This window comes from Lagopus muta, chromosome 2 (assembly GCF_023343835.1).
Source record: "Lagopus muta isolate bLagMut1 chromosome 2, bLagMut1 primary, whole genome shotgun sequence".
Taxonomy (NCBI): domain Eukaryota; kingdom Metazoa; phylum Chordata; class Aves; order Galliformes; family Phasianidae; genus Lagopus; species Lagopus muta.
In genome coordinates, this window is record NC_064434.1 from 20,321,801 (window position 1) to 20,610,158 (window position 288,358).

The 288,358-nt window shown below is 36.7% G+C and overlaps 2 protein-coding genes across 2 annotated transcripts; one reads left to right on the top strand and one right to left on the bottom strand.

Annotated features, from left to right (window-relative positions):
- Nucleotides 1–7,577: 7,577 nt before the first annotated feature.
- Nucleotides 7,578–220,070, bottom strand: LOC125689585 (uncharacterized). The gene is made up of 2 exons (XM_048936966.1): nt 218,093–220,070; nt 7,578–9,637 (listed from the first exon to the last, which is right to left on the bottom strand). Exon 1 carries the CDS (start codon nt 220,006–220,008, stop codon nt 218,437–218,439), a length of 1,572 nt encoding a protein of 523 aa, XP_048792923.1. The 5' UTR covers nt 220,009–220,070; the 3' UTR covers nt 7,578–9,637; nt 218,093–218,436.
- Nucleotides 220,071–228,436: 8,366 nt separating this feature from the next.
- On the top strand, nt 228,437–229,951 carry LOC125689587 (uncharacterized; the record flags this gene model as incomplete). Its single annotated transcript, XM_048936974.1, has 1 exon — nt 228,437–229,951. A coding segment is annotated over exon 1 (1,515 nt), but the record flags the coding sequence as incomplete, so codon positions are not given.
- Nucleotides 229,952–288,358: the final 58,407 nt, after the last annotated feature.

Here is a 288,358-nt window from a genome sequence, read left to right on the forward strand (position 1 = left end):
CAGGAGCTGATTTCTTTTAAGAGTATGAGTAGATGCCCTAAGACACATGCTAGAAGTTCCCAATAATGTTGAAAAGCAGACCACATGCATGGCTGCCCAAGCACAGGTTAATGAATATGTGGCCGTGTGTAGCCTCTGTGCACTGCTGCAGTGTTCATGAATCAGATAATGGCAGCATCTTTGCAGGCTGCTGAATCCTGCAAATGTTAATGAGGCAGTATGCAGAAGTCATAACAGCTGCCACTGTCAAGTGGCCATGAAAATGATTATCTGGTAAGATCCTGGAGGTAGAGCTCCTATCACCTAAATTCTCAAAGAACACATCTGATTTACTATCTTCTCATTGCATCAAGATTTTTAGTTTGTCATGGCAACCTAGCTGCAGATTGAGTAATAGGATGCGATCAGGCAGCAATCATAATGAAAGCATAAGTTAAATGCCTCTAAAGTTAATGATCCAGATTCTTCACTGCAGCCGTGGGGCACACAGTGTAACTTGGAGGAGGTGCACAGATGCTGTAAATTACTTTGGACACCATTATCATGACCCGAGCCAGCTGCATATGAGAACAGATCGGTGGCATAAGTTACAATATTCCAACTGCTGCTGCGGGTGCTCCTGAATGGCTGTTATGGCAGCTCTGCAGTGCCAGGTCAACGCTGAATCCCTGCCAGACTTCCTTTCCCTTCTGCACTCTGACTGTGGGACTGACAGTATAGAAATGCCGTGTTTTCTTTTCTGTCCCACTAAAAGATTGCCCAACTCTGAATAATCTTTCCATTCCTGCTGGCCCTTTTAATTCAGTAAAATACTGTAAATCGTCTTGGATGCAGAGTGTGAGCTTAAGGCAATATACTTTCCCTTGATTTGCGCTTTTTTCTCTATCATAATAGCATGGGCATTAATTTTGCATTAATTTTAAAGCCCAGATTCAAGGAAATGCTTTTAATAGTATAAAAAACTATTAATCTGAGTAAGAAATGGAAGAAATGGTAACTAAAAAATGATGTTATAGACAACATTCTCTGTCAGTGCAACAGCATCCTCTCTACAGTTGCCACAGTGTGATCATATTAGTGTATGTTAGAGCTGCCAGCCTGCTATGCTGCCTGCTTTTTGATGATAAGTATTATCTATTATATTGCAGGGGCTTTTGGTCAGAGACTGGTTTATTTTGCAGTTTTCTGAATTTATTTCAAGATCTTAACTTCAGGTTTTATCACCTGCTGATGACTTCTGCAGACAAACTAACAGAAATTAATCTGGTGGAAGAACAGGGAGCAATGTCTGCATCCAGGAACAGCAGCAAACTGAAGTTTGGAGACAGCAGCTGAACCAAGTGAAAGTAGGACAGCCCTAGCAGGGAACAGTCAGTGTTCTGTGCAATAAAATCCATGCAGTAAAATTAATGGAGTTTTGGTGAGCTGCCACTCCCTGGAGATAATGCTCAGCCTACAAAAAAAAGCAGGTCTGGATTTCTTGCCTCCTTCTTTCCTTACCCCAGTCACCAAGGCTGCTGAACCCCTTTTTACATGTCTTGCCTCTCTTTTCTTTTCCCCCATGGAATATGCCAGAATGGGGCCATATGTCATAAAGCAGTCATGGTATTAGGAGACAGAAAACTCCCAAAGCCTGGGTAAATGTCAATGCCACGGAGCAACTTTACCCCTGAAAGGTCACAGTCTGCAGTTCCAACACATTCTGGGCCAGGTGGCAAGCGACAAGTCAAGTGTATCTGTTCAGCATAATACCACATTATTACATTTATCTGTCCAGCATTAAGTGAGCTTCACTCACATGCTTTGTTTTCCTTGACTCTGAATGTGTAAGAAAGCTACTGCAGCCCATCCTAAATCTGTTCACTCAACAATTAGTAAAAGGCCATGATGTCTGATCTGTGATTTAGACTAAATGGAAACACCTAACACCAAAACTGTGATCCTCAACCTGAGCTTCTGTCTAATCCTCACCATTTACATTTGCTAAATATCTAGTATAGAACATTAATGGCGCTTGAAGTAGCACAGCAGTTGTGAAGCGTTCAGGATGCCCCTGGGATGAGGTCTCTTATTTGCTTGAATCACCCTTGTCCTGAGCCAGGGATGCAGAGAGGTGAGCCTTGATCTTGAAGACCAATAGAATGTGTGCAGTCCTCTCCTACAAAAAACAGTAGCCTGGTGATTTCTTCTCTCTTTTTTGGGGGGGCATGGAAGAAAGGGTCTCAGAAGTTTCCAGGCTGGAAACTTTGCTAGGCCCAAATGTCCATGCAGCCTGGTAATGATAGGGCACTAATATATAGTACAAATCCACCCTGCTCACTGTGTGGAGCAGTTGTTCCTTGTGTGTCCACTGCACTACTTAGCATTTTGACTCCTGAATTCACATTTCCTTTATTTTTTTTTAAATTCTGACTGGTTGTTGTGTATGGGAGTGCATATTTTGGGAGCTAGATTTTTGAATTTATTTAATTAATTTGTCAAATTGTCAACCTGTTGAATTTGAAAAGTATACCAGGAGCAGGTGCTTAATTTTCTTGAATTTACTTAAACAACAGCACAAAGAAGACAGCAGTGGTGGATGCTGATAGATCCTTCATACTCTTTCTGGTTGTATTGCAATGGAGTAGAGATTATATATTGATTCCGTATTATTTTTTAAAAATATTAGCTCAAATTTTCACAATCACTGTGACTGATTGTTCAGACAACTAGTGATAAATCATTTATCTGCTGATTACTCACTGGTAATGACTTCTTTTCCTTGGATGATTATTCTGTTGGAGATCATTGCACACAAACTATAAAAGTTTCCAAAGCTGTGCTTTGTTGTTGGTGAGCCAATAGCTTTTAAGAAGGCTCTGCATATTACAACGTTGCCATTTGCTAGGGCAGACTGCTGATTGCTACCTTCACTTTTCTGAATATTATCAGAACATCTAATTTTTATTCCGCTTCAGGGTCACGCTAAGTTACCAATTTAAAACAGTTGCTGTGATGTTGACAGTTTTAATTTGTTCCACTTTATATGCTGGTAGGCCTATTGTCTGTTCAAAGTAGATTTTGTGGTTCTGAAAGAGAGAGTTTCAATACTTTCTTAACACGATGCAATTTGTACTCATATTGCAGCTTCAGACATCTCCTTGGGGGCAAGTCTAATTGAAGTTGCTTGATTTCTGTTACCAATCACGGTCTTTTCAAACTGCATTCCTTTTCATCTCTAATGCTTTAAGTTTCTGCTGAATTAGCTGGCTCACTCAGGTGTAATATTTTCTCATATTCTGTCTGCTTGACCACAGACCTCTGGTCGGCTCCAGTCTTCCAGCTAACATTTAAAAAGCACCCAATGCACTCTGAGACAGACTTAGAAGAATTTGCTTACCCCTTCTTAAAATGGTTGTACATAAATTAAGCCATAAATCTGGGTCTCATTCACCTTTACATGTGCTGCACCTTAAATGTCTGTAGTTGGCTTCAGTTTTACTCCCAAAAGTCGAGTCAGGAATCAGTATGAATCCAAGAATGTAAATCATCTGGATCTTTGTCATTTAGTAGACGTTTGAAGGGCTAATGTATCACACAGAATTGTAGGGGTTGGAAGGGACCTCCAGGGATCATCGTGTCCAACCCCCCTGCCAAAGCAGGTTCCCTATAGCAGGTCGCACAGGTAGGCATCCAGGCAGGTCTTGAACATCTCCAGAGAAGGAGACTCCACCACCTCCCTGGGCAGCCTGTTCCAGTGCTCCGTCACCTCACTGTAAAGAAGTTCTTGCGCACATTTGTGTGGAACTTCCTATGCTGCAGTTTCCGGCCATTTCCCCTTGTCCTGTCTCCACTCACCACTGAAAACAGTCCGGCCTCGCCATTCTGCCCCCCACACCTTAGGTATTCATAGACCTGGATCAGGTCCCCTCTCAGTCTTCTTTTCTCAAGGCTGAACAGACCCAGTTCACTCAGCCTTTCTTCATAGGAGAGATGCTCCAGGCCCAACAGTATCAACAGTACTGTAGCAAGTTACTTAATTGGATTATTGCACAGAACTGTATATAAATTCCCTTCTTGGCAAAAACAAAAAAAAAAAAAAAAAAAAACACCCAAACAAAACACATTTTGTTGTCAATTTCAAAAGTACATGGTGAGTTACAAGTAGATAAGTGTAAGCTTACATGCATTTGCATTATAATTAATAGAACTAGTGAAAGTGATAGTGAAGTTGGAAATTTTCATGGGAATACATTCTTCATGGTTAAAAATACCCACAGATATAACCAAGCACTTCTTTAGGTTTTAGGAAAAGCATGGGATGCATTCCTTGACAGTTTTATTTTCTCCTTTGGTTTTACCAAGATGGCAAGTGCTTGACATTTGTATTCTATACCATTAATTATCCATTGATTATCCTAATGGACTTTTTTTGTATATTTGTTTTTTTCTTCTTTTTCTTAGATCCTTGTGTAACCTGTATTTTAAATACCTTGGTTTGTGTTGAAGTTTATGTCTTGTGTTAGACCTAGGTTGTGGGGATATGTCAAAGTGCTTTTATTTTCTTTTTTCTTTCCAGAGAAATAGATAATCATGAAACGATTTTTTCTCAGCAGTTCATGAACTGTCTTTTTCCATTTGGTTTTCCTTCCTCGGACAAGGTTTGTTCTCCCACCACTTCTGCATTGGAAAGATACAGAGGTAAGAGGGAATGACGGGAGAACCAGGATATGTTGTGCACGATTGTCATCAACTCTGCTGACAGATTCTCTGCCCTGGCTTTCTCTTTTCCTCCCTTTAATGCCTGCTTTTTTTTTTCTTTCTTTTTTTTTTTTTTCTTTTCTTTTTTTTTTTTTCCTCACTAGTAAAGGCATTTAATGAAGAATGGAGGCAGGTGATTTTGACCATGGGACCAAGGGGGTGGATGGAGCCTATTGTAGGAGATGGTGAGAATGATTAGAAGGAGAGTTATTTCTCTCAGCATTAGTAGATGGGATTCACAGATCCTTTTAGTTTTGTGATCTCCAAATGATGCAAGATTGGCCTGGCTGTAGAGTATTGCCAACTGTAAGTTTCTTGCAAAGTGTATATGATTTATTTTATCATCTTTAGCTTGGAGATGGGGAAATCAAACACAGAAAATTAAGTTATTTACTAGTGGGAATAAAGACAACCGAAGCTGGGAACTGCAGCAGAATTAATGCAATCCCACTTTCCAGATTTATGTCTGTTTACCTTTTGTCATAAGGCTGCACACAGAGACTTAGCAATTATTCACTTTCAAAATAACTTAAGATAATAGCTCAGACCCTTATTAGTTTTGGGTATTGTTGGACTTTCCTAAATATTTTAAGGTGGTTCAGCTAGATAATTGATTATGAATAACTGATATTCAAACACTCCTTTGAAAACATTCATGGAGTCAGATCCAGAGCTAACACAGAACAATATACTCCCACTGAAATCACACTTACTGAGCAAGTTCAGCATTGTAATATTTCCCTTAGTAATAATATATACAAAGTGAAGTATTTCTGAAATTACAGAATGGATATTATGAAAAAAACTACCATAAATTACTTATTGTAAATCATTAATAACTTATTATATGCTCAAGAGTCCCATTGTAGAGCATAAAAAACATTTATTTCAAGTCTTTTTTAAGGTCCAGCACTTTCATCCCATACGTAACATCATAAAAGTTTCCAGTGAAATAAAATTGAATGGAAAATCTGTGTATACAAAATTGAGACATGCTAAAAATACATAGATTGCACAAAGGCTCTGATTTTTCTTGCATGTAAATATGAACACATAGAAGAAAACCTTTCCCCTGCAGGGCTGATGACCTCTGAATGAATTATTACAGGAAAATGAATTCCTCAATAGAACATCAACATTCAGTACATGGTCCTGAGGATGAAGATGGATCCTTGTAAATCTTTGCTGATAAAGTATTACCTGTCACATTGTTGTCTAAAATAATGATGCTTCATTTCTAAGCTAAATCACAGTGCAATAAAAATGCATGGAACTAGTAGTCTAGTGAACCATGCCATGAAAAATTATAATTGTTCTGCATAAGTCTCTGGAGATTTCAGGTCCATGAAGCTTTTATTAAACTTATTCTCTTAAACCAACTATGCTATTAACAGATAAAATAAGTGTAACAACAGAATTTTAGCTACATTAAAACTGTTTCTAGTAATATTATTTGTCATTAATATACATATATTTTTCATACACTATAGCTGTTTCAATCCAATGAATCTATTCATGATATATATATTCATTACTGTGTAATAATCAGCATGGTTTCCTTGTGTCAGCATGCTAAATCATGAGGCGTATTAATTTGTTTGCTTTTAAGAGAGATTGGAATGGAGGTGTTATAGTCAGAAATACTAATTATAATATAATTTATTAGAGTTTACATCAGCTGATGACATTTTAAATCCATAGTCCAAATTTCTTAATTGATCTCAAGAGCAGAACATCATATTCAGCTTGCTGTTGACTCCTACATTTGATTGAAAAATGATATTGCTTCACCTTATGTATATGAATCTCTTTGCAGAGAGCTTTTCTGCTGCAGTGATATCTAAATTAAATTAGTACCACAGATTAGAAGAGGAGGAAATGTTTAAAATGACATTAAAACTGAGCAGTAAATCTTTCACTTTTAAAAAGAAATGAAAAAAATATTTCATTACTTATTTCTCATCAAAAGTAGGCAACTAATTAGTCTTGCTCCAATTAAGACTTGTGTTATATAGAAGATGATTGATTCTGTCTAGATTTTTGTCCTTTGATTACATAGCAACAAGGAACGTGTAAAGTTTTCATCATTTATGTGAATGTATGCTTTGTGCATGAGCAGTGGTGTATTATTTTGGCTGAATGGGTTGCCCAGCAAGGATGTTCTCTCCCTGGAGACATTCAAGGCCAGGCTGAATGGGGCTGTGAGCAACCTGGTCTAGAGGGAGGTGTCTCTACCTATAGCAGGGGGGTTGGAACTAGGTGATCTTAAAGGTCTCTTCCAACCCAAACCATTCTGTGATTCTGTGATTTGATAACTTTATTTCCATGATTTTCAGCTGATAAAGAACAGGTGTTGGCCATACAGGAAGATTACTAACCACATATAGAGTCTACAGATGGCTTTTGAAAGCGTATCCAGGCTGATGATTCCAGTGTGAAGAGGACATAACAATAATGGGCACTCATAAAATATACGTTCAAGGTATGACGCAGGATCTGGATCTTTTACAAGATAGCCTTGCAAAAAAACCAACTAGCCAGTCTTAATTCCCTACAGCCTGTAGCATATAGCTGCCCACTCTCCCAGATCTTGCTCTCTTCTTATCTTTTAAAGATGAGAAGTTTAATTAACATTAAATTAAAAATGTAGAGGGGACTGTTTTCTTTGTAACTGCAGAAATCAATTGCAAATTCTTATACAAAGATAAGTTAAAAAGTGAGGAGAGACAGGCAAATGCAGATTTCCCATTGTCATGAGCACTGGGCTATTGCAGACTGCTACAGACACTGGATCTCCTGCTGCAATACTTTCTTCATTTCTGTGTTTCAGATATGGTCCTTGGCATACATCACATCAGTGCTTACTGCTGCTCCCCACTGATGGTTGTCATGCTACAAAGAGAGAGAACTGATGAGAAGTGGACTTACCACAGCCGGAGTTCTTTTGCATTCTGCATACTTTCCTGTTCCATGTGTACACAAAAGGGTAGACATAGTGCAGAGGCAGGCTGCTACTGAACTGTAGCTGTTCTTACAGGCAACAAATCTGCTGTTAAGCAGTAGGAGTAGTTACCCTAGGAGTAGTTACCCCTGTTAATAGTGTCTTTACAAAATTAACCTGCCTCCAAGTCTCTTCTGTAGCATGAATTAGGCTTAAAGGTCCTCAGAAAATAAGGCTAAAGAAATCCACTCATCATGAAAAATAATAGACAACATAATTTGAACAGTATGTAATTGAACAATGTTACTTCCACAAGCATTTTCTGGCCTTACCTTGTAAATTAAATAAATTCCTGATAAATACATGAAAATCCAATATAATTACTTTTCTTGTTCATATCTCTTGGTTGAGAAATATTTATCTGTGACAAAGCAAATTTTCTGTACTGTTGAACTACTTTCATCTGAACAGGTTGTACCTCTTTTGAATTTATATGCTTAGCTGAGAAGGAGGCTTGCTTGCTTGCTTGCTTGAAAAAGGGAATTTTGTGAATCATGAAAACAGGGAAATCTCATATGCACAAACCACTGTCTAGGATTTTTGTCTCACAATTTGCACATTAACAGAAGAATTGTTAATTTTCAAACATAGTCATCAGTAACTACTCAGGGTTTTGCTTCATGAGATGTGAAACTCTGAATAGTTTGTTGCTCTGTGATAATGCACTGGAATGAAAAGGAGCTTCAGTAGCCAGTTCCTCAGATGGTACAAATTTATGAATGTTGCTGGAGTAAATACACAGTCATGTAGGCTGCCTCATGATGTTCTCTTTCATTCTCTGGGCGATGTATGTCATCACATTCACGCAAATCTAGCATAGCTAATGTTATCCAAGATGCTATTTGCAAAGCATGGTAGCCTTGCTCTCTATATAGTGAAAGGAGCAGTCACTATCCAGTTCATTCTCTCCTCAGTCAAAAAACTGCTCCCAAATTACTGGCTCAAGAAAATAACCAGAATATATTTTTACTTCCAAAGCAGAAAACAATAAGCAGTTACTCAATGGTGTATTAGAAATTGAATAGAATGGAACTATAACCATTTACTATCATTGAAAGTTTGCCCCTAGCTTTCAAGTACATATTTTTTATAACTCTTCATTTTCCACTCACTAGCTTCTATTACAAATCACTTATTTTTCTGGTGCCCATCAAGTAAATTCGGACATCGGGTACTACACATAAAAAACACTGTGCAATTATTCTGTTTTGTCGACTCTATAGACTGGAACAAAGACAGCACTGAATCAGGAGTTGGAAGGAGGGTAAAGGAGAAGGAGCCATTGAATAACATGCAGCAGAAAGATACTGAAAGAAACTCCAGAGGTGATCTTCAAGAAAAAACAAAAGTAGACTAAGAAGATAATGAACCATGAAATGGTGAAAGATGAGGAAGGCAGCAGAATAAAGATATTTGCACTTCTATTTGGCAGTAACTGCAGCAAAGCAAACTGTAGTTTTTCTTGTTTGTTTGCTTTTTTTTGTGCTCAGTGGTACCAATATTTCTCTCACAGATATTTTAAGAGCAGTAGAGATAACATTCAGCAAAGTTAGCAAAAATAAATTACTGCCAAGATTCAATTTAATTCAAGAAAACTTCTCTATAGTTTAAAACAACTCTTGTAAATCTGCTGTATGCACTCCTGTCACGGAGTTGACCAGATCAATCTATGTCCGTGACAGGGGCGACAGGCCTCTGCCCTCCCCCCCCCACCCCAGTCCCACAAAAATGGGAAGGAAGGAAGGGAGGAAAAGAGCAGCGGCAACAATCTATGGAGGAAAACTTATTTTACTATAATATTGGAATACAAGATAACACAATATATACAATTTAATTGAAATTGAGATTAATAAATCAGACAAGATGAGAGAGAGAGTTCCCGGGACCGATTCAAACCTGAAAAGCTTGGAACGGCTAGGAAAGCACCTCCAGCACCCACTGGAAGGCAGCAAGAGAGCGCCCCCCCCCCCCCCCCCACCCGGAAGGGCCAGATCCCGTGACTGCTGTGATGTACAGGGCTAGGTACTTGGAATTGGGGCAGTGACACTTTAATGCCCCGTACACTACATGATGTTTTGATGTGGAATACTGAAATCCAAAAACAAACAAACAAACAAACAAAAAAAAAAAACATAGAACCATGACAACTCCTTTTAATTAGGAGTGATACTTTTGATTTAATAAGTAGTCATGCTATAAGTATTATTTTACTGTGATTTGCTAATAATAAATTCTTCGCATCACTTTTAAAGGAATCAAATAACATTCACATAAAACAAAACAAAACCCTAGAAAAAACATATTGATTTATTTACTTTGACCACAATAGATACTTCAAGGATCCGTCTCTTCTGTATATGTCTAACCTACAGTCTTCAGACGGTATGAGCTGATGACCACTTCTTCTCTGGAGAAGGAAGGTGACATGTTCTGAACAGTATAGTTGTCAGTGTCTGGGGTTGGCATAAGAAAAACCACATGAGGTGTCCCATAATATCTCCCGTCTCCTAGTGGTCTTCTGAGCATGGATTTGTTACATTATAAGACATAAGCATGTATCAAAAGTTATTGAAAAAGCCTGTATGTACGCTTGGACTAGGCACAGGATGTCCAGGAAGGTTATGGAGTTCATGCTTCTCCAAGTTGTTGAAAAACCATCATGACATGATCTGGAGACACTAGTTTGCTGATGACCTTGAAAGTACACGAGACCTCCAGAGATCCCTTCCAGTCTCAGCTATGCTGTGTAATTATGTGTGTATGGATAATATATTCAGTGACTAGAAATGTGCAAGTGCGTGACATTATTCTGAACAAAATATCAGCACCTCTGTATATTTTTGTTGCTAGGGATTTAAAAATGTTCAAAAGACTGAAGTCATGGCATGTGTTTCTATCACAGCTATAAATTCCACAGCTATAGAAATAAGCATATACAATTGATTACATTTTGCTGGCTGAAGGACCAATTAAAAGAGTACTCTATATTATGAAAAACTTTGGGTTACAGCTGGTGATCACACATAAAAGTGGTAAAAATAAAACTGGCTTTTACACTTTGTTTTTCTTTCCAATCTTTGATTCATGTAGTTAATAACACATTCGAAAGATTAAAAGTTTAATGGAATTTACTATAACTTACATTCAGACTTCTTTATTCCTAAAGGATGAATATAATTATTTGAATTCTTCACTTCATTACAGATGTTTAAAGTGAAGCCAATGGCCCTATTCAGATATGAATACAAAGTTGCTCTTTTTTTAGAAAAATTATTTAGTGAAGCAGAACACTTGCCCTTAAAAGAAAGCTAATTCCTCTCTTTAATGGATTGCACATTTTTGTTGTCTGAATTGATATGCCCTAGGCAAATAATTGCTGGAGTTCATTTCTTCAAGCTGATTAGGTAGGTTTTCTGCATCTTTATTGCTCAGAGGAAACTACCCTCTAATTAGAAGTACAATAAATCTACAAGCATCCAGGTTTCATCTCAATTGTTAAGATACATGTTGGATTCTGCTACAAAGAATGATAAACCCAGTTCCATGGTAAAAGTAAGCAGTAGTAAACCAGAATTTAATTACAATGATATCAAGTGTCAGTTTTGATTTCTAGGTATATAGGAAATATAGACATATGTTGACAATAAAACATAGAATGTATAGCATTTTTTAATCTTTCTTACATAAGAAGATCTTTGCAATGTTCTATATAATAAAAAAACAATAGCAGTTATGTACTGTGTTATATTTATTTTGTAACATAAAGGAATGAAATGCATGAAACAGGAGCTACTGTGCAAATATGGCACAGTATAATTATTCTTACTCTATAGAATTGGCAGTTCAGAGTCAGCAGAGAAATAACAAAAGCTGTGTAGAAGACAATGAGAAAATGTGTTTACTCTGTGTACCAGCAGCTGCTGTACGGTCAAATCTGTTGTTCTTGAGCCTTTCTGTGGAGGACTTTTGAGTTTCCTGTGGTCCAAATGGGTTCCATAACTTTCCCTTTCTTCAATCTCATTGTTGTGCTCTACAGGTTCTGATTTAATCTTCGCAGCACTTCAGTTTTATGATCCAGTTACCCTACAGCCTGAGGCCAATACTCACTGTGGTTGCTGTGTGGAAGTCTGTCATCAAAGAAATGATCAGTCTGTAGTACAATCACAAAACAGGAGGGCTGCCATAAGGATTATAGGACAACTACTCTTTAATTTTGATAGCAGAAATGATGTACTGGTCCAGACACAAGAAATAAACCACCTGTACAGATTACTTATTATATCTAACACCTAGAAATAACCTCTGACATATGGTTTGAGCCTTCTAGAATTCCCTTTCCTATATTTGTCTTTTCTTGCAGTCATAAACTGATAAGAGTGCCACTTCCTCTCCTTTTTTTCTGATTCTTCAGTTATGCTTGTTCATTCATTGCTGAAATAGTGGAAACAGATTGTTTCTGCTATAAGAGCATGTTCATGTAATTCCTTTCCCAAATATATGGTTTTAAAGACTTCATTCATATTTAGCTTCTATGGAACAGCTAAATTGCAGGATTAACTAGAGATAAAACAAACTGCTTGGAATCAACTTGGCAGCATAACACATAGCTAAATGAAGGCTAATTTACTCAAATGAGAGATGGAGTATGTTAGTACACAGATGCTGTATGTGCTATGAATGACATCTAATTTTCATTCTACTACATTTCATCTACTCTTAATCCTTTGATCAAGCTTAGACAGGACCAGCAGAAATTATTTTTACTTATCTTGTATGTCCTTTTATACTAATTGGCAAGTTCAAAAGTTTATAAATTCTCAATATTTGTTCAATCTAAACAGCTATGATGATATACACAGAAAATACATGCTATTTGCTACTTTTACAGAGTGTCTGTTGAACAAATATATTTTTTTACATTAGGACTTAACATACATCTCCTATGTAAAAAGAAAAGGAAAGCAGGAAAACCAAGTCATCATACCTCACAGAAGCAACAGAACTGCATAGTACTGTAACATGCTTTATAACATAGAATCATAGAATCACCAAGGTTGGAAAAGACCTCTAAGACCATCCAGTCCAGTCATTCTTCTATCACCAATATTTCCCACTAAGCCACATCCCTCTGTACAACATATAAACATTGGTGTAGGGAGCCTGCTTTGGCAGGGGGGTTGGACTCGATGATCTCTGGAGGTCCCATCCAACCCCTACAATTCTGTGATTCTGTGATTCTGTAAACATTTTTTGAATACCTCTACTGATAGTGACTCCACCATCTCCCTGGACAGCCCATTCCAGTGTCTGACCATTCTTTAGAGAATTCCTAACGTCCAAACTGAATCTCCCCTGGAGTAATTTGGGGCCATCCCTTCTAGTCCTATCACTAGTTACATGTAAGAAGGGGATCCCCACCTCACCACAACCTTCTTTCAGGTAGTTGTAGAGATAAGGTATTCCCTGAGATTCTTCTTCTCCAGACTAAATAACCTCAGTTTCCTCAGCTGTTTCTCATAAGACTTTTATGACTTGTATAACTCATAAGAAGCATATGAAGATGTCTCACATTTCAGTTTGTCTGCTTTTAACTACATCATAAATGTAGTGTTATTGTTTTCATGGTAGTATCGTTTTTTATGAGTCTTTTAGATAAAGAACATATTTCTGTCCCTTTAGGATTCCTTAGAGTGTTGGATATCTTTGACTATAAAATTTATTTGAATTTGTAGCACTTTTAGTTTATACTTCAGTTATATATTACACTCTTAATGCACTATCCTGCTATTATATTTTTGCCTTGTGATAAATGCTTGTGAAATACTGTCTTTGATATTAATTACACAAAGAGCTGAGTCAGTTTGTATGTTTATGATAAAATATTTAGAAGACAATGTGAATAGGCCTTATGTACTGTAGATTTTACTCCACGTCTTGAGAAGACCAGATGTTCTCATTTCTAATGGGGTGTTCATTATTTATTACTGCCACTTTATTGAGATGCCCAGCTGTTTTATTGAATGTGTTTCTGAATCAGTGGTTGTCCATAAGGATGGAAAAAGATGCTTCATTAGAAGGAATCTTTACATTCATGAAGACAATATATCTTAGGATCTGTAAGACCTCTCTGGTTTTGCAGTAATATTAATGTCCCTTAGGAAGATTGTGTAAAATTGAGGACTATGATTATTACACTTCAGGAAACCAATGAAACACAGGTAAAGAATGGTAGTAACAGCTTCCCTGTAAATGCACTGCAAAACAAAGCAAGGTAATTTTTTCCATTCATATAGACTGTACTTCAAATAATCTCTTCAGAAGGTTCTTGAGCATTAGTGAATCTTCAATGTGCACTCATTTTTGAACTCAGCTAAAGGTTACTTTTAAGCATCACTGACAATCCCTAGTAAGAATTTCTGAATTTTACCAGTGTCTGCAGCTAATGGAGTTTGAAGGAAGGTCACAGTTGGAAATAAAGTTTTGTCTCCAAGTTCTTTAGTCCCACTCCTTAAACTCTAACTTCTTGAGTATTAAATGATAAGTAGCTGATTTCGTGTTTAGGGTTTTCTTCATTTTACAGCCCACTATTATCTACTAGCTGAAATTAGAACAAAACTGTCTCTTGAAATAATATTTTTTGAAGGAGCCAGTGCTAAAATAAATAAATAAATAAAATTAAAAAATATAGTCCCAAATTAAGGTATAACTTGGAGAGGCTGGTTCAGATACAGTGGGCACACTGAGTTGAAACCACTGCTTCAACTTTTTCAGATAAAAAATGTTAAAGCATACACATCTTTTTAACTGCATCTTTTCTAGTCACATCCCTTCCTCTAACCTCTTTTCCAGCATAGTTATTACCAGTGGGAACCTTAAAATTAATTATAATCAGTATCCTCTAGTTTTTAAAGAAAATATTCTTTTCATCACTTCAGTCTTGGATGTTGCATCGTTCTGCTGTTAGGCCCCTCCTCCTATCAGTATTCAGTATGTATGCATGAATGTATCAGCTTCTAAAAATATTAGAGCAGTTAGCAACACAAATGAATTATGTGTTCTTATTGTCAGTGGCTGAAAAGAAAAGATGAAAATTTCGGTGGAGTACTAACACTGAACAGGTGGTCTGACGTGTTCATGGAGTCACAAAATCACAGAACAGTTGAGATTGCAAAGCAGCTCTGGTTCATCTGGTCCAATCCCTGTGCTCAAGAACAATCAACCAGAGCAGGTTATCATCATAGAATAACAGAATGGCTTGTGTTGGAAGGAATATTAAGGATCATCAAGTTCTAACCCCCCTTGCACAGGCAGGGCTGTCAGCTTCTAAATTTAGTACTAGGTCAGATTGCCCAGGGTTCCATGCACCCTGACCTTAGACACCTCCACAGAAAGGGCACCCACAGACTCTCTGGCCTCTCTTCCAATCTTCAGGAGCCTCTCCTGGTTGCCATAAATTTTCAAAGGTAATTCAGTATGGCCTTACAGTGACCTTAACCTTGTTCATCAACAAGCGGATGCAAACAGTCAGGTCCCATGCATATATATTTTTTGCATTTTATTTGTCCAGGTGAGCCTTCCCTGTCCTAATCGAGAATATGCAATCACATAGCATGTCTATAATCTTCCTTGGTTGATTGTCCCTGCTTTTCCATCCTGAATGCTTCCTTTTCACATTAGCAAGGTGATCCTTGAGTATTAACTATGTGGATTTAGATACATTTTAGGAATAAACATTTTAAAAACATATTTTCTGTTGGTGGCAATCAAAAAAATGTAAGTAGCAATGCAGAAATATTTGTCCATTTAATAATTTAGAATGTTTTGTAGTAAAATGAATTAAAAAGAAGCGTCTCATAAATGTTTTCAGTAGAAGAGATGTTAAAATTTTATAAAAACTAAAAGATAGCATCCGTACAATTTCAAGATGTAAACAGGGATAGATATTATATGTTGAGAAGATTAGGGGCTCTATTTAAGGAGGTTTCTCTAGGTAGTTAATTAAAATATTGATTTGAGCAATATTGGAACTTTAGAAGAAATGGATAGCTGTGACTGTCATTTTTGAAGTTAAAAGAATTTAAGCTGTGGACCAGTTTCTGGACATTAATCCTCAGTATAATGATTGGGATTTAGAGCTTACTGAAGAATTTTAGTGTCTAAAAATATAATTATAGCCACACAGTAAGAACTGCTTTTGGATGGATTATGTATATTTATACTGAAAATTATGTGGTATGATATGATATCCAATGACATATTAATTAAAACTTGACCTATAGAATTAACAGGGAATGTATCAGACTAATTAAAGTCTGGTCTACCACAAATGTCAAAATTTACTTAGTATTTATTCCAAATTATAGAACTGTCTCTTCGGACTACTTGTCTAGTATTTATTTATATAGTAATTTTCTCGATGATGGTGAGGACAAAGCAATTTAAAAATTAGCCATAACGTGACAAGTGATGGGAGAACAAGTAATGAGGACTGCATATTCTCATAGAAGAATATAAATTGCTTAGTTGAGTGGTCAGATGCCAACAAAAGATACTTCAAAAATTGCCGTGTGTAAGAGGAGAACGTAGATCTTGGAAAACGGCTTCAGGATGCCAGGAGCAGCCAGCTCCCTGTGTCCTCCACAGTGTAATGATGGGGGCAAGAAGAGCTAATGTGCTTCTTGTATAGGTAAAGAGTAGAAATAAGGTCATGAGCTTGCCTCTGGCTGCATCACTGAGAAAAAGAAAAGATAAAAAACTGCATCTGACTCTGTAATATGAAGGGATGTACAAAAACAGTTTGAAGGAGGACACTCAAAATGATCTACAAATTGGAAAACAGCGTGGAACTTAAGGTGCTCAAACTATTGAACTTGTTGAAAAGCAGGCTGAAAGAACATTTCACACATAAATGACTCTGCTGGGTGGAACCTTTCTAACTTTCCTAGAAAAAAAATCAAAGCAGGAGTAAATAACTGTATATTAAATTTAGAGAAAATCAGCCTTCAGGTAAGATGAGTTTGACTTGTACTGTGGGTAATTTAAGATCAAGCAAATGACTCACCATTTTACAAGAAAAAATAAGTAAGATTGGATAGCTATAAGAAAAAAATTAATTCATTTTCTGAGAGCATTCATATTGCCCAAATAAGTGCAATTCAGCACTAGGGCAAAATGGATAGGAAAAAAAACAATTCCAATATTTTCTTCAGGGCTTGGAAGGAATATTTTCCTCTAGGCACAACTATGCAAGTGTTTTGTTTATATTTTTTTTATTTGATTTTGTTTTCCTGCCTCTCACCTCGGAGGTATCAAAGACACTGTTGTGCAGAGCCCTTAGGTTGACTGGATTTTCTGTCTGGAAAATGAACCGATCATTCATCTTTAGAAAAATGCAGCCTGACCAACTGTCAATATTGGAGCCAGTAAGAAATATATTCTCAAATTTACAGAGCCTCCTTTTTTTTCTCCTTGGAAACAAAGCAGAAAGCACCTTTAGCATTATCAAGGCATATACTGTTTATTTAGTTCTCTGTTATTTTGGGGCCCTGAAGTGCTTCTGCTGTACCCTGAACTTCACTACTTCTTTGCTAGAGCTACACAACAGTCCAACTGTCCCAGCTTCTGAGGATTTAAGTACTTCTGCACGAAGCAGATGGTTGTGGTTTTTTGTTTGTTTGTTTTTCTTTACCAATAAAATTTGCTGGAAGAAAATAAATGGCCTGAGATATCTGGAAAATAAACCTAGATGATTTGATGATCCTTGAAGCCTCAAATTCTATGGAGCGATGGAAGTAGTACATAAAAACACAATAAGGCACATTCCTTTAAAAAGAGTATGAACCCACAGGCAGTACTAAATTTAAGTCTGTGAAGATCTTCCTCCACCTCCACCCTCCTCTCCCATCCCCAACAATTAGAGGGCAATGTTTATGCAGAAAAATCTTCCATTAAACTCATAATTAACCATTTGTATGTGCATTCAAAGGACTAAAATGCTAGTGGCTAGCTTACTAGGTTAAATCATCAACCCATGTTTGAGCAGTGGCTCTTCAAATAAAATAAAGGCATTGAAATAAAAGAGTTTGCATAAGAAAAAGCTATAAGTGATCTCATTAGCATTTTTTCCTACATCAGTAGGATACAAGTGTTTAGGAAATTTTCCTGTTTGAGTGTTTGTCAATGAGCAGGGAGATCACTATGTGGCAACAACATCAATAAGTTTAGAAACTGAGGTTTCCAATTAAATGTTAACTCTGCCTTGGGCTTGAAAAAGAGATAAGAAGCTGCTTCATACTGATAAACAAATATGCTTTCAACACAAAGGGACAATGAGATCACTAACTTTGCTTTGCCATATGTGGAATTATCACTTTTTCACTTTATTTAAATGAGAATTATAATACCTAGCACAATGTCTGTTTACACAGATCGAAGACATGCTTGAGATTAAATGATGAAAGTGAAAATCAAACTTTATAAGGTTCATTGCTTGAGGAGTGGTGACAGATAATCACTACTATACTTTCAGTAGGTGACCTGTAAATTATCCGTAAATCCCTATCTTTCGTGAGCACTAGTGATGATGTATGTGTATAGGTAATGTAGAGACCTTAGCTGGGAAGTGTCTCCTCTAAAAATCATTCTCTCTCCTCATCAGTACTGCCCTTGCATTTGAATCTCCTCATGTTGCTACTCTCTTATTTCTGCAGTCTTGAGCAGGTTTTCCAAGGATGTGGCTGTCTTGAAGACTCATTTACATGGCTGCTGACTTGATGTCTATGTGTTGAAATCTGTATTTCTTTTATGGCAAAATTCAAATTGGAAATTTCTTAGTGCTTATAAGTAGCTGATCTTTTAGTTTCTGTTCTCTACTGGGTTTCAAGTAAATTTTTGAGAACTAATGCTTACAGTCCACAGGTGAAATTATGCAAGTGACCTTCAAACTCAGGATCCTCTTCATTGAGAAGGTTGGTTCAGCAATGGAAAAGAAAACAAGAACAAAAGTCAAACAGTGAATAAAAAAACACATCACTTTGTTCTTTTATTTATGTTGCTTTAGGCAATCACTAATGTTTTTTCAGCTCAGTTTGATCTAAGAAACAATTTCACTTGAATAGTCTGCAAATTATAAAAGCTGCACAAGAAAAAAAAAAGTAGGTGGAGAAAATTATTTGTATCCTGTCCTCTGTTCTTATATGTGACCTGTTTTGGGAAAGAAGAGGAAGTTTAAAGCATAGGAACCTAAAAAGTGAATCTGTATGTAATACTAGTAACTGAACTTAAGAAAAAGAATTACTTCTTTTCATTTATTTCCTTTCTTTTTCCAGTCAAAGGTCATGGTGTCAAACTGTGATGAAAGAATGTATAAAAGAAAGGGCTAAAGAAATGGAACTTGATGCTACATGATATCCCAGAGAGATCTAGGCTGACCGAGTAGCCTATTCCATCTGTAAATGAAGATACAGAAATAAGCGATGTTTCCAAACTAAATCCTATAGAAACATGATTCAAGATGAATTTTCACAGCATGTCTTTTGTCTTTACTTAAAGCTCACAAAATGCAGATGGAATTACCACTTTCTTCTGACAGTATTTCATAGTGATTTAATTCCCTTTTCAGCTTATGTGTTCATAGAATCATAGAATCATAGAATCACTCAGGTTGGAAAAGACCTTAAAGATCATCAAGTCCAAACACAACCTAACCATACTACCCTAATTAACAACCCTCTGCTAAATCATGTCCCTGAGCACCACATCCAAATGGTTTCTAAACACATCCAGGGATGGTGACTCAACCACCTCTCTGGGGAGCCTATTCCAGTACTTAACAACCCTTTCTGTAAAGAAGTGTTTCTTGATATCCGACCTAAACTTATCCTGGTGCAACTTGAAGCCATTTCCCCTCATCCTGTCACATGTCACCAGTGAGAAGAGACCAACCCCACTCTCACTGTAAGCATCTTTCAGTGCTGAGTACAGGGCAGGATGGCTTCTCTACTCCTGCTCACCGCACCATGATACAAGCCAGGATGCCATTGGCCTTCTTGGCTGCCTGAGCACACTGCTGGCTCATATTCAGCTGACTGTCCATCAGCACACCAAGATCCCTTTCCATCAGGCAACTTTCCAGCCACACCTCCCTAAGCCTGTAGGGTTGCCTGGGGTTGTTGTGACCAAAATGCAGGACCTGACACTTGGCCCTATTGAAACTCATACAGTTAACCTTGGTCCATCGATCCAGTCTATCCAAGTCCCTCTGTAGTGCCCTTCTTCCCTCAGGCAGGTCAACACTCCCTCCCAACTTGGTGTTGTCTGCAAACTTACTGTGGATGCACTCAATCCCCTCATCAAGATCATTTATCTCATCAAGATCACCTTTATTAGGTGTTCCTGTCATGTTTCCCAGATAGTGTTTGAACCATTAAGAAATGGCCTTTTTGGTGTATAACTACGTTACACTCTTTCTATGAGGAAGACTGTTAAGCAAAACAGACCTGGCTGGCCTGAAAGGGTCAAACAGGGAACACGCAGCCCCTCCTGAAAGGGAAGGACTGCCACGTGTAACATGCGGCCCTTCCTGAAAGGGAAGGACTGCCACGTGTAACATGCGGCCCCTCCTGAAAGGGAAGGACTGCCATGTGAAACCAGCAAGCATAATTAACAGCTTCTTCGTTCCATGACCAAGAGCAGAACATGTTCTGTGGAGAGAACACCTTTTGATCACTGTACTGATCATAATACAAAGAGATTATTAACCAATGATGTATTGCTGTCAGCCACATGAATGTTATCCTATTTAAGTATTGTATACTCCTGTAGCTAAAAGATATAAAAACCCTGTAACAACAATAAACTTTGCTTCTTGCGCCACCAGAGCCTAAGCCCGTCTGTCCCAGGCGTCTTGAGCTGGTCTCCGTCATATGGTGCCGAAACCCGGGAATCTCGGACTCCATATGACAAAGGCGTCGCTTCCTCCCACGAGCCGCGGTTGGTAAGTTGGAATAGGGAGGTAAGGACTAGGGAATTGGACAGATTGTTAAATAAAATGGGACAAGCTGCAAGTACAGAACGAGGCATTTTTTCTGCAATGCTGAAATCATTATTAGTTGCCCGAGGAGTAAAAGTGACTCGGAGTCAGATTAGTAGTTTTTTAGATTTTATAGAGGAAGTATGCCCCTGGTTTCCCAGGGATGGAACTATTAATATTGAAACTTGGAATAAAGTAGGTGAAAGACTCCAGGGCTATTATGCTGTGCATGGTCCTGAGAAGGTACCTATTGATACTTTTACACTTTGGACTCTAATAAAAGAATGTCTCAGAGGAGACACGGGAGATGAGAAGTGGCAGCGGACCACTCGCTCAACAGAAAAGTTATATCCTGCCTTGTCGCGATCAAAATCTCTTGATCATATCCCTTTGTCTATGCCATCAGCACCCCCACCCTCCCCTCCCCAATATAAGCAACCTTTGATTTGTAAATTAGCAAACGACTTGCCGCCTTGTAAACCTCCTGGCACTAACATAACAAAGGATATTTTACCCCCTGATGATTGGGGAGAATTAGAAAAAGAGGCTGCTGAATATCACCGTAAGGATTTAGCGGCTGTATTTCCAGCGTTACAGGTTGCTAATGCCGCTGTGCAGACACAACAGACAGTCAATCAGGCTCGATCAGATCCCCTTGCTGTTTCACCTGCCTTTCGAGCAGGGCGAATGCCTCCCCCGCCTGGAGTAGATGCTTTGCTTATGCAACAATCCCCTATGCAATTAGCGCTCAAAGAAGCAAGGAAAGCTGGGGAAACAATTGATGAATTTTCTGGGCAACTTTTTCCGTCTCAAGTTTTCCCTGTCATACAGCGTCAACTTGCAAACGGTGGCATTCTGAATGATTATGAGCCTATTCCTTTTAAACAACTGAAAGAGCTTAAAGCTGCTAATATTCTTCCCCCTTCTGACTGGAAAAGCTTGGCAAAGGCTGTGTTAAGTGGAGGTGAATATTTGCTTTGGACTTCCAAATATGCGGAACGGTTCTTCTTGTGCCCCTTTATTACCAGTTCCTCATTTTGGAGTGAACCCCAGAGGATTAATGCCTAATGATTTATGGCAGATGGATATCACACATGTACCTTCTTTTGGAAAATCTTCTTATGTCTATGTAACAATTGACACTTTCTCTCACTTTGCAGTAGCCCTCAGACTTGTCTGGTGAAAAACTCTCTCATGTATGCAACCATCTTTTGCATTGTTTTAGCGTTATGGGAACACCGAAATCATTAAAAACCGATAACAAGACAGCTTATGTAAGTAGCGGTTTTGCAACCTTTTGTCAACATTTTAAAATTCACCATAAAACTGGAATTCCATATAATCCAGAAGGCCAAGGTATAGTAGAAAAATTTAATCATTTATTGAAAACTCAACTAAAGAAAATAAAAAGGGGGACATGAGGAATTAAAGATACTCCGTCCTCTATGTTATCACATGCATTATTTGTTTTAAATTTTTTGACATTGGGTGATAACGGAAAATCGGCTGCGGATAGACATTGGAGTAATAAAACAAGAGATAAACCAATGGTATATTGGAGAAATCCAATGGACGGTAAAATTTATGGTCCTGATCCTGTACTAATTTGGGGCAGAGGATATGTTTGTGTTTTCCCTACAGACGAAACCTCACCACGGTGGATACCGGAGAGATACGTCCGTCATGCCGAAAAACAAAGATGGGAGAACTGCGAAGGAAGATTCAGAGACTGACTCTAACCCAGACGAATCCATTGTGTGAACAAATTATAATGCAGCAAGATTGGGATACCAATGTTTCAACAGGAATTCATTGGGCTCTGAATTTTCTCTATATAGATTTAGCTAAGGGGACAAGAGGTTCTGGAACACCTCCCTTAAATTTTCCTTTATGTCAAAGCACAATCACTCCAAAAACAGAATTTGCACCTTTATGGAGAGCATGTCGAGCTAACGAAACAGTGTGCATTGATTCCACTATCTGTGATTGGAATATGATAGGAAATCAAGGGCGACCAATTAATTTGGTCTCAGGAATTTGGACAAAAAACAATCATACGTTCTATTCTAATTTATGGAAAGCAGTCGCAGCCATGGAAAAAATCAAAGCAAAACGATTAAACTTGACTTGGATTCAAATAAATAATAAATGGGCAATGACTGCAGAGAGTTATACAACTGAGTTTTATATGCGAGCTTGTGTTCCAGAACCTTATGCCTTTTTAAGCGGACCACTAAATATTGTAAATAGCATAGTGAGTTGTACTGATTGTGTAATCTCTAATTGTCTTAATAGTAGCAGTAGTTCCTTCTTGTTAGTAAAGCAACCTGATTATGTCTATCTTCCTGTAAATTTGACACATTATTGGTATGCTGATAAGGGAATGGAAATTCTCCAAGAAACTTCTTTGCAATTAATAGAGAGATCTAAGCGAATGGTCGGATTAATAATAGCCGGAATAGCTGCGCTCATTGCTGCCATAGCAGTAACAACAGTAGCTTCTATTTCTTTAACAACTAGTATTCAGACAGCAGCTTATGTTAATGAATTATCAATTAATGTATCTAAAGCGTTACAAAATCAAGCTACTTGGGATGAAAAGATTGAACTGCGTCTCAATTCCTTAAAGGATACAGTAGACATCCTGGGAAGACAGTTACAAATTATAGCTACTCGTGAATCTCTCTTGTGTCATGCAGAATACCGAGCTATCTGTGTGACTCCTGTTGAATACAATAACACCAAATTCTCTTGGAACAAAATACAAGATCATCTTCAAGGCATATGGAATAATGCAAACACATCATTAGATCTTAGGGAATTGAGACAGCACATTCACGATATGATACAATCGCACCATATAGATCTTTCAGTAGCAGCTCAAACTACTACATTTATAAGCGCTCTAAAATCTGCATTTCCGTCCTTCAAATCATTTAGAAATGGAATTTATGGGCTGATAGTCATTGCCATAATGATAATAATAGGAATTCTTGTTTGTCCATGCTTGATGAAAATGATAACAAATAAACTCCAAAATTTGCGTATAAATCTTAAAAAATTGGAAATGGAAAACACAAAAAACAAACCACCACCACCCCTGGTCTAATAAAATAGAAAAGGGTGGAATGAGGAAGACTGTTAAGCAAAACAGACCTGGCTGGCCTGAAAGGGTCAAACAGGGAACACGCAGCCCCTCCTGAAAGGGAAGGACTGCCACGTGTAACATGCGGCCCTTCCTGAAAGGGAAGGACTGCCACGTGTAACATGCGGCCCCTCCTGAAAGGGAAGGACTGCCATGTGAAACCAGCAAGCATAATTAACAGCTTCTTCGTTCCATGACCAAGAGCAGAACATGTTCTGTGGAGAGAACACCTTTTGATCACTGTACTGATCATAATACAAAGAGATTATTAACCAATGATGTATTGCTGTCAGCCACATGAATGTTATCCTATTTAAGTATTGTATACTCCTGTAGCTAAAAGATATAAAAACCCTGTAACAACAATAAACTTTGCTTCTTGCGCCACCAGAGCCTAAGCCCGTCTGTCCCAGGCGTCTTGAGCTGGTCTCCGTCATTTCTATGGAATTGCATATTCTGCATTGTTGTGCAAAGATGATGACAAAATTCGTTGGAAAATAAGAATATGCAAGAATGACTTTGTAAGACAGGAAAGTTCTTTGGAATGAGGTATTGTGGCTTCCCTTCTCTGCTCGTATGATTCCTGGATTTTAATCAAAGAATAGTTAACAGCAATCATGGCTTGAGAACTGAGATAGAGTGGGACAAGGGGACCTACATGAGTTTCAGACCTATGCTAGTGAAATTTAAAATACATTTTTCTTTTTTTCCTGGAACATACTGCTATGTTCTGCGTGTATCTTACTGCACTGGTTATTAACCATGAGACCTTACAGTTAAACCTTTTCTGAGGCAATTAGGTTTTGTTTTGTTTTGTTTTGTTTATATTACATAGAAAATAATAGATGTTTAACAAGAGCTGAATTGTGCAGAAGTGTCTACAGGTCAGACACCGTCTCTTCCTCCTTTATTTACATTGACTAACAAATGAGATAAAGGGAAATGCATGCCAAGAGTTCACCAGGTGGTTACCAGAGTAGTTTGTGGCTTGGATTTGACTTGCACCAGCTATTTCTTTCTCAAATGAGTCCTTGATGTGGTGGTTCAGGAGTTAACGTGCACCATGGCCTGCTCTCAGTAGGGAACATGCAGTCAACTATCTAGTACAGGAGGACAGAATGATTTAGTAGAATGGATGAAAGCTGTTTTGCTGAGACTGGTCTCTATTAAAAGTTGTTCCATGAAACAATTTGTTTGTTACTAAAGAGTGTAAGTGTGGTCTATGTGTTGACCCCTGTTTTCTACAAAGACTAGTCATAATCAGGAAAATTTCTGAGATCCCATATGTACCTTAGAATGATAGAATTATGGAATGATTTGAGTGTGAGATATCTTATAGATCAAGTCTTTATATATTATGTTACATTATTACATTATATTACAGCATACATCTAGTCTTCTGACTCAGTGAAAAAGGAGACAAATAGATAATTAACATCTGTTTGGAAGCTCCAAGAGTGCAAACACAACAGCGGACTCCCAAGAGTGCATGAATCTTACTATTGGCCTTTACAATGCTTTCCTCTACAACATACTTAAGGCACTTCAGAGCTTCTCTGTCGTCCTTTGATTGCTCAGATCAGTTGAATGAGGTGAAGTTCCTTTTATATCCTATAAATATAGTCAAAGATTTTTTAATGGATTCTCCACTTTTCAGTATTATTATTTTTTTTTTTTTTGTAGACACACATCTAGTACAAGAAAATTTTAGAATATCTTTACTATCTTGATCTAAAACAAAAAATCTGCATGGTTTACACATATCTCTGTAAGGCTTCCTATAGAGAACTGGTGATGTTTTATTGTCTTAGGAATTTTTACTTTTTTTTTTCTTTTTTTCTTTATTTTTTTATGAAATATCAAGGGCTTATTGCAAGCTACAGGTAATAAATTTTTTTCTAATGCATATAAATAATGGGAACAAAGTATTCATTTTCCTTACTGTATTAAAAAATAGCTGAACTGTAACACAAAAAAGTAACACAAAAATGCCTCAGGCAAAAAGCAGAGGCAGAAAATGTCATTTTGAATGTTAGAAATTTGGTAAATTTGAGTGCAAGTGTAAACAAGTCACTGTGAAACATAAAGTCATGCAATCTTTGCTATTGGGGTTTCTACGTAATGCTTTTTCAGATAAGCTTATCAAAGTGATCTTTCTCTTGCTGCAATTTCTGCTCAGATGAGACCTAAACTGTAGGAGCTTATATCTGTTTTGGACTACTGAAAACAGAGAGAGTGAAAGGTGCATTCATCAGTAGTAGGATAACTGGAAGCAATCACTGTGCTGTAGATGTGAAAAATATAAATGTGATCACGGGCGCTTTTTAGAAAAGGTAAAGAAGTATTATTAGCATAAGGCACTGGTAAAATCTGACAGTTCTGTTTATGTGTATTCTGTAAGGATGGTTCAAGGATTCTGGGAAGGTAAAAGAGATGAAAAAGATTTTATAATAGGAAGGTAAAAGAGCAAAAGTGCTTCTGTTTAGAGAATAATGGAAAGAGGTTCCAAAGGGTTATGAATAGATTTAGGCAAGGAATTTAAAGGAAATTTGTCACCACGGGACAGATTTTAGAAACATACTCTAAAGATAGTGAAGGAAATCTGAATTACCTCAAAAGTTGATCTTGTCCAATATATTAACAGAATTGTCTGTGATAACAGGAGATTAGATTTTATCCAGAAACTCCTTTCTTGCTCTCTGAACCTTTAACCTGGTGCATCTTCAGTTTTCAGGACAAATATCTCTTGCAGGCTCTCAGTACATACTAATTACAAAACAATATTAAACTGTATTGTTTTCTCATTTCCTTCATGTGTTTTCCTACAACCAATATATTGACTTCTGAATGAAAGAGCAAAAGCATCAATTAATAGAAAGTGTTCTTAAATAACTGTTACTGTTTTTTCCTCCAGCCTCTGGGTGGTTGCAGCAAATGTTAAAATAGAAATCACAAGTCATAAGTAGTAAATATACATATAAAATAGACTGATAGCTACAGGAGCTGTACTATTTTCAGTTGTGCCCAGTGCCAAGACAAGAGGCAGCAGGCACGAACTGAAACACAGGACGTTCCATTTGAACACCAGGACAAACTTCTGTACTGTACAAGTGTCAGAGCACTGGCACAGGTTGCCCAGAGGCTGTGGAAACTCTTCCCTGGGGACCTTCAAAAGCCTCCTGGATGCGATTCTGAGCACCCTGCTCTAGGTGTACCTGTTGGAGCAGGGGTTGGACCAGATGGACTCAGAGATGCCTACCTATCTCAATCAGTCTGTGATTATGTGAAATTGAAAAATGAAAAATTTTCAGAACTGAGGTATGTTCTTGTTAAATTTTTTCTTTTTTCTCAATGTCTGCTTGAAGGAATATGAGTGTGCAGGCTTATCTCCCCAAGGATGAAATTAGGAATGTGTGAAACAGAAGGGAATGAGACTGGATATGGAAGGGCTGAAAAAGAGCACAGCTGCAAGGAGAGCAGGGTTATCAGCTGCATAAGGATTTATAAAGCTTGGTGTTTTTCTCCCCATGTCTTCACTTCCTCCTTTGGGTGAATTTTCTGGTGTGTTAACTGGGAGTGCAGATAAGGAAGAACAACAAGTTTTGCTGCATGATTCAAGGGGATGTTGGGTACCATTTCATTGAGAAGTGATCCTCTCCAGTGCACCTAAACACTGATAATTCAGGAACACTTCCCCAGGAACCTGCAGTACAATCTCATCACCTAGAACTGTCTATGTCTATTGTACTAAAAAGTGCCGGGCACATTAATTGAATTGCTTTTACTGAATCATTGCAGTGCTCACTGGAAGTTTTGACCTGGCCCAACTAAAACTGTCTCAATCAACTGGGCATACTTCGGGTTAGCATAGGCCAGAGGCTACCCCCAGTAGGTAACCTGGATATGGCCGTTTTGTTTCAAGCAGATTTGAGAGCATAAAAATTGCCTGACATTGTCACCCTGACAACACTTACTTTACATGCACAGCCCTAAGCTCAGAGGTCATGGCCAGGCTGGCAAGGTTGCTATTAGAGTGGCTACTTCAGCTCCTTGTGCAGAAACGACAGAACAGAAAGCTTCCAATGCTTTCAGGAGCATCAGCCTTCTGAGTTGTCTTCATGAGTCGTTGCTGGCTCACTGGCAGATGCATGCTGCTCATTGCAAAAGACATGTGTGGCACATGGTAAACACAAATTCCTCCTGATTGTATCGGTGTTTGGGATTTGGGAAGAGAGAACCCACCTAGCTGATTTCCACTCCTGTTTGATGGAAAGCCAGCAAGTGACTTGAAAACAGCAGGAAGATTATTAAAATTGCCATCTTCTCTTTCCCAAAGCCATGAGCATCCTCTCTTAAGATAAGGCACAATGGAACCTTGAGAAAGAATGGTCACTCTCATTTTAGCATTATATGGGTTTGTGTTCAGTCTTTCCTGTCTGTGTAGCACCAGCATTGGTGGTAGGGCCTGGGAATGAGATGAAAAAGAGTTAGATTGTGACTTGTGGGTTCTGTGAATGCACAGTGCAGAGAACAGAAAAAAGCATCTGGCAACTCCTCTTGTTCACAGGAAAAAGAAATGTGCCTACTAGCCATTAGGTGTGTTCAGTAGAGGTAGATGCTGTAAGTTAAAATAGACTCTAGTATGCATATGGTACTTGCTAGCAGCACAACTTTTCTTCCATACGTGGATTTTCATTGCTACAGAGATTTATTTTGCCCAGCAAACTTAGAGCAGACACTAAATCTGCCACATCACCGGAAGGTTCTGGATGCTAGCATGGAGCATCAGGCAGCCTGGAGTCCTTTCTCTTTGTAACTGTGAGGATGAGGTGGGTGTAGGAAGGGGAGACTTCCTGCAGTGAAAAGAAATTGTTGGGCATCCTGTGAAGTTTAATACTTTGTTTGTTTGTTTTTTAACTCTGTGTCTTCCTTTCTGGCAGGAAATCAGGTGCTGTTTGTAGGGACAAGACGAGAGGATTGGGCATCTTAAATGGGAAAGCAAGTAAGCACTGATGTGTGATCTACAGACATAGGAGTGTGTTTATTTCCATAAAGTCTCATTAAAATTGGCCAGGTCATGCTTGAGAAGGTACCAGTATAAGAATGAGCATTGCCAAGTTTCACTCTCCTGCAGTATAAATTTCATTTTGTGGGTTGTTCTAGAGAGCAGGCAAGTACTGTGGCAGACAGGGAATTAGAGTGCTGGAGCATACAAGGTTGTCCTTATGGGGGAGTCCAGCTGCAGCCTGCAAGATTGATGAACAGTTTTGCAAAGCTGCAACAAATGCCGGCATGAATCTACATCTCCTCTGCAATGCTCTGCAGCTCTCCTTCAGCCAAGGTCCTGTGCTAGAGCATAAAGTATGCAAACGAAACAAAACAAAAAAAAACCCAACATACAAATCAAACATCTGCTCTTTTCATTCCTCCAACAAAATACTGAAAAAATACATCTAAAACTGACTGTTGGTAAACAGTCTTACTTCTCTTCAGTTCATTAAATACAACAGTGCATTCAGTACCAGTCTCAAACTGTAAGAACAGCTGATGTTTATTGTCTCTGTTTGCTACACCAAAAACTAGCTGTTCAATTTCTTCGTGATGTTTACAGTTAGGTTCACACATATTGAACTAGAAATAGCAGTAATACCTCAAGGTACAACAGTTCCAGAGGAACTGCAGTTGCACATTTATTTTAATTATAATTACTAAAAGATTGCAGTAATGACAGAAAATTAACATGTGTTTACACCATATAGAAATTAAAATTGATCAGAAGATGCTGAATGTTGACACTTGTCACTTTCAGAAAATAATTTTTAGAAAATGTTTTATTTTTGAGAAAAATCATAAATTAAAAACTGAGCTGGTATATTCAGTATGCTGTAGTAGCATATGACTGTTTCATCAACAATTTCTATATTACTTAATAAGAAGAAAAGAAGAAGAAATGAATCATTGATTGATTAGGACTTCACTAATTCAGCAGCATTTCAATTCAAATCTTTCTATCAAAATTTTCTGAGAGAGAAGTGGAAATTTCCTCTTATAACTTATAGCCCATAGATATTACAGAATCCCACTACAGGATTCTGTTCTGATACACACTGTAGAAGAATAGCAACTAATAGATCTCATTATGTCAGATTTGTGAATGAGTAGGATTTTTGTTTTTGTTTTTAATTTTGACAAGAATCTCTCCTCTATCCTAATTTCTACATACTCACTGTAATTAGGAAAACAAACAAACAAATAAACACAACCCTCTAAACAACCTAACCCAATCTACTACAAAATGTTAAAACTAAAAATTGCTTGCCAGGTAATTCAGTTAAAGTAGTGGCAATTATTGTGCACTTGGGAGAAATTTTTATTAGCTTATATAGGCAGAGACAATGGTGATTACTGATTATCATCTAATTAGAACATACAATTTGAATGTTGATTAGGTTACATTTTTTTAATATCTTTATTGAACTGTAAGACTATTTTCAAGTTTTAATACTCTTTTGAAACCAGATTCCCTTATACCTTGACTGCTTTATCAGGTGATAGAATAAAACATATTGATACATGCAAGAAAATATATATTTTATATATATGTAAATATACTTACATTCATTTTTCTGTTAAGAGGTTTCTATTAAAAAAATCAAGAATCACAGAACCGTAGTGATTGGAAGAAATCTCTGGGGATCATCAAGTCCAACCCCCCTGCTAAAGTAAGTTTCCTTACAGTATATTACATAAGAAAATGCACAGGTGGGTCTTGACTAGCTCTAGAGAAGGAAGGAGACTCCATAGCCTCCCTGGGTGGCCTGTTCCAGGGCTCTGGTTACCCTCAGAGTAAAGAAGTAAGTGTTGATTACTTTTTTAAATTACCGAGCACTATGTTTATCAAAATAATAATATTTTAACTGTGAAATTATTGTATGATGTGCATACTATGTAATTTTCCCTGAATCTAAGGAAGCTTAGAAGCTTTTTTATACTGTACCTAGTATATTACGTATTGCTATATTTTTTTTCCCATGAGTTTTGCTTCTCCTTGTTTTCTTCTTGTTTTTTGTTTTGTTTTGTTTCTTTCCCCCTGAGATATGACTCTTTGAAAGAGATTGCATGCAGTAGAGCAATAAGTGCTGATTTGCTATTACTGAATTTGTTTCTATCAGCTGTATCTATGATTAGACTTTCTTCTTCCCTTAACAAGAAGGTCTTTTGTTGTGGCATATTATGAGCTGATAAAAAGAAAATTTTAAAGATATTTTTTATCATGCATTTCTTGTGATATTTCATGGGTTAGATTCTCTTTGTTAGTGTCAAGAGCCTCAGCAAAGTGTCTAACAGTTTAGTAAACACTTCTACCAAAGGAAAAAAACACAGTTTTATTAGAGGGTCTTTTTGTTTAACTGTAGTAATTGCTCATGATAAGCCAGCATATCAAAATCAACATTCTAAGGTGTCTGGTACTGGCACTCTTTGTCCTGGCAGTAAAGTACCTTGGCCCATTTTAAGGGTATCCAACAGCCTGGCACAGAACATGCTGCATACATCCTTCATGTCCCTGAGAGCTGGAGACCTTTGGATCACCAAAACAGAGAACAGTTTGTATTGGAACATCCCACTGATGGTAACAAATTGAGACATATGTCTTTGATTAAGTTTAAAAGATTAGACAATATGTGAAGCATAGTGAAATGGGAGTGCAGTTTTTTTGTTTGTTTGTTTGTTTGTTTTTAACAAAAGCCTAAATGCCATAAATATTTGTTTTATTCAAAGTGGACTGGGAAGAAAAGTAAAATATTTCCTATAGGAGATAGTTAGCAACAAATTCTTCTTTAACAGATAGCTGGCATGCTACTATTTATGGTTTGATACATAAGATGCTAGAAACTACATTATTCGATTTTAAAATTGAAACCCTCTGTTTTTTCTTTCAGCTTCAGCTATTCAACAAATGTTGCATGTTTTCAGTAAATTCTTAATGACATTGTTTCGTGTATTTGAGAGCTTTCATTCTAGATCAGATACTTTTTCATCTGAGTCAAATTTTCATTGAAGTTCTATCTTTGAGTTCTGCCTGCAACATTTTATCAGGGAATCAGTCTCCTTTGCATTGCTCTAATGTCTTTTCCTATATTGTGGCATCAAAGACTTCTTTTACATTAGCAATAAAACACTTCCTTCCCCCCCCCCCCAAGCATTTTACAATGTTTTCATTTACATAAGTACTTCTTTACTAAATGTAGGAAGCTTATGTTTATATAATGTCATTTTAAAGGTTATTAAAATGTGCCTTTCAATATTTTTCTCATCCAGGTTATCACATAGGATATAAAACAGTGGGAAATTTCTGTCTGGCCTGATAATGGGGAAAGTAAGAATATATTAGCAATTAAAATGTATAGAAACCTGTATGAATTAAAAAAACCCACATTCTTAAAATATCTAACAGTAGAATTCATCTTAATAACATGTGGCTTAGTTTAAAAGACAAAACTTCTGAGTCCTTTCTATTTCACTCTTTGGGATTTTTTGCTCATTTAATTTGAAGCTGAATCTTTGATTTATGACGTAGGTATTAAAATATCCACGGAATTAGCCAAGTTCCCACTGGAATGCACAGACTGACAGCATAATTTTTCTGAAAAGTATAAATCTTCAGTATCAGATAATATGCTGAAAGTATTTTGTCAAGATGATGTCAGCCATTTTGTAACTTTCTATCAAACTTTTATCTTCCACCAGAAGCATACTGTGGTAGTAGAGTATGTATTATTTCTTGCTAAAACAAACAAACAAACAAAAACAATTAAAAAAAAAAACAACTTGATTGAAGATATCTTTCCATTATAGAAAAAACAGCGCAACCATAGCACTATTTTCTTTCTTATCTGATACTATGTCCCAATAGATTATATGTTTTCCTTCTTTATTTAAAATCATCACAGAGAATAGTTTCTTTTCCCTTATATTTCCCAAAAGAAGACAAAAATTTCTCCTTAAAATATTAGCTATTTCATATACAAGTGGTAAGACAATCATGGTTTTGGAACACTACAGTTTGTGTTTTCTTGTAAGTCATGCTCATAAGCACGGACATCTGTTTGATTCTATTCCCTTGGCTTAACTTAAATAATGTTTAAGAACATTTACTCATGTAAATTCATGTACTCCAAGTATTTCAGACAGAAGATACGGTTTTATAGAGGCATGTTAAACTGCAGGTAAAAATTCAGTTGGAATAGCATTCTCCCATGACCTACACATACACTAGAAAATATAAAAGAAGATAACGGAAGTTATCATAGAATCATAGAATCACAAGGTTGGAAATGACCTGTAAGATCATTTAGTCCAACTGTCTTCTCATTACCACTTTTTACCACAAGCTACTAAACCATATCTCGCAGCTCCTCATCCAGATGCCTCTTGAAAACTGCTAAGGAAGGCGACTCCACCACCTCCCTGGGCAGCCATTCCACTCTGAGAGAAAAAGTTTTTCCTCATGTCCAACCTAAACCTCCTCTGGTACAACTTGCAACCATTTCCCTGGGTTGTTCATCGCCTGGGAGAAGCCAAATCCCTCTTCACCACAACCTCCCTTCAGGAATGCAATGAGGTCTCCCCTGAGCCTCCTCTTCTCCAGACTAAACAATCCCAGCTCCCTCAGCCACTCCTCATAAGACTTGTGCTCCAGAGCCCTCACCAGTTTCGTTGCCCTTCTCTGGACATGTTCCAGGGCCTCAATGTCTTTCTTGTAGTGAGGGACCCAAAACTGAACACAATACTTGAGGTACGGCCTCACCAGTGCTGAGTAGAGGGGGATGATCACCTTCCTGCTCCTGCTGGCCACATTATTTCTGTATAAGCCAGGATGCCGTTGGCCCTCTTGGCCACCTGGGCACACTGTTGGCTCATGTTCAGCAGAGCATCAACCAACACCCCCAGGTCCGTTTCCTCTTCACAGTCATCCAACCACTCATCCCCAGTCCTATAACACTGCATGTTATAACACTGTGGCCGAAGTGCAGGACCCAACACTTAGCCTTGTTGTACCTCATCCCATTCACCTCATCCCAGCGATCCAGCTTATCTAAATCCCTCTGAAGGGCTTCACTACCCTTAGGCAGATCAACACCACCTTCCAACTTGGTGTCATCTGCAAATTTACTGAGGGCACACTCAATCCCCTCATTTAGGTCATCAATAAAGTTATTAAACATGATGGACCCCAGTACCAACCACTGGGGGACACCACTTGAAATGGGTCACCAGCTGGACTTAACTCCATTAACCACTACCCATTGGGCACGGCCCTGTAGCCAGTTTTTTACCAAAGAAGGGTAAACCTGCCCAGGCCATGGGCAGCCAATTTCAGCAGGAGAATATTATGAGAGACCATGTCAAAGGCTTTGCTGAAATCTAGGTAGATTACATCAAAAGCCTTTCCCTCATCTACCAGTCTGGTCACCCAGTCATAGAAGGAGGTTGCTGTCTCCCAGTTGGGATAAAAACATTAGAAAATTTCACTATATCTTAGGAACCCCATAAATTTAGAACACGGATAGCCTTAACTAAAGTTCATGTCTTTGCTCTCTGAATATAGCCTGCTACATGGAGATACACATATCAGCAAATTCATTTACCTGCCTATATATCAGTTATAATGTTCAGCCCCTGTCTTAAATATCTCAGTATCATTAAACTGTTCATTCTAAAAACAATTTGTACCCCATAATACTATTATGAGTTTATCATTATATTTTAGTAAATTTCATTTAGGCTCATAATACCACAAATGTATCTGTGTGCAGATAGCTGAAGGTTTCCTCATTTCTTTTCTGCTTCTTGCATTTTAGTACATGGACTTTAATAATCCTCCATTAATGAGCGTATGTCCATATTCATGGTTCTACATAAATCTAAATTTACTCTGTAATTTAGCTCATTTTTACCCTGAATATGTTTTAGTACTCATTATGTCTTCCTTCCTCTACTTTACATTCTCATATTTGCTTTTTTGTAGTCTGTTCTACTAAAAGAAAGATTTTCTTTTTTTCTTTTTCCAAATAGCCCACTGACAAAGAATCATCCTTTTTCAAATTATTTCAATATATGACTTGTTCAATTTTAAGTCTCACCTTGTGCTTCATGTAAGAGCTGTCACTCTCTAATCTTTGTATCATGATGTATAAATTGAATGTGTCCCAAAATATTTTTTTTTCACATCTCTTTCTATCTTCCGCTTATTTGACACTGGCATTTCCTGCCTTCTACTTTCATGTGGAGAGGAGAAAAGAATTAGAAGAGACCTACAAAGAACATGCTGTCCAACTGCCTGACCACTTCAAGGCTTACCAAAAGCATCATAAAAGCATCATTTAAGCATCATAAAGCATGATACTGAGAGTATTATCCAAACACCTCTTTAATGCTAACATGCACCCACATTAACTACCTCTCTAGGAAACCTATTCCAGTGTTTGACAACTCTCATAGTAAATATATGCATATTTTCTAGTATCTAGTCTGAACCTCCTCTAGTGCAGCTTTCTGCTATTCCTATACATCCTATCAGTGGCTACCAGGGAGAAGAGATTGGCACTTCCCCCTTCATTTCTACTCCTCAGAAATCTGTGGAGAACAAAGACATCTCTTAGCTCTCTAGTACTTGGAGTGTGCAATCAGAATAAGCTGGAACATTGAAGTTTTCCTCTGAACATCATTACTTTTTTTTTTCTTTTTTTTTTTTTTTTACTTTTTTTTTAGCATGACCAAGCACTGGAAGAGATTGCCCATAGAGATTTTGGAGCCTTAATTCTCTGAGATACTCAAAATGTGGTAGGACATAGCACCAAGCAATCTGTTCTGGCTGACTCTGTTTTGAAAAGTTGGACTAGGTGATCTGCATAACGCTTTTCCAAAGTCAGCCAGTCTGTGATTTCTTTGGTGATCCTGAACCAGTGATCAAGACCATGCCTATGTGCAATTAGTTTATTAACACAGAAGTGAGAATAGGAACATACTGAGCTGTCTGAAAGCATTTATTTAGATTGCCTTGCTTCAGGTGATGCTTCCTTTCCCATTGCTACTATATTAAAAGCTATATTATAAGGTAATGAAAGTCGGGGAAGAAAATAAGGCTAGATTGTACTTAGCATATTTTTAAAATTGCAATTAGATTTTGAATATTTAGCTCTGTTCCTCTTGACTTTCCTTTTAGGCCTTTGATTACTTTTGGGTATGTATTTCTCTAATTGACTCCTTCCCCAGTGACCAGAGATTATAACTAATTAACTCTCCAGGCCCAAAATCTAATTTCAGTTACTCAAGCTGCATTACAATTCACGAAGACATGTTCCTCAGCCATATTGTCACTGTCAAACAAGTTCCATATGTTAGAAACAACAGCTGGCTGTTCTTCTGATTAACCATTTTAACTGTTTTAATACAAATGATGTTTTATGGATCAGCAGCTTAGTAACAAACACAGCAGAGACTTAGTAATATGAGCAATATCTTGTTCCATGCACCACGGAGATAAAGCTCTCCAAATTGTATTTTGCCTGTCCACTTAATAGCAGTAATGGGAATATTTTTTTAATCAAAGCCTACAGTATGAAATAGAATCTTCTTTTCAAGTGCAACGGCAGACTTCATTGCTCCTCAAGCTCATTGTATTTCCTATACAGGAAGCAGTAGTTAAATGAGGACAAGAAAAAAGCAAACAAAATAAAACTAGTCCTCCCAAATGAAACAATTTCCATAGATTAACTCTGCTAGAAAAACAGACTTTTAGCTGCATATCAGCTAAAATCTGAAAAATTGAGTTCAAATCAATTCTTGTCATTGTGAAAAGAATCCTGATGCCCACTTCTCACACTCTTCACAAAAATAAAAAAAAAATCACACTAGTTGTCTCTATTCTAAATGGCAATAAAGTTAAAAGTGACCCGAATGTTACATAAATATCACTTTATTCAAGGAAATTGTTTAATTACTAGATGGAGCTCTGGCCTGTCCTCCTGGGCAGTTACTTCCACCATGATATAATCTATATTTTTTATCTTTCCAACAAAAAGCTGAGGAGTATGCTAAAGTAGCACCAAATAAGTCCTCACCTTGTACTTTAGTGGCATAGAAGGCAGTTTTAAAGTTATTCCTTTGGTTATGAGCTGGGCTTTATGTTGTCACTGCCCCCTGCACCAAGAACAAACAAACAAACTTTCAGACCACTCAGTCCTCTTGAGGCTGATGCTGAGGTAAACTAGTTTGTATTCTTAGGGAGAAAAGTTTCAGATATACTTCCTGTGCTAAACCACCTCAACTTTCATACTTTCTTGTTGCCTTAGTAGTTCTTTGTATTACATTCACTGTATTACTTCATGTTTTGAAATATTGAAGGTGCAAAACAGATTGGGACTGCTGTCTTCTGTTCCAAGCCAACTCTCTGAGGTGACATTTTGTTGGCTGATTTTGAGTAGACAAAATGGCCTTGGTACTGTCTAAGGCAAAGGCAGCTGGTGTCTGTGCTGCTCACAAACCCAGTCAAGATGAGTGAAGTTGGGCTCTATCAACCTTCAGACAGCACTGTGACTTCCCAGCAAAGTTATAGTGTAGTCAGACACACAGCATCTGGAGAATAAGATGTTTTTCCCACATGTTTCTCTCAGCTCAATGTGATATTGCCTTGGCACCACTGGAAACAGAGATTTAAACAAGAATCAGAGTGGTGAAATCCCAGCTCTTATGCCTGGGAATTCAGATGTTGTGCATTAATACACCTCTGATTTCTATAAATAAGCAAACAAGCCTTTTAAAATTTGTGAATATTTTAAATACTAATGCTTACACTTGTGTTTTATGATTTCTAGCTAGCTTTGAAGCTAATTTTAAGTGTAATGTACTTAAAATGGAGCATGTAAAAATAAGGAAGATGCCAAACTCCTTCAGTCTACTAATGGCTGATACAACAATCCTGTTAATATCTTGAAATGGATCCCTTATTCATATCAACAATTTTCAGGATTGGAATTTAAGTATTTTTTATAAGAATCTTCTTATAACACTTTTAGCTCCTCCTTCAATGGCAAAAAAAATTAACATAATTTTAGTTAGTGATTATTTTAGGAAGACTTTTATAACCGCATCCTAAACTGTTTGCAATTGAAATGTATATGTGCTGTGATTAATAGTTTTGCATGGTAATTTGGTCACATTTTGCTGCTTGATGAAAATGATGATTTAATTATGATAACTTGATGAGGCATACATTTAAAAACCTCTCCAGAGTTAGTTTTTATTTTTCCCTAAATTCTTGATTAGGACCAAGGTCATTGTTGAAATGCAAGGTTATGTTGGAATTATTCTGGCTTGAATATTCAGATCTCTCACAATTTTGATCTGTTTCAGGTGTTCAGATCTTAGATTTATAGTGATTTTGTGCTGCTCAATTTTACTGATTGCAGAATCTGTCACTTAGAAGTCACTGCCTTTTTTTTTTTAATAAGTTATATCAGAACAATGGAATACTTTGTCATTCCCTTAAAGAGGTTAAGATCCTTGTAAGTCAGTGTGAGGTTGGGGTGAGACATAAGGTAAAAAGGCACTATTTCTTAGTGTTCCAGCTTCGTATTTTCTCAGTGGAAAAACGGTTGCACAGCTGGTGACAGTGGGAATGTCTGGCTTGAAGTCAAAGAATAAGGAAGTCTTGTCATTTTCTATTTCAAAAAGTGAGAAGGACAAACCTATCAAGGCTTTTCAGAAATAAGTTAAATAAAGCAAAGTATAGCACTATGACATGACCCTTCTTAGGAATAGGAATTGTCTTAGGAATCTAAATAGATGAAAGGAAAGCTAAACACGGCAAGTCAACTTGGAGGAATTTAATTACACATGTATGCACAGAGAGAACAATGAGAACAATGACATAGAAGAGTGGAAGAGTTTACAGCAGTGAGGAGCTGAGAGAAAGTGTGTAGACAGTCATCTTCCTCATATGTTGAGCTTTTATAAGTTTGAAGCATTAATTAAAAAAAAAAAACAAAAAACAAAAAAACAACAGAGCAAAACCTACTTTTGAAGAAAATCAAATTTTAATTTTTTTTTTAAAAAAGGAACTTTGTGTTTCATATAGAAGATGAAAAATTTTCTGCATAAGGATCAGTGTACCAGGAGGATAAAATTCCAGATGCAGTGCTTTAGTAACAGTCTTGTTCTCAAATGTCACCAGTACCCAGATTGTTATCACACTCTCCTCCCACTGGCTTCTGAGTGTCACCGGGAACTGTGTATGCTTTTGTTGTGTTTTTTTTTTTTTTTTTCTGTTATACAATTCCATTTTCTTAAAAACTCTACTGACTTTTCAGCTAATGTTTTCAAGTTAACATTTTTCTCTTTATTTTCTCTTCTGCTCTCACAGTGGTTCGTGATTAGGATTTCCACCACTTCATTCAACCACTACCATTTACTCACTTCTTTGAATCTGCATCTTTCACTCTTTTCCTCCACAAAGCAGAATATTTTCTAAAGTACTTTTGAAGTTAGTCTTTCTTCACTAGAAACTACTCCTTCCATTCAGTTTGTCATCTGTCTAGCTAAATAATTATCTTCTCACCTAGTTTAAATCTCTGTAGTCCCATTCAATTTTCTGACCATTGCCTCAGACTTCAAACTCTTCTCTTGCCTTCTGCCTCCCCTCCTCCCTCCAATCTTCCCTCTCTTTATCTATTCCTCCCTCTTTCTCTCTCTCTTTTGCTTTCCTCCTTCCCTGTATGGACTGTTTAAAATTACATTGTTGATAAGTAGCATGAATTTCAATTTCTTCTCATTTTAATTTCCTTGCCTGCTTTCCTTCTGAAATACAATTATCCCTCTTTCTTACTGCTGATCTTATTATTTTCTACAAGTTTTCTCCAATATTTCCTCTTGTATTTTTGACCTTAATCTCTGATCTTTTCTATATCATTATTCCCCTCACCTTTTTCTCACTTTCTCATTGCTGTAAACTCTTCCATTCTCCATGTAACTTCTCACTACTTTCTGGATCTATTAATTCACAATAATAGCATGGCAGTTCTTGTACTTTTAAAAATACCTTACTTCATTTATTGCACAATCCTGTCCCTCCCTTTTACTTCAAGCTCATTAAACACAGAATTTATCACTGCAGTCTGAATTTCCCACCTATTTTTACTTTACTTCTTCTTTGCATTACAAGGGAACAGCTTTTTCTGCAATCTTTAGTTACATTTTAGCAAAATCTGTAACTTCTCAAATACATCTTCATCTTCTGTGACCTCTACACTGCCTTTTATTTTGTTTGAAACGTTTTCTGTCTTTGCTTCGGTGACTGATCTCACCCGTGTCTTTCTTCCTCCCTGTCTAATCATTCATTTGACTTGTATTTTACAAGCCCTTCTGTATCTCTGCTTTCTATGTGTGTCCGTAAGGTCATGTCCTCCATTCTCTTCTTTTATTTAAACTTTATATCTAAATAACCTTATTTGTGTATCTAACGTCTTTGTTCATCTCTCATCTTTGTGCCTACCTTTAGATTTAAATTTCTATGCCAGTAGAGAGCTTACCATCTGTGCAAACTAAAACTTAACAAAATGATGGCCTCAGTCAAAAGGCTAAGAGTGCTCCAGTGAGTTTATGTAGGTCTTCAAGTACTGATATTCCGGTAAGTACCGGTATTCCGGTAAGGATCTTAATTTACAACTAGCACTGCACTGTATGTTGAAAAAAAAAAAAAAAAAAAAAAAAAAAAAAAAAGGCAAATTTACCACAGGAGTTGTTAGTTGTCATGATGTGATACTCTTGATGAACTATTTCCAAAAACTGATTAAATTCTCACATGAATATGTGAGAAGGAAAGTTCTCCCCTCAGCTCTTATTCAGAGATACTCACAGAATTCAGTGAGTAGGATTAGTCACTTGTGAGACCATATACAGAGGGATGGCTGTTCAACCTTTACCAGATATTCTGGTTGCTTCTTCAAGAATATAACTATATGAAATAAATGGGGAATTAACCTGATAACCAATTTTACTTTTTGAAGAAACCTGCTTTTTATTTCCAACAGTGGATATCGATGGCCTCCATTTAAATCAGAGACTCCATACAAACACTCCATACAAATGGAATCTTTCTTTGGTTTATCAAATTAAGAACTATGAATCATGGAGTTTCAATCAGCAACTCACAAGTCAGGAAGTGTAAACATCACAGCCCTGTCATATATTTTATTTAGCAATGAAAGAAGATACCACTTTTAGGTTATATATTCATGATTTTATCACTGTTCATTTCTTAGTATTCCCAAATACGCTAATTATCAGAGCTCTTTTGCTCAATTTAGATGTGATACCTGATATTTCAGCATTCAGAGATAAGCTGGATGCTTCAGAGAAGGCTCTGAAACATATGTCTCATCTACAAAAAATTGACAGCACAGAGCAGATGGAAGGCAAATAGATACAGTAACAGAGTGACACAGTAAGTTAGCTTTGGCATGTGAATATGTTTGCTGGTTCGTGAATTTTCTTTCTATTTTTCTCTGCTGATAAAAAAAAAAAAAAAAGAAAAAGATGAAACTGTGATAGTAATGGAAAAAGAAACTTGTTTTCTTAGCAAGTCCTTGCCACAGTGTTTAGACAGGTAACAATTTATCTCTGAAGATTTTGAAGCAATGTTCGTTTTCTGAAAATGACACACTAAATACAACCATTAATGTCCAATTTTTCCCCCTTAAGTCACAGTAATTACTGATGACTCTTTAGGTGAGAGTCCATGACTGCTGAGAGAAATTACCAAGTTTTTGCAGGCATAGTGTTGTGTGAATTCATTTACTAACTATTTACTAACTAGCTATTACTAACTAAGGAAGGTTGTGATTAAAATGTTTAAATCAAACTCCACAAAGTTTAATCAGGAAGCAGAGGAAACCAAAACCACTTAAATTAAGAACCTCTTGCTAAAGAATTAAAACAATACCTGCAATTTTTTTTTATTTTTATTTTTATTTTTATTTTTTTGTGTGTGTGTGTGTGCCCATGAAGTGCAATTAGTAGTATTAGCTTCAGATTTAATACTAGAAAGGTCAGAGGAAAAGAAAACCCAGAAAACTGAGGGTTAAAAACAGACTAGAATATAGTCTAAACCTTGCAGAATTACAAACATAATACAGGCAAACCTTAATAGAGGTTCCATAAAAAGGGTGGGCTCAACAAACACCAGCTGTTCAAAATAAAATGCTAATATTAGCTTAACTACTTTAACATCAGGTCCCTGCTAATGATGTCCTCAGCTTGTACTGAAATCACAAAGAATCAAAGACTATTCAAAATGAATTCTAAAGTGGAGACATTTATTTCTTAGTGCTTTTTGTCAGGAAAGAAACAACATGGATATAAAGTGTGCATCATCTGTATCAGTAAATTGTATTGCAGCTTAACTGTGGCATTATTTTTGGTCCCAAACATTTATTCTGTGGCCCCACAATTGCAGGTGTTAAACTATCTTCTGAAAGAATATACTGTAAGTCAGAATGGTCATCAGGTAGTACTGTAACTTCTTCCTACAGGAGATATTTAAATATTTATGATTGCCTTTACTGGAAACTCATGCTTAAAAGCTAGATATGTCTTACTGTAACCTGGTTTATATTTCTACTGAAACTCTGCTTTTGAGAATTGTTCCCATGTGGCAGCTTAAGAACATGGATGACAAGCTTGTAATGGAGTTTTACTTTGTGCTTGCCTGTAATTAAAGCTGATCAAGGGAACTGCAAAGAAGGATATTTGTTTTGCTTTTGCTGTCAGTGTGTATACATTATGTGCTTATGAATGTATTTCTGAACACTCAGGTGATGATCTCAAACAAGCAGATACTGAAACCTAGAGTCAGATGGTGCGTAGTCCCTTCCTTTATAAACCTTTTTTTTTTCTCAGTGATCTCTGACAGCTGCCTGGAAAAGGTACTTGAAGAAGCAGTTCAGTGATCAAATTTGTGCTAAGAAAAGTCCATAGTCGCAGACATAAGTTGTTTTAGCTTCTTTTTGTGCATTCAGGATATTTTTTGTTGTTGAGTACATCCTGAAAATCAGTATGAGTACTATATTTCTTTATATTCTACATAAAATTCACTATAATTAATCAAGGCATGCACTTCACAGATTAAAAAAATCTTAAAATAATCATTATATTAACTATCACATAATATTGCTTGTATTACAGTATAGTAGAGAAAGTGGAATTCTCTTAATTCTTCGTCTCTTTTATATTCCAGTAATTATGTCGGGCACTTTACAAGAAATGAACCTTAAATCATTGAATTCATGTTGCAGTTCCTGTTGTTATTCCCATTATTTTCCTTCTGTTGAGCTTGGTGTCCCATCTCAGTGCACAGAGAAAAGAAATAATTGTCCAGGGAGGAGAAAAGTGAGGAAGGCCATGTGTCCACTTTATTGTAGGGCTGCAGTCTGCATAGAGGACAAACCTTCTGGTGGGAGAACATGAAACCCCTGGGGCATTTCCAAACTCAGAACACAAGAAAAATTTTTAAGAAAAATCCTAATGCAGAAAACAATCCACACTTCAGTGAAGTGGAGATGAGGTAAGATTCCCTTTCCAGGTTCTGTGTTTTGTTCTAAATTATCTGATTCTGATCAAAGAGCTGGTCATCCAGTAGTTGTTCAGAGTTACAATTCTAAATAAAATGTTGTTTTTCTGAAAATCTTTACCTTCTCATTCTTTACTAACCAAAATTCACGTGAAAAAGTTGGCTTTGGCCAATTTTTATTCCTGTTGTATCACTTTGAACTAAATCTGTTCAGAGGGATATTTAAGCACACCTGAAGCCTTTGGCAGGCATAGATGTAGTACTCTGTATCACTGGCTATCTGTATCCTTCCTATTCCTGCAGGAGGAGAAACATGGACAGCTGCAGCCTGGGGAAGCCCAAGTGCAATCACTTGGGGAAGGACAGCATCCGATGCGAGGGATCCCATGCAGAGCCGGGGCAGAGAGGGGCCATGGAGGAGCAGCAGAGTTTAAGATTTGTGGGATGACTGCAGCCTCACATTCTCCATTTACCTGCACCAAAGATGTTTTTAGCTTGCTTTTCTTTCTTACTGTTCTACTCTGTTAGGTAGGTACCTGCAATAGGTAACAGGTAACAGATAATCTCTCTATGTTGAGTCTGTTTCAGCCATGGTAGTAGTTGCTGAGGAATCTCCCTGTACTTATGCCAACTCATGACCCATTTTTTCATCAAATTTTCTTCAACAGTTTTTTTGAGGACTGGTAATGACAAAACAGTATGGTGGAGCTTACCTGCCCATCAGGGTAAAACCATCACTGCAAATACACTTTGGTGCATCTGAGTCCTGAGCAAGATCCTTAGGTGTCCAACGTAAAGGACAAAAATGTAACAAACAGGGATACCTTCCCAGTTACCAATGGGCAGCATTGTTGATTGTCACAAACACAGCTCATTATGTCTGATCGGACAAGGGATAATAGCTTTAAACTAAAAAGAGGGTAAATTTCATAGTAAATTCTTTACTATAAGGGTGAGGAGGCACTAGAAGGTATTGCCCAGAGAAGCTGTCAGTGCTCCATCCCCAGAAGAGTTCTAGGCCATGCTGGATGTGGCTTTGTGCATCCTGGTCTGGTTGGAGGCTGGATCTGTAAGGTTCCTTCAAACCCAAGCCAATATATGTTTCTACAATCCTATGATTCCAGGTGAATTGGGAACAAGAATAAATTTCCCCTGGACTTCTAAGGAAGAACTAGATGCTTTTTCCTGTCCAACTGTTTATCGTATTGTTATGTTTTTTACTTTTTCAGCAGTTATGTATTTTATTTGTAAGGAGTTTGCTTAAGGATTAACATACTTTTTTTTCCCTTAGGTAAAAATATTTCTATATTATGTCAGTCTTACCAATATTTATGCATTTTCTTTGCTGTCACAACAAAAGCTCTTCATGCTTTGACTAGGAGTCATTGTGCAGATGGAATTGAAGACAGACTGCTTATAATTCCAGTAGCAAAGCCTTGGATTCAGACAATTTGCTGTGTGTGCTACATGGCTTTAGAGCCTAAATATATGGCACTACAGTGATCTATTCATTAAAAGTCAGCCATCTATCTTACCATGTATTTTATATTAAATACCATGATAACCATAGTAGCTTTTTTTTTTTTTCTTTTTTCATTCTGGTGATAGATTTTATTAAAAAGTGATTCATCAATTCTCCTGATAAATGAATTGTGGAGGCTTAAGGTGTTCACTTTGCTTTTATCATTTATTATACCCTGTGATCCACACAGTTGTCTGGATGAAATTGAATTTGACAAATGTGAGCTATGATTTAACACTTCTGCTACTTAGCAGTCTAACTTTTCACAACGCAAAATACTCTGGGATTCTAGAAAGACCTCATAGAGTAAGAAAGAAGTCAGAACTCACTCAATTTCTGAACATGCTCTACTCTGCCTAGACAGTTGTCCTGGCTGGCATTGCGACTATATACATCCCTGCTAGATCAAGAGATCTTATCCCATCTATTTAGCCCACTTTCCTACTTAGTTAACTGTGGAAAAAAGCTGACAAATAGAATTCAGCTAAACAAAGAAGGACCTTTTTAATAGAGTATTAAACATTCTGGTTAGCTTTCCACTTTGCTCTTGCCTTGGAAGCAGCAAGGGCTGCTGTCTGGTGGTACACAGAGAGAAATTTAGAAAAGCTGAGACAGAGAAAACTTAAACTGTTGAAACATACAACCATACAGAATTCATGTTGATCGGAGCTTACACAAGAAGTAAGGAAATTAGTACATTTTGGAAATGGGGAAAGAGTGCAAAAGGAATGGCAGAAGCCGATTTTCACTTTGGTAGGAAGGGCTGTGAGCTCTCAAATTTACCTCTCAGTAATATGAGTATTAGTCACTGTCACACACTGAACAGATTAGCAAAGGATGCTCTAATGCTACAGATACATTACTTTTAAAGATCTTTAAAAAATCTTTTAAAGAAGATTTTTTATTAAGAGTTTGATGACTTTGATCATATGATAGAGATTTTTTATCTTATTAAATAGGCAATACTAGTCACTAACCATGGAGTATTTGAATGAGCTGGAAATATTTTTCTTTTTTGTATGAAAAAGTTATCATTTTTATTGCCTAATCATATTCTATAAATGAAAGGAATAGAAACTTTACACTATATTAACCTGACCTTAAAAAGCACAGTTAAAATAAAATGTCATTAGCAGTATTAAATCAAGCAGATCAACCTTATGAAAGTATCACCAGGCTCCGAGTCTGACTACAAAAGTAATCTAGCTTTTCTTTCTTTCTTTTTTTTTTTTTTTATCCATTCTCTGTGGGAGAATGAGTGAAACTCAGTGAACTGTGACCGTGGAATTCATATGGTGAAAAGCAAGAAAAGAACAGTTCAGTACATCTTTCCAGGAGAAAGAAGACCTGGTCAGAATATTTGTTATTGACTTGTTCTGTGATCACAGTTCCATAGTCTTTTTCAGGCAAACATGTAAAAAAAAAGTATCTTAGTCGGTTAGGGTTAAAACTAAATCTGTAGCATATCTGCAAATGTACTTCCACAGTAAACCTGCAGAATTTATTTAACGCAGCTCACAGGAGAGGAACAAGCTGAATTCACAGTGTCTCAAAAGCTTAGCTTAGGGAGATGAATAGACAGTGCTAAGACTCAAAGAAGGTATTTTATCATACACTTCAAAGCCTGAGGTCTGAGACAGCTTCACTCTCAAATCACTCTCAGCTCTTGCTGTCATGTCAGAATAGGATGACTTGGAATATACTGTGAAAAATGTTCCCCTTCACTACCATTTTCATTCCACTGCACTGAGAAATACTGTGATTTTAGGTCTGTTAATAGAAAATCCTTTTATATGGAATCTCACTTCAAAAATTCCTTCAATAGAAAAATAAATGATTGCCACTTATTTAGTGACCTAATATTTAGAGAAAGCTATACTATAACACATCACAGCCATCTAAAAAAGATACGTACAGATACTGAATTTCACCATTCCTTCAGTTATTTATCAATATTAATTTTGAACAGAAGTGAGCTTTGTAAAAGCCTCTTACCAAGGAAGCAGCAGCTGGTTATAGAGGAAGTATAAGTTTGTTGATATGCATAAACCGGGCAGACTAATAGACCACATTATTGATGAAAGGAAAGCTGGTTCAAGCTCTTGGCTGGCTGCACAGGAGTTTCATTTCATTCCTTCCCCCACGTTCACGTCAGCTTTTGGCTGGAGATTGGGACAGTGTGTAACACTTCTTCAAAACCTTACCTTTTGTTTTGTTCTTTTATCCTGAACCTCTGAGACATAAAAACTGTATGAAAAAATTTTCTGAGATCTCCTATATAACAGACTGAAGTCCAGCTGACTCAGAAACACCAAAATTACCTTTAGCACCATCCTAACTGTCCTTGAACAAATCCATTTCAAAATGTAGGAATATTGGAATATTTACCTTCCTGATCATACAGCAGGAAAAGAGCAAAATGAGACTCTTTGGGTCCTATCCCTTCCCTCCAGCAATGCACAGTTAGCAATCTTTAGAAATCATGACCACACTGGCAGGATGAAGGTTTTTTTGTACTCCCAGTACTTATTAAGTTCTTTTCCTTCACTTAAGTGAAAAAAAACAAAAAACAAAAAACAACCCAACTACAGTGGTGGTTATCAGGAATTAAGAAGAACAAATGCAGTAAAATAAGGGAAAAATCTATCATTACAAGTGTACTGCAGAGAAGTCTATTAAAATCCAGACAAGTATGGCTATGATAAATGCAAGAGTAACTTCAATCATAAAAATTTAAGACATATTTTATGTACAGTACCATGTGGAAAACTGCTATGATAATTAGCAATCAAATTTCCAGAAATGTGTATACAGTAGACGTTATCCTTAAACAACCAGGAATCAGTTCAAAACCTTTCTTTCAAGTATTTCCTGTACCAAAAACTTGTCTTTTCCTTTCCATCTCAAATAATTAAAGAAAATTTTGCAATTTTGAATTTGTGATGTAGTCAATTTGCAATGGAAGAAATAATCACATGACCATAATGTGTGTTTCTGCAGTGAATTGTGGTAGTACGTTAAATCAATTTGAAGCATGCTACTCTGAATAAAATATGTGAAAAATCTGTTAAAGCATGTACAGATTTTCAGTACAGTGGCTCAATGATGTATCAGGTTATTTCCTTCAGTGAAGGTTTTTTCTTGCAATCTCATCTTCATCAGCTGAGGCAGAAGATGAATATTTGAACTGATGTGATTACATGCTTATGTCTTGCTATAGGCAGGTGATTTTAAAATAAGTTTTGCATAGTTTTAGCATAGCTATTTGCACTGCAGTTTAACAGCCAGTAAACACACTTTTTTCTTCCTGCAGTAGTGACAAGAAGTGTCACTTGTACAGTTCTTGGCATTCCAATAGATGGTTGTAATGTAATTTCTATTAAAAAATGATATATTATTAATTTCAGAATTCTACACTAATGCACATACTCAGGTTTTGCATACATTTGGACTCCGGATTCTATGCAATAAAATAGGACTCCTGCCTTTGCACCTGGGTTAACAGTATCTTGTTATTGCATTTTTTTGTATTTTTGCTCTCATAATTTTTGTGGTGGATAAAATATTTCCTGCTATGATGGCAATGAGACAATGGAAAAATTTTCCTAGAGAAATTTTTGATGGTCCATCTCTGGAGGTGTTCAAGGTCAGATTGGATGGAACTTTGGGCAATCTGGTCTAGTAGAAGGTGTTCCTGCCCTGTTTCTAGACTTTAGCAATATATTAATCACAGTACCCTGCCTTTTTCACTAGTTATTGCTTCACTCTGAAGACATTACACAGACTCACATCACTTCCTAGGACTGCCTAATTCTGCCTTGCAACGTTCCAAAAGGGAGATGGCTAGACGAAGCTGAGACATCACTCAGAGAGCAGTAAATCAATCAGCTCAGAAGTTATATAGATTCCAAGATTTCTGCTGATGAGTATAGAGTATCATTTCTGCATTTGTACTTCTTAATCACTTCCAAAATATCAGCATGTCTAGTTATTCATTAGCATATTTTGTCAACAGCATGAATTCTGCCTAATTTGTCCATAGAAAAATTACTAAATGATTTGACATTACAGACAATTGCATTTTTAATGGGATTCAGAGATTCATTAAGAGCATTCACTTTTCAGGAATTGGCTAGGAATGTGATCTACAGTTCAAGGATCCATTGTACCAAATGTGGTAACATGTAATAGCAAGATAATTTTCTCTCAAAAGAATTCATAATTTGAATTTAAATTGGTGAATAAAACAGCACAGGAAACAACTAGTATTATGTTCAACACTGCTGAAAACCAAAGAATTCCTGCATGGAGGACAGGCAGAATAATACTATCTAGGTATGTCTATCATGTAGAAATATATATACACAATTTGAATAAGAATACCTTGACTTCCCAGACTCTATGCATTCTCATCTTGATTTTTCTTACCAAATTTTCTTCTAATTTTCTTATCTTTTGGTCTCAAACAACCAGCTAGAAGAGAGTAAGCACTAAACTACCTTCTTTATAATTTGGTACTGGCTACTGAAGGTGGTGAAAATTTGTTACATTCCATTAGTGTAAACTACAACAGTAAGTATTTTGTAGAAAGCCAACAATCAGATAATTAGTAAAAAGGCAGTAGAGTTATTTCATATTTTCTGAGCTTAATGTAATACATCCCCATTCACATGACATGACTTCATAAAAGTTAATCAATCACAATAACAAGCGTTAGTAAAAGTTAGTTGATTGTATACGTATACCCACAATTCTAGCACTGCCTCCTGAACCATGACATTATGGATCTTCAAGGTTTGTCAGGTACATGCTGGGATAAAGCAATGAAGTTAACAGTTTTTCAAATTCACATAAAAATAGAATATTTTCTTGAGATCGGGGCCATTATTTAGAGATTTGTTTGAGAGAACATGTAGAAAACATGCCCAGCTCTATCACTGATGTTCACCTCAGAAATCAATAGATACATAAACATCATCACTGGTGTCTGTAGGAGCAACAAGCATTCTGAAAAAGAGGTTAATCCCATTTTAAGATAGATTTCTAATTAAACAATGGAACGAGTCACCCATTTAAATCTCTTCATATCAGTGAATAAGAGGATGAGGAAGATGTCTAGTTTAAGACCATGAGCTTTACCTGGAAAAAAACACAGCAGTATTTTACAGTTAATGTGCAAAAAGCAGAAGTAATAGATTGTTTGCAGTTAGTAAGTAAGGCTTTAAATAAACATATATCTTGAATTTTTGTCAGCTAGATATTCTAGCTATTCTAGCTTTTCTCCTTTTGAAGTTCTTTTTCACTTATAGTTTTTAGTTTTAATATGAAAAAAAAAACATTCAACAGTAAAATAGAAATGAATTGTACTTATTTTATACTCAGAGGGACTCTGTGCATCAGTGCTGCATGCACTAAAAAGCTTGAACAGCTCATGTATCTGGTGTCAGACATGGACTGGTGGACCACATCTTTCACTAAATGTTGATTGTTGGTTTTGGCTTTAATTTCTTCGTAATACTTTTTTTTTTTCTTTTTTTTTTTTTTTTTTCCCCACCACACAGTCTGGCCTCTAAAAATTATCTAAGGAATAATAAAATGAAAGAATACTTACAGTCAATTCCCCTGTGGTAAATCTCTTGTTGCATTAGTAGCTCGTTCAGTGTTGAAGCATATGATGCAGCAAAAGGGAGTAGCTCATTCATCTCACTTGTTGTGAATTGTATTAGGAAGACCTTTTCAACCCTAGTGTACCACCAAGATTCATACCAGAAAGAGATTATTTGTACATTAGAGTATGTCTATTAACTTATTTATACTTAGAATGAATTCTGCATTTGACTAGTCAGCTTCACTGTGTGCTAACAAAAAAAAAAAAAAATCAATTTTCTATCCAACATTTTAGTTTTAATTAAATCTTTCTCGTTCTTCATAAATATGTTTATATTTTTTGTCCTCAAAATAGAGATCATCCTTCTTATTTTAATAACTCATCTTTCCAGTTTTTCTTTTTATATGCTATTTGAATAAGCACTTCCAACATGAATAGGATGATAAATGTTACTAAAATGGAAAAAGAGGAAGTAAATTGCATCTCCACCCATGATAAAATAGAGCTAATAATTTCTACAGCTATTCATATGATTTAAAGGTCCAAAAAGCCAATAGAAGCACTTATTTACAACTAGAAGGTGTTAAATCAGGATTTACTCTTACCATTTATCATTTAAGAAACCACACGAGAGGATCTAATTAATTGCAAGACTTGGCATAGAAATTCAGCTTCTTGTTTGGCATACAGCTAGTAAATGTCCTTGACAATTACAAAGGCAGTCTGTAACATAACTAGCCTGTGCAATAGTTGCACTGATGAGGCAAGATAGGCACGATAACCAGGGATAATCACTGAATAATGTCAGAATCTGAATAGGCAGAGCTAAACTTCACCTGTGTTGTCTCAGTTCTATGTTCCTCGTGGGCGATGGATAAGCTTTGGTTGTTTCACTAAGATGAAATGATGTTCTGTGGCTCCTTGAGCTCTTATTCAGAAAAGTATACATGCTGGATCTCCTGTGAAGGAGAGGTACACAAGGCAAAGAAAAGACAATATACGGTCAGGCATTTCCACTGCTACTTTTTTCTAAAGATTGAAGTCATCTATCCCCAGAATAATCTAAGCTTTCAGAGTATTTTTGAAAACTTTTCTCCATGTATATCATCAGGGTTTTACAGGTAATCAAATAAACTGCCTTAGGAAGCTGGATGGTAAAAGTGGAGACTCGGAAGCCTCTAGAACAATTTGATTTTTTCAAAGGCCATCCAGACAAAATTTAAATTCCTCTGGAGTTATGACCAAACAAACTAAAAAATTAGGCCAACTTTCACAATGACAAAAACTGGAAATTAGTCCTGATGATAAATATCTATTTCAGAAACACTTTATAACTAAGATGGGTCGAGTTTACTTTCTTATTAGAATAAATCTTTCAACTTTAATATATCTTCTATTCACTGCTAGCGAGTGCAAAGTCTCTCCGCTTGTGCAGAATCCCACTCAAATATGTTTCATAAAATTGTGAATCTTGATATCTTGTTGGCCTTCTTGGCCTGAAACTTAACCCAATGTATCTGTTTTGTTATTAATGCATGAGGTATCACATTCTACAAAGAATCATCAATGTTTTTCTATATTTTATTTCAGTAATCTTCTCTTCTGTCTAAAAAAAATCATATTTGAATCTTGCCTGTTAAATGATGCTACAGCTCTTAATGAAAATTCTCAGGTTAAAATCGTCTTTAGATAGGGATACTGGCTAAAATTATATTTTATAAATCAGTCAGAAATAAAGATTACACATTAAATCATGAAAAAGTTTTATTCCTGTTGTTTTTTAGTACTAACTTTTAAATTAAAGTGTCTACGCTCCTTGAAGAATTTCTCTCTGTATCAAGGATTCTTAAGTATTGTGATTTCATGTTACAAACACAGAAAGGAATGTGGACTACTTTGTTGGAAAGAATATGAGCAAAATTATCATTCTGAAGGTATTTTGTTGGAAACTTTCTGTTTCCCAAAGGAGAATACCAACACAATTTTATATTTAAGCAACAAGATTAAGAAATAGGCAAAATATATATTTTTTAATTTTGATTGAAAAAAAAATAACATTATGTTGCCACATTGTAATGTGCTGTGGAATACTATAATTAACATCCCATAACACTGGCCCATTATTTACAACCACTGAAGTAGGAAGTCAGTCCTGATGGAAATGAACTGTGAAGTGGGAATGTTTCATATTTCTATAGCATTCAGATCTTGGTGTGCATTTGAAAAGAATAAAAATATTTAAATATTCATTTTGATTTTAAGTAATTCTGAAAATGAAATACCATGAAATGAAAAAAATACTCCCTTTGAGATAAAATTAGATCAATTTCACTATTCATAGGTACAATTATCCATCATGATATTACAGGTGTGAAATGCAGAAAGAAGAAAAACAAAACTTAAGCAACCTTTAAATGAGTGAGTCTTACAATTTCCATTTGAGCTGAAGATTAAATTTTTAAAGTCACCAAGTCTTCAAACCCACTAAAGTGAACAGAGGGAAATTTTAAATAGGTGCTAAAGAATACTCGTTCTTGCATGTGAGAAGTAAGCAAGCCTTCACACTTTTTGTTAGGAGTGGATAATAAAAACGCAATTGCCAAAATAGCCTATTTTGTAAATGTACATGAATTAAAATTGTGGGATAGATGACCTCCTAGAATCTCCTAAAGAAGGTGATATTTTAGTTTGATGAAACTTAAAGCATTTTTTTATCAAGTGAGCTGTTCAAGTTCATATCAACCAATATGCTGACCTTTAAGTGTCTATTACTTTTGCTCAACTTGCAAATCTGGCTAGAAGCAACTGACGAGATATTTTATTTTGGGAACATCCGTGAAGCAAATAGTTCATAGTAGTATAGTACCTCTCCATTAAGAAGTCTTTGCTATTGACTTAAATTCAACATGCTATATACGCTTTATATTCACTTTTTACTGTTGAATTTTATGAACCAAAATGTATATACGCTGAATAGAATGTACTTTCTATGCAGTGAGATAAACTAAAGGCTGTTCTCATTTCATTTTTTCCTCTTTATGCCCTGTTTGTTACTCACATCAATAGCTCATTCTACTGATCTACATAAAATAGTCCAAGAATTGCAACAAATTTCTAACTGTGCCTAGATTAAGCCTTTGAATTTTTCATGGCTTTTCTCCTTGAATACAATACGTAAGGACAGAGTTTTCAATAATCCTATTACTTAGTACAGAAATAGGCTACTGCTAGCAGAGTCTGATGTTTTCAGATTCCAATTAGCGACTGTGAGTCCTGCATATAAATTTGCAGAGTAATTTAACTGCTGTAACATTTATCAAACGAGAAGCAGAAACATTTCATACTTTCCAAGGAACCAGATTTTAAAGTTACCACTTATAAATGATCTTATTTACTGAAATCTGCTTCTCCCATTACATATAGCAAATTTAGAATACCCTGAGCTTCCTAAAGATAAATTCTTCTCTAGAACGACTATGAAACCAACTCAAATATCTTAGATGATAGCTTAAACTGTTATTCATTTCGCTATTTGAATTAACGTGGCTGCATATCAACAAAGTTTGATAGTGCTAATATTTTTTCTTCCCATAGAATGAGTTCTTTCTGAAATTACAGAGTTTAATTTATGCCTAGGACTTGGAAAGTATCAATTATTTCAAAACTCTCTTATCCTTTCCCTCACACACTCATAGAGCTGAGTTCTTAGCAAGAAAACATAAAGGGAGAGATCTTGAGTATAGTTAAGGGTGAGTCAGGGATGAGAAAACTGAATCTGTAGAAATCAAAATCTCCTATTTTTAGAATTAAATATCCAAGCATGGAAAACCTTGATCTCTAGAAACTAGTGCTGCTAATTGAGGAGGCAGCACTGTAACTTGGATAAAATCTCTTAGTATGATTTTTTTTTTTTAAATCAGTTCACACACAACCTACAGGAAAAAAAAACAACAACCACAGTTAACAAAAATGAATACTCTTTCTAACAAAATCAAAATGTTAGAAAAAAACTTACAATAAATATCTTTCTAAATGCACAGTTTAGCATTTGTATTATATAAATGTTTTACTAAAGCAATAGCCTTAAAAGACTTCCTAGATCTTGTGATCAAAAGCTGATCTTGATCATAAAAGAGCAGGTAGACTGGGCAGAATATTGGTACAGAGTAAGGATTGTAATATAAATAGGGCAAGGACATTGATATCAGAATGTAGTTTGGAATTAATATGCATAATGGTTTGAAAAGCAGGAATAATAGTTGCTGTGATTGGTGTGACTTTTTCCAACTTCTGCACAAAAAGAGTCAGAACTGAATAAACTTTGTAATGACTTATTGTTTTGTGTCAGTGCTCCACTGTATGCATTCACATGATTTCTCATCAGTCTGAGTTAGGAACATGCCTTGGACTATATCATGGCTGAGACTTCACCATCTGTAGTGGGCTAGTCTTGACTAACAGCTGAACTCCCACCCACCTGCTCTCTTCAACACCCTCCACAAGATTGTGGCAGAAAGTAGGAAGAACAGGCATGAGAAAAGGCATGGATTGATGTATAATCACTTACCAGTTAGTGTTATGGGCAAAATAGATTAAATTTGGGAAAAATAGCATAATTTAATATCAATAAATATTTAATTACAGATCCAAGTAGTGAGAAAAATAAGAAAAATATTAAAACAACTTTCCATCCCCATTTTGATCTCTTTCTGATTTTTTTTTTTTAATTTCTTTCTTTCTCTCCTTTATTTCCTTCTAAAATAAAGTTTGTGACTCTTTCTTATACATCCTGCATGCTCAGAGTCAAGAGGCACTGCTTCTCATCTTGCATAAAGGTGGACATGCAAAGTAAAGAGTTGTTTTTTCTCTGGTTCAGATTCTTTTCATTTTTACTTCTACCTGAGACAGCAGTGTCTGGTGACAGCTAAAGGTTGGAGAGAAGACAGCAATGACTGTTGTCAGATGCTTTGAAATGGAGTTATGTCTTGGGTACCAGTTTGCACGGATGAATGGCTCTTGAAGCACTCCTCTGTGACAAGAGAAGGCACAAAAAACAGGGGTCATCTAGAAGCGCTTCACCTTATTCAGTTTCTTGTCACTGGAAAGGATTTGAGCACCTGTTGGTGGCTTAGTTCTTCGATCCTCTGAGATAAGAGCACACCTAGAAAGTACTAGTAGAGCCATCCAGTAAGAATTAGTAAAAGAACAGCAAAAGATAAATTCCAGCAATTGACCATTTCTTTTCTTGAGCTGAATAGAATGTTTCTGTTCAGCATTACTACAGAATATGGTGTGGAGCAAGGAGAAAGAGGGAGAGATGGTGCAGGGATCCATCTGGAACCTGTTGAGAAGGTTTGGAAACAAATGGCTTAATAACTGTTTTAATAAGACAGAATAAGAAAGCAAATATAGTGAGTAAATCTTCAGATTCTGAACACCTCATATTTGTGCAGCTATGGAAGCTTAGATCACTCAGGTTGCTTCTCTGCAGGTACTGAGGTGGGAGCTACCCACAGGCTTCTCTGTTAGGTTGAGATTATCCTGTGAAGAAAGGATTATAATATAATGGAATATTTCAATTGGAAGGGACCTTCATTGATCTTCTAGTGCAACTTCTGGACCACTTGAAGCCTAACCAAATGATAAAGCATATTAAGCTTGTTCCAGTGTTTGACAGCCCAGGACTGCATGCAGTAGTCAAAGTGAAGCCACACTAATACTAAGTACAGCAGGATGATCACTTCTTTTGACCGGCTGGCTGTACAGAGCTTATTGCAGCCCAAAATACATTTTGCCCTCTACTGCCTGGGTACACTGCTGGTTCATGCAGAGCCTACTGTCACCACCACCCCCAGGTCCTTTTTTTACTGAGGGGGGTCTCCAAACACTTATCTCCCATCTGTACTTGTGCCCAGCATTGCTTTGTCCTAGGTGCAGCACCATGTTTTTTGTTTTTTTTTTTTAAAAGAACTTTTAGATTTTTTTAGATGCTGTTGATTGTTGTCAAGTATCTACCCACTGTATTTTGAATCTACTCCTTAGTCTAGCCAAACTGTTTAGGCTCTTAATTAGTAATTAGCTCTTAATCACCTAATTAAATCTTGATATTTCTGAGTAGATGATCCTGTGGCCTTTAATTCCATGCAAAAAGTTAACTTCTGACAAGCTGCTTTCCATATCTGTACTCCAATAAATTCATACTTCAGCTTTGCTCACTGAAATTCTATCTTCCTGCTGATATTTTATTCTCTGAGAAGCTCCACAGTTTTGACTTGCACTTCCGACAAGTTGTGACACCTGAAATCTCAGCTTATTCCTGCTCATAGGGATTTGGAGTAAGTTACTACATATTTACTGTACAGACAGAGCATACTCATGGACAACATCAAATAGATGGTAACTGTAATTGCTTTCTCAATGTTATGCAGTGACAAATATTCATCTGTTTATAAACTTACATTACATCCAAACTGCAGAGTTGAAAAAACATTGAGATGGAACCTCTGTCTAAAAAGATAAGGGAAAGAAGAAGGTGGTAGCCCTGTGTTACTCCTTTCTTTCCAAAACAAGAAAATCTGAGGTGTTTTATCAAAACTGTTTTAGACACGTATAAGTGTTTCACCCATCTGTTCAGAATCTCTTGCATCATTTTTAGTTCGTACTTGTTCTCTGCCATTCACAGACTATTTTTAGTCTCATTCTGAAATGCAACAAGAACTGATTTCATGAAATTGTTTAATAACTATCTTTTCATCAGTCTTTAGGTGTGATTCTATTACACATTGAATTAACTGCTGAATATAAGTTTGGATTCAGACTTTAAACAACCTTCTTTATAGATACACTCTCACATGCAGAAAAAAAATCATCTAGTAAGTAGATAGTGGCTACTCTACCATCTTCCCTGATCTCCAAAACAAAACTCTGAAAACTTAAATCCTTGTACCAGCCAAGTGGACAGATCTGATAGTTTCAAAGCAGGTTAATCAACATGCCGGACTTGATAAGTTTCTGCAATAAAAACAAAGTGCCCGCTTGCCTTTTTAAAATTTGGAAGCCAGACACCTAGAAAACTCTTCATTAGTCAAAAACTGTCTCAGACTGATTGTCAGCCTCAAAGAGTACCACTCTAACTAGCAGAATGAAACAAAATCTTTCTAATGGGATTATTGGCAAATGATACTAGCTTCATGATTGAAAAATCCTTGGTGAGTAAGCCTCCAGGGAAAAGTTATTTTGAAGCTTACTAGCAGTGAGAATTTTTCCTCACTAAATCACTGGTAAATTCTCTGTTTTGAAAAGATTATGTTCAATGGAAAGCTATTTGAGAATATTTTTTCAATTCCTAGATGAGTCACTAGGACTTTCACAGATTTATCAGTTCTCATTTTGAGCATTCAAATGTTTTGGAGAACACAGAGAATATCTTTGAGTTTTTTACATGAAAGAAAAAACATTAATTCTGAGGAATTACATTCATTACACTTAACTGGAACTACATCATTATATATGAAGGATGTTAAAGGATAGGATCATCTATTAAAAATGTCATGCAATAATCAAATAGATTGCTGTTTTAACATTGCCATCTTTAACCATGTGCTTGCATGGCCCTGTGAAAGAATTTCCACTGGTTTCACTGACAAATCATCACTTTGTATTTTTTAGTAACTTTCTTCTCAGTAATAATAAAGAGAACTTTAAAAATCCCAAAACTAAAGAGACTAACACATGGCAAAAGGTACAGTGACTAGGAAAAGGACAAACCAATATAATTTATGATATAAGAAAGTTATAGAGCAAAGAAAAGAGCATTTCCCACTGGGATACAAGTACTACAGAGCAAAAGGAACATGATGAAGAAGAAAAAGTATCTCACCCTTTCCAATAATCAGAGGCAGCCTTGAGAAGAGCACAACCTCCATCCACAGAAGCTACTCCTTTAGCTGCTAACCCTTAAAGGAGAGGGAGAAGGGTCCACCTCCCCTCATTAAAGTGCACTGCTTGCACCTGAGCTCCTGGGTTAACCCTGCCTTCTCAGCTGGTGCTCAACCACTGGCTCAGGCCATGACCTGTCAATAACCATTCAAAAGTATATAGTATTAATCACTTGCTGTTTCTTTGTGAATCCGCTTTGATGAGATCTAGTCACTGAAACTCTTGTCAGGGTTGATGACATATTTATGGAGACACTGATCCTTTAACTTGCTGTAACTGCTAAGACAGAACTGTGAAGGATGGAGGCTGTTTAGGTACAGTGTAGCAATATCCTTAGCTCTAGAGTAAATAGAGACTACTTCAGCAGCGTGATCAATCACTGTGGCATGTTGCAGAGAAATGCAAGTGTAACAAGGGATCTGTTAGCTGAATAACAGTATCTCTGATATGTCACCGTAAGATACAGACAATTTCACAAAAAGAGGCTGCATTAGGAGATGAACTTTATAAAATGCATTAGGAGATGAACTTTATAAAATCCTAGAATCATAGAGTTGTTGCAGTTGGTTAGGGGCCTCTAAATGTTATTCAATCCATCTCCCCTGCAATGAACAAAGGACAACAACATCTAGATCTAATTCCTCAGAGCCGTTCAGTCTGATCTTGACAGTCTCCAGGGATGGGGCATCCACTGTCTTTCCACGCTACCTGTGCTAGTACTTCTCTACTCTTATTGCAAAAAGCTTCCTCCTTATCTTCCTTCTTTTAGTTTGAAACTATTTCTCCTTATCCTATTTCAACAGACCCTGCTGAAGAGTGTCTGCTTCTTTCTTACAGCCTCCCTGTGAATACAGTGAAACAATGTAAATGTGAAGGACACTTCTGTGACAGAGGAAGTTTTTTCAGCTCAAATTCAAGCTAGCCAAGGTATTCATGACTTCTTTCATAAAAAAAAAAAAATTTTACCTGCAAGTAAGGGGAAATCTTTCAGCAGACTCACTCTTCAAGAACAATATTCATTGTTGGTATATTACAGATTACCTTCATATTCCTTTGTGATTCCTTCCTCCAGATTACAGTACTTCCACATTTTAAATGTGACCTTTCTTCCATTAGAGATATTTCAGCCAAAAGGGCCCATCTATGCAAGGATTGAAACAGAAATATATTTTTCATTAAAGGATCAAAGCAAGAAAGATATTTCTACCAAAGGAAAAGTTGCTGAGAACATATTTGTAAGCATCCCTAGAAAATTTTGGAAAGAAGTTAAATGCCAATGAAATTGGTAACCAGTTTAGTTGTTGCTGAGAATTCTGACCAGAACAGAGACAAAAACTTATTTTTTTTTTTTAAGTCAGACTCTGCTTAGTCCTATGTGAGCAAGGAACCAGAATTTCCTGTGTGATGACAGCCACAACCCCTGAGTGATCCTCTGGAGATAGCTGTTCCTCACACTTAACAGTGGCCACAAGAACAGGGAGAACATGCTCTTTAAGAACAGCAAACTGGAGGTGAAGGCCTTGACTTCTTTTGGGAGCTTTTAAGGCTCGTCACTGAATGTCATGCAACATCCACTAGGCTTAGTCTTGTTCTGTATCTTCTACAGTCACTGCTTGAGATTATCAGGTAATCTTATTGTTAGGAAAGTATTTATTCTGGCAATAGAAATGGTGTGAACTAGCTCATATAAAGGCAAGAAACAGAAACATCTCACCTTAACACTTCTATTTTTACCTTTAATAAGGAAGTTTATTATCATACCATGTTGTGGGGGAAGTACCATCTCTCAGTTTTTCACAAACATACTATCAGCCCGATGTATTTCCAGTAGTAGAAGGGTCTGACAAAAAAATGAGTTTGTGGCATGCAGTTCTTCTAGCCTTTTGTTTGAACAGCACAATGACTGCTCTATGTGTTTCATCACATCCAACTTATCTTTTCCTCAAGACAAGTGACTAGTGCTAAAACCTGCCTGCCTCACTCACTAAGAAGGGAGCAGAGGAACAAAGATTACTTCTTCTTTGATTTCTGAGCACCTGCTTCCTGATCACACAGAAGAGAGACCTACTCAGTTACTGTCTAACTACAAACACAATTTTCTTAAAAATATATCTACAACCTTAGGAAGCTGGTGGAGTTACTGTCCCTGGAGGTTCTCAAGAAAAGGATAGATGTGGCTCTGAGGGACATTGTTTAGTGGCCACAGGATGGTGAGTTGATGGTTGAACTAGATGATCTTACAGTCTTTTCCAACCTTAATCATCCTATGATTCTATGATTCTACTTGTGCACCAAGAATATACAGATTCTACTCAATGTCCTACCCTTTACTGGTTGAAAATCATTTCATTTTACCATTGTGAACATTCCGATAATTTATCTCGGCATGTTTATGATCTATGTAGAAAAGACAGCCATGCAGTGTGCTTTAAATCCCAAACATACAGCCATCTTTACTCTCTATAGAATCTAGATCATATGATGAAAGGGGAAGATAGGAGTTCTATCTAAATCTTAACCTATTCAGTGTGGTCAAGATACAGCCATAATAAGTTTCTGAATGTAAGAAATCAGAAATACTTAAATATTTAGTCATTCAGATGTTGTTATATGGTTTATGCTGTTAAATGAAGAAAGACATGAGGCTACATTTTTCAGTCATATTGTCCCTGGACTGCTTCAGTGCTCCGAGACCTGAGGCTCAGAGTGTGGTAAGGTGCAGGAATAAGTAATATACTGTAAGGTGCAGGTCCAGAGAAGTTGCTGCTGACCAACACCTGGGAGTGTTCAGGGCTTTGAGAAACCTGATGGAAGATGTCCCTGCTCATGACAGTGGGATTGAAACTAGATGGTCTTTAAGATGCCTCCTAGCCCAAAGCATTGTATTATTTTATGATTCTGTGATTATTCAAAAGAGAGAATTAATGCAGTGTACAAGAAAGAAAACTTCGATGACAGGAAGAAGAATAAAACAAGACATTGAACTTAGTAGTGATTAGAATTAAATTAATGTAGCAAATGGAACAAGATATTAGAAGCAGTAGAGCAAAATCATGATAACAGAGAAACTGAAGCAGAGAAAGATCACAGAATCACAGAATCACCCAGGTTGGAAGGGACCCCAAGGATCATGTAGTTCCAACCCCCCTGCCTAGCAGGTCTCTCTACAAGATGCCTTGTAGAGAGAAGGTTCAAAAGTATTCTTACTTCAAACCCTAGACAGCCTACAATCTTCCATTAAATTATGCATCAACATTGTGTTATTCTTTTAATGTGGCTGAAACAAGAAATGTATTTATCTGCTGTGAGTGGAAGAAGATGGGTGAGAACCAGAATGATGAAATTTTCAAATCAAAAGTGAACTTGTCTACAGGATTTTGAAATGTTTTACAGAACTTTTATGGTCATACTGGATAGATTTCATCCATCTACAAAATTTATTCATCTATATCTAAGCCTGTCTTCCACTTTAGGCACCCTTTGTAATTAATGAAGAGAAACAGCAAATCTTAGAATGTGATGTGCCATGAAGATGTTTTATTCTTAGTTCATAATTAGGTAGAATTATGCTATTTTTTTTGTTTGTTTGTTTGTTTTGTTTCCTTCTAATCAGCAGAGACTAGCCACAGTTGGAGATATGTGGATTGAAATGGACCATTGCCCTGAAATGTGGAAAGAATATTTCCTGAAAAAAGCATATAATAGAGCCATACAATTGTAGAATATCACAAGTTGGAAGGGGGCTATAAAGATCATTGAGTCCAACACCTGAAATAACACTGGTGCCGGACCACTGCTCATATGCAATTCTTTAATCTCTATCTGACAAGGTGGGTTCTCTGGGAGCAGTTTTGCACCACCACAGGTGATGTGACAGGCATGCTGGCCAGACCCTTCAGTGTGAGGTCTGGTGCTGCTTTGCCAGTCCTGGCAGCCCCACGCACCCCTTGCAGCAATGCCTTCCTTCCACACTTCTGACAGCACTTGCTAGGTCTTGTCATTTCTATCCCAATCCCTACATAGCCTAGCAACATCCCTATACTTCTTCCAGGGTATCTGTGTCTACTTCCACTGCCTGTGTATTTTTTTCTTGCTCTCCAGTTTGACTAGCAGGTCTTTATTCAGCCATGCTGGGCTCTTGCCTTCCTTTCCTGACTTCCTACACCTGGGAATGGAGAGGTCTCATACCCCAAAGAAAGCTTCCTGAAAGATCTGCCAGCTCTGCTTTACTCCTTTGTCCTTGAGGAAGGTTTCCACGGGGATTTTGTTGACTAGATCCTTGAAGAGCTGAATCTTGGCTTTTTGAAAAATTTAGTTTCCTGATTTCACTCTTTGTCCATTTATGGGCTTTGGAAGCAGAGACTGGGTCACTGGTTTCCTAGAGTGTCTACACTTGATACAAAAATTGGTTTTTATGACAATTTATACACATAAATATTTAAAATATTTGGTTGGTATATGGCACAAAAAATATTTGGTTGTTAAAATAGCAAGCCTTTTTTAAGAATTCCCATGATATAATGATATTTGAATCTTCATTTTGAGAGAATAATGAAAGGCAATTTATAAAGAGCTTTTGTAAGTGAAATCTTGTAAGTATTTTAGAAATCTGCAAAGAGATAAGGGAAAAAATCCTGGTATTCAATTTGCATTGATGTATGCATACTGAAATACTAGTTATAAAATATCAAACATGGTGTAGACACCATCCCTTTCCATCTCACAATTTAGCACAATCATCTGCATTTCACTCAGATGAACATCTCTTTTCAAGAACAGTTCATGGAAGAATATGTAAATGATGGGATTTCTCATGTTTTGGAATGGAGAGAATGGTTGGGTTTTATTTAACATTTAATATTTAACAGGTCTTTAGGACAGAACTTATTTCTTTACTTAAATCACATTATAAAATCAAATTCTTCAAGCTTCATGATTTGTTTTCCTACAGTCCCATATTTTTCAATGCAGTAATATTCACTGTATATATAAACCATTAAAATAAAATACTCAGCCTCTCTTTTTAACAAAATGGTGATTTTTTTTCCTGATAAATATAAAAAACCCTCAATCACAAAAAATATCTACTATTTTTGAGCTACTTACCATAGAAATGAGCAGGATTAATTTAGATCTGAGATTTTGATTAGAAGCACCTACTTGGATGTGCAACATTTGCAGTTCCATTGAGCTGTTTTCTTTTATATTAGTATCTTTAGAAAAGGGCTGTAACAACAAAAAATTAAAATAAAATCCACCCTATCTGTACACTGTTTCATAGGGGAACTGGTTAAGTATCCCAAATTTGGAGGTAAAAAGTACAGGAATATTTTGTTTTCAATAAGACTGTGTTTTTCACTTTAAACAGCGAAAGGTGCTTATGAAATGGTCAAGGAGTAGAAAAATCACTTTCATGATTCCCATTAGAGTTCGGAGGTGTCAATGTTTTATGGGCTGGTTCGGCTCGGTTCCATGACCAGTGGGGCAGAGGGATCCACGGATCCGTGCGTCTGGAAAATGGAAGCAGAGGACCCCAAAATAGTTGAAAACAGTGGCAACGATCTGAGGTGAAATAAACTAAGTTACTAAATCAGAATGCAAGATAAAGCGGTATAATGGAATTGAAGCTAATAAATCAAAATATAACGAGAAAGAGAGTGCGTCTGAAAGGTGGATAGGCCTCACCACAAGGCTGAGGTGAGAAGTGCAGCCCAGTTGAGCCGATGAAGAAAAGCAGATGGAGAAGAGCAGACTAAGAAACGCAGGTGAAGAAGCGCAGGTGAATAAGAGAGCATCAGGTGACCTTGCCAGGAGTTATATCTCCTCTCCCTGACCACAAACCCACTACGGAAATGTAGTTCTTCTTCTCCTCCTGACAGGCACCTGGAACTTGAGCATCAACAGTCAAACCCCCGATGCATTACATGATGTTATGATGTGTAATACTGATAACCAAAAATCATAAAACGATGACAGGAGGAGAAGACAGTGGTAAATTCCTTTGAAATAGTGGCTCAAAATACTTACTAATGCTCTCATAACTAGGTTAATTTTTGCCACCCTCACTTTTAACAGCTACTAGCTTAACTGAAGTCTCAGCACAGCCTGATTATTTAGTACCTTTGCTTTCACCTTACTTGGAGAATATTAAGAGGATGATTTACTCACAGGGAGCTTAGGAGAATGTCTAAAGCATATGTTGATAGAACGATCTGAAAAAACAGAACCAGTCAAATTTCCATTTAAAAACAACAGTCTCACTCCATACATGCTCATTATCTATTGTTTTAAGACAAACCAAGGGTGTGATGTATTGGCTTCCCTGGTGTTTTTTTTTTTTTTTTTTTTGTTTGTTTTTTTTTACAGAGTAGCTCTCCTGACTTCAGTGAAATGAACTGCTTTGTACATCACAGACACACACTTATAGTTTTCTGCATTCTTGTTTTTAACTTGTACTTAGCCTTATTGCAGGCACCATAAAACATTAGTTTCCAGATTCTCTCAAAGGTAACTACTAATTTCAAGTCACTGCATATCACTGCAAGGAAATAGAAAAGTAGAGTAGAAAAGAAGCATGATACATGTCTATTTTTATGTTGTAAACAACATAATTACTCTTCACTTTTCAGTAGCAGATTCAATAAATGTTGATTGAATTATCTAGTATTAGCTGAAGTGAACATGAAAAATTAGGAATAAATATCCACAATAATGGTCGAAAGAAATCATTTATTTCCTGCAATCTATCTAATGAAATAGCAGAATGGGTCAAATTAACTTGTGATCACAATAAGTGGAAATCTTTGTACAATTAGGCTTCTCTTCTAAGCTGTTTTCACTAGTTACATAAAAAGAACACATTGCCAAAAAATGTTTGTCCTTTGCTTATTCCCGTTGAATCTGAAGAATATGTTTCTAGCACTACATAACTCTGCATATACTAACATACACAGCTACCAAAATATAGAATCACCAACTATGATTGTCGCCTTTGTTTCGGCGACCCTGACTGAAGTCTCCTTGTGAAAGTGTTCCGACAGCCCCGGCCAGTTTCACACGCTTTTCATGACACCAATATGGTGAGCGGCAAAATGGCATTAATTGCAAGGAGCACACCCTTCTTAAAACTTTCCCCATGCCTTAGGGCTACTACCTGACCAATGGACATGTGGCATGTCTTGTTTCTTCCTTATTTGGTCTATCTTGTTCTTCTCCCTTATCTTCAGGCCATTTGTTGCCATGGTTTCCCAGGGGCCGAGGGGCCCCTGTCGACCCTGTTCGACTTCCTCAGCCCATTCAGTTAACTACATTTCCCCCTCCCTAAGCACAAGCCAATCTACTATAACCTGAGAGGACCCTAATCGCGTACATCCCGAAATCCCCACATTGCGCCTATACATGCCATTGTCCTCTCAGTTAAGTGTTGCCCCGTTGCACTGCAATGCTCCAAATAATCCTACCCTAATAACCCTATGACCTATTAACATAAAAATCCTAATGTCTTAAGCGTGAGTTCTACATAAAGCTATATACTGTATTCTTAGATGATGCTGACTCATTCATTTCAGCACAAACTATACTTATATATGTAATATACCTATATATCTATATAACTAATATAATGTGACTATAAGAGTAATGCATAATGTTAGACCTAATACAACTATAGAGTTAAATATAGTTAAACATCCGTTACAGCGTGTACGCGAACCTGGTTACAATCTTTCGAGAAGCCTATGGTATTCCAAGCGTTGATTGCTTAAACGTTATTGCAGACAGTTGATGAAGCAAGATACACAAATTAGACGCAGGCTTTTCACCACTGAGCAGAGGGAAGGTCCTATCCCGTCACATCCCGAGTATTCGCCTTCTTCGCCTGTCACAAAATCTCTCCCATGCTCAGTGAAACCCTGCTCTGTTATACTGCGAAGCACCTGATAGATCTACCTTAACAGCCTAGAAGCCTACTAGCCTTAAGATGAGTCTTACAAGAGGCGATGTAGTGTATCCTTAGATAATGCTGAATCGAGTCGGGACACTCGCCTAAGCAAGCGCCACATCTTAATATACATTATAATTATCAGTACTAAGCATAATAATGTTAAACCTAACACAACTACAACCGGATGCAGTACAGTGTTGAATATCCCTGTCGCTGTGGGGGACCATCCAAGAAGTACTTCCCACCAGTGGTGTTCTCCGTCCTTCTTTACTCTTTCTAGGACGCGATGTATCTCTTCTGTGTCATGGTGAACGGTGATCAAGGTTTTCTGTCCATTGTCTCTGACATGTTTCAGCAATTGGTGCAGGTCGTCATGTTGCAAAAACTTCCTTACCAAGTTCCTTCCTTGGTAAGCCAAAGCGAGATTCATCCCACTTGGAGCAGGTGATAGGTCTTTAATCACCGTGTAATTATCCTGAAAGAACTGATGTGATGTCGCCAACACTTAATAATTAAAGCCACATCCTACAATACTAGTAAAGTTATAGACAGAGAGATTAGAGATTAGAGTGATTGCTGATAGCTCTAGTGCCCAATATATACCAACATTGTCTCAGGTACCTGTTGGAATGTACCTCAAGAATAACAAACGTCTGTTCAATATCAAGGCAGATGTCTCAAGCCTTGAGAGCATTGCTCTCACAAACCAGCCGTATGGAATTGCTTGTTCTCCAGGCCTCAATCTGGCCACCTGTCCATGAAGGGAACCCATTCTGATGCCCACAGTGTATGCTGCACTGGCTTAAGCACCATGCACATCACATTTGTTACATGCGGAAAGAGAAGGCCTAATGCTGTCAGGATTTCTAATGCACTTAAAGCGAGGAGTGATTTCAATTCCCATTTCTCTGCACAATCTATCAGGTGTGTGATGCCTTTCAGATCAAGGAGTACCCCTTCCGGGTCTCTGTTATCATTCCCTACTATCGGGAAGGTCTCTAGTGCTCTTCCTTCCTTCATCAGACTAGATCTAAACTTCCCACAATCTGTTAGTGCATCTCTCTTAACTCCCAAATGCAAATTCACCTCTCTCCTTTTGCTATCCTTTTCAGACACAGCTGGAACCTGAGGGCTCCGCACCTCCCCCACTGTGTCCATCTCCCTTTGATCATGCACTGACTGCTGTAGAGGCTTCTGACTGGTTGCATGCGCACTCAATCCTGTAAAAGGATGTGTGGGTCGAGTCAATGGGTCTGAACACTGTGGCAAAGAGTGAGTCAGGAGACTATCGTTATTTCTTTCTCCATCGGGTGTAGCCTGAGCAGAGGGTGCCGGCCGGACGCCACCTACACCTTCAGTGCAATTAGGGTGGACAGTGCTGGCCGGACACTATCATCTGAGCATCTGTAAGTTACATCACTTCCCTTTCTCTCTGCTGTTTTTCTTTCTACCGCCTCCTTAACTTTTGACCAATCCGTACCCAAGCCGTGCCCGCAGTTCCCACCCCCCTGGGTGTTACTGCATTCCACCTCCTGAGAGGAGACAGCAAGTGTCCCATCCCAGCTCACTTCTCCCCCTGCCCCCGCAGGGGGCAGATTACACAGAGACAGCGATTGTTGTGGATACAGCGGAGGGGTTTCAACGACCTTGCATTCCTGCCCTTTAGCCGTTTTGCAAGATAAAAGCGCAGACAGTTGAACGCCTTCTTCTACTTGCTTATGCGAAGCTGAAGCCGAGGGGGGGGTGAAGTGGGATGCCGAAGGTGCTGACAAAGGTGCTGACAAGATGTTAGTAGTCATAGCTGAGGGCATATTTACGGTGTTCTCTTCCTCAGGGGACCTGCAAGAAAGTACGCTCCCCGCACAAGTAAGCATGATTCTGCCCAAGGGGCGCTCTCCCATTCCCATGGTTAACGCCACCGTGGGCGAGGGGCTCACTGAGGTACGGGACCCCGACCTTGGGTAGGCAGAGTTGCATTGTCTGACCCATTTGGTGTTCCCGGGGAGGGGCCCTGGGCCTAAGGCACCCTCCCATCCTCGTTTCCCTGCGGCACTATGACAAACTTCCGACATTGGCGTGCGGAGTGCCCTGATCTCCCGCAGGCTTGGCAAGTCTGGTCTGGCCCCGCTTCCCCTTTCTGTCTCCCAGGGGCTTGGCATTGGGCCCTGAAGTGACCAAACTGTCCACACTTAAAACACGGTCCCCTACTCTGATCCTCCCTCATGGCCATCGCCGCTACTAACGCTGCTGCTAATCCCTCATTGGTGAGGGGCGTTGTTCTCTGTTTCTCTAGTACATATCTAATGATATCTCCTGGAGTATTGAGGTCGTCGGGAGCAGCTCGAATAAGATCCTTAACATTTTTGTCTGATTTCTGTTTAAGACAATCCATGATTACTGCATTATGGGCAATCTTTGGCAGATCTGAGCCTTCTACTGCCCGAATCAAGCGATTGGCAAAATCCGAGAATGACTCAGATGGACCCTGGGCTACCTCTGCCCAGGGTGCAGAAGGTTCAGCTGTCCTGGAGAACCTTCTGAAGGCTGTCAGAGCTGCTTCTGTGGCCGCCATCAGCTCTCCTGGGCGAAGGCGTCTGAACTGGCCTTCAGGGGAACCTATCATCCCTTCCCCATACCCTAACAACCGTGTCAGATTAGTTATCTCTCCCTGTTCCCTGCCATTTGCTGGGTGTTGTGGGTTACATGTCGCTGCTGCAACTACAGCCCTGAGCTGTGCCAACCACTCTTCCTTCCATAACATATACTGCGCTGGCTCAAGTATCACCTGCATGAGGCACTCTATATCGTATGGAAGCAAAGGTCCCGGCACCATAATTGCCTCCAGTGCAAAAAGTGTAGCGGGCGATCGTAAACCCTTCTTCCCTATTGTCTCAGCGAGGCGAGTTACTGCCTTCGGATCTAAAGGAACCCAAACAGGTCCCTGTCCCCTGATCTCTACAGGGAATGCCTTATAATCATCCAAGAGCTCCGCTGCTCTCATCTCCTCCCTTACCCGGCCCCACTCGATAAATAAGGCCCCTTTCCCCAAGTTAGCTGGGACCCTGGCCGTTTGGGAGGGCATTTGGGAGGGCAGAACGGGTGATGGGGGCAGAGCTGCAACCATCAATCGCTCGGCCCCCGAGGGCGGAGCCGCAGCCAGCAATCCCTCGGCCCCTGCCCCTGCCCCTACCCCTACCCGTGTAGGATCCTCCCCCTGACGAAAGCCATGCAAAGAGGGGTACTGGAGAGGATACGGGGGCGGAGCCGTCGGCGATGATGGCGACTCTTCCTCCTTCTTTTCCGGTGTTGGTGTTTCTGGCAAGGTCGGTGCCTCCGGTGCCATCTTGTCTTGGGGCAGATCCTTGAAGGGGTTAGAGTCTCCCGGCCGCGGTGACCCTCCCCCGCCCGGATCCATACCCAACAGATCTCTGGCAAGGTTTTTGGCAGTCTTTTCTTCCCTCGCTGCCTTCAGAGCGCTCCGAATCAAACCCCAAAATTTAAGCACCGACGCCCCTTGGGACGACATAGCTCTCTGAGCAAGCGCTAATGTCAAAGAGTCCCACTTGCTGGAGTCATAAATCTCATAAGGAAAAGAAAGAAGTCCCTCCTTTTCAAGAAAAGAAAGAACGGTGGCCACCTCCTTCTTAGAAGGGGCGGTTTTCCCGCAGTACGTTTTACAGGCTTGATATAGTACCTTAATGACGGATTCCATCGTCGCCCAGGGAATTCAGACCCTCCACGACCTTCCACCAGCTACCGTGGTGGGACAACTTCGCAGCGCTGCTCTTAGCCCCAGGGGGTCAGCCCCTCCGGCTCTTCCGCCGCCTTACCACGGCAGGCTCCTGCGTCTGTCCCGCAGCCGGCTGTCACACTTCCCTAAATGAGACTTCCTCACACGGGGCACCATTTGTCGCCTTTGTTTCGGCGACCCTGACTGAAGTCTCCTTGTGAAAGTGTTCCGACAGCCCCGGCCAGTTTCACACGCTTTTCATGACACCAATATGGTGAGCGGCAAAATGGCATTAATTGCAAGGAGCACACCCTTCTTAAAACTTTCCCCATGCCTTAGGGCTACTATCTGACCAATGGACATGTGGCATGTCTTGTTTCTTCCTTATTTGGTCTATCTTGTTCTTCTCCCTTATCTTCAGGCCATTTGTTGCCATGGTTTCCCAGGGGCCGAGGGGCCCCTGTCGACCCTGTTCGACTTCCTCAGCCCATTCAGTTAACTACATATGATGTCCACTGAACTACACAAACGGACCTCTACAACTGTTATGAAAATTTTCAACCTGCTATTCTCTACTTCATGCTTATGAATACACTCTTTCCAAATCCCAAGAGGAAACAATGAGCATCACAGGCTGCTCTGAAATATAACATCTTTGACATCTCTTTAGAGGTGCCCAAGTCCAAATGCAAAAATGAAATGACTATGAAGACTGCAATTATACCACCATAACAAACTCATTTTATAGTCCCACGGATCTCAGTAATGGTATCCAGCCAAGCTTTGGATCTCCATGTATAGTTAGAATTCTGCTTATAATTCAAAATCAGCCTGGGGTTATGCCGAGTTTAGAAGAAATTCAGTTATAAGAAGAGAAAGGCCAGGCTGAAAAAGGTTGTGATTTTTGATACTTAAAATTTTAACTAATGAAACACAAACTAAAATCTTGATATTACAATCATTCTGATACTGCCTCCTTTAATTATTTTAATTATTTTATTATTATTACTCCTTTAATTATTTTTTTCTTTTCATGGTAAGTTTTGAGCAAGTTCTGAATTACTTGTTCATTTGTTCTAGAAATCTAACACCTGGTTAATTTAAGAATATAGACAGAAGTGAGATAAACCTTACAGTTCTTTGCCCAGATAAGTTCCTACAGAACAGAGTAGATATTGACAAGCATCCAGACACAGGTAGGTATCAACTTCACAGGCCAAACGAGACTCTCAGTCCTTGACTATGGAAGTTTTGCCTTCACAAGACATTCACTTCTAGAAGCCTATAGACATCTTTCCACTGCTTCAGAAACACCAGATTTGGGTGTGGCCTCATCCCTGATTCTATGAATTTTGGATTCAAAAAATACTAGGTCTGACTGCTGTTTATCATCCAACAGTGTAATTATGAAGAAAATTCATTTTTCTTAACAATTCAGGGTATCATGGGGAGTGCCAATGAATATTCATTTTCTTGTCACTCCTTAATAATAATAAAAATAATAGAAGTATTCCTCAAGTCATATACAATGATCATTGTTTATGAAGAAAGTGATGAAAGCTTTAGAACTAGCCTTAAAGCATCTTGATGTGGTAGGAAAACTCATTTCTTACTTTTCAGATAAGAGACTGGAGCAAATAATTTGATTGCATTTGGTAAGATCAAACAAGAAAGATGGGGAGAAAGTACTGAACGAATCTTTTAAGAAATTCATTCAGAAAAATTGTTTGAAAAGAACTGATCTCCTGAACTGTTGTCTAACCTTTTAGGTACAAATCCATGTTCCCTCTGCCAGTCTTTGTTACCATTGACAAGGAGAAGTAGAATATCGTTATGGCAAATGCATGGAACAACACTGTTCTCTCTAAACATTCAGAGTCAAACATACTGCTGTGTACATCATCAACAGCTGATTTACATGACTCAGTGTCTGTCTCCCAAGGAGAAAAACAGTAGGAAAAATGCTCTAATTATAATTCAAAAGTTGATCAAAAAATAGCAACTACATTACTAGAAAAGCTGATTTAAATAACTTGTAATTGAAGACACCCATTTCCAAAGCTTGAGGGTTGTAATAATAGCAAAGAAAACAACTCTTACCCAGGCAACGGGCAATTCAGGTTTAGAATATCAGTAATTCTTTTTTCCTTCTTCTAAATTGCCAGTTAACATTATCTTCCTTGAAAAGTCAACTTTTCAAAAGAGATTTTTTGCATAAGTCATCTGCATAGACTGAAAACAGTGAAATAAGAGCTTACATTTTTCTTCTACATGGCTTGATCTGCAATGTTTCCTTCCCTTGACTAATCTCTGCTATTCCTTCTATTTCAGCACTAACACCCTTTCCTGAGTATTTAGTAGTCTGTAATCACAGGTCTGTGACCATAGTTTTCCAGGTAAGACACACTGCAAGGAGAGCTAGAAAGCTTTTAGTTAGGTGAAAATGTCTGATTGATAGAGTCTCCTTTTGGTTTTACTGTTTAATTCCTTTAACAGATTCTGAGTGTGTGAATACTGTTCTTACATTCCTGAGTAAGCAGGTTGTATAAAACTCACTAGGGTAGGTTAGGGACATTTGGGCTGCATCAGAAGAGGGATGGCCATCACGGTGAGGTAGTAATGTGTCCAAGTCTGGGGCCCCAGTACAAGGAAGATGTGGAACTTCTGGAGCAGATCCAGAGTAAGGCCATGAAGGTGATGATGGTGTAGGGGGCCTGCAGGAAAGCTGGGGATGGACTTTTTATAAAGCCAGGAAGTGGCAGAATGAAAATAAATAACTTTAAACTGGAATAAGGTAGATTCAGACTAGATGTTAGGATGAAATTCTATGCTGTGAGGGAGGTGAGACACTGGAAGAAGTGTCCGAGAGAGGCTGTGGATGCCCCTACCCTGAAGGCATTCAAGGCCAGACTGGATGGGGACCCTGAGCATCCTGATCTGGTGATTGGCAACCCTGCCAGTAGCAGGGGGTTGGAGCTAGATGATCTTTAAAATCCCTAACAACCCAAGCCATTCTATGATTCTACCATTTCAAATTCTAGCTTCTTCGAATACTAAAGTGGATTTTCTAAGCACACATTGTAGCAGGAAATTGGATTTTTTCTTTATTCTATGTGTGGACAGAACAAGAACTGACCTGAACTTTCATTGCAGACTTGAAGATGGATTAGGTTAAATGCCACAAAAGCATTATGCATATTTGTTCAAATTTGTTTTATTATGTGCACATTTTTTTAATGACGTACTTCAAATGAACATTCACGGTCAGGGATACACAAAAGAGGCTGAGACTTATCACAAAGAACAGAGAAGTAATAATCTCACATCTACATCAGTGAGGAGAATGTAGGAAACATGGGAGATTTTATTACAGAAGAGGTCACAGTCCAGTTTCCCCTTGTACATTTGGTACAGAGGAAATTAAATGATCCAGACAAAGATCTAACATGTATGCTAGGACTTGCTGCTTGTATACATGAGCCTCAAATAAACCACTGCAGATCTACTGCAAGTAGATTGCTAAAGTAATTTGCATGGTCTTACACTGAAGTCTTCAATTTCTACTCTGCAGCTGGCTGCTAAATACTGTGGTAGCAAATTTGTTTTAGAGATGATAACTTAAACAATATTTACAAGACCTCAAAACAATATTTTAAACATATTTAAAATGCCATTTTTTGTGCTGACTCCCCCAGAGACAATCAAACTCCATCTCTTTTCCCTAACTAACCTTTTAAGTTAGACTGAGAAAATAAACATGGAGTATTTGTAATACAAATAATGACACAATGCAAAAAAAGAAACTTCATTAATCACATTATGTATTTGCTATGAATTATTAATTTAAACACCATTTAAATTAATATTTTATAGATCAGAAAAATTAGACCAGTCTTTCTTTATTTTCTTGCTTCTTTTAATTTCAACATGTACCTCTAATGCCTCGAAAAATATAAAAAATAAATGTAGGAAGTATTTGTAAGAGAAGACTAAAGAAAAAAGACTCAGAAGCTTCCCAAATATGTGCTAATTCAGTGCTAATGAGGTTATTCAATTTTTTGCTGCTGAAAATTCACTATGAAAATGTATCTCTTAAACACTGACCATATCACACACATTCTGCTGTTCTCGCTTTGGTATCTCACCATTGCCATTAGAGACTTAAATACACTGGCAATCTGACCCAATACATGACAGGCTCCCATGTTTGGGAGCTAGGCTTCTCCAATCCACTAACAAACAGAACTAAGGGAGGCTATGGAAAAGCCTACATATCTGATGTCTTGCTTTGGAATGCTTAAATTAATATATGCAACAATTTCAGGGCAACAAGGCTTGTGAAGGACTTGGAGAATATGCCCTACAAGGAGAGACTGAAGCATCTGGGGCTGTTTAGTCTGGGGAAAAGGAGGCTGAGGGGAGACTTCAATGCTCTCTTCCAATAACTGAAAGGTGTTTACAGTGAGAATGAGGTTGGTCTCTTCTCATTGGTGACAGGTGACAGGATGAGGGGGAAGTTGCACCTGGGTAAGTTTAGATTGGATGTTAGGAAACTCTTCTTCACAGAATAGGTTGTTAAGCACTGGAATAGGCTCCCCAGGGAGGTGGTTGAGTCACCATCCCTGGATGTGTTTAAAAACCATTTGGATGTGGTGCTCAGGAACACAATTTGGTGGAGGGTTGTTAAAGTTAGGGTGGTATGGTTAGGTTGTGGTTGGACTTGATGATCTTTAAGTTCTTTTCTAACCTGAGTGATTCTATGATTCTGTGCAAATGAACAGAGGTATGATACCTCAAATATGCATTATAGAAAGTATACAACGTGGAAGATGGCAGAGAAAACAAGTCAGGCTCCAGTGACCTGAGATGTTAAGCAACTACCATGTTTTTCTGATTATAACCAGTGTTGTGGTGCCCTGAGCAGAAACAATGTCCTGTTGCTGCTCAACTCCATACATTTGAAGAAATCAATACACATTCTACCTGGAAGAGCTTTCAAACTAATCAGATACATCTAAATAAAAGAGAATGGAAAGAAATTACTCCCTTCCATTTTAATAAAATTTTAGAACGGCCCAGGTTAGAAGGGCCTTGAAACTTCTTCAGGTCCAAACTTTGAAGAACTTAAGTCACAATCAACTTCTAATTTAGATTCAGTCCATATAGAAATCAGAAACTTAACCTCCAAATCATGCATTCTACTCCAGGAACTAAATAAAAAGATCACATTTTTCTTGAAAAAGAAGAAAATCATACTACATTCATTGAATAAATTCACTGATGTAAAATGAATTACAGCTATATCCTAGAAATAAAGCCACAAATCTTTTAACAAGACATGTACAAGTACCCTTTTCTGATGCAAATCATAGAAAGCCTGACATTTTATCCATTAAGTTAGAATTATGTGGAAAACACCTTCCTGATGGAGAATACCAGCAGGCTTGAAGAGCACTTTGTAAGTATCACTCAGATTAAGCTACAGTTTTGTAACATAAGAAACAGTGTTTCTCAGTAACCTGCACGCATCCTCAGTGAAATGACCCGCATATTAACACACCTAGTAAATTCTTTGTCATCCTTACTGTAGAGAAGTTCATAGAACTTCTCAAGCTTGGATCCCAAGGATTAGCTCATAAAGAGCAGCATTTGTTTTATCTGTCTTGATTTAACCCAGGCATTATTTTATCTCCTGCTACTGCAATGTAGTATGGCATGTAAATAAATATAGCCATTATTAGATGTGGGGTTTTATCACCACTTAGAAGTACAGTGTACAGTAAAGGACTGTATCAGATTAGTTTTTTCTGTTCAGCTTGGGGTCAGTAACTGTGATTATGTTTAAATTCCATTGTGCTGTTTTCTTTAGGGGTTTAGACTTTTGAAAGCACACTGCCTTTGTATTACCACTAGTATGGAAATGGATTCAGAAGCAGAAAAATGCACAGTAGAATATCATTACATCTCCATATAAATTAACAGTAGAAAGGTTTTGATTCATATCTATGAAGGCTTTTGTCAACCAATGATATTCATATATTTGTGAGAACAAGGGCATGGTGTTTCAGGCACCAGTGAAAGCATTACTGCCTACTTAAGGATCATAGTTTCTGGAGAGGTCTATTTTCTCCTCCCTGATTTTTCATGGATAGACATTATTATAAGATTTTGCATTATTATTTTAATGTAAAAATTAAGATAGAGAACATGACATTAATAATAATTTTAAAGGAAACTAAATGTTAGAAAACTTTTCTGTTGGGAACAGCTTAAAAAGTACAAATGGTAATTTATTCTAATTATGCCTGTTTTTTTAAAAAAATATTTATTTATTTCCCAATACTTTCATCTATGCACAGGTTCTTGTTCCATTTGTTATTTCTCCACAAATACAACTCTCAGCCTTTTTCAAAGCTCTAATAATAATGGACCTCTTCCTCATGGTACGCTTAGGGCACATAGGGCAGCTGATCAAAGCAAATCTGGAGGGTCAGAAGATTATAATTATGGCTATCTACTGTATGAAGTGAATTTTAAGCTTAAACACATGCAGGTGTGTTCTGCAGATGAATATCGGAAATGAGGAATTTGAACAAGGTTAAGAACATCTCTTCTTTACCTTGTGCTATTGTCTTAGACTGCAGGCTGAGTCAGGGACTACATGGGGATAAAAGAACAACACTGATTTTAACAGTCTGAAAAGCAGTATCAAGGGTGAGACTGAGAAAATGTGTATGAGAATGTGTAGAGATATGTGGCCGCATGATTGTAAATGAAACCTCCCTTATGGAAAGACTGCAAGACCACTTGGTGTCACTATTGTTCCAAGTTTCCCATAGGCCATGTTTCAAATAGCTTACCAACACGGAGTTTCTGCAAAATTTGAGTTTTTATACCCCTAACATTTTATGTCCAGTAGTTTTATTATGTGTGCTGTTGTCCACTAGGGATCATGCTGCTAAACTTATTTTCTCTCAGCCCACAGGTTTTTGCTCTGTGGAGTTCTGTGGTCAAAAGTTACCACCTTTCCTGGCATTGCTGCTTTCATGAGTTCCTTAAACAGAAAATGTGATCATAAAAAGTAGTTCTGCCTTTCCAAAGACATTAGCATTGTGATCTGTGCCTGAAGTGTTAAGTGCATGTGGATTTAAAACTTTATTTCAAAAAGAGAGTATCTCAGAATGCTTCAAGTGAACTTCCATATGCTACCTGCTAAGCAAATAGCTACGCATCTTTTAAAAATTTTCATATCATAATGTTTAAACCTTTAACAAGGTATTTTAAAAAAATACCCTTTGTTTTAGGACTTTATGCTTTCCATTGATATTTTAAAACAATCTTATAGTGTTTGAAGGTTTTGCCATTGCTTGCATTTTCATTACTTTTTCTGGAAGCTTTATTTAGCTTGTATCTCAAGTTAAGTAACATCCCCTCTTTACTACGGGACAGAGTAGCAAATAGGATTCCCAATATTTGAAGTGCAATTAGTAACAGTAAAATGACATTCCAAGTATGGCAGAGGTAGGACCAGATGGATCCAGAGATTCCTTCCAACCTCAGTTCTGTGATTCTCTAATAAGTGACTACAAATATTCACACCGTAATGTCTTTATGTATGTATTCTGTGTTCTTATTTACTCCAAAAAAGAAAAGCTGTTAATGCTGGAATATCAAATAATAGCTTTAGAAGGAAGCAGAGAAAGGTAAGGGAATAAACAAAGTTAAAAACCTGCATATTTTTATTACCATCATTTATAGCTGCTGTCTATTTTTCAAAACTGATATAAAGCTAGCTGGAAAACAAAACACTGTATAGTACAGGAAGGTGATAGTAGTGGGAAGCCTGAATTGTTATTCTAATGGTTCTACTGGAAATAAGTAGCATGAAAAAGAAATTAAATTGAGTTTGTTATTATTAGAAAAAAGAGCAATGTCACTATAGTAAAAAATAAATGAATGAAATATATGCCATCAATCATGTGTTTGTTTTTTTTTTAATCAGGGCTAAAGCACATCATTAAACAAAGAAGGAAAGCTCAAACCGTAGTGAGTGCTTTGTCTTTTCTCCTTCATGTTTATGTTATCAATTTATTTTTATTGCAGTTCACACAGTGTCACAGGAAAACAAAAACATTCTTTACAAATTTTGACCTCCTGCTTTTTTCTTACACAAACCAGCACCATTTAGAGAACCGTTAGTTTATGGGGATTCATTTTGTGAATGCACTTTTAAATACATGGCATATTTCAGACATTAAGATGTGATTGTCTTAGTTTCTCTGCTTTCTTAATGACAAGAATGGATTCAAGAGAAGTAACAGCAAAATGAGACCTTACCGAACTCTGCCAGGCATGTAAACAAACTTAACTTAGATCATACACATCTGATGGTATCTTATTTGCACCACTCCTTACTTGAATCGCTCTGTATTGTCATTGACCTTCCTGACAGCCATATCAAATAAATGCTTTTTTCAAGAGGAGTATACTTTATAAGTATGTGTGAACTCCAGCCTCATGCAAATGTGTGAAGGTTTCTATACTTTGAACTGCATACCTGTCAGATGTTCTAACAGAAGATACATCATCCTTTCTGTTCATTGTTTAAAGTTATATCAGATTTAATTCACTCATGGCAATGCAGTGTACTTTCAAGAAAGTAATGCATGAAAAAGACAGGGACACGTTTTTGTCTCTCTCATACTGCTTAGTTGCTCTATTTGCACCCTGTGAAGTAATCTTATTTTTTGTACATACGAAATACCTTTATGTTTTCCTAATGCAAGTGAAGAATCTTGCATCACCTGCAATGCAGACCTCTAAGCATGTGCTAAAATCTGTACAAGCCCGAGTATTATTTGCTTATTAATCTATAAAATTGGATCACTGTAAAGTCATATTTTACAGAATTAAAATAAAAGAAAGCAGTGATCCAGGTACTGTCTTATGTATGAACTGGTAGAAGAAGTTGTCTCAAGAACTGAAATGTCTGAATCATTCTGGGATTCTTATATAAGTGCAATACTAAGCTTGTTGGTTTGTGATGTTTATAGCTTTAAAGGTATGCTGTCAGCTCACATTTGCTCTTTTAAAGGCACAAATATTTAGAAGTCTTTTCCCATGGGCATCTATCTATATAAACCACCTTCATCTCTGTGATATCTGAAATTTTCTCAGCATTGAATAATTAAAATATGTTTTGTGCTACATTTGGTCTGACCAAGCAGAGCATACTGTGGTGCAGCTGTTTGGCTGAAATGTTTGTTTCATACTGTCCAAAACAGTTACCAAGATAGTGGAAGGTTATGAACTTTCTTTTTTCTGTAATGCGTTTAATTTTGTCTCCAAAAAGAATTAAGTTGAAATTGAATTTGAATAATCATGGCTGTCTTGAATTGACAATTGACTCAATTCTTGACAGATTGACTTGAGTATAAACCTGTGTATATAAACTGTGTAACACAAGTAAAAGTTATTTCTTCTTTTTGTGAACCCTTTTGAGTGAACCAGAATGTCATGAGTATTTTTGAAGAGATTTTTTAGACACAGGTGCAGAAAAGGAAGCAGAAAATTTCAGAATTGTTGATGTGCCATGGGAAGAAAGAAGGCAATTATCTGTTAGAAAGGAGTGAGATTTACCCAATTACATCTTTACATCATGTCATAAAAATTGGCATATTGCTGGAGACCAAGCCACTCTGCATATGTTTCCTAATATTGACTACATTTAATGTTATATAATGAGGGAACACTCTACATACTCCAAACTCTGTGTACTCTGAACACAACACATTGCCATCTGTAGGAGAATTATACTGGGTCTGGCTGGGATGGAGTCAACCTTCCCCACAGCAGTCCATACAGTATTTTGCTCTGCACTTGTAGCTTGAACAGCACTGACATTTCAGCAGTCTTTTTTTTTTCTCTGTTGCTGAGCATTGCTGGCACAGTACCAAGACTCACTTCAATCACCCCAAAGCAGCAGGCTATAGATGGGCAAGAGGTGGGGAGGGAATACAGCCAGGACAGGTGATATAAACTGACCAAAGTGACCCATATCAAAGGATATTCCACAATGTATGATGTCATGCTCAGCAATTAAAGTTTGGAAAGCAGAAGGAAATGGTAGAATGCTCATTAAGAAAACACCTGCCTTTACAAGAAACTGCTCCATGTATTGAGGCCCTGTTTCCTAAGATGTGGCCAAACATGTCTTGTGCTGAGTAGTAGAGGACAACTGTTTTATCCTTTTTCTTCCACATAATCTTTGCTTTTTTACTTTTCCCTTAATTGGACTGGTCTTTAACTCAACCCACAACCTTTTTTTTTTTTTTTCATCATATTTTCTCCTTGTGTATTTTTGTGTTTGTGGAGTTGAGCTGCCCATTGGCAGTCAAACATCCATAACAATATTTAAAATTAAAAGCAAAGAAAAGGAACTGATAAACTTCTTTTTGTCTTCCTTTAGTATCATTAAGTAATACTTTAAAAGCATTTAGCAATAACTCTATAAAAGTGATGGTCATACTTGAAGATGCAAAATTAGGAATGCTTTGTTTCTGACATTTAAGATGTGAAATGTAAATATATGCTCTTCTAAATTCTCTCTCTCATTTCTCCTGTAGCTTTTATTTGAATTCAGGTTCTATCTCTTCGAATACCTCTGTTGACTCCCTGCCTTTGCTGTGTCTAAAATTTCGTTGCAGTAGTCAGGTCTTCATTTCTCATTCAGAGTGATACAGCAGTCTGCAAAGCTTTTCTATCTGTACCCCTAGCTGCTCTTAGTGTGTGGCTTTGCATTGGGCTGTGAATAGTGGTTCAGCAACTGCCATATTAGTACAGTCCTGTTCAATTCCCTGGACATCCAACAAAGTAGAACTAGCTGTGGAAAATATAGACTGTTGTCTATATGATTTCTGTCTAAATAAAAAAAGTATCTTAATTTTCACACTACTTGCATGAGGCTGGAGGAGGAAAAGAGGAAAAATGATCCAGTTGACTTCCTAGATCCTTAGGATTGAATGAAAAAATCTAGCTAAAAACAAAGGCAAAGAATTGAGCATACAATGTTTACTGATACTAAGTAGTTCTACATTAGTCCTGCGGTCTTCAGTTAACAAAGAATGTAGACACATTGAACAATCAATTAAAACCATTTATCTGTTCAGCTACTTACCATGAATTTTCACCTGCTAGTAGAACAGTCTCAAAAAAAGTCATTACCTTTGATCTCTATTGAAATTAGGCTGACAAAACACCATTAGCTACTGTACTGAACCACATGTCAAGTAAGCCAATAAGGAATACATTACTGAACTAAGTATTTTCTGCTGCAAATCCCTGTCAACATCATTAGTGCTGTCATTGATGTAGTAAGCTTATACGACATCTTCCATAGTCACAACTGAATTTGAACAACTATGTCTTTAGTGTAGTGACAGATTTAGCCCAATCTCAGAACTAAAGCATTTATCATCTGTGAAATGCCTGAGAGACCTGGAACAGTGTAGCCTAAGGAAGAAAAGGTTCAGAGGATTCTCATTAATATATAGTATTTAATATAAAAACCCAAAGGGAGTAAGCAAGGAACAGAGAGTCAGTCTCTTTTCAGTGGTGTCCAGCAACAGGGGAAGAGGTAGTGGGCACAAAGTGAGACAAAGGAAGTTCATTTCAAACAAAAGGAAACACTTTTTTTTTTTTTTTTACTGTGAAAGTGACTGATTATTATAACAAGTTCCCCAGAGAGGCTCTGCGATCTTCTTTGTTGGAGATACTCAAAAGACACCAAGACATGTTCTGTGGCATCTAGGTGATCCTACTTGAACAGAACCTTGATTGGTACCAGATGATCTGCAGAGGTCCTTTCCAGCCTCCACTATTCTGTGATTTTGTAATTTACCTATCAAATTGGATTTCTTCAGAAATTTCCCTTAGTGGTAGAAAATAAATTTTGAAATAAATTCAGAAATTTTAAAAAGAAAGATGGAATGTTGCATTGCCTCCACAGTCGCCTACAACAATGGAAAAAAAAATCCTCATTGATTATTATTATTATACATGTAAGATTTTTTTCAATTTCCACTTTTTTTTTTCTTTTCCTGCATCTATCATTTCCTTAATGATGCAAATATGAAATTATGGACAGTCATACTGCAAGAATAATCAATTCTAGTTTGAATTTTGATGAGTGATCAGTCTGAGTAAGTGGCTATGCTTCTTTTTATTTGAAGGTTTTTTCTTGCATCAAATATGTGCTTTGGCTAATTAAAAAGTGATCAGCTCAGTTCTGTCTCTATTCTGCTTCCATACTTTCTAAAAAGCAGTTGCTCTGGATAGTGAAAATTATGTTCTTGTAACCTGAAGATGCACTAGAAGTGATGTGGTCATGGAAACAATTTTTTCCTTTTATAAAATGCTTTTTTTTCATCTTTCAGGCAGACATATGGTGAAGGCATGACCAGAATGCTGGCCATGCTCTGTCTAGCCTACTAATAGATGGATCAGGAAGGGCAACCAACTGCATTCTGTCTGCAAATTTGTACTTACCAAAAAAAAAAAACCTCAAAAAACAACACTATACTTCTTATGGCTCAGCTGTCACATTAAAAAAATACATGTGCAGAAAGCATAGTGGTGTGTAATTTAGTAAACATATTAAGTTTGTGGTTTATTATATCAGTAATTAATGGATGGAGATTAAATGAGACAAATGCTGCTTTCTTTCATGCAGCTGATGAAAATTACTGCACTACTACTGATTCATTCTAAGCTATGTAAGTTGTTTCAGATTAATTTTAGCTTAACTTGCACCAGTGGTAACATTGTAGTTTGAGATTTTGAGAATCAAATCTATTAGGAAAAGAGATCTTCCAGAATAACTGATGAATTTCTTCTGCAGCAGCTCAGTGCACTAGACCAGGTGTGTCCAATATGCAACACAGCCTGTGGGCTACATGCAGCCCAGCACACCCTGCAACGAGACCCAGCCCCTGCTGCAATATCATGACAATGGCTCTCTCCCACAGAGCAGCCTGACCTGACACAGAGAGGATGCAGTGTAGTGCTGTCTTCTTCGTGCACCTGTTGCAGAAGCTCAGTTGCATCAAACTCCACACGTATTTAGTGTGTAATGTGCTTGTGCCACTTTTTGAGTAAAATGCAGTGATTGTTTATAATAGTATTTCAATCTGCCCAATGCTGACACAAAAGAAAACAGAACTCCAAAAATAAAAGTTGTGGATGAAGGAAAAGTGCTAACAAAGAATGGATAGATGAGTACTTCTTTTGTCAAGGCAAATAATATTGCACTATACTTAATTTGCAAGGATATCATAGAGTGATAGAATCACCAAGATTGCACCATTTATTTATGGCAAGTTTATTAAGCATTATGTGGAAAGCATGGCTGATATAATGTATCCTGATTTAAAAAAAATGATTTTTTCTAAAATTAGTTTGTGCCGCTGGACTACAGCCAGATGAACAGAAGAAATAGGAAAATATTTTGAAAGAAATCTGGAGAGAAAATCTGCTAATTTCATTTCTTTTATTCTGGTTTGCTTTGGCTATAGATGAAAGTACTATTGCTACAGATAAAGCTCAAATTGCCATTTTTATTAGAGGTGAAGTGATTTTCTTTAACCTTTGTTGACATATCTGGGATAGCCACTGATGGCACTCTAGGTAGAAGAAAGAGGAATTTATATAATTAATAGAAGATGATGCAATGGCCATCGCTAACTCATGTTTCATGAAATATCAAAAAAATTTAATGTGTGAAAGATTTAAAAATTGATAATGTAATATAAATCATCATCAAAGCTGTGAATTTCATAAAGTCCAAGGGATTGAGTCACTGAATCAATTCCAGGAGTTTCTTAAAAGTACGGATGCTGATTATAGGGACATCATTTACTTTTTTGATGGACTACGACAAAGTCAGGGTAAAACATAGAAAAGATTTTATGATTTGCAAAATAAAATCAAGTTCTATATGGAATCAAAAGGAAAATTTGTCCCAGAATATGAAGATTTAAAATGGTTAACAGAGTTAACATTTTTGGTGGAGTTGACAGTTATCTCTTTAAATGAGATAAAAGTACATCTTCAAAATTAACTTATCTGTGCTATGTTTCAAACAATAAAAATGTTTGCAATAAAACTTAAATTATGGCAAGCTGAGGTTACAGCAAATAATGTTTGGATGCACTGGCTAAATACAGTCCTGTGAACAGCAAAAGATATTCCACCTCAATTTCCATTTTGATAAAGGAATTTAAGAATCCGTTTTAAGATTAAAAAAAAAAAAAACCACCATTTTTTTAATATATTCGCTACTCCATTTTCAGTAGATGTAAATAAATTTTCTGGAAATTTTCAAATAGAAGGTATAGGGTTGCAGTCAGACATACCACTCAAAGAAATATTTAGTCATCTCTCCTTACCAGACTTTTATAAGTCCTATCTTAACAAAGAAAAATATCCCTTGCTTCACAATCACGACTTACTCATATCATCACTTTTTGGCAGGATATAAATTTGTGAAAATTATGTCAAAGTAGAAGCACAGGATGAGTAAAATTTTATCAAAAATCTCTGACAAACATCTTGAGAACTCACCATGAATTGCAATCACTTCCTCTAAACCAGACCGGTCACAGGGTCATATATCCCACTAGTTTTATGTTGTTGTTGCTCTCTGTTTGTTACACTTCAATAAAAAAATACATTAAAATTGTGCTGTTATGTATAAACATTAATTATATTTTATATTTTACATGAGGCCCAAGGTGATGCCTGTTTGCTCATTGAGGCCCAGGCAAGCAAAGAAGTTGGATGCTCATGCCCTAGAACTTAGGTTTACTGCCTGTTTTAAATACATAAATCAATAATATTTGATTCTGGGAAATTTAGGAAAAAAATGAGGTTCTTCACATATGTTCATATTTTGTACAAACTTTTCATTTCCTTGGAAATATTATTTGCTATTGTATTAGAATTGAAGACTAATAGTGAAAAATGTGGAGTTTTGTCAGCAAGTTGCTGCTGCAGAAAGTAATTGAATCTCTGACTGCTCTTCTGTCTCTGCATTGCCAATTTTAGATCAGTAAAAAACATTTTGGAAATGAGACTTTAAAACCTCTTTGGGCAACTTTTCCCAGTGTTGAACCATTTACATTAAAAAGTGTTTTCTTACTGTTGAGCTGAATTTCCCATGCCTCAGCTTAAGCCTCTGACATCTTGTCCTACCTGGTACCATACTAGGTGCACCACTTCAGTCTTCTTTACCATAACACTCCTGCCCCTCCATCAGGTATTTATATACATTGATAACATCGCTCTGAGACTTTTCTTTCCTAGATTAAACATTTCCAGCTCTCTAAACATCTGCTTGAATGATATTCCAAAACCTTTATTATCCTACTGGCCCATCTCTGGACATTCTACAGTATGCTCATGTTGAAAGGTGAGACAGGCCCCATAAGTGAAAGTAAAAAGGCAAGAATGCTTCACAGTGACTGAGAATAAGGGGGGTGAAGAGGAATAGTTGGAGATAGTTTATAGAAGCAGGAATGTAGAGCTTTTAGAAAATAAAAGATGGCAGACACTGTGTCTGAGATAGTGAGGGGAATGAAGGCCATAAGGACAAGGTTTGAGAACAGCCCGAGGACTTCTGGCAGGGAGGTGATTAGATGTCCACAGGGCAAGAAGAAACCGGTTTGGGGGGATGACACCCCAAAAAGGCCAGGAGTTTATAGCGAAAACGGTCAGAAGCCTTCAAGAGGAAAACAACAAATCTTCATCCCACGACCCACTACGCACGTGCAAGAGGGAAGGTCTGCATGCTAATGAACTTTCAGGGGTGTAATGAATATGTATCTGAATTCTGGGAAAACTACTGGTTATGTATTAGTTTTGCCTATATCTGTAGCATGATTTTTCTAGACAGTGTGCAAGTTTGGTGGATCTATCCCCCTTGCACCCGGTGTCTGCACAGCACTGAATAAACCGTACCTGCTTTGTAATCTTACTTGGGTTACAGAGTTTGACTCCACACGTCAATGTCCCTCTTACAGCTGGGGACCCAGAAACAGGCAAAGTACTCCACATGTAAAATACAAGCCATATAAATCATTACTGTGTATAACTACCTTGTAACAGCACAAGATCTTTTTAATCAGTTTCTCCATAAATAGTCTTTTGTTGGTCTTTGCAAGAGCAGTAGAAAACGGAGTGCCAAAGAACACCTGAACTCATCAGACCAAAGTATCCTGAGGTTTTGTTTTAGTTGTTTTCCCCCAAATTTTAGAGGAAACACATATATGAGCCAATCAGAACTATTTAGTTTGAGACTTCCTAGCAGATCATAAAATAAAATCACATATGTGGAATGAATAGAGGAAGGAGGCCCTTACTAGCAACTAGTTTTTTAACAAAGTTTCAGCTAAGCAAGATTTAACATTCCCCAAGAAATACTGAGGCTATGTCAACATGACCAACAGTGCTAATCAGTCAGTGGAGATGTGCAGAGCAAAATAATTTGCAGGCCCAGAACTACCTTTTTTGAAGTACTCTGAACAAGTTCTAGGCTGGTCCTCATTAACTGAATGATGTTTTGCTTCAGAAGAGCATTAAGCATGGTACTGAAGTGCATGTCGTGTCTAGTTTCATCCTAAAAGAATCTAGTTCATGTGTCCCAAGACACTTAGCAATGTGAACCAAAGCAAAGTAAGTATATTCTTATCCAATTTAAATACTTAATATGAGCACAGTACAAAGATCAGAGTTAATTTGATTGTAAATAACCAAGGAAAATAATCTAGTTCGTTTAATGACCTTTCCTCCTTAAAAGTTATTTTCCAGGATAGTTGGAGATTAAATTAATTTCTGATGTATGATCCAATGGCTGTTTTGACCAGTTACAATGTTAACATTGTTTAATAGGAAATACATAACTCCCATCACAATGGCTTTCATTCTTTAAAAAATGTTTGTCCTTATTCAAGTAGTGGGGTATTGTCTTCTAACTTCAGTGCAGGGTTTGCATCAAACCTAACATTCCAGATTCTTTCTGCAGGTACTTTATATGGTAGCAGAAATACAAATATCAAGAATTTACAGGTGCGTGAAATAATGAGGTCACAGAACTGCATGTAAATCAGTTAAATATAGTAGACCTTTTCGTTTTGTTTGTTTTGTTTGTTTTTATATTTGTTAAAAGATTGGTACATAAGAGCAAATACTGAGATTAGTAATAAAGCCTGGACTGTACAAAGTAGACATCATATTTATTTACTGCATTGCTCATGATATAACATATATGTGTCTGAGTAAATACATTAGCTTTATTAGTTAACATTTTAGATTAAAGATTTTCATTAAATTGTATTTCTACTGTCCATGTGAAACAATGCTATCAAAATAAGAGTTGTTTCTTTTCAGTGATAAACTGTCATTTAAACTGCAATTCATATTTCCATTTAATCAGGGAACTCTGAATTGTAAAGTGAGTTGGAATACTACAGTTTTTAAAGTACAAGGTTGGTATTTTCAACCTAAGATACACTTAATCAATTTCTGTAATTGAATATTATTTGCAACTTGATTACTTTTAATAGCTGCTTCATAGTACCTAAGTTTAACATTATATTGGCATTCAAGGGTGCTTAGAAGTTTCCATAGAGTAAAGTCTGGAAAGGATAAGCTCACAGTTATAGATGAGAAAGGTCATTTTTCATATTTTTATGGTATTACTTGAAGGTATGTAACTATATAGTACAGCTATATCTCATAAAAATGTACAACAAAAGAACAAAATAGAGAGAAAGGAGAAAAGTAACAAACATCACACCTTTGATTAGCCATCTTGGTCTCTACATGAATGTGAGGTTTGAAAGGTCATCTGTCCTTCCCACAGAATTAGGGAAGGGCTGTTAGGGTCTGGCCAGGACGACACAGCTGTGAATGTAAACAGTGCTGCAAATAAAATCTCTTCTACTTACAGGTACTGCAGAAATACAGTTACTATCTTACAAGGAAATTAAGGTTGTTCAGGAAGATGATTTTATAGATGTATGTGCATTAACACACCTAGTATCTAGAGTCATATTACATTTTATTAAATTATCAACACATACATTGGAACTACCATAGCCAGAAATTCCTTTTCTTATAATTTCATAAAGCTAACTGAGCTACTGTGCTCATCTACCTTCTGAAAGAGATTTCTTCAAATTCCTTCTCCTGCAAAGTGTCATGACTCCTGACATCAATATCAGATATTAATTTTGACTTTATTGCATATTGTTTTCTTCTTTTCTTTCTCTTAAATCATTTCTTATTGTTTCTATCAGAAGCTGAAAAACACAGAGGCAGCCACCTAATGACGGAAGTTCAGAAGCTAAGTAGCATCCCTGTAGAATCCCTTATGGTCTCAAGCTGTTGGATGGGGGTTGCTGAATCAATAGACCCCTGGCCTTCTTGGAAGAAATAAATTGAAGGTTTTTTCTGCCTTTCTTCAAACATTTCACAATCCTATTCCAGCCTTTCAAGACATGCACTGTTTTTTTGTTTTTTTGTTTGTTTGTTTGTTTGTTTGTTTGTGTGTGTGTGTGTGTGTGTTACTGAGCTCACCCTTAAATTCATTTCAGTTTCTGCATCTAGGAAAAGTTGCATATATCGCAAACTTGTTGCATGGTGATACTGTGAGAATTAAAGTACTCTAAACAATAAAAATTAAATCTCATTACCCACTCCTGTCATTTCCACTAAAATATTGGTTTAATTCTGAATATACCAGAATAAAAACCAGAACTTAAAAAAAATAAACTATTTTTTTCACAGCACAAGCATTCACTACAGTACCTAGATTTCAAATGTACTTACCCTTGAAGCCAGTTATTTTATATGTTTGCTTTTTTATTACAAGAGCTTAATTGGAAGTTTGCTCATCAGGCTATGGAGAGTTTAATTAAACCCAATGAAGAAAACACTGAAAGAAAGAAAAAAAAAAGCAAGCTCATAAACGTGCTATTCTTGTTTTAATTTTACAGTGACATTTTTCTCTCTGATTGTCCCAAAACAATAAAAACCCACCTCTGGAATCTGCTAATTTAAATATTGGCAGCTTTCAGACTTGTTTTGCATTCTCAGCCTGGCTTGATTTTTTTAGCATCTCTGAGAGAGCCTGTAGGGGCTTTTTTCATTGGCATTCTTATCTCAGGCACATGAAAAAATTATTTATTTGCTGCTGTTACTCCATGATTGGGAAGGGGGCCTACTTGCTCACTGCAACAATTATTTCTCCTTCACAAAAATTAACAAGAATATGCTTGTGCATGAACATGAAGAGAGGGGAACCTTCTCACCTTGTTAAGATGAAACAAAAAAAGAGATTTTCTAAGATGATATTACACTTATTAATCAGAATGCTTTATTACAAATGGGATCCAAACTTGAAAGAAATAAGCTATGGTTGCAAGTTGTAAGCATCTACCTGGTAATAGCTTGCTCTGTGTACGGCCTCTCTTCTTCATGAGTGTTTCTACATACACTGTGTTAATCTTCCACTCAGAAAGGGTACACACAGAGTAGAATGCTGAAATTTTTCTTAGTCACAGTTTAACCCCAGCAGGCAGATCAGTACCACACATCTGCTGGCTCATTCCCCCAGGTGGATAGGGGAGAGAATCAGAAAGTTTAAAAAAAAATAATGCAAGAACTCGTGGGTTGTAATAAAGGCATTTTGCTAGGGGAATGAAAAGCTGCACATGCAAGCAAAGCAAACCAAGGAATTAATTCAGCCACTCCCAGGAAAGCAGAGCTCATCAAATGGAGCTGTTTCTCTGGAACAAAAGCACCATCACTCTGAACTTCCTCACCCCCTACTCCTTTCCTCCTTTACCTCAGTTTTTGTTGCTGAGCATGACACCAATGGACAGACAGGAATGTTAGGCTTAGAGGAATCTGTTGACGTTCAGCAAGGACAAATGCACTGTCTATACCTGGGGAGGAATAACCATACGTACCAGAACAGGTTAGGGAATTACCTGCAGGAAAGGAGCTCTGCAGAGGAGGACCTGAGTGTCCTGGTGGACACAGGCTTCCCACGAGCCAGCATTATGCCCTTGTGGCCAAAAAGGCCAAAGCAATCTTTTGGTTCATTAATAAGAGGTTATCTAGTCAGTCAAGGGAGATTCTTCTCTCCTTCTACTCTGCTCTTGTGAGTCATGTGTTATCAACATTATTTCCATCCGAAATCCAAAACACATCACCATACCAGTTACCAGACAAAATCAAGACAATCACCAAGCTGAGAGAACTATTTAACCTCTTCTAATCTTAATAAAGTTCTGGTACCCATGATTTTCTACTGTGTATAGCAACAGATTAGACACACAACTTCCCCATCATATAACCTGATGTGTACTATATCGTTTCCATGTTAGCCAGATATCGTCCTTGCAAAAAAAAAAACTGGACCACAGTTAGGCATATCAAATAACTTTTTTATTTGGATTAAATGGTTTTTTGTTTGTTTGACTTCCCCAGGGACATATTTTTCCCACTACTCTTTTGGATTGCAGAAACTTTATTAGTTGCATGTTTAAATCCAGATTAAAAAGCAAAGTGATTGCAGAATACTTACACTAAGAAGAAATACTGTGGAAAGATTCTGTTCTCAGTTTAACTAGTAATAGAGTTGGATTTACATTGTCATGAGAGTTTGAGTCATTATTTACAAAGAAAAGTCCTGAATCTTCTGTTAGCAGACTACAGACAGTTACATCCTGCAGACTGTATGATCCCTCCTCCCCTTGTCTTGCAGCAACATGTAAAAACCTGGAGAGAAGTTAAGAATTAATTTGAAAGCCTGGGCTGCAGGAAGAATGGTGTGTACCATGGGGTAGATAAACACAATATATAACTACGTCACACTAATTCTTTAAGCCTGGCTGTCTAGAAGGCAAAGAGTAAATCCTCCTGAGAAGTGAAGAAATCAAAAGGAGAACAAAGTGACAAACTGGAATAGAAATTGCTTCAGAACATGGAGATCCACTGGCAAAGACCAAAAAACCCGGGAGCAGAATGTCCAATAAGCAGTACATTTGTATTAGTTTCTACAATTACTCTGTCAACATTCAGTTATGTTGAAGCAGTAGAAGGTACAGTGAATGGTAGAGACTTTAGAAATGAAATCTAATTTTATTCATACTGGTGTAAATTGATTTCAGCTGAAAATATCTAAGTTTTATGAGTTTGTAATGAAAGAACTGACAGTCATAATTTTTGAAATTGTACATCTCTCATCGACTATTCTCAATTTTTTTTTTTGTACAATCAGGAAACATGAAAACAGTGCTGTCACATCTAGTACAAGATAGAGCAAAGAGTTCCAACCTGTGCAAATTAGTGCAGAAAAAAAAAAAAAAAAGACAATTCAGAAACATGAGGGAGAAAAACAATGAATGTTTAAAAATTATAAAAAGCTTCTCTATGTTCATGTTAGCATGGAACTGATTCTGAGAGTGAAAAAGAAAAAAATCCTGGAAAAGTCATAGAAATGTGTGAGAGAGGAATTGGAAGGTCAAGGATGCCTTATTTTTAAAGGCAACACATAGGTAGTGCAACGATACATTTATGTCCACAAAAATCCCTAGATGGTCAACAAACAGAAATAGAGTTCTCCAAAACCAGAAATAAAAACAGAAGGTGTCTCTTTAGCCAAGATAATTCTGTTTTAATTTTCTACCCTGCTTTTGAATTTGTTGCTGGGAGCACAGAGTGGCATGCAGAAATGTGCAGAAGATTCAGAATTCATACATTCAGTGTGTTGCAGTCAGGAAATAAAACAAACAAACAAAAACAAACAGCAGAAGTAATTGCTCATGAGAAAGTTGAGTTCTGATTTAACTGACACCACCACTGACCAGAAGTGCTCGCAAATTAATGGAAGCAAATGGAGACACAGCACTTTACACAGCAGTTGGCAAGCAAGGCTTTTAGCGCAAGACAGTGGTGGTGTAATAACAGATGTAGACCTCAGCAGTGAGCAGTGTCTCTGGTAGAAACTGCCAGGAGGGAGGACAAAGCTATCCATGTTTTAGGCTAAAGGAAGTGCTCAGTGTTCCTCCTGAATGTCTGGTTTGGGAAGATATGCTCTAGCTGAGCTGCTGAAGGGTTAAAACAAGAATGCAAGCAGGTTATACAGCCGTATGGATGATAAGTGAGAGCCTGACAAGATTTTATGGACCTGTTTTTATACCCAGAGTGCCTCCTTGAGAAACAAGCTGTGGAGGGGCAGGGATTGGACAACCCAGCACAGTTAGAACATATCTGCCAATAGACTTGCTAATACAGCAATAAGGACCTTAAACTATTGTTTTTGTGGGGACTGGAGATCGAAACAAAAGAAATGAAGGGGCAGCTGGGAGGAAACACATAGAACAGTTTCATGGGGATGTTCTCTCATTTTCTCTGAGAAAGCATGACTTGGTTAAGCATCTTTGTGCTGTGAAGGAGACTCTGGGGAAATGAGATAGGTTTGTAATACAGGAAGATCAAGTCAGGGACCACTTAAGCAAACTCAAAATACACTAATTCTGTCTGACAAGAGGGTTTACATCTGAGGATACTGATAAAGCTTCCTGATGTTGTTTTGAGACTACTCTAGGAAACAGCAGACTATACGTGTATCTTCAAGAAGAGAAATAAGGAAACTATGGGAAAGTAACTGAATTCCTGGGAATTTTCTAGGGCAAATCCATTTCAAAACCATTTACAGGCATGGGAGGGACAAAAAGGTGATGGGAAATAGGTGGCATGGTTTTACTGACTGACAAGCCTGGCTGACTTCTTTGCAAGCTCAGTGCCTGCAATCTTGGTGAGGTTTTTAAAAATGTCTCCCACACGATTCTCACCATGAAGCTAATGACCCACAAACTACGAGGCGTACTAGAGAGTGGTTGGAAAGCTGTCACAAAGACTAATAGACATGGATTCAATTGCAGCTATTGTCCAGTTACTAGTGAGATTTCTTATGGGTTGATACTGGAGCTTGTACTGTTTAGTATCCTGCTTAATGGATCTTGGTGGTGAAACTAAATGACAAATTCAGCAAGTTCATGGAAGATACCAGGTTGGAAGCCTCATCAGTTCGCTGGATTGGTCTACATTTAGTGAGAAACAGGCAGACTGGAGATAAGAGCTGACACAGAACTGCCTGAATTTCAGTAAAGATAAAAAAAATTGTTCTGTGCCTAGGTGAGAATAATGCCTCACTACAGTACATGATGGGCACCAGCTGCTCAGGAAACAGCTTACTAGAAAAGGATCTGAAAATCTTGGTCAACAATTTTGACAGGAGTCAGCTATGTACCCTTGTACTAGTGAAGACTGACTGCATTCTGGACCGCATCATCAAAGTGTAGCGAGTTGGTCAATGTAAGTGATAATCACTATCTACAATGGCTCTTGCAAGACTGCAAGTAGAGAAATTTATCCAGTTTTTAATTTTTCCATACAAGAAATTCCTTCAGCGGAGGAGTCCCAAGTTGATTAAAGAATGAGAAGAGGCCAAAAAAACTGGCTTTGTTCAGCTTGAAGAAGTGAATGCTAAGGGATGATCTAATGTTGTCTTAACCACATAGCAGGTAGTTACAGAAAGGACAGAGACAGTTTATTCTCAAACACCGCAAAAGAGCAGGAGGTCATGATTATAAATTGCAGCAAAGTAAATTCCAGTGAAGAATCCACACGCAAGAGTGATCAAACACTGGAACAGGTTGCCTGTGAAAGATGCCAAACTATCATTGGTGTTATCTGAAGTTTCTGAAGTCCAGAGCAACCTGTTCTGAATTCAAAGTACTTCTCTTTTGAGCACAGTCTTGACCTCCTGTGTTCATTTCAACAATTTATTTTGCATTAAATTATAACTGAATTAAAATCACAAAGTCTTAGGCTGTTGTGTGAAAGAAGAGAACCTCCATTTCTCCTTGTAGCACCTAACGTTACCATGAGGGCTGCTCCAAAAATAATGCTTCCTATTTTGTTAGTTTAGTCCATGTCTCGCTCCAATTTATAGGAGGGAAAGGAGGTTCTTTTATTATCTATATACCCGGCGTGAGATTAAGAAGCAACGGTTCAAATGTTGGTCTGACCAGTTTATTACAAATCTTAATCAGGGAAATGGGGAAGGGGAGGACAGACACTATTATGAATTAGGGTAATGGGGGAAGGGAAGGAGGGCGATAGAAAAGATAGAAAAGAAGAAGCAAGGAGTCATTACAGGCAGCAAGAGGGACATAGTCACCACCATGGATCCAGAGTGGTTTGTAGTTCCATCTTTGATCTTCAGTAGCGGTGGGTCGTCAGGCAGAGTTGTCCTGTTGACAACGACGACAACGACCATGGTGATGATGGCCCCTTTTCAATGGTTTCAAAGTGGTGAAGTCAGCTATCTTTGGAGTGACAGCTCAAATCCAAAGTGGTTGAGTCAGCTCTCCTTTGAGTGGCAGCTTCTGGCTCTGGGATCTCAGCAGAAACTCCTTTGTTCCCATCTTCCGGGCCTTGCCAGCAGATAAGAGGGAGCAGGGGTGCCCATCTGCATCCTGTTTCTCACAGAACACGATGGTATCGTTCCCCAATTTTCCCACACCTAGCTGGAGTTGTTTTGTCACAGGCCAGATCTTCCACCAGGAAACACTCCTGAGCATTCTCATCCGCTCTTCTACAGAGCAAGCAGTTCTGGGGGAAGGGGCTTTCAAATGTTCCCAAAGCGATATCCATTGTCACACGGTTAGCACCCATTAGTTGCCTCCTCAACAAATCGTTCAGAGTCTTATCACGAGAAATACCTCAGGAAGCAAGCTTTGAGCCAAAAAACAGAGAAGGATTCTCACAGTCCACGATGCCAGAGGATAATTTTGGTGGTATGGCAGTGGAGGCTGAACCTTCCCATCAATATTCTTACATTTGTTACATTTGTCGCCCTGTGACAGACAGCAGCAGAGGGGCAGTCTGACAAAATGGTGTCTGATGTAGAAATGGTTACGAAGCAAAAGCTGTGTCATTTAATTTCTCCACATGGAAAACATTGCATCCATAAACTTTCATAGACATGAAAGTTTATATAGTTTAAAAAGTTTATAAAGTTTATCCACCAAATAGTGGATGTGAGCACAATGAGGTGGTAGGTGGTGTATTTCAGCAGTGGACAGCAACATTGGGTCATCTCCATTGGCACAGATTTCTATGAGTGCAGCACTCTTATTCATCACTGGTGAAAATGCAAAGCTAATGGTCTTCACAATGTTGAAAAAACAGTGTTTTGTAGCTGAGAATTTGCTCTATCAAATAGTGCTACTGCATTTAGGAAGAGTTATAAGAATTCCATAAATAGGAAGGTGATGTCATAGCTGCCTTGACCACATCTCATATCTGGTAGAGAGAACCATGATTTTTCTTCTCTAATGTCAACATCAGTTCTTTTTATTTTTTCCAAGTTAGTTTTCTCATCCAAGATTCTTTCTATGTTCTTCTAAGACCTTGCTGGATATTTCATACCTTTGACAGACCATTCTCTTTCTTTGATTATTTTTATATTTTCTTGTACACTCTTTCTGACCTTTTTTACTCTTTTGTTATTGATATATATTGATATATTGATATATAGATGACATGAATAACCTTTGGATATACGTTAAATTTGCTTTAAGCACTTCCTTTTCCCTTTCTTGCCTTTTCACTGTGTTATTAATCCTCGCAGCTTGTTGGAATTCTTAGATTCAATATAATATATTTTATCAAATTGTGCTTCTTTCACTAATACTTGGAAACCAACATATTCAAACAATTAGTCCTTCACTAGTTTAGCAGTGCTAGAAATTGTACCAATTGTGGTGATCCTGACCAGAAAACAGTTGAGTATTGAGGAGTTAACCTAAGAAGAATTAACCTCAGTGGATATAAGCAGTGCTGTGTATCATGCACATACAGCATAATTTTCAGGCCCATGTTGCTGCACATCTCTTCTGGCTGCAGGATGATCTTAGCAGTCTAATTGTGACAGATGAGCTCATAGACAGCTGTCAGCTGGCTATTACATCTCCTACACATTACTGCCTTTATCTAGAAGTGCAGAAAGTAGTTCTTACATGAACATCCTTTACATATGACAGTAAAAATACTTGAAAAGAATTGTATTCTGTTAACAAAGTACTGTAAGAGTTCAAATGACAAAAATAGAGTAGTATTTCTGTGTATAGGATCTGCTCAGCATGCTGCACCCTGTTTGAAGACCCATTTAATACCAAAAAATTTGGATTTCCCAGCATCTGAAGGGATGTAGAATTATCTATTCCACTCTCTTTTGCTTTACAGTCTTGACTGCAGTAAAGAGCATTGTAAGAGATTCTTTGCAGAATTTGAGTGCCTTTCTTACTCAAATCATAATGAACCAAATACCTTGGGGTAACACACTAGAGGCCAGCGACTACTTTATTTTACTTCTATTTATATTTGCATGGCACAATCACAGTTTTATACAGATAGATATAATAAGCAGGTGTTCTATGTAGAATGAGATCTTTATGACTTTGCAATAATGATATAATGTAGAGAAATACAGGTTTGGTATAACTGCAGAGACCTTGAGCAGTGGAAATGCAGAATATCGCATAGGGAAATTTAGACATGGAGTGACAGGACACAAGCTTGGCACTGGAATCTTCATGGCTACAAACAACTCACACATGGTTAGTCAAAGACATGCAGAGTCACAGCTGAAAAAAAATGTGTTTATGGGTAGCAGTAAGAACCAAGTAACACAAATAAAAGACATCACATATAGTGAATTTGCATATAGCGTGGAGCTGCAAAACAATGACAACAATAGAGAAAAATAGAATATTCAGATTAGAAGAGATTTTTAAAGATTATATAGTATAGAGATGAAGAAAGAGAAAGGCATAAAAGTAAGTTGCAAACTGTACAAAACTAAGCACACATGGATCTAGACTAAGGAAGAATTCATTGACTTGAGAGTCACATTCCTCCCAGCCATAATCCACATGGCACATATAAATCTCCACCCAGGATACAAACACTGACCTTAAGACATCGAGGAGTAAAGTGTAGAACCTGTTTATAGAATGATTTTAACTGTGCTGTTTTTAAAATTATTATTATTTTATTTCACTATTTATTTATTTATTTTTTTTCTGTAACAATTAGACTTGGGATAATGATTAGACTCAGAAAATTCCAGCAATAAATTCTTTGCTTTTTTTGCATAGAGGCTGTGATTCAACTTTGTCTTTAAACAAGATTTTTTTTAAAAGGTTTTGAAAGTAACAAATTTAAGTGTGTTAATTGTCCTGTCTTTCAGTACAACTTGTTTTACACAACTGGCTACACACCTGTAATTGTGCTCACATTTTCATTGTAGACACATCTCATAGGATGTGTCACATATCCTTTACATATTTACAGGTTTAATATAAGGTTATAGGCAACATTGCAGATTTTTTACTATCACCGTGCTACAACACCTCTCCTCTTCTCAGTGATGCACATGGTATCAAAATGTACTTAGGAAACTGTGAGTCTATTAAAACAACACTGTTAAACAGCCTGTCTTGAGTTGCACTTGTATAAAGTGAGTTAATAATGAAATAGTGAATAATGAAATAGTGAAATAAGGAAAATCTGCTCAAACGTATTTACACATCAGATATACACAAACCCTTAAGAACTTAAAAGAAAAAAATCTCCAGTACTACAGGTGAAATCCTGGACTGTTAGCATAATGCTCTTTGCATTTCTATTGCTAAAAAACTTCCTACTGGCATAAGTACTGGGTACAAAGCAGGGCTGTTAGCCCAACATATGAAAGCAGAGGTGTTCCTCTCTTGCTGCACCCTCTATAGCCAACAAAATATTTTCAGAATATTCTCAGTTACTCCTTTTGCAGTCCTTGGTCATCAGGACACAATGAAACCTGTAGCTATTCTATAGATTTGATGAGAGGAGATTTTGCAATGCAGCCTGAGAAACTAAAGGCTTATTCTGCTTTCCCTGGCCCCTATGACAAACAATACCTGGCATGCAGCTTTGGCTCTAGTCCTGTTTGTTCTCATAAAACCTTTTTGATTTGTATTAATCTCTCAAAATTGGTTTCTCTGAGTCAAATTTGTGCTATCATTTAATTTCTTATTCATTATAAGAGAAGAAATTATCTTCCTTGCCTCGTATTTTTAGGCTCATATGAAGTACAGATGTGGCATGTGTGTTTGGAAGTATGTTTCTGGATATAAATATGCACTTAAATATTGCAAGAACTGGAGAAAAAACATACACTCAAAGGTTAAACGTGCTCATATATAAAGATATGTATAAATAAATACATGGAACCATCTATATATGAAAAAGCATTCATGTATTAATATCCAATCCTAGAAAATAACATTTCTTTATTTTATGTGCAATACAAAAATTAAGAAAGCATCTGATATTTGTGATACATCCTTAAAAGCAACACTTAAAAAAACATAAATTCTCATCCAATTATGCTATGTCACCAAATGTCTCCCAGCCTCCTACAGTCTCATATTTTCCTTTTTATATCCTACCCATATATTTACTAACTCATTCAACTTCAATTAAATCAATTACAAATCCCCACGGTACCCTAATTAGTGCAATATACATAACCACATCTATCAATAATCATTTTGAATATCTTATAATGGCATAGATAGAAAAACACTCAAGTGAAAACTAATTAATTGCTATCAACAAAATTAAGAGATACTTACATCTCAAATACCATCACACTCCTGTGATTAGCTAATACATTTTAAATGAATGCAAACTATATGGTGAGGGAAAAAAAAAAAGTGTTACCTGTGAAGTCTCTTCTACTCTGGTAATAGTAGGGAAAATCTTGCTCTGACCCCAGGTTGTTGTACTTACTGCAAAGCTCATCATAGCTTACTAAAGTGAAAAGAAAAGTAATTCAGGAATCTATTTCTCTTGCACTTAAATAAAGAACTATTGTGACAAAGCAGGTAGTAACACAGAAAAGTAATAAACCATGCAGTAGCAGCTATTGGTGCTGTTGTGCAGACATTGTGTGCAATGTCTCTGCAAGAAAGGATTTGGGCATGTGGGCCAGAAGACCTCTATACCTGGCAAAGTGAGAAAGATTTGACCACTAGGAAGACTTTTTAATAGTGATTCTTGTCACATACCATATGAAAGCAACAGACTGTCACTGTTGGGAGGAACTGAATATAATGAAATATGCTCTGGTCTTATTTGAAGTAGTGTTCTGTAATGATTATGACACAAACTTAGGTTAGTGAATTAAGTTGCATTTTTTTTCATATTACTAAAATGTTGACATACATCACTATCAGAAGCATTGTAACAATAAAAATGTGAACACACACTGAAGATTCTTTGTGGCTGATCAAAGGCGTTATAGTGTAGTTAATACAGTCATTAACTCGTGAACATTATTAAAACAATGTTCCTGAAATTAATATTTTTGTGTCCACATTTCTTGAACTTCTTTACCAGCCATCTTGGGTCCTATCACCTGGTGAGGGGGAAAAACCTTTTTCACAAAAATGAAACAGTTACCAGTGTGGGAAGGGGAGGAAAACATTTACTTCAGAAGTATAAAGAAACCTTTATTTAAAGAGATTTTTCCATCTCAAAGCCCTGAAAATGGTGGTGACCTCCTGCTCTGCTGTATTCTTCCTTGTCTACTGCCATAACTGGCTGAAATAAATCTCCTTTTCCTATTAAATGTATTCCCGCCAAGAGACAACAGGTTATTTGTTAATTATATTTGTTAATTCAGATTCTATCCAGAACATTGTCAGTTTGTGGAATATTAGATAAAAGAACATAAAGACTGGTAATGAAATGTTCTCTCTTAATTCACAATTACTTCACTTCCTATTTTTTTCTAAAAAATTTAAAAACTTCCTGTTTTTCTAATTTAATTTTGCTAACCACTATTCTTTTTCATTCTCAATTAAACTTGCAGCCTTTTCCCATTTGAATACCTACCAGATGATGCATGTCACTGAAAACCAACTTAGTTTCTTACGAGTTCTGTCATTAAGTTGTGCATAAGAACCATACAGTGACATTTGTATGCAAATTTAATAAAAAACTGACTATAACTCAGCCAGGAGCAGAGTACTTGGACAGTGATAACTGCCTAATTAACAAGACTGGCAGAGGAAGATAGCATTACAGTACAGTACTGTATATGACAACAGACTGGGTTCTAAGCTCAGGCATATTTCAGGTTACTTTTAGTTTCTTGTTTGTCAGTAATATTTATCTGAGGTGGCATTAACATTAGAGCTAAATTTATGAATTCTTATAGAGCAAAAATTTGAGTCTGAACATGTTACTCAACTTTTCACTCTTCGTTTGAAGTACTGTGTGATAATTTGATTTCATATTTGACAATCTGTGCCAGTTGAGTTGTTTGATTTTCTTTTAATGAGAATACAATAGAGCTGATTTTTTTCTACTTGCAGTAATTTGAGGCTGGAGCAAAATAGCAAATAGATGTTATGTAGAATGGCATTTCCTCTTTATGGTTTTAAACAGAGTCCTTATCCATTCTCAGATGAATGAAATAATACCCTGTCATAGACTTAGTCTTATCAGCATCAACGACATTAAATTAAGACATACATCCAATAGAGAAAACACCTTTTCCAATCTACACAGTTAAAACAAATCTCAGAAGAAATTGCAATTTTCCTTCTGAACTTCTTTCAAGCACTGACAGGTTGAGACAAAATCTGAGATGAAATGTGAAACAGATAAAACAGTTCACTTAAGGAAGTCCAATGAAACAACAAACACATTTGGTAACAAATGCATTAATTCATCAAGAATGTTTTTCCATTGGAAAACCATTCACACAGTCATACCCAAATCTAGTCCCCCAGTATAACTTTTTTTCCCCTCAGATATTGCTTACGCACAACATCTAACTCCACTTAAAGATACAATTAAGTTTTGATTTTATTGGAATGGCAGTAAAGATAAAATAAAAGATAATAAATAATCCATCTTTTTTTTTTTTTCACTACCTGAGCAATTCTAAGATGCTCTAATTCCTTTTTTCCATGGCAATGTTTATTTTCATATTGGACAATTTGAAAAGGCACACTTGTGCAGCATTATCAAGCCCTTTATACGGTATGCCATGGTCTTATCAAAACTGGTCACAGGCATCAGAAAATTTAAAACTTTCAGCCATTTTCAATAGTTACTCTGAAACCATCACTTGCAAGTCTGAAAAAAAAACAACTGTGCCAGTATCTTTAATCAAGAAACTTGCCCTGTTATAGAGATTCTAAATAAAGGAAAAGTTCACTTGTGGATTCCCAACTGACATGTTATAAATTATTATGTGGGGCAGTTGTTGCTCATTACACAGAAACACATTAATAAAAAAGAGTAAAAAATGTAGTTTTATTATACATATTTCTATAGACAATATTAGAGTAAAGGGAAATGTATTGAAGTCTTCTATATTTTTTTGTTACCTCTCTATTACAGTGTGTATTATGCATTATGCAGTTATCTGTCTTGATGTACGGCTGTGTGGAGTCTAATCCACTTAAAAATCTGTTCCAGTTCTTCTCATTCCAGACTCTTTCTCTCTCTCTAGAAAACAAAAACAAACAAAACAAAACAAAACAAAAACACAAAAATAATAACAAAAAGAAACCAGTGAAGTATCTATCTATATGTAACAGAATGCCTATAAATCTAGTATGAATATTAGTTGGCACTGGTAAAAGTGAGTTATTCTCACTTTTTTAACCATCAATAGGAATCTATAGCATTGCTTTTTTCAATTTGACAATGAGTAATAGACAAAACAGTGGAAATAATATTTGCTATTTAAAAGAAAAAGTAATTTGATAAAAAAAGGGGAAGGTTATTAAGGAAAGTAACCAGGCATGCGAAATAGCTGTGAAGTCACTGAAGAAAAAAGTTGGTAGTGGATTCGACAATTCAGTATAATAAGAAAAACATGCTTATGGATATATTTAATAAGGGATTGACATAAAATCTGGAGTAAAATAGCAAAATTTCCACATTACACTTTTGAATATAATAAAGAACCAGAAGGAGTGAGAGGAATTAGGAACTGCAAAAAAAAGAAAAAGAAAAAAAAAAAGTAAGAAAGAGAGAGAAACATGATATCAGTATATGCAGAATGCACAATGATTAAAAAAAAATACAGACCTACTTATGCAGATTGAGTAAGAACAGTTTTAAAATAGAGGGCCAAAAGTTTAACAGGTAATTCAAATGATTTGTTTGCTCTTAATAGTAGGAATTCATGTTGTTTCTAAATGTCAGGATCAGAATCAAGGTCAAGTCACTGTATAAACTAGGAAGAAACTAAGAACATGCATCAAGCAAGCTTTAAGCATATACATTTTCAAGGGTAACATTATAGAAAAATGATTTGTCAAATCAAAGTCATAACTAAACTGCATGCATTAGTTAAAGGCAATATTATTTAAAACAAGATATAGATCAGACAATAATCTACAAGCAATCAGAACATAGAATTAGAAGTTTGAAAAATTCAGTATTTCACACAGTCCACCACTCTGTTCAAGGCCAGATTAACTACACCTTGTGTCACTTCTGATACTGACATGTTCTTAAAGACATCTAGCACTGGAAAGCCCTAGCAATTCATTCCAGTGCTTGACCATACTTCTTTTTAAAATATTTTCCATTCATAGCTAACCTAAATCTTTCTTGCTGCAATATGCATCCATTTGTTTTTGTCCTATTCATCACTGTCATAGAGGATAAATTATTCTTTCCTCTTAGGAATAATCTTTTTTGCTTGTTTTTACATTTGAATTCTATTACCTTATTTCCTGTCACCTTCCCTTCTTTATGCTAAATAACAAAAATTCATTCAGTTTTCTCTCATAGATCACATTTTCAAGACTTCACATTTATTTTCATTGCTCATAATTGCAAGCAGTCTACATCTTTCCTGGAATACTGCTTTTCCTTTTCCAAGTAATAGATACTGCCTTGCATCACATGTTTCGTAAGCCAAGCTTCTTGGCTGATAATGTGGAAATCGCCCATTTTTTGTACTTTTTTTGTTGCTGTTATTGCAGTTCCATTGCATGTATAATGCACAGCTATCTTGTCATCTTCTAGGCCTAAAATCATTACCTGAAGAAGTCATAGCCAATTGTTCCTCCTTTTGTGATTTTTTAACCACTATTTCTGATGAGGGTTATTGCATGTAACCCCACTGAGTAGCATCCAGTTTTTACACTGACCATCATTCTAATTTGCCAGAACAATATTGAATTCAGAGCATGTTCTTCTAAAACATCTGTGACTTGCAATCCACTGCTACTTGGACCATTAATAAATTAAATAAGGTGTTGGTCTATTACACTGAATATATGATTAGCCTCAAAGCTGGAGTAGATCTCTGCAGAACCTCTCTCAGTAGATCCTAAATGGAGCAGTTCTCCATAGAGTTTATATCCATCTTCTAATATTTTCTCTAGTTATCTACGAGAATGTCATCTAAAACAGTGCCAAAAAGATTTACTATATTCAAGATATGCCTACTTTTCTCTATATCCACAAGTCCTGCATGCCTGTCACAAGAGTGCGTCTGACTGGGTTGACATATTTTGTTCATAACAACTCCCACTGGCCATAACTCACCTCATCACTTTGTCCTAAGTGTTTCCAAATAGTTCTTGTTCACTGTTTCTCATGAATCCGTGATCTCTTTCTTGTGGATTCTGTGATTGTTTAAATATGGCTTGGCTTATATGATGGAAATTATCTTCATTAGTGTGCCCAAACTAGGTCTTCAGTATGAGATCTGTGTATCTGTTATATTGAAACAATTTTGCTGAGGATAATCTGCTTCATGCTTTTCCATAGATACTCATCCTTTTTCTATAACTTTCATAACCCACTATAAGTATGTATCACACATTTCCTGATCATGTTCTGATATAATATTTATATTATACTAAAGAGACAGCAAAGATAGCTTGAAGGATCTTCTAAAAATAATTTTTATTTACTGAAATCCTGCGTAAAAGGGCATCATCCTTTTAAAACATCGGTGTTTGCATGTATTTATTTTATTAATACACCCCCACAAATCCATTAGTCACAGAATATTCTTCTGAAAACTTTCAGAACAAATAGAAAGATACTATTAAAAAAAATAAATTGTACATGGTACTAGTCATCCCAAGTAAGGGATTCAGAACAATAGATGTAGTAAATAGCCTTTGGGTTGGCTGTATGGGACCTCAGACTCAGACAAACTCATAATCCCCCATGATCAAGATTTTTCCATTCTGAACTGTGTAACAAACAGACAGCAGACAGAGTCTCTGGTTTATGTCAAGAGAAACAAATGTTTTTTGTAATACGAAAAAGAAATAGTTGCCTAGTCTGGGTTAGGGAAGAGCTTTGCTTCATCAGCACTTGGAGAGAAAAGCTGCTGTTCCATGCCGAAAGTGAGAAAAGAGGGACAGTGAGAGGAAACTTTCTTATAAGCTGCAACATGCTAAGCTACCCTCTCTCACTGGCAGTTCAGTGAGTTCCCTCTCACATACAAATTGCTCCATTAAATGTTTTTAAGCCACCTTCATGCCATTCACAATGTGTTAAATTATTATTCAGGCTCAAAACCAGATGCAATTTTCCAATTATTCAAATTTAAAATACATTCTTTTCTATTATACAGACTAAATTTGCCTCATTAAATAAAGCAGCAGGGAAAAATTGTATTTTACTATGTCTAAGAAAAGTGTAAATGCTCAATGGTACTCAATAAGATGTTAATCAGAATCAGTTAGTAATTTGTAATTGATCACTAGAGCTGGAAGATTCACTAATCAAATATTACAAGTTAAATAACCTTTCTCCTTTGCTTCTAGTTTATGCTGGCCTCTTTCCCTAGAGTTAATTAGATTATACATGTGAAAATATATTTTTGTTAATTTTAATAACACTGCAATACTTAGTATGCACTTACAAAGGGATTCTGATGTTCACAATAAATGTTTTATGGCAAAGGCAACATAGTTTATGGCATAAAATCTGCATACTCAATGAGGGTATAAAAATTGGAATAGGAATTAAATTTTTGCCAGGTGTCTCTCAGTTTTTTTCTCAACCTCTGAAGTTGTTAATGAGAAAATTGTAAATTATGACTCTGCAGTTAAGCTGGAGTATGTGAGGCACATAAATGGTAGAAGCTAAGGCACCTTTATTGTTTAGACTTGATACAAGACATCCAATAGCAATTAAGAACATGTGAGGAGGAGTTTAGAGATGCAGGTTTGGCCAGCCTTAAGAGAAAATTATTTTACTATTGACTGAACTATCTAATGAGGGGAGAAAAGTAGAAATGTCTTCTCATGGTGTGTAGTGAAAGGCAGCAAAAAAAGCACTTAGGCAATTAGAGATTAGGAAACACTTCACTCTGAGTTGGATAGATGCTGTCACAGGTTGCCTAGAGCAGCTGTAGGTTCTCCATCCTAGTTGATATTCAAAATGAGGCTGGCTGTAGCCCTGAGCAATCTGGACTTGCCTAATCATGCTTTGAGCGGGTGGTTGGGTACCCACCTCCTTAGGTTCCTTCCAAGCTACCTGTATCTACTGCTCAAGGAAAAGATGACCCCAGGTGTGAAGCAGAATGTACTGTGACTTTACTTTTTGGCAGTTGAATTATGATGCCTATTACTGTACAAACAAAGGGTAAGTTAATGTTCAAGCTTGAGATCTTATCAGGTGTTTTGGTAAAAGGAATGAGTGCCGACACTCTGTGGGAAAGTCCAGGAGTACCGCAGCAACTCTAGCAACTACTGAGTTGCCCTAGGACAGCATTTCTGAACTTCCACTGGGCAAATGCTTTTCTGTGAGCACTGTACGGCAGAGATACCTGCTCAATTAATCATGTAGAGGGGAGATGAGTTTTCTAATTCCTTTAATCTATAGCAGTATCTCTCACCCTAGGCAAGTATGCTGTTTATACTGCTTTCTTTTCCCTTCTAATTTAAGAGTTAAAATAATGACATGGTTGTAGAGTAGGTTTTTTGTTTTTTTTCTTTTAAAGTCTTGACAGACAATAAACTAAAACTAGTATTGGAAAAATAAAAATGCACTCATACAACTGAATGAATTCAGTTTCTTCTCTGAACAGTAGAAAATAAGAATCCTTATAACAAAGAAATGCTAAATTCATTGTCAAATATGCACTCTGATGACAAAGATTAATTTGGAGGGTAAAATGAATAAATAGTGGGACTGAAGCCATAGGAATTCACATATTTATCTTGTTTATTTGTATATATATGTATGTAAATAAGTCTACCACTTACAGAGACAAAAATGTAAAAAATATTCTGAAAAAGTAGGTATAGAAGAAGGTGTATGTGGTTGGTGAGAGGAAAGATGTAGCGGATGAAGAAAAAAAAACACATGTAAGCTAAAAATATTGTAGCAAATAGTGACAAATCTTAATTCCTAATTAAATATAATTTCATTTATCCTTCTCTTTCTACTATATATATATTTGGTAAGGCTAAGTTACTGGCTAAAATTAATGAGATGATATTCAGATTTTAAATTAGAAAATGCCTGTCTCAAGAGGAGAAAATTCTGTTTGCAACAAATTTACATGGTAAGGGGGAAAAATTATCTTTGTGTTTGTGCCTTGTCCTCAGAAGGCACAGAAGCCTCAATTTTAATTTGCTTTAATGGCAGTGAGAGATGTTAAGTGCTTTGCTGGATTGGATTCCTTCAGTATGGTACGTACAAAACAGAGTAGCTTTGATATAAACAAACTAATGCTCAATTATATAATAATGAGAAAGTTCTAATATGCTTTAAGAAACTTGAGAATATTTTCATGTTAACTGATAATACCTAAGGTTGCCCATGGACCTGATCTATTATAATTTATTTCGTCTTTGGATAGGCAATACTTTTTTTTTTTCTTTTTTTTTTTTCCAGAAGAGTAGCTTGTAAAACTCTTTGAGTCATTGACTTTTCAGAATGATGTTTACTTTGACTTAATTATGTACCCTGAGGATTAAGTTTCATCAAGAAACTGTTTCCTACGCAGTAGTAGTTATTTCCCATTTAGTAATTTGTAATGTCATTTGTAATGCTAAGAATTTAAATCAGTATTAATTTCTTTGGAATTTCATTGATATAAATGCTTTAAAACTTGGAGGACTTGGAGGATCAACACATCATTGTATGCTCTTAAATTGTGATATAGTGATGCTTCAGAAAAAACTTAAAGGAAAAAATCTTTGAAAAAAAATGCATTAAGGAATACGATACATGTACAACAGCAACATTAGAACAGAACACAAGAACTGAGTGTTTTTACAAGCATGGGGGATGGTGTTAGCTCTATTATTGCTGTTCACATCACTGGTAATCCATTGTAAAATTGAATCTTATTCCAGACGCAATAAAATAAGAGACAACAACAAATGACCATCATAAGGAGGGAGAAATGCTGATTGTGCAATTCAGTCAGGAGTCAAAAGTGAATGATTAAATGCAGGTACTTCATGACCAGTGTGTAAATATGAAACCTCAGGTATTTTGCATGTGTCACTGTTTTAGGAAAAAATGATTAGAATTAATGTATTAACATGCGTCATTTCATTAGAATTCTATGTTAGTAAAGAAGTAGAACATTTACCAATGAAAGCGGTTTTGTCCTGATGAAAACCAGTAGTCCCTGTAGTAACATAGCAGTAACTGACATCAGCTAAAGCAATAACCATATGAGGGTATTCCAGTGTCATAAAAAAATGTCAATTCAGATAAATCAGGCAAGTTTTGACTCTCCTAAACTGCCTAAGCAACTAGAAGCTTATTCAAATTATTTTGTTTGCATCCTTATTCAATCTAAACAAATATTCATGGAACAGATTAAATTTAAAACTTGAAGATTGATGGCGATAAAGTATTTTATTTAGTTATCCATAATGCAGGGCCACATAGATCTGAACAGTGCACTGATATAAATTTATCCACATGGAATTTATAAGTCTTATGATTAACAAATTTCTTCTAAGGAGGGTCAGTGTTTCTCTGCTTTTCACTGTTTGATATAAATATTACACTCTTTTGTCACAAATCTTTTTTCTCTTATCTTCCCTATATGATATATATGTTTTTTATTACAAATCTTGTTTCTTTACATTTTCCCTATATGGTATATTGAAAATACAACATGAAATGATGTATTAAATATATTGCAGATTAAAATATAGATAAGCATAGGGTTTGTAGCTAAAGAGTACTGTTTGAAGAATCCAGTAGGTGTGGAAGTCAAGCACCACTTTCTGTAAGAAATTTACTTCCCCGTTCTTACATAATAGTAGGATTGAAAGAGTTTCTTAGTTTCTGTGTTGGCAAAAGTTAAAATTTCTCCTGTATGTGAGGCCTCACCTGGAATACTCTGTCCAGATGTGGAGTTTTCAGTACAGGAGAGACATGGACCTGTTGGAGTGTGTCCAGAGGAGAGCCACAGAAATGATCCAAGGGATGGAACACCTCTCCTATGAGGACAGGCTGAGAGAGCTGGGGCTGTGCAGCCTGGAGAAAAGAAGGCTAGAGGAAAGAAGGAGACAGACTCTTTAGCAGGGTCTGTGGTGATTGACAGAAAAAGGGAAAATGATTTCAAGCTCAAAGAGGGTAGATTTACGTTAGATTTCAGGAAAAATTCTTTTATGGTGAGGGTGGTGAGGCACTGGAAAAGGTTGCCCAGAGATGTGGTTGATGTACCATCCCTGGAGACTTTCAAGGCAAGGCTGGATCAGGCCCTGGGCAACCTGATCTAGCTGTGGTGTCCCTGTTCGTTTCAGGGGAGTTGGACTAGACGACCTTCAGAGATCCCTTCCAGTTTTAAGGATAAAATACTCTCTCATTATCAGTAAATGAATCTTTAAGTTATTGCAAAAACTATCAAGAAAAGCTTTGAAGCATGCATATTGTATCAGAGGCATCACTGTCTGCTACAGAAATCAGAATGCAGTGGAGTGCTGTGCAAATTTATCCACATGAAATTAATTACAGCCAAAGTAACTAAGTTTCAAATCACATTAAGCATGATTTTGGTATGCTATATATTATATCTATAAGCATAGTTCCTCCAGAGAAAGAACTCACAATATATTCTCAGACTGAGTTTAATTGTTCTAAACTGGAAACCACTTGTTAGCTGTAGTAGGAATAACAATAAAGAGACATCAGTGAAAAACAAAACAAACAGCAACAACAACAAAAAAATAGAGTCACTCTAAGCCTTTAAGAAAAGATTACCTTCTCCTGAAGATATGCTGCTCATCTGAATCATTGCTTGCAGGAGTGGGCTTTTAGTACTTACATCCCTTTTGGATCATGAGTCATGCCTATAACTGACAGGTTAATTCTCACAGGTGTGAATGTTCCTTCAAGAGGTTGAGATTCTTGATGACAGTTCCTGTTTAGTAATACTGAGGATGGAAATCATTACTGCTTCTGTCCCTTTACTATTGAGCAGCCACTGATGGGAGTTGAAACTGTATGTGCTGTCTTTTATAGATCACCGTTTCTCAAAATAAGACCAACTTAGAAAATCAATGCTTTAAAGGTACCTTATACTAATTTCCAGCAATTGTGTATGGTGGCATGTGCAATTCTTCCGCTACTTGGGTCTAAACCAGAGTTTAGACTTCTCTAGGGCAGCTCATAGGCATTGCTACTTGTCAGGAGACCAGTGAAAAGAAATACTGTATCATGGCAATAAACCCTTAGAAGAGGTTGTAGGGCAGTGAGGAAAGTTTGAAGACTTCTGCAACCATGTATGGGCTATAAGAATGCAGATTTTGCTGAGGTGTTTGAGCAAAAACTTTGATGTGATGCGTAATAGAATCCTATGTTGTGATACAGAGAGATACAGATACTAAGAAGAAGGAAGGAAGCAGGTGCAGGAAAAGAGGAAAATACGGACCAGCATAATTTAAAATGCCATATCCTTCTCTGTCCTTGGAGTGACATTTCCATTTAAAAGAAAATGTCACTCAAAGAATTGGAAGATCTTTTTAGATAGGTTCTACTTAATAGAGTGTCTTTCTTTGTAATGTTACATCTATTAGTTTCTTTTGTAAAAAAAAAAAATTATTTTATTAACTATTTTCCCTTTTTCAATTTTGGAGAAGATTGCAAGGGGAAGAAAAAATGAAGAGGACCTATAGCTTTTGAATAAGTATCAAAGAGCTGTTGAGAACAGAGTAAATCATTAACAGGTAAGTAGCTGTTCTTTTACTTCTTTGCCATGTTCTTTTCTCTTTTTACAAGTTGGGAGAAAAATAAATGTCACAAAAAAGGCCATGTTCTGCTTGCATTTACTTACTGGAACAGGCTTCCCAGGGCAGTGGTCACTGCACCAAACCTACTGGAGTTCAAGCAGTGTTTAGCCAAGAGTCACAGAAACATTGTTTGAATTTTAGGTAATCTGTGATATAAATATCATAAACTCCTGTTTGGAGCCAGAAGTTGGACTCAGCGATCCTTGCGGGTCCTTTTTAATGCTGCATATTCTGTGATTCTATTTCAGCAGCATGCCAGTTTCTTTGGAACTAAGTACTGTTCTTAATACTCTGTTAGTTTGTTCTTTGATTGCCTCAGCACTGTTGAAGTAGGTGCTGTTTTTATTTACTTTTTTTCCAGGTTTGTTCTTATTCTCCCTTTGCTTGGATCATCCTTAATAAGTTTCTTAAATGCTTGGCATCCTCTAGGAGCTCATATAATCTAAGCTCTTTCTTTTTTTTTCCTTATTTAAATATATGTTTAGAAGTTCATTGTTATATTCTTTTGTTTTTCATTCATCCCATTATTGAGGTTATTTAAATTCAAAGTTCTTCAGTACATTTCAGATTTCCTTTGTTATGGGATATAAGCCATATTCCCTGCTTCGTATCCCCTAAGAATTTTTTGACCTTTGAAGCTGCAGTTCAGAATAAGATTATCAGCTTTCTCCTGCCTTGGGATGCAGAAGTTTTATTCTATCCATACTTATTACATCTAAGTAGTCTGCTGTTCCACATCCACTGAGTCAGGTGGTGCTGTCTCTGAATGCTAATAGTCTAATTTAATTATTTCGAGTTATTGGTGCTGGGCCCTTTGTGCTAGATACAGCAGAAAGAATGAACTTTGTGAAGGTAATTAAGGTATGTGCACTGTACAAGTGACTCAAAGTCAGGTCAAAGCATCATAAGAGCTGCCCCAATTTCTTTTAACTGATAATACTTTCCAAGGGACCATATCTGAATCCACTTAAAACTGTTCATCCTCTTATGTATCTCTCCCTACCTCCATAGCTACTTAGCAGAGAGGGCATGCTTGAAAACAGCTTTGCCAGCATTACAGCTACTACAGGACTGCCTTCTGGGGAACAGAGTCAAGGCAAAACAAAAAAGAGTGTAAGGGTATCATTGACAATCACTGTTTGGGTTGTTGGACAGTATTCGACATGTGTGCAAATGATAAGGAGAAAATATGTTGATTTTTTTTAATACTTATTATAAGATGTCTCTATATTCTTTCTCTAAGATGCTGATTTCACATACCGAAATAAAAGTACAAGTAGTCCAGTCCAGATATGTAATTCTGCTCAGATAATGTGACTGTTCAAAGAAACAAAAATTGGAGATTTTACTTTTGCCTCTGCCAATATTTTTCTTTGTAATTAGTAAAAACTGATTTATTTTCTTTTGTCTTTTTGGAAGTAGTACTGTAGAGCAACATTAGCAAATCAAGTGCAGAACACAAATCATTTTATAGTCATCACTTATTTATTACTTGCATATGTAGAAACCCTGCTGTGAATATCAGTCCAGTAGTGACAGTCTTTTAATCCACTTGTTTGTATACTGAGCACTAAGAGTCTTTGGTCAAGCTTTTAAAAGTGATTTTTGTCACTTGAAAAAGCAAATTGCCACCCAAGCGCACCAGGTAGGCAACAGTAACATATTCAGAGCTGACATTAATCTCCCTAGATTCCTAAGCTCCCTAAGGCATCTGTGTTTCTACAGCTGGCATTTTCAAAGAAAACTGACTGTTGCTGCCAACAAATGAGTTGATGAGAGCCCTAACAGAAGTAAAAACTCTGGGGGCCATGGAAACAAGATTTGGAATGTTGGCAGGAGAATTTCTATCTTGCCATTAATGTCTGATTTCCTAAATGTCCTCTGAGGGTGCTGAAGATGTGTTTCTTGTCATGAGTGGGACACGTAAATAAGGTAGACACGTAAATAAGGTAGACTGGCCAGAAACATACCGGCATACTGATGTCTCACACTTCCTCACAAGACATACGGTATACGTACTTGAAAAAGAGAACATTACATGATGGTTCATATGTCAGGGCTAGGAGGCTACTGTGGAAAATTTGAATGATACAATATCCTCTTTCAGTGTCCTGCCAACTCCTCTCTTCCTCTTGGACTCCTTCATCTGAGCCACAGCACGTATGCTTACAGCAGACACTGTGTAATACTTGGATATTCTGAGTGCGAGCCTGAAGCAGTATGAGCTTTGCTGGGTTTCTGGTAGCCAATGAAGTACATGATACCTATAATAAGTAGCATAAATCTTACATTAACTTTTCTATTTCACAAATAATCTATTTGAATGGTGGGAAACAGTCCTGTGCTTAAAGTAGTGTTAGGAAGTATGCCATCATTCCTGATTTCTTTGTTGGTTTCAATTATACCAGCATTTAGATAGTTCCTGATGCAAATCACTATTTCAGATCAATGTGAAAGCATTAAAGCAGTAGCACCACAGGAAACAGTATCCATGTGATAAACCAGGATACTGATGTGGGACAAGACATAACTGACCAGGAGGGGCAAGAATATACTGAGGAGCAAGCTAGCTGGTTTCATTCTGAGGGCTTTAAACTAAAGCTGCTGGGAAAAGGGGATGTACTGCTCAGTGATGGAGAAGACCCGACAATGCTGTCACTCTAGGAAGCAGCAGGGGAAAACCTCTGATTCCCCCTGTAGGTTTTAGGGAGGGCTCTGCTAGGAAGGCCTAACTGAAGCACCTCTATACCAATTCATGCAGCATGGGAAATAAGCAAGGAGAGCTGGAAACTGTGGTGCGCAGGGAAAACTACGATCTTATTGCCATCACATAAATGTGGTGGGATGATTCACATAGCTGGAGTACCACCACTGAGGGCTACAAGCTTTTTAGAGGGGAAAGGCTAGGTGGGGAGGGCAGGGGAGTTGCCCTCTACTAGGGAGTGGATAGACTGGGAAGAGCTTCCCGTGAGATTGAGATTGAGAGCCTGTGGGTTAAAATTCGGAGTGGGACAAATAAAGGAGATCAAAAAGGAACCTGTTGATGAGGATTTCCTGTGTCAGCTACAAGAATGTACACACTCACAGGCTCTCATCTTGATGGGGAATTTCAACCACCTCAATATCTGCTGGCGAAACAGTATGGCCAGCTGTAAGGGATCTAGGAGCCACTTAGAGTGCCTTGATGGTAACTTTCTGGTTCAAGTACTGGACAAACCAATCAGAAGTGAAGCACTGCTGGACACGGTACTCACCAATGTAGAGAAGATCATTAAAGATATTTAGATTGGAAGCAGCCTGGGCTGTAGTAATCATGCCCTGACTGCGTTCACAGTCTTGAGGAATGTGGGCCAGAGAAAGAGTAGAGTCAGGACCTTGAACTTCAAGAGAGTGAACTTGAGGTTTTTTAAGGAATTGTTGGATGAGATCTCCTGGGAAGAAGTCCTTAGAGGCAAAGGAGAAGAACAAAGCTGGCTGCTCTTTGAAGCCTTTCTGAGAGTGCAAGAGCTCTCCATCACTCAGAATGAGGAAGTAGGGAAGACAGGAAACCAGCATGGCTTGACAAGGGCCTGCTGATGAAACTGAGAGAAACTATCAGAGGAGAGATGGCCAGCAGGGTGTGATAGATCATTGTCCTCTCTAGTCTGCCCTTGTGAAACTCCATCTGGAGTACTGCATTCAAGTCTGAGGCTCCCAACACAGGAAAGATGTCAAATTTTTGGAGAGAGTCCGAAGGATGGCCACAAAGATCCAAGGGCTGGAGCACATCTCCTACAAAGATAGGCTGAAGGAACTGGTTTTATTCAGTCTGGAGAAGGCTGTATGGAGATCTCATTTCAGCCTTCCAACATTTAAAAGGAGTTTTTAAACATGAAGGAAATCAACTTTTTCAAGAGTAGACAGTGATAGGACAAGGGAGAATGATTTTAAACTAAAGGAAGGGAGATTTAGATTAGATGTCATGGGGAAGTTTTTTTTACTGAGATAGTGGGGAGGTGCTGGCTGTGGATGTCCTGTCCCTGAAGATGTTTAAGGCCAGGTTGGATGGGGCTCTGGGCAGCCTGATCTAATACTTGATCTAGCAGCAACACTGCGTGTGCCACGGGAGTTGGAACTTGATGGTGCTTGAAGTCTATTCCAACTCAAGCCATTCTATGATTCTATGAATTCCAACAAAAATGTACATTTTAATTCTTAAATTATTGACTTTCAATTTAAAAGATAACATAGACTTTTTTTTTTTAAGTCATTATATTCATGATTACTCATCTGATTTAAAACTGAACAGTATCTTATCATATCTCTTTTTTAAAAAAATAGAAACAATCTCCAGTTAAAATCTAGTAGCTGGATTGCCAAGTTGTTGCCAGGAGCACATGTTATAATTGATTTATGAACCTCTAAATTTTACCTGTAAAAGGAGTTTCTCGTCTGATATATTCTTCCTCTCTCATCCTTTTTACCTCCCATTTCCTCTGAATTGTTCTGTATCCAAATTACAATATTTTTCAGCAGGGGATTTTGGATACAGATTGTGCACTGCTTTAAAACCTTTTCTCCAATGCATATTTTATGATTTTCTCTTCTTATTCTCAAAATCCCAAGTCTTCTTCACAGAAAGTCCTGAGCACAAGCTACAATCCTCAGTGGCATACCTATCAAATGTAAGATAGTGACATTCAAAAAACTGCCAATGTTTTTAATGAGTGATCTGGCAAGGATAAGGAAAATCGAAAAAAGAATTCAGGACATGAAAAAAGCATTTGTCATAATTCTCAGAAAGTTACAAGCTATGGTCTTATGATAACTACAATTGGGGATATACAAGATTTTCCCTTACATAAATAGTGTGAATATTGATCATTTCTAATGGCAGAAGCTCTAATGTTAGGATGCTGACCTTGGATTTGAAAAAGCCAAGTTCAGTGCTGATTCCAAGCCAATATTCCAATTGAACACAGACAATATGATATACAGATAGAAGTATCCTTACCAAGATTTTGGTGCCTAACTTCTATTAAAGTTATGTCTAGAATATCTGCATCAACAGATTATCAGTAAATGCCATTACTACATTTTTGCTCCTCAAAAAGTTTTAGAGGTTTAATGAATTAAAATTCTGATAATAGCAAACAACTCTTAAAACTAAATCATTTTTTTCATTAAGATAAATAAGCAGGGTCAGTGTCTAACCAGAAATTTAATAATTCGAGGCCTGTAATGAATACACATGTGATCTAGATATAAATAAAGATGAGTTCACAGGTCTAAGACTTAGGTCTTTGTAGCTAACAGTTGTCTACTGATTTCAGAGAATTGCATTCGACTTTGAAATACTTTTCTCAGAAAGATCACAGAACTAAAAAACTCTAGTTGAACTTGTCAGCTTAAACTAGGTGAAAGCCAAGCCATGGAAGCTCTGTTCCTCTTCCTCAGATGCTTTTCTACCTTGCAGTTTCATGACCCTTTATATGGCAGAATTTGTAACTAAAGAAGGGAATAAAAATGCTGTTGTGAGCTAAAACTTCAGGCATTTCTGCTTTGAAAAATGACAATGTTTCATATTCATTGTGTCACAACAGCTTACATCTTAAATTTACACATTTGACATGAAAAAGCTGTGTGATCCCAACACCAGGTCCTGCAAAGTCATTGAAGAATATGAAATTCAGTCTGCCCTTTTTCTTGTGTGTTGACAAGAATGTGTAATATAGCAAAATAAGTGACAAATGTTGCCTTCCCATAGTTGTTTTAAGTTTCTTGTCCTGACTGATGGACAGAGATCACCAGGGAAGAATTTGGACACAGTAGGAATAAGTTTTGATGAGCGTTTAGCCCACCTGGAAGAACAAAATCTTGACCTGGTCAGTATTCTGGTTTCTTGCTTTTCAGTACAAATTATGCTACATTTGTATAAAAGCTGTACAGAAGCTGAGGAGTAGTTGAGCAACTGTTTCTATTCACTGGCAGCCAGTTATGTTGGTGTGCAGGTTTGAGCCTTGTGTTTCTATCTCTACGAAGACAGAATTATACAAAGGTTGAGAATGCAATAGGTACTGTCAGAAGAGAAATTAGTCTGTTGAGCTTCAATACGGATGGGAAGAACACTTTGAGTCAGATATAGCCATTACCACCATGAGCTGCTATTTGTTACTTTGTCATTGATGTAAATTCCTGAGGTATCATTCTGTCTTACAGCACAAAATCAAATAGTCTTTTTTAAACTGTGGTGGGTTAATCTGACCAGTCTGACTGCACCACAGCTGACTGGGGGCATTTGAAAAATGAAGCACTCTTTCTGGACTGAGCATAGCTAGTAGACAGTAGGTCCCTAAACTGTCACACATTTGAATTGACTAGGTATTAATTGGATTGACTTAAAAAAAAAATAAATCAGATTAAACAGCTGCTAGAGGTGTTGTACAATATATTTCTTGGTTTGCACTTAAACAGACTGGAAGGGATCATCTTTGATCTTGTTTGTCTTTGATTTTGTTTCTTTTTCTCAGTACAAATTCTGTGCATCTTCTTTTTGAGTATGTGAACTTCTAGAGGGGCGATACAAAGGTTGGGATGCATCCTTTTGGAAATTCCTAATATAATAGTGAAAAAAGGATTATATCCAATTTCTCTCTTGTTATAAAGAAGGCCTGATCCTAAACACAGCAGGTAAGGAGAAAGTCTAGGACTCAGAGTATGAAGAGAACAGAAATCTTAGTCAAATTGCTGAATTCTTGTCTGCCTATAAAGCTCTCGTACTTTCCAGACAGAATTTTCTCCTGTCTTTGTATTTCCACCTGCCCCTCCTGATTTGGGACTTGCACAAAAGCCTTTCTACTTTTTCTATTTCATCAAGCCATTTCTGCTACAACAGGGACAAGTCTTTTACGTAACCTCCAGAGTTCATAACAGAAAATAAGCAACATTCAAATTAATTCAAATTCAATTAAACTATACATCCCATACATTCGTAGCATCAAAGACACAATGTATGAGATGCACATTTGTGTTAATGTTCTGTGAATAAGTAACATTTCTCCTCCTACATCAGCATGAAGTAGGAAGATAGATAGACAGATTCAACTGGTTAAAATCTGTAGTAGTACAAGCTAAAGTTCAGGGAAAGACCTCTCTCCACTTATGTATGTATGTATGTATGTATGTATGTATTAACTTTTTTATTTTTTTACCTTCTGTACAGGTCTTCAGAAGCTTTTTTCATATAAGAAAGAATCTTTCTTCTCTTTTCTTATATTATGGATGAAGACAGTAATTTCCTACTGTTTTGGACTGAAGAGGTTTCAGAAGTTTTGGGATGTCAATAAGACACTCCTAACTGATTAACTAATTTGATTAGCAAGGAATGGAAATTACAGAAAATATGCAGCAATCTTATGGCCTTCTGATATTGGGAAGCATGGTTGTTGCAGCACTGGATGAGTTCCTTTTTGTGGATCATGATGTGCAGCACAGATTTCCTATCCATAGTGAAGTTCTCCAGCTCTACTTTTCCTAGTTCTTTTATAGACTCTTGCTTGAAATGCAAGTTCATCAATCACTGGCAGCCATTAAATATGGACTGTGGACCTGGCCTTGAAGAGTCCCTTGGATAATATGCTTCAATACCCTTGCCTCTGTAAAGATACATTTAAGGTACAGGTACAAATAATATTTCAGGTCTATGACACAATGCACTATACTTATGATAGAATGTATTTTAAATAAATGTACACTGATTAGGTATTCATTATGTGCACATTGATTGTTCTACAGAGCATTCACACAGTACTTAAAGTACAGAGTCATACACTTTTAAAGCCATGGACATGGATTCTCTGCCAAAGCTGGTTGGTAAATTGTCCCAGGCTATTCAAAGTGTACCTGTATACATGAAAAGAAAGCAAATATGCAGATCACTGACTCCTTGTACAACAGTATTCTGGCTATATCTCTATATATACCAAGTTATGACAAAATATAAATGCAAATATATGAAGAATAAGTTTATGTAAATACATAATAATATAAACATACTGATATGTATTATAAATTTTATAAATATGATATTCTAATAAATGCAATGACAATATACTAATGAAAATGAGAAATACCTTTCTGAAAGAACAACTAAATTCTTGGAGGTAGAGTGGAAATGTTTGGCCAAGAATACCAACAGTGAGAGTTGCTCTTAATATATTTACGGTTAGTACAAAACATTAGAATTGTAAGAAAGATTAGTTTGTTCTTTGAGAATAGTGACTGAGGAATGAATAGTCACCTGAGCTGATGAACTTTATAGATACGTAGAAGCATTGGCTTTTTGCATATATTTCCAATGAAGAAAAAGAAAAAGAGTAATGGGTGGTGTTTGAGTGATAAATTCGTCTTTGATAACTTAAGAAGGAATACAAGAGCATGTGATCAAGAAGGGGGAAAGATAGATATTGTCAAAATAAATAATGAAACTTTATGTTGCAGGGATGAGTAGAAGTCATATGAAAACATTAAGAGAGGATGCAGAATGATAGAAAGCATCTTTCTAAGATGAAAAATTAAAAAGTTATAGTTCAGTTCAGAAATAATGTTGGTTGATAACTAAGGTCATTTTGAAGACGACTGGAAAGTGAAAGAATATTTTTCAAAAATATCTACTGTGAATGCATTAAAATACTTTAGAGGATATATTGTGTAGAAGCTTGCTGATAATCGAATATATTTCTATTGATTCCCATATCTGCTGACAGTGAAAAGCAGAAATTTAATCAAAGAATATAGAATTATAAGATCCTGCCTTCTTCTGTGTAGGTTGCTGAATATGACTGGGAAGTTTTCTTTGAGGTCCTGATGTAGGGAACAGGTTTCATTCCTATCTTTGTCAGAAACAATTCAGGAAAAAGTATCATGTACATTTGCCTGAAATGAAAAGGTGTTATAATGGAACCAGACACAGAAGTCCTTGGATAATTTTGCTCTTCTGGCTAGTTGGATGATACAAACCTAGAGGTCATCTCATAAGTCCCACAATGAATATTATAGTAATGATGAGTTCTGTCTTCATATTATTAGACTTACATCTAGTCTGTGCTTTAGCCAGTTGTTTTACATCCAGATGTTACTTTCAACTAGTTGTTGAGATATTGATTTATGCTTCTTATAAAATAAGTATTGAGTTATCATTTTTTTCAAGCACTTCAATTTATGTTGCCTCAAAATACATTTAGAAATGTGTTATACGGGGTAAGAACAGAGCATACAGGATTCCACAGTTGAGGAACTGAATGGAAGAACCATTTCTATGATCATACTTGTAGTTAGCTGAATGGCCTGGGGCAGTCGCCAGGGTCGACAGGGGCCCCTCGGCCCCTGGGAAACCATGGTAACAAATGACCTGAAGATAAGAGAGAAGAACAGGATAGACCAAATAAGGAAGAAACAAGACATGCCACATGTCCATTGGTCAGATAGTAGCCCTAAGGCATGGGGAAAGTTTTAAGAAGGATGTGCTCCTTGCAATTAAGGCCACTTTGCCGCTCACCATATTGATGTCATGAAAAGCGTGCGAAACTGACCGGGGCTGTCGGAACACTTTCACAAGGAGACTTCAGTCAGGGTCGCCGAAACAAAGGCGACACATACTCTGAGCTAACTTGGAGGAAAAGTTTTTTTATGATCCTTTATTTGCTTTTCTGCAGCTTTAGAAATGGGGTCAAAATGTCTGCGGGTCTACCAAGCATAAAGAGAAGTTCCAGCACAATGAGAACCACAGTGTTTCCCCACTAGTTCCTGTAATGCAACGGCTGGTCTGCCCTACATGCTCAATTGTCTTTAGTGATTTATATGTAATGAAATTATCCTCTCATACTGTATGAAATCCTCAACAGAATTCTCAAATGCTGTTATAAAATTTAGAAAGATCATTAGAAGTCAAGAAAGCTATGGAGCTTCCAAAACATTTAAAGTGATTATTCACTCCACGGATCTGTAAAGTACACTTGCATGCCAAAACATGCATTTTTCTTTGTTTTTGTTGACAATATGCATCTGCATTTGAATGAATTGTTAAATGTATATCTCTGTATTTATACAGATAAACAGTTATTTCTTGATCAGATGTAATACATGCATTTATTCTTGAAATAATTGTGTATCACAGGGAACACTTTATAATAAGTATTTGTCTATGAAATAAATCCTGATTAACTTAAAATTAGAGAAAATAATAAAATCGATTAGAATAATTATATTTGTTTTCTTTGTGTCTTAATGCAGGTTTGGATCTTTAACATACGAACATGTAAATTCTTATTATTTCTGCGCCTCTGGAAATTCTACCAGTAGATGGCACTGCGGGAATAACGATGGCTGTTTGGACTGGTGGTAAGTATTTAGTACACCACCAAATAGACTACAAAACAATTTTTGTCTCCCACTGGTTTCACCAGTTTAATCCTGTCATACTATGAGTCAGATTTTACAGGCATACTTACTACTGCCAGTGAAGGATACACTGAAACTGCTGACACCAAGTACTTTGTGTAGTTTATGTTATAAAAATAGTAATCTCCTATATTAAATCACTTGCTTGCGGAAGATGCCTTTTTGTTGGAAGGTTTCTGTCATAATATTTTCCTATATAATCAGCTCATATATTTGCTACTTCGATGAGCTGTCTAACTGACACAGCAATCATTGGAATAGTGAATAGTATTCGTAGTGAAATTTGAATAAACTTTTCAGCTATCAGATGGACATCAGTGAAACTGGACTGGTTTTCAAAGAGTTCTTCTCTTGCCCAGGTATCACATTCATTTCTACAGTTCACCAGTTTATCTTAAGAGTAAAATGAGCTTTTTCTGAGTGTCATTTTTTAAAACTCATTTTGGGCTCCAAGAGCCAGGTAGGGTTTTTTCCACACCACACATCATCGCCAGTAACAAAGTTTCTGGGGGCTAAATTATGCCCTTAGTGGTATCTCTGCAATTGTTTTGCCTGCAAGGCTTTTGAACAGGTGTAACTGTTGAGATGTAGTGAGCAATTCTACTGATGATGCTCAAGATGGAATAGTATCCAGCTGTCTCAAATTGTTATGTGTACTTCTGGAGGGCTAAGAGAAATATAAAAGCAGTAAGTGTTTATTTTTGTCACTGAAGTCAGTAGATATAAGTTTAAAAACACTTGAGATTTAATCTATTCAGGAAAATGGTGCCATCAATGCCATAGTCCTTTTTCATAATACGATTATTCTTCACAGTTCTTTTTTGATAGTTGATCTTCTAGTATACTACATGCAGCCTCTGATGGCCTCTGACACTTTTTCACTATCGTATATCTCCTTACAACTGTCGTATACCTCTTTACAGAAGGTTTTCACATTCAAAGATTGAAAATATGTAACATTTACTATCCACTTAAAGTGTAACCCAGAAAGCTGGGAAGCCTGACAGGGAATTCATTACGAGTGGTAACATATCAGAAGAATGAGATGCTGAGGACCAGAGGTGTTTTGCAGTGAGCACACATACTGGAAAACAAATATTTTCCATGATACTAACATTGGTTACTATGTCCAAGACTATACTGAAAGAAGGGGGCTCACGGCCTGGAATCTGTCAATTTTAAAAGTAAACCCACTGCTGGTACCACATTAGTAGTCTAAATGGCAGAGTGAAGCCTAATTGGGCTCTACAGGACTTCCACTGATGGATGGCAGTACTAACACGCCTTCATAGGCGGAGGTCAAAGATGTGTCTAAGCACAAATGGTTCACTGGTTTAATTGGCTCAGGCATACCAGTTTTCCTAGCCAGCAAAACACAAGTGAGTGATAAGGCCAGTAACAAAATTGACTGCCTTTGGCTCTGCAGAATAAGCAATCAGGCACTCATTTACGGCTAGGTAAAATGATGACAGATTTCAGGAAGAATTGAGAAGGATTTTCAAGACAAGACTATCAGCAGAGGGATACTGTAATGACTATCACAGAACTGATGTATCTCTTGTGATATTACAGTCACAGTTGCTGTCCTGCAGTCACAGATTTTTACCACCCTCTTTAGCCAGATTGAAGTAACATTTGTTGATCCTTTATTTCAGGACCTGACTTACACCAGTCTCCTTCTGGTAATAGATGCCAGAAGTGTAATAACACTGTGAAAGATTAGAAAGGAACCAGCACCAGCCTCTGTCTCAGTGCTGTGACTTGTTCCATTTGCAGCAGAAATGCTAGATCGTTACCTCTGAAACATGGGCTGTGAGCTGGGGAATATATATATCCTGGACAAGGCATATTTTTGGGGTATTTTTACTTGAGTAAAAGCCAGAAATGAATCTCTCATTGACAAAAATAGTTTTACATAAGCAGAGCACTGTTGTAGTAGGCATAAAATGGGGTATTGGGTTGTGATGCGATAGGACCTCACCCGCTGTGGATGTTGTAGTAGGCTTATCAAGGACTCGGGATGTAACGCGGCAGGAACACCCCCGCTCTGTGATAAATTATGACGCATGCTTGAGAGGCTAGATGAAGCACTTAGGATATCTAAGTCACCCTTTAGTTACAATAAATGCCATTTGCTACTCCCCATATTGGTGTCTGTTTCGCTAATGGCCATAACGAGGAGGAACCGTTAGCCCCTGGCAGGACATGCTTCAGTATCGGGGACAACAGAGCACGAGTAGGATTTGAATGTTTGTGTCTCTTTAGTTGTTTTATGAAAAAAAATCTGCTAACCAGCCTAACATTTTATTAAAATATAAGAAAAATTTATTACAAGACTATTATTCATTAAATGTTATTGAAGCATATTGAAATTTACAAATGAAATATACTGAAGTTATAAAATGTGCAGTATTTCAAAAGCAACAGTCACTATTTCTAATCTTTTTACTTAATGTCTATGTAAAGCATTATCATAAAATACTACTATAAAATACTACTTTCTTCTTCATTTCCTTTTTTTTTTTTCTCCAATCATTAAAGGTAGGCTTTTTTTCTTTGCAGCTAAATCTATAATTTCCTCGCATATAATTTCTTTACCACATATAACATTTAAAGACACAGATGGAATACAGTTCCTATAGCCTGACAAAAGTTGTATTTTAGGAATTCTAGTGATTAAGGAGTTCAAAAAGGGGAAAATGCAAAGTCCTGCACCAGTGAAGGTACAGCTCTATGCAGCAGTACAATTATTGGAAGCCACGCAGCTCAAAAAATAGTTTGGAAGAAAAGTAACTGGAGGTCTTGGTGGACATCAAGTTGAACATGAACAAAAGATGTATCCTTGCCACAGAGATGGCTAGTGATGTCTTGGGCTGCATTTGGAGTAGTGTTCCCAGGATGTCAACGTCATTGCTCTGTATTCAGCACTGGTAAGGCTGCATCTTCAATACTGTGCCCAGTTCTGGCTTCTCTGGGAAACATTTTTTTTCACTGTATGAGTGATACAGCATGGGCACAGAGTTTATTTTCTTCATAGCATCTGGTATGATGCTGTTATTTGGTTTTAGGAGAAAAGCAATGTCGAAACACACAATGTTTCAATTGCTGCTGAGCACTGCTGCACAGAGCCAAGGACATTACAGCTTTTTAGAATGGTTGAGGTTGGAAGGGATTTCTGGAGGTCACCTTGTCCAACCTCCCAAGCAGGGTTAACAGAGCAGGAAAGGTATTCACAACTGATCTAAAGAATCATGAAGCTAAAACTAAGTCTTATTTATACTAAAAAAGAAACTCTCAGTATTTTGAATTTCATTACTGGGTAAAGTAGCAGCAGTGTGCACTTGCAGTCTGGAAGGCCAACTATGTTGGCCAGGAGTGGCCAGCAGGGAGAGTCCCCTTCTACTCATCTCTTGTGAGGTCCCCTTTGGAGTACTGTATCCAGCTGGGGCTGGGGCCCCCTGCACAAGAAAGATGCAGAGATCTTGGAGCAGGTCCAGAGGAGTGCCACTAAAATAACCAGAGGACTGGAGCACCTCTCCTATGAGGAAAGGTTGAGGGAACTGGGATTGTTTAGCTTGAAGAAGAGAAGGCTCCAGGGAGACTTCATTGTGGCCTTCTGTGAGGGAAGATGTAACTGTGAGCAAATCAGCTAAGAGCTTATCAGACTCCTTCATAGACCCTATCACTGTGAAACCTTGGGAGTCTGGAGTGTAAGACAGAGAGCAAATGGTATCTGTGTCTAAGGGTAAACAGGAGGTTCTTTCTGTATGCATTGTTAATCTTATCACACTTAAGAAACCTTTCATCCTTTATCACTGTGTTCTGGGAGAAGCTAGACCAATCAACTGATTAGAGGGACAGAAATTCCTGGCTTGTAAGTGAATGGTATATAAGATATACGTTGAACACAATAAAAGAGAACTATTCTGAGAACTATATGGATGCTACAAGAAACTGTGAGAGCTCTCTAACTCGACTGAGCGATGACAGTCTTCCAATATTTGAAGGGAGTGTATAAATGGAAGGAGAAGACAGGGAAGGTTTAGATTAGATATTAGAAGAGAGTTTTTCACACAGAGGGTGGTAATATACCGGAACAAGTTGCCCAAGGAGGTTGTGGATGCCCCATACCTAGTGGGCCAGATGGATGTGACTCTGGGCAGCCTGGTCTGGTGGTTGACCCTGCATATAGCAGGGGATTGAAACTAGGTGATCACTGTGGTCCTTTTCAACCCAGACCATTCTATAAAGTAATTTTTAAACTAACTCATTGAGGATCTTTGTCTAATTGAAGCATGGATTCATATTATTGAATCAGATCTGAGGTATATCTGGCTTAATATCCATAGCAAACACCTATTCCTCATGAATTCCTAATAATTTTGTTTTTCCAGCTGCAAGTATATAACAGGCTCTTCTCACATGAAGTTTTTACAGTACTGGTTAGATAATTTGCTTAATTGTCTTGGTGCTCCATTATTTAATTTTGAATCTTGCTAAGTTTTTACTCAGTATCTTCCTTCAAAGATAGTTTTTATCTATTAATATTCAACAAAAAGCACTCATTATCATCATCATCATCATCATCATCATTTTGCCCATTTACCTGATTTTCTGGCCCCTCTGAAGATGTTAACAGTATAGCATGAACTTGAGCATCCTATACATCTTTATGTCATCTGCAAATGCTGCTGCTCGCCATTCATCCCATTTACAGTGTCATTAAGTGTCAAGACATCTACTCTTGAACCTTGATGCCAGTAATGCTAACCTCTTGCTAGGACTGAAAATTGACAATTTAATCCCACTACTTCCTGTCTCCAAGGTATGTTTTGATCCAAGTTACAAGTTTGGGCTATGACACATCCCAGTGAAGTGAATGGATGTCTTTAAACTTAAGGAAAGGTATGTGCTCAAGCTTTCTGTTCAACTTCAGCAGACAGAAATGTCTTATCTTATAAACAATAAAAATGATTTTCAAATTATGATAAGAAATTCTTCCAAAGCAGAATTTCCAAAGCAGCCTATTAAAATTTTAGGTCAGTCTTTGACTTTTGCTTGATACAATTGCCTGCATGTAACTGTGACAGAAAACTGTTTGATGCTTCTAGGTGCTAGTACTTTGTTAGTGAAAAAATCATTAAAACATTGCCTTCATAATAACAAAAGTCTCAAAGGTTCACTTACATAAACCTGAAACTTGCTATTTTTTTTTTATTACTTGAGGAAAGAGAAAGAAGAAGATATATTCAATTTTAGATAGTTTCCCAAATCTTGAGTGAGCAGAGTTTTCATACTTAGTCTTTTTTTCACTCCACAGGTTCTCAAAAGAGAAATATTTCAATGGCAAATGTTTCATGGATAATTTGAGAATCAACAGCTACCCTACTGTTCTTCTAGACTAGTCTGCCTCCTGTTCTTGTATCTCAAGTTTCCCTTATTCACTCTGGAGACATCTGCTATGTTTCTGCAAAAAAAAAAAAAAAACATTTTTCCTTTTGTGCAGATATTTTCTACACTGACAAAAAGCATAACAATGGAAAAATGCATTGATATAGTAACTAATATTAAACAATAATTGTATCAAAATGAGGAACCAGGAGTTCTGAAAACAATTAAGTGATGTAGGATGTCAAACATTTGTGATGTGTCTATATTATATGGGACCTGAAAATAAGCTTCAGTGGGATTTTATTTTTTTATTGGGGAACATTTTCTTCCTGATAAAGAAAAGTAAGTGAAGTAAAAAGTGAATAACTCTGTGATTGCTTAATGTTTCTAAATTATAGAGTCTCTCTCGTACCAAGGATGGGTCTTCATTCCATTATATTAACAGATTGTATAGTAGACTGAAGGCTACTATAGTGAACAGGAGACTGGAGAATCTCTCATATGAGGAAATGCTGAGGAAGTTGGGACTGTTAAACCTGGAGAAGAGAAGCTTAGGGACATCTGATTAATGTGTGTAAGTGTCTGAAAGGAAGATATAACGACGATGGGGCCAGAGCTCTTGGTGGTGACCTTTGTTATGTCAAGAAGTAACAGGCACAAATCAAAACACAATAAGTGTTTACTGTGAAGGTGACTGAGCTCTGGCAGAGAATGCCCAGACAGCTTGCGGAATGTCCTTCCCTGGAGATATTCAAAAGCTGTCTGGTCACAATCCTAGTATATATGTTCTAGGGACACCTTGCTAGAGCAGGGAGGTTGGACTAGATGATCTCTGGAGCTCCCCTTCAACCTCAACCATTTTGTCATTCTGTAACATAAGTTACATAGCCTTAGCGTGCTGGTTCTGAACTATTCTGTTAGAGTCTGATTAAAATGAATCATTGAATGCAAGATACGGTTATTTCTGACTTCTCTGTGTCATCTCACAGAAGCATTGTGTCTCTCTCCTGTGCAATTTCTTTATGCAGTATTTTTTTCTCTCACTTTCTGATACTATTTTTATTATTTTCTGTAGAACTGTATTTGTGTTCTTTTTCATGTTCTCTTTCCTTTGTTTTTCTCTTCCCCGTATCTCAGAGCCTTCATTTCCTGTGATGAGGAAATTTGTACAACATTTTGTATAATGAAGTTAAATAAGATCTAGTTACACTTGAAATACTATAACTCGTGTGTCGTTTGATGGAATCGAATCTGAAAATTAACCAAGAAGAATAAGCATTCCCATTAAGAGGGGACTCCAAGCTCTCAGAAGCTCAAGATCAACCTTTGAGAAGGTGTTGCTTTCCAAGCCACTGACCAAGTAGCACCACGTACTCCTGGATAAACTGCTGGATGGATTTTTTCATAAGAAAAAAAAATAATACAGAATTCAAGCCCCTGAGACATCAAAATTGGGGTTTGAAACAAATAAATGTTGATCTTCATTGTAACTGTGCCCAGAAACTCCCAGCAAACAGAGAGGAGGGACTCTTAGAGGCAGATATAGAGAAGGAAGGCAGAGACCACTAGGTGAGTCTGTCCTGGATCTCATTTAATTCAGTTGCATTTCCATAACTCAGGAGAGAAGTTTATCTAACGACGCTTGAAAGAAAGCATAAGGTGAGACTCGATATGTCCATGGGCTGACTGTTTTAAAGCCCTTTGCCTGCTGCTTTGCTCCGATTGCTGAACAAACAAGCAAACAAACCCTCAAATAACTTTGTTTCAATGGCTGCTGATAAGCACTGCAGCACTCTGATTTCAGTAAGTGGATATGGGTGACAATCAGATGGGATTCAAATGGACAGAAAAAAAAAAGTCCTCACATTGGCACTGTAGTTGACATGTAGACTCTCATTAAGAGAGACTGTTAAAGCCAGAACTGTAAAAGGGAGATAGCTAAAGCCAGGGAGAGACTATGTCACTCAGTACATGGCCAATTTCTTACATTCTTTCCCTATTCTGGGCACAGGGTAGTAAGTTAAACACCCTGTTATGACTGGATGTGGTGGTACTTTATGCTCAGTTTGAGTGAAGAATGCTTAAATTCCATTTAACAATTAAAGTCACCTAACATTTCAGGAATGTAGACAGAGACACTGAAAAGGCAAAGGTACACCTAGCTCCGTACCAGTGGCAAAAGGGCAAAATAATGCTTTGACATTTTGTTTTGTTGCATGCTGTTACAAATGTTCTTGTTCACAACATGCTGTCTCTGCTATTGTAGTCAGGAAGCTAAAACAGTCAGACATTCCCTTAATAACCTTATCATTTCATATTTCATGCTTCTTTTTTTCTGTGTGCTCTGCATTATATTTGAGTAGTCTCATCTCTGTCCCACTGTTCCTCCAAATAGAAATGGAAGAGGAATAGTATAATCTAACATTAAAAAGCAGTTCAAATGAAACACTCAAGGAGAGTAAAAATGAAAACCTGCCCATTTTCGTCCTCCTCAGTCAGTCAGTTCTGCACTCTGATATCCAGAGTAGAATATCTAGCAGAATCGTAAAACTGACCACAGGCAGATTAAAAAATATAGCCTTATCTCTTTCCCAGCCATGTGCAATCAGAAGCTGATGGTGGTGAAAAAGTGTATTACTGAAATGCCTAAAAATGGAAACATATGAAAACATAGATTCAGCTGAAGATTTTCTCGAAGTCAGTGCCTCCTTTCAGATTACTCAGATAAATACAGAGAAAGATGCTTTCTACTTCCAAAGGAATGGAGTGACACACCCATTTCTACTTAGCTGGACTCAACCATGATATAAAACCACTGCCTTTATGTTCGAAGCTTTTTATTCACTGTAGATCTGTAGCAATTTTAGAAGATGTGTGCTTCTTCAGAACAAGAGAAACTGACCAAAATGACAACTAAAGAACAAAGACAAGACGACTTCATAGAACATGAAAGGAGAGGACATGGTAGCATACAAAAAAAGGACAGTATTTGTAAGTTAAGGAAATATTTTTGCAAGTTTAAACATGGTCATTTCACTGCCATGAAAGAATTTTTGAGAAGTTTCAATCCGAAAAAACATGCAACTTTGAAGTTATTTTTTGTATCATTCATCATCACACTGCAGTACTCAATGTTATTGCTTATTTGTTTTTGCTTTCTGTCTGTAACAAATTACATTGCAAAAACATCACTGTACTAAACAAATAGGCAATTTTTTTTTTTTGTAAACAAAGAAAGAATGTATTTGTATGTGCAAATTAGAGACAAGGAAAAGTTGAAGTCCAAAAGATAATTATGTGTTTGAATCCAAGAATGCAAAAAACTTTATTTAGAGTGACTGCTCTAGAAAAAAATCAGAGGCTAAATTTATACTATAGAGATCACAATCTCTGTTGAGTGGAGTAGCTTCACTCTACCTTTCTCTCTACAGCTAATTGAAACTAATAAAAATAATTTTGTGCCTACATCTTGTGAGCAAATAACTGGGACATTATCAAAGCCTGAGACTAACTATGAGTACTAGCTTTGTATTTTACATGGGGCACAGTTGGATTCTTACCCCTTCAGTGGTGACAGCTACTCTGGTGGCCATCTTTCATATAATCTGGGATCAAAATATTCAGACAGAATCTTAGGGGCCTGGACTGCAGTTGTTGGTGTCCTTGCCTCAGGTAGCAAGTTATAGAGGATGTGCCTGTGCATCCAGGTCTCTCTTTTGTTTTTTTGTAACATTACAGGTCAGTAGTGGGAATGATGAGAAAGGGAGGAGAAGAAAAAACAAATTTTTATAATCAGAATATTTTTTTTCATATACCACTTCCTCTTTCTAATGACTTTTATCCATTTTCAGTAGTAACACTTTTAATACGAACTGTGCATGCAATGCCTGTGGCTGGGATCACCTGCCTACCAGCTCACCCATAATTCCTAACAAAGAATTATTTTTATTTCTTTTAATTTTTTAATTTTTTGCTACAAGCAAAACATGGACATCTACAGTATTCCAGGTCTTCCTTGAACTAGATCTATAACAGGTTGACATCTCCTTTATCTAGTATCTTGGCTTTTTCCTTAATCTCCAGTCATGTAAGGATTGATTTTCTTCCTTGGATTTCACGTTCCTCTCTGTAAGTCCCACTGGGGTCTTATCCAAGAGGTATAATCCAAATACACTCATTTGCAAGAGGTATACTCTGAATAAACAGTATCTACAGATGAAATCTGTAGAGTCAGCTTTCTTCCCAAAATACAAAAAGGGCAACTAATGCTTTCTGAGTGGAGATGGTAATGCTCTGATGCCTGTAATTTTATATTTCAGCTTTATCCTGATTTAATGTTAACTCTTTATTTACTTAGATGTAAGAATTGATTTTCCTCCTTGGACTTCACGTTCCTTTCTGTAAGTCCTGTTGAGGTCTTATGGATCAAAATTTTATCAAAATTTATTTAGGTTCCTAATTTCCCCTCCTGTTCCAGTGAATTTCAGTTTATACTGCAGATCCACTATTTCAGTAGGAGAGGATACTCTCCTTGCCATCTGCAGAGAAGTATCTGCAGTCTAATATTTAGGACACTCACAAAGGTGGTAGAAGTTGTGAGGTTAAGTTTGCTCATACTGGGTCTTTTTGCTGAGCCAGTGCTCTGACTGTGGAGCTATAATACCAAAGGTCAGAAGGATAAATGCAGTTTATTCATTTTGAAGAAAGTGGAAGCTGCACCGTCAATTTTTGTACATCTTGTGGGTGCTATACAAACACTGAGTATGTATAGCAAGATTAGGGACCTTATAGGATAATAACAGAGAAATGCTCTACCTCCCACATCCTGACTCCATTAGCTGAGCCTGGGGATGTTGTACTTGTGTGCTGATGCAGAAGTCATGGTGCTTTCAAGATCTTTCAAGTCAGACAAGGACATGCCTATGGCACAGACATGTTTCCAGGATAAAATCCAGCAGCTGAGCACTTTTATGTTTTAAATTTTTGGTTATTTTTCTGTACTATCCAAAAAGCCATTTTTTTCTGACCTGTTGTGTTCCTGTTCTCACTGTTTATAAATCTCTTCTCAAGCATCTGTAGTGAAGGAAGGAGAGAAATTGGGCCAACTCCTTGCCATGTGTAAAGAAACCAGACTAGAAAGTTCATTTTTCTCTTCTTTTTTCTTTATTCCTTTTTTTTTTTTCTCTTCCCCAGCATTCTGTTTTTCACTTTTGCTGTACAGGTAGGACAGATATGAGTAGACATTTAAGGTCATTTGCAGCACAAACCTGGAAACAGGCCAAAGATAGCAGTTATTTTTTGTTTTTTAGTTTGCAGGATTGGTTTTGCTACTTGGTTTTGTGGAGTGCAAGTTTTCAGTGAAGCATCTCTTGCTATGATTATGATCTTTTCATCTGCAGAATAACCTCTGCAATCAAAAATCAATACTCACGTAATGGGCGAATCAGACTGTTCCTACCCACAAGTATCTGCAGCATTATGTTTTAAGCAGCAATTGATTTGCTTTGATTTGGAAAAATGGCTTGTCTGCAGAACTTTGAATGTATTTATGCACATAGTAGTTTAAGCTGTAGTGAAAAATGTCAGGGCTTTAAAACCATAATCTTAAAAACAGAAATGGGAGAGATTTCTAGTTTCCAAATGACAAATGACATTTCCACTTCTGTCTCGGAATTGAATACTTCTACTTGTGTCATAGTGGAGACATTTTAATAGAGGCTGTTTTAAAAGCTTTTATAGAACTGTCTGTGTCTTAGCTAGGAACTCCTGGTAAATACTGTACCTGGCTTTACAGACAAACAACTATTAAAGATAGTACCATCGCTACCATAAATAAGAAAACAAAATAATTTTTTAACTCGTATTTCTGTAACAATACAGGATGAATAAATACACAGATATTATGTTTCCCATAAAGTTTCTGCTGAATCTCATTTGAGATAGTCGGGCATAGATTTCCCATCAATACATGGATAATCACAAACCCATGTAGCATTCGTCACAAAATCATCATCTGGATATGCCATTGCTTCATATTTTCAGTCAGAAAAAATCCACTAATGTGGATGAATGGATGCATTCACGATTCACAGCTGAAAAGCAATCCTGATGCAGATTTGGATCAAAATCATTTTAGCATTAAGATTACATAAATAGCTGACCAAGGAAACAATCTGCAGTATAGAATAAAAAAACCAGAAGTTTGTTAATCTTTAAAAATCCAGAAGATATTTAGGGATGTTATCTTTTGCAGGTTCCACTGTTAGGCAATATATCCATGTATACAAAGGCTGCTCCAAAAGTAATTACTCCTATTTTATAATGTTGATCCATAACATCTGAGGAGAATGTTGGTGGTATGGCATAGAGGTTAAATCATCCTGCCAATTTTCCATTATGTTTTGTTGCCGTGTGACAGATGGCAGCAGTGAAAGTGCTCGTGAGGCAAAAGTGCAGCCCTGAATTCCTTCATGTGGAAAAAACAGCACTTGTTGACATCCATTGATGCTTACTGAACATTTGTGCAGACCAAACAGTGGATATGAGCACAGTGAGGTGGTGGGTGGTGCATTTCAACAGTGACAATGGTGACAGAGGTTCACCTCCACTGGTGACGATTTTACAATCGAGGCATGCATGCTCTTGTTCACTGCTGTAAAAAATGCAATGATTATGGTGATTATGTTGAGAAATAGTGTTTTCTAGCTGAGAATTTGCTTTATCAAGTAGCGTTATTCTGTCCTTTGTAGTTTCCATGGAAATAAATAGGAAGCATTACTTTTGGAGCAATTTATGTATGGGCAGGACAAGGCAATATGGACAATGTGCACATCAAACAAACATTTTGTCTTTTTCAGACTTGCAGAATGATCTTTGAGTTCCCAAGCACTATTTCTACAAATTATTTTCAATTCTAGGTATGCCTACAAATAAAGGCATATAAGAAACAGTAATTATTTTAAAATCACAAACATTTTCACACAGAAATACCTTAAAACAGACCTAATGTAACTGATGCCAGCATCAAGCAAGCTTCTTATTCTGATTTAACTCAGAGTTATTTAGTTCATATTTTAGATTATTATATCTCAGTACTGCTACTACAGTCTGCAAGTGCCTGTGTCTGCCTGCCTCTAATGTTTGAACCAGTGAGTTGATTTGTTATGAGGGGTACATCTTTTTAATTTTTTGGATTCCTGTGCAAATACTGAGAACTTCTGGGAGACATTCTTCAAGGAATTGTGTCCAGCAACCAGCACAGTGAGCATCTGCAGGATCAGGGGAAGGTAAATACAGATGGTGTTTAAAGGATGAGCCAAGATCACTGCCAGCTGATAGCAGAATGTCATCACTTGTAGCAAAGTATATCTAGTATGTGAGGGAATGAAATGAAAAGACAGATACACCTTAGTGTAAGAAGGTGACTGAAATCCCAGAAAGTAGGCAGAGCAATATACTGCTGTAGAAATCTGCTTCAAATCTCCTGCTATAAATCACAGGAATAACAATACAGCTGGAGGCTGAATTCAGACAGAGGTACTGGCCAAAAGTTCAAAAATAAAAATCAGCATTGCCCACAGGAATAGTTAACACTGTGTAATGTCAGTGCATTTTTAATCAATCAAGTAGGGAATTTGGAGGAGAAAAACCTGGACATTCTCAGAAGACTGTTGTCTATCTACCTTTTGTTCACTTGATCTTACACAGAGCATTTCTGCTGTTGAGCATTGGCCGTATATGAGCAAGTCCCTCTGCTTTCTGTGACAGGTAAGGGCACTCAGAACATTGTGGGAGGGCTCTGCACCTTGCAAAGTCAAACTCATGGGGCCTCATTTTTGTGAAGCAAGATGCAGCTGGAAGTGGCATGAATAAGTTCTATCTGCTTAGTTCAAAATGTTGTTAATATTATCAGAGTCCTAATTCTGCTGTCACTGTACACTAGTCCTTAATTAAAAGTGTACTTGTATTTTTCACATCTCTGCAAGAGTGGATCTTTTACTAGAGCCCTCTTAATGGGGATTATTTGTCTGAAATGATGCATCTTACAGCCTGAAGGCAAATTGCTTCTGTTGCTTCTGTTTTCTTTAGCAGTGGAAGCTGGCAGCGATACACCCTGCTGTGCAAGGGAGGAGGTCTGCCAAGTTCTGCAGCCAGGAAATGTCTGGTAGGAGCAGAAGTTCAGCCTTTCTCCAGGGACAGCAACTTCATAGACTGTCAGAAAGCCATGGGGCTTTGATCCGGCAGCCTGCTTGATACCAGAGTTGATGTTTTGCTTTCAATATACAAGAAGTAAATGTATACTACCCCTCTAAATGGCTTTAATTTTAGATTAAAGGTAGCAGCCAAACAGGGAAGAATAAAAGAACCATCTCCTGGAAAGACAATTCTTTTATGTCTGCAAAGGATCTAGCATGCTTTTGTGTGCTGTGTATAAACAGTACAAAATGAAATATGCTTTTACCATATCCCACAGATGTGGAACAGTAAAGCAAGTTGATAGAAATCAGTGTTAGTCATTTATGTATGCAAATATTTATAGTTTTGCTTTGTTGCTGTTCTATGTAACGCTACTGGTAACTGTTTTGCTAAATTAAGCAATTTCTTGTCAATTTAGTCTATGAAGTAAGACTGCATTGTATTATTTGCCTCTCTGCATTTTTCCTGCTCCTCAATTTAAACACGTTCTTAATATGCAATACTATTCACCTTCCCTCTGAACGGGTCACTTATGCCAAAAATTTCCCACATTCTTCTCATGTTTCCTTTCTTTTTTCTCTTCTTTTTTTTTCCCCCAAAATAAGAAGATAGAGTTTTCTGAATTTGGCCTTTGCAAATAATTAATGATATTCAGATAATGGGATCATCTGAATCTCTTACTATCAGTTATTATAACTTCATTCTGTTTTAATTTGTATTTCTCATTACCATTTTAAAATTGTCTAGAAAAGTAAGAACGCTTAATGGAAAAAAAAAAAAACAAAAAACTGTTCTATAAATTACATTATAATAAACTTGTTTAGTTATTTTCAATTACTCTCTGTCTGGCACATGCAGACAATACAACATTATTACAACTGAGTCCCATTTTCCAGTTTCATTAAAAGTTTATATGGATGATTTATGTTCTTAGATTGCTATGCTGACACTAAACACTGGTACATGGCATGATCAAAGAGCAGTCAATGTAATCTTCAACAAGACTATTCCTATTGAAGAGTGAGGATTTCTTTCTGACTGTACCTGCTTTCACTTGAATTATATCTAAGCCATATTCTTTCCCAGCTGAGCAAGCTTTTTTTTCTTTGCTGAATAACAATGAAGAATTTAGGCCAATGCAAGAATACTCTTATTGGAAGTCAGGATAGCTACAGTATATGTGTTACCCTGGGAGACAATGTCTTGGGATTTTATTCAGTAGTGATATGGAGTTTTCTGATCTTAAAGTAATTAAACCGAAATATGTAAGGAATTCTGAGTAATTTGGGAAGGTGCTATTGCAGTTTAAGTTATTCTGGCTTCATCACTACCTCAAGTCTTTTCAGCTGAGCTGAAGAGGGTTTTAAATGTAAGCGCAATGCAAAACTGAGGAGCAGAGAATCATAGAATCGCCGAGGTTGGAAAAGACCTTAAAGATCATCAAGTCCAATCGTAATCTAACCATACTGCCCTACTTCTAACAACCCTCTGCTAAATCATGTCCCTGAGCACCACATCCAAACGGAGAGTATGTGTTGCCTATGACACAGTGACAACCATGCCGTTCTGCTAACAGGAAACACGCAAAGATGGCTCCTGGAGCAGTGATTGACAGAACAGCATATTTATCTACTGAGGATCAGGCTCCAAAACTTGCCACTGATTATGGAAGAAAACAGTAGAATTTAATTATTAGGCAGCTCCATCTAGCAACAAGTCACCTCCTCTCTCTTTTGAAGATAGCCTTACAATGTTACTGTTGGACAATGAGGGATTGAGTAAGAATGCTTCAATTTTTTTTAGTATATGCTTATTGTTTTAAAAAGTTTCCCACAGGTGTCTTTTCAGCCTTAATCGATTGAATGCATAGAACACAGGCTAAAATACTTTTTATTCTTTGAAGTACAAGTCTTCTGAAGATAACAGTGTTACAGTTAAGTGCCCAGATATAAGAGATGTGAAATGACTGAAAAAATATAATGTTGTATTTTGCACTATCTGCTGAAGGGAGAAGTGGATCCTAAGCCTTTTCCTTTGATGTGGCTCCCTGATTATGACCACAGGACATTATTTTCCTGCGTGTTTTCTCCTGTTCCTATGTCTCCTGCATTCCATTTCAGCCAGGCAGCTTGAATGTGCTTTCATTCAGAACATGAAGTACACTAGCTCAGGCCTATATGTTGTAGGCAGGATGGGATGAGTATGCTTGGAGGTTCACCATTCCCCTTCTTTTCTGGGGTGTCTTCAGAGCAGAACTCGCTCTGGTTAAGAAAAGCCATCTGCACGTCTCACAGCAGAGAGTTTTGACCAGTTTTTCATAATAATAGGTGCCCATACAACAAGCACATAGCTGACATGTCAGACAACCATGCAAAACTAAGAGAATTAATTTCTGCATGGAAGTTAAGCCATCTATTCTAGGCAGGTAGAAGGATACTGAAATCCATGATACTAAACCAAATGCCCACACTGCTTTCTTGCTAGAAATTGAGGCTTTTCTTGTCATATTCTTAGTTGATTTTTTTTCTTAACCTTTATTCTCTATAGAAAGAGAAAAGCACTTCAGTCTCTTTAGGATTTTTTTACGTTTGCCAAATTTCTCATGAAAGATCTTGTTAACTCAAAGTCTCAATATTTTTTATGGTTCTGCCTGATTTGTGTCAACAGAAATTTTCACTTGAAGTTTAAAAGGCATTTTGTTTCCAATAGAATTCTTAAGATTAATGTCAATATCCAACTGTGGAAATTCATTCCCCAGCAGTATGAGTAATTTCCTTAGCTGAACTAAAATAATACTGCTATTTAGAAAAGTACTATAAACCTTATTACATGGATATTTGTAACTTAGACTAGAAAGAATTATTTAGTTATCCAACTCCTGCCCATCATGTATTTCTAATGCAATCTTCTATCTTACACCTAGGTACAACCTCTAAAATCACAGAAGTTATCTGTTAAAATCTTTCAAATATTATTTAAGGTGTTTCTATTACTTGTGAAGAAATAATTTCTCATTGAACAATATGTGGTTGCAAGCATTTATCTACAGGTTATTAGGATAGAACCTCAATACTATCCTCACTGCTTTGGCAATTCTACAAACATTTAGTCCTTTTACCCATTTCTCTTGCCAGTCTGTCCTGTATCTCTGCTCCTTGCACAAAGTCTGGGATTCACCTTGCCTAGTTTTAGATGTCTGCATCCAGAACAGCCAATCTAGACCATTCCTAGTTATTGAAAAACTCCCTAAACACAAGCGTTTATAATCCAATATGAATAACACAATTATAGCTGGTCTGATTTTGAATCAGGGAATGGAGTAGACAACCTCTGTTATTTCTCCCTGCTCCTATCGAGATTCAGTTAACAATATAAGGCGCTCACACTTGTCAGTATTTGATTTTTTTTTACAGTAGCAAATTTTAATTTATTTATTAAAAAAAATATAACCCAAGCTCTCAGGAGGCAAGGATTTCATTGATAGTTTTCCTGAATATGAGCACGTACATGTTCAATAGCATAAACATCCAGGTCCCAGCATGTGGTTCAATAACTTTACTGTGTATAATGGACAGTTATAGGAATTCATAAAACTAGTAGATATAGGTGTGGTCAGAAAAGTTTGAATGAATGAACCCCTGGCTTGCAGTGTAGATTCAGGCTCTGAGAAAGTTATATAAAAATAGTTATTGTAAATATGATGATGAACTAGAATCCTTTTTCACCATTCTGTGGCCAGTTTTCTCTGAACTAAAATATTCTTTTGTACAGAATAACATAATCTATCGTTAGAGCTAGCTTATGTATTCCAACAGAAACTGGTTTTCTACAAATAATTTGTAATTGATTGCTGCTGCCCAAATCCAAATTTAAAAATGATGCTAAGACTCTTGAACAAGAAATAGCTTTCATATTTTAAAAGTAAAAATACTCTGCAGTTTAATCTTTCTTTTTCCTTTTATGACTTCAATTTTATATAAGCTTGCTTTTGTCTTTCTTATTTCTTATCTATGCCAAGTTTTCAGATGTTAAGAATGGAGAACTTAATTACTGTTCAAGTGGACAACACAGGTCTTCCCCAAATAATATTATATCTTCTATTATATGATGGCACTCAACAGAAATAGTAATTGTATACACTAGAAAATATTTCCTTGGGTTAGCAAATATATGCCATCTCTTTGGTGACCCATTTCTTTCTCATATTTAATTAAAGGTCTGCTGTTTTTTTTTTTTTCTTCTTCTGTTTTTAATATTGTCTGTCACACGCAGATAAAGGGCATTGTAATATCTGGGAGATTTTGACTAGTTTAAATCATTACTTTTTTTTTTCTCCTGCCATTATTTTTCATCTTGAACGCGGCAGAATTGTCCTCTGAGATAACAACTTTGAGCACATTCTTATTCAAACAGTGAGACAAATAACCCAAAGGTCTAGTTCAGAGGAGTGTTCATTATCAACTTGTTTTGTACTGTCAATTAAAAGAATTCAGTCTGTCACAATGTTCTGTGCTTAAGTCATAATGTTAACTCTACATGGTTTTTACAGGAGTTGTATACAACAGAGAGGAAGGGATGCCCATGGAATTATGATTATTATTGTTAACAAAATTAACAGAAGTATGAGGTAAGTATGAAAAAAAGATTTTACAGATCAGGACAGTTACAATATAACCTGGAAATATATGCGTCCTGGAAGCCACAAATGGGTTCTCAATTGTTTATGGTGATATGGATCTCAAGCAGCACAAAAACATGGTAAAAAATCAGAATATAATACAATTATAAGAGCAGACATCCTTCAGCAAACAACATTAATCAGACTGACTAATGGAGTGGGGAAAATGACAACATTTTGCCTTGACTCGTGAGACCTTGTTGTGTGGCAAACTGTATTAGAGCAAATATGGATGTTTACACACACCAAGCAAATGGATATAAAACCCCACGAGAAAGACATAAATAATGCTTAGAACATACAGTTAACATTGTTAGGTATACAGGTAGGCATAGATAGTCTACCAGCTGCACAGTGAAATGTAATTTATATAGGTAGTTTAGCTATGTAACTGTTAGTGAAAGTAGAAATGCAAAATAAATTTTCTTCAAGCTCTCATTTTTGTTACTCCCTTTCCAATAAACTTATAATCCCAGCCCCTGATCTCTTATGATCCTGTTAAAAAACAAAAAACAAAAACAAAAAAACCAAACCAAACCAAAACAAAACAAAAAACAAAACAAAACAAAACAAAACAAAAAAACAGAACTGTGGGAAGGACACTTAAAGAAGTCAAGGAGAATTAGTTGTTTTAGCAAAACTAGGCATTTGCTATCACATATGTCCAATCCAGACAACCTCTAGGAAGTTGTAAGATCTTTTAGTAAATGGAGGTGGATGTTTTCTTAGAAAGTGAGAAAACTGTGATGGGGTCTTCTCCTACAGAGGGGTTTACTTAAGCTAAAGTGCACAATTTGGTATGGGTTGGAGTCCCAAGATACAATTTTCTACTGTAATGAGTACCTCTCCATGAACACAGTCAGGCTCAATTTGTGAAGTGGAATGAGAGAAGGTCAAGTTTGTGTCAGGAAAATCTTTGCATACATACATGCACGTACACTCATGTGAGTGCAGATTGGAAGTTAGCCCCCCAACATCGCTTTGGTAGATCAGCATAGCCCGTTCTAGAGAAATTTGGTTCTTGTCCCAGCTGGACTTGGAGAAGGCTCCAGGTTGGGCCTTGACATGTTTTCCCTGCTCATGTACTGCAGCATTGTTTCCCACAGCCTTTATCCTTGGGAATAGAGGACTGTGAAGGAAAAGAGAACCAAGCACTGAATATTCAGACAAAAATCCCAGATAAAAGAGACTCCTGACAACAATTAATTGAAACCCAAAGGCTGATTTTCAGATTGTATTTAGGAATAAGAATAGATGATCCCAACAGTGTCCAAGATCAGTTCAAATCTTTCAGTCTTATTATTAAATCAGTACTGAAATTAACACACTTGTATGAACATCAGGTAATTACTAATACAAACTGGGTAATTTACATGCAACTTCCTTGGCAACTGCAGACATAGTCATTCTCACACACCCAAACAGTAGCTTTCATCAGAAATGTGTCAGCTAGAGATGAAGTCACCACACAGAATTTTTTTTATTTCCTTCTCCCCTCCTCTGCTGCAGATAAAAGAGCTCTCTGGCTTTGCCTGGGCAAACTTCTACATTTTGTCTGTAATCAGGTTTCTTACTTGCTTTCTTAGTCTGCTGTAATCTGCCTTCAATGTCTTATTTGATTAAGTAAAATGTGATTTCTTAAGTGAAAACTGTGAAAATTCCCCTGTGCAGCCTTACTAGAATTTCAAGGGTCATTTCTCATTCCCTGATAGGCAATAAATAGGTGTTTCAGGTTCAACTGTTGCAGTATGTAAGGCATTGCTCAGTAGTCACAGTGTATCTAAGGCAGTGCACAGTATCATTTTTAAGAAAGAAACTGTTGTCAGTTTCTTTTGCACAGAATAACTGCACAGCATGCAAAGGATTACTGTAAAAAAATTGTACATTTAAAAATACTCATACATTATGAAATCAAGAAGCCTTCCTATTGTGTATTTATAGATCAGTTATTCTAGCTTATTAGCATTATGGATCATAGGAATAGAGTGACTATTAAGCATAAAGAAAAACACAGACAGATCTTAAGCTCATAGTCTGTATTTATAGAGGGGTGCTACTGATCTTCTTTACTACAGTACTTCTGGTCCTGTTGAATTAACTGCTGATGTAACCTAAGAGACTTTTTTTCTTTTTTCTTTTTTTTTTTTTTTTTTTTTTTTTTTTCTGAAACGCTGTTTTTACTTTCTTTTGATAATCTATGTTAAAAAATTGAAAATTGCTGAGACTATCACATTTAACTGAATGTAATTTTCTTACATTGATTTCAACTTCTGCTCTGATTGGGGAAATAAAAGTTAGCTTATCCTGTTAAATGTAGAACATGACATTATCTAGAGGGTTCTTGGTTTAGTATTTCTATGTGTCTTTCGAGACCTTCAGCTCTAGATGTTTTTAACCCAGTGAAATTAACACATTTAGATTGGATGAAACTCATACTACTATAGCAAAGCTGTCTACACAGCTTAGTTGAATACCCTGATAAATAGAAAAAAAAAAGAAAAAAAAAAAAGGATTATCTGAAATAGGTTTCTTCACCGGTGCCTTTACTGCTGGCTGCTATTAAACTCCATTTAAATTTTCATGGGTAAAATATCAACTGGAATGCTGTGGCCAATTTGGGCTATTGCCAAAGCATCCACAGAAGACAGCTGAGAACTGGAATGCTGCAGAAACAGGCATATACACAAAGATTGAAATATCTGGAGTTCAGTTCAGGGAGGGAATGATCATGCAAATGGGATAGCAATCCTTAAGAACATAAAAGCTTGGTGCAGACAAGAAGGAAGCAATTTATTATCCCACTGAAAAAGAAGCAAAATTATTTTAATGCTGTGAACTCATGCTGTACATTAGGGGAAAAAAAAACAAACCAAAACAACCGCAGATAAAACTGACAGTGAAGTGCTGAAATAGATTGCCAGAAATTGTGGAGTCTAAATATAGATCTTTGAAAATGGATTACAACAATCAAAGAGTGAGAAAGAGCATATGAAAACCTCTTTTGGGGCAGGAACATAAATTTAGATTAGCTTCTGAAACTTTTTAAACCTATCTATTTTACTATATATATATATTTTCAAAGGCATTTACTTCCCAACAAGTATAGGTAGCCCTCAGAAGGGGTTTTCTAACCCCAAGGATTAAATAAATGGTGGATACCTGGATAGGAGAGAATGACCTGCCAAACAATGTCTTTCCCTTTAGATCCTTGTGATTTATGTAGATATGACAACATTTCAAATATCATTTAAAGATCATTCTCTGGACTTTCGAAAGTTATTAGGTCTGAGACATTTGAGTATTGCTCTAATGTGGACTGTGGTATTTTACTGATAAAAATTAAGTTTCTAAGTATTGTGTTTGAGGGTTGGACAGCAACACTGAAGAACATTAAAATAATCAATTTTTCAGTACTTATTCCTGAAGTAATAGTCAGGTGTCCAATACATAAAGGTATTTTGGGATTTATTTTTTTTTTCAATAGACAATAATCCCTTTTACCTTTTAAAAAGGAACTGAATTTTGAATAATTTAAAAATATTGAAATGATGAAATCTATGTGCTGCTGATTTTTGCTATCCTAATAAGGGAAATCCTGCCCTAGTATCTATGGAATTTTGCCTAAATACAGAAAGCAAGATCAGGGCCTTGGAGACCCATGGAAATGTTCAGGGTGATCTATGACATATGTCATGTCAGAGCCGGGACACAACTCACATTGCTTCCTGACATGATGCACTCAGCAACTTCCAGCTCTCAGATCCCCAAGTAGTACATTTTATAGGACTGGGGCTCATTTGTAAGGCAACAACTGTAAATAGAAAGCTCATTAGAAAACTTTAGGACATATAAAGTATTTTGCAGTAGTTATATTGCTGTGCTTGTGCACATGCCTCACTTGGGTGGTAGCTGTTGGGGATTACTTTTGAGGCTGAGAAGAGAAAACTTGATTATCTGGAAAAGGAAAACCTATTTGAGAAACTTTTTGGTGTTAACTACTAGCTTACTATATAATGTTTGAAAGCATGTATATTTTCTTTCTATATCTGAAGAAGAAGGAAGGGGGAAAGAACTTCAGAGAGAAGGAAAATTTCCTTTAAAATAAAGTTTAAACTTTATTTGCTAAGTAAATATATCCTCTCACTAGCAGGTAGAAATTCTGATGACACAGTGATGGGTGCAGGTAGGCCAGATAAGACAAACAAAGATTCTCCTGAGGCCCTTCACTATGTAAAGGTAACTTTAGCACTTATCAGGTTAGCTTTGTTCCTCACTTTAAAGCTATTTTTGCATTAAAAAGAGACTTTAGTCCTCTGAAGTGTTATGGAGCTGAGGCAGCCTGCAGACAAGAGACACTTCATGTAATCAGTGTTTCTGTATAGAGTTCCGTGTTTTTGTTAGCAATACTTCCTGCTCAAAAGTATATGTAACACACTGTAGAAATATTGTGTTTTGTAATAAACACTGTAAAACACACTGTGATAAGATATCCTTGGTGTGATGAGTGCTTCTTTTGCTATTGTTTCTGATCACATTTAAGAAAGGACATTTTGTAAGGAGTTAATATGGCACATGTGTAACCACAATTTCCATTATCACTTCACGACCATCAAGACTTTTCTGAAAATTTGAAAGAATAATGTTACAGATGTTAAGTGTCATGCTTGCTCAGATATCATTTCTTAATGTGAGTAGCAACCACAAACAGAAAGGCTGCTTCTTCAAACTGGAATCCAATTATTCTGACATGAAAAAGCAACTTAAAAAATATAACTCAATTTCATCAGAATTAGAATAATATACATATTAATAACACAGAAATATTTTTGATCAATAGTTTATGAAATTAATTTATTGTACCAGCCGTATAATTTCAGGAATGTTTTAGTAATTAAAAAAGCTTGGATTTGAGATCTGATTCTAGAGGCATATGCCAAGCATTCAAACTCAAATTCTAGCCATTAATTACCAAATTTCATTTAGTTAGGTAAATGGCTTTGCTTGTAAATTCTATCTTTCACTCACACTTCAGAAAAAAAGGCAAATAGTAGGTAAAAGGGGGAACTAATATAGAGATCCAAGCTAGAACCAGGAGGTTGGAGAGGGTCCAGAGGAGGGCCACAAAGATGATCAGAGAACTGGAGCACCAGGCTGAGGAGTGACCTCATTGCAGCCTTTCAATACCTAAAGAGAGTCTATAAAGAGGAGGGGAATCAACTCTTTGAAAGGGTTGATAGCGGCAGGACAAGGGGAAATGGTTTGAAGCTGAGGGAGGGGAGATTGAGGTTGGATGTCAGGGGGAAGTTCTTTACAGAGAGAGTGGTGAGGTGCTGGAACAGGCTGCCCAGAGAAGCAGTGGATGCCCCGTCCCTGGAGGTGTTGAAGGCCAGGTTGGATGGGGCCCTGGGCAGCCTGGTCAAGTATTAAATGGGGAGGTTGGTGGCCCTGCATGTGGCAGGGGGGTTGGAGTTTCATTATCCTTGAGGTCCCTTCCAACCCTGTGATTCTGTGATTCTGTGAGGTGCTAGCTAGTTCTATTCAGATTCCAAAAAAAAAAAAAAAGGCACAAACTTTTCCAAGACAGATAATCATTTGCTGATATAATAATGGAAAAGGTGATAGCAAGTTATAAAATACCATATCCCTTATGATACCAATAATCCTGAGACATTACAGTATCAGATGGACCCCTGGTTCCTGTTCCTGATGAGGTTTTGCAGCCCTAAGAGCATCTGTACTTTTGCAGTGGCTTGCTCACAGTACCAATTAATCAGACCATGACTGCAGTCAAGCTGTTTAGTTTGGTTTTAAGAAAATATCATTAGCTTCAAGTATTTCTTAATATTTTAGGTTTATTCAACATTTCTTTTCCCCTCTTAGGGGTGCAATTTAATCTATTTAAAATTGAAATTGAATAAAATCCATTGTTTTCATCTATCTACATATCCATTGTTGGTTTATTTGGGAAAAAAATAAAAACCTTATGCTATAATAAGGAGTGACAGCTATATATAAAAAAAAAACAAATCCATTTAAATTTGTTGCTCTAATCTAAACATACTTGATGATTTTAACCGGGTTTCATGTATGAAGATCCAAAGAGAGTTTTAGACATTATTTCTAAATTTTCAGCAGCTGAAGCTCCCCTGTTTTGTTATAAGGACCACTTCCTCTGGCCTTTGGTCACACTCCCTCAGACATTACAACACCAGATGGGTTCAAAATATCTGGCTTGGAAACTGCTAATTTGGGACACTCAAGCAAATCCATGGAGTAGATACCTAAATTAGCTCTAAGAAAGCCAGTGCTCAGGCCTTCACAGCACAGAGGTCATAGATGGAAGGCAAGGTAGTTTTATCAGTAAGTTTTTCACCCCTGGCTAGTTAGCGTTGTTTTTCAGTAGGTCCAGTTATTATAAGGAATGGTCAGCTCAAGATGTACCACCTTCACAATCTTTGTTGGAGATGAACTGTTAACGTAGCATCAGAACTTCCTATTACATGAGCTTACAGATATTCAGTTCCATTCTATACAATAGATGTGTGTATAAATGTTGGAGGTCTAACAAAGAGAAAGAAAAGCAAAATATGACTGTAACCGTTGCATTTATTAAAGTATTCGTCACTAACAAAAAAGAAAGCAAAATAATTTATGTTAGACAGTGAGTAATGCTTCCGTGTAATGGTAGGATGTGGGCCAGAAATTGTGCTTCTTACTTAATGAGAATCATGAAGAGACTCATTCGGCTTGCTACCACAAGCTTTAGTATCATATCAAATTAAGTCAGTAAGCCAGCAAGCTCTGCCGTTAGACTCGCCCTTCAATGCAGACACTGATGCCTCCCTACCTTGCTCAAAGCATCTCTCATTCTGTAATTTAGAAAATGATCCCTGGGAATGTTTTACATCTGAGGACTCAGTTCAGATAGGCTTTTGTCTAATAACAATGTTGCCACATAAAGCATGATATTAGAAATGTCATCATACATTAGCAAAGGGTCAGCTCAGAATAAAGCTATTGTCATCATTGCTAATCAAACTCAAAAGTGGAACCAGTGTAACATCGAAAATATTGTCAGACTTTTCATGAAATGATTTGCTTTGACTCTGCTTATATCCCTGTTATATTCTCTCTCCACTGATGCTGACAAGAATACAAATACAGATTGTGCGTCTCAAGAGAAAAACTTAGAAACCCCTACTAAGAGAGAATTGAGTAAACACATCCTCATTTGAGCATGGCAGCATTTTAATGAGGCACAAAGTCAGGAAAAGTAATTTTACTGTTACACAAAGACATCAAAATATAATAAGATATGGTAATGCAAAGCTAAGATGAACAATATAAACTCTGCTTGTAATGACCTAATATAATAGCCATACCTTTGAATTGCACTGCATTAATTTAAAATTATATTCATCCTCCACAGCATCACAAAAGCTTCAGAATAATACAGTTGTTTTCAAATATAGAAAAGTGTTTGTGATTGGTATAATTAGGTCTGTTCTTTTCTTACGTACATAAGAGTTACTGCAGTGTTGAGATGAACTTTTGTTTTTCATTTTTAAGCATTACATTTGACTGCCAATAACTACTGGATTTACTTACAATTTTTTTCTCACATATAAATCCATGAATAAGATAATTATGTAGGAAAACTGAATGTGTTATAAAAACAACGAGAAAGAGCACAATTTAGGAACTATTCTATTTACACAGAAGTATTTGTCTCTCCCACTATTTCTAATTAATTTTAAATGGAACAGTTGAGTAAGGTGCTTCTCATGAAATGCATGGGAGTCCAGAGGCAGAAAGTTAGTTTCATCTGGGATACATGATTTTCTTTTGTACGTAACAAAGAAGTAAAATTATTTCTTCAACTATAAGTCAGATTCTGACACACCTTGTAGGGCCGAGATTAATGCCTGAGCAATGCATTTACATGCTGTGCCTGCAAATAATACTACAAATATCAAGTTACACAAAGAAGTTTCAACAAGTCGACTGGCCAGTATAGTGACATTTGTCCTTTGATAATGACAGTGGAATTCCTCTGATCTTACATATCTAATGTATCTCCTTCAAGCTTATTCTAGAGACATAAGAGGAAGGATCTAAGAGAGGATTGTTTAACAGGAAACAGATGAGATGAGTAATCTTTTAGAGTTTCCAAGTGCTGACAAAAATATATTCTTTAATAGACTTTCCAGATTAAGATGGAAGCATTATAGTTACGTAAGATAATTATGATTTTGGCAAAATTTATCTTTTCAGTCTAAAGATATCACAGAATCGTAGGGATTAGGAAGGGAGTTCTAGAGATCTGCTAAAGCAGGTTCCCTACAGTAAATACCACAGGAAAATATCCAGGCAGATTTTGCATGTCTCCAGAGAAGATTTCACAACTTCTCTGGGAAACTTGTTCCAGCGCTCTGTCATCTTCCAAGTAAGCAAGCTCTTGCTTATATTCGTGTGCAACTTTCTGCCATCACAGTGGGAACTCTTTCCACTAAACTGAGCAGCCTGGCCTGGGCACAGGCACACAGCTCTCACTCAGCACCGTGTGTGCTATTAACCCTCTCTGGGCTGGTACTGGGACATGGGGCGCTGTACAGTCTTAACACAAGTTAAGATAAATTTTGTTACAGGCCCATGAAAAAAAAAATGCAGCTATGCTTTCCACTGTGATAAATAATTTGAGAATAGGTTTCAAGATTGCTGAAAAACTGCCAAATTTATTATATTTGCAACTCCATTTTCAGTCAGTATAATATATATGTCATAATATATAAGTCATAATATATATGACCTGCAAGTTTTCAAACAGAATATATAGAGTTATAATCAGATATTCAAATTTAAAAACTTTCTCACATCACTCAACTGGACTTTTAGAAGTCCTACCTTGGTAGAGAGAAATATCCCTCAATTCACATTCATGCTTTAGACATTTTATTGCATATGAAGCATATGGTGTGTCTCTAAATTCATGCATGGTGAGAAAATTGAACCCACCTTCTAGGCCAAGGGAAAGTCTTCCTTTCCCCAGATTCACTCTCTTGAAAGGTGAGCAGGGCCCCATAAATGAAAGTAAAAAGGCAAGAAGGCTTCACAGTGACTGAGAATAAGGGGTTGAAGAGGAATAGTTAGAGATATTTTATAGAAGCAGGAATGTAGAGCTTTTAGAAAATAAAAGATGGCCGACACTGTGTCTGGGATAGTGAGGGGAATGAAGGCCATAAAGACAAGGTTTGAGAACAGCCCGAGGACTTTTGGCAGGGAGGTGATTAGATGTCCACAGGGCAAGAAGAAACTGGTTTGGGGGGATGCCACCCCAAAAGATCAGAAGTTTACAGGGAGAAAGTTTAGAAACTTTTGCGAGGAAGATGACAAATCTTCATCCCACAACCCACTACACATGTGCAGGAGGGGAGGGTCTGCATGCTAATGAACTCTTGGGGGTGTAATGAATATGTTTGGCTGATATCTGTAGCACGATTTTTCCAGACAGTGTGCAAGTTAGGCGGATCTATCCCCCTTGCACCTGGTGTCTGTGCATCATTGAATAAACCATACCTGCTTTGTAATCTTACTTGGGTTACAGAGTTTGATTCTGCATGTCACTCTTTTCACCAGGGTCTGGGATTCTTAAGCAGCAGTCTTATCACTAAAGACTGTAGCAAAGAAGACGTTCTGTTCCACCTTCTCAGCATTCTCTGTTAGCACCCACCTCATTAAAGAGCATAAAACATTTTCCCTAGTCTTCCTTTTCTTCTTCCTGAAGACATACTTCAAGAAGCCTTTCTTGATGTTCTTGACATCCCTCACCAGATTTAGTTCCAAGTAGGCCATAGGTTTCCTCATCGTGTTATGTATTTGTTTATCAACATACTGGACATTTTATCCAGAAAGATAGTGTGAGAAACAGTATTAAAAGCTCTGTCAAAATCCAGAAAGATTACATCAATTAGATTCCTTTGGTCTGTTAGTAGGTGAACTTGTCATAAAGAGAAAATAAATTCATTAAGCAGAACTTCCCTCTTGCGAACCTCTGTTGGCTCTGACCTATTACTATGCTGTCATTTAAGATTTTTTTCAATAACCCTGAGAATTAACTTCTCTGTAATTTTACCAGACACTGAACTGAGAATGACAGGCCTGTAATTTCCTGTTCTTTCTGAAAATTCGAACAATATTTGCCAGTTTCCAGTCAAATGGAACCTCTCCTGATTCCCAAGACTACTGAAAAAGATTCTGAAAATAATAGGTTTCATGACAGGCATCTTTAATGTTCTACTTGTTAGCACAATTAAGGTAGAGAATAACCTGTTGACCCTCTGAACCAGATTATCCAGTCTTTTACCAACCTAGTTATTTACCAACCAAATCATATTAAATACAGATTTGGAGATGTGTGTGAAAGGATATAATGTGTGGGGGGAAAAAAAAAATCAGACTTCGCTTTCTGAATTAGAAAAAACTTATAACAATTACTGGAACAAGGTCTAAACTAAATGCGAATTCTCAGCTCAACTTGTGCTTTTTATCTGGTCAAAATGCGAATATGAATATTAATTACAGATTAAGTTTTGTACTGAAATGGTCTTTTATGGATATGAGCTAAGAAATAATTTATGAAAAAATGAATGCACAGCTTATTTTACTGTCAGTTGCATGGCTCTAACACAAAATGATCTGTTTAGTAGAGCAAGAAGAGAAAACCTTGTTTTTGGAAATGTTTTTGTTCTAATTAATTTTTGCGAGTGAATTCAGAGCTCATATAACTGCACTACTCAGTTGTAGAGATGCATCTCAAGGAGAAGCAATATATCTTATTGTCTTGCCCAGACAATATCCTTCAGCTGTGACCAGGAAGATCGGTCTTTGGGAGGTTCAGTCACTGTGCCTATTTTATCCTTGGCATCACTGCTGAGTCTTATACAGAGGCATCAGTTATTGTCAATTTTGTTGGTGTTTGTTTGTAATGTGGACATCTGTCTACTAGGAACTGGACAAACTGCCAACTTACTAAATCCAAGCTGCAAAATATATATCAGATGGTCACAGTTTTCAATCACCATTTGATGGGACACTGAGATTTCTGATTACATTATGGGATCTCGTACAGTTCTGCATTTACACTTCTAGCGCACCACACAGATAGGTCAGTCTACACAGTAGAACAGCTATTTACATTATAAGCTATACCTAAACTACATCAAAATCGACTGCTTAAATAATAGTTATCACAGTTGAAACAACGTAAGATTTACATATGCCAAGACAATCCTAAACGTGTCCTGAGACATGTTTTTCTTAGCAATGAGAAAACATCCCATTTGTTGGGATATCACAATGATGAACAAAATGCCAAATATGGCCCAGGCTTTTACCTGGCCTTCCCAGAAGCGAGGATGCTTTTCCTACATTTTCATCTGTATGATCTGATGAAGTTCACAGGGCATGGTGAACTGAATAACCCCAATGACAATCAAATAGCCTAAACGAGATGACCTTCCACCTAAACAGTTTCATATTTTAAGAATGAAGACTTGCTGTATTTGGATATGCTTATTAAATGTTATGCATATTGTTTGTTTTCCAATGTAGTAATCAGCTGAAAAGAACATTCAGTTCAACAAGGTATAAGTAATACAAATTAAATGTAAATTATGCTTTAAATTTTTAATTAAGAGTACTACAAATTAAGCCAGCAACTTGATTTGGAACTCCACCACTGAAGTGCAAAAGAGAAGCATATGGAAAATATAATTTTATTTCTCTTCACTAGGTGTGCACATCTCTGTCACCTGTAAAAGAGCAGCAAAATGGATAACCCCAAATAAATTGTAAGTTCTGCTGAGTTGTACAGCAATAACTCATGCTCTGCCTATCTTACAAGCTGCAGGAGAAGCAAGTAGTAAAAGGCAAGTGGAAAGTCTGCTCAAATTCTGTGCAACTTTTCAATCTGGCTTTGAGAAAGCTTCCTCTGGTAAGGTTTTACCTAGAATAAACAAATGGACATTTTACCCTGTTGTTATAGACAGACATTGCTGTATTCTTGGTCTTCCCTTCCTGGGTCCTGAGTCATAGGATATTCTGAACTGTCTTGGATAAAGTGTGCTTGGATTTGACACAATTTTATTAAGAAACTGCAATTCTGTTGACTATATGTAGGTAAAAAAAAAGTGAAGCGAAGGAGAGTAGAGAAGAGAAAACTGACAAAACCAAAATTCAACAACTGACATAGTGAACACAACACAGGAATTAAATGAGTAGCACTATTACACAATGGAAAGCACAGCAATCACAACAGAGCAGCAAAGTTCTAGGTTGCAGCAACCAAGGACTTACTTAAATACAATATCCATAGACACAGAAACAAAAGAAAAAATCTGCTCACCTCCAGAAACCTTCTGAAGCCACCTCCAGAAAGGTACACAGGAATCTCTAGCAAGATACTCTTGCCTCCACTGCCAGCCTTTAACTGAGGTCTGAGAAGGAGTGGATGCTGGCTCCATGCCTTCCAGTCACTCAGATGCTTTGCATGCTCCCCTGGGTTGGCCTTGCCTTTCCACCAAGTGCTCAGTCACTGTTTCAAGCCGTGACTTAGCATTTCCACTATAAATGAGCTATTTTTATCACTGGATATGGGCATGAAAATATATGTCTCAGTACTGGATATTGAGAATGAAAATGGCTGTGGGTTTTATGTCAGATAGAATTCATTTAAATAAATTATAGGGACTGCATTTTAACTAAAGCAATTCCTCTTGAGGCTCCCATTACTGTTCATAAAGAATAATAGACAACTTACAAGAAGGGCATTATTGAACTGCTTAATCCAGTTCACAGCCAGCTCTCTACACATGGCTATAGATTTAGGGAAGGTGCTAACAGTTGGCGTCACCAAAATTGCATTGATAAGACACAATAAGGGCTGAGATTTAGACCTTCATAGAGTCATAGAATGGCTTGGGTTGGATGGGACCCCAGATCATTCAGCTCCAACCTCCCAGCCAGAGGCAGGGTCACCAATTTCCAGATCTGGTACTAGACCAGGTTGACCAGGGCCCCATTCAACCTGGTCCTGAATACCTCCAGAGATGGAGCATCTGCAACCTCTCTGGGCAGCCCGTTCAACATCTTTCCTATGTTGGAGGACCCAGACTTGAACATAGTACTCCAGGCGGGGCCTCACAAAGGCAGAGTAGAGAGGAACAATCACCTCCCTGTCCCTGCTGGCCACCCCTCTTCTGATGGAGCTGAGGATAACATTGACCTTCTGAGCAGCAAGAGCACACTGCTGACTCATGTTCAGTTTTTCATCCACCAGGACTCCCAGGTCCTTCTCCAAAGGGCTACTATCAAGGAGTTCTTCTCCTTTCTGTATATCTATCTGGGATTACTCTGATTCAAGTGCAAAACCTTGCACTTTGCCACGTTGAACCTCACTAGGTTCACATCAGCCCACCTTTCAAGTTTGTCAAGGTCCCTCTGGATGGCATCCCTTCATTTTAATATGTCAACTGCACCATTCGACTTGGTGTCATCAGCAAACCTGCTGAGGGTGCAATTGAGCCCGGTGGAGACCTTGGTTATGTAAAATTTTGTTGTGGTTTAACCTGACAAGAGGCTGAACATCACACAGCCCTTCACTCACTCCCTCCACTCCCAGTGAGATAGGAGAGCGAATTGGAAAAAAAAAAAACAAGTAGAACTCGTGGGTTGAGATAAAAACTATTTACTGGGACAGAAAAGGAAGAGAGATGTGACAATGACAATAATAATTATATAGATAGATAGATAGATAGATAGACAGAGAGAGAGAGAGAGAGAGAGAGAGAGAATAACTGATGCCCAAGCAATTGCTTAACACCTGCCAAACCATACCAGCCAGTTCCCAAGCAGTGGAAGCCCCATGGCCAACTACTCTCAGTTTTACAGTTTCCTCGCTGAATGCCATAAGGTATGGAACATCCTTTTGGCCAGTTTTGATAAGTTGTTCTGGTTCTGTCCCCTCCCAGCTCCTTGTACTTCTGAGCTACCTGCTGGGAGGACAGTATGACAAGGTGAAAAACTGAAACATTTTTGGCTCTGTGTAGTACTACTCAGCAACAACTGAAACACTGGTGTGTTGTCAACGTTTTTTTCCTAAAGCCAAAACATAGTGTAATACCAGAATTATGAAGAAAATCAACTCTGTCCCAACTGAAACAAGGAACAAATGCAATTGTGCTTACTTTATTATAAAGCTTTTCTCTTTGATTCATATAAATTCTATGCCTGAGATACGATCTCTCTAGAATTTCTGATTTGCCCATGGAATTTATAAATGCATCAAGGGGACTGGAACTATGTGAAATTTCCATTGCTTAATGTCAGACTGTTGTGTTTTGTTCAGTTAAGTGTCAGAATCTAAAAAAGGAATGCAGAAAGTTGTTGATCTGAGATGACTATTGCCATGTACAAATTAGACATCTGAATATTATCTTTTCTTGACGTATTTTTAAAATACAAAATTAATGCTTTGTGTTCCAGCTATCATATTTTATTGCTTGATATATTTTGTGAAATATTCCTACAAGAAAGCCCAATACTTTTTGTCTATTATAGTTACTGCTTATTAATTCATAATATTTGTGATGGAAAATGTTAATGAAGCATTACTGCATTACTGCTCTTGCTTTTGTTTGAATTTTGTGTAGCTAGTATATTGTTCTTTTATCCATGTCTTTTAGCAGCAATGATAATAGCTGAGAGAATTTTGCACGTTATGTAGTACACAAATTACATACACAGATGTGGAGGGAATATTGCTTCATTATCTATCCAAACTTATATAAGTAATTAACTTAGTGTTTCCATTAGTATTTCTCTACATCCATGCCGTTTAAATGAAGGAAATTTAGCATATCATACTGATTCTATAAATATGCTATGGAAAGTCTGTGAAAACATTGGTTTAGAAATAATGTCCGATCTGCAGTAGCATTTTATCATGTCTACTGAAAGCAGTAGTGAAAAACAACATTCCAATGAAGTCTCAAGTTAGTGGTTATCTCACTGTATGCTCCTCTGAATAAAGCAAGATTACAACACCTGCCAGGGACAAAAATTTTCATCTGTCACAACAGTGGATGAGAATCCCACATCACAATGTACTGTATTAAAATAAGCCCAAAGGCAAATATAGTAAGAATTTACAATTTTTTAGTTAAATTACTTGTTGTACCATCTGCATTTCAGCTGCTGAAGTTCTCTGCTTTTTTTTTTCTTTACTTTTTTTTTTCAAAAACAATTTGTGCTTATCTATCAATTCCTTTAGAATTTATTGTGCCTTTCTTTTTCCTTTCTTTTTCTTTACTTTGGCAGAGTCAGACTGACAGAATTTAGATCACCCTTATAAACTCAAATTATCTTTATCTGTGTTGCCACGACGTTCTCATATTCTCATTCACTTTCTTCAGCTGTGGTGGGCAGTAACCTGCATGAAACAACGAGCAAAAGTTCTTAAACCATCATATTTGAAAAATGATGTGTGTTCAAGTCCACTTGTTTTCATGAACAATTTCAGCAATCTAAATTACTCAGAGACAACTTGAATAATTACTGATATACAAATCTCTTTCAGCCTATGGAGTACTTGGAAACGATTTTCAGTAACCATTTTGCATATTTTGCATTCCAAATTTATTTCTAATGCTGAAACACAAGACTGATTGGATGTTTTTCAAGCTTAAAGAATGTTTAAAATGGAAAAACAAGGAACAATTCTATTTTGAACATTTGCACTAATACAAACTGCACTTTCATGAATATTCGTAATACATTCTATATCTATGACATTCTTATAACAAATATTGCCTGATAAAAATGTTCTGTAAAGAAGGTCAAGGAGGTTAAAATGCCATCAACAAAATTTGTAGACTTTTCTATTCATATGAAGTAATGATATATTTCTGCATTATATTACTATAATAACAAGGTTTCAGGATTTTGACTGAATTCCTTGATGTCAGTTTTCTGATTTTGTACTGAACAGCAATTTTATCTATGGTATGAATTTGGTCTATCTAACCATATTTCTTTTGGTATTTTTGCATATCTTTTTTCAGAGTGAAACTGAGAAACTAGTTATTACTATACAAATTACTTTGGGCTGTTTTAAACTATTTTATTTATTTTGTACTTTGTACTGACCTAAAATTTCCTATTGTCAGATCCAACTCTTGAAGGGACAGAGGGGTGACCAGAGTTACAAATACCTTCAGTGAGATTAGGGTGAAACTGCACACAAGGTCTGTACATATAAAGAAAAAAAGAACAACTTTAATAGGAGATTTTTACAAAACGACTATCCTACCTCAGTTGGCCCTTTCTCGATTATATATACCTAAGTTGTGTATTTTTATAGGAAATTCAAGTAATCCTTGTGTTACTCTACTCTACCTTAAGAGCAATAAGGCTTTTTTTGTTGTTGTTTGTTTGTTTGTTTGTTTTTCCCATGATTTCAGTCTTACTATATTTTTCAGTGTTTCTAATCAGTAATGAATTATCCCTATGGTTCATAATTTTGAGCTGAAAGACGAAACTTCCATGAACATAACTGCAGAATCATGTTTGAAAACTGCTGTCAGAAGACCTTGTTGCTTGTAGGCAAGAAGATAGAATAGATAGATAAACTTGTATGATAGCCTAGTGATGAAGATAACTCAATCAGTACTGCCAGCTTTAGCCAACTTCAGTTAACATCAGCATCAATTTTCACCATGACAAAATCTTTCCAAAACAACTGCCCTCAGTCTTCCATGCCCTTCCTACTTTTCTTGATGTTTGATGGGGACAAAGAGAATCCTGTTGTGTGTCAGAAAACTATTACATTTTGTCCCATATCTCTAGAAATATACTGCCCAAAGCAGTGCACCACTTGCTGAAGTATGACCAGTATATAACAAATAATTAGTTTCATGTTTTTATGTGTTATAGACCCTTTTATTCATGCAAATATGATATTTTTTACTTTCAGAACAATATGATTTTGTCATTCTGTGTTCAGTTGGTGGACTGGAATAACATCTATCCCTTCTGAACCAGAACTGTAATTTGTATTTCTGCAGCTGTGACTTCGTGCCTAATTTTAGTAGCCTTTATTTGTCATCACCAAAAAGCAAATTGAAGAAGCATGTGAAATGCTGCATAACATTAGACCTAGGACAGAACCCTGGAAATCTCTACTTCATACAGCTTTCATTCTGACAGAGAAATATTAAAATTTTCTTTATTTCATATTATTGTTTTCATCTAGATTGTGTCTCCCAAGGCTGCTTGTAAGAAAGTCAGATCCTTACTCAGTCACATCATATGTAACCTGCTTTTTCTTCTCTACTCAAAGATTTTGCTACTCCCTCCTAGAGAGAAATTATTTTTATTGACAAAACGTATTAATGTCAAATCCATTCCAACTATCCCTCACTTCCTTATTTATTTATGTCTGCCATTAATGACTTTCTATAGTTTCTAATTGCAGCAGAGGTATATTTTGAAAAATAGTGCACAAAAGCAGTAAATATGTTAGCATTCTTTCATTCTCTATGGTAGCTTTAACACTTTGCTAAATACAGACTAGCCATTTCCTTTCCATTTTTTTTCCTCTTTTACTAATGTACTTGAAACTGTTCTTGTTCTTGTCCTTTGCTAATTATGACTTTTCTTTCCTCTGTGGTTCTCATTTTGTCCCCATATACTCACGCTATACTTTCATGTTCATCCTTATTAGCCTGGCCTAGTTTTCACTTCCTTTTTGCTCATTTCTTTTTAAAATCCATGAAGTGTTTTTCATTTAGACAAGTAGGTCCCTTAGTCTATTTTCTGTTTTTCCTCTTCAGGGGAATAGTTTGTGCTTGAGCCTTTTGAGTGTTTCTTTAAAGAACTGCCAGATTTTTTTAAATAGCTTTTCACTCAGACTAACATTTTAGCATTTCAGTCCATCAATTCTCTGAGGCTACTGAAGAATTATTTCCTGAAATCCATTGTTTTCACTTTGCACTTCTATCTTAAAAAATCTCGCTGCCTTATGAGTCCTTTCATCTCAGCATTCTTCAATATCTCCCTTTGAAAGAGAAAGGAAGCTCAGAGAGATATTCCCCTGATTGCTTTCTCCACTAACAGTGACCAACAATACCTTCCACAACTTACTGGGGATCTGATAGTACTCTGTAAGAGAGAAGCATCAATATATATTTCTAGATTTCAAACAGTGATTTAACAAAACTTAGATGTAAATAGGACAGCAAATTAACAAGATTTGACATGGCTGCATTCACTTCTTATTTACTGCATAAAGGGTAGTGTAAACACACTCATACAGGGATCCTTCCCATTGAGTCATAAGGTTATAAACTCCATGAACCACAGAGGTAAAGAGTCTGGGTATAACTAAATCCTATCAAGTTTATTTTACGTGATAAAGACAAGAAAAAAAACAAATAGTTGAAAGCAGTACAGTGGAAGCAAGGATATCAAAGAAAACAGGTAATTTCTTACTTACCCTCAGATTTAGGCTGAGTCTTTGTATTCCCTGCTTCAATTCTATCTGTCTATATTTCAAGTAGTTATCTCAGTATTTGATAAGCTGGGCTCTTCAGCAAAGCATCTTATTGTCAGTTGTTGAACTGTCAACTAGGAAAATTTATTTTCATTCTTTGACTTCTCAGTGCATGTTCATTTCCATCTCCTGAAGATTTTCTATACTTTTTAACGTGATAGTACTGTGCATTCAGCTTCACTTCTTCAGCCTTCCGTATAAATACAAAATTGTTCTGTTGTTGTTTCTGGAGGATTTTTACGTAGAGTCGGCTGTTCAGCATTTCTCTAAGTAAAACTTTTGCACCAGTGATTCTAGTGTTTTGAATTTTGTTAAGACCTGTCATAAAAAAGACAAATATAATAAAAATAGTAACGCTCAGAAAAATCTGAGTGTTCCAGTGGGAGGAACCAAAGCCTGCATCATTTTCTAAACCAAAAAGCAAACCTATTGATTTACCTCCTAAGTACCTCTTCCTATGTGACGCACAGCTATTTCTAAAGAAGCACTGAATTCCTGCTACTTGTAAATCATTAGCTTAAATTATTGGATTAATTTAAGAATATTTTGCAGGACAATGACATCAATTTTTTTGTTTATTGTATTTCTCAAAAACACAGAGAAAAAATTGAGTTTATTCTTTAATTGAATTTTAAGAAAAACAAAAACAAACTTATAGAGGCTTACTTGGTAGAAAACACTGTAGAGAGCATTCATATGACATATTTGCAGTTTACTCTTATTCATCAAAAGAGATTATACAGAGCTTCTAATGTTTTTTTAGGACAACAAGACTGATAAATTGAGTTGAATACTAGTGAGGAAAAGAAAAAAGTGAAAGCTTTTTCTCAAATATTACTTTTTGGTTTTTTTTGTCAAATCATAACATGATTTAAATAATAATTCTTAAAATTTTGCCAAAATAGCGGATGAACATTTGAAAACCTGATAAAAGGCCTAATTCATAGCCCAGTCAGAGGAGAAGTAATTAAGTTGATATCAGTGAGTGTGGGTGGTATCAGATGCTGAAACAGTACACTGAAAGTAAGGTGTGAAAAAAGATTTAGGTAAAAATGTTAAGTCTAAATCTAAGAAAATGTGCCAGCAAGTCCTATTGGTAAACAAATGCAGTAATTCCTTACTACTAAATAAAAGATCTCTAAAATTAGTTTAAACACACAGGCATGCACTGTCTAAAGTCTCCTTAGCCTCTGGGTGACAGCTGGAAGATATATGCTTTAGAAATCACAGATCACACAGAATCACAGAATCACCCAGGTTGGAAGGGACCTCAAGGATCATGTAGTTCCAACCCCCCTGCCTAGCAGGGCCACCAAACATACACATTTAGATCAGGTTGCCCAGGACCCCGTCCAACCTGGCCTTGAACGCGTCCAAGGACGGGGCATCCACAACCTCCCTGGGCAGCCCGTTCCAGGGCCTAACCACTCTCCTAGTACAGAACTTCCTCCTAACATCCAACCTAAATCTTCCCTCCTTCAACTTAAAACCATTTCCCCTAGTCCTGCTGTTGTCAGTCCTTTTGAAGAGTTTACTCCCCTCCTGGGTGTAGGTTCCCTTCAGGTATTGATAGGCTGCAATGAGGTCACCCCGCAGCCTTCTCTTCTCCAGGCTGAACAAGCCCAACTCCCTCAGCCTGTCCTGATAGGGGAGGTGCTCCAGCCCCCTGATCATCTTAGTCGCCCTCCTCTGGACCCTTTCCAAAATCTCTATGTCTTTCTTGTACTGAGGGCTCCACACCTGGACACAGTACTCCAGATGGGGCCTCACAAGAGCCGAGTAAATCCATGTCCTGAGAAAGAAATTAGTAGTAGTCTAGAAGAGAGAAGTCCAAATTACATCTCTGGAAATTCTCACTCTCTGTTTTGAACATGACAATTTGAGTTTGACAGAGCATTTTTCAGTGATAGCCCTTTAAAGACATGGAATATTATGGAAAATAAGTTTTCTCTGCCAGAAGGGAAACTGTGGTGATTTTTTCACCTACCTTTCCCTGTAACAGCCTCACATTTGAGGCAGCGATTAAAAAGTGGATGACCCACACTTGATCTCTTACAATTTTTTCAGGATTTAAATGTATCTATTATTTCCTAAGTTTTCAGGGAAAATATGGCAAGAAATGGGCTTTCTATATATGCAAGAAGGTAAGTGGTCTGTTTTCTTCTTCTGGGACCACTCAGGAGTTTTGTAAGTCAAGTGTAGCATAAAAACACAAAGTGAATCTGAGAACTAGGATACGTTTCTCAGAGGCTTGTGAAAACTATTGTGACAGGCATTTTTTACAGATCAAAAAATGTTACTACATCCATCATAAAATGCAATGGCCTTGCTTTGTTTTCACATGATTACTATAGATGCTGTTTACTTCTTGCACGGTACAGTATTCGCTACATTAAAAAAAAAAAAAAAAATCCAGAAAAAGTTCAGCTGTATGGAAGAAGTGAAAGTTATTCCAGCTTTGATAGGGTTGGATGTGTTTGCGGGTTCAGAGTGGGAGGCTATCGTGTCTGAAACTGCTCAGCATTAGAAAGAAATTAGCAGCAGATTTCCAGCCAGTTTTTTGAATGAGACAGCTGCCAGGAATTTATAAGAAGAATGGCAGAATGGTCTGCATTTTCTTCTTAAAAGTCATCTTTCCACTTCTTAAAGGTTGGAGAGTGAAGTAGCCAGTCTGCATCCCAAGGGATCAGAATTAGGTGCATAAACAGAGATGGGTATGATATATCTCTCTGTACTTATCTTACTATATGGGTAATTCTCAGTTGGTATTCAGGATTTTTATAACACCAGTGGGAACCACTCTCTAGGTATGACAGAAGCTCTACTGGGGCCATGGTTTCCATTTTATAGCAACAACAAACACTAGGAACTGAAAGTTCTCAATGAATTCCACTCAGCAATTTCACCAAGAAGCAGAATCTGAGAGGACTATTAATATCTGTATTTGAATCCTAAAGGCAATTTCTATTTATTCAGTGTTTTGTGAGGTTTTTATAGATCAGACTTGCCATCATCCATTTCTTTTTGTGAAGTAAAAAAAAAAAGAGCAACTCTTTGTATTTCTGATCAGTGTGCTCTTTATGTACACCCAATATCTAGCAATGCACTTCTATTATTTGTATTATGATAGACAACAAATAAGAACAACATCATAAATGTAAGAAAACAATTTAGGAATATAAAATATAGAACCCTTAAGAAAAGCTGTATGAATTGCAGGCAGAAACCAAAATGTGAAATATATACTGATTGTTTTGCTATGACTACAGAATGCAAAATGAAAAAACAATGGAAGGAGGATTAAATTGTGTGGGTCTTCTGTGGCATCGCTGAATTTATGTTTGTCAGCTCTGAAGCAGCAGACAATAAAATCTAACACTAAGGTGTATCTTCAATGTTAAGGATAAAGTTTGGCTTCTCAACTTGACTGCTGAATTTTTCCCTGAATTCCTCTAGAAGGTGCCATTATAATGTTTGTTAAAATTTTTCGAAGTTGTCCAGACGTCATTTTTAGCAACTATGAGCAAAAAAAAGCTTACCAAAAAACCAGAACAAAAACAAACAAAAAACAAACACAGACAGCGTCACTGCTAGAGCCAGAGTTTCATTGGTGACTTTTCAAAAATACCTCTGTAATTTTAGTTTATGGTCCTTCTTTACTTCCCACTGTTCCCTGAAAAACACTGCCTTTGGTAAACTCTTTGCCAGACTTTACTTTCTTGCAATTTTTCAGTGTAATATAATGGTGAAGATTTACTCTGATCTTAGAATTCAAGAAAAATATTTCTGCCCATATTGTTCTTTGAAATAATCAAAGCTGCTTGATTGCCTGTATTTATCAAAGCTTGTAGTTCTTTTATCATGTCTTCCTACTACAGATTCTTAAATGGGGACAATTACCTATACTAATTGTAAGCTTAAATTGTATCAGTGTGATGTGAGACATAGAACAAGAATGAAATTTCCCATACTTAGTGGACCTCTGATTACCTGCAGATAAATTATTCAAAGCACTCACAAATTTCTTGATATTCTTCTACATATTGTAAAATCATAATGCACTTAAAGTCTGATTAATTTTTACAAGAAAATACAGTTCTGATTCTGACCCAAGTTAAAGTGAACTGAGGGTAAGTAAGTATGAGGAGATATTTTTTCCCCTTCACTTTATTTACAAAAACATGTTTTGTGTGAGTTGCTTTAAGAAAAATTTTATTGGTCTCCTAAGAAAAATTAATAAAGACATTACATTAAAAAGTAATGGTCTCTCTGGAGCCTTTCCTTCCCCAGGTGTACAGTCCCAGCTCTCCCAGCCTGTCCTCACAGGGGAAGATTTTGATCCCTTGGTCCATTTTTGTGTCCCTCCTCTGAATGTGTTCCAACAGGTCCATGTCTCTCCTATACTGAAGACTCCACATCTGGATGTAGTAGTCAGGTGAGGTTTCATTAGCATAAAGTAGAGGGGCAGAATCACCTTCCTTGGCACACTGGTCACACTTCTTTGGATGCAGCCCAGGATTCAGTTGGCTTTCAAGGCTGTGAGGGCACACTGCCATCCACCAGTACTACAAAGTCATTTTCTGCAGGGCTGTTCTCAATCCTTTTGTCCTTCAGACTGTATTGATAGCAGGGATTGCCATGGGCGAGGTGCAACACCTTGCACTTTAATTTGTTGAGCTTTGTGAAGTTATCCTAGGCCCATTGCTCATGCCTGTTTAGGTCCTTCTAGCATTTCATTCTTCAGGCACATCCACATAGCTCAGTGTCATGTGCAAACTTGCATATATTAGATATGGCAAACTTACAAGAAAAGACCTTGTATAGAACTGTAAGCTACTATAGATATGGTATGTTAATGCTGAATTTACAGTAAAATCAGTGAAAAATTTGGAGCAGTAAAAATAGTTGAATTAAGAAATTATTCATTATGAAGCCTGAAATAAAAATAAACAGATTTTACTATAAATGTTAAATTCATAGTTCACTATTTTTCACACTCCATGGGAAATACCTCCATGCAGATTTCCATATTCATTTATTTGTTTATCTGTATTTTTCAGTTCTGCAATGAAAAAAAATGCATTTGGCATTCCAGGTACAATCATATTAAAAGAAAATTAATGCAGTGCAGCTTGCCTCAGTTACATCAAGGATTCTAAAACTAAATTAAAAATCTCTACATTGTAGTAGTCCTGTCAAGCCTTAACTAACTGCTGTGTTTTTTGTGAGCAGAGAAAGATATGATTGATTTTATGGCATGCCCTAAAAAAACCCACCACATTCCAGATGCTATGAACCAAGGCAGGAAACAGTGCCAGAGATAGTGAACTGGTAATAAAAAGAGGCCAGCCACTTTCTTTTATATATACTGAAGTTCAGGTCAGTTTTGTTTCATCTCAAAATTATAGAGATGCAGCAGAGAGTGAAAGACAGGTAAGTCTTATACGTGTGGATCTCCAGTCACTGTAGATCTAAACCCAAGTTGTAATATCAGCCTGACAACTGTAACAGCTAATACAGATCATAGTGCACACATATAGTATGCTCATAAAGAAAAAAAACACTGTTTAGCAAATGATGCACTACAGTGCATCATATCTGGTACCAAAAAGATGCAGTACTTTTTTACTATACCGGTATAACTGAAGTCTTGAAATAACAGTGGCATGGATGAAACTGCAAGGCTGACTTGCTAAATGAGCTCAGGCTTCAAGTGGTCTATAAATAAAAATAGTCATCCTATCTGTACCACTTATATGGCCACACTGAAAAAGCTACAGTCATCTGGAATGCCTGTAGGTTTCATAATCCTTACAAAAAAAAAAAAACTATGGACAAACAGTTCTGCTTCTGTTATTACAGATGTCCCCTGCCTGTGAGTGTTCTTTTCCCAGGCAGTTTTTGTACATCAGAGAACACAGGGTCTCAGTTTGCTTATCTTCCACCTAAGCCTTAACCTTTCCTAAACCATGTAATTTACAATGTATATACTGTGAGTAGTTACTTGTAGGAAGACAGATAGAAAAATAGAATATAGAATCATAGAATGGTTTGCGTTAGAAGGCACCTTTACAATCATCTAGTTCCAATCCCATGCTAAAAGCATCTGTAAGTGTTGAACAATAGAACAATATTAGAACAATAGAAAGGAACATCCTGAAAACCCAATTGAACAAGAATCAGAATTTGTTCTCAAATAATCTTTAGATTTTATGAAGTCCAACACATTGTTTTAGAATACTCAGTTTCAGTAAGAGCCAACAGCTATATTAGGCATCCTGAGATGTTTGTGTATTCAAATGAATGGAGCAAGAGAGAAGAAAAGTGAGATCATGTCTTCCTTATGTCTGTCTTTAAAGATCAGACCATTTATCCTTAGGGTACTCCACTCTCTGACCTGGTAGTCTTGACTGGGGAGCAGACTAAACCCCCCATGATTCAGGAGGAAACATTCAGAGACCTACTACTCCAGCTGGACTGTCATAAGTCCATGGAGCCAGATGAGATTCACCCGAGAGTGCTGAGGGAACTGGTGGAGGTGATAGCTGAGCTGCTTTCCATCATCTGTCAGTGCTCTTTGTTGATTGGATCCGCAGGATTTGATGGACACCAAATTTAACATGAGCCAGCAATAGGATCTGATAGCAAAGAAGGCTGAAGGTATACCAGACTACACCTAGGTAAATTATCACTGGCAGGTCGAGAAAGGTGACCTTTCCCCTCTACTCAGAACTGGAGAGGCCACACCTGCAGTACAGTGTCAAGATCTGGGCTCCCCAGTACTAGAGAAACTTCAACATACTGGATAGAATTCAGCGCAGGGCCAAGATGACTAAGTTGCTGCTGAACCACAGCCTGGTTGGCAAGGAAGGGATGCTGCCATTATGTTGCAGCAATAAGGCACTGAAGGGGGAGGAAGGGGAAGAAGGAGAGTTCAAGGATAGGACAACTTGCCTGAATTAGACAAAGTGTTATTCCATACCATTTGACATCACACAAAATGTCATACTGCTGTGGGGAGTTGGTGGGGAATAGCTGCTGCTCAGGGATTGGTAGGCATTGATCAATGGGTGGAGATACATTGCATTGGTAGCATGCAGTTGGCCTCTCCCTCATTCCATTGTGGGGAGTGTGAGTGAACAGTTGTGTGATGCTTAGCTGCGTGCCAGGTTAAACCACAAAAGGAATTCAAGTTTCTGCTTTATTTTCCAACATATTGAGCATATTCTATCAGTTCTTTCTCTAAATTATACATTCAGCTGTTTCCCTTGCATTTGTTAGATATTTTTCTTAAGTACCATGTAAATTTTCAAGGGTTATTCCCACGAAGCATGAACCTGATATAAACCTCACTGAAGACAGCAGGGCCCTATGTGACCAGATAATCTCTTTTCCACACTTGTGTTCTACTCATTGAATATAATAGCACAAGAGCAGTAAAAGAACAGAGTGAAGACAAGGACAAAAAGATTATGTGGACACTTGGGAGGTTAATGCATGTGGTTCTGCTTTTTTCAGAAGCTAATACATAATTATTTCCTCCAATTAGATGAAATCAGCTTAACTAATCAATTACTGAAGAAACTTAAGGAAAAAAAAATTGAAACCTTAATAACCTTAAAATCACATCATCACAAAGACAAATGAATGCTGATCATGTACTATGTACTGTTAGAAAAACTACCCACTTCCAAAATTTGTCTGAGTAGACTATAACTTTTTCTACCATCATCACTTATTCCTTAATGAACCTTTAGAAGACTGTTTCTGGTATTCATATTCCTTCTGCTATACGTGTGTGTGTGTGTATATATATATATGTATGTATATATATATGTATACATATATATATGTATGTATATATATGTATACATATATGTATATATACATATATGTATATATATACACACACATTTGCATAAATAATATTTAAAAATAAATATAAATACGTTGCTCTTTGAATAAGTTTTTTTCTTCTTTATACTGTTAACAGTACCTTCTTTAGTCAGTAATGGGACTACGCCATTTTCAAGGTTCACTCAGTGTTCAATTTATGTAAACAAATAACTATAGCTTTTTGCATATTGAACTTTTTCTTCAGACTCCAGATTTTCTCATTTATTGTTCTTTTTAAAATTATTATGATTTTTAATATGATCTGACTTACGCAGTTATTTTCCCATTTTTTTTTTTTTTTTCCCCAATTCACTATAGATTTTTTTTGGTCATAATTTTTTAATTTTCTTTAACAAAGGTCAAAAATAACAGACAAGTTATTTTTCTGAATAGTTGCTTGCATTTCTCTTCCAGACAAATTCAACAACAAAAACTTTGCTAGGTAAAAGTCTCTATGCAAATGCTGAGAATAATCTGTTCATCCATAGCACTTTGCTTTTCCACATCTTTACTACAAAACTTGTACACTCAGTGCTTAGATACTAGCTTCCAAACTTCCTAGTTTGACTTGTGCTTAATAATACATAAACATTTATTTCAGTTTTTTTTTTTTAATTTAGCAGTGGTGAAAATAATGATAAAAATGCTGAATATAATAATAAAATTAGCAAAAAAATCTTTCTAATGCAGTTTGCACTGTTTTCAAGACTATCAGTAACAGAAACAAATAATTAGAGCTACTGTGTTGGAACTGCAATGATAAAAATACTGGAGAGTACTCTATAAGTATAAAATCATAGAATCACCAAGATTGGAAAAGATCTAAATGATCATCCAGTCCAACCGTCCACCTATCACCAGTAGTTCTTACTAAACCATGTCCTTCAATATATCTAAATTTTCTTTGAACACCAGTTGGTGACTCCACCACCTCCCTTGGCAGCCCATTCCAGTTCCTGACCACTCTTTCAGAGAAGTATTTCCTAACATCCAGCCTGAATCTTCCCTGGCGCAGCTTGAAGCCATTCCCTCTAGTCCTATCACCAAGGGAAGAAGCCAACCCCCAGCTCACTACAACCTCCCTTCAGGTTGTTATAGAGAGCAATAAAGTCTCCCCAGAGCCTATTCTCCAGACTGAACAACCCCAGCTCCCTCAGCTGCTCCTCAAAAGCCCTGTGCTCCAGACCCCTCACCAGCTTTGTTGCCCTTCTTTGAACCTGCTTCAGGGCCTCAATGTCTTTCTTGCAGCGAGGGGCCCAAACCTGGACACAGTACTTGAGGTGCGGCCTCACCAGAGCTGAGTACAGGGGGACAACCCCTGCCCTGCTCCTGCTGGCAACACTGTTTCTCATGCAAGTCAGGATGCCACTGGCCTTCTTAGCCACCTGGGCGCACTGCTGGCTCATGTTCAGCCCGGCATTAATCAATACCCCCAGGTCCATTTCCCCTACGCAGTTTTCCGGCCACTCCCCCCCAAGCCTGTAGCGTTGGCTGGGGCTGTTGTGGCCAAAGAGCAGGACCCAGCATTTGGTCTTGTTGAAACTCATCCCATTGGCTTCAGCCCAGCTCTCCAGCCTGTCCGGATACCTCTGTAGGGCCTCGCTACCCTAGGCAGATCCACACTTCCAGACAAGTTTGTGTCATCTGCAGTCTTACTGAGGGTGCACTCGATGTCCCTATCCAGGTCATCAATAAAGATATTGAAGAGGACAGGCCCCAGCACCAACCCCTGGGGAACACCACTCATGACCAGTTGCCAACTGGATTTAAGTCCATTCACCACCACGCTCTGGGCCTGGCACTCCGACCAGCAGAGGGTGTACATTTTCAAGCCGTGGACTGCCAGGTTCTCAAGCAAAATACTGTGGGAAACGATGTCAAAGGTTTTGGCTTCGCTGAAATCTAGGTAGTGCACATCAACAGCCTTTCCCTCGTCTACCAGACACTGGATCATAGAAGGAGATCAAGTTGGTCAAGCAAGACCTGCCCTTTGTGAACTCACGCGGGCCTGATCCCGCAGTTGTCCCACACATGCTGTGTGTTCTCCCCTAAGACAGTCTGCTCCATAACCTTCCCTGACGATGAGATCAGGATAACAAGCCTGTAGTTCCCCAGACCCTATATAAAATATAGGATCCTATGAATAATCTTATAAAATACACCATATGAGGTCAAAATAAAATCCTGATTGTATAATCAATGGATATTAAGATGTTACAATCACAAAATAAACAAGAGAGTTAGGCGAAGTGGACTATGATAGCAAAAGAGAATAAATGGAAGGTAATTGGAAGGCTCACACTTATGCTGGGCTCACCACAAAACACCAGAAGGAGGGATCTCCAGACAAGATCCTTCCCTGCTGGTAGCCAGCTCTTAAATAGGTCTTCTGGCAGCACAGGTGAATTGCCTTCACCTGTGCTCCTCTGGCTGACTCACAGCCCTCCTCACGTGATCAGAGGTTCAGGCCGTGACTCAGCAGTTCCCATACACCTGACAAAAGGTTAAATTTAAAGCCTTATGCTCTTCAGGAAGAAGGTATGCTTACTGATATGCTTTGCAAGTTTAATGATTCACTTTCTTTAAAAGTTTTTTCTTTAAAGTTCATATACTTTTGTATGAGAAACCATATTCACTGAAAGTAGATATGATGAATTCATGATTGCAGAAGAGATTAAGCAAAGCATTGTGAAGAGCTGGAAAGGAATCCTTGAAAAAAACAAATTAAAAGTATTAATATAAATGCATTTACAATTTACAGCAGTTTATTTCCTTTTTAATTAAAATCAATTATTACCTTGGATGTATCTTTAATTTTTTATAGTACTTTTTCTGTCCCTAACACCTCTTATGCTTTCATGTGTTTCTATAATTTACAGTATTACTTTTCTTATACCTTCTCTCATTTCTCTGTTGTACATATTTCTGAAAATCAAGAAATAACTTTATGACAATAAAGTAACATGTTGCTGCTTTTTGAAACTGTAGGTTACTTTCCAGAAAGTTTAATTTTATACTAGTTAAAACATGAGGAAAACATTGTGGGTGCCAAAATAATCTACTTGAAGGGATTTTAGTGATGTGCAATACAATATTCTCCTTCTGAGAAGTTCAGCTTGAAGTAGCTGAGATCAAGTGATTAATTGTATTCTCCTATGGGAAATTATCTATGAGCCCCAGTGAGGTGGAGATTAAAGCTGTCCACTTTCGTCAAAGTGTTTGACATGCCTTGTAATGTGATTTAAAATATCTTTAAATGAAAAATATCCAAACCAATTTACATAAAAGGAAATGAAACAAAAGCGCCTCTCTTCTGACTTAGTTGCAAATTGGCATGTATGAATTAATAAATATATGATAGCTGTCAAGTAGAACAGTTGCCATCAGGTTTTAACTGCAGTATCAATCTCTGCAGATGAAGCTCTGACAGAACACTGGCTACCAGAAATTTCTGTCGTAAACCACTCACAATGTGTAAAGAGGAATAGAAAGAATAAATTTTGTGTTCATGTAGTTTTTTTTTTTTTTTTTTTTTTTTCAGAATGTCTCCACTTAAGACTAATGTCTAACTGTGTGAGGTGGAGTAATTCCTCTGGAAACTTAACAAACATAAAATTTAAACCGGTTTAGTTACCAGTAAAAAGTCTCTGACTTCATTTTAGCTCTAATGCAATTCCACTATTTTGCTATAGTCCATATTTACAATAATGGTGTATAACCAAGATGTTATAATCACAATACAATTGTGTATAATCAATAGATATCAAGATGTTATAATTGCAATAGAATCAAAAGAGTAAGGCAAAGCAAACAAGGATCACAAAAGAGAATAAGTAGAAGAGCTTACCCTTGGGTTGAGCTCACTAGAAGATACCAAAGAGGAGGATCTCCAGAAGAGATCCTTCCCCTCTGGTAGCCAGCTCTTAAATAGGTCCAGGTAGCACAGGTGAATTGCCTTCACCTGTGCTCCTCTGGCTGACTCATGGCTCACCTCAGGTGATCAATCAGAGGTTCAGGCCGTGACTCAGCAGTTCCCATACAAATGGGAACAGGAAAAAAAAGCTGCTCTATATTTAGATCTTTTGAAATGAAATGTAAAAGCAGAATAACAAAATAAAGCATTGTGTGGAAAAAAAAAATATTTATTTATTTATTTATTTAGGAAAAAAAATCTAACAAGCTTTCTGAATACCTTGTAGCCTTCTGAAAAATGAATTCCTGTAGAAAAGCTTCTGAAATTACGGGATCAGCAGGTAGCTGTTACTTCTCTGAATTAGGAAAAGGAATTATAGCAGTGCTCAGTGACCTGAGGTTGATGCTGAATAAGTTAAGTGCACAATTTAAACATGGTTAATTCCTTTTTGAACAATTTATCTAGTGGGTTTGATAATACCATTCTGAGGAAAGATACATGCTCACACTGCAAATGCCTACATCTGGCATTAAAAGAACACAATTTGTTTCATATTAATGTTGAAACTCAAAATTGGTGAGGACAGCCACACCCTAAATCCCTTTCTCTTCATCTCCAGAAAAGAAAACTAATGATTAGTTTATATGTAGGTGTCTATAATGTCAGCATTAAGATAAACTCAACTGTGCAAAGCAGATCAAACAAAAGCTGTGATGCATGCATTTCTGATGAAAGCTACATGACCTATAAGTCTGAGAATTTTGAGAAGATCAGGATATATGACCATAATGTAATTTGTGGATTTAAAATTTAGGAATCTTTAACAAATATTATTTCCAAAAGAAGAAAGTATTTGTCCTCATTTGCTTGGTATTTACTGCAAATTATGAATCAGACAAGCAAGTCTGAGACCACCTCATATGAATTTGTACAAGTCTATGAGGCTGGACAACATGCGCTCCGGGGTACTGAAGGAATTGGCTGATATAGTTGCCAAGCCACTATCCATCATTTTTGAAAAGTTGTGGCTGTCAGTTCATGGGATTGAAAAAAGGTAAACATTACTCCAATTTTTTAAGAAAGGTAGAAAGGTAGATGTGGGAAACTGCATACTGATGAGCCTCACATTTGTACCTAGGATAATCAAGGAGCGGATCCTCCTGGAAGCTGTATTAAGGCAGATGCAAAATGAGTAGGTGATCTGAGACAGCCAGCAGTTTCACAAAGTGCAGATCATACCTCACTACTCTGGTGGCCTTCTATGATGGAGTGACAGAATTTGTAGAAAAAGGAAGGGAAACTGATGTCAATCAGCTAGATTTGTACAAGACCTTTGACATGTCCCTGCACCACATCCTTATCTCTAAATTAGAGAAGTATGGATTTGAAGGCTGGTCTATTTGGTGAATAAATACTTGATTGGTAATCGTACTCAGAAGGCTATAGTCAACAGATCAGTGTCCAGGTGGAGATCTGCAATGAGTGACATTCCTCAGGGATTGGTATCAGGACTGATGCTGTAGTATACTGGGTTGCATCAAAAGAGAGGTGGCCAGGAGGGAGGGGGAGGAGACTGTCCCCTTCTAATTTGCCCTTGTGAGGCCCCATCTAGAGAACTGCATCCAGACTCCATCCCTGGAGGCATTCATAGATGATGATAAGAAGAGGACTTGGATATCGAGATTTAATATCTTCTGTTCTCTCTATTTAGTACTAGCTAATGAAGCAGGTGTTCCCATATCCAGTAGCATAGTTGTAATTCATTGCTGAAAATTTGCTTAAATTAGGTGTTTGACAATTCACTTGTGAGGTCTTGCTGTTCTGGAAACATAGCTGCAAAAGTTACATGGAATGGTCCTAGTGTGTAGTCAGTGTGCAGTACAATGCTATTGTAGCTGTACATGTAAGAAGGATGATTTTAAAACCAGCCACAGAGGTAAAATGTTTTTGCTTTGAGTGACTAAATGTTACTCACATAAGTATTTTTCTGTAGAAAATAATGAGCCCTGATGGCTATATGAGGTAGATTTCAGCTTTCTTATTCATTCTGTACCACTAGATCCCATAATAACTAAGCAAAATATAGCTACATGGATGGCAAAATATATCTTATTGTATAATTCCTAAGTAAATAGTTGAGAAAAAAAATAAGAGATGAGAAAAGCAAAAGATTTCCTAATGAAGGGAATCTTCCTAAGGCTTTTTCATCACCATCAGAAATAGTTTGGATGTGTTTGTTTGTTTGCGTAAAGATGCCAGGTTTCTTAGGAAGAAAAAAAGTTATTTGTTGAAAAATATGTAAATGATAACATGGCAGAAGCTCTGAAATTTAATTACCTGATGTGTGAGAACTGCTGAATCATGGCCTGAACCTATGATTGATCACCGAGGCAAGCAATGAGTCGGGCACAGGAGCACAGGTGAAGGCAATTGCTGCCAGGCTGCCAGGCTCCACCTCTCCTAGTTCCATTTAAGAGCTGACTACCAGTAGGGAAGAATCTCTTCTGGAGATCCCTCCTCTGGAGTTTCACAGTGAACCTAGGCTATGGATGAGCATTCTGTATATTCTTTTCTAGTGTAATAACTGCTTAGCCAAACTGCCTTGTTTATTTCATAATTATAACATCTGTATGTTCATTGATTATACACCTGATTTAGATGCATGTCTGAAACTAGACCTTGACTTGAGTCCTGAGGTCAATTCTGTCCTCAGTTATGATTTTGAAGTTTCCTTTGAAGTCAGTGGCACTTGCATTACTTAACTGAGAGAAGAATTTCTTTTCTAGTTTTCACATCAGGGATTGATGTTCTTTAGAATTCAGCTGACTGTTGCAGTAAAAGAGACTAACAGTAACAATAATAGCAGAAGAATTTAATCTCATGTAGTTTTCTTCTCACTTCCCTTCCTTTCTCTTCCCTTTTCTTTTTCCTTTCTCCATTTCCCATTGCCTTTCTCTTCCCTTCCCAAGTATCATTCAGTGTGTTCAGAATATTTTCTTATGCACCCACCCAAGAAACACTAAAATACTCTTAGCTCCAAATTCTCTTCATAAGATCATTCCCAATTCCAAATTGTTTTATAAAAGTCTCTGCTTTTAGTTGTAGTACATCAAAGGGCACTATACATATTCTGAGTTGTAAACCTACAGCAACAACACAGCAGTTTTGTTTTAAGCAAAGCTAGTAACCTTATTTGGGTGTTCCTACCTCATAGCATGATAGAAAAGGGATAAATGAAGCATAGTTTCATAACTTCAAATGTATAGGAATTCACTACTGAATAATACATAGAAAGCTTGCTAGTATTCATTTCTCCAACTGGAATCTTTAATCAGAGAATTGGGTGCCAGGAGCATTCTGTCCATGACTGTATAGCAAATGCAGTTTTGGGTTCTCTGAATATGCCAGTTCTTCTTCCAGTTTCAAGGACAGCTGTTTGGATTTGGCTTAAGGAAAGCCTGTACCACAAAAGTATTCTTCTGAAACAGGGGTTAATTTTCTGGTGGATATAAAGCACAGTGGGAAGACAAGAGATTCATTATTTTAAAGCTGAATATTTTTTTTTCAAAGGACTTGGAAAATATTTCTAGAGAGACTTATATAGCACCTGAAAGAAGCTCTTACCCTCCCTGAAGATACATGGAACAGGTTTTTACATTGCCCCACAGAATGAGATTATTGTAAGCAGACAAAAGTGTTGTGTCAATGTGGAGTCATATAGACACTCTTCCAGATTGAAAACTGAATAAATGGGAAGAAACTGGGATGAACTATGAATATATTCATGAATATCTTCACCTGGATGCACTTCATAATTTTTGAAAATTTTATAGAAACTTCCAGTGAAACTTTTGCATTTACAAACTTGAATGTAAAGTCTAAGATCTGGGAAATGCTTTTTTTTTTTTTTTTTTTTTTAAAGCAGACAGAGCATTCAAAAATGTGGGAAAAAATTTGACAACTTTATTGCATCTATTTTGAAGTCATGGAAACTGATTTTTCATGTAAAATTTCAAGTTCCAACATTAGTATTTCAAACAAATTTCAGAATAAGAAATCTAGAGCATTTCATTTCCAACTTTAACTTTAGAACTCGGGAAACAGAATTAAGGTACACTTCTAAAAGAATTTTTTGAGGCATTTCTCATTCTGAAATGTAACCTATTCATGTCTTATGCTGAAGTAGCAATTTCAGTTTGGTTGCTCACGGTAGTTAAATTGTAGTACTGTGAATATGAACGACATATGTAATATTACACTCCAGAAGTAATGCCTTCTATTTATTTCCATGGAAACTACAAAACATACAAAGGTACACTATTTGATAAAGAAAATTCTCAGTTATAAAGCACTATTTCTCAAAATAATTACTACAATTAGCTAAGCATTTTCACCAGCGATGAACAAGAGCCTGCATGTGGTACTCATAAAAATCTGCACCAGCAGAGGTGACCCACTGTCACTGTTGTCACTGCTGAAGTGCACCACCCACCACCTCACTGTGCTGACATTCAGCAGGTGTTAAGGAATGTCAATGATGCCACTTTTTCTGCATGCAATTCAGTTGCACACATTTGTTTCATCTGCACTTCCACGTCAGATGCCATTTTGTCAGACTGCCCCTATGCTGCCATTTGTCACATAGCAACAAAATGTTATGAAAGTGGAGGTTCAACCTCTACTGCCACACCATCAACGTCTGCCTCTAGTGTTGTGGGCCAACATCATGAAACAGGAGGTATAACTTTTAGAGCAGCACTCATATGTATGTATTTGTTTGGGGAGAACAATATACACCAACATATTGTTGCTGTAGGTTATTAGTAGAGTTAAAACGTCAACACACATTTGTCTTAACATTGCTTAGCACTGCAGACATTTGCTCACACAGTTGTGTGAGAAATATGTCCAATTAATGTCAAATTTAAAAGTTATTTACACGAATAGAAATTAGTCTTATATAAAGCTAATATTTAATAACTGAATAATTTTGTTGTGTGTTTTTTTTTATATTCTGTTCCTTTCATATGTTTAGAAAGCAACAGAAAAGCAGTCTTTGTACCTTCACTCTCCCAAAAGAAGATAAAATATCTACTTCTTCCCCACAACCTTGACTGACAAGATAAATGAAATGAAGACAGAAACTAAGTACAGAAATAGTGGATGTGAAGTGTTTAGAAGAAAATAAAACTGTCAAACATTCAATTAATAGTATCTTGGGAAAAGAACACCATCAGTCATTCCTTTCATTCATCACAAAGGCTCATTACAAAATGAAGTGTCTGGCTGCCAAAAGTAGACAGAAATGTACTATTAAAAAAATGCATATCCTAAACTCAGAGAAAATCTGCAGTAACCTGAATGAAATGTTGCAAAACTATTCATAAGGTAAAAGCAGTTCAACCTTTAAAAAGTGTGTGAAGATTCATCTAATTAAATACAGCTGGTACAACTTTCAAATACTTGTTATTAGATATTGTACTTTTTTGAAGCCTATGTAAAGTTGTTTTGTTTTTATTTCCTAAGGTATGGCGCTGCTTTGTATTTCTTTTTTGCCACTTTTGTTAGCTTCTTTGTGGACAGTATGTTTCCTTCCAGTATAAGAATTAGAATATGTTCTGATAAGCTGAGATCCAAACCTCATTACTTTTTAAAACTCTTATCAGCTTTAAGCCATGAAAGGAAGATTCATGAGTTATAGTTGAAGGTTGGTAATATGGAGATAATTAACTGAACGAGAATAATCACTGCAATTTTTGTTACTATAATTTATTTATTGTAATCTTGTTACAGGAGCTGCCCTTTGTGAGGTCAATACTGAAAAGTGATATAAAATGACTTTAAGTTGTTTTCAGGAAAACCCAAGTGATTTTGTGCTCCAGGCAGAAATGTGGACCAAGAGAGCAGCGTCACAACAGTCTCCATTGTGCCAGCTGTCCCTGTGACAAATGCCTGTGACTTTTTCCGACAGCTTTCTGGAGGCTGCTAAAATCAGTTTCACTGAGTTTTGAGATCAAATCATTTTCTGGATAGAGAATGATCCACTGATTTACAGATCATTTCAAGGATAAAAAAGGGTATTGGTTCAGTATAGCATGGTGCAGCAGAACTACTTGGGCAACTCAGCCAGGACGAGGACTTGGACCTGTCAAATTTTATTCCACTGCCTCTGTCTCCCCCCTCTAAATGTGCCAGATTTTTATACCACTGGAGCACAGCAGGTTGGCATTGTGCAAATGTGCTGTTGTGCTCTTGGGAATTATCCTTGTTGTATCCTTCTATTAAGTTCTAGACGTCCTTGATGTGGTCCCTGCAATGCTGGTGGAATTTCTAAAGAAAGAGAAGTTCTGAAAGCTTTTCTTCTTTTGTCTACTTAGGAAATAGTAAACATCATATTAAGGAAGGAGTGAGCTTAATTATCTCCACGACACACATAAGCATTGCAGTTCTCACCTCATTTGAAAGCTAAAGCTACTCTTGTTTTGTGGAAGTGGCAGGTTCCAGCGTGAAGGGAAGAACAATACTGTTGTTTTTCACCGGCCATCTTAAATTATTCTGATAGCCTTTAGTCTAAGCTACCAGCGCTAGCCTACAATAGTTTATCTTAAGTAAAGATGGGCCAGAATAGTGTGGAACAAATCTCATGAAGAGGCTTCAACATCGTGCAGGGGATGACAAAAACTGGAAATCCCATTTCTCAGACAGAGAAGTTACCCAGTTGTGTGACTTTGCTTCTGTGCTCCACTGATCCAGGAGATTGAATGAGGCATGGTGATGACAGGAGGTGCTTGCAGAGGATTGGTGTTGTTGGTGCCTGTGGGCACAACAGTGATAAATCTCTGAGGGTCTCTAAGTCAAACTCTGAAGTCAATCCTGACATCTATATACACAGCCAGACTTTCTTCAGTGGAAAATAATATGTAACAAGCTGAAAGATAGAATAAATGAACACTGAAAGTAGGTTGTTATGCATTTATTATTTAAAACTTTTGAGTGTAGTTGTAGCACTGGCATGGTGGAAGGTAGGCACACAAAAACAAAAGTAGTAAAAAAAAAAATTCTACAGCAGTTTGCTTAAATAAAACAGAAAAAAAATTACAAAATTACTGCTCTGTGTACATTTTCTTGTGAACTTCAAAATTAGTCACTTCCCTACAGTTTCTATTTTTTTATTAAAAAAAAAGGAAAACAAACAAACAAAAAAACCCATAACATAGATACATATAAAGACATACATGATTTTTATTTTTACTTTCAAAAGATACTGAATTGTAATCTGCACTGTCTGAGGAACTCTGAGATGCATGCATTTGGAAGAAGTACGGATAAAGGAAGTGGTTTCCCTAGCAACAGCAACTTTGTTCAAAAACTCTCTGAATAGATTCTTGTCTTCTCCTTCCTGTTTATGCCTTGCTCAGTGTTTTGGTGTGTGCACACTATATAATCAATTCTCTAGAGAAGTGTTTGCCAAATATTTACAGTGACAATGTGCACTCTGAAAAAGTCCTGCATGCCTTAGAAATGTTTCTAATAATTCTAAATAATTCACCAAAAAATGTACATAGGACTTTTCAATGGCTTTCCCATAGATGGCATTCTGTGAATTATTTAAGGTTAAGATTATAAATATAGGCTTATTCGGAAAGCTTATACCCAAGTTCAGTTTCATTTCTTTAAAATTTCTACTTATGCTAATGGATATCTCCAGACTAAAAGTTTTCATTTCAATCATGCCCACACAGATTTCATCTATGAGTATAAGCTAATGATTTTCTAGACTGGTGAATGGTCAACAGTACCATGTATCCCAGTCAGTAAATGAGATTTGACTCAGAAAAGATTGTAAGATTTTCTTACTGACTCAGTCTTCATAAAGCCCTAGGAAGTAGCTCAGCCAGGAAATGTCTTTATTACTTATGTCTTGCTTACTGCAGCCATATGCTTTTGCTTGCATTAAAATACATATTTGGAAATGAATATTGCCTTAATATTTATTCCCACAACAAAAGCATGGCAAATTCCCTTTTTTGTCTTGTATTGCTACTATCTGCATTAGTAGTGAATCCAGTGGAAAAGATCAGTCTGACTCACAAGTTCCTACTTTTTATCTATGATATATTTTTTTTCCTGTGTGTTTTCTTCTTTCTCTCTTTTGGCGATTTGCATACATGTTAAATTCTCAAGCATAAATCTGAAATCTAAGAAAGGAGTCCAGCTTTTTTTTTTTCTCTGGGAGTTATGGACTAGATACAGTCTTTAGTTACGCTATTTATAAAAAAGAGACTACTTATTATAAAATGGAGTTCCTAATATTTTTATAGAATTGTAGAATCGTTTGGGTTGGAAGGGACCTTTTAGATTATCTACTTTTAACCCCCATGTTATAGACAGGGACACCTCCCACTTGACCAGTTTGCTCGAAGCCCCATGCATCCTGGCCTTGAATGATTCCAGGAACGGGCTTCCACAACCTCAATGGGCAACCAGTTCCACTGTAACACCACCTTCAAAGTAAAGAGTTTTCTTCCCAAAATCTAGTCTGTATCTACCCTCTTCCAGTTTAAAACCACTTCCTCTTGTCTTATTCCTCTTGTCTTATCACTACATGCCATCATATTATAAAAAGTCCCTCCCCAGCTTTTTTGTAGACCCTCTTCAGATAGTGGAAGGTCGCTATAAAGTCCTTCTGGAATCTTCTCCAGACTGAAAAGCCCAGCTCACTCAGCCTGTCCTTGCAGAGGAGGTGCTTCAGCACCTCTTTGTGGCCTTCCTCTGGACCTTCTCCAACATCTTGATATTCTTGTGCTGAGGGCCCCAGAACTCGATGCAGTACTCTAAGTGGGGTATCACAAGAGCAGAGGGGCAGAATCATGTCCCTCAACTTATTGGTCATGCTTCTCTTGATGCAACCCAGGATACAGTTGGCCTTCTAGCCTGCAAGTGCACATCATCGGCTCTGCTGAGTCTTTCATCAATAGACACCCAAATGCTTCTCCTCCAGGCTGCTCTCATGCCATTCTCTTCTCTACTTGTATTTGTGCTTGGGATTGCCCCAACCCAAGTGCACATTCTGGTAGAGATGCAGTACAGTCCTGACACAAAAATTATATTTAAACAGGAAATCACTATCAGTTTGCTGGCAGAGAAGACTGATGCTCTCTATAGGCATGATAGAGAGTTAGGTCTGATAATGTGAATGAAACCATGTACAAGAGCAGGGTGGTGGTTTGAGCAGAATTTCCAGGATTTCTGTTTTCTCAAAAAAATGTTTGCCTAAATCAGCATGTGACATGGTTATGATGGCTAAGGAGAAGAGCACTGTGTAGCATGGACACCCTGTGTGATTTTTTCAGAGTTTCAAACCAATGCTACATTGGAGTCTAAATACTGTCAATGGGAACCAACTGTTTTTAGCCAGCCTCCCCAAGGCTGGCCTATTAATATGTTATTCATATCCATGTTAAATCTGTAAAGAGCAGACATCATCAAAGCAAGAGATACTCATATCCATAAAGTGGCCAGAAATCTTTTTATGTAGGAGATGTGCTGAATATTCTTTTTTTAAAATTCATATTAATTTTTGCCTTAAAATCTGATGAATACCAGTCACTCATCATTGTTCCAAATAATATATAATGTTTCAGAATAAAAAAACAGAGGATATATTTGATTAGTGAATATACAGTATTAAAAAAAAATGGGGAACTTTTAAAAAGAAAGAATGATATAGATTTGTGAGTTTGAGTCTGCAGGTTCTGAGAGGATAAATGTGTATCAGCAACAGGATTGTTAAGCCAATGAACCATTATCAATGTCTTGATATAGGTAGCCAAACAAAGACTTAGTGGGGAAAGTAGTTCCTATCCTACAAACATGGAATCTGTCTTGATATAGGTAGCTAAACAAAGACTTAGTGGGGAAAGTAGTTCCTATCGTACAAACATGGAATCACAGAATACTTAGAGTTGAAAGGAACTTTTAAAGATCATCCAGTCCAATTTCCCTGCAATGAACAGGGACACCACAGCAAGATCAGGTTGCCCACCGCCTGATCCAGCCTCACCTTGATAGATTCCAGGGATGGGGCATTCACCACATCTCTGGGCAACCTGTTCCAGTGTCTCACCACCCCCACTGTAAAAAACTTTTTCCTTATATCTAACCTAAATCAACCCTCTTTAAGCTTGAAGCTACTTCCTCTTGTTCTGTCACCACAGACCCTGCTAAAGAGTCCATGCTCTTCTTTCCTGTATCTCCCCTTCAGATATTAAAAGGCCACTATCAGATCACATCACAGTCTTTTCTTCTCCAGGCTGAACAGTTCCAGCTTTTTCCCTCTGTACTTAAAGGAAAGGTGCTCCATCTTTTCTATATATGTGTGTGTGTATATGTACATATATATATTACATGTATATATATATGTAAGTGTAGGCCAGAAATTGTAAATAAATGAGTTCTTCAGAACTGGTTAAATGAACTGGAGCAGGACTGTTGCTAGCTATTGATAGATTCAAAATACAACTCTTCTTTCAATCCTTTTTATTCTCTCTCCAGCCATGTCCTTCTGACTGGTTATCAAGCATAAACGGAACACTAATTTATATGATTTTAACCATGAATTTACATTACCTTTAATAATTTGCTTTTGTCAGTTTTGTGCTCAATACAATGTTGAGTATTTGTTCTCAGAACTGAATCCTAGAATGTTGTTGCTAATGCATTATAGAACAAGAATTCTGTAAAAGTTAGCACTAGAGCATACATCAGTAAATATTATGTACTGGAGAAGAGACTATATGGCTTCTGTAAACGGGAAATCCTGCTTCACAAACAAGCGAAGATCGTCTAAAATCTTTATGATAAGGGAAACTCATTTGTCACAACCTTCAGCAGTGAGTACAAGCCTGGAATGATATCTGAGCTCGTATGAAAAGAAAAAGAAAAGAAGAACAGACAGGAAAATTACTCAAGCAGTGCCTCTTCTGGTTGCTGTGCCTGCACATTGCCTTTAATCTTTCACAGATCCCCACACCCTCAGTGGAGAATGGACTGTTGCCATTCTTCACGTTCCTTTCTGCAACTCAGAATTCATACATAAAAAGAGATAAGTAGGTTAACATTTTGAAGAATAGTATATATGTTTGTGCTCCTGCATAAAAAACTGAAAGAGCAAAAAGCCAGGGCAAACTTGAATGTAATTACCCCTAATTTTTTTTCCAAAACAGCTCTTAGCAAATTCTCTCAGCAAAATAATTTAAGACAGTGAAAAAAAGAAAGGTTCTTGTGAGGGTAAGTAACTGGTTAAAACAAGAAACAGAACAAGAGTAAAGTATTTTGGAAGAGTAGAGTAACATTGGCAGTGGAATTCATGAGGGATATGTGCTGCAATCTGTGTTGCTGAAAATATTCATAAATGATGTAAGGCAGAGAGGCTTTACATCAGAGAATAGAGAGGCACGAAAGTTTGCTGAAGATATGTAAGGTTACAATATGGAGTAACTGGGAACTTAAATAATAGGTAAAATTCTGAGTAGATAAATATGAAAATATGCAGCTGGAAAATTTACATACAAAATGATAGACTGAATTCATCAATGTTGAGAAACAGATGTTATTCCCTATAGATTTCTCTGTACATTGTCAACTTAGTGATCAGACGCAGTCAGAAATAAATGTTCAAAATCTTTAGAAAAGAGAAAACGAAAAAAACTTTATTATATGACTGTTAATCTATGCTTAGAGTACTGTCTACAGATGTGGTCTTTTCAAATGCTACAAGTATATTGTATGACTAGAAAGTGTTTGGAGGAATACAAAGGCTGATCAAAAGTATGAATAGCTCTAGAACAGAGAGCAAGTTAATTTGTAGATCAGGAAAAGAGACAATGGATATGGAAGAGTGGTATGAATGCAATGGACATGAGTGAATAGGGCTTTAGGTTTCAGTATTACTTTCAAGATAGAAACTAGAAAATAATAAATGAAGGCAGATTAAAACAAAGAAAATAAAATTGCTCTTCCAAAGATTGGAATGTGGAAGTAAAAATGTTATATGGATACAGAGGGAAAATGGTAATATCTGTGAAAAATAAATGAATTTAGGTTACTGAATATACAGAAACCCTATCTAGATCAGAAAGTTACTAAACTGAAAATGGAACATTAAGCTGAAGTATGTTTTTAGTTTTGCTACTCTTGTCTAAGCACTCATTTACAGCCAACGCTGAAAAGAAGGCACTGAAGAGACAAAAAAACCCTTTCCTCTATTCTTATTCATCTTCAGAGACTCTATTAAAACCTTTTATCAAATGCTTATGCAGTACTTGTGCCATGTTCTGATATAATCCTGAATATCACATTCTTATTTCCTTACATTAATCACTCATTTATTATTCATTTCCCCTTTCATAAATTTTTACTATTCTTCAGCTGCTCTTATCTAAGTCCTTCAAATTTATTCAGTAATCATACTCTTTAATTGAGGTTGAACTTTAAGATCTTCTTTTTGTTTTCCTCTGGATATTTTCCAATTTAATTTTTCTTTAGGATTATTCCAAGTCCTTATTAAGACCAGTGAAGAGTTAAAGGAAGAGTAAGCAAACATTCTAAATGTTATTTCATTTTCCACGTGCCCATATTTTTGGAGCTACTCAAATTTACTTTTCTTTCATTTGCCTTAATTTATTCTTATTCAGATCTGCTATTATCACTGATTTCATTACTTCCTCAAGAAAACATTTTCATATATTTCAGTCTCCACGATAAGCAACTGAACACAAATTAAGTATGATCTTATACTATAAAGCCATTTGTTAAGTTGTTCTTTTGATCCCTCAAATACCTTTGTTGTCACCGATTTCTGTTGCTTTATAAAAAGCTCTTTTAACAGTGCTTTTTGCTTTCTTGATTCCCTAGGATAGCACATTATTAGATCCAGTCTATGAAAGTAGGAAATCTGTGTTTGAAGAAAGTAACTATGTGCCAACTTTCCCATGCTTTATAAGGACACCAGACCGATCATCACTGGCAAAACTGAACAGGGGGCAAGGCTTCCTGTACTGACTGTAGTAAGGCCAAATTTTCATTTAATGCTTGGGCATTGCTCTAAATTAGTTTCAACATATCCCATTTATACTTCTCTTTTTACCCTTGAAAATAAATAATCTTTTAAATTTGAAATTCTTCGTTGATCACTTCAGTTTTTAAATCTTTCTAAGCTGTCATTATTCCTTCTCATCAAATCAAAATTTTTTGCTGTAGAGTTCTTCTGTCCTGTGAACTATGCTGAAGGAAGTCATTGCACATTTAATTTAAAAAAATTCTTAACAGTTTTACAAATTCAAAGTTTACTTCACATCTTTTAATTTTATAAAGTAGAACTATTAAAACTGTTATATACTGCTAAATATTTTTAAAAGAAGATCTTGTAAAACATTAATGTGTGTTATAGGTCTATAAACTTGTATGTCATGAAATTTAAACGCAGGAAGGTTGATTTGTTGATCCACTGTTAATTTCTACCATCTCTTTTATGCCAGATGATTCTTTGACAATATGTGTGACGCATGAAAACTGATGTATCTGTCATCTGTCCAAGAACATATGTTGTGTTTTTAGCAGTATGTATTTACTGTCTTGTGAGAACCCTGAGCAACGGATACACAGAAGTTCATTTTATTATATAAATTGATACATATATAATGGTAATATTTTTCTGAAAGTCCTGCTGGGATATCTGTGACCCTTTAAATCTAATCCTGTGTCTTCAGCACATTCTTAGCACCAAATCGTTGATAATTTCTTAGCACTTTCCATAGCAGGATTTTAATGTAGCTATGTTATTACTTTTTATTTAATTACAGTTTTTCCCATGATTAAATTTACCTTACTATCCAGCCACTTCTCCTTTGTGAATATTTTGAGTCATTTTTGAATTTCTGTATATCCCTCCTTCATCCTTGTTTACTGCTTTACTGTGTATGATAGAAACTTTTCAGCAACTTTATTGCCTACCTGAGTTTGTCTTATATTAACACTTTTCCACTACACTATCTGTCCATGTTAAGTGATATCATTTCAGTCAATGACCTTATCCTTTAGAGCGATTAGATGAAGTTCTGATTTTTCGTATATGCATGCCGAAAGATCTATAGCCCTCACCCATGAACTGTAAATACATCTTCAGTTCTTTCAGTTTGTGTCATGTGTAGTACACAGAACTGTGCTAAAGCAAAGCAGATATTCTTCATCACAGTGGATAACAGTCTTGTATTTCCTGCCAATGTCTTGATTTTTTTTTTAAAAAAAAGGACTTGGGTATAATTAAATAAGTTTGCACTTAAAGTGTTGTCTCCATTGGCTTGCCTTGCAAACAGCTTATGCTATCACATGTGATATATGTGCTCTTAGTTTGTACATTTGAAATGTAATTTATATTTATTCAAGAATTGCAGTTCAGATTGATGATCTGGCTGAACACACACCTTCTGAGTGGGGAAGAATTTATTTGCATGCATACGAAAGACCTGGATGCAGAAAACCCAAAGTTCCTTTCTCAAAGTGAAGATATTAATTTACTTGAATTGCTGTATCTATACTTAGTCCATTGTATTTTATAGGTTGGACTCGATGATCTCTTGAGGTCCCTTCCAACCCCTGTAATACTATGATTCTGCAATTCTATAATTCCAGTGGGCTACTGACCTTTCTTGCTCTATGACAATTAATTCTATTATTGAATTGTGAAAATCTTCCAATTAAGAGTTTGATCAATTAATTTTCTTCAGTATTACTCATTCTCTTCAAAGTAATGAGGCTAACATGTTTACTAGCACCAATCTTCTCTAGTTGTTTTCTGACATTTCACAAATGTAATTGTCAAATTTTGTTTGAATTGTCAAATTCTTTCTTTGAATCCTTCAGTGCCTTTTTAAAAACTATCTTTTTGTGAAGCTCAGTTTAGCAAATTATCATTTTGAAAGTGTAGAGAGTGTTCTGCACGTCAGAAGCTATGCCTGGGATTTTCCTGCCGTCCCCTGGATTTGACAGAACTTTTAAATAAACTTTCAAATAGAATGTAGTTACACCAGTAGAATAATTAAGGATATTTTGTGCTGACAGTTTATGTTAATACCAGCAAAAAATCATATTAAAATAAATAATTATTGCATTTATTTATAGACCCTAGTCAAATAAATATAGCTGCTGGAAAAACTCAACCTAAACTTAAGCTTCTGCTTTCCTTACAATTTGTTTCTTATTTCCCTTGAATTCTGAAGTTTAACTTCCTGTTTTGAAATTAATTTATAGGTCAAACAGATAAAATGCACGTCTTGACAACTTACTTAAACTCACCAAGGTGAAGCCATTTAAAATATATAATTTATATAATGTCTGTATTTCCGTAAAAGCTATTGAGCTCAAAAATCGAAAGGTAACCGAGTGAATCTACATCTCCCCTTGAGGTAATAAATGTACTTTAACTGACATTTCTTCAGGCAGTACCCTTAAGAGCTATTCAGAGTGCTTAAAATACTGCCATAAGTTAATTCATTCATTATATCACAAATTTAGGCATCTGTTAAATTTTTTGCTTGATTGCATTGCTTAAGGTTCATAGATCTGAAGTACAGTGTCAGCTCTCCTGTGCATGGTTTTACTTTGTATCATGATTTTCCATTTCATTGATTAATCCATTTTGGCAATTATCTGGTAGTGCTGTTAGCAACAATGTTTTCCAAAATTCTTATTAATTCATTTTCACACAAAATTTGAGATTTTTATGGGCTATATACATAGAAATTCAATTTAGTAAGAAAAGAGTTTAAAGCTGGTTGTCTCACTTAGTAACAGATATAACAATATGGTCAGGAGGTGCTGACTGTTTCTTTTAAGGTGTCTCAGATATGACATTGGTTATTTCAAACAATAGCAATAAAAAACAGCAGTGTTGTTACATCATTTAGAACAGAACTTTGATGGCATTGTTATTAAGCAAAAGGTGGAAGATCTAATATCTTCTCTGCTCCTCTATATTTTGAAGTAAATTTTTAAGACTAAGGACAAATGTTTTGTGATATTTATTTTCTTTCAATGAATACTGAAATGATTTATTCAGCTGGGAAAGATGTCATCAGGACAGACTGAAATAAACATTGTAGAATGGTTTGGGTTGGAAGGGACCCCAGGGATCATCAAGTTCCAACTTCCCTGCCACAATCTCTCTGCTTCCACCCTGACTGTGAAAGAGTTATTCTGTTCCATGATTCAGAGAAACAGAAAACCTGATACTAAATTATCTGACTGCAGCATGCCAAAATACATGATGCATTGAGTTTTGTAATTTGGGAAAATCGTGTGTTTTCATTTTTATGGGAATTTGAATTTTTTCTTACCATGGAGAAGAAATCTAAAAAGTATTAATTCCACAGAAATTCCAAATATTTATATTTCAATCATTTGAATTGCCAATCATAAGAAATATACTACATTCATGGCTTCCTAGCTTGTCCTAAAAATTAGAGTAACATCATCTACTTTCTGACATGATACTAGAAGATAAAAAAAAAGAAATAAACTACAAATAATCAACTGTTGTGTTTAGATGTAAGGAATAAGGAATAGGTAATTTTATATTCTCTTTTCCTTCTTTCAATGCTGCACTTTTTCTTTTTTTTTTCCCCCCCAAAAGATGTTTAATATTTTCCTAATGTATTAATTTAAGCATGTGTTATAATATTATAAAAAAATGTATGTAAGCACTAAGACTATCATAAAGATAAGATCTCATGTGGAAGTATTACATTACTCCCTTGGGTTCCAGCTTTAAAATATACTTTAGTTTCCAAAATTTGCACTGTTTCTTAAGCCTTACTGCTGCATGATCCATTTTTTCTTATCAGTGTAAGACCTGAGCCTTTGGGATTTCTTCATCTTCTTTAGCAGTCTGTGTCTGATACTTAACCACAGCACCTTTCCATTTCAGCATTTTTTACATTCTCACACTTCCCTTTCTGAGAGAGACAAACAAAATTATCACTGTTTTACTGATGGGACACTTAAGCATAGAGAGATTAGGGAGTAGGTCACAAAATGTCTTAAATGTGATTTGAATGCTACAATTTCTGACTTACAGGTTTCTTTCTGATGGATGCATACGCAATGCTAATTCTTGTATTTAGATCGTCTGTTGGGATAAAAGACAAATATATGAGTTACACAAATAAATACCTGATTACTAATGGAATTGAAAGTGCAGAGGATGTGAATTCAGGAACAAAGGAAACTTGATATTCTCCAAGTGCTTTGTTTTCCATCACTGCCCCTATGGCATTAGCTCAGGATTATGACCCTTGTCTGAGACTACATGGACATGTATATACCTTTCTATTGGGTAAATCAGAACTGAAATTTGAAAACAAATTCTTTCTTCTTGAGTTTCCCTGTGTATTAATTTTGGCTATTTTGAAAGCAAAATATTTCATGTTTAAGTTTTTTTGTTTGTTTATTTGTTTTAATCTTCTATGACTATATAATAGATTCACTGGGTCAAAGATAAACGTTGGGACCAATTTAGTCCTCTTACTACAGCTTATAAAGCAGCATCACATAGGAAGAAAATGCTTATTCTTACTATATGACTATTCAGACTATATGTCAAACCTTGAAATTCCTAGCTTCATTTTGGACTGCAAAGTCATGAATAGACTTATGGATGGGCACTTCCATGGAAATAGGTATTTGAACTTAGAAGTTTAAATTCCAGTTTAAGCTGGAGTTTAGAAGTTTGATCTGTTTAGAATTGATATTTAAGTAGCATTTAAATAATATTTAATCCCTATCCATTACAAGGTAAATGCCTTTCAATTTTCACTTTCATGTGTTTGCCAAGGTAGTAGACAAAGGATTCTAAGCTCATATGAATTTCTGGAAATGTAATTGTGTCACAACTAGGTCATACCAGACAAAATCCTAAACAGTAGATACAGCTGATAAAATTCATAGTATTGAAATTAAATAAGATTTAATAACAGGAAGCCTAATTTCATGGATCAGTAGAATGAACAGGAGATCCCAAATCCAGTAAACCCTAGATTCCCGGGACTGCTTTTGCAGTTTTTATTTAAATCTGCTAGTTAAATGAATAGATTTATGAAAGAGGATAAATAGAGACAATATACACTGCCTGGAGTCTGGATCAGAACTCAAGATTCCTGCTTGCAAGGGATGCCTCCATTCATTGACTACTCTAATGTATTCCTTTCTTATTATTCATTTCAGCAGATGATGTTGAGTATGAGTATATACACAACATTCAGAACAACTGTATAGCTGGGATACACATAAAAATAGGGATAATAAGTTCACAACAAAATTCTTTACAGAGGTAGACTTACAAGATTTAACAAACAAAAGTACCACAGCTAGAGAACAACAACAGAACAACAGAACAACAGAAAAACAGAATCAAGTCTTTGTGTTTGGTTCCTAAGGACCAAATTTTATCAATCATTAGAATTTGACACAAACCAGTAATTCTCTTGCAATTGATATTTTCAAATTTAGTTCAATTGCTTTCATTTAGGGACATGTATTTTAACATTTCTAGAACACATTTGAATGTTCTCACTACAATTTTTTCAGATATGAGTTTAATAATTTAATCATGTAATAATGTGTAAATTTGGTAATGAAGTTATTTCATGAATTACATGAAGTAATGTTCATGTTATTACATGAAGATATGTAAATTTACATGTCAGTACTGTTTCTAAGAGTTCTACTACTACTAGCTATCTGCTCTTTCATTATGATTTTTAATTTTTTTTTTGTGTATAGTTACATTTTAGATCCACTGATGGCTTCTAGCATGTAAAAATAAATATATAAGCATGTTAAAACATGCTAAATATGCTAACTAAAAGCAAACACTTTTTTTTTTTTTTTGCCATAAAGCTTTAACATGCAATAGAAAAAATCTAGTTTATGTGTGAATAAAGCATTTATGAGTTTCACATATTTATCCTTTGTAGATGTAAATGTTTGAGAAGGATAAGCTTGGTGTGTAGATTATAACTCTCCAAAGAATAATTATTTTCACTTTACCATAAAAGATTTTGAAATTCAATGCTCTCAGACCTTACATAAAAATAGAAATTGGCAAATGTTGGTCGATGTTTTTAAATATTATCTAGTCTTAATTTTGCAGCTAAGAAATAAATATAAATGAATTTAAATTTCCTATTAACTCACTTCTCACAATAATTTTATCTGTCATTTATTCTCTGAATATCTCATGTCTCCACCTGGCTGAAGGAAACTGAGGTTAATCTTGTCATCTAAGATCTAAGAATCAGGATGCATAGACCTCTTTTTCTTTTGAACAATATTTTTTTGGTGGAAAATATGAAGTACGTGGAAAAATTGGCTATGTTTGAACTCATTGAACTAAATATCGCCGTAAAGAAGAATCATATTTAAGCACCAAAAGACTTGCACTCTAACAATAAAGACTCAGTTTGACTAAGTAGTGAATAACAACACAGAATATTGTAAGCACATTTATTATTTGTGTTTGCTCAAATATTCAAGCAAAGAATATTCTTCAGCGTGTGACAGATTTCTATTCTTTCTATACTTCTATAACTATTACCAATAATGAAATCACACATTAGATGTAATTTTAGATTAGATGTTAAATGTCTGTGTGCTGCAGGAGAAAGAGTGCAAGGAGGAAATGAAAAGTACCTGTCAGTACCCTGTGTTCATTTTATGGAAGCACAAAGATACCAAAAGCACACTCTCCTATAAAGTCAGTCAGTACAGAGTAACTCTTGAAATTCCATAGCTTATCACCAACTAAATTGACTTACGTTCCAGCTGCAAAGTTCCTAAGCAACTTAGCCCCCATGTACCATTGTGCTATCATGCTTCTCAAACTAGGATTTAGACATCTTTGACATCTCTCCAGTGATTCTCAAAGGGACCATAAGTGGCAATTAACTTATATCTTCATTATTTTCAAAATAATTATTGTGGTATTTTCACAGATCCATGATCTGACCTCGATTAAAATTCAGTAAATGTTGCCTAAGTTCAGGCCAGACAGTAATTTCTCTATCTTGACATAATTCTAATAAATGAGACATTTTATTTATCTTTGCAAAATGCAGTAAGACTGCTGGCTTATTTCTCATTCATGCCCATCTCAGATATAATGTAGAGAGCTGATATTGCTGACATGCTGTTAAGCTATTTCAGTCTATATGTCATTCTGCAATAAATCAGAGAATAACAATTTTAAGCTCTGGGCTGGCTACAAAATTTAGCAGCATCTCAGACTCTATATGTCTTGATAGCATGACTCCCTTCTTATTTCACAAGTTTTAGTTGAACCTTTTCAAATAATGATTCCAGCACAAAAATAATTATTTATAAAGTTCTGGAGATCATATCTGGTCCTCTGGGATCTTCTTTACTGTCCCAGCTAAAAGATAAAAGCACAGTTCTACAATTAAAGTGTTTATTACACAGTAAATAGAGAAAGAGGAGAGGATATGCACTGCATCTGAAGTTAGTGCTCTTGAAAAAGCTGTCTTGTTTCCCTGGAAATGGAGACCTTCTAATAAAGCATTTGAAGTTTCCCATGTACATGTCAAATCTTTCCAAAACATTTGCCATCGGAGTACAGACTTTATGTCCAGTAAAGAGTGAGAGGATAGGCACAGATGCTGTGCTACAACATACTACAGCAACTACACTGGCGTTTCTCTGAACAAGAGATTGAGTCAGATAACTACAAAAGTCCTTTCCAAAGTAAGTCATTCTGTGATTTTGTGAGTTAATTTCTCTGGAGTCCTCAGTCTATGCATGGCAGTCATCTTGCACATTTGGAAATTTTCCCAACCAATCTTGTTGCTACAGTATTTTACATTTTGTGCAAACTAAACTTCTATGAATGTCATTGAACCCCTACAAAAAAGACCACTAATGGCTGGGAGGGTGAATGGAATATCACTGGTCCATCACTGTGCATATTATAAATTAGTTTTGTGTAAATTGTGTATACAAATCTACAAACAGTTCATTACCACCTCAGAAGTCAGTAAGAGCCTATGAAATCTCAGATTTTTTTTTAATATGCAAATTGCCTTCTGTTATTTAAGATATCTTACCCTAAACCGTGTTAAGGCAAATAAATTTGACACTTCTGATTTTCTTTATTGTGCATCAGATCTGAATGAGGGAATTTCAGCCAGAGTAACAAGTAAAATGTCCTGTTTGTTCAATCTTTTAGAGAATATATAAGCAAATTTATCTGTAAGCGGCAAGCTTAGCACACAAACATATTACTCATATGTGTCACTATCCTCTCAATTGCAACCCTGCTTGAATCAATGGCACTCTGTTGTTGGCTTCATTTGAGTACCACTCGCCTTCTCAGTTTAGGCTAAAATTTGGGAATGTAGTGATTTCTGAATCTCTCTATGACAGGGTAATAATCTACTCAACTAGCACAGCATTTCTCTTTCCTGTCTGATCCATTTATCCTACAGTGCAGCAAACTAAATAAAACTAAGTGTTTTTCTCTCTACATAATACATTTTTTCTCCGTGCTGTATGTGCTGAAGACAAAGTTAATGTCATCCTAGCGTTAAATGTGATAAAAATGATGATTTAATTTTACTTGGTAGTAACAACGAAAAAAATTGTTTTATTGCCTTCTTGCTTTTATTTAACTGCAAGCTGCAAGGGAGTTTGTTGTTTTTTTTTTAAGCATTTCACATTCGCTTAACCATGTGATGTGAAATGTGCTTCTTTCAGTTTTATATAATAGAGTGACTTAAGTATAGTGAGTTTTGAAACAGAAACACCTGGTATTCAGTATAACAGATTCTTCCCTTTGCCAAGTAAATATATTACTCATGAACATTCATCTACACTGATGTATTTAATATCAGACCTACTTAATACATGTTTGATTTGTATTTGTATATGATATGTGATACAGTATTGATTTTCCTACATTGTCATAGTAAAACTTTTTCATTTTGATGGATAAGACATCCAATTTCTGCAGATACCAAGTCAATAATGAAGACAGTAAATAAGTAAACATCCACTATGTTGAGAGCATCAATCATTTATCAATAATAACGTTATTAAGAATTTATAGCAAATGAAGATTTCCCACTGAAATTTAAATTGTTATTCACAATCAGACTCTAGAATTATTTTTGTGGGAAATTAAAATATTTCTATATTTTTTGGCTGGTTTAGAATATCAAAGATCAATAACTTGCCACAAAATGCCATATTTGTAATGAATTTTTTATGTTTCCCAATTTCAATGAAATTTAGGTATTATTAGGGAGTTTCACATGTTGTTCTTCAAGACTTCTCACTAAGCTAAGTGCAAATGTTTTGCTGCCATAACCTTTGAGATTGGCTTTTTTTTTTTTTTTTTTTTTTTTTTCCAGATGTTACTGCATTGGACACATTATAGTTAGAGAATAGACACAAACTACAGTAAGTCCAAGTAATGGTATTACAAGGTTGACTCTGCTGTTAAAACACATTGACTTTGTCACTTCCAATATGAGAAAATTATTCTCATCAAGAATGTTAAAGAGTATTGAAGTATTGAATGACAGTTCATCCAACCCATGAACGTAAGAAGGTTTACAACATCATCTCCATTAGCTCAAAAACAAAAAAGAGGGAGGAACTATGATGTTCTTCTGTGGATACTGGAGTAAGATTGATTAATAAAGCTTCCTTGTACAGAAATATTGTTACGAACACAGTATAAAATCACAAGATATACCTATATATTTATTTTTCTGAAATGTTTAATTTCAGATAAGACATTCTGTCTAAGGCAAAAATGTGTGCTTATTAAAAATTAAAATAAAACCATATAACATGTATTTTAATCATTTTTTGCACTTTTCTAAAACTCAGAATGACTCCTTTAATTACTATCTAGTATATAGTATTGACTTCTGCAACTTAGATATCTAGGTAATTAAAAAACAAACAAGCAAAAAAAACCCCAAGCACTAAAACCTAAACTATGGGCTCTTTCCATTGGAAGAATTAGAATTCATAAGAATTAAAAATATATATATAAAAATCCCTCCAGTTATATGCAAATACCCCAAGAAAGCAAGTCATCTTATGTGTCATAAAATTTCAGGATGGTTTACCCATTGTCTATGCAGACCGCACAGACTTATCAGCTTTGACTTAGATATCTAAGATGTGGTGGGTACCCCATCCTTGGAGGCATTCAAGGCCAGGCTGGATGGGACCTCGAGCAACCTGATCTACTTGCAGGTGTCCCAGTTCATTGCAGAGGAGCTGGACTGATGGCTTTCAAGGGTCCCTCCGAACTCAAATGATTCTTTATGAAATCTGTGAGATATGAATCCGCTTTGATGTTTAGCTCAAAAATTTGATGCTCAAATTACACTGTTGTAAATTACATAGAGTGTGTTCCACTCTTTTTTAAAACTTGAGGGATCATCCCATTAAGTGGAGTTATGCTTTTACATTCTTCCAATCTTCTACAAACATTACTTTCCTGTTTTCAAAAGGGAAAAGGTAAACTCAGAATATTTAATATTGCCTGCTATTCCTGTGATTTTTAGATTTGCTTTTTATGTTTAACAACTGATTTGACTCTGTCACTCTATACTGAAGTTGCCATTGGTGTAGCATTGCACAAGTCATACCATCACAGTGTTACTGCAGCATAGACTTCACACAAAATACAAGGTCACAAGAAATGACTGGAAGCTTCTGGGAAGAAACAGAGCAGGTCAATATTAAGTTAAATTAAAAGATAAATAATAGATGTAGAAAACCACCATTAAATAAAATAGTTTCTTATATGATTGTCATTCACATTTGTGTATCTCACTAAATTACAGAAAAGGAAATATTTTATGCTTAATTTGTCAATTAATGCCCCATTCAAATATCAAATTCCTTCTAGATCATATTAAAGCTCGGCAAAATCTTTTTATATTTTCCTCTCAGCCTATTCACACTGCAATTCTTTTGCACTCTGCCATTTTATATATTACTTTGGGATTAGTAGCAACAAATTTTCTACATTCACTTCACTGCTCATTCGTTTAGCAAATCACTCCTCTTTCAACTGCTTTTTTGAACAAGACTGGAAGAAAAATACACATCATTCCATTCTTCAGTATTCTGAAAAGAATGACTGCAATTAAGAAAATGACTTTCAAACTTCCTGTGTGAAATGGCTCTGATAACTTCTACACATATTTGGTGTAAAACTATGGTATTGGGAAGGATGGAGTGCCTCTTATATTCTACCCTTGAAAATAATACCACTGGGGGGAAAAAAAGTTTGGATATGTTCTTAAGGAGAGTCTGTGCTGAGAACCATTTTATTCTCTGTTGAAAAAACCACAAAGGATTCCTGCTGAGTATTAGACTGAAGAAAGTAATGAATATTGTAACACAAAATTCCATTACAGAAGTCACAGAATCACCAACGTTGGAAAAGACCTCTAAGATCACCCAGTCCAACCATCCACCTACCACAAATATTTCCCACTAACCATGTCCCTCAGTGCAACATCTAAGTCTTTCCCGAACAGCTCCAGGCATGGTGACTCCACCACCTCTCTGAGCAGCCCATTCCAGCACCTGACTGCTTGTAAAGCAAACAAAGGTGAGGACATAACCTTTAGTTGAGATACAGGTGCTTACAGAACAAGATGTCAAAATAAGAGGAGTTAATTCACCCCTCCTGGCAACGGTTTGGAAAAAAGGGTGAGCTGAGGAACGCAGTGTTCTCCAGTTTGAACTCTGGCATGGGAAAAGAGGGGTGGGGTTGGTGTAAACTGTGCAGGCAGAGTGCATACATGCGACTGGAAGCACCACTGTGAAGGAGACAGGAAAGGGTTGATATCAGCTGCCCCGCTCCGGGAACTCAGGTGCAGGTGCTGACCTGCTTGCTGTGACCTGGCAATTCTACTGCACCACTCTTGCCTCTGGCTCAACTTGAGGCTATTTCCTCTAGTCATGTTGTTGGTTACATGGGAGAAGAGGCTGATCCCACCTCATCACAGCCTGCTTTGAGGAAGTTACAGAGTGCAACGAGGTCTCCCCTGAGTGTTCACTTCTCCAGACTAAACAATCCCAGCTCTCTCAGCCGCTCCTCACAAGACTTGCACTCCAGACTCCTCACCAGCTTCATTGCTCTTCTCTGAACATGCTCCTTGGAATTTTTCCATGCTGCACCATAGAAAAATACTTAATTCTGCATCCTTGACTGAATTTTTTTTCAAGTGAATTTTGATCTTCAGTGGCATCATCACATTGTTTTATGTTTCAGTTAGTGTTTTTAATATCTCTTGGATGCAGAAGAGTTTGAAGTACAAAAAGGAGAAAGAAACAAGTAAGTAAGAAAAGGAGAAAAAAATAGTGTTGGAAATGCCATGGTTTTATGATTTTTGGTTATCGGTATTCCACATCATATCATGTAGTGCACTGGGAGTTAAAGTGTTAATGGTCCAGTTCCAGGTGCCTGTCCCAGAAGAGAAGAACTACATTCCCCAGAAGACTATTTGCTGTGTTGTTATCATTTCTGCTCAGGGGAAAGACATAAGGCCTTGGTAGGCCATCTAACCTCCCTTCTTCATCAGGCTCTCCTTTCTGCTGCTTAACCGGATTGCGCATCTCATCTCAGCATTATGGTGAGGCCTGTCCACCTTTTGGACACTCACTCTCATTATATTTGATTTATTAGCTTCAATTCTAATTATATGGTATTATAGTGTATTATCTTGCATCCGATACTATATTTTGTAAATTAATTTTTTTCTCCTCAGATTGTTTCCACTGTTTTTAATTATTTTGGGGTCTCTTGTTTTCCTTTTCTGGAAGCTTGGATTTGTGAAATCCTTCTGCCCTGCCAGTCACAAAACAGGGCCGAACCAGCCTGTAAACTGCTGACAGGAACCCTTACAACATAAAGCCACCCAACATTGAAGGATTGCTTTGAAATGTTGATAAAAAAGTTTTTTCCACTGGAAATAAATTGCTAAAGACAAGAGCAAAAGAAATGCAGTCCTTTCCCTTTAATGCAAAACCTAAAACAAACGCAGAAACAAAGGTTTGCTACAAAAAAAAAAAAAAAAAAAAAAAAAAAAAAAAAAAAAAAAAGGCAAAAGTTGCTACAGTTTAATTCACTTTAACAATCATGTCGTAGAGAAGGAAGATTGTCTTCTAGGAAATATGTTTTTTACAGGGCTGGTGATGTTCCAGTGTCTGCAGGCTCTCAGCTGAAACCAAATTTCAAGATGTAGTTTCAGAGCAGAGCTACTTGGTAATAAGGTAATAAGGTATGTCTTCTCCTCTTCATGTATACATGTTTTTTGATTAGAAACTATTGTAGGCCTAACTGGAAGTTATTGTTGAAAATTCTTATTGTTGAGCTCCCTATCTATTAGCCAGCATGTTAGAACTTGTGGGTTTCACCCAATCTTTTTAAAGAAATGCACATGCTAATAGAAAAAAAAAATTACCAAGCTTAATTAGTAAAATAAAAATAAAACAAAAATTCTTTGTATTTTTACAACTCAAAATTTTATCCTCCTCTTAAAACAGTAAGCAATCACAAGGTCACAGTATTTCTTTTGACAAACAGTTATAGAGTAGGAAAAGGGGAAAAATAAAGCTTTCAGAGTTGTCATTTAGTTTGCTTTGAAAAATATTTTCTCTCTTATCTTTTAAGTCTCAATATTTACAGATTTCCTTGACCTTATATATTTACAAGAAACAATAATTAAATATGTATGAAAATGTACATGTGGAGTTCAGAATAAGGAAGCAATAATTGATGCAGTGGTAAATGAGAAAAATAAAGAAAAGTTAAGAGGTAAACAAATTTGTTAAAATATTAGAATGCACTGGGAACTAACGCTATGGAAGAGGATTTTACAGCCTAGAGCAGTCAGATACCTCTCTTTCTTGTTGATCAAGCTGTGTAGTTTAAATCTTAGGCAGCTACAATAGCACTGATGAATCACCAATACCATCTTTATAGCTTCTTGTAAGAAAACAGACATACTATAATTCATAAGGAATTATCCTTATATTGCAGTCTGTATTTTTAAAGCACCTGATAGACAAGAATGCGATGGATGAAACTCTTCTATTAAGCATCAACAAGGCATTTATGGATGATGCATTTGTGTTGACAAAGTAGAACAAGCCAAGTTTTCACAGGTGTCAGCTCTGTTTTGGGACTTGAACAAACAATTAACTGGGACACTGAGGCTCCAGTAGGCTTCATCAGCTATTCACAGCCTGATGGCACACTATGTCACTGGACTCAGGCAGCACATTACTGAGATGTGTTCTGCCAGCAAGCTTGGCTCATGCTTGGTTGGAAGACACAGCAAGACCTCATACACAAATCGGTGTGGGCAAATATGAGCCTTGTAAAAGTTGTAAGCAGTGTGGGAGACAAACCATCAGAAGTCAGAAAGGGGTTGAATGTGGAGGAAGAAGAAAAAATTGAGTTATTATAAGAGAATGAAAAAAATAAGAAGATGATGTTTAAAATCACAGAATAGGTGAGGTTGGAATTGATCTGTGGAGATCATTTCATGCTACTTGCTTTTCAAAGCGTGTCAGTCAAAGCAGATTGTTCAGGGCTGTGCGGTCCAGTTTTAAACCTCAGAAGTGATAAGCTGGGCTGGAGGACAACCTGTTCTAATGCCTGACTGTTCACACAACAATATTTTTCTTACGTTTCAGTACATGTTCATTGTTTCCTGTACTTTCACAGTATACCACCAAGATTAGTCTGGCTGCAGATTTTTGGCTCTTTACTTCATTTTATCAGGTATATCCTAAGAAAATTCCCACTGAACCTTTTCTTCTTCAGTTGTCACAAGCCCAGCTCTCGACCTCTTGTGTCACATTCTCCAGTATCTTCATCTACATGATCCACTCTGGATTTCCTCAAGTACTTCCAGGTCTCTTTCACTTCAAATTCAGTTCATCCAAATATGCCTGTAATGCAAAACACTTGGAGTTAGACAAGAGATTTAGCGCAGTAATCAGCTATCTAGGACACCTAAAGTTGAATGATCTACTAATTCCTAATTACACTTCAGCTGAAGCAGAGTATTTGAGAACAATGAGGTAAGCAGTATCGTCTGTAACATCAGGGACACCTTATATATCACACAAATTGTGATGTGGTCATGTAATTATCAGTGACATAATGCAGCACCAGTGCATTAAATTGAAAAATGGATACAGGTGTACATTGTATGGCTTCTGTATAGAGTTGGGAAGGGTTAACACTGACTAAAGGCCAAGCTTCCACCCAGCCGCTCATTACATTCAGCATGACAGGGGAAGAAAATAGGATGAGAATGGTCACAGACTGAGAGAAAGAAAAGAAGATTACTTTGCAATTACCATCACAGGCAAAACACATGGTTAGTTTTGTGGAAAAATAATTTAATTTCATTTACTGACAATTTTAAAAGATTTGGGTAGTAAGAATCTAAGACAAACATTAAAAGAACAATTTTTCTTTCTTTTCAATTTTCAACTTCAATCCTTTTCCCCAATTCATCTATACCCTGCCTCTGAGCAATATGGAGGAGTCCAGGGGGAGCTGCAGTCAGTACATATTTTCTCTCTGTTGCTCCTTCCCTTTCCCAGTTTTCCATTGCTTTGGTGTGGACTCTCCACAGCATAGAAATTTGTCACCATCTTAGCTGTTGGGCTCAGCTCTGTCCTGTAATGGGACCACTCCTGCAGTGTTACTTTCCACTTACGTTCAGTATACAAGCAGGGAGGCCAAATACTGGGAAGACAAAAGGTGTTGAAACTGCTACCTGCAAGTAAAAGCATTCGATACTGTTTTCCTCAGCATTCTCCTGGAGAAAGAAACTGCTCACTGCTAAGCTAAGCTACTGTCTGCTGGATAAAACAAATTAAAAAAAAAAAAATGCCCGGGCCCAAACAGTCATTGCAAATGGGGTTAAATCCAGCTGGTAGGAAGTGGTGTTTTCCATGGCTCTGCATTGGGGCAGTTTTGTTTCACATCTTTACCAATAATATTGTTGAAGGATTGAGCGCACTCTCAGTAAATTTGCAGACTACTAGCAGTAATAAAATCATATCGGGAAAGACTGAAATGAAAGAAATCTAGAAGTAAAAATATTTCTATGTTTTTTGTTTTGTCTGTGTGTGTGCGTGTGTATGGAAGGCAAATTGTGTCAATGACCTGAGAATGTTTCATGTTTTATGTGTATCTCTGCACTTTAATGAGGAAATACTTCCTTTTAAAGACTGGTGTAAATTTTGTTTGAAAGAGAAATGACAGATGAATCAGTATCATCATGCATATTCACTGAGAAACTTATTTAACGTGGGAAATGGATGAAGATTATATTTCCCTTAAAAAAAAATTGGAACAGATTAATCCAGTGAGGCAGAGACAGACACATTCCAGTAGTTTACTGCATGATGACTGAAGCAGATGGCATTAGGATGGATACGAATCATCCAGATCCTCCTTTGATTTCACTTTGCCATAAGTGCCAACTGACAGAACACTTCAGAAAGATTTCACCGGGATGATACAATTTTACAAAAGTCAACTTTTTTTCTTCTGGAAAATACGACTTTGTGAAAATAATTAGATAGTTCAGTTTCTAGCATCCTTTAAAGTGTTGTATATTCTTACAGGCATAATGTATAATGCCCAGATAGCTGGATTATTTAAGCAATTAACATTTATTTATTTGACATCGTGAAACAAGGAAAACACATCTTTTAATAGAAAATTGTTGGGTTTGCTGCCTGTGTTTGTGCAACTTTTTCTTTGCAGTAAATCTGTTCACGGTCAGAGACTAAATACTGGAATATACGTAACATTATTTTGCCTTCCTGGGGTAACATTGTGATACTACTTCATTTGCATTCTAAATTAGATTCTGTTGGAAGTCATACATGATAGAAAGGGTGGGAGTTCTTGAATTTAGAAATGTCATCAGCAAGCAAAAAAAGAGTGAATCTACCTGCTATGTACAAATGCAAATTATATTGATTATACCATTGGAATTCAACTGAAAGCATCACTGTTTAATATTTCTGAGTATAGGTGTTTCCTTTTGAATACTGTCTTTAGGAACACACAACCACTATTTCTCAGTTAAATTTTTCCAAGAAACATGTGTTAGTAAGTTTTACCTGCTTATTTAGTTGAAAGAAAATTCATTTTGTTTCAAAATTTTTGACATAGCTCAAAAAAAAAAAAAAATCAATCTCAATAAATGTCAAGGAACATGGAGATAGAGGTTATTTGTCTGTGATCAATTTTTTTTTGTGGCAAAAAGTGAAACAGCTAGAAATGAATTTCCCTCGTAACACAGGTCATTCTATAATAAAGAATGATGTTTATATATTCAGGGTCTGTATGAAAAAAAAGCCTTATTATTCTTAGTGAAAGAAAGAGTGACAATTATTACTTTTCACTCACAGCATTAGAATATATGTGTTTGATTTTTTATTTTCCTCTTTTATGTACAGTCTTTTTCCCTAAGGACCTGCCTAACTGTTAAGTTGATTTGCGGTACTTAAATTTTTAGTGGGCCACTGAATTACTGAAACTTGTGAAATTATAAAATAAAAAATAAAAATAATATATTATTTTATTTTTATAATTTCATTTTTCCCTTGGTGTATTTTTTTTTTCTGTTCTATCTATTTCAACTTTTGATACTTTGCCAGTTCTAGACCAGAACGGCTAGATGGTTATAATAATAGAATCATATGATTTTATGAATTGGAAGAGTCACACAAAGGCCATTGAGTCCAGCTCCTGTCTCCACACAGGACCATCCAAAACTCAAACCCTGTGTCTGACAGCGTTGTCCAAATGCTCTTTGAACTCTGGCCCTTGTGGCTGTGCCCATTGTGCTGGGCAGCCTGCTCTAGTGTCCAACCATTCTCCAGTAAGAACCTTTTTCTATCACCCCACCTGCACCTTCCCAGACACAATCCCAAGCCGTTCCCTCAAGTCCTGTTGCTGCCACCAGAAAGCAGAGCTCAGCGTTGCCGCTCTGCTCCTTTGAGAAGCTGCAGCTGCCATGAGGCCTCACCCTCCACTTTCCTGAGAGAAACAGGCCAAGGGACCTCAGTTGCTCCTCATAAATCTTGACCTCTAAACTCTTCCCTATCTTTGGAGCCCTATACAGATGCTGTCTTATAGCTTTGTGGCCTACTTATGTTGTGGAACTTAGAATTGCACACAGTGTTCAACGTCAGGCCAGAGCAAGAACATCTTCTACAGCACCTGGAGCACACCCTCATCCTCCATCTTCACTGACCTTGGTTTTTGTGAATCTCTTTCTCACTTCTCTTTCACATGTGCTGATGTGATGCATTATTTCCCTTTCTTAAAGGTGCTATCATTGACTAGGCTTTGACCAGCCACTGGAACTCAATTTGTAGCCCCCTCCAAACCAAAACAAACGTGGTTTTATTCACCTAAAATATGTAATTTTTCTAATTCTAATTCTCTAATACCTCTCATTCTTTTACTTTTTTGCATAACCCAGTGCATTTCCACAGTTCTAATCTTTCTTACCTGGAAGTTTGCTCTTTCCTACTACGTGATGTAAAAAGGACAAGTGCAGCACTACAAGTAGTGGAAAAATCATTGCTACAATAGTCTCAGTGTGTTTTTACTGGTTTTTACTATTCTATTCAGACAATAAACTGTTTAATAATCTATTACAAAACACTGAAAAAATATTATAAACAGATGTACAGATTTGAGCAGAGATACCAGCTTATCTAATATTATAAGGAGTAACCCACCAGATTTCATTAATAACCTTTCTTATAATACTTCAAGTACATAGTTCAACTATTCTTACTTCCAATACAGTTCTTAGAGTAGCAGAGAAATCAAATTCTTCTGTTGCAGCCTTTTATGGTATTCATTGTGCTGAGGTTTCTGTTAAACTTTTTTTTTTTTTTTTTTTTGTCAGAACACTGCCATCACACAAAAGGTCGTGTTCATATCTAACAGCAGAATTTGACTGCAAGAACAGCAGTTCTTGAAACAAAAGTTTAGTTTCCTATTGCTGCTGTCCCAAATAGCAACTATATTTCTTTTTGTCACTTCATTACTCAGACTTCTGTTATCAAAACTTTATAACTCTCTGGAGAGAGTTGAATGTAGGCAGACAGAATTTACTTCCTCGAACAGTAGCATAGATTTACACACACCTTGCATTTTTCCATGATGTAAAACACACTTAACATTTTATTTTTTCCAGAGATAGCTTTCTATTTCTCATCCCCCCTCCCACCCCCCCCTTTTTTTTTCCCCATTAGTAATTTAATTCTTGTAATGGGCTATATGACCTCTACTGTCAGAGTTGTATTAGAGCTGCTATATGAAGACATACAGTGAAGAGACATTGATTTTAGAGACAACTTTTATGTTATAATACTTTTCTCATCCTTCTATTTACACTTGTCCCACTTGTCTCTTCATTGGTCTCAGCTATTAACTTTTTACATCTCCTGCTGTCTACTCTTAGCAACCTAGGTATCTTCGAAAATCAGTCATGTCTTCAGGATATATGACTCAGAAGTTAGATATTTTATTCTAATGTTACGTAAGTCTACTTTTCTACCAGGTAACTGAAGTTCTGTAGAACAAACTTTATATATATATGTGTTAGTGCACATGCATGTATTGTCACTCCAGAAGTAATGCTTCCTATTTATTTCTATGAAAATTGAAGTAGATAAAATTTAGACCAATAACACTGATAGAGCAAACTCAAAGCTACAAAACAGTTTTTCAACACAGCTTCCACTATTTTTTTTATCAGCAATGAACAAAAACCTACATACTACATTTGTAATCACTTGCCTTAGAAAAGTTGAACAGTGTCGCTGTTACCACCACTGAAACACACTGCACTGACCACCTCACTGTGTTCCCATTCACTGTTTTGTCTCCATAAACATTCAGCAATTGTCAATCATTTTTAGTTGCCATATCTTCTGCGTGGAGGGATCCAGTTCCACACCTTTGCTTCATACACATTTCCAAATCAGGTGATGTTTTGTCAGACTGCCCCTCTGCTGCCATCTGTTGTAAAGCAGCAAAATTGAATGGAAATTGGCAGGAATATTCACCTTCTACTACCATAACACCACCATCTACTTCTGATGTCTTGGGCCAAAATAATAAAATAGGAGGCATTACTTTCAGGCACATTTCATGCATATATTTATATACATTCATTGTTTTGTTTTATTTTCTTCCTAGCTCCTTCAACTGATCACAGTAAAATCAGCAGAACGTCGGGAAAAATTGCTATTTCAGTAAGTGAAAGGAAAACCAGAACTAAACCAGGAATTAGGAATGCAGGAATGTTAGATGACAGGGGAGAAATGTCAGCACAGCTTGATAAAAAAAAAAAAAAAAAAGTAGCCCATGTGCATTTTTCATTTATGCACTATTTCTCACTAGGCTTTATGTGCCTTTAATAAATAGTAAGGTTTGCTACACTTGGGCAAAGAACTAACGCATGCATGGATAGTAAAACAGCACATAGACCACTACACCTACATAAACTGACTCAGCATTAGTCTGACTATAAGGGTTGTACAATGATTCATTCATAAAGTTCAAATACATTAAAATGATTAAGGATCATCCCCTCTGACCCTATGCATGACAAAAACCTTTTCAATCTCCTAAATTATCTCATATTGCGCTTAGTAATTCAGATGCAATATCTTCCAGCAGTCCTTTCTCGTTAAATGAAAAACTCTCATGCACAAATTTCCTTGAGGTAAGAGATCAACCCATTATTTTCTTACTCTCAGTAAGGAATTCACACTTGTTTACAGAAGTCTGAAATGCTGTAAAAAAAAAAAAAAAAAAGAAAAAAAAAATCTAAATTCACTGTTTAAGTACCCTGAAGCCTGAAATTGAAGTTTAAGGGGAATATGACATTCATGTAATCTAGAAGTGATTGACCACGAAACAACTGACCATGAATTGATTGATTGAATTCTTTGGGCTATATAGAGGGCTGTATCATGTAATTATACATATTTCATGTTAAAAAGCAACCATGAAACATACAGAAGAATATTTTTCTCTTGAATGCTTTTGAACAATTCAGTCCCAATAAATTCACAGTATAGTTCTATTAAAAGTAACATTGTGTTTGACTGCTTTTCTGAAAGATTCTTTCTATGAGCACTGATGAACCAAAACCCAGTATTTCAATCCATATTAGTGCCTCTCGGGTCAGCATTTATATCTAATCTATGCATCCAGAGTTTCACAGTTCTTCCAAGTATCCAAATACAGATATATCAGCCTATGAAACTTGTTTAATAAGGAGTATGACAAATTGATTTTAGAATCAAAGAAAAAATAGTCAAGAGTCTGTATTGTATGAGATTGAAAATGTCGTTTGATATTTTTAAAAATACTTACAATTAGTGCAACAATATCAGGAAAAGAGTCATAAGTTTTTGAGAAAATGCTCTAAGATAAAAGCTGAAATTGATTTCAGTAAAGCTGAATAACAGGTTATTGACTCATGCACTGGTAAAACTTTCATCTTACAATAGTACGTGACACTAATATGAGGGTGTGTATTACTCCCTATTAGTAGATATATTCTCTTTATAGTACGAAGTATGCTTGGAAGGTATTTTTTACAGCCAAGGAAAACATTAACCGTGGAATGTTCCTGGAGATTCCCTGGAATGTCACTATATTTTAAAAATTCATTTAATTTCATTCTTTATTCTTTTCTCTATTTTTTTTTTTCCCAGAATGAACAGAATAAATTTGATTAAATGGTATTCCCAAGGATGTAACTCAATTAAGAAAGACTCAATTTCATCTACTAATTTTGCTCACCATTAACTCAATCCTGGCCTATCAGATGCTGTATGCTTTCAGAAACAGTCATGCGTTTTGAAAGAGCATTTGTGATCTTTTAGGAAAGTGGATAGTAATGGAGTGAGTAGCAAGTGAGGTCAAGAGTTATGCTTATCATGAAAAGCAGATATAAGCTTAGATCTAGCAAATGTACACTTCAAAGGAACAATGATTTACAAATTTAAACCCATATCTCAAGTAAGAATAGATCATTTAGGTAGGTTTTTGCTTTAAGAGAAAGCAAAATTCTTCTTTGCATGCCTTCTTGATGAAATTAACACAATCTTATGATCTGAATGTGACTATGACTAGAAAGAAATCAGCTACAATATCCTAATTTTTTTGCAGATATTCATAGAAATGTCACAGATTTCAAAAGATGCAGACTTTAAAAGAAAACCAGTATTTCCTGTTTCAGTGATAAATTAACACTAAGATTCTAAATGTAACCAACAACTAATTTTTTTCTTTAAACAAAGAAACATATTATAAACAGGTTATACAATACACAGCAGTGCCTGCTTTTATGCTCTTTAATTTCTTCCTCACGTATTAGGATTCATGCCTGTGGTGGCTTAATCCTAGACAACACCCTCGCAGCCTTTCACTAATTCATCTCAGCTGTGGGACAGAAAGAAAATAGAAAAGAAGTGAGAAAACTCAAGGATCAAGATGGTTTATAGGAAAAAATATGCATAAATATGTGCTGTTGTAGTTAACCTGGTCAGCAGCTGAATGACATACATTCTTTCACTACCTCCCCCTCTTCCCAGTGGGGTAGGAGAGAGAATAAAAAAAAGAGTAAAACTTGAAGGCTGAGATAAAATATTTTCTAAAATAAGGAAGAGAAATAACAGTAAAGATAATATTTTATATAACAATAATATGTTTATATTATATATACATAAAACAAGTGATGCACAAAGCAATTACTCACCATCCTCTGACCAATGCCCAGCCAGTCCTTGAGCAGTGGCGGCTTCCTCAATCAACGCCCTTCAGTTTTATGGCTTTTTTTCCACATGATGTCATGTGCTATGGAATATCCCTTTGGCCAGCTTAGGTCAGCTCCCTTGCTGGCAGGACAGTAGAAGTGGAAAAGTAAAATATCTTTGGCTCTGTACAGCACTCTTCAGCAACAACTGAAACTCCAGTGTGTTATCAACAGTGGCTTTTTTTTCCTCCCCTTAAGCCAAAACATAGCATTATACCAGACACTATGAAGATAACCAGCTCTGTCCCATCTGAAACCAGAATATGTGTCAACTACAGGACAGCATTTGTGAGACTGTGGAGCTAAGTCTTTCTCAATCTTATGAGCACAGTTGAAAATTAGACTACGTGAAATTACAGGGGGAAAAACATTGATTAACATAACAAAAACTGAGACTCTGATGTTTTGATGATTCACAATTTGCTGGCTACATAACTCGTTAATTTTTGAAGGCACTTTTAAAAGTCCCTTTAAGCAAAGAGCATTTCTCAGATGCTTGGGAAATCTCATCAGGATTTTTTTTTTTTTTTTTAAATCACGTAAGTTGCCTATAAATATTTTATAAACAGGGGTCTGCTATCCAGAAATCTAGGTTAGCAGTTCAACTAACTTCAAAATGAACTTGAGGAAGTAAGACCTCTGTGCAATTCAGTCAGTGACCTTAATGCTCATGGAAGATTGATTTCACTTACCATGAATTAATGGCACTTTTCTGTAGTTTGCTTGTCGTTATGGTCTCAGGGTGAGTGTACTGCAGAAGTCTGATTAAGAACTGCAAAAGTATTGACTGGGTACAGGATAAGTATTCTTCTCTGTTTACAAGTGGAAAATAACAGCCTGTCATTTCAGCCATTTGACAAACTAACTGACAGCATGTGAGGCTGACAAACTGATTGCGTTTTCTGTCTGAAAACCGTAAACATGACTAACAAAGACATGGCCTACAGAATTTTAATACTAAAGAACTATTACTCAGTTTTGTTTGTTTTTTGTTTTACTACATGACTCATTCCAGCAGCATTTGATAAAAAGAAAAAAATTAATCCCTTAAGAGATAAAGGAATGTAAGTCAGCACGTTGTATAAACAAAAGCCATGAGCCTCTAGTAATATACAGAAAATTTATCACTGGTATAAATGTGGTCCATAGACATACTGCAAGAACATGCAAGATAGATAAGCTGTAGCTTGTTAAGACTACAGTCAAGTTGAATCTTTATAAAGTATCTTTATAAAGTCCTAATAAGCTAATTATAATAATTTCAGATTTCAAAACTGAAACGAGAATTATTCTGTACACTCTGCTGATATCATAATAACTCCTCCAATTCTGTTCCAATATGTTATGCTGTACACTGCAAATACACAATCTTTACTGAGTATGTGAAGTCTAAGACTGAATTCATTTTGTGCCACAAATATGTTCCTTCTGTAGTACACACTGAAAAACCTATAGATTCACTCAATACTCTGAAGTATTTAAATAGGGTATTGTTTGATGCTGATACTAGTACTGCACTACATTTTCTCTTTCACCGTTAAAAATCCTGTTGTTGTTTTTCCTTCCTTTCTAGACTTAGCTGAGTATTTGAAACATGGTGCACAAGTAAGAAACAAAAAAATAACTCAAAGTTCAGAAATGAAGAAATGAATACATTATTAATTCAGAATTGTCTGCTATCTTTTCTAGAACAGCTGTCGCACAAATATAGGTGTTGTTAGTCATTTTCAAAATATCACAATGTCTATTGAATGTCAATCAAAAATAACCACATCGTCACGTACTTATTGATTTTAAGTACCTTGATCCTCCACAACTATGTGGATTCTTGTGGATTAACCTGGAAAACAGCAAAGAACTACACAGCCATCAGCTCACTTCACTCCATGTAGCATAAAGTAGGAAATTAGGAACAAAATAGAATACATGGGCTAAGATAAAAGCTATCTGCTAAAATGAAAAAGGAAACAAAAATGCAGTGATAACAATATAGATATATGTCTACAATAAAATTATTCACTATCAACCGACAAACACTATGCTAACAACATACCAACTGATGCTCTGCTACCAACACAACACCTCCACACCACTAGCTGTCACCCAACCAGTCCCCAAGCAACAGCTCACACCTAACCTTCTCCCCCACACCTTTACAGCCTTCCACATGATTTCACATATTAAGGAATAATCCCTTGCCTAATTTAGGCCAGCTGTACTGACTCTTTCCTCCCTTCACCTTGCCAAGGTGTCATAAGGGTGGTAGCTCTTGCCATTCAAGTGGCCCAGCCCCAGGCACACCCCATCACTTAACAACAACCAAAACATTTGTGAGCTATTAACAGTATCTCAGCTGAAGTCTAAGTACTTTGATTTAGTGTACTTTGGACTTCCAAATATATATAATGGTATATATAATAGTTCCAAGTATATATAGTGGTGATATGCTCTGAAAACAGAAATTTTTATTTCTATAATTAATTACTACAGCATTTAATAGCAAAACATACATATTTGAAAACTTCACTGGCCAGAGTTTACACATCTCATTTTAATCATTAGATGAATCCTGATGAGTTTCTGTTAAATTACAGAAAAATTAAAGACAGGAAAAGTTATTTCTTTTAACAGCTTGCACAAACGTAAGGAGAAACCATGATCAGGAACACAGTTCTGATGCTTTCTTTTTTTGTGTTGGCTTTATTTTAGTTAAAGCTATTGACAAATGATTAAATACAAGCTTACCAGAGGACAGAATGGCTCTGATGCCTCCACAGGAAGTCTTAAATGTTTTGCTTCCCCGTAGATAGTGTGCTAAAATGGCGGCTGCCATGGCTTTCATAATGTCATGTGCAAATTGTAAGTTATCTACAGTTTACTTCAAATATCTTTTTTGAGAATGTACAGCTTTTTCTCTGATATCTTCATATACTACTTTTTTCTCCAAAATTAATTAGCTCAGGAGTGATCCAGTAGCTGTCAAAAGAACCTAACTTTTTAGAAGCTATGTTCTCTTCAGTATCAACATATACCGGAACAAGTACAACAGTATCAACAAATACAAGTCTTCTTTGAATTATATTTGGAAAATATTTATGTAAAACTTATTGACAGACAGATAGTGTTCAAGCACAAATAAACCAGTAACAACTGACTGGTTTTGGTGACATGCTACGAATAAGTAAGTGTCTCGATGGAAGTAGTTTTTGACCTTGCAGTCTTCAGATCTTATTTCTTCTGTTCACTCACTGAAGACTTATATTTTAATTCCATATGACAAAGTCTTGTAAGTTTTAAAATACTGATCTACTGAAATTTGGTTTCATTTTAATTCTACATTTGGTTAAGGATAGATTTTACTAAAAATGTGAGATTAGAGGATCAATGTAACATTTTTGCTTGTAATTTCTGTCACATTAATAGACTCATTGTAACCTGCTAGGAAAAAAGGTTTGCTGTGAAATGCACTGAATAAAAAAGATTTTATATGTATAGTAAAATTGTTGGCAATTCTTGTTTTAAATAGAAAATAAAGACTATGGGCAGAAGAAACATGCAAAACAGGTAGGATGGAGTAAACAACACTATTTCTGTTGTCATCCAAGCTATTTTTCTTCTGAAAGAAGACCTGAACTACGTGTTGACACTGTACTCTAAAACAGTCAACATCGTGTTTATCTGTGCAATGAACACCTCAAAAGATAGAGAAAGATAGAGAAGTTAGTTTTGTAGCTAAAAAATTATTTGCCTAGCTGTTTATAATGTATTTCATCAAGGCCAAAAGTCCTAAGAGATATTTTATTTTAGAATTCTGAGAATTCTAGAATTTCTGAACAGAAATCCTACTCTCTTGGCTATTAACCCTTAAATAAGAGATAGGAGAGGTAGACCCTTTTTCCAAACCTTCCAGCTACCCAGGTGCATTGCTTGCATGTGTGTGTGCCCTGAGTTAGCCTTGCCTTCTCACCTGGTACCTAATCTCTGGTTCAGACCTAGCAATTCCCATACAGTAGGACAATCCCCTTTCTTGCTCAGATGGCAGTGCTGGGCCTCATGTACCATGTACCTTGTGGATTGGGTCTGGTTGACATATTGGGTCCTCTGTTACCCTCGGAAGGGAACTACTTGTGAGTACAACCCTTCTGTTTTTTTCTTGGCAGAGGTGGTAGTGATACAGGGAGTAGGCTGACTTCCCTAGGCAACACCTCCAACCTGGACAGACCTTAGTCTGCATTATCATTTGTCTGTCCATTAAGTTCCAGAGCTTCATACCAGTTTTGTAAAAACACCTTGGAAGGTGAGGTAGGCAGGAGAGATGATTTGCCTTTTCCTGAGCAGAAATCTTCTTCCACTCAGCCCTGAATCTCAGTTTCCCTCCTTCTCCTGTATGGGAAGAGATTAGGAAATATTTTATTTCCTATGTTACAATTGGCTGATGTTTCTATTTCAGGGATGGTAGATTGTGATTCTGCCAATCCATCTCCTGACAGAAAATCTGGGTGCACCTCAAAACCTGAGATCTTAGTGGAAGCATGTTCACTTGGCGGTTCTGTCTGGGTAACTTTGTCAGTTGCAGTGGCTGGAAAGGCCACAGAAGATGAAGAGGACATAGCTTTCTTCTGGGTGGATAACATGACTGGAACTTCTTGCAGGTGCAAAGTGGTAGAGTGGAGGGGGCTACTGTTACTCCTGGCCCTTTCTATGTATTGTCCACTGCTCTCTTAGGAGTTGCTGGCTCCTGGTGGGCTTTTGTTTTCCCATGACTTTCCCTAGTGCAGAAAAACCTTTGTATGCTGTAGTTCCATGCTGCTCTGTCGATCCTGCTGGCACCAGAGCTGATTGCCTTGGCTAGAATTTTGCCCTTACTGTGTGTATTGAAAGTTTGCAGTGAGGGATCCTCTCCTCATTTCAAGTTTGCCTTACTGGCAGTCTTCCAAAGTGAGTCAAGTTCTGAAATACTGAGTACACACAAAAGCATCAGGGTTCTATTTTTTGGTCTCTTAGCTAATTGCTAGTCAGCTCACTATCATAGCGGACTATGATATATTTATTGCTGTCTATTAAAGTAAACATAACTTAGTCCAGATTTAATTTTCAGATGACTGAAGGAAAGGAGATGTAAGTATCACCTTTAAGTAATCGAAATCCCAGATACACAGCTCAGGGTAATCTTATGAATAAGACTTGATGAGGCAGCACAGATTAACAACTTTGTTAGATGTTGTAACTTGTACACATTGTATTAAAAGAAGAGTTCTCATGCTCTAGTTAATTAATTGGATTATGCCTTCAAAAGGATTGACAGCATGCCCTCATTTTAAGCATTATTAAACAAAGTTTGCAAATTAAAATTCAGGATAACAACCTAGAACACATACAAAGGACTAAGGAATAATTTGGTAACTTCAGGAGGTCTTCAGGTCTGTAAAAAACAAACAAACAAACAAAGTGCACAGAAAAAGAAAAAGAAAAAAAAAACCACCAAAAAATACGAAAGAAACAAATGGACTACCTAATGCAGTTTAACTGAAGCGTAGTCAGCTAAAACCCACCAGAAATTCTGAAAGATATCACAAGTTGAATGTTATATTTAGAAGTTTGCGATGATCCCAGGTTTGAAATAAGTTTAATTAGACTAAAGTTGTAACCTTGTGGAAATCAATCCTGATTTGCTAAAGATGACCTCTGAAGGATTAGACTCACAATTTTGCATAGTAGATTGTAAAATTATTTCAACTGAAAACCTGACTAAACTCATTGTTTGATCTGCTTCTTATCTATAGATGTAGAGTTGGTGAAGGATGTAAGGTATGGTTAACTGTGCTGCTCTCTGATAGGTGGCCTTCAAGATATTCTTTCTTCAGACTCAAAATCCCCCTATTTATGTCCATTTCTAAAAGTTCCACAGCCCCAATATTCAAAAAGAAACAAAACAAGAAAACCTCTGGTATATTCATAAAATCTGATAAAATTTTATTACGTGGATCAAGCTCCCTGGTATTATTCTGAACAGTATTCCCCATCAATGTGTTTACTGGGGAAAGTGACAGCACAAAGTGATACTGATTATAGCTATACACACATATATATATCTCTAGATTTTTACTTAAACTTTGTTGACTACATGTTGCCTGGGGGCAGAAAGAACAGTGTGTTGTAACTCAAGACTGCTGTAAGACAAGAAAACGATAGTTTTATGATGAAAGTAGTATTTAATGCTACACATTTTATATTGGCATAACACTTTCCATTTCAAAGGTTTCTGATAGTCTGCATGCACACACACACAACACCATAACCTGGCATTCAGCACAGCCAAGAGGAAGAAAATAACTTTTCTGTCTTTATATCAGAGGTTGGACTATTCGGTATCAATTTATCTGGAGTTCCTAATGAAAAAAAAAGAGAAACCAATATACCTGGTCTATGAGTTCTTTTTTCAGAGCATAGAAAGATCAAAATAAACAGCAAGTCATTAATCTGAAGAAGTGCTGGGAGGCTTGGAAAAAAAATTAATAAAGTGGTTAATATTTAAAACTTGTCTGGAAATAATCCTTTTTAATATTTAAGGCATCTTAAAGCTGCACCAGAAATGCTAAATAACTGCAGAAATGCTTAAAATCCAAAATGCAAGTCTGCTTCACCAACACTCTTTCACTTAGATGTCTTCTTTGCAGTTTCTTGCAGAAGATAGTTTTTTGTTAAGAAAACCTTGCATGCAGAATTTCTCATTAATTTCTTAAATAGCTGTTGAAGCACTGATGATGTTTACTAATTCCAATTATGCAAATTCTTCAATGACTATCCTATAGCTGATTTAGAATGACAGAGAATAAAAATCTTCTCTTTCACTTTCCATTTTGTCTAACATTTTAAAATAACGAATGTAGAGACTTTACAATGGTTTTAAATAAACATTTATTGGGAACTTGGAACACCTATATTGTCTTAGTAGGATAGCCAATTGGTGATCTATTTACCTGCTCTGTCAGAGTTGATCTACTCAATGATCTCTGTGATTCTGCAAGAAATATAAAAACCAAAACATCTATGGATTGATCTTATTTTTTTCCTCTCCCCTTTCAGGATTTTGTTACTACTATGTAAGAACTAATAAGAATAATTTTATTTTCTTATAAAGTTATTGCCCTTTGTGATTACTGCATTTTATTTGTAAAAAACATGGTTAAATAATAATACAATGTGTGTTTTTATACATGAGGAACTTAGACACCAAGGAATAAAATTAAAAATGCACTCTAATTTAGGGTGGATTATATTGAGCATCTGTGAGAATCCTTTATTTTTTGGCTCAAAGCTTGCTTCCTGAGGTATTTCTTGTGATAAGACTCTGACTGATCTGTTGAGGAAGCAAGTGATGAGTGTTACCGTGTGACAATCGACATCACTTTGGGAACATTTGAAAGCCCCTTCCTCCAGAGCTACTTGTCTCTGGAAGAGAGTGCTCAGGAGTGTTTATTGGCAGAAGATCTGGCCTGTGACTAAATAGCTCCAGCTTGGTATGGGAAAATTGGGCAATGATACCATCGGTTCCTGTGAAAAAGAGGATGCAGATGGGCATCCCTGCTCCCTCTTATCTGCTGGCAAGGTCCGGAAGATGGGAACAAAAAGCCAGAAGCTGACACTCCAAATTTGAGCTGTCAGTCAGTTGCTGTCAGCTGTCAGTGGCTGACTCAGCCACTTCGGAACCATTGAAAAAGGGCCATCATTGCTGTGGTTACCATTGCCGTCATCATCGTCGTCAACAGAACAACACTGCCTGATGATCTACCGCTACTGAAGATCAAGGACTGAACTACGAGCCAGGCTGGATCCATGGTGGTGACTATCTCTCTCTTGCTTCCTATGAAGACTCCTTGCTTCTTCTTTCCTATCTTTTCTATCACCCACCTTCTCTTCCTCATTACACTAATTCATAATAGTGTCTGTCCTCCCCTTCCCCAACTCCCTGATTAAGATATGTAATAAACTGGTCAAACCAACATTTGAACCATTGTTTCTTAATCTCACGCTAGGTGTACAGATATTAAAAGAACCTCCTCTACCTCCTATAAATTGGAGCGAGACAGCATCTAAGAACAATTTTCCAAATAATTTATTAGACATATTTAATCATAATTTTCATTATTTGTCTAATCAACTGTCTTGTAAGTAAGCAGCCACAGGACTATTTATTCAGGCCTCCAGAAAATTAAACACACAGGTTCTTGATTATCACGAAAATTTAAAAAATAATTACTTTCACTCCAGACCTAGTTCATGCTAAGACTAATCAGGTATTAATGTCAGTGTTCTAGTTACTGTTTCTGAACTAATTCTCATCACAGTCAAATCACGTTTTTCCTAATGTGAGTCTAATTCCTTTTAAAACTTACTAACACACTGGAACATTCATGTTGGTCCTGAATACCAGACACAATTAAATTTTTAATTACAAATGATGTGGTTTTGTAACATATTTAGGGGGTTTCTTTTAGGAAGAGGCCTCCAAATGACTAAGTAATTGAAAAGATCTCTCTAATACTCAAAAACCAAGTATTACCTTAAATCTTCCAGTATCTGTAATCTTGTGCTCACTTAAGTCATTCTTTTGGAGTTGTTACTTATCTTACATTCAGAAAGTCCGTTCATGATTTGATACACCTTTTCTTTGTCCAGGAACCAGCACTTCAGATATTAAGAATACACTTATTGAAAGGGTACCTCCATAATTGAATGTCTTTTTGAAGTGAGCTATGGAGTCTTGTATAAAGATTCCATAAAGGAGGGCATGAAAAAATTGCCAAACCCCCTCTTTTCTTATTGTCTATGCACAGAGCAAAATTAAAAGTGCCAGCTATTCTTAGCAATATTACTTGGTATTCCTCCCCAATTTCAATTACAGAAAAAGTCATTCACACAACAATAATTCCTGAAGTTACGTATGTACTTCAGATACCTGATGTCACAGTATGACAAAACCAACTTTACATGCATAATTCTTTCCCTTATCAATGCCTTTCATTTGAATTTAATGATCATGCTTTAGAAAACCATTTCAGATATGCAAATATATGAAAACCTTATTGCTAGAATCTTAATGAGGTTTGAATACAAACCATAATCTGACAAAAACAATAGTGCTGAGAATTACAAGCAGATGTGGAAAGAATAAAGCAGAAAAACATTTTATTACTTGGATGTTGTATATTGTTAAAAGTTTAGAATAAATTAAGTTCTTTGTCAGGATCGGTACAAAAATTCTAAACATAAGAAATAACATTTGGGTTACAATAAAAAGCAGCTGGTATTCTGTGTTTTGCAATAGTAAATGATCAGTACTGAAATATAAAAGTGAAATCTGCTAAGTGGGGACTCCAGTCAAACAAACAAGGTCTTATCATATGGAATTCAAATTTTCATGTTTTGATTATGTGAAAAAATGAGGGAAAATGCTATCCATTTATTAAAATTTTAAGTTACCTGTGTCTGTACTATAGCATATACAGAATATGCTATATGTGGCAAATACATCATAATTAGTGTGATTTGTCTAACAAACCTATGCAGCTGCTTTTCTACTCACAGAATCACAGAATTGTAGGTGTTGGAAGGGACTTCTGGAAATGGAATCCAAGCCAAAAATAAAACAGATCCCCTAGAGAAAGTTACACAGAAAAGCATCCAAAAGAGTCTTGAATATCTCCAGACGAGGAGACTACACAAGCAGCCTGTTCCAGTGTTCTAAACTCTCAAAGAAAGGAATTTTTTCCTTGTGTTTGTACGGAACTTCCTGTGTTCCTTCACAAGTAAAGTATAATCTCACATTCTGTGGTCTAGATGGACACTCATCTGTTTTATCTCAAATATACCTAAGGAGAAAAAGTAAGTAGACTTTTTCTGTCCTAAGAAATTTCTCACCAGTTTGCTCCAGATTGTTGGACCACTGAGTTGTCAGTGTTGTACATATGCACTCACTGTCTTCTTCTAAAACTAATCCTGACTGAATGAATATTTTGCTTTGGAATTCAGTTCAGATAATGATCCATAATTTATGGATATGCATTGTGCTATGTGTAACACCTAGGAACGTTTCTCTAACTACTGTCTGAGCAAACCTTTTGATCCCACATGCTTTCATTCTACACTTCAAGAAGAGCAAAACATGTCTTCTCTGCCTCTCACAAAATATTTTTGCAATTTTTGATCTGAGTTGATTATTTGAGATGCTTTGAAATGGAAATTACATACACAGAGTTAAGTCATGAGGCTATCAGGTCTAAACATTATTATTCTGCTGAAAAATCTGCACCAAGCATTCTTCAGTGTGGATTCAGATAGTCCGCTCCAAATAGTGATTGCTTCAAGTTTAGAGAATTATTTTTTAATGGGTTTGGAGGTTCAACACTGTTCTTTTTCGGTACACAAAACCTGTATAAACAGTGAGATGAATGATATTACACGGCTTAGTAGTTTAATTTACTAACTTTATTCAGGAAGTTATTGACACATAGGGCTTTAAGAAAGCTTCGTGCTGGAGCACCTGGAAGACTAAAAGTCAGCAAAGTTTGGTTCAGTTTCTTCACTGTGTTGACCAAAGTATGTATTTTCACAATAAAGATACTTAAAAAGAATACTTTTAACAATAATCCTAGACAAAGTGATTTTAGGTCACTACAGGATTTACTTTCAATTTGTTCACTGTTGTTTGGCTTTTGTAAGTCAGTGCAGTACACAAAATGTAATGACAATTGTTCTGTCAGCTTTGGACTAGCTGTTAGTATAAGGAAAATGAATCATATCTGTCATGTTTGGAAGAAGAATGTACATGTACTCTACTGATACAAAGCCTACCTTAACAGACTACTTGACAGAAAAGATCTTTTTTTTTTCTGAATTGCGTATCATTGTTTTGGAGACAAAAATGAACGTGAAAATTATATGAGTCTTATTCTTTTTTAGACTAAAGGTATAAAAGGTAGACGAAGGAATAACAGCAATTGAACTATAAAAGACAGGGACAAACTGAAAAGGCACATTTAATAACTGAGGATATTCTCCAGGACATGCAGTTTTACCTTACTGTAATTTAGACTAACCAACAAAATAAAGGTGAGATAATACACATATATACAGTGTTGGGGGATTTCAACCATCCAGATATCTGTTGGAAAGACCACACAATGAGCTACAAGAGGTCCAGGAATCCATTGATGACAACTTTCTGGTCCAGGTATTGAACAGACCAACCAGAGGTGAAACCTCTGGACCTGCTGGACCTGCTGCTCACCAATGCGGAGGGGATCACTAAAGGCGTTGAAGTTGAAGGCAGCCTGGGTTGCAGTGATCACACCCAAGTAAAGTTCATGATCTCAAGGGATGTGGGCCTGGCAAAGAGAGGTGTCAGGACCCTGAACTTTGGAAGGGTGAACTTTAAGCTGTTCAATGGACTGCTAGCCGAGATCCCCTGGGATGCTGTCCTTAAAGACAAAGATGCTGAGGAGAGCTGACTGCTCTTCACGGATGCCTTTCTGAGAGCGCAAGAGCTCTCCATCCTTCTGAATAAAAAAGTGGGAAGAGGAGGTAGGAAACTGGCGTGGCGCTGCAAGGACCTGCTGGGCATTCTGAGGGCAAAGAAAGGTGCGTACAAGCTCTGGAAACAAGGCCGTGTCACCTGGGAAGAATATGGGGATGCCGTCTGGACTTGCAGATGTCAGATCAGGAAAGGCAAAGTGCAGACAGAACTAAACTTGGCGAGGGATGTGAAAAACAATGGGAAGACATTCTACAAGTACATTGTCCAGAACAGAAAGGCCAAAATTAGTGTACCTCCTTTGGTAAATGTAAAAGAACTGGCTACAATGGACAAAGAAAAGGCTGAGGCACTGAATGAGTTCTTTGCCTTGGTCTTCACTGGCAGCCAGGATTCTAGTATTTCTCACGTCCCCGAGCCCTGCATTCCTAAACCTCTAGGTGGGGCCTGGGTGGTAAATCCCCTGTCACGGATTTGACCAGATCAATCTATGTCCGTGACAGGGGCGACAGGCCTCTGCCCTCTCCCCCCCCACCCCAGTCCCACAAAATGGGAAGGAAGGAAGGGAGGAAAAGAACAGCGGACACAATCTATGGAGGAAAACTTATTTTACTATAATATCGGAATACAAGATAACACAATAGATACAATTTAATTGCAATTGAGATTAATAAATCAGAAAAGATGAGAGAGAGAGTTCCCGGGACCGATTCAAACCTGAAAAGCTTGGAACGGCTAGGAAAGCACCCTCCAGCACCCACTGCCAGGCAGCAAGAGAGCGCCCCCCCCACCCGGAAGGGCCAGATCCCGTGACTGCTGTAATGTACAGGGATAGGTAGCTGGGATTGGGGCAGTGACACTTTAATGCCCCGTACACTACATGATGTTTTGATGTGGAATACTGAAACCCAAAAACAAAAAAACAAAAACAAAAAACATAGAACCATGACATTCCACCCCTTATTCTACATCATTACATCATGCTTAAAATATATATACATATATACAAACAAACAAAAAATGATTAAAATGCACACATGGCTATATACATATACATAGAATTAGTAACTGCACTCCCCCGGCATCAAGTTTCCTTGTGGTACACATTGGACATCCCCATTCTTCTGCATTACCCACCAAGTGGATCCTGGTCCCTGGGCAAAAACTGTACCACGAAGAGGTTTGCCCTTTCCAGAAGCTGGAAGAACCCAAACTGCCTTTCCTAACATGTTCTTTACATGTACAACAGGGACTTTATCTCCCTCTACGGTATGTAGGGAACTGGATTGATTAGGACCATCACGATTAATAGATCCTCTGGTATTGACCAACCAGGTGGCTTCTGCCAAATGCTTCTCCCAGTGCTTAAATGTTCCGCCACCCAGCGCTTTTAGCATCGTTTTTAACAATCCATTGTATCGTTCAATTTTACCAGAGGCTGGAGCATGATAGGGAATATGGTAAATCCACTCAATGCCATGATCTTTGGCCCAAGTATTTACAAGAGAATTTTTGAAATGAGTCCCATTATCTGACTCAATCCTTTCTGGGGTGCCGTGTCGCCACAGGACTTGTTTCTCGAGACCCAGTATGGTGTTTCGGGCGGTAGCATGGGGCACTGCATATGTTTCAAGCCACCCAGTGGTTGCCTCCACCATAGTAAGTACATAATGCTTACCATTGCGAGATCGTGGCAAGGTGATATAATCAACCTGCCATGCCTCCCCATATTTGTACTTTTGCCATCGCCCTTCTTCCCACAGAGGTTTCATCCTCTTGGCTTGTTTGATGATGGCACATGTTTCACAGTTATGAATAACCTGTGCAATGGCATCCATAGTTAAGTCCACCCCTCGGTCTCTAGCCCATTTGTATGTTGCATCTCTCCCTTGATGACCTGAGGTCTCATGGGCCCACCGAGCCAGAAATAATTCACCCTTGTTCTGCCAGTCCAGGTCTATTTGAGCCACCTCAATTCTGGCAGCTCGATCTACCTGATGGTTATTTTGCTGTTCTTCAGTAGCCCGACTCTTGGGCACATGAGCATCTACATGGCGCACCTTTACAATCATATTCTTTATTCGGGCAGCAATGTCTTTCCACAGTTCAGCAGCCCAAATAGGTTTACCCCTTCTTTGCCAGTTATTTTGCTCCCACTGCTGTAACCACCCCCATAAGGCATTTGCTACCATCCATGAGTCAGTGTAAAGATAGAGCATTGGCCACCTCTCCCGTTCAGCGACATCTAAGGCCAGTTGGACAGCCTTTACCTCTGCAAATTGGCTTGATTCTCCTTTCCCTTCGGTGGCCTCTGCAACTCGTCGTGTGGGGCTCCACACAGCAGATTTCCATCTGCGATGCTTTCCCACAATACGACACGATCCATCTGTGAACAGGGCATATTTCTTTTCATTCTCTGGTAGTTCATTGTATGGTGGGGCCTCTTTAGCACGTGATACTTCTTCTCCCAGTGGTGTTCCAAACTTTTTACCTTCAGGCCAGTCCATGATGACCTCTAGGATTCCTGGACGGCTGAGGTTCCCCATCCGTGCTCGTTGTGTAATCAGTGCAATCCACTTACTCCAAGTGGCATCAGTAGCATGATGGGTGGAGGGAACCTTTCCTTTAAACATCCAGTTCAGCACTGGCAGTCGTGGTGCCAGAAGGAGCTGTGTTTCAGTACTGACTACTTCAGAAGCAGCCCGAACCCCTTCATAAGCGGCTAAGATCTCCTTCTCAGTTGGAGTGTAGTGCTCTTCAGACCCTCTGTATGCCCGACTCCAGAATCCCAGGGGTCGGCCTCGGGTCTCTCCTGAGGCTCTTTGCCACAAACTCCAAGTGGGACCGTTCTCTCCAGCAGCAGTGTAGAGGATGTTCTTTATACCCTGTCCTGTCCGTACTGGCCCTAGGGCCACGGCACGGGCTATCTCCTGTTTAATCTGTTCAAAAGCCTGCTGCTGCTCAGGGCCCCATGTAAACTCATTTCTCATTCGCGTCACATAATAAAGGGGGCTTACAATGAGGCTGTAGTTTGGAACATGCATTCTCCAAAAGCCCACTGCACCCAGAAAAGATTGTGTCTCTCTTTTGCTAGTGGGTGGAGACATAACAGTGATTTTGTCGATCACGTCTGTCGGGATGTGACAACGGCCATCTTGCCACTTTATACCTAGGAATTGAATCTCCTGGGCAGGTCCTTTCACTTTGTTTCGCTTAATAGCAAAACCAGCACTCAGAAGAATTTGGATCATTCTCTCTCCTTTTGTGAAGACTTCTTGTGCTGTATCGCCCCACACAATGATGTCATCAATGTACTGCAGGTGCTCAGGAGCGCTGCCCTGTTCCAATACAGTTTGAATCAACCCATGGCAAATGGTCAGGCTGTGTTTCCACCCCTGGGGCAAACGGTTCCAGGTATACTGAATGCCCCTCCATGTGAAAGCAAACTGTGGCTTACATTCTTTGGCCAAAGGGATGGAAAAGAAGGCATTAGCAATGTCAATGGTGGCATACCATTTGGCCGCTTTTGACTCCAGTTCATACTGGAGTTCTAACATGTCCGGCACAGCAGCACTCAGTGGGGGTGTGACTTCATTCAGGCCACGGTAGTCCACCGTCAGCCTCCATTCTCCACTGGCTTTACGCACTGGCCATATGGGGCTGTTAAAAGGCGAGTGAGTTTTGCTGATCACTCCCTGGCTCTCTAGTTGACGAATTAACTTATGAATGGGGAGCAAAGAATCCCTGTTGGTGCGGTACTGACGCCTGTGCACCATTTTTGTAGCAATCGGTACGTGTTGCTCTTTTACTCGCAGCAGCCCCACAACAGATGGATCTTCTGACAGGCCAGGAAAAACAGACAGCTGCTTAATGTTGTCTGTGTCCACAGCAGCTATTCCAAAGGCCCATCGATACCCCTTAGGATCCTTGAAATGCCCCCTTCTGAGATAATCAATACCTAGTATACATGGAGCCCCTGGGCCCGTCACAATAGGATGTTTTTGCCAGTCCTTACCAGTGAGGCTTATCTCGGCCTCCAACACAGTCAATTCTTGAGAGCCCCCGGTCACTCCAGAAATATGGATTGATTCTGTCCCTTCATGACTCGAGGGCATCAGAGTGCACTGTGCACCAGTGTCCACCAGGGCCTTATATTTCAGTGGTTCTGATGTGCCAGGCCATCGAATCCACACAGTCCAATATACTCTATTATCCCTTTCCCCCCCCTGACTGAGGGCAGGGCCCCCCTATTCATTACCTGTGGTAACTGGAGCAACTGCACTGGTGGTTGATCTGCTTTGTAGTTCTTTCACCCGGGCTCGTAGTACAGGAGTAGGTTGACCGTGCCACTTCCCCATGTCTTCTCCATGGTCACGTAGGTAATACCATAAGGTAATTCGCGGTGTATTATTCCTTACTTGAGCCGGAGAGTGTCTGCCTCTAACAGCTGAGATTTTTGATCGTGCACGTAAGAAGGAAGGTTCATCGTCTTTAGTTAGGTGGGCTCGCAAAAGTCTCATCGTCTCCTTCATCTCCTTCACATCCTTCGCTAGACTTGTTTGATTATCCTGATCTTCATCAAGCGTTTCTGATACTGCTACAGGTTTGTCACGGTTAATCAGTTGAGACACTTGCTCCGTCATTCTTGATATTGCAGCAACGGCAGAATGAATTGGGGACAGCAATTGTTCGTAGTTTTGAAGCGTAACAATTAATTCATAAATTAAGGGTGTTCTCTGTTGTTCCTGGTATCTGTCACACGCTGACGTTAGTGTAGCGGCATATTTGTCCGGCGCTGTTGTCACGATTTTCTGCCATATCTCAGGCGTTGTCCTCACTCTTTCAGGGTCGCGGTTTTGTTGTGGGTGGTTAGGAACAAAGTCAGGGTCATACAACATTTCCACCACGCCTATTTCCCTCAAATACTGGATACCCTTTTCCACTGTATCCCATTTTTTCATTGCAATCTTCAAGCCATTTTTGAAGGGATACTTTTCCTTCACGGCTATTAACACTCGTTCCCAGAGGGAGGCAGCCTCATCCGAACACCGACTAATTCCTCTATCAATAGCTGGATCCCTGGCAATGGCACCTAGTTGGCGAGCTTCATTACCATCCAGAGACAAGCTATGGGCCCCACTGTCCCAACAGCGAACCAACCAGGAAACAATACTTTCATTCAGGCGCCGTGTGAACTCCTTTCTTGAACCTTGGATTTCAGTCATCTTTAGAGGCCGGCGAGTAGTAATAGAGACTTCCTCTTCATCACTCTCTTCTGCATGTCTCTTAGTTTTCGCTTTTGCCTTTCGCGATGGTGGTGGTTTTGAGGAGGGCCCCTCGCCTGGATCTTCCTCCTCCTCCTCCTCTTCTTCTCTTTTTCGTTCAAGACGCGAAGACACTCGTTTCCATTTCTTGCCCTCCACAGGAGCAACTGGTATTGTTACTGGTGTCTCCTGTGATTGATTAGATTTGACTTGGAGATTTTCCCCTTTGGCTTGAACCTCAGCTCGGAAACTCTCTCTCTCCAGAATGGTATTATATAGGGCACGGTAAGCACAAGCCAAACCCCAAATAAGTTGTACCTCCTTAGAGTTATGTAAGCCGCATAGTCCCTGACTCAAATACTGGCTTAGTTTCTCAGGATCCCACAGGTGTTCAAGAGTAAAATCCCATGACACTGCGGGTCCCCATGCTTCTAAAACCTTTCCTAAACCTCTCCATATTCCCTGCCAATCATCATTCTCTAGTTTTGGAGAAGACTCCTTATTACAAATGCTTTGGAGTACATTCAGGAGAATTGATGACACGCACACCAACATGAGTATTAATTCAAGATTCGAAAAACGTTTAACAAACCGAGAAGAAAAACTGGAGACTGGTCTGAACATCGTGTTGTTTGTAAAATTAGCTATTCCATTTGGGATGTAGCTGTTTGTGAAATTAGCCATTCCTTCTGGGATGTAGTTGTTTGAGAAATTAGCCATTCCTTCTGGGATGTAGATGTCAAAGTTCAAATCATACCACATTGCAAATAGGTAAAACATAGGTGTCTCCATCAGTGTCATTAGGTACCTATATATGGTTGCAATTCCACAACACATAATTATGAGCTGGATTATTGGCCAGTAGGTTGTGACTAACACCATTGCTTTTAATCCTTTACCCAGCACCCCCACGATAACGAGTGGGTTCATCGCTGGTGCTTGCTAAAAAAAAGGGTTAAAGAATTGAAGCTAACAAGAGGAGAGGAAAAAAAAAGGCACTACCCAGACTAAGTAGTGCTCAAAGTTTACAAATATCCCAGAACACTGGCAGTACGCCTAATCTTTCAAGGTCAGGTTTTCCAGCACAGAAACCTGAACTACTGATAATGCTCCCTAACGAAGCTCTCTAAGAGCAGAGAGAAAAAGAGATTCGTTCAAAAAGCTAAAAAGCAGTTCGTGCCCCACGTTGGGCGCCAAAAATCTGTCACGGATTTGACCAGATCAATCTATGTCCGTGACAGGGGCGACAGGCCTCTGCCCTCTCCCCCCCCACCCCAGTCCCACAAAATGGGAAGGAAGGAAGGGAGGAAAAGAACAGCGGACACAATCTATGGAGGAAAACTTATTTTACTATAATATCGGAATACAAGATAACACAATAGATACAATTTAATTGCAATTGAGATTAATAAATCAGAAAAGATGAGAGAGAGAGTTCCCGGGACCGATTCAAACCTGAAAAGCTTGGAACGGCTAGGAAAGCACCCTCCAGCACCCACTGCCAGGCAGCAAGAGAGCGCCCCCCCCACCCGGAAGGGCCAGATCCCGTGACTGCTGTAATGTACAGGGATAGGTAGCTGGGATTGGGGCAGTGACACTTTAATGCCCCGTACACTACATGATGTTTTGATGTGGAATACTGAAACCCAAAAACAAAAAAACAAAAACAAAAAACATAGAACCATGACATCCCCCTATCCCCCCACCGTAAGGGCAGAGCAAGTAGATAACAGCAGGACAAGGGAAAATGGTTTTAAGTTGAGGGAGGGAAGATTTAGGTTGGATGTCAGGGGGAAGTTCTTTACTATGGGAGTGGTGAGGTGCTGGAACAGGCTGTCCAGAGAGGTTGTGGATGCCCCATCCCTGGAGGTGTTCAAGGCCAGGTTGGATGGGGCCCTGGGCAGCCTGGTCTAGTACTAAATGGGGAGGTTGGTGGCCCTGCATGTGGCAGGGGATTGGAGATTCATGATCCTTGAGGTCCCTTCCAACCCTGGCCATTCTGTGATTCTGTGATAACCAAACTGCAGGTAAAGAGTTTTTATTCTTATGTTACTCCAGTGTTTTCATTCATAGAATTCACAGAACACCTTTACAGATTACTTGCCTACATGTTACCTAGCAGCTCTCACTTAATCTGCAAATAGAAAGCAGGTTTATCTGATGAGTGGAGGTGTAAGCCTTTCTCATCAGAAGTCTTCATTATTGCTCTACAATCAGCAGCACGAGTAGCAGACCACTTCAACTAACAATGCTGTGGACGATGCAGTATTTTTTCTTCTTAGCTAGGCTTGACCCTACTTTCACTCTAATAACAGTTCATCTTAGTAAATTAGCTTTTCATAGGGACATGTAATATGTTTCACAGAGCCATGTACAACCATACCTTAGTCACAAATGTACACGAAAAGTAAATCCTAGGAGAAACAGAAGCCTGCAAAATCAAAATCCCAAATCCTGTCAAAACATGTGTAGACCTAATAAAATACCATCCAATAATTTTGCACCTTTCAGATCTTGAACTAAGTAAACAATAGAGATCAGGACTAAAATATTAATATTTTATTTTCATTATTCAGAGTCAGATTGTACAGGCACTTGTTTTTCCCATAATCCAGTGTCTATCTTCTAGCCAAGAACAACCTTGTATTACACTTCTATTTGTTTTTGTTGTTGTTGTTGTTGTTTTTTTTAATTCCTAATTCAGACTTCTTACTTAGTTTTCTTATCATAATTATCTATGACATTTTGCATGGTCACCCTCCTCTCTGAAATATACAATCTACGATTAGATAGTTTTGTCCTGTTTTGCTCAGAAGTTGCCCTCTGATTTCATTAAAATTAAAATAAATTTCCAAATAAGAATAATACATATATATTTTAAATTAAGCCTAAAATTTCTTTTGTAAAGTTTACTATGATTTTTTAACCTTCTGACTTCTGTCAGATCTTACTTGTTGATGAAAAACAAGCAATCTGAAACTGAAGACAGATCCTTTCAGACGTTAAATGTTAAACAACGTTCCCAGCTATTTCTGGACAATATTTCCATTGGTAACCACATTTGCCTTTGAACTTGCTATGTTTTTTTTAAAAATTACATTTTTTCTCACTTTGTATTAATGTAGCATTCTTTTTTAAATTAGCTATTATTTTTAAAAAAGAAAGGAGCATAAGTAGGTAACAGGATTATTTAATCTTTTTCACTCAGAAATTACTTGCTGCTTTCTTAATGCATAGTTTCCTCTTTCATCCTCTAAAACACTAGATTTGTTTCATTAACTGATGTTGTTCTACAAAACTATCTTGAAAGATAATGGATTATGTTGTCATGTACTGACTTGTTCAAATAAATATGTCTGTCTGTCAGTTTGTTTACATGATACATTTCTACTTTTAGCTAATAGTGTATGTACACAAAAGATCTAATTCAAAGTCAAATAAATCAATGGAAAGAATCCAACTGACTTCAGAGGTCCTTGCATGAAGACATAGCTCATGATAGACATTTAATATTTCATTGTCAAAGCACATTATAATCAGACAAATTAAGGTATTTATGATTTAACTTCAATTGCAATAAGAGACAACTTAATGACATGGTGTTTAGGTTGTCAATGAGAAATATGTATCTAGCATCCAGAATTTTAATAATTGTCAGCTTAAATGGCAATAATTTTAAAAGTCCTTCTGCAGGTTTGGTAAGATGTGTAAAAACTTAATTTTAATTTCATATATTTTGTATTGTGACATTTCTCAAAGCTTTATGCAGATGAACAGGTTTCTTCATCCTCTTTTCCTCTAAAGCATTGGCTAGTAAAACAAAAATAGAAGTTACATTTCCCAGATATTTTTGTGAAAATATCATTCTGTTCATCGCAGCAAAGAGAGAAAAGTTCTATAATAGAAGCATGGAATGGTTTGGGTTGGAAAGGATCATCTAGTTCCAATCTCTCTGCTACACTCAGGGACACCTCCCACTAGACCTGATCTTGAACAACTCCAGAGAGGAATCTGGGAAACCTGTTCCAGTATCTCATCACCCTCACAGTGAATAATTTTTCCCATTATCTAGTCTAAATCTACTCTCTTCCAATTTAAAGCCATTTCCCCTCATCCTGTCAGTAAATGTCTTCATAAAAAGTCCCACTCTGGCTTTCCTATAGGACTCCATCTGATACTGAAAGGCCACTATACAGTTTCCTTGGAGCCTTCTCTTCTCCAGGCTGAAAATACACAGCTCCCTTAGTTCTCATAGAAGAAGTGCTCCAGCCCTCTGATCATCTTCGTGGCCCTCCTTTTGTGAGAATCCTTCTTAGTTTTTTTTTGGCTCAAAGCTTGCTTCCTGAGGTTTTTCTTGTGATAAGACTCTGAGTGACTTGTCAAGGAGGCAACTGATGGGTGCTAACTGTGTGACAATCGATATCTCTTTGGGAACATTTGCAAGCCCCTTCCCCCAGAGCTGCTTGCTCTGTAGAAGAGCGGAAGAGAGTGCTCAACAGTGTTTACTGGCGGAAGATCTGGCTTGCGGCCAAACTGTTCCAGCTAAGTATGGAAGGTTGGGGGATGATACCATTGTATCTTGTGAAGGCAAGATGCAAGTTGGTGCCTCCCTGCTTCCTCTTATCTGCTGGCAAGGCCAGAAAGATAAGAACAAAGGAGTTTCCTGCTGAGATCCCAGAGCCAGAAGCTGCCACCGCAAGGAGAACTGACTCAACCACCTTGGGTTTGAGCTGTCACTCAAAGGAGAGCTGATTCGACCACTTTGGATTTGAGCTGTCACTCCAAAAAGAGCTGACTCAACCACTTTGAAGCATTGAAAAAGGGCCATCATCACCATGGTCGTTGTCGTCATTGGCAACAGGACAACTCTGCCTGACGACCCACCGCTACTGAGGATCAAAGACTGAACTACGAACCTCGCTGGATCCATGGTGGTGACTATCTCCCTCTTGCTGCCTATAGAGACTCCTTGCTTCTTCTTTTCTATCTTTTCTATCGCCCTCCTTCCCTTCCCCCATTACCCTAATCATAATAGTGTCCGTTCTCCCCTTCCCCATTCCCCCTGATTAAGATTTGTAATAAACTGGTTGGACCAACATTTGAACCGTTGCTTCTTAATCTCACGCCGGGTATATAAATAATAAAAGAACCTCCTCTCTCTCCTATAAATTGGAGCGAGACATTTATTTAATGGCGTAGTCGTTGCAGGATACCCACCGTGAGAGTGTTGTCCTTCCAGATATAGTCTGAAACTTTCTTTGTGTGCACCTCCTGGAGTTGCATGGAGCGATAGTTTTGAAAACTTAGACGTGAGTCCTTCTCCAGGAAGACCGCTCCGCATTCTGAAACTTTGCTGTTTATGTGTGTACCTCTCGGGGACGTATGAATTAATTTTGATTAAGTGTGTGCCTCCTCGAGAAGACCTCTCTGAATTTTGCGATTTTAAGTATCTTGTAACTGAAGTGCGAAACTTGAACCTTTTCTGTGTGTGTGTGTGTGTGTCTGCATGCACGCGCCTCTTGGGGAAGTGAGGACGTGATATTTTGTTACTTAAACGTGTGTGCCTCTCCAAGAAAGTTTATTTACTGTATTGAAACCTAGAAAGTGTTGCTTTAGCTTCACTTTTTTTTTTTTTTTTTTTTTTTTTTTGTGCTCCCGTCAACAAAAGGGAGGCGTTATTGGAGCATTTGCATTTGTTTAGGTGTGGTGTATCTCCCTGGGAGGAGCGGTGAGGAGTAACTGAGCTTTTGAATACGTGTACTCCTCCCTCAGTATAGATCTTTCATTATATTAAGAAATGAGTAACAGTATTGCCAGTATGAAAAGTGAAGATGTGTTATTTGACCTTTTAGAAAAGCATGGTGCTCGTCCCTCTTTGTCAGGGGTGGACTGGGCACGCCAAAATTGGCATAATTTGCAGAGTGTTTCGGACCGCATTAGTGTCTTACAGAATGAAGCTCGTACACGAGCTGGAAAAGGAAAGTCGTTCATTTGTGCCGTACTCGGGGCTGCTTTAAAAGCTGCCATGGAGTTCCGAAATGAAAAGCATTCGGCAGAACTCCAAACCATACAAGCACTGCAGGAATCGGTTAAAGTAACACAAGAATTGGTGAAAACTCTGCAGAATCAAATAGTGAACCTCGAGGAACAATTAGAAAGAGAGAAACGTAATTCGGCTTTGTTGCAAATGGCTTTTAAGGAACTGCTAACGTGTAAGCATGCCAGCCATACCGTCACCCATAGTTTGCCTCGAGAAAAAACTTTTCCTCAGGTGGAACTACCAGGAATGAAGGAAAGGCTAGATAAATTAGAAACTCCAATAGCCCCATTGCGTCCTTTGATAAAAACCGAATCCACATTCGATAACAGTGAGGATCTAGATCCTCAAATTAATGTTAAAGAAATTCCCTTCTCAGCCACTGAACTAGCAAAATTGAAAAAGGATTTCAGCCGCTCTCCAAAGGAATCAGAGACAGAATATGTATGGAGGGTGAGTCTCACTGGTGGCGACCAGATTCGGTTAACAGAAAAGGAAGCAGAAGGTTATTGGGGACCAGGAGTATTTTTAACTACTGGTAACAATCGTGCTCCCTGGTCCTTAACGCAAAGGGTTGCCTATTGGGCAGGTGGTCTCAACCCTTTAGAACGGGGAGACCCTCTTGCCATTACTGGAACAGTTGATCAGTTAGTAGAGAGTGTTCAAAAGGCTGCTTGTCTCCAAATGATGTATGATAGAAAGCTGCAGCCACACCATGAATCACCTATGATGATGCCTGTTGATCCTGAGAGAATGACTGCTTTAATTAGGGGGCTTCCAGAGTCGTTAAAACCTATAGGTATACAACTGCAAGGAAAAATACAGGCAATGCCTCAGGGAGAGAGTGCCCGGCCACTGTTAGAAGGAACTGTAACCCCTAACCATCCGCAGTCAGGAAACAAAGTATGGACGTGGGGAGAAGTTGCCCGAGAGTTAATTAACTATGGAAGGAAATATGGGCCAGTGGTTTCTTCCTCCACTAAACTTGAGCCAAGAGAAGTAAGACTTGTAGCAGTCAGCCTTGCCCCCAGGCCTCCTAGCTCAAAGCTGAGTGGGACTGGAAGGGTCTCACTGTCAGTAAAAACAGGTAGGCGAAATATTGATCATAAACGTAATTGTCTCTGGATACTGGGCTGGCAAAAGGGTGTTCCACGAGATTTGATGAATGGATTACCCACTGTCAGGTTAGAGAAATTAGTTAACTGGTGGCCAGAACAAAAGCTCCAGAATCTCGAGGAGAGCAAAACCCCAGGTCCTAGGGTCTCTCTCAGGGAACCTGAACGGCTATCCAAGCCATTACAAAACTGATGTCTTTGCCCCTCCCAAGTGAGCGGGGTGGGGGCAGCGAAGGGTGGATGCATGAGAAAGCTCACAATAAAGGGAAACAAGATCGTCGATTTAAACCTTTTGCTAAAAGTCTCACCACTCTTGCCAGTTATCCCTGTGAGTCACGATCCAGTAGCTGATTAGCCAGGGAAACACTCTTACCTCCCTGGCCAGACTGTGTCGATTGACTTAGCTAACCTGAGGCCAGTTTCCCTAACCTTAACGGGATCCCTTAACAAATATCCTTGGAAGGCTAAAGACACCACGAAAAAGGAATGTGAAATCAACACTTGCTGGATTGTTCCCTCATATTTTTTAACCCTATTAACAAAGCCCAAAAAGGGCAAGTCGGTGTCTTGTTTTATTTCACAGAAAATCCCCGTGGGACCTTGACAGAACACAAAAAGGCTAATAGCTGATTTTAACTATTTGTGTTTTGTGACACAAATACTGAAGATTTGATCATGCTAGAATACTGAATGTATCTCTTGATTACATTTTTTGGTTGCAATAGTGTTATGTTTTTTGTTGTTATGGGTGTGGGTGGTGATTGGTATCAGTCCTTGGATCTGTTAAACTTCACAACTGGGTTCAGGGTTTTTACAGGTCATCCTTGCTTACTGGTACTCCCTGCACAGTGATACTATTTCTTTTGACCCCTTCTTTTACCCCTTTTTACCAAACTGATTATGATTTGCATGTAACTCCTCCACAGTGTTTCCAAATTCCTAACAAACTGGGAAATGAATCAAGGGACCCATCTAATATCTGTTAGATGTGGTCACAAAAGAAATCTATCATAAAGCCTTTTGCACTGACACTTTTCAGTGTCACACCATTCTAGGAGTTCCATCCAAAACATGGTTGTTGGAAAGTGTCTAAGTTATAATAAGAGATGTGTATGTTTCTGGGATTACCCTTCTTTGATGGTTTGTACTGTGGGGGTATCCTGCACACACTGTCCTGTGAAAAGTTCTGTGGACTGTAACAATACTTGAACTTGCCAAACTAATATTTGTATCTCTTAGCATTTGAATTGCTTTGGAAATGCTCAAGTGTAAAGTTCTCGAGACACTAAATCATCTTAGAAAACATTACATGGCAAGTCCACATATTGTCAAATTAGACTAGATACACTTTTAGTGAATTAACTGAAGTGTAGTATTGTATGGCTATTCATAAACACCACAACCTCTACTGAAGAATTCCCATCTGGATCCTGGCTTACACTGGGAGTTCCTGGGTGGGGAAAGCAGCTGACACAAATACCTAAGTTTGTTTTATCTATTTATTTATTATTATTGGATATTGTGAAATGTGTGGTCATTGCTAAATGTATGGTTGTCTCTTTTCACTTTCTACATTTTATTCAACATGTAACATTTGTGCCACCACTCCTGAGGTGTCACCGAGTGGTGTCTGTGGCAAATTGAATGATTCTAATTGTTGTCTAAAGATTGATGATAATGGTAAAGTTGTTAAACAAATTGCCCAGGGTATGCGGAAGATAGCCCATGTTCCTGTCCAAACCTGGAAGGGCCTAGACGTTGATTTCTTTTCCTGGCTTCCAGGTGGCCCATGGGTCAAACGTATCCTGTTTTATCTACTGTGTGTTATTGCAACTCTTATGTGTGTACCGTGTATGATTCCATGTTCTATTCAACTTATACAACGTGTTGTATCTTCCATGTACTTTGTAACCACTTCAATTGATGATGGACAAGTCCAACAGATCAGGGCAACATTTGTAACCAAGCCCAAGAAATCTTTTGTAGTAATTGTGTAACGATTATCTTCCCCTTCTCCCCCTCCTCCTTCCCCCTCTGCTTCTTTGCTGTCTTTTTATTTTCTCCCTTTTCTTTTCCTCACCACCGTGGAGGGTCACTTATACTTTATTTCAAGCAATCTTTGAGCCACGGGGTGGTGTGAGAATCCTTCTTAGTTTTTTTTTGGCTCAAAGCTTGCTTCCTGAGGTTTTTCTTGTGATAAGACTCTGAGTGACTTGTCGAGGAGGCAACTGATGGGTGCTAACTGTGTGACAATCGATATCTCTTTGGGAACATTTGCAAGCCCCTTCCCCCAGAGCTGCTTGCTCTGTAGAAGAGTGGAAGAGAGTGCTCAACAGTGTTTACTGGCGGAAGATCTGGCTTGCGGCCAAACCGCTCCAGCTAAGTATGGAAGGTTGGGGGATGATACCATTGTATCTTGTGAAGGCAAGATGCAAGTTGGTGCCTCCCTGCTTCCTCTTATCTGCTGGCAAGGCCAGAAAGATAAGAACAAAGGAGTTTCCTGCTGAGATCCCAGAGCCAGAAGCTGCCACCGCAAGGAGAACTGACTCAACCACCTTGGGTTTGAGCTGTCACTCAAAGGAGAGCTGATTCGACCACTTTGGATTTGAGCTGTCACTCCAAAAAGAGCTGACTCAACCACTTTGAAGCATTGAAAAAGGGCCATCATCACCATGGTCGTTGTCGTCATTGGCAACAGGACAACTCTGCCTGACGACCCACCGCTACTGAGGATCAAAGACTGAACTACGAACCTCGCTGGATCCATGGTGGTGACTATCTCCCTCTTGCTGCCTATAGAGACTCCTTGCTTCTTCTTTTCTATCTTTTCTATCGCCCTCCTTCCCTTCCCCCATTACCCTAATCATAATAGTGTCCGTTCTCCCCTTCCCCATTCCCCCTGATTAAGATTTGTAATAAACTGGTTGGACCAACATTTGAACCGTTGCTTCTTAATCTCACGCCGGGTATATAAATAATAAAAGAACCTCCTCTCTCTCCTATAAATTGGAGCGAGACACCTTTGGACCTGGTCCTACAACTCCATATCCTTCTTGTGCTGGGGACTCCAAAACTGGATGCAGTACTCCAGATGGGGTCTCATGAGAGCAGAGGAGAAAAATAATCTCTCATCAACCTGCTGGTCACAATTCTCTTGATGCAACCCAGGATAAAGTTGGTATTTGGGGCTGCAAAATATACATTGCAAACAACCAGGGTGTCATGCGTGACAGTGTCAAATGCTTTGCACAAGTCCAGGTATATGACATCAATTGCTCTTACTTTGTCTACTGATGCTGTAACTCTGTCATAAAAGACCACCAAATTTGTCAGGCATGACTTGTCCTTGATGAAGCCATGTTGGTTATCAACAATCACCTCATCTTTACTTTTCATGTGTCTTGAGAAGGCCTTCAGGAGGATCTGCTTCATGATCTTACCAGGCACAGAGGTGAGACTGACTGGCCTATAGTTTTCTGGACCCTTCTTTTTTCCCTTCTTGAAAATGGGAGTTATGTTTCCCTTTTTCCAGTCAGTGGGAACTTCACCAAACTGCCATGTCCTTTCAAATATGGTGGATAGCAGTTTGACAACTTCATCTGCCAGTTCCCTCAGAATACCTTCAGTGCACCTACAGGTACTTTGCATAGTCTCAAACCTGATCTTTGCTTACAGCAGGCAGAACTTCCTTCTCCCAGTTCTTACTTTTGCTTTCTGCAGCTTGGGCAGTGTAGCTAGAGCCCTGACTGATGAAGACTGAGGCAAAAAAGTTATTGAGCATGTCAGCTTTCTTTCTATTCCTTGTGACCAGGTCTCTAGTTTCTTTTTCTAAAGGGCCCACATCTTCCCTGACATTCCTTTTATTGCAGATATATATGTAGAATTTCTTCTTGTTTGCCTTTATGTCCCTGGCTAGATTTAATTCTATCTGGGTTTTGGCTTTCCTAACCTGATCCTTGGCATCTTGGACAGCTTTTTTTGTAATTAAATCATTGCAGATTTAGCAGAAAAGTCAATGACATCAGAATTTCACAAAGTATTCTTAAATCATCCTCAAACATTTTATTTTAAAACATATTCTAAAAGAGAATAAGGAGAAAATTCAAACAGCTTCCTATATATGGCATGGTTCACTCTTTTGTTTGGGGGCGCATCTGAAGCAACTGAAGCATGTTGATCTGCTGAATCTGCATAATGTAAAGTTTAGTGTCCACAGATGTGGGGGAAGATGTAGCTATGAGAGAGTCACCAAAGAACTTCTCAGACTCTTTGATAGACTTTATCACTGTGAAACCTTGGGAGACTGGAGTGTAAGACAGAGAGCAAATGTTTGTATGTTTGCATCTAAGGGTAAAAAAGGAGGAATATTGTCACAATTGAGAAAGCTTTCATACTTTATCACTGTTATTTGGGAGAAGCATGGGCCAATTAACTGATTAGAGGAACTGTTAAAGGAACAGGAACTTCTTGTTTGTAAGTGAATGGTGTATAAGATCTATGTTGAATACAATCAAGGAGAACTATTCTGATTCAACAAGAAATTCACAGAGCTCTTTAAATCATCTGAGGCCAGCACCTAAATACTGTTTAATATCAAGGCCATTATTTTCTCCGAGTTTATTTACCATCCTAATTATCTGGAAAGCAGGATAAATACATTATTAGAATGACAATGAATTTTAATGAAATTTTCACAAGGAACTAAAAAGAAGGAGGAGAGAAAAAAGGGTAAAAAGCACAAAGAAATTCTGAAGAGCAAATAAAATGAAGCTGAGATATATATCTACCAGGAAAAAAGCCTGCTTTGATGGCTGTTATATGATTAAAAGGCACACAGAATATATGCAGCGCTGCATCTGAGAGCTGTGATCATAAATACAAGCAAAAATTCAATTTTTTCTTTTTTTTTTTCCTGTATTTGCTTGGAACTTGTATCATAAACCACTGTTTATAGTCCTATTTTCTAGAGGATTCTGGTGGTGTGATATTATAGACCAAAGTCTCTTCAGCCTGGCCCAAGCTAGCCCACAGTCAAGGATGATTGTTTGTCTGACTATCATGGAAATATGTTCCTACTATTTTTCAAGAAAAGCCTAGTTATGCTAACAGGAAACAACAAAAAGCAAACAAACATAAACCCCTCTTTTCCATTCTCCTTAATTCACCTGCAGAGAAAGCAGGAAAATCATGTGTAGAAAAATGAAGAATGTTTTTAAGAAATGGTGGAATTAAAGTGGCTTGTTTCACAGTGACACAGAATAAAATAGCAAAGATAGCATATGCTTGGCAATTGCTATCTACATAACTCTCTGAAACATTACTAAACAAGAGTGAAAATCGCATTGCTCATTTTCTGTATTTCCTTATAGCTCATGGCTAACGGCTAACAAGAAAGAATTAAGAGAGCAATAGCAGAACTGATAAACAGTTTTGAAGAGTTAGTTTATGATAATAGCCATGCAGCTCACTGTAAATTTGTTAAACCAGAAGCTTCAAAAGTCAAGAGTAGAATCATCCAACAAAACTAACCAATTCCAGCCAAACCAACCAAATCCCCAGATTGTGGGAATCTCAGCACAAACAATACAAATGAGACTTCGGAGTCAAAGCATAGAAAACTAGCTCCCCCTCTCCATAGAGACACGTTGGTAGGCAAGATGGCCTGGACTGATAAAACATAGAAGAAATATATTGAGAAATCTTGAACTACATTTCATTAGGTGTAGAAATTATAAGCTTTGCGAACATGAAAGATTAGGAAATTTTCTAATTTAAAAGTTAACAAAGCAAGAAGTGATAAAAATCAATGACAGTCTATTCAGATTTGTTCTTAAATAGACAAATCATAACATTGTTTCTATAGATCATACAGATACAGCTAGTTCAAAATTGCTTTTCAAAGAATTATGCCAGAAAAAACTGTATTTTTTAAACAAGATGTGTTGAAAATGTAAATTTAGTTGGTCTCGAGATAATATTAAATAAATTTTAATTATGCTATTTATTGTGCAAATGTAAACATAATCAAAGACCAGTTGATTTGAGAACAATGAGTAGGCCATTAGTTGTAGATTAATTTAAAAATACAAAATAATATTTTGTTCCCTCTACAACACAGCAACATATTCTGGTACTAATGGTACATAAGCATTAAATCTAATCAAAAATTCTTTCTTAAGGAGACTAGGGCATTATCTACCAATTTTCAAAGAGTATATTAACTTAGTTAATGATCCCACATTTGATAGATATTCTCAGAAATCAAATTATTTGCTTGCTCTTAGACTCAGTGACTTATATTATGGAAAATTAGTGTTCTTAAGATCTATAGTGGAAAATTATATTTGTAAACATGGAATTAATTTTTAATCTGCCTTTTTCTTTAATATAAATTTGGCAAAATAGGCTGCAGAGTAGCTGCAGGAACGCAATTCTGTAATAGTAGAATGTGCACAAATATTTTACATAAGCCAGAACGTTACTGTATAGAGTTTAAGTAGCAGCTTAACTAGACTGCATTCTGAAAAATAGGCATCTTGCTTTGTATCACTGCCATTAGTAAAATAGTATTTGTAGATTTTCAGAATTAAATACACCAGACACTACCCACTAAATATTTTCTGAATTCTAGATTACTCATCTTTTCTATCATTGTTTTCTCTTGTTAATTTGCTACATTAATGTTAAAAAACAACCTGGTTTTAGGTTCTAATTGAAGATGTTGATAGATTTCTAAAAATCTCTACCTAACTCTTTTACCTCCATATCTGATAAAGTTCAAAATCTGTAGTATTTCATCAAAGTCTATGTTCACAAAGGGATCTGTATACTAAGTAATGCTCTATCTCCCACTTTTGTGCTTAATTCTCAGAAATGGAGCTGGACATCTAAGTTTTCTGCATCATATGAACAGTGTTGAGACCTTGAAGATCTAGAACAGCAGCCAACAGCACAATGCCAATGTGGACAACTAGGGAAAGTATCATAAAAAAATGTCTTTCCACCTTGGTTTGACATGTATGTGAGCAGAAAATGTCTGAAATTTTTTCCCAAAATCTGGAACTTGAGAAGTGAATAAAAAAATAAAAATAAAAAGTAAAATATATACGAGCAGAAGAAAAAAATTCTTATAATGAAAAGATATTTTAGGTAATTACAGCAAAAGAATTAGTGATTCTTGTTAATTCACCCTGGTTTTCAGCTCAAAGTAAACTAATAACGTCTTTCATTTATGAAGAAGAAATTGCAATTATTTGTTGCCCCATTACTAGAATATATGTGTGTGGGTGGAACACATAGCTTATTCCAGGCAATCCATAATTCATTGTTTTCTAGGCATATATTGTCCTATTTTTTTAGATGCAGAAATACAATGGTATCTGTGAAAGTGATAATGATCCCTCTATTCCATAGGTTGTTGCTATACAGGCATAGTGTGCCTCTTGTCCTGATGCGTTGTTGTGTTTTGTTTTATGCCAGCATGTGATGTGCTAAGCCATGCTTAGCGTAGTGGGGAAGCAGAATTTCCATGGTCAGAGGGCTACAAGGGACTAGTCAGGACAGAGATCACTGTCTCTATAAAAAGGGCCACCAACAATTACATCTTTTCTCTTTTACAAATAACTAAATTGATATAATTTTTTTTTTCCCAACAAAACTCATTATGGAGAATTCTCATTCTGACTGAAGATTGTATTTCATGCCATTCCATTTATAATTATTAATGATTATAAACAATTGATGACACATTCAAATAATCCTCTAGGTGTGCAGATTATACCTATATACTCTGACCTGTGTAGAAAAGATAAATCTGATGAATATATGATGAAAGTGCACTATTTGCCTTTTTTTCAGTTTTATATGCTTTAGGGATTCAGTATTTTTCACTTCAGACTATACATTTTTCACATTGACTATAGATTAATTTTCCTTTGATATTTTCACCTGAAACAATATCTTCAATTTTGTTTACATCAGAATCTCATAATAGTATATTTTCCCATCTTCACACATTTTATAGCCAATAGTTTCTGCAAATAAACAATTAACATCACTTTATCCTTAAATATATACCAGGGACAATTCTAGCTGCAGTAAATGAACTGTTACAAAATGGATACCCATAATAACGATTTCAGTGCTAACATTGAGATAATTTGCACTCAGAGTATATGAGATCAGAATAATTAACATTCTCCACATTCTCTGACCTTAGATAATTCTCTTCTCTGAAAGGATTCAGAAGAAGAATTAAAAATACCTCATACATTCCTGAGGTACCAAAGGTGCTGCCCAATTGAAATAATTTATTTTTGTGTGTGTTCGCATGTGTTTCTGTGCTATCTATTACTATTTCATTGCTCAACAGTTTTACAACTTTTGAAAGACAATTGAGCATTTGAGGTCTTGACCTCAAATGAGTTTGAATTGAAATAAATGAGTTTGAATTGAAATTCCAATGAATTCCAGTATAAATTATCCCCTTATTTCTTAAATTTTCAGTCTTCTAATTTGGTTACTTCAAAAAGCTTTTTTTATTTTTATTTTTTCCCCCCCACAAGCTTAAGAAATTTGGTGGTAGGAAATGGTGTGAAAGAACTGAAACCAACAAAAAACTTTATAGAATGATTTCTGGATGTTCATTTTTATTACCTTATTATTATTTTTTTTTTTTTCTCATTGAATGATGCCCTTGGATGCTGTGTAAATACTCCCTCATTCTGTATATATATGAGTTCTATTCCCAGTGAATGCTATTCTGCAACAGACAAAGCAAATAATATTTTCAGGCAGCTCTCTCCACTAATGCATACAAACTACTTAACAGTTTGAAGTAGTAGCACATAGAACATACACATTCATATTTGTTCTGTGAATATGAGTTGCAAATGTCTGCACTTGTCACATAACCTTTAGACACGTAACTGTCTGAGCCTATACAATAATTATAGTACCAAGATAATTTTTTTAATATAATGATTATAAAATTTTTGGAATTTCTTTTGAATAAAGCTCACTGTACAGCTACACACATATTTAAGGACAGTGAATTAGAATAATTCACTTACCTTTTTAAATTATGAAACATTTTTTTCGTTTATGAAAATATTTTACCAGTGCTCAGTTATTTTTACCAAGCGTTAATTATTTATATTTCCTTTTGACTGGAAGATGATAGTAAGGACGATTTATGAAACCTTGAGACGTTAGTTTCAAAAGACGGAATGTTCCAAATATCTATTTAAGTATTAACACATTATACAGAGTAAGGAGTAGTAAAATCCCAATTTATTTTCACTGTTGCATCCAAATTATCTATTAACGATATGTTCAGGTTCAGTAGTAGAAATACTGATTTTGATTGGTTTGAAATTTTTTGTCATGGAAATACTGTAGGGTTTTTTTGTTGTATGAATCAGAAAATAATCACACACAAATACTTTAAAATTTAAATTTAGCTTAATGAAATAGATGTACATTTTTGATAAGTTCGTTTTTGTGCAGCTGACATGATATGTAAAAAAATAATTTAAAAAATTCCCTCTCACAGACGAATTCAGACACTTCATCTGACTTTGTGATACTTTCATGTGGGTAATCTAACCAGTGCTATCTTAAATGGCTTAATATTTTGTTTCAGCTTTGAATTTTTTCTATAATTGTTATAAGTTATGTGTTCCTGTAAAGTGCCATGTTTGATGCCACTCTGAGAGCAGTGCATATCAATGTCTTCTTCACATGCATTAAAGTAATCATGTAACATCCCATTCACATCAGCACAAAAATACTGCAGTTTGTATGTAGTAGCATTAGCAAGTCATTTTGCAAAACTGTCTCAATACTTGTACTACATGTACTACTACCTCCTCTCCCTCCTACAAATTGGAGCGAGATAGGGTCTTCTGTTACATCACTTTTGTAGAATTAACTATTAATGAAATATCTATGTTTATCTGTGCAGTGTAAATAAACATCAGTTGTATAATCAGGAAACCACAGGATGAGAGCTGTTGAGAAATGAAAGGAATTTATTAGAATTCTGCAAAAGTACAAACACAAAATAGTGACAAAAGCCTCTTAAGCACAGAATGAAGCCAGAAGACCAGTTACTATTCATTAAAGAAATGCAGCCTTGATAATGGGGTATAATTTGCTTTAATGATAATGATATCCTACCTAGGTAACCACACCATGTGTTGTCTATTTGAATTTAAAATGGAGTGTTGGACTCATGAAGGAGTTGTAGGTGTCGGATATATTACAAAACATAAATAAAACTACCCCAAGAATAGTCTAGACCTCGGGAGATCACCTAGTCCAACCCCGTCTGCTATAGAAGATGTTCTACAGTAGATTGCACAGGAAAGCATCCAGGCAGGTTTTAAATATCTCTGTAGAAGGAGACTCTACAACCTCTCTGGGCAGCCTGTTTCTGTGCTGTCTCCCCACAGTAAAAAAATTCTTTCTCATGTTCATACAGAACTTGCTGTGTTGCAGTTTGTGTTGCATTTTTACATCTTACATTAACACTGAATACGTCTCAACTAGTCTTCTACTAATTTTACAGCAGAATTATGTACAAAATGTGCTTTTAGTTTCACAAATAATATTGTCCATAAAACTGTAGTATGAGACATGTAAATAAACAATCAGAAAAATATGTCTTAGTTCTAAGCTGTCACAGAGATAGGCAAATGGTTGTGTTCACTTGTATCAGCTGCAGTACATTTTTGTTGGTCATAATACCCAAGCTTTAGAATAATCTCAACTTTCACAAATTGACAATATCCCAGAGTTTTCCAGAGAGAATATGAAGAAACATATTAGCAAATCTAATCAAATCATTATTATGCACTGACTTCCTGAGAAATGTTTCAAAATCATTAATTAGTTCTCTATAATTAATATCTTAGTTGACATTTACACTCACATTGCACTGAAGGAGTGCATAAGTTAAATCTCTACATATAGAGTGATAGCAAATATTTTGTCATGCCATCTGCTTAAATGTAATGTGGCAATATAGCAAAGAACATTCCAAATAAGATGTTGGGATATCTTCTTATGTCAACACCTCAACAGACAAAGAAAAAAAAAATTAAACTACTATGTAAGTAAACTGTTTTAACTGACTCTTACTACTATCCTCTGCTAGTACTCAACTTCATGATTTATATGAGAAACAAGGTAAATTTGTAATTAGTATGATATTCAAATTTGGTACTGTCACCCCCCATATAGATTGAACTAAGTACACTTGGGTTTTCAGAGAACTTGTGGTTCTGTTACTGTTCGTAGTACCTTGAAATAGGAGAATTGTAAGATGCTTTTGCTTGGAGTCATACTATACGTCCTCACAAATCTCATGCTGCTGAGTGGAGGAGCATTCTGTTAATCTTGTGATACTCATGAGAAATATAGTGGCACTCTGAGACTAGTTTATATACATGGATGATGACTGACATGGTCTACTGCATTCAGTTTACTCAGAGATAGCACAATCTCTGAAAAAACATGCCTGTCACATCTTATGAGGTATCATAATATAAACAAAACAAAATTAAAAAGCATTTTAAAGCTATTTCTGCCTCCTCCCAAACATTGTGTGATTTTTTCTATGTTAAATACTTCTCCTTGAAAGAAGTAAAATACCTGTATTTCTACCGAGATGTCGCCTTTTTCATTTGCTTTATACTAGCTATATAGCTTGACTATCATAGAGTGAGGTCAACTATCTAATAATCGTGTACTTCAGATGATATTAAAATTTTGGAAGAAAAACTAGTCCTTTAATAATAATAATAATAGAACTCAGCTAGAATGAAAAAAGAAACACCACAGAATCACACAATGACAGAATAGTTGAGGTTAGAAGCGACCAGGGAAAGCCATCTTTCCAAGCACTGCTCAATTAGGGATACGGAGCACATCCAGGTAGCCCAGCTTTTGAAGATTTCCAAAGAAGGAAATATTGCAGCACTTCTGGGCAATTTGCTCCAGTGCAGTCAACCACATGGTAACAAAGTGCATCCTTATGCTTAGGCAGAACATTTTGTGTCCAGTTTGTGCCTGTTGCCTCTTGACCTGGCACTGGACATTGCTGGAAGGAGCCTGGCTCTGTTTGTTTTGCACCCACCTTTCAGATAATTTATAACATTCACGGTGAGCCTTCTCTCTATGCTAAACAGTGCCAACTCTCAGCCTTTCACGGAATCATAGAATCAGATGCTTCAGTCCCTTAATAATTTTATTGACCCTTTGCTGGACTCTTCCTATATGTTCAAGTCTCTCTTTTAGCAAGGAGCCCTGAACTGGACACAGTGTTCCAGTTGAGGCCTCATCACTGGAGAAGGATTGCTTTCCTCAACTTGTTGGCAATATTTTGCTGAATGCAGACCAGGATGACATCGGCTCTCTTTATATTTCTAAATACTAAACTTTAAGTTTAGTTATTTAAAGTTATTAGGGAAAACAGTCTCAGGGTTGTCTTCAGACAACCTGACAGTATGGTTTCATGAAAAGCAGATCCTGCTTGACCAATGTGATCTCCTTCTAAGATTGAATAACCTGACTAGTGAATGAGGAAAATGCTGTTGATGTAGTCTATCTAGGCTTCAGCAAAGCCTTTTCTTGCCTCAGACTCATCTCTACGCTGATATTGTTCAAATACTTAATAATAATTCATTTATTAGTTGTGTCACAACTCTTTTAATAATGAATCTTTCCTGGTTTATAATTGCCTAGTGCCCTTTTCTCCTCATTTTTCTACAAATAGATATTGTCTGCCTTTCTCCAGTCTCAGGTACATAATTTATCAGCTTCTGAAGTCAGCTTAGACAAAGCAATACAACATTTAGAAATTTTTTTAAAAACATTGAAATTTCTTCATGATGAAATCACCAGACTTGTTTACTTGCTGATGAGTCTTGCATTTTTGAAAGCATATGTATATCCTGAAAGTACCATTTTCAAGTACATGCTTACTAAGTCTAGAAAGGTTTTGCTCCAGTACAATTGTGGTGATATTGTGCTTAATTTCTTTCAGTTATACTTTTGAGTTAGTAACATTTATCTATTTATGAGATATTTCAATTCCTGTCTTATTCCTGAGTTTTCTACTAGAAAACTCTGTTGTACCTGCAACAATTTTACTTTTATGCTTAACAAGAACATTTCATTCCTCTTTATATTTATTCTCTGAACTTGATAATTACTGCTGAGCTTTTCCCAGCTTAATATCTATGATCACTAAGTCAAAAAGAAAATGAGCATCAGTATGTCTTCCTTTTAAAAATGTTTCCTTTCCTGTAAAGCACACTGATCTTAGTAGAATTAACTGTCTGCACATTTGAGTCTCACAGTACTTTTTTTTCTTATTTATGGAGATTTGAGGGAAGAGGTATTCTTTTACTTTCCTGGTAGTGAACATGCTATCTTTATATTCAACAATATTTTAAACAAGAAAGTAATTTTAATTAAGAAAACATTCTTGTAGTGAAGTCAAAATATTTTTTATTGTTTGTTCTTGTCTAATTATATGTTACCAGAGCAGCTATACTTCATTCATACATGCATCTTGTTCTCACCCTTCATCTCCTCATCTCTCATAGCTATCATTAGCTAATCTGACTCTGAAGGATATTGTTTTCATGGGATTAAATACTTCATACTAACAATAGGGAGTATGATTAAGAAAACCACATTCAAGCATTTGCTTCAGAGAAAGAATAAAATTTCTAGAAATTAATAACAAGTCATTTTTTTTCCCCTTCACTGATATGCCTGCCTATTCCTGACTGAAATGGAGAAAAAAAGAAAGCTACTTCATCACCTTGGACACTGAATGCTATTTTATGTTAGAACAACAATTTTACCACCAAACGGTAAAATCCAAAGAGAAGATTTATGAAGGAGCAAATGCTGAGGATACTTTAAAGTTCCAGGTGACAGTGCACAATTCATGAGCTCTCTGCTCTCTCTGTCCCAGCTGTCCCAAGCTATGTGTGGGTCTGGAAATGTATAAAAGAAGTCACATGGGAAGAGAAGGGAAAAATAAAAGTCTTATAAATGTCTTAGAAAAATAAATGTTAACAATTCTGCACTTCAGTATTGTTTCCTTACAGATTTATGGCTTGCCAAAAAAATCAATGTCAAATGACATCCAAAGTAAAATAAAACCAATGTGAGCTTATGCAAGAAAATTGCAGTAGACAGAAAATTGATAAAGTGACATTTAGACATAGGTTAAAATAAAAGTTGTTCAGATAAAAAAATTTCCATTATCCTTCAAGGATTGTATTCAAAATATTTCATCAAGTTGTTGTGAATGTATTGACATCCTATCTTTTTCTTTTGAAGCATAGTGTAATTTACTTCTTCATAGGTTATGTCTATTTTCTTAGAACATCATATTTAGAGTCTTTGTATGAGTTTTATTTCATTTTAAAAAATGTAAAATTAATTTGTGTTAAATGAACCTAAAATGACTCTGTGTGAAAACCTGTGTTGAATGAAACCTGTCAGTATTGTTGTAGTATCCTACAGAAGACAATAAAATGAACCTGAAGACAAAAAAGAAAAAAAAAAAAGAAAAACAACCTTTTCTAAAGAAGCTACTAGCAGTACAAGTATGAGCACTTCATGTAAACACTGAAATAGTTGAGCAATATTAATGAACTGCCTCTGCCAAAAATTAATCTATAAAAGCAGCAACTTATTTTACATCTGCATGGGCAACAAATACCAATGAGGTATTATTATGGATGATATTAGATACCAATGTGTATAAATTAAAATGTATCATTAATCAATTGGATGATTTCTTTGTTTCATTGTCTTGAACAATGTCCGTCATTCCTTAATATCCTCTGTTGGATGTCCTCTGTTAGTGTATTCCACTCATTTCACATCATTAAATTTTCTATATATCCTGTGTTAAAAGGTAGTTAAAAGCTTAAAAATATGATTTAGTTTTGTAGAATGCAACATCACCTACAAACAAGAGGCAAAGTCCTTCAGTTGCAGCAAAAAATCTGAAAAAAGGAAGTATACAATGAATAGGAACAGGAATCAAAAGGGAAAGGAGAGAGAAACAGTGCTCCCATATATTTACAGTGGGAACACGCTTAAAAGGGCATGTGATGCACAAGTTTGGAATGATAAACTGCAAAAGTAAGAACCGAGAGAAGGTGAAAAATCGTAGAGCAAGGCTGCTTGAAAAAGATCATGGTCAAACTCAACAAAGGCTTCTGAAAAACAAAGGAAGACAGAGAATGACTAGTGACAATGGGATTTGGCAAGGAAAAGATGATTTTCAGCTAAAGTGAAACATGGTTAAGATAGCTGGAATGACTTCTGTTTTGTACAGTGGAGTAAATTATACTCTTTCCTTCAGAGCAAGATGTCAAGCAGTAGATTCACAATTTCCAATTGTGCTTAAAATATATGTTATGACAAAACAGGAGAACATGAACAGAAAATATATCCCTAATTGTGCCTTGGAAAGAAAAAGGTCAGTTATATTGAAATTGCTTCTGAGATAAATATGTCCCTAAATCAAAACCAGCAGTAACATCAGAAAGAAGAGAATGAGGGCAAACATTAGGAACTACTGAATCTGGTAGCATGATAGAGGCAAGACTGTGCTGCCATAGCTTCATGACATTCATGAGCTCACACAGGGTTTCAAACACACAGCTAATGCTCTCTTAGTCTATCCTTTCACAGGCCCCTGGATCTCTGAGTCTCTCATTTGCCTCACACACACTCTTTATTGGGCTTCCATGGTAAGACTTTTGTAGCAGTGGGTCTGCAGGGGCATTACCTACGAGAAGAAACAAGGGCCGTGCCATGCCAGACACAGTCACTGTCAGCTCCAACAAGCCCCCTTACTGGCCAAAGCTAAGCAAAGGAGCAAAACTAGTGGCACCTCTGTCATAACTTACTTAAGAAACAATAAAAGATATCACACTGCAGTTGTGAGAGAGGGAATTGAGAAAAACTGGGAGGGAAACAAATATGCAGGCTCAAAGGTTAATGAAGAAGGATGGGGAGAAGGTGAAATAGACCCTGGAGATAAGACTTGTCCCTTAGCCTGTGGAAAAGACCAATTGATGGATATGCCCAGAACGAAGCTGCAGGCCACTGAGAGGAGCCCAGATAGGATAAGACTCCTGCTAGTAAATGTGGCCTGTGGGGGACCTATGCTGGAATAGTTAGTTCAAGAAGTTATAGCTACCCCACACATGCAATTCTCCTGAAATTCATTGCCTGACTCCACGTGCTGACACTCAGACAATTATAAGCAGAAATATAAGCAGATGCAAATAAATCCATCATACAGGAAATTCTGTAGTGAGGAGCCTCATATCTTTAAGACAGAGTGATATAAGGAGCCTTTGAGGTGTCCTTGATGACTTCTGCTTTGGTCTGTCCCTAAGGTCCCTGGGGCTGAAGCTCACCTGTAACAAACTGGTGAGTGAAGTAGTCACATATCTGCTAAGCATATTAGGATGTTCACATCTACATCAGGGTCTCTATGCCCGTTTCTGATAATGTGACTTTAATCACATAGCCTAATAATATATATAATTAGATATCATTGATATCTAATAGATATCATTAGATATCATTGATTCTCTTCAGCTTGAAACAATTTTTATTATTTTCAGGGAAACAAGAAAACTAATCAATTTCTAGCCATCATGAAGCATTTATATGGAAAAAAAGTACTGTTCAATGCAAAGCAAATTATTTTGTTTCATTGTCATATCAAATAATTTGCTTTAGCCTTTATTTTAATTTGTGTGATTTTTAAAATGCAAATATAAATTCTTTCCAATGGTGCATTAAATAACAGAAAACACATTAGCTCAGTGAACATTTTCTCACTTTCCATTGGTATAAAAAGAGCATTAAGTATAACACACTGTAGTTTTAGTGCATTATATGCATATGCACATATACGCTTCCATATGTTTATTTAGGAAAAGTCAAGGTTGAAGGTATAGGTTTTCATGATCGAAGTCTATATATATTCTCCTAATGTTGGACAACTCAGTCAGTTCCAGTTTAATGGTTCATTAAGCAACTGCCTCAGACTATGAATAAAAGCTAAGAAAAGTGATGTTCATGGAGGCATCCAGAATCAAAACTTATTAAGCATGTCCTTCTGGAAGGAAATCTAACTATTTTTCAGCATTAGCCTATGTCTTTCCATTTCCCTCATCAGTGCTATCACACTGCATTTTTTATTTCAAGGCCAGAGAAAACACCAACTGGAGAAAAGTAGAATAGGTGGTCTTTTCCTTTAGAATAAAGGAAAAGATGTATTACCCTCTGATTTCTAACATCTGATGCCTTTACTGCTAACAGTTTACAAAGTAACAGGAAAAGTTGTGTCTCAAAGAACTACTGGTTCTTTACAGCAGGTCTCTAGCTCCTAGATTAACAGTTTTGATCATATTCAGTCCAGATGGTCTTAGGAGTTTATAAATAAAATAGAGATTTTGCAAATCTATGTTGAGAATATAGAGAATATATACTCCATTTATGGTAGATTTGTGCAAGAACTTCTGCTATCTAAGGAAATTCGTACATCAAAATTAAGTCTTGTCATTTCTCTGATTTAAAAAAAAAAATCAAGATACAATATCAAAACAATAAAGAAACAGGAACAGATCATTGTAACCAAGAGAAATTAAATGTGTATTAATGTTTGTTGCATGTGCATTCCGAAATACAAAGTTTCTGTTCCAAAGAGCATTCTAATTCAGTATATTTCCCTAATATACTGTATTTACCCAAAATATGTCTGAAACATGCTACCACTGCATTATGAATTATTTTAAAATAGAAAAACAGAAAAATTCTACTTTTTCAAAGTCAAAGTGAGTTAGAAATGATTCCTTCAAGCATATTCCTGTATTCTTGATATTTTTAAAGTTAATGCTTGCTCATGAAGTGTCTTGACATCATCTAATTTAATGGCAAAATTGTTCCATCTAAGAATTTGTTCTGCTCTGAAAGTAGTGCCTCCTACTTCATTATGTTGGCCTGTGAAGTCAGAGGCGGATGTTGGTGGTATGGCAGTAGAGGCTTAACCTCCCCACTAATACTCTTCTACATTTTATTGCTGTGTGGCAGGTGATAGCAGAAGAACATTGGGTCTGTCAGAGTCTGACAAAATTGTGTCTGACCTGGAAGTGTGGATGAACCAAAGATATGTCATTGTACTCCCCAATGTAGAAAAAATAGCAAGCATTGACATTTATTGACACTTGCTGAACATTTATGGATACCAAAAAGTGGATGTGAGCACAGTGAGGTAGTGGGTGGTGCAATTCAGAAGTGGTGACAGTGGTATGAAAGAGAAGCTACATTATGGACTATACAGATTTTTACGAGCATGGCATTGCTGCCAAAATGCAACTAATGGTTGTGACTATTATGAAAAATAGAGATTCATAGCTGACAGTTTACTATAACAAACAGTATTATTGTGCTCACTGTATTGTCATTTCAATGAAAATAAATGGGAGGCACTACTTTCAAAGCAAACTATGTATATGAGGTTTGTTTTTTTTTCAATAAAAATAGCATTCCTAGTATTATGTATTTATTTTATTTTTAATAAATGTCTTTTTAATTTATGAAATAGTTTATGGTTAAATATGTGTTATAATTTCTCTAAGAAGTAAACTTTTTGATAAATTTGAGAGATGAGAGAGATTTTCATAAATCTGAGTGCAAAATACTGATAATGAAATAGTAAAAATCTATTATTTTTCTTGTTCATTATCTGTAATGTTGTTCTGTATGTCATAGGAAGTTGTTTTGTTTAATAAACATGTTTTTGACAGCAGATTAATAATGAAGAAGAAACAGTTTATTATAAAATGTATAAATATGGTTTTTAAGACATGTATTTCCTAACGTAAAGCATTTCAACTTCACTTTCCCTAAAGGATTCCTCTGTTTTAGAATTCTGTCTTAAAATAATCTAAATGTTTATAAGAATTCATATTGTGACAATTACAGGTCACATTTACATAGCCTTCTATCCAGAAGTCTTAAAACAGCCTTATAAACCAACTTTCTGTTTCTTAAAAAATCATTATTTGCCTCTAAAAAAATAGTATAATGAGTATTCATAGATTTTCCATAAATTCCGTATCGAATAAAAATGATTTAAAAGTAGTTGAACTTCTTTTTAGTTATAGCCAACTATGTTGAATTATCATCAAGGATGATGTAAACCTTAAAAAAAAAAAAAACTCTTCAAGTTACAGTAACAAGAATTCACATAGTTATCTGAATCTCAGCATCCTTAAGAGTCTTACATTAATTTGTGCACATAAAACCTTAATCTGAAATGACTGACTTTATCAGAATACAATAAATTTGACCAATCATGTAAGAACTAGAATTTGCTTAATAAAGTTATGCTGAGAGGCATCTTTGAAGAAACTCCAGTGTGTTGACTTAGCAATAGTAAATAGAGAGAAATATAAGTAAACACTTTCCTTTGTTTGTTAAAATAAGCAAATATAACAGAAAAAGACTGTGAAATTCAAGCTTGCACAGATAATTAATTAAAAAAAAAAAAGGTGGGCATTCCTAGCAACCTTTCAAATCTTACTTAAGCTTAGCTCTGATGAGATTTTCTCCACACTCTCTGAACAGTGGTGATTTCTTTTACAAGCACAGATATGAATTTGAGTTAATGAAAAAACTAATGAGTATTATCTTACTGCAGTCTAAATTAAATATGTAGAGTAATCTAGGTTCTCTTAAAGAGTTGTTCTTTTTTGTCTACCCATTATAATAAACAGTTTGATTCAACACAATGGTGAAAATCATATTTTCAGAAACTTCAGAAGTTACAAAAAATAATGGAAAAGAGAAATCTGAAACAAAGTTTTCTGAAAAAAAATTGGCAAATTTTGCATGCCTTTAAACATCTACGGTCAGTTTATGCATAGCCCTCCTTTTGTCTTGTCTGGTACCGGCATTTCTAGGGCTATCAAAAAAGAGAACAGTTCAGAACTGTGCATCAGGGGTTTAAAATATGCTACCTAAAGTTTAAGCAAATAATTATCATTAATTATCATCATATTTTTAAAAAGTTTTTTTCCTTTCATTCTTTGCATTTCATTTATTTTTTCTTATTTACTTGTTTCTTTAATTGATCGATTGATTTTGTTTTGCTTTTCTATGGTCAGATATATAAATTTAAGTTAGGAAGGACAATTGATTTATAGCTGTCTAATTAGTTTCATTCCCCACAACGTTGTTCATAGTGATGACACTTTTTGCTGGCTATGTAAGTCTTTAAAACTATATTTTGTATGTCATTTTAGTAGAATTTTATTCCTTTACAATGTGAGCTCACAATAGCTATATTTTAATTAGATTTCTGTCAAAGTATTTTTTGTCCAAGAGTAATACCTACATAAGGGGCAGGATTGTGGGTTATTATGACAATCTCCTTTATAAGAAAGATAAAGAAAACGAACCAACATGTAACGGAATTATTATTATATCCTGTATTTTACATATCTTTCCCAAAGATTCTTAGTTTCATATGGCTTTAGCCACTTAATTTCCATAAAGTCAGAGTCATGTGACTTAAATACCACATAACATTATGTAATGCCAGGGAAACAATTATGGGCAGCATAATTGCATAGTAAAACTCATATAGTTTCTACTAGATACCCCAGATATGTTATCTGTGCACATAAATATTTTTTAAAATCTTCATTTTGGAAAATATGGGCAAGTGTACATTCTTTTTTAGTTATTGGAAGAGTAGTGGATACAGAAGTCCAATGAAACGACAGTAGACATATAAAGTCTGTGGGGTTTTTTTGTTTGTTTTTTTAAATAATTGATAATAGTATTTTTCTATGCTGTGTTATAATCTTGTTCTTGAACTATGAAGCAAAAGGATGGACATTTTATTTCAAGACTGGAACTACAGTATTGTTTTGTTAAACTGTGCAATAATTCATTATAGGTATCATGTGTCTAGTATCAATGCTACTGTTTTTTTATACTTTTAAACTCTTTAGATATTCTAGTGAAAATCTTCCTGGAGTCATTTGTCATTTATGAAATACAGAGAGTGAGATGGAATTGGAATTGGAGAAGTCTATGGATGAAACCAGTAACTATTTTGCAAATATATCCACATTGCTTGGAAAAACAAAACACACACAAAAAAGCAAACAACAACAACAAAAACAGGAAAAGCCACACGTGAATAATAATGCGGATTTTCAGGCTGAATAAGATGATCAGGGAGCTGGAGCGCCTTGCCTACAAAGACAGGCTGAGAGAGCTGGGCTTGTTCAGCCTAGAGAAAAGAAAGTTGTGGGGTTTTTCAGGTTTTTTTTGCAGCCTTTCAGTACCTAAAGGGAGCCTACAAACAGGAGGGGAATCAACTCTTTGAAAGGGTTGATAAATGCAGGACAAGGGGAAATGGTTTTAAGTTGAGGGAGGGGAGATTGAAGTTGGATGTCATGAAGTTCTTTACAGAGAGAGTGGTGAGATGTTGGAACAGGCTGCCCAGAGAGGTTGTGGATGCCCCGTCCCTGGAGGTGTTCAAGGCCAGGTTGGATGGGGCCCTGGGCAGCCTGGTCTAGTATTAAATGTGGAGGTTGGTGGCCCTGCATGTGGCAGGGGGGTTGGAGATTCATGATCCTTGATGTCCCTTCCAACCCTGGCCATTATGTGATTCTGTGATAAAGCTGAGTGACCATAGACTTTAGTCACTGTGTCTTTAGTCACATCATAAGGTAGAATTCATAAAGTAGATGATGCTCTTAGGGCTGATCTGCAAGCATCTATGATTTGCATTACTTATGCTTACAATTATATGTGTCTATTTAGATATGTAACTTTACCCACATATTAATATTCAGGGTCAGTTGCAATATCTTGGTTTCAGAATCCTGATATTACCAACTAAGCATAAATTATTCTCTTTGCCAGTGTAAAGGAAGAAGAATATTTGTGGAATGCAGTCATTAGTTGAAGTGGAGTGAAGGAGAGTCTCCTAGATAACAACTGTCAGCTTTGGGCAGATTACAATTTACTCTCAGTCCAAGCCTTTTCCATTTCTCTATTTAGAGTGTGACAAAACTGTCTATGATAAAAAGCTTTATTGCTATATCCCATGGATGCTCTCACCTACATTGTTACTCATCGTCTAACATTTCTCCAGTTGTCCAGTGGAATGTTCTTGACAATTAAATACCCCAGAAATTTCCAGTTTCTCCTATACCTGCTTTCTCCTAACTGTTTAAGGAGGAATAATAAAAGTATATTCCCAGCTGCAGTGAAATGTAAATAATACATTTCTAGAGCATGGAATGAGTAATACAATCTATTGAAGATATCTGGAAATAAAAACAAGGGAGAGGTATGTTCCTCTTTCTACTTTCTGTTGTGGCTCTGTCCATTTCTGACTCCCAGTTATCCCTGAATTATGAATCTAATCCATACAGAAGACTATATGTGATAATGAATGAAATAAATATGTTTGATTTTTTTGACTATTATAAAAGTTAAAATACACTTTTCAAAATCACAACAGTTTAAATGTTTTTGTTAAAACTGCTAGCAAAAATTGTCTACAGTGCAACTTAAGGGCACATTGCAGTCTTGAATTCTTCTTTTAAAACAAATTCTCGCAAATAATATTAAAACCACATATTTGATTTAATTCCAAATTTATTACCAAAACACAGACACATCCAAATGAGAAATAATGCTTGTCTGCAGGTTAAAGCATCTTATTCCCATTTCCACATGAATATACTCAGGCTGTATTTTAATATCAGGTTTTATTCAAAATAGTTTCATTAGTGTATCTCTGTTCTTTTTTTCAGTCTCTACCTTATTTTTTTTCTTCTTCATAGATTATTACTATTTTACACACCCATCAATTTAAGATTTCAAAACATAATTTTGTTGATGCTCAAAATTTTGCACTGTATGAGATAATAATACTGTTTAGACTTTGACATTTCCTTAAAACAAATTGCTCAGAGGAATGCCTCTTCAATATTTCTAGGGTACAATGTGAATTCAAAAAATTATAGTTCTTTATAGTCTTTTATTTTTAGGACTTTTTATTGAAAAATTGTTCCCTTACAACATCCATGGATATTAACTACCAGTCCTCTATGTGCTAGTAGGCTTAAGAATGTATTTTCAGCATTGTGGCATTAATATGTATTGCAATCTAGAGAGATTTAACTACTGTATGGAAATTGTTGAGTCACAGCCTGAACCACTGATTGATCACCTGAGGCAAGGACTGGGTCAGCCGTGGGAGCACAAGCGAAGGCAATTCACCAGTGTGACTGGAAGAGGTGGAGTCTGGCTGCACCTCTCCTAGACCCCATGTAAGGGCAGACTGTCACTGGGGAAGGATCTCTTTCTGGAAATCCCTTCTTTTTGGAGCTTTTTACTGTGAGCCTATATTCTTAGATATGGGTGAGCATTTCTTCCTTGATTGTTTCTTTTCCATCATAATAGTCTTTCCAACTATAACACCTGTAAAGTACCATCCTAATGGTGCTACTCTTTCAACTGTACAACTACAAAAAAACATTTTGGTGTGTGAAAGCAAATGAAGGAGACAAGGTGTATTTTTTTCCCCTTGTCATTTAGATCTATGCAAAAACAAGCAAACAGTGTTTTTTTTTTTTTTTTTTCTCAACTATTTTATCCATACTGTCTTTCACAGAAAACTCACTCAAAGAATAAAGAGAAATTTGTAAGTCTCCCAAATTACTTTATTTGTTTTTAATTATGACACGCACTAGCCACTATGACCTGTCTCCCTAGTTACTGTTTAGTTTCCTTATATTTTTTCTCTACCACCAGCTTACTCAAAAAGTACTTCAAAGCAAATCTACTTACGCTACTGCTGTGGAAACATATTTTTTGCTTCAGCAAACACAAAATGCTGCAGTTTTTCATGCAAGTTACTGCAGATAAGTAACAGGCATTGTCTCTTTCCACTTTCAGCTAAATACAAGAAGAAACTGGTAGTGTTATGGCTCAGTAGTTGTGAAGGCAGTAGTAGAACTTTGCCTTTTACCTCTCTGTATTATGAAGTAACTAATCCTTTGCCATCCCTGAAAGGTTGACAAGTATTATCTTTCTCTTACAGATGAGACAGTAAACACTAAATTCTAAATTCTATTGACATCAACAGAGAGTTATTAAGAACTTTGTAGAAAACCACAGTTATGAAGTCTTTAATTTCCTAATTTTGTAGCCAATCCAATGACCTAAACTGTCTGTTAATAAACATATTTCAGTACTTCTCTTACAGTGTCATGGATCATCCCCAAATATGTTACATACAAAAGGATAGTATTTGTCAACTGCATGTAATTTTCTCCAGAAAGCTATAAAGACATGAAATGCAGAATGGTTTCTTCACTTACAACTATATTTTCCAGTTCCTTCCTTTTTATCTTTGAGAGAAAAAGCAACACAGCCACAAGTCCACTCATTATTTAGGGAAAGTGAGAAGCTATTTTAATTTCTCTGATTAATCCTTTTTAGAGTTTATCACTCAATTACTTGTATGCTATGCAGCATCTGCTTATGATAAATGTAATACGTGCAATTTGGCAAAGAGTAAATGCAGGGAAATAATAGGATTCTTAGTATTTTAGCATATTACTAAAAAATAAGCACTGCAAGCTGAATGCCAGCTGCAAAACATGCCATAAAAGCACACAAGACAATATGTAGGAATAGAGTAGTGTGGACTGGTCTACATTCAGTTCAACATACTGAATTTTAATGGATCGTCATTATAACAGAGCTCTTTAAAAAAGAATTTTAAAAAGGGGCAAGGGGGAACATGCTATTCTCAACCATGCCCTTTCAAAAAACTACTATTCATGGTTACTGAGAACAGCTGACATGGACAGTCAACATCATGTCAGTTCTTAGATACCTAACAATTCTATCTGTGAGGAATTCTTCTGTGGTCACACAGAAACTGCTTACTGATCATTGCCCTTGGCTTAGAATTATTGTGGAAGATCCTATTTGGCAGAGATCAAAAGAATGTCAAGGACCATCCTGAGTATTTTTACATCAGCTGAAGTCATAACCTAGCAATCTTCCCTGACATTTTAGCCTACCTGATTAAACATTCTAAAAGTCTTTGTTTTACCTGCTTTCCTAATCTTAACCTGATAAGTAAATACAAGTTGAGATATGAAGACTCTGGATAAAAGATTTTTCAGCAGTAGACCTACAGAGATTTGCAGAGTAGATCTACATTTCTGCATGCATATTTAGAATGAAACTAGCCAAAATGAACATTATAAACATTAAGCAAATATTTGTAATTACTCTGGTGACTGCTCAGCTTTTGGGTGCTGTCGTCTTACAGTTATTGACCACTGTAGCTGATATTTTCCAGTTGTCCCCAGTGATTATAAAGAAAGTCTCTATACATGTTAATTAAAAGATTACAGATACATAGCTGGATGTGATTAGCACAGTGCCTTGAACAGTAAAAGGTGTTGCTGTTCTTCCTTTCCCAATACTTAAAGCTGATTTGTGTGTATGTTGTTCAAGCCTTGTCACAGAATCTACTTTAAAGAAAATGTTTTAGCAAGATATTTACAGAGTAAGTACAAATTTATCTGTCCAGTTTATAAAGCCACTTAAAGTAGTCATGCATTTCAGCAATGTGCATCTATCAAGATTCTCTGTTTTAGCCAGTAACAACAATTGATGTAACGAATAACATTACCTTTCCTTAGCTTGTCTCATAAACTTAGATACTTGTATTATGGATTCTGTTTTGCCTGTGTATTTTTCCATAATCAAATTTTGTATGTCGTTAAAGTATTTCTGAGTATTTCACAATTTGGAGGTTTTGATTTATTATGATCACATCTGTGCATATTCTGTAGGGGAATTCTGGGAAAAGTCAGTACATTAAATCACAGAAATTAATTAGTATGCAGGATACCATGCTGAGATTCATACACAATAAAGTTAGTTTTTGATTTTAGGCAAGCCAGCTTATCTGCCATGCAGAAGATGCTGACAGAATAAAATAAATTCATAACAGTGAGGTGCTCAAGGTAAAAATCTTTAAAATTGTGAGTGTCCACTTTCCAAATAATCTTAGTCATCTAGATACACATTATGTGAATAAGTAGAGTGCCTATCAATGAAATTCTGCATTGAATCCACAGAGTTGGAAAACAGGGATTTCTGGAGGCTGGATACCCTTATCTGTTCCTTATCTGTCACGTGGCACGTCCAGATCAACTAGGAAGAAAAAAGAAAAAAAAAAAACAACAAAAATCACATTAGTTGATCTTCCACTGTGGGATCAGGAGCAGGAGAAAAACTGCATGGCAGACTACGACCAGTCAGCAGACTATATCCCAATTCCATTTTCAGATGCAGTTTTACTGTAACTACTTGCTGTTAACTGAATATTTCTTACAACCTGAATACACAACTGACTTACTGATACTTAATGTATTACCAGATATGAACGTAGTCAGAGTGACGTTGGGAATGCAATTCCCTCATAGCAAATGTAGGGCAAAATGAAATATTACATTCACAGTAAGATGTTTTAACCAACATGCTTTTCTTTGCTCTTTTTGTGGCTAGCAAATTACACAAAGTTAATTTATCGACTTATGATCATGCAAAAAAACTTAGATGATGTAATTCTATTTCACATCTATGGTCCCAGACACTGAATTTGGGGAGGGATTATCATTACTGTTTGGTAAGCCAAGGGACAGGATCTTGAGTATAGGTTTACAAAAAAAAAAAAAAAAAGTATTTATTGCAGTATTTGACTAGAGAAAGTACTAGAATGACATATGCACGCACATGCACAAACATACTCAAATAATTGACATTGCTTAATGCATGTGAAAAAGAGGTCTGTGGTACAGACTAAAATTCTACAAAACTGCGTAGGAGCTCCATTGGTCCAGTTTATAGAAGACATCATTTTCCAATTTGGGAAATCTTTCTCATACATTTTGTACTCCATGAAGAAATCATTTTTTCAGACAATACTATGAAGGAAAATATTTAAAGTATTTCAGGAAATAAGCTAGTATTATGAAGTCAAATGCGAGGATACAAAAAGCAGTAGTGACTTTGAAGAGGTGCTAAATGAAGAAGCAGCAATGTTGATTAGATAGGAAGGAGGGCATAGCATCAGAAGTTGTAAATTTGACAGAGACTATACAACAATGGATATTTGAATTACAGAAGGTAGAGATTCACTCTACAAGTACAAGGCTAAAAGGATAAAACTTGATTCTATATAACGTCAAATAAGTCAGTCAGTAGAGCCCAAATGGAGATTTAGCTTACCTTAAAATAGATGCTCCTATAATGATTATCTGAATTGTGCTGCAAGCATCCTTCTATTTCTTGATAAGATTTTCTCTAACTACAGTGGACAGTCTCATGATGAATTCCATTCCATTGCACCAAAACAACTTTTACTTTAAGCTCCCATCTAGATTAAGGATCTCTGTAATGCTCATCTTGGCTTCATTCTTTCCTAGATATCCTTCTTTTGTCCAGAGGATGTCAAGATGTGTTGTTCGCTTTTGTCATGAGCAGTGCTGAAGTACAGGCAGACATTAAATATAGTAGTCCTGATTGTCATGGTTTTATGATTTTTGGTTATTGGTATTCCACATCATAACATCATGCAGTGCACTGGGAGTTAAAGTGTTAATGCTCAAGTTCCGGGTACCTACCTGTCTGGATGAGAAGAAGAACTACATACCCCAGGGGGCTTTGATGTCAAAGAGGAGGTATAACCACTGACAATGTCGTCTGACCTGCCCTTCTTCGTCAGTCTCTCCTCCCTGCTGTTCAACCAAACTGTTCATCTCACCTCAGTGTTATGGTGAGGCCTATCCACCTTTCCACCTTTTGGACACTCTCTCATTATATTTGATTTATTAGCTTCAATTCTAATTATATTCTATTGTAGTTATATCTTGCCTTTCAATATTATATTTAGTAAACTAGTTTGTTTCTCCTCAGATTGTTGCTGCTCTTTTTTAACTATTTTGGGGCCCCCTGCTTCCCTTTTCCGGAAGCACAGATTTGCAAAATCCCTCCACCCTGCCACTCATGGAACCGGGCTGAAGCAGCCCATAAACTGCTGACACTGATGTAGCTCTCAACACAGGATTAAAGCACCACAGTATTAAAAGAAATAAACAAACAGAAAGCAGAAATTGTTGTTAGGTAGAAATTAATTTCTGAATATTTTCATTATGTTTTGTATAGAGTTGAATTTAATTTTAACTGCATTTACCTTCACCTTATCCTGACATGTCCTTCAATTTGGGAAATTCTTCATGAAGTATATGAGAATTAACTGAAAATATTAAGTGGCTGTTTTCAACTATGACAGGTTTCTTCCCAAATGAATGAAAAGAAATAGTACCAAGATCTTTCAGCTAATGTGATTTTGTTCTCATTAATGTTCCAAAAGTATAAAACTAAGAGTGGTAGGGGTTGGTTTTTTTGTTTTTTTGTTTTTTTTTTGAGTAATAATACATTTAATTATTCCATTAATATGTTGGAATGATATACATTATTCCAATTCAAAGTGTATGCAAATTGTTTGGAAGTATTAAAAAATATTTCAGGAAGAATTAGATAAGTCAGAAGTGTTAGTAAGGATCAGATCATTCTCAAAAATATTTTTAAAGCAAGGACTTAGTGGGAAAATACCAAATCCAATGTCTAAATGCTAAGAAATTAAGCCTGGATTTTCATCTAACTTAGTAATATATTTTATTTATCCATTTGCCTTTATTTCTTTTCTTTTCTTTGTCATTCCATTTATGTCTTCTCACAAATGTGTTTGGGTGAGGAGGAAATGCAGATGAGCTACATTATTTGTTTTCACATTGTGTTAGGAGCTATTGTTTGGAACAGTAGAAAAATAGGGGAGAAGGGAAAAAAATGAAATTTAACTTCAGAATGCTTAGACGTTATTAGGTCATTCTCTCCTAGGAAGATGAGGAGGATGTAAAGAACTACCTGACATATCTCTTGTGAAACTGAAAATCATTTCAGATGGTCAGACAGGGACATCTACTCAAATCTTTCATTTTGAATGTATTTTTTAAAGACTTTTATGAAGTAAGTAAAGCTATTTTACACCTATGTAAGTATTAGAAATACATTTGGGGATTTAATAACTTTTTAATTAAATGCATGGCTTAAATACAGATTTGATGGCATACAAGCAAAATCATTTTAAAGAAGGAGATGGTCATATGGGAAGCTGATGAAGGACTGAGGTGAGGTCTAAAAGAGGCTTCAAATTGTTCTGTATTACATTTCAGAAGGAACACAAGTAACTAGTGAAAGTGTTAATATATTTTCAACATCTCAAGTACTTTATCTCACTGGTAATTATTTCCATGCAAGAGAGCTGTGGGGAAACTTTACTGTTATGCAAGGTAAGAATTTAAAAGATATATATAATGGAGAATTTTTATTAACTAAATATAAACAATTTAAAAGTATAATCTAGGCTTAGAAAAAAATGTTGTTTTTTTGTTGCAGTGTTACTTGAGGCAGGGACTTACATTTCAGTTTTTGGGTTTGTGGTTCTTTGACGGAGACCAGCTCAAGATGCCTGGGACAGACGTAGTCTCCACAACAACAGTTCCCTTCAGTTCTTTTTTGTTTCCTGTGCAGGAAAAATACAAGCTAAATTTCCAAAATAGCTGATGAGCAAGATGTCAATAAAAAGTATCTTCATGATCAATATAAAAATAATCTGAATCCCCAGGAAATGAACACATTGAAATATTTGATCCTTGAAGAGAGAGAATCTCTCCAATTATGGAGCATCTTGGTTCCATGATTAAAAGTACTATCATCTAGCTATGTATAGTTCAAATACTAATATTATTTAGCCCTTACCTTCTCATACTACTTAAAATTGATTACTCCTTACATCTACTTAAAAAATGAATATATGAAGTAAATTCATTCTTTTTTGAAATATGAGAATAAAGTTACTAATGAAGACCTTCCTAGCAGTAATGAGACAGAAGCTTACGGGAAATAGTTCTTATGAAAAGGATACTGCAGGAAGGAAGTATAACTCCTGGCTTTGACTTATCTGTACAATGAAAGACCAGAAAAATTCTGATTTTCCAAATAATTTCTAAATTTCTTAGCAGAGGCATAATAAAAATTTACATATACATATTCATTTAATTAATGTTACACAAACATATATAGAACAAATACAATTCTCAGTCTAATAAAAAATGGATGTATACTGCTAACATATAGAATGCAGCCCTTCCTACATAGAAGACTAGCTGAGCACATAAAATTGTTTGTATTTTTGTGAATATGAAAATCTATTTGTTGACTTTGAATATCACTGAAGTAACACAGGGATATGTTCAGTTCTTTCTTTAGAAATGCACCATAATGATCCATACTTTTTATTCCCCTATAATTGCAATAAGAGTTCATAGTTCTGCTATGAGCTTTTGATTATTAGAGTGCTTTGTGAATAATAAAATAATATATTCACTTAATTGGTAGTAGCAAACCATAGATAAAAAGCATCACTTCTTTCAATATGCTAAAACATTTGTGTTACCTATAAAAATATATCACAAATATGTTAAATGTAATCCTTATCCTATGTGTTACCATGAATCAGAACGACATGCACAAAGAGCTGAAGCACTTACTCCTTCTTCAGTAAAAGTCCATCTAATCCCACTTATAAAAGATATTAAAAACAAAAATGGAACTGTAATGCATGTAAGTGCTCACTGAACAATGCATAAACCGTTATTTCAGTAAGCACTTGAAATCCATAGAACTATTTTTCATGACTGAATATTGAGATCAGTAGAGTAATAAATTAAAAAAACAAATCATGCTTGCTTTTATGTGTCCTTTTACTTTCGCGTAGTACTTGAATATGCTTTCACTTGCTTACCATTTCCATCCTGGATGCTAATTTACTTATATTTCGTTCATGATACTGAGGTAAAATATCTTATTTTACTCTATACATTACTGAATTTATTACTGCATGATTTTGATGAAATGAGTTGAAGAATGAACTCCCTTAGCTATAGGACGGGAACTGTAATCAATAATAAGTAAATAGTGAGCAAATTTAAAAAAAAGTAACTCAGTAGTTATGACAAGATTACTCATATGCCACTGCGAAACTCAGGCAAATCATTTTTATATTTTATTACAATACAGATATCCAACAAACATGGAATCTCTGCAGTGGCTCTAAACCATTGAGATTAGAGTCACAATTTTTAGTTGTCATCATCCTTCTACTGACCCAGATGTGTCGTGTTCTGAACATCTGAGCACAGGGCTGAACTGGGGAACTTCCCAGAAACAATTTTCTTTAAAGCTTCAGAATGAAAATGCTGGCAAGCATTTTTAAGAACTAAAGTCACAAAACTAAATTCACAGTAAAGTATATATTAAAAAAAATAATAATAAAATAAAAAAAAAATTGAAGAAATAAATGTACAAAAAAGACAACTTTTATATATCTCTTTCCCTTTACTGAAAGTTGCTTCTGTGGTTTAACCAAGCATGCCTATAAGCACTACACTTGCTCAATCAGCTGTGTGGGGAGAGAATAGGAGGGAAAAAATAACAAAACACAACTTTTGTGATGAGATAATAAAGCTACTTATTAAAACAGAAAAGAGTATAAAAACAGCAATGATTATAAATATATACATATATGTAGTTATCTACAGTATTTAACTATAAAACAAGTGATGCAAGTGATTTTTCGCCACTTGCTGATTGATGCCCCGCCAGTCTCTGAGTGGAAGCAGCAGCCTCTCCTGACATCTTCTCATGGTCTTATAGTTTTTGCATTATGTCATATGGCATGAAATGGAATATCCCTTTAGATTGTTAGCTCTCCTGGTTCCTCTCCTGTTCCATCTTTTTGTGCCTCTGTAGCCCTTCACTTCAGAGAGAAATATTATTGGCTCTGTGCAAAAACCAAAAATTATCATTGTATTATTTTTTTTCTCCTAAAGCAAAAACATAGCATCATACCACATATTATGAGGAAAAACCAACTCTGTTGCAGCTGAAACCAGGACAGCTGCTGTTTTAATAAGCAAGTCAAATTGGCTTCTGCTGCTGATAAAATAATGTTTAAAAAAAAGAATAAATGAAAAAACACTGCTCTCTGGGTAGTATATTGTCCATGCTGCTTCTTGTGAATTGAAACTTCTATGTAGAATAGACTAACAATCAGTTGTATCTAATGTAATCGTCACTAGTCTGCTGTTGAGCCAAGTCTGCTGTTGAGCCAAGGGATATGTTTTGAGAATATTGGATTTCATGATCTTGTCATGTTTATTTGCTCAGGAGCAATGGCTTTTGATTTTACTAGCCATTGAAAGGTCCAAAAAATTCTCTAATTTAGCAGAGCTGCAAATTTTGTGGAGAAGTTGGAACAGAAACAAGTGCTCAGCCAATTGCATGAGCAATTAATTAATTGTTCACCTGTCTGGAAATACCCGATTCTGATTATGTTCAAACAACTATGTAAATATTAACATCACTCATAAATAAGTATAAGTGTAATTTACATCACTCTTCATTTGCATAGCACTTTTCACAGCAGCAATTTTGTCCTTACCCATGCAATAAATAGCTCTACATACTATTCCAGTCTGCCTTTCTGCTTGGCTTGTATGCACATATTTATGAAGGAAAGCTCAAAAGTGAAGACTGAACTTCAGATGTCCCAATACAAAAGTTAAGTATAAGGAATTTAAAAACAAATCCTAAGGTTTTTATTTTTCTGTTTGTTTCTATTTTAACTCAGAAAGTTAATCAAAAAGCACTATTTTCTATACCTTCTATAGTGACTGCAGTATGTTACCACAAGGAAGAACTTTCATATATGTCTCTTCCTCCTCTGTGCAGATATGGCCTCACAGTAATGTAGAACCAATTTTCTTCATAAAATTATTTCCTCTATGCATCTACCATTCTGTATTATCCCAAATCATGATTATTCAGGCCAGTCTCAATACAGTTTTTTTCAGTGAGGGAGCTGCAATGGTTTTTTAAAACTTCTCACAGATTTTCTTCAGACTTTTCTTCACTGAAAATAACTAATGCTACTATAGTCAATGTGCGTTTCATGGTAAATTATAATAATGCTTTATAAAATATTAATATCTAATGCTAAGTGAGAGAAAAACAATTAGTGTTCTCTACTGTTTAAAACCTTCTATACAAAGTATTGCTCCAGCTTTCACTGAATCACTTTGATTTCCAGTTAGCAAGAGTAGCAGAAAAGAACACGGGCCTTCAGATAATGGGCTAATTTTAAACATGCACAAATATATACACACACTAACTGACACTTAGGAAGAAGAGAACAAAACAAAACAAAGCAAAACAAAAGCAACCATCAAAAATCTAATCCCTTCATTCACTTTGCATTTCACAGTCTTGAACTCTATTATATTTCAACTAGCATTTTCATTCTTAAGATCCTTTACCTACTGCAAGATGAACAATTTTTGAAGCTGAAGTTATAAAAACAAATGTCTCAAATATGTTATTTGCAAAGGCAGGAAGCAGTAAAGAGTGACTTCCAAGCATCAGTAACCTAGAAGTTTAAATGCGATTAATGGTGTGTCAGTAAAAACTGGGGCCTTCTGTCTCCAGGAAAAAGTACTCTGCTCCTCTAAGTCTGGGATACTAGACTCTCACTCCAGTCTTTCTTGTCACTGATCATTAAACTAGCCCTCTAACGGAGTGGAACATTTTTCTTTTTCAAATTACTTTTGCAGATAATATCTGTATCAACTGATGTTAATGAAATGTCCTTCCTTTGATATGGAAGAAATCAAACTTGATTTGGTCAAACAAAATTCATTGTGGTCATATGTCTACATTCTCGATGTACAATCCAGTTGGGGAAGGAAGGCACTAAACCTCAGAAAAATCAAAGCATTTACTTTCAATAAAAATTGTACAGATTAAATTTATTTTTTTCTGCCATAACATTGAAGGTTATGTTTATGTTACCAGAGAATGTTTCTTCTTTGATGGTTCATGCAGTTTTTTTAAGAGTTGGAATTAGGATTAGAAATAAATTAATCCATATAATGTATTGGTTACTATTACTTTAACTCAGATTTTTCTGTACACCCATAGCAATTTGATTGTATCTACATTTAATTACCTGATTTCATTATCTTTTAGGTTCTGAATAAAACTGGAACAAGTACAAGAGACATTGCAAGAACTTCTCTCTATAAATTTTTTCCTTATCAAACTAAGATACTTCAATTTACACTGCTGTGGAATATTTACTGGAGGTGACTTATTGAAAAGTCCACCTCTTTTGCGAGGGAAACCTTCATGGCAGAATGTGTTGAGAGTCTGTTCCTTGATAGGTCTCTAAGCAATGTGACCTGTGACATTAGCTGTAAGCAAACACCAGAGAGCCTGGTATGCTAACTTTAAGACAAAAATAGCATGGAGTGTGGAGCAGGGTGGAAGCCGTAGCCAAATTCTGTGATCATCCTGCAGGGGTGGGAACTTGATTATAATATTGGAACTGAAAAATGACCTGAAAATAAGAAAATATTATAAAATAGATTAAGAGAGTAGGAAATCTGGAGGTGCTGAAGGATACCATGACAGATAAGTGGTGAAGACATCATCACAGAATAACCAGGACATGTCAATGAGCTGAGCATCTCTCTCTCTCCCGACCTCCAGAAGGGGTGCTTAACACCTATTGGATAAGATTTGCATACTTAGGTAAGCTGAGTGCTTCCCTGAGAAACTTAGAAATTTCTGTAAAGTTATTTTGTTGATTTAACACGATTGTAGTTGACTGCTTTTATGTTTTCTTGGCTAACCTCCCATGCATTGTAGATAATTCATTTATCAAAAAGAATCTATAATCTGTTGCTTTAATAAATTGCACTACTGTAGCTGTGAGAGTTTTCATTGGGCATGGGCAAAACTCCTTAAAACTGATTGTGAGAGCCCATTTGAATGTGACTAGATGTACTGGTCAATGCATTATTTGTGAATCTATAATTGTGATAGTTCAAACATTGAGTGCAAGCAGTCCTACAATGCAAAATTAGGTGTCATCCAGAATCTAAGCTCAGCTACCCCCAACCCCTCTGATATCTGAAGATAGTCTGGAATGCAAGCACTTTTTGCCAAACTTCTCTGTTCTTTTCTTGTGACAAGTTTGAAGTTAATGAAAGAAGTCACAAAACATCTCAGCAAAGTTGGATTCCATTTCCCTTTTATGTTTTCTCTGCTGACTATGTAAGTATTTCCCTCCAGTGGGTCTTTTTCCATGAGATCCTACAGCTGCATCAAGTCTAACTAGAATTAATTACTGAAACAAGAAGATTGTGCTGGAAAACTAGGTCAGAAATGATATGACTGCAAATATGTACATACTTGGATTTCTACATATCAGTTATGTAATTGAAATGTTTTTAGGAAGATTTACAGAGAAACTAGAAGAAATTGCTTCAGGCAAGGGATGAAAAACTTACTGCAGGAAAGACGAAAATGTCAAATATCTGCAATTTAATCTTGTCTTTTCCTATCAGAAACTTACTCTGTGTTAGCAAACGATTCAATCCCAAAATTTGGGTTTAATAAGTGATTCATGCAAATTTGTTTCTAAGCACATACACAGACATGCACATACAGATCCAAGCAGAGATTTTCTGAGAGTAAGGTTTGGATCAATTACAGGAATGCTGAAAGAAGAAAAGAAAAGAAGATAACAGAGATTATTTTCAAACAGAATTAGAACTTGAATTTTTTTAGAAGGTAAGGAAAGGAAGGCAGACTTCTCCACCTCTTGGAATCTTAATCCTTCATTTACCTTTTTATTGTAAAGGAGAATGCATTTATTGTTTGAACAACATACTCAGAAACAAGTGTTCAGGTGCAGGACAAGCAGGTTTCTACAGTAAGACTGTAGAGGAGGGAGAAAGGGCAATAGTAAGTGACTTCAAGACTCAGTTGCTGAACTCACCTGGAGTATAAACGATGTCTTGTGATGTTGGTCCTTTGATGTTTGTAAATCTGCTACAGGAACATGTCTACCCTCTGTTATCTAATGTGCTTTCCCTCTACTTCCATTCATCAGGAAGAAGTAAAATGTCATGCCAGTGAATAATCTGTGAGTTTTCATCCAATGCCTCATACAAAACATATCATACATATTTGCATGGGGACATAAACACAGAGGCAGATACACATAAAATACACCAATCAGGACAGTTACCTAATGTTAGTCATAATGGTGGAAAATTTATATTGTATTGTGCATTGTGAAACATTTATTATTTCATATTCAGAAGGAACAAAAGGCCAAATCCTTGTACACTTGGAGCAAATTGCACAAAGAACATACTGAGAATGTGATTTACACATTATTGGATAATGAATGAGTTCAAGCTGTTAGTACATGACAATTGGTGTCTTCATAGTGAAGGTGAAAGTTTATCAGTGTTTAATGAGAAACTGTTCTAATCTACGTTTTACCAGTGTTGCTGGTCAGTGTTGCTGATTAAAGAACAAGGCATCAGATATACAGTTAAGTGATATGTGAAGCCTGAAAGCAAAGCACTGATGTCATTTAAAGACTTAGTAATCATTTCATATCTCAGTGCTTCATGAAGACATCATGTATCATGAGTAGCTTGCTCCACTATCACATTGCAGCCTTACAGGTTAAGATTAAAAATAGCTTTGAAAACAGATCTATCAACTTTGCAATAGAAATGATGCATTTAAGTTTTGATAGAAATGCATATTTAAACTAAGCACACAGGGAATTAGTTACAATGTTCAGGTTTACAGGAGCACTTTTTTCCTCTGTATAATAAATACCATGTTAGTTGTATAAAAATCTCAGAATTTTACAGATGTCCATACTTAGAAAAACTTTTTATTTTGATTATGAAGACAAACCAAAATTTTTGTACTTAATTTTCTTAGGATTTTTAAAAACAAAGAAAAACAAGCAATGTCATTCCATTCTTGTGGAACTTTTGGCGTCACATTTATTGGCTATCTCTTTCCTAGGAAACATTTTTAGTCTTAGTTTACTTATACATACTCCTGTAAATTTAATATAATGATATATTAATGTTTCAATTAAGGGATTTGCAGTTGCAAATTTACTAGCTCACACTGAAGTATTTTATGATGGAAGACTTTGGTAAAAATAAAATTGAACAGAAGAACTAAAATAGTGTATATTTTGGATCACAATTTGTACTTCATGCTCTTGGAAAGATGTGAGTTATTTTCAATTGCTTGAATACCTTGGAAACAGGCTAGCATCTGTCACTCAGCCTTGTTTTATTTAGACACAAGTCTTAAGCCAGTACTAAAAATTTATGTCTTTCATAAGACCCATCAGTTTTAACTACCTCTTCCAGTGATTCATGAAATACTTCACTTCTGATATCCTTTTGAAGATTAAGATGTTTTTGACTTACTGCTTGTTTACTTTGTGTCTTTTCTCAATGTAACTCCTGTATGAATTACAGACAGATAAAGCCAGGATAGCGCAATGCTGGATTTAGCCCACTATACAGAATAAATAGACACACATTACTTTTGAGAAAGCAGAGCAGTTCTGATGCAAATTCTAGACTTGGCACTGGCAATAAATGTGTACAGACAAGAAGAGAGCCACATATTAATCTTTGTAAGTGAACATCAGGGAGTAGTATGTTACAGCAATAATACCAGCATCTGCTTGAGTCTGTTAAATTATATGTAGAAAAATAAAAACATGCAAATGTTAATTGCTTCAAAAATCATGTTTGAGACAGTAAGGATATTGATATTTTCAATCCAGCTACTCCAGCTGAGCTGTAATTGTTCTTATTAAGTCAGTTGTAAAAGGTTTTGGAAAAGAATTTACAATAAAAATATTTTAAAAGGGGGTTTACAATCAAATGTATTGATTTTATTGGAAGACTTATTTTAATGCTTTAATGCATCTTGCATCAATATCCACAAAACGGTGGTAATTTTAAAAAATCTATCTGCCTTCTGGCAGTCAGAAAAATAAAAAATTAAAACATCAAACTTGGTATTTGAAAAGCTTTATAACATTTAGAAGATACTCCATTAAATTCATTTGACAAAAACTACTAATTCATTACTCTTGTCTTATATTGCACCTGAACATATTTTTCAGATGTGTACGTAGTGCTGCACTGTAAGGAAAGTTCCAAATAGATATGTCCACGCAAGCATTGTAATTAAATATGCTTTCATAGCTATTTTTGAAATGCCTTCTCTGAAATTGTACTGCTAATAAAACATAAACATTTACTTCAGAGCAATTTTGCTAAAGTACCAAATCCTAAATTTAACTGATCTCATATTTATGCTTTGCAGAAATAACTAGATTCTACTATTTAATTATGATTTTGCTGTTATCCATCTTTACTGCCCTCCTTGAAAGCTTTAATATTTTCTCACCAAAATGAAGTTGACTTCATGATTTTGAAAAATCAATTTTATCTTATATTTTCTCTGTTTCTCTGATCTACTTATAATTATGTGTGAAAAGTAAATTTTGGTTTTTCACATTTACTTTGACACTGGAAGAGACTATCATGTTACAGCATTGAAAAACTTTGCTTATTTATAATTCTCAGCTCTGGCCTGTACACTGTACTCCAGATGTGGCCTTACTGGTATTGAGTAGAAAGGAAGAGCCACCTGCCTTCGCCTGATGGCAACACATTTTCTAATGCAGCTGAGGATGCAGCTAGCCTTCTTTGTGGCAAGGTTTGGCTCATGTTTAAAATGGTACCCATCTGAATACCCAGGTCCTTATCTGAAAATCTTCTTTCCATCTGTTATTCCTCCTCAAGTGCAGGACTTCACAATTCCCCTTGTTGCACTTCTTAATTCTCCTGTCTGCCCATTTCTCCAGTCTGTCCACATTTCTCTAGGTGGCTGTACAGTCACTCCCCCCAGTTTTGTGTCATCTGAAATCTTATTGAGAGTGCATTCTGTCCCACCATCCAGATCATTAATTAAGATGTTGTACAGGACTGAATTCAGTATAGGCTCCTGGGATTGATTGATGATGATTCATATATGATTACATGATCAATTTCACTTGCAGTATACCCATCTTGTGAGTCCTTTGTGGATGTCTTGGAGACAGCTTTCTAGAAACAGTATTTACCAGAGGCAGCAGTAATACCATGAGAAAGGCCAACTCCTGTGGAAGGGTAAAGAAGATGCTGAAAAGGTATGCCATGCATGATGCTTTCTTGGCATTTGCTAAAGTATGACTACAGAAGATGAGCCAGGTTGCTTGTTGAGAGCTGAAGTGCAAAGCATCCTGGGATAGCTTTCATGCTGTGATGATTGAGATGGAAGATGGATATCATCATCATCACTCATTTGCCCGAACTGATTTAAAGCTTTCCCAGAATAGAATCTGCACTAGCTGGTCTGAAAAACGGGATATTTCTAGGTCACTTTCTGAAAGATACGGAAATGTAGATCTAATGAAAAAATATGCAAGTTTTTCTCTTACTGTCTCCCAAGGCTAGATCTGTTTTACTTGATGTACAAGGCCATGTAAAGTAATAGTGGCTAAGAGATTTATTCCACAAAGCTTATTGGTTTCTAGAGACAAATCTCTTGAAACATCTTAATCTCCAGAAATCAGACAATCTTTGAGACTTTTTGCCTTTAGCTTATAGTCCCATGCAATCTAGAAATCTCAGTCCTGGTTAGGGGAGGTTCTGAAGCAAAACACAGTAATTCACTCTGGAGTTAACAGGTAATTTTAACTCCCTTAGCTGAAGTTAAACCACTTCAGATTTAAACAGATACAAATGAAATAAAAATCAGATCTTAAGTAATTAATTTACAGAATCACAGAATTATAGAATCATGAAATAATTGAGGTTGGCAGGGACATCTGGACCCACGTGGTCCAAGGCCTGCTCCAGCAGGGATATGCAGAGCAGGATGGTGAGGACCATGTCCTGGTGGCTTTTGAAGATCTCCAAGTAGAGGACTCTATAGCAGTGCTCTAGAGTACTATTATCCAACAGTATAACAAATAAAACAGATAACAAATATATAAAAGTAAAGATATTAAAAACAGAAAAAGCTCAGCCATGTCTACTATGTAGTAAGATAGATCAAATAACTTGCCACTGCATCTAGCACTACATAAATAGAAAGACACGGTATGAGTGGAAGGACAAATCTTCTAGTGTTCTTTGAAATAATGTATTATGTCTTCTCATAAGGAAGCTTCCTCTGATCTATCGGCTTCACATATCATCACCTCCTAGTTGTGAAGGTATTATATGAAATATATCCTAACATAAAATCCAAATAATTACTGAGTTTGTTTTTAAAAACATCCATCTTTGTTCAGCTCTTAGTCACAGATCATCCACTTTCATGCTTTATAATCCATACTGTTATTATTTTACAGTGAAGTAAATTAATTAATGACAATAAAGAAAAAAAAAATCAATAATACTTGTAGTAATAATGCAAGATCTAACCTTTAAGGACTATCTTAAAAGAGGATACTATTCTTCGTTGTGCATATGATATAACCACGAATTTCAACTTTTGTATCCAAACCAAACTAAATGGAATGTGTGTACGATACCAAATACATCAGACATGAATTACCCTACATACACTAGTAAGGTTTCAAGGTTTCAAGGCAAACTTAGCAGATGGCAGGGAACAAGTGAAGCTCCTTCTTTGTGAAATGACAAGGCCTGGAAAAAGCGAGAAGGCTTATTTGCCTTTAACATATTCTTCATAAAATAATGTTTTAATTTCACCAGAACATCTGTGAACTAGGAATAAACTGTTGCAAGATAAGAAGTCAAATGGATTCCGCAAATACAGAACAAAGATTCTCTCTCAGTGACCTCTTTTTTTTTTTTCATCCACTAGCACAATACTTTAGTCCCTTTATGCTGACCTATAGGAGCACTGGAAGTAGATCGAATGGACTGAAACATCATAAAGAGGGTTTCAAACTAAATATAGCATTCAAAAATTCCTTGCAAAGAAAGATCTTTTCTGTTGATCAGTAGATGGCAAGCTTGCTACACCTAACTTTCAGAAAGTGTTCTGTTAACTTTTACAGTACAAGTGTTGTGCTGTATTATTATTTCTGATATCTATAAATTCATCATATTTGATTTATTACATAAATGACATGAATGATTGCTGTATAAGAAGCTCTATATAGATGATATACACTTAAAAATACTCAACTGTAATAAATTTTAGTATGTGCTCACTTCTTTCATGTAGTTTAATCTTAAATTACTTTATCTTACCTGAGTATATGCTTTGATTCTTTAAGACTTTTATTTTTATTTGCAAAAACAGCTGATTTATTAGTTTTAGCTCATTTGTTAGTGTGTGTTTCTTTATCTTAGCTTTTGTCTTCCTGTCCTTGACCACAGCTCTTTACAGGGGTTGCAGCAGACACTTAATAAACATAATCGTCTTTAGTACTTGCAAATGTAAACCACAACATAGCAATACTAAGATCTTTTGTTTATTATAAATCAACAATTATTCCTTGATGTTCTTGGCATCCATTTTTTTCTAATAGCATAATAATAATATTTCTCTGTCAGAGATGGTTAGGTAATATTAATATATCTAACAAGACAGAAGCAAGTAAGGAAAATACACAGTATTAATACAAGGAAATGAAAAAAAAAAAAAGAAGAAGAAGAAGAAAAGAAGGAATGAATTAATAGGATTAAGAGAGATGATATGCAAAGTGAGAAACTATATTTTTTTTATTCTCTAGAACCAAAAAGTACATCAGGTTAGTTCTACTCATGTCTTTCAGTAGCTAGTTTTTCTGTTGTCTTGAATATTCCAAAGTGTGTGTATTAACTGCATATAATTAAATTTGTTCCCTAATATTAGCAGGGGGTTGCTGCAAAACTGTCACTGAAGTTCATTTGTACAGTTTTAAGAACAGAGCCACACATAACTACTACCTGACCTCAGAATTTTTTGTAGCTTTTTAGCAGAAAAGTAAATTTGTTTTTGTTGTTATAGTCGTAGTTGTTTTTAACATGGGGGAAATCTTACTAAATATTAAATATTAAGAAATTAACTACAATTACTTTAAGGAGAAAATGAAAACAAAATAAATAACATGTCACTTGCAATAACACTACAATCCAAGTCATCAAGTCTACTCTCATGTAGAGAGTGTATATGTATTATACACAGGGGTGAAAAGGGAAAACGTTAGGGAAGTTGATGGCTAGAAATCCTAAAAGCCATGGGAGGGAGATTAGGGATTCAGCATTTTAGCTTAGATCCTTCAAACCAATGGAAGAAACAAAAACCTTGAGGACTTAATGTCAGATAACTAGCAAAATCATTCTAATTAAGAAATTTATTTACAAGAATACTTGTTGCATTAAAAATATGAATTTTAAAATATCATACTGATTCTTTAGTTGAAGTAAACTGAAGCAGTTCACTATATTGCTGCAAGATTGTTTCCAATTCAAGAGGCTCTGATAGATTTTTTTTTTTTTTTTTTTTTTTTTTTGGTTAATGCAGTCTGAGACTGAGCTACAATAGCTCCATATTTTTTTAAGAATAGAATCATAGATTCACAGAATAACAAGGTGGAAAACGACCTACAGGATTATTTAGTCCAACCATCCTCCCATTACCTTTGCTACCACAAGCTACTAAGTAGAGGTATCTTGTTGTATCAAGCTACTAGTATCTCCTCAAAGAGACAGGCATTGCTGACATATATAATCTCTGTGCCCCAAAATTGGGCAAACACTGCATAAGACCTTTCATTTTAACATGAAATACTCTCCTGTTAAAAAGTCAAACACTGAACTGAAAAACAGTCATGCAAGGAAAACTGAAAAATTCAAAAAAAGCACATGGAAACTAGTTTGAAAATCCATAAGATCTGAACATAAAAGTTCACAATAAAGAGTTCCTAGTTACAGCTTGTTAATATGCCTTTGGGAAGATCACTGCAGGTGTGAAATAGTTTGCTTTTCTTAAAGTATATTATAGAATAAATGTCCCTGGTATTGCAGCTGTAGTACAGCACTAATCAGTGTATCAGAGAGGAATTATCACTTCTATTGAGGGGTTGGAAATAAAATGGCTTCAGTGACCTTTTGAGGGTCTTTCTTGTTACTTTCATGTTACTCTTCTCCACTGAAATAGGATTCTGTAACTTGTCTTTTTTTTTAATGTAAAATTTATAGAAACAGAACTTTAGAGACTTTGTTTTTCAATCAATATATGCTCCACGGTATACAATGCACAATAGTCAACAATCTATTTCATCCCTCTTTTACTTATAAAATGCAAACATTTAATAGTAAAATTCCAAAGATGCTATACAAATAATTTTCACAACATTTTTTGTTTTCAAAGCCAAATATACTTCTTATAAAAGTCATGATGATCATTATACTATACTGTTTTTTTAAAGACTCCTTTTGAAGAAGAGCATTATGTAAATTAAAATTTGCACACATGCATACACAAACACGTGCAGCTCCTTAGATGAAAACCTATTTCTACCTAGATTTTCAGTTTCTTACTATACATTAGGTTCACTGAAAAAAAAAAAAAAAAAAAAAAAAAAATTGATTAGTTTATGCTTGTTTACCTCCAGTAATTTTTGTGTAGCTCCAGATTTCTTCTGACCCATGTAAATTATAAAACCTATTGTATAACGCAATTAGACAAGACTGGGAAATGTTTCACAGAGCAGATTTAGAAAAAAAAAAAAAATCCTTTATAGACATAGTTTTGAGTTTTTGTTGCTATAGTAACAACACATTTCTTTGCTGTACATTTCTTTACAGTATACTCAGAGCTCTTTGTGACAAAACAACAATTTTACAGTCTGTAATTTAGTCTCAAGAAGATTTTCCCCCTCTAGGAGAACATGATTAGACTTGTACTTACAGAGCTTCTAAAAGTTTGGGGTCTGTCAGCACTTTGGACTTAATTCCAGGGGTTTATGACCTACTTAGAAAACTTTTTGGAAGGAATCATAGCATAGTATTCTCCTCCTGGAAATGATCTATAGCATTTTTAAACAAAATTTTTAAAATCCATTTCACAGCCAAATATATAAAGAAATTAAAAAACAGTAGGCTAAAATAATGACTTCTGATATCAGTTGTGCTGTTTCAAAATTTATTTTTTGTGTGTCATATCAATGAATATTTCATACTATATGAATCTGCTAAGAGTTTAAGAGTTGCTTTTGAAAGCAAATCAGGCATTTCATTCTTTCACAGTTAATTAGACTCTCAATTCTCATTCAAAATAATGAGGTTTAAATGATAAAATATATATCAGACCCTGGGCTGAAAATAACATAAATGCTAAACAATATACACAACAAATTGGAATTTTCACAGACAGCTACAAAAACCTGTGATCTCACCTGATTTGATGGCTCCGTATGTCTAACCAGATGTCTATCTACATCACTAAGGGTACAGCTCTTTTCCAAATCTGATTTAACAGGTCAATTGATCGTTAGCAATTTGATGCCTGAAGGATTTTCAACAGAAATAAATTGTTTAAATCCAGAAAATCAAGCTAAATACTTCATGTTCTGGCAGCTGTTCAGAGGCAATATGATATTTGCAGTTTTGAAGCACAACCACGGTGCTGAAGTCCTTTGGGATCTAGCCACTAATTGCTGCCCAAGTCCCAGGAGCAGCCTCTCGTTTTTGACAGAGACGATCAGCATGTCACTACAAGTGGCAGGTTTCCTAGAGTAGTAAAAGTTAACTGAGTACAGCGTGGGTATATCTGGGGTTTGTAAATCACTTCTAAGCACTGGAAAATATACTTCACATTTTCAATTCTTATTTTCTTTGTAAAACGATAGGATATGCTTACATAAACAGAGTTACTCTGGCAGTTAATTTTTCAATGTAAGAATGATCTTGTTAAGAGATTTAAGTGTTTTTGAAGAAAATCTCAGGGCCCACAGTCAGCTTGCATAACACACAATTCTTACTACAGTCTTTACCAAGAGCAGAGACAGACTTCTTTTTCTGAAGTCTGTTTTTCACATTATCTGTGAAAATGTTTTTCAATACTCAGCTAAATCCAAGCAATTTCTGGCTGACAGACTTTACACAAAATAACTCTGTTTCCCTATTTCTATAAGTTGAATGGTAGAATGCGATCTCTACCTCTAAAATCTGGGCTGTGGAGAGACTCCTGCCCTGCATTTTTAGCAGAAAATAAAAACATGATTCCAAATGATGCATCACCTCAAGTGATTACCACTTTTAGCAGGTACTTAATCACACCTGTTGAAGGCTTGCGTGGCAAAACCGTGTTACAAGACATAATTGTGATATTACTCAGAAATGGCAGGAAAAGATCATTTGTGAACATACATCTTCACAGCCTCATATCAGATAACTCAGTGAATCCTTCAACCGGATCTTGCACAATAATAACACGTACAGTAGCAGATGTCTTAAACACGTGCATAGCAAAAAACATTAAGAGACAAGAAACTAATAATTTTGAGGCAGAATTTTTTTCTGTATGACATTTCTGCTACTTCTCTCATCAAAAACTTTGTTTCCAATGAGGTTTTATATTTCACATTCAGTGAAGTGAAAAGGGTATAGGAGATATGAGTTTCAAGCTTTGATGCTGTTGTTTGAATCGGAGGCTATTCATTAGTGCCTTACTAATGGTTGTGATGGCTCTGCCTTTGCAGTGGAAAAGGTCATCTTATTATAAAAGCAGCAGGCATAGCATTTTCTGAACAGAGTTGCACACAGCCAAATCCACCATCAGAGAACTCATCACATTTTTTCAACTGCTGGTTTTATTTGTTTGTTTGTTTTTGTTCTTTTTTTTTTTTAATGAAATCACAACTTTTTTTTTCCATTATTGTGATGGAAGTTTCAACAAAGCATTTACAAACTCTACAGCCTTGTTCCTGTTGAGAACCTCTGATCGGCTCACTAGAAGAAACACGCAAGAATTTTACAGTAATAAACCTTCAATCTAAATGCTGATGGACACTGTCAGGCGCTTAAAATTATTTTTAAATAAAGTAAGTGCTGCTCAGCATCAGTTTAGCAGTTAGTATCTGCTAAAGGTTAATTAGCATAACTTGACCCTATCTCATCCAGGAATCCTCTGAGGTCCTAACATTCCTGCAGAGGAGAGGAGGGTAACTTCTTCCTCCCCATCTTCATGTATAAGGCTTGTTGCACTCTTGCAAATTCTACTCCTGCATGAAATCCATCAAAACATAGCTCTTTCTTTGAATTAGCAATTACATATTGAGGCAGATTATGTGAGGAAATCACCAGGCAGTGTAGTATTCAGAAATTGGAGAGAAAAATTGATGCATATAATGCAGTGACATGGGCAAACCATCAGTCCTTGCTAGGAGAAGAAGCTTAAGTAGTTTCCAACCTTGAGGAGGCAAATGTCCAAAACACAAGGTAAGAGAGACTGGACCCTTGTCTCTGCTCAGAGCAGAAGGAGAAGCCCCCCCTTTGCCCTTGAAAATCCCCTAACCATCCCCCAGGCATGGACTTCTGGGGACAGGAAGAGGAGTGGTGTCAATGGTTTATGGGCTGGTTCAGACCGGTTCCGCGACCAGCGGGGCGAAGGGATCCGCGGATCCACGCCTCTGGGAAAGGGAAACAGGGGACCCCAGAATAATTGAAGACAGTGGCAATAATCTGAGGTGGAACAAATTAATTTTACTAAATACAGTATTAGCAAAGTACAATGAGAGAGAGAGAGCGTGTCTAAATGGTAGATAGGCCTCACCACAATGCTGAGGTGGGAAGTGCAGTCCAGTTGAGTAAATGAAGAAAAGCAGACGGCGAAGCGCCGATGGTGAAGCACAGACAGCGAAGAGCAGGCGAAGAAGAAGGAATCAGGTGACCTTGCACAGAGCTATATCTCCTTGCTGACCACAGAGCCTCCTGGGGAAATGTAGTTCTTCTCCGTTGGACGAACATTCGGAACTCGAGCATCAGAAGTCAAACCCCCCCAGTGCATTACGTGATGTTATGTTGTGGAATACTGATAACCAAAAATCATAAAACCATGACAAGTAGGTATGAGCAGTTGTTCAGACATAGGAAGAGACAACCATGTTAAGTTGGATCAAACAAGGACCCAAGTCAGAATTAGTATTAGTTATTAAATATTACTAACTGGGGACTCCATGCTGACAGGCACTGAGACACCCTTTGTCACTCTGACAATCTCTCTGTAAATGTTTGCAGCTGGCCACAGGGGCACATGTGTGGGGCAAGAAGATGCTACTGGATCTGATAATGCCAGAGGACTACTATCCATCTCTACTCTTTCAGTTTGGAACAAGGGGTTGTAACAAGAAAATTACAAAATACTAAAAATTTATGTCCCTTGGGAAGGAATCAGGAGTACAGGAAGTGTTTTCCTTGGCCCTCCTGTTTGGAGACTAGGATTCAGGTAGTGGGAGAAGATGGGATCAGTTGAATGAATGACTGAATGGACGGTGTCACACTCAGGGTTTTGGGTTCTATGATCTAGAATGCACTGGGCATGAAAGACTGGGTGTGTTGACATTGGATGGGACACAACTGACCAGGAGGGACAGCAAGCTTTCTGGAATGATTAGTAGAGCGTTAAGTTAGGGTCAAAGGGGGAAGTAGGTGTACTTCTGAGTGACAGAGGAGAGCCAGAGGACACTGTCAATTTATGAAGTACCAGAAGAAAACCTCCGATTTATACCAAAGGGAAGATTCCTCTAGGAAGGTAGAGGTCATCTAGTCCAACTCCTCTGAAATAAACAGAGACACATACAGCTATATCAGGTTGCTCAGAGCACCATTTAGCCTGGCCTTGAATGTCCCTGTGGACAGAGCATCCACAACCTCTCTGAACAACTAGTTCCAGTGCTTTAAGGCCACTAACAGGTCTTCCCAGAGCCTTTTCTTCTCCAAACTGAACAGCTCCAGCTCTCAACCTTTCCTTGTATGTGTGGTATTCCATCCCGTGGGTCATTTTTTGTCATCCTTGTCTGGACATGCTCCAATAAGTTCATATCTCTTCTGTACCAAGAACTTCACATTTGGATGCAGTACGCTAGGTCAGCTCTCACGAACACAGAGTATTGGAGCAGAATCACCTCCCTCGAACTTCTGGCCATGTTTCATTTGATGCAGCCGAGGACACGGTTGGCTTTCTGGGCTGTAGGGACACATTGCTGGCTCATGTTCAGCTGGCCATCCACAGGTACCCCAAAGTCCTTTTTGGCAGGGTTGTGCTCAAATCTTTAATTCCCCAGCTTATGTTGATAATAGGGGCTGCCATGACCCAGGTGAAAGATCTTGAACTTCACCTTTTTTGAACTTCATGATGTTCTCCTGGTACTGCTCAAACCTGACTAGGTCTCCCTGGATGGCACCCAGTCCCTCAGGCATGTTGACTGCACCACACAGCTTGGTATAATCCACAAACTTCATCAAAGCCCAGTCCACTATCAGTGTCACTGATGAACATGCTGAAGAACTTCGGTCCCGATACAGGATGGAGACCAAGTTTTTTTTTTCATAGAAAAAGATGGTGATAAGACAGGGAGGAATGGTTTTAAAATAAAATAAGGGAGACTTAGTTAGATGTTAGGAAGGAATATTTTACCTAGAGTAAGTTGAGGCACTGGAACAGATTGTCTATAGAAACTGTGAATGCTCCATCCTTGGAAGCCAGATCAGATGGGGCCCTGGGCAGCCTGATCTAGTGGGTGGTAATTCTGCCTATGGCAGGGGGTTAAAACTACATGATCTTTAAGGTTCCTTCCAATCCCAGGCATTTTATGATTCTATTCTGTGTCACTTAAGTTATGTAGAAATTTTCTTAATATTCTTGATTCAGTATCTCTCTTTATTCCTCTCACTGATTCTTTTCTTCTTTGTGTGTGTATGTGTTTCATTAAGAAATTGAGTTGGTTGAAAAATAACCCTAAAAAATAAACACTAAACCAGTCACAGAAAACCAAAGGGTGAAAGGAAGGTATTTTTTTCCATTCCCATAAGATATCTTGGATATTGGCTACTCTTACAAGGCTGTTCTGTGATTAATTCTGTGAAAAAATTCTGTGAAAGTGATTAAAATAAGCATCTTGGGATTCTCTGTCAGAGATTTCTTTCAGAATTACATTTGCTCAGCATTCTTTTATTTCATTATTTACATTATTTTTTTTTTCAACATGTCACTTTCAATAACTGCACTGCCATTATGTCTTGTAGAGGCTATTCAAGGTTTTGCTTGGTCACAGATTAACACCTGAAGTGGAAATTTTGTAGTCTAAAGGGTAGCCTTCTTTACAGTAGTCTCTTTACAGGGCAGTCTCACTGGAGGCTGATATCAATAGCTAGGCTGCATAAATGCACATGAGGTCACCATTTAGCCTGGAGGACCTCAAGCTCTAGTTTAACACGCGAATAGCATAAATCAGAAATCATCAAATAATATTACATTGTTACAAAACCTTAGTAAGAAGAAAGACTCTGGTCTTATATGCTTGACAGCTGGTACAAGAAGAAAAGAACCTGACCCCAGGCTATGTTTGTTGAAATGACAGTTAGGAAAAAAAGAAGCCTGCTTTTATAGGATAGGGGAATGATAATAAACTGTAAATCAGATCATCCAGCAATCTTTTCTGAATAAAACTCTTAATCTTTGAAGTCACTCTCAGGGATTGTCTGTTTCACTCACCTGTAGCTAAGGGAATAACCTTCTCTAATTCATCCAGTACATTCCATGCTGTAGCACAGCTACTAGCATTATATTGTTTTTCTTCAAGGAGAGGCTCTCATATCTATTAGTGAGGAATGCACCCCCCCAACCTTCCAAAAAGGTTCTGCCAAAAAAGGTTGGGCAGTCAAGGGCCCGAACAAAATGCGTCTACACAAATGTGTACATATACAGCACAGCAATCACACAGGAGGAGCTAGTAGTCACTGTCCATATGGAAAACTGTGAATCATGGAAACCTGATGTAATGAATCGCACAACTTTAGTGCTGCAATTGATTTCCACAAACCATACAGAATGGACAAGCAGTGTATGAAAGGTGGAAGAGTTCCCATCTATGGAAACAATGGAATTGATTGCACAGAGCCTTCTTTGTAGAACACAGTGCATAGGTTGAAAGCATGGGTTAAAAATGCAGACTACGTCAACACAGGAAGCTTCATGCTTGGTGTCTACCACAGGCTTATCAAGAGGAGGATGTTGATGTTCTTTTTTTTACAGGACACACCATGCTCACAAGATCTGACCCAGCTAGTCAACCTGACACCTGTTGGAAAAGCAGCACAACAAACTGCAAGCAGTCCAGGAAACTACTGGAGTGCACTGGGAATACCTTCCTAGTACATGTGATAGAAAGATTAACCGGAGGAGATGTGTTACTGGACCAACTGCTCACAACTGCAGAACATTCAGAGAGCTCAAGACTGTAGGTAGCCTTGGCTACAGTGATTGTATTCTGGTAGATTTCTCAGTCTTGCAGAACTCAGAAAAGACAAAAAGTAGAGTCAAGTTCATAAATCTCAGGTAAACAGTTTTGGGTACTCATGCATGGGTCCCTTGGGAAGTTACTCTCAGAAATAAAGGAGTGAATGAATGAGAGCTGGGAGAAAAAGACATTTTTTGAAGAGCACAAAAGCTCTCAATCTCAACATGATAGAAGTCAGTCAGGGAAGGTAGGAGAACAGCTTGGCTAATTCAAGACATTTAGCCAAAATAAAACACAAAACCAAAATGCATATGCAGTGGAGGCAGGCATATACACTCAGAAAGACCATAGGGATGTGGCTTGAGAGTTCAGAGAGCAGATCAGGAAAGACAAGGCAAAGTTGGAGCTGAATTTGGCAGGAAAGACAAAAAATGACAAGGTAGATTTCTTCAAATCAAATACATAGGATAACAAAGGAAGATATAAGAAACTGTACTCCCAGTCAGAAGCTTAGAATAAGATTGTTAGGGAAAAGTTTTCTATCCCTCTATATGAACATCAGTCAGTGCCTTATTTTTGCTGCTGTTCTCTCATAGCACTTTATCCTAATCTATATTAACTCAGTATACAACTGTATTGTGAGAGCAACATAGAAGTACTATAAATAGTATAGTAATTAAAACTCAGTATATTGCAGAAATAGTTGAATGTGTTTTCCGTATTTTACATCTTATTCTGTCCTTGTTTCAGCCACCTGTATGAGAAAAACATACAAGTTCCCCCCAAAAGCATTTATCTCTACAGATTGAAAGATAGAAGGTTTTATAAAAGGTCATCAGTGTTGAAAGTTCAGTGGATGTATGGAACGGCTAATTAAATAATATAGTGGTGCAAAACTAGTTAATTTTCTTAATGAATGCTGCATATTGTTTTTAAAAAGGATCAAACTGGACCCTTATTTGGAAATCAATTCTAAAGCAAGCAGGAAATATATGTGAAGACATGGTATTGGATTCTTCAAACAGCTTTATGCAAGTCAATTTCCACTGGCAATGAAATTTTTTTTGCAATGAAGGGAAAAGTGATTGCTGGATTATCTGGTGTGAAGTGCAGTTACAGTGGTGTGCACGTCCATCTTCCACATTTCCTTTCTTTGGCGAGAAAAGGAGAAAATATGACTCTAGTTTTCAATGTATTTGCCGAAAATTGTTTTAGAAAAAGAAATTCAAATTATCTAGGTAAGGTATTTCACTGAAATCACAGAAGTGATTTCCCTTCCCTTGGCCCTCTCCTCTTCTTTCCTCTTTCCTCGTATAATTAAAACTCATTCAGAATGCATTAAAGGAAAGGGACTTTTATAAGGCAAAATCCGGTGAAGTTCAAGATTTATGTCAGGAGTGAAATTAAATAAATAGATTGACCAGATAAAGAAACTGAAATACAGATTCTTCTGAAATATAAACATGCCATACAGAAGAGGAGAAAGCTTGTGTTTCCACTTGTAAATCTGAAGTGCCCCGGAGTAACGGTAACAAATTTTGCAGCATTGATTGAGGGATCATTTTTCCTATTACTTTTTCACTGTTCCACTGTTAATATGATGCCTTCAAGTTTATTTTGCATGATAAAAAAAAAGTTTAATATTTCTTTCAGATGGTTATTATCATAACTGTTACTCAGAGATAGCTTTTTCAATACTTCTTTTGACCTCTACTTTAATATCTTAATGGTTTGGCATAAGAATTAGGACACATGAATGCTTCATATTTTTATGACACTACTTGTGCAGATGCTCTTCTTCATACTCTTCAGTACAAAATCATGCAACTCTATTTATTCCTCAAACTTAACAGTGTTAGCTGTCAGCATAACTAAAGTGTAAATAACAAATATAGATATGTTTGAAATTATTTAAATGACATAGTTATGTGATGGCATAGAATACTCCAGGTACATAGAAATTACAAAGCCACATATGCTGAAATGAGAACAATTATTTTTGCAAATGAGTGACCTGCAGCAGCTGAAGTATTAGGGAACTAAGAGAAGGACAATACCATCTTCTAAGCTTCAGTTTAGTATATCTCAAGGAAGATGCAAGTAAATGCCACAAAAGCTATAGAAGCCAGCTGTAAGAAATATAGTGAAATTGAAGTATCTCTGAGGAACCTTTTTAATCTGATTTTTGTGGTCTTTGAATTTAGCTTGAATACTTGTATATTTTATCTAGTACAGAAAAAAAAACAGAGCTGAAAATCCAACTGAATCCTTCAATTGTGTTAGGTTCCTTAAAAGGTCATAATAGCTGACATCTTCAGAAGGATTATTCCATAGTAAAGTTTCACAAGTTCAGTCATGAAATTAATGTCTGAAAAAAATATATTTTAAATGCCATCTACAGAGAGCGAAAGTGCTCCTCAGAGATTTGATTAAATGCCCAAAAGCTCAGCTGTTTTCAAACACAAAGTTACTACCATCCTATGTAGAAACTGATTTTATTAAGAAAAGGTTACAGACCTGTAAAAGTCATTCTTCAAGTAAGAATTTTATGGAAAGGGAAAAAATATTTTTGGTTCATCAAGAACAATGTATTACAGATACCAGGAGAAGAAGGGTATCTGGGGGCAGGGGAGAGAGTAGCAAGGCAGAAACAGAACCATTTAATTCTTTCCTATACATTTCCTGCCACATTCAAAACTGGGAGATGTTGGATTTAGATCCTTGTTTGAAAATGTCTTGACTCAAGCATGTCTCATTTGGTTGAAAACAGCATTATAGATTTTGTAAAATAAATCAGTTGTTTAATTATAGTGCTTGTATTTTGAATTACTGTTTTTTTCCCAGACTGCCTTATGTGCCTGAAAAGTTTTATCATCCCACTCTATCCCTTACTGCATCTAATCTAGTTTCACACTGGGATTCCTGTGTGGAAAACCCATAGAAATAACATTTCCTCTTATTACCCAGAGGGGTAGTTGAATAAGTTCAGCACAAGAGACGTCATCATTCCCATATTTTGAAACGTTGTTTTCATCTGAGCACTGATCAGAAGACTTGCTATTCTTCCAAAGATAATAAAGATGTCTTTATCTTATACTATGATCACAAACCAGATGATAATAAGGTAACTGTATTTGACTGTTTATTCCAGCAACTAATTTTGGAATTTGAACTTGTGCATATCTAAGATTAATAAATTTCAGTGAAATGCTGCAGTAAGAAGTACAAGCAACTCTGTGTGGCAGTGACAGATTATTATGTGTCTTAGATATACTGTCTTGTAAGAAATAGAGAAATGAAAAAAGGTCCATGGTAATTAAACAGACAATGTCACTAACAGATCAGTTCTGCTTAATCTTGCTTCAGGAATTTAAATTATTATTAAAAAGTACATAATAGTACTACTCTTGTCTTTACTTCCCATTCAGTAGTAAGTTACTATAATATGTGATGTTTTTTCTTGAGTGTTTCCTGAAGAACCAAAAACCCAATAAAATAGTGACAGTTTTCTGACATTTAAATTAATATATTAACAGCGTATTATCTTTATATTATCTATAATACTTTAGGTTTCAAATAAATAGAAATGCACTGATGGGATGTGTGGTGGAAACACTAAGTTGCAGCTTGAAGCAGTGACTGAGCACCTAGTGGGAAGGCAGGGCCAACCAAAGGAGCTCAGGTGCATGCAGTGCAGCTGAGTGACTGGAAGGGACGGAGATAGGATCCACTGCCTCCCAGACCTCATTTAAGGGTTGGCAGTGGAGGTAAAGGCATTTTGCTGGAAATCCCTGCCTACCTGAGTGGTTCTGAAGGTTAGAAGCTTTTTTTTTTTTTTTTTTTTATTTTGCAATCCATGGCTGGTGCACTTGGGCTTATCCTTGTTGGTTGTGGCCTGGGCCTCTGTTACCCCACTGTCATCACTGTGTTTTCTATCACTTCATAGTGTTAGAGCATGCTACTGTAAGGGCAGGCCTGATGTACTGTTACTTAGTGAAGTAACTGTACAGACTGATTATATATTTGTTTGAATGAAGATGGTGTTATTCGCATTCTTAAGGAGCATTTAGGTATTTCTATTTACGAAGTGAACTGTGTCTTCAACCAGTGAAATTTTGTCAACATTTTAATAATAATTTAATAATTTTTGTTGGACTGTTCAAAGTTCCCCAAACTATTTGTTCTCAGGACTATATTTTTCTTTCTTACATACTTTTTAATTTTTCAAACTTTATCTGGAAGGCTGAGTTTTACTCAGTCTGTTTCATTTGTTATGATTTTCTGAACTGCATTGCAGCTTCTTTTATGAAAGTCTTTCCCCCCTTCTTGTATATTGTCATAACAAGATTTTTGTCAGTAAACTGTGCCTTTCAGTTCTAGCATTCTATTTCAGAACTCCCTTCAATCACCACTTCATGGTTTCCTTATATTGTTTATTATGGTTAATTCAATGCTGAGTAGTTTGACATCTCCAAATGTGCTTAGCTGCCACTATACTTAAAAGAGGTTATTAGTATAGTATCTACATGTCTTAGTCATGTCTTTAAAGCTATTTCTACAGAAGATGATAAACATGCATATCCGTTTTGGAACATGTGTGTTTGTTTAAATGAGCTCTCTCTGGTTGAGAACTGGTATGGATGAGAAAGACAATAAGATCAGTCTCCACTCAGCAAAAGTTAAATTCAAATTCATGCTCTTTAAACTGCTTTATGTTCAGTCATACCTCAGCTTAGACCTATGTTGTTTGTACACTCTGGCTTGGCTAACTTTTTCAAAGATAAATCACTGACCATGTTTCATTTCAATATATCTAGTTTAATTATTTGGGGAAAAACAAACAAACAAAAAACAAAAAACAAAAAAAACACAAAAAACCCAAATACACAAAACAAACAAACAAGAAAAAATATAATAAAAACAACTAAAACAAACAAAAAAACTGCCTTCACTTTTCCATTTAGCACTGAAACATCAGTTTAAAGAAAATTGAGTGCAATCGTGAGTTTGTGTAATTTACCAGAAACATATCTACAAGATCCCTAACGATTTAATGCACCTCAGTGTCATATTGATATTCAGTAAAACACAAGGTAAGTCAAATAAATAAAGAAATAATAGAAGCATATTTTCACTGTTGCATTCTGTATTACAGTATAGTTTCAGGAAGGCATATCTCAGTTTGCAGGGTTATAGAGTGACTACATTTATTTCAGTGTTGATTTACAGTATTATTGAGAAGGACTTGGGTTTTTCAGTAGATGATGTAAGTCAAAAGTATGTGCTTGCAGCCTGGAAGGCACACTGTATACTGGGCTGCATCAAAAGAGGGGTGACCAGCAGAGCAAGGGAGATAATTGTCACCTTCTGCTCTGTCCTTGTGAAGATCCACCTGGAGAAATGAGACCAGATCTGGTGTTTCCAAAACAAGAAAAGCATAGGGCTGTTGGAGTTGGTGTAGAGGAGGGCCACAAGGTTGATCAAAGAGCTGGAGTACCTCTTGTGTGGAGAGAGCTGGGCTTGTTCAGCCTGAAAAAGAAATGGACAGAACATGTTGGAGGGGACCTTTAAGATCATCTAGTTCCAACATCTCCCTCTTGACCAGATTGCTCAAAGCCCCATGCAGCGTGGCCTTAAATGCTTCCAGAGAGGGGTCATTCACAGTCTCATGGGGCAACCTGTTCCAGTGTTTCACCATCCTCACAGTAAAGAATTTCTCCCCCATATCCAGTCTAAATCTACCCTTTTCCAGTTTAAAACCATTTTCCCTTGTCCTGTCACTACATGCCCATATAAAAAGTCCCTTACCAGTTTTCCTGTAGGCCCCTTTCAGATACCACTATAGGTCTACTAAAGGCCACTATAAGGTCTCTCTGGAGTCTTTTCTTCTCCAGGCTGAGGAGTTCCAGCACTCTCAGCCTGTTCTTGTAGAAGAGGTGCTCTAGCTCTCGTAATCTTTGTAGCCCTCCTCTAGACCTGCTCCAGTAACTTTTTGTGTTGAGGGCTTCAGAACTGGATGTTGTACTCCAGGTGAGGTCTCACAAGAGCAAAGCAGAGGGGCAGAATCAATTCCCTCAACCTATTGGTCATGATTCTCTTGATACAATCCAGGATATGGTTGGACTTCTGGGCTGCAAGCACACATGGCCAGCTCTCATGGAATCTTTCATCAATCAACATCCCCCAAATCCTCCTCCTCAGGGTTGTTCTCAAGCCATTCTCCTCCCAACCTCTATCTGTACTTGGAAGTTCCCCAATTGAAGTACAGGACCTTACTCCTGGCCTTGGTGAATTTCATGATGTTGGCATGGACCTCTTGAGCCTATCCAGGACCCTCTGGATAGGATCTTTTCCTTCTAGCATGCCAACTGCACCATTCAGCTTAGTGCCATCTTAATACCTGCTGAGAGTGCACTCCATCCCACTTTGCCTACAAAGATGTTAACACCAATTCTAATACAGATTATGAGGAATGCCACTCATCACTGTTCTCATCTCAGACACTGAGTCATGGACTGCAATGCTGAGTGTGATTTTCCTAGGTACGGAACGCAAAAGGGGTTTAGATAACTATAAATATAGGCAATCACTGTAGAGGCATTTCAATTTCATCAGAGGAAATTTGTAAATTATTTGTATTTAGATTGGCAGATTGATTTTCAATTAATTTGATACAAATTTTTACTCTTTCAGATTTTAAATTGTTCATAATAATTAGCACGTATTTTAGGACGTGAATGAGCAGCAAGGAATGTCATGTGATAAAATCATACGGAATACAAGGCAGAAAAGTAGGGCTTGGATTAGTGGTGGATGTGGAAGGAGAAGAAAGCATGAAAGAATGTGTTCAAGATTAAGTACTCAGTTTTTAATCAAATTTATTTATACTCACCAGAAAAAGCATCATACCTATTTTTAATGCATGTTCATGTGTGATGCTATCCAGTATTGAGAACAGTTCATTATGAAAGCATGAACAGTTGCTATAGTTTGAAGGTTTTGTTATCAAGCAAAATTTTTTAGTTACGTTTTTCTTTAGGAATTACAAAAGCATAACTAGAACTGCTAAGCAAGTTAGCCATGAGCCAGCTTGCCAGTAAAGACTTGTAATGGTCATTTGTTTGACAGGCATATACTGGAAGCAAGAATGACCAAAAGACTCTTGGGTGATAATGCAGGTGTTCAGGCAGAGTGCAAAACCAGATAATCTTTAATTCACCTGTGATGGTTCTCAACAGTATAGTTAAGTGAACTCCTGCTTGGTATTGATTTTAAGACATGCATGATTTCTCTAAGGAAAAAGAAACTTTGTAACACGGTCCAAAGTTTGTACAGGGAAAGTTTTAGAAGCTCTGAAAACCTTGTTCTGTGTATATAAATTAGATGCTGTATTTGTATTCCAGAAACTTTCTTTGCCATGTGTATTACTGCACATATCACTAGTTCATAGAATCATAAAATGGCCCAGGTTGAGAAGGACCTCAAAGAACATCTAGTTTCAATGCTCATGCCATAGGCAGGGTTGATAACCATTAGACCAGGCTGCTCAGACCCACATTCAGCCTGACCATGAATGCGTCCAGGGATGGGGCATCCACAACCTCCTTGGACCAGTGGGTCCAAGTTCCAGTGTGTCACCACCCTCTGTGTGGAAAAACCTTCCTCCTAATATCTAGCCTAAACCACCCCTGTCTCAGTTTAAGACCATTCCCCCTTGTCCTACCACTATCCACGCTTGTAAACAGCTGTTGCCCCTCCTGTTTACATGCTCCCTTCAAGGATTGGAAGGCCACAATGAGGTCTCCCTGGAGCCTTCTCTTCTCGAAGCTAAGCAAGCCCACTTCACTCAACCTTTCCTGATAGGGAAGGTGTTCCATCCCTCTGATCATCTTAGTG

Excerpts from the sequence above, each read along its gene's own strand:
- LOC125689585 (XM_048936966.1), bottom strand. The coding sequence starts at position 220,008 with ATGTTTAAAGGAAAGGTTCCCTCCACCCATCATGCTACTGATGCCACT.